The sequence below is a fragment of the Taudactylus pleione genome, unplaced genomic scaffold, assembly GCF_031769625.1.
Source record: "Taudactylus pleione unplaced genomic scaffold, aTauple2 ptg001845l, whole genome shotgun sequence".
NCBI classification, from domain to species: Eukaryota; Metazoa; Chordata; class Amphibia; order Anura; family Myobatrachidae; genus Taudactylus; species Taudactylus pleione.
The window spans coordinates 618,655-907,012 of NW_028286242.1; the positions used below are offsets into that span (position 1 = coordinate 618,655).

Genomic DNA, 288,358 nt, shown 5'->3' on the forward strand with positions numbered 1-288,358 from the left:
TGCCCGCTGGTCATAAAATCTCAGCGGGCGCCCAACAAATAGAGCCTACCTATGGCACCGGGATTAGATAGGCCGGAGGAGGCGGAACTGGTTCCGTGTCCTCCAGCCCACTTTAACCCTATGCCTGAGGGGGCCCTTTATGTGTTGGGGCCCAGGCATGACCGACCCTGTCGCCCCCCAGTTAACCCGGCCCTGAGAATGAACATTTGGAGTACTATTATATGAGGTAGCCTGTATATCGGGAAATGAACAACAATGAGAAAACAACAGTTATGAATATAAAATATCGCTGTAAACTGATTACAACTAAAAAGAAGACAATAAAATAAAGAGGCCGGGTGTCCTTCTTTATCATTGTGTTTTGTTATTAATAATGAAAGGGGGGAGAAAGACATAGGGGGATGAGGGCAATAAAGGATCAGGCTGTAATGAAACATCCGTGGTGATATACAATTCCAGTATTAGATGGGTATGGGGGGGGGGGAACTGTTTTAGTAGTAGTGCCGAAGAGTATATAGAAACATAAAGGCTGGTATTCAAGATAATTCCCTAAGTAGAGACCAGGTAGATTTTTTTTTTTTTTTTTATGCCTGATTTTTAACCTGTGATACTGTATTTTTTTTTTAATTATTTTTAAATTATTTGTATTTTTAACTATTCTTCTAACAATTGTCTAGTAGTGAAAAACAATTTTGTTATTTTAAAATTTTGTTCACCCATGACAATGGCGAGTTGTATTAAATGCCATTAAAGGGACAACATTTTGATCTGTAAAGTGCTCTTCTCAACGCCGGAGATACTTCTCCTGTTTTCAATCCTATTTCCGTTCGTTTAAGTTTTGAAACACATTAGGGGCTAAATCACGATATATAACATTTTTCAGTGTTAGTAAATGTGTGATTTGGCTCCTGAAACACGACATCGATGTTGACTGATTTTTAAACGATTAAAAACGACCTTTAGTAAATTTACCCCCAGCTCTCCTTAGGTTTTAGAGATTGCGCACCCGTTGGCACCACCCAGGGCCGGCCCTAGCCCAAATTTTTTGGTAAGCGAGTAGGTTTTTTGGCGCCCCCCCTATGCAGTGCCCGCGGTAGTTGTCCCCCCTGTGCAGTGCCCCTTGTGCCCCCATTTGCCCCCAGTGGAGGTTTCCCCCCCATGTAGTGCCCCCAGTAGTAGTCCCCCCCCAGTAGTAATCCTCCCTTCAAGTGCCCCCAGTAGTAGCCCCCCTTCAAGTGCCCCCAGTAGTAGTGCCCCAATAGTAATCCCCCCTTCAAGTGCCCCCAGTAGTAATCCCCCCTTCAAGTGCCCCAGTAGTAATCCTCCCTTCTAGTGCCCCCTGTAATCCCCCTTCAAGTTCCCCCAGTAGTAATCCCCCCTTCAAGTATCCCCGTAGTAATCCCCCCTTCAAGTACCCCCAGTAGTAATCCCCCCTTCAAGTGCCCCAGTAGTAATCCCCCCTTCCTCTGCCCCCGGTAGTAATCCCCCCCTTCAAGTGCCCCAGTAGTAATCCCCCCTTCCTCTGCCCCCGGTAGTAATCCCCCCCTTCAAGTGCCCCAGTAGTAATCCCCCCTTCAAGTGCCCCCAGTAGTTATCCCTCCTTCAAGTGCCCCCAGTAGTAATCCCCCCTTCAAGTACCCCCAGTAGTTATCCCTCCTTCAAGTGCCCCCAGTAGTAATCCCCCCTTCAAGTACCCCCAGTAGTAATCCCCCCTTCAAGTGCCCCCAGTAGTAATCCCCCCCTTCAAGTGCCCCCAGTAGTAATCCCTTCAAGTGCCCCCAGTAGTAATCCCCCCTTGTAGCCCCCCCCAGTAGAGACACACGTTATAAAAAACAAAACAAAAAAAAAACACTTACCTGAACTCCTGCTCCCGCCGCCGATATCCGCTACTCCCGACCATTCTCCAGGGCCGCTTTGCATTATGGGAGAGACGTCGTCATGACGACGTCTCTCCCATTACCCACTGCGGGAGCCGGAAGATGGCTCCCGCAGTGGGAGCTACAGCAGCCGATGAGAGTCTGACAGACTCTCATCAGCTGCTGAAACAAACACACAGTTGCCGGCTCCGGCGGCTGTGTGTTTGGCACTGTGTAGCGCTGACCGAACTCCGTCCGGTCAGCGCTACACGCGCGGTGCAGACTGTGTCACAGAGACACAGTCTGCACCACTGAAATCTGCATGGTCGCGGCCGCGGCGCCCTTCACTACGTGGCGCCTTACGCGGCCGCGTACCATGCGTAACCATAGAACCGGCCCTGGCACCACCCTAACACATAGTTCCTGGGAAAACAAAGTACACAGCAAGGGCAGGAATATAAAATCATTGCAGCAGGTGATAAGCAGAGAAGGAGATTAACTGGGTAAACACTATACGATATATTGTAATATATCTTTCCGATGCAGCTTGTAACAAGTATCATACACATTATATTGTGTGCATGTCCGATCCGTTGTTAAAGACAGTCGTTCATTGCAACATCCCATCAGCTGTTCTGCTGCATGTAAGAACACATTCTGCCGTCGTACACTGGATTGCTCAGTGTGTATGGCGCGCACGATGTATCGTTACATCACATCGCACTGTTGCTGGGTCATACATCGTGTACTCAGCTTTACAGACAATGGCCCTGATTCAGACCCGCTGCCCGCACGCTGGGATTGTGGGCATTTGTTTTTTTTTGTTCTTCGGCCGCTCGCAAACCAGTGGGAGAGACCACCCACAGCTTGTGCGAGCGGCCAGGAGACCATCGTGATAATCGCAACCATCGACCTTGCGACGAGACCCTACGGTAGGGTCTAGGCTGCTGCAAGGCCGAGTGGACTTCCTGCTCTAATAGAGCAGGAAGTCCACTACTGACATCAGTAGTGATTACAGTTAGACCTCCCTAGAAATGCCAGGCGTTCCTAAGGGAACGTCTGCATTTGTCCAGCCACCCCCCTACCTGCCCACAAATCGGGGCGAGCTGTCACTCACCATCGACAGCCGCCCCGTAGCGAATGAACTTCAGTCGCTCAACGTGGCTCGCGCACGCCGGATGTGGCGCATGCGCAGTGCCTCAACATCGGAACGCTTGCAAGCGGCTCTGAATCAAGGCCAATGTGCAAATTGCTGAGATCCACAAGAGCAGCTCCTCTGGTGAAACAGAGGTACTGCAGTTAATTCAAATCTACAGACTACTCACGCTGTGCAGGTAATGAGTATTCTATATGCATATCTCCCAACTGTCCCAATTTCAGCTGGACATTCACGCATTTTGGGCAACTTCCACCAAGATATTATGCAGTGCTGCAAAAGCATAGCAGCCAGAAGAGGACCTGGTACTCGCTGGTTTTGGGGGAATTATCTTTTACCTTAGAAGATGCAAGGACTGCCAAAATAAGCTTCTGTATCCCCCTGGTTCACCTGAGTGACTGGCTAAGGCACTGGACCTACTTTTCTCCCAAATTTACTTCCGCCACCAACTATTTATTCTAGGGGTACATGTGATCACAAGCTTACTGTGCCCAGCCAGCACTGTACATTCAGCTCAAAGGGGAGATTAACATTGGAGAGAGATATACTGGCGAAGTTTCCCACAGCAACCAATGGGTTCATAGCTATCAGTTATATAGCACAATCTATAAAATGGCTGATTGGTTGCTATGGGCAACTTCTCCATTTTATCTCTCAAAGGTTTGATACATCTCCCCCTAGATGAGCCCCAATGTGTATACATGTAAATAGAGCCAGCAGGGGTGTATCTAGGGGTCAGAGCTGCCCTGGCAAAGTAATGGACAGGTGCCACCCTCCCCCCCATATTTTCTGAATCATTACACACTTTGTACTTATAACGTCCGCCCAGCCAGCCTCCTTCTGTCTCTCCAGCGAGACCCCATGTTTCATCAGCCAGCACCTCCTTTTTTCATCAGGCAGCACCCCTTCTGTCTCTCCAGCCATCTCTCATGAGATGGCTGGGGAGACAGTGTACCAGACTTGCCAGCGGCTGCCCGGCCCTGGACAACTACCCTATGTAGGAGCTAGGGGCGTACCTGGGACTCCAGTCCTGTCCTGATTCTACCCCCCTGGCTGCTGGAGGCACCGCCGCACAGCCCCCCCACTCTCTCAGAAAGTGCCCTTGGTGAGTGCCATCCTGGCCAGGGGGTAGATACGCCCCTGAGAGCCAGAGATTTTACTCTACATGTAAATAAGTTATAATTAGTATTTCCAAAAATTCATATAAACAGAACATATAGAAACACTCCATTCATAACCAGGTTGCGGTCATCCTCTAGAAACCCCCCGCTCAGTCTGATATCAATAATCTATAACAAAATGGAGAGAACAAGATGCCTAATAGTGTACAATCCAAAGTTAAATGAAGTTCAAATGTATTAAAGATTACTGAAATGCAGGCGTACCAGAATGCAACTTAGAGCAGCTTATCTGTTAACTCATAAAATATACTTTTTCTTATTCCGTGATCCATGCACTTAATAATATCAGTAGAAAATATGCGGAAAAAAACCCCACAGAGAATGAAAACACATATGCTGAAATACTGCTAACAAATGCCTGCATACCAAAAACTGAGAACAGTGCTCGTCTGTTCCATGGACTGAAATGACATCAAAAGGAAATATCTTTGGGAACAAATATAATAACTAGTATCATAACGTATAACAATAATTCCAATTATTGCAGCCAATTGTCTGCTTATCAAATGGCAAAAATATATAAAGCTTATCTAGGTATTTTTTAAATATTCGAATGAACAACTTCTGCATCAAAACACCAGTTTCTAGAAGCACCATTTTGGAGCACTGCAGTTGCCGCTATGGCTTTGGCTAGCAGACCGGATGCGGCCCGCAAGGCAAATGGGACCAGCCGATTTACCCTTCAGCACCTGAAAGGTCAGAATTCTGTGGGGGGTTGGGGCAATTAATGTGGGGACCAACATGTTTTTATTTTTTCCTGTGGGGACCAATGTGTTTTATTTTTTCCCTGTGGGGACCAATGTGTTTTATTTTTTCCCTGTGGGGACCAATGTGTTTTATTTTTTCCTGAGGGGACCAATGTGTTTGTTTTTTAATGCTGTCAGGGGCCAATGTGTTTGTCTTTTCTTATCGGGGCCAATGTGTTTGTTAGTTTTTCCACGGGGGAAAAAGATTTATTTTTTTTTCCTGTGCGGACCAATGTGTTTTATTTTGTTCCTTTGGGGACCAATGTGTTTTATTTTTTCCCTGTAGGGGCCAATGTGTTTGTTTTTTAATGCTGTCAGGGGCCTATATGTTTGTCTATTCTTATCGGGGCCAATGTGTTTGGTAGTTTTTCCACGGGGGACAAAGATTTAATTTTTTTCCTGTGGGGGCCAATGTGTTTTGATCTTTTCCTGTAGGGACTAATGTTTTTGTTTGTTTTTTAATTAGTTTCATTTCTTTAGAGGGTAGGAATATAGCTAGCCCTCCATGCCTCAGTTTGATACTGCCCCTTATTTTTAATACCCCGTAATTTTCCTCCATATGCTGGACACGCCACCTCCCTGCCAGACTTGAGGGAGACACACACACACACACACACACACAGAGCCGGCCCTAGGCAAAATTTTTACTGGTGCCCCCGAGCAGATAATCCCACCACCAATCAAAGGCCCCCATTTATCAACGAAGCATAACACCTTTGGCGCTCGCTAAAGGGGTATGCCATGTTTTCTGGTTTTAACAGTGGTAATCAAAGATTGCCGCTGTTTGTCAAGCATCACTCTCACTATCTTTTAGATGGCGAGAGCAATGCCGTCCCCATTGCCGGCAATGGAGACCCAGCGTTGTCTTTCCGGCTTCAGCAAAGCCTTCCAGGCACTGCCGGGTCCCCGTGTTACGCACATGCGCAGACGGACCGTCGCACATGCGAATAACACCAGAGCACTGACGCTGGCGGCCAGCAGCCCAGCGGAGGACCTCATACAGGAGGAGGAGGACTTCATGGGACCTCGTCGGAGGGTTAAGTATTGGTAAATACCAGTACATTTTTAGTTTGTATCACAGTGATACTAAACGAAAAATTGTGCTGGCGTTTACCATCGTTGATAAATGGGGGCCTAAGTGTTTATACAAGGAAGCCAAAAATATCACAGTGGCATATATAGATAGATAGATATATACACTACCGTTCAAAAGTTTGAGGTCACCCAGACAATTTCTTGTTTTACATGAAAACTGACTTATTTATTAAATGAGTTGCAAAATGAACAGAACATATAGTCAAGACATTGGCAAGGTTAGAAATAATGATTTTTATTTGAAATTATAATTTTGTCCTTCAAACTTTGCTTTCGTCACAGAATGCTCCTTTTGCAGCAATTACAGCATTGCAGACCTTTGGCATTCTAGCTGCTAATTTGTTGAGGTAATCTGAAGAAATGTCACCCCACGCTTCCTGAAGCACCTCCCACAAGTTGGATTGGCTTGATGGGTTACGTCTTGCGTACCATACGGTCAAGCTGCTCCCACAACAGCTCAATCGTGTTGAGTTCTGGTGACTGCGCTGGCCACTCCATTACAGACAGAATACCAGCTGCCTGCTTCTTCCCTGAATAGTACTTGTATAATTTGGAGGTGTGCTTTGGGTCATTGTCCTGTTGGAGGTGGAAATTGGCTCCAATCAAGCGCTGTCCACAGGGTATGGCATGGCGTTGCAAAATGGAGTGATAGCCTTCCTTATTCAAAATCCCTTTTACCTTGTACAAATCTCCCACTTTACTTGTCTTCTTGCACAGTTGTGTATCGGGCCCTCCCACTTCTCTTTATACTCAGCAACTGATCCCAAATGCAAATGTCACACCTAGAATCAGCTCCAGACCTTTTACCTGCTTAATTGATAATGAAATAACGAGGGAATAGCCCACACCTGTCCATGAAATAGCTTTTGAGTTGATAGTCCTATTAATTTTGGCCCCTTAAAAAGTGGGAGGCACATATAGAACCCGTTGTAATTCCTACACCGTTCACCCGATTTGGATGTAATTACCCTCAAATTAATCTGAAAGTCTGCAGTTAAATCACATCTTGTTTGTTTCATCTCAAAGCCATTGTGGTGGTGAATAGAGGCCAAAATATGAAAATTCGGTCAATGTCCCAATATTTATGTACCTGACTGTATATATATAAAGTTATACAAAAAGTCCCGCACTCACGTCCTTAGGAAACGTTAGGGTGCTCCTCAATGGAAAATTCCAGAATATATATATCACATGACTACATCAGTGATGCTATCATAGGAGGGCACTCACCAGACTTGACACAGTGTAACTTCACATATCTTTAAATAGATAACAAAAAACAGTCACGGACATCATATAGCCAGTATGTCGACGTTTCGGACCCTCACTAGGTCCTTTTTCAAGAGTTGCCATCCAAAAAAAAATCAGTGATAGAATAATAACAGCCTCAGGAGGGGAGGGGGGAGGCAGTGTCGCTAGGTGGGGCAGTGTTGTGGAGGGGGGGCAGCGTCAGAGCCCAGGAATGCCCCAAGGTATTCCAGTCACCCTAGGCATTTGCTTAGAATGACTATGCCTAGGGCCGGCTACACCCTACACCTCTGGCAGTAGGCAATGTCAGTAAGCCCTTTGCATTTCATCTGGCTCATAGGCTTACAGACAATATCAGGGGACAATAGCTATTATCCCTTCTGAAACTGTCACACACTGTGTGCTGGGCTGCAGTGGGAGATTGCTTGCGAATGCTAAGCAGCAGCCACAGCAATCTCCTATGCCTGAGGGGGGGAGCGATCACACTGATTGCGCCCCCCTGGCTTTGCGCCGGGCTGAGGGGCTCACAGCAAAAGTATGTTTTTGTTTTTTTTTCCCAAGGGGACGTGGCCACGCCTCCCATGATTAGGCCACGCCCCATCTTTACCGGGGCCCGACAGCGCTCTCTAAGCCCCTGCTGGTGGCTGGCATCCTCTCCAGTCAAGTGTCCTGCACCTCTGCCTGTCTTGGGTGTTTAGCCACACTTCAGTGTCTCCTGCCTCCTCATTCAGTGTTTTGCCGCTTGTGTCATCTCGGCGGCACAAGTCGCACTCCAGTTTCTCCTGCATACGCCACCCTGCGTCCTGCAGCTTGTGTCATCTCGGCGGCACAAGTCTCACTCCAGTTTCTCCTGCATACGCCATCTGGTGTCCTGACGCTTGTGTCATCTCGGCGGCACCAGCCGCACTCCAGCATCATCTGCCGATGCAATGCCACATTCTGTTGATTGTGTCATCTGGGCAGCATAAGCAGCACTACCAGCCCTCAGGGCTGCTACACGGCTCAAAGGCCGCACCTTGCCAAGCACTACCAGCCCTTAAGGCTGCTACTCAGCCAAGGTCGCATCTAGCCAAGCATTACCAGCCCTTAAAGCTGCTCCTCGGCCCAAAGGCTGCATCTAGCAAAGCATTACCAGCCCTTAAAGCTGCTACTCGGCCCAAAGGCTGCATCTAGCAAAGCATTACCAGCCCTCAAGGCTGCTACTCGGCCCAAAGGCCGGTCCTCATCAAGTTATTCCAGCCCACAAGGCTGTTGCTGGACTTTTTCTCTTGGTGATACCCTTCAACCATAACAGAAACCTTTCCATTGCAATGGTGGTTAAATCAAAATGTGTATGAGAAAATAACACAACAGGATACATGAGACTGCATTATCTGTATTATACTATGTATGACTAAATATGATATAGACTGGTGCACATGTATTATATATAGGAGGAAATAATGCTACATAGACAAGAGAAACCAGAGTCTGCTCCATATGTATTATATCATGTATGAGGGAATAACATTACACAGACAGGAGACACCAGAGTCTGCTCCAAATGTATTATACCACGTATGAGGGAATAACATTACCCAGACAGGAGACACCAGAGTCTGCTCCATATGTATTATACCGTGTATGAGGGAATAACATTACACAGACAGGAGACACCAGAGTCTGCTCCATATGTATTATACCGTGTATGAGGGAATGACGGATGTGGCACCAGTCTGCTCCACATGTATTATACCGTGTATGAGGGAATAACATTACACAGGCAGGAGACACCAGAGTCTGCTCCATATGTATTATACCGTGTATGAGGGAATAACATTACACAGACAGGAGACACCAGAGCCTGCTCCATGTGTATTATACCGTGTATGAGGGAATAACATTACACAGGCAGGAGACACCAGAGTCTGCTCCATATGTATTATACCGTGTATGAGGAAATAACATTACACAGACAGGAGACACCAGAGTCTGCTCCATATGTATTATACTGCATATGAGGGAATAACATTACACAGACAGGAGACACCAGACTCTACTTCATATGCATTATACCCTCTAGTCTAGGGAATAATACTATACACAGTGAGGAGACACTAGAGACTGTTACACCTGTACTGTACGTGGGCGCTTCCGGTCAGTGCGCTGCGTTCCACCTGTAATGAGTGCAGATGCCGGGAGGCGCCAACAAAATGGCCGCCGTTTTATTTATTTGTAGGGTTTTTTTACATCACCGAGGTATTTTAGTTTGTGTCCTTTGTCTATCGTTTCTTTGTAGGGTAAAAAGGACAATAAAAAACTACATGACCCATGATCCCTTGCAGTCTATGTCACTGACGTCATCAACCAGCGCGGCTCAGGCTGTGTGATACTATGATCCCGATCGGAGGAGAGAGGCTCTGGCTGACATGACTGTAGTGTGTATTGTATATAGTACATGGTCACTGGGGCGAGAGACACGTAACCTGACAGCATGGTAAGGAGGCGTGGTTATTGAAATTAGGGGGTGGAGCTGTATTTGTTTTTTTGTCATGTAGCTCTGTATGAATGGTTCATACATGTAGCATGCAGCCTGCATTTACCATAACATTCACAGCCTATTCTACAGGTCTACTGGTGAGTAAGGGTGTGGTGTGTTCAGAGGCATGCCTCCAACATAGACCTGGAACCAGGAGGAGCTTCTCTTGTGGATGCATTAACCCTTGGTACCATATCATTACTCATGGCGATGACGATCGGCGGCTTCTGATCGCGCCCGTACACACCAGTAGATGCATCGATATACATCTGCAGATATATATCGGCCATCGCGATATGCCTGTGAACGATGTCGTTCACAGACATGTCGGGGGTACATGACGCGCTCGCGATATATATCGGCCATTTAATTGAACGGCCGATATATCGCTCAGTGTGTACCCTGCTTTATCCTGCCCATCCACTACTAGATGCGGGGACGACGGCACGATTACGACATCATAACCGTGCAGTCATTAGAGGTGCAGTGCATACACTGAATGTTCAGATGTTCAGTGTATGCAGATCAATCATCCCCCAACATGGCAACCTGACGGCGGTCCTCAGGTTGACCGTCATGTTCGGGTGATGATAGATGGCAAAAACGACCAGCGGGCGCGTGCATCACTGGTCGTTTTTTACATTGAACTGCCCGATTTGCGGACGATTACCAAGAGATTGAGCGATAACGATGGTCGTTATCGCTCAATCGCTAGGTTTAATCGCCTAGTGGATGGGCAACATTAGGTTAGCAGCCGATACATTTTCTGTGTTTGCCTCAAATATCTGCTCTTGCTGTAGCTTCTGCCTAATGTGATGTTAGTAAATACCATCATTGTATTGCGAGCACTCCAGTCTTATGGCGGGCACATGAAATATACTGGGTGCATTATGAGTTGGTTATACACCATTATAGGTAGTGTGATGGATAAGGGAATTGGGTCTGGTAATCTTTGTGTGCAAGTGATAAAGGTGGACGTGTTACTGTGGATGTCCTGCAGTGGCAGCAGGTCTGGTCTCCTGTACCCGTGTCAGTTCCTGGGGCTGTGGACGACGTGTTTATAATGAAGTAAAGTTCCAGTGATACCAGATAGTATGTGTAACGTCTGAGAATAATCTCTTATTTTCTAGCTATATGGGCTCCACCTGAACCTCTACAGTCCACTGAGAGATAACTGGGTTCAGTACAGCTATGACAAAAAAGACAAGATTATAAGATAAGCTACAGTTCTTCTGCTCTGAAGTTATAAAAGAAATTACTTCATTATAGGATTGTGTTGAGCCCAACGTAGTCTCTCTCTCTCTCTTCTTCATTATTACTAATGGTCATTATGTATTTGAAATAATATTTGTAACTGTCAGGTGATAAGTGACAAACTGTCTGCAGTTCACTTTCATAAAAAGTTATGTATTTATTTTTATTTATAGATGTCACCTCTCCTACCAGGACCAGAGCTTATACTCACGGTTCATGGGATGGACAAGGACAAGAGACACATGGCTGAGAAGATATTACATCTTACCATGGAGATCATCTACCTGCTGACTGGGGAGGTGAGGGAGTCTGGGAGTGTCACAGTGACATCACTATTATCTCTATTACTAACACAGGGACCTGACTGGGGAGGTGAGGGAGTCTGGGAGTGTCACAGTGACATCACTATTATCTCTATTACTAACACAGGGACCTGACTGGGGAGGTGAGGGAGTCTGGGAGTGTCACAGTGACATCACTCTTATCTCTATTACTAACACAGGGACATGACTGGGGAGGTGAGGGAGTCTGGGAGTGTCACAGTGACATCAGTATTATCTCTATTACTAACACAGGGACCTGACTGGGGAGGTGAGGGAGTCTGGGAGTGTCAAAGTGACATCAGTATTATCTCTATTGCTAACACAGGGACATGACTGGGGAGGTGAGGGAGTCTGGGAGTGTCACAGTGACATCACTATTATCTCTATTACTAACAAAAGGACCTGACTGGGGAGGTGAGGGAGACTGGGAGCGTCACAGTGACATCACTCTTATCTCTATTACTAACACAGGGACCTGACTGAGGAGGTGAGGGAGTATGGGAGTGTCACAGTGACATCACTATTATCTCTATTACTAATACAAGGACCTGACTGGGGAGTGTCTCAGTGACATCAGTTATGTATAGAACATTTAGACGCAAGGTTGTTAATTTTATATGTACAGTTGTATTTATTAATGTATTTTAATACACAGGATTGCACAGTAGTGAAGAAGAAATCTGGGGAAACACCCAGCAGCCGTCCCCGTATGTCAGGAGGACTGAGCAGGACCCAGAGCCCCATCATGGTGCCTCCACCTCACTCACTGATACATGAGAGACACAATGACCAGAAGATCCTGGAACTCACCAACAAGATCATTCAGCTGCTGACTGGAGAGGTGATTGCTGGGAATAGGACATTATACAGTAACACCAGGGGATGTGTCTGGGTGATGGCTGGAGAGGTGACTGCTGGGAATGGGACATTATACAGTAACACCAGGGGATGTGTCTGGGTGATGACTGGAGAGGTGACTGCTGGGAATGGGACATTATACAGTAACACCAGGGGATGTGTCTGGGTGATGACTGGAGAGGTGACTGCTGGGAATGGGACATTATACAGTAACACCAGGGGATGTGTCTGGGTGATGACTGGAGAGGTGACTGCTGGGAATAGGACATTATACAGTAACACCAGGGGATGTGTCTGGGTGATGACTGGAGAGGTGACTGCTGGGAATGGGACATTATACAGTAACACCAGGGGATGTGTCTGGGTGATGACTGGAGTGGTGACTGCTGGGAATGGGACATTATACAGTAACACCAGGGGATGTGTCTGGGTGATGACTGGAGAGGTGACTGCTGGGAATGGGACATTATACAGTAACACCAGGGGATGTGTCTGGGTGATGACTGGAGAGGTGACTGCTGGGAATGGGACATTATACAGTAACACCAGGGGATGTGTCTGGGTGATGACTGTATCATTGTGTGTGTCAGGTTCCTATAAGGTGTGAGGACGTCACTGTCTATTTCTCTATGGAGGAGTGGGAGTATATAGAAGGACACAGGGGTCTGTACAAGGACGTGATGATGGAGAATCACCGGCCCCTCACATCACTGGGTAAGAGGAGACTGTCACTTATTGTAATGGGGGAGCAGCTATGGGGTCACCTATATACACATCATCTAATAATCACATATATACAATGTAATCAGTCACTGTGTGTCTCCTACAGATGGAGCCAGTAACAGGAATACCCCAGAGAGATGTCCCCGTCCTCTTTATTCCCAGGATGATCCAGAGGAGAATCACAGTGTCCCACAGGAGGATCAGGTAGGTGGGATTTATGGTCTTGCAAAATATCAGAGTGTGTCTACGCTGTACGAGCTGTACAAATTTTGTTAGTTTTTTATACACTGTTCTGTTTGTGTTTCCTTAATTCATTGGATATTATGGTGCTATTTAGGTTGAAGATCTCATTGATATTAAGGTAGAAGGTAAAGAAGAGACATGTGTGATGGATGATCAGCAGTGTAAGGAGCAGGAAATCCCTACAGCTATCAGCACAGGTGAGTAATAATCACTAAGTACAGAACAGTCACATATTCTCCTTGTTCTGTCACTACAGCACTCTCTTATCCTACACCCTCCTCTGTCACTACAGCAATCTCTTATCCTACACCCTCCTCTGTCACTACAACAATCTCTTATCCTACACCTTCCTCTGTCACTACAGCACTCTCTTATCCTACACCTTCCTCTGTCACTACACCAATCTCTTATCCTACACCTTCCTCTGTCACTACAGTAATCTCTTATCCTACACCTTCCTCTGTCACTACATCAATCTCTTATCCTACACCTTCCTCTGTCACTACAACAATCTCTTATCCTACACCTTCCTCTGTCACTACAGCACTCTCTTATCCTACACCTTCCTCTGTCACTACACCAATCTCTTATCCTACACCTTCCTCTGTCACTACAGTAATCTCTTATCCTACACCCTCCTCTGTCACTACAGCACTCTCTTATCCTACACCCTCCTCTGTCACTACAACAATCTCTTATCCTACACCTTCCTCTGTCACTACAGCACTCTCTTATCCTACACCTTCCTCTGTCACTACACCAATCTCTTATCCTACACCCTCCTCTGTCACTACAGCAATCTCTTATCCTACACCCTCCTCTGTCACTACAGCACTCTCTTATCCTACACCCTCCTCTGTCACTACAGCACTCTTATCCTACACCCTCCTCTGTCACTACAGCACTCTCTTATCCTACACCTTCCTCTGTCACTACAGCACTCTCTTATCCTACACCTTCCTCTGTCACTACAACAATCTCTTATCCTACACCTTCCTCTGTCACTACAGCACTCTCTTATCCTACACCTTCCTCTGTCACTACAGCAATCTCTTATCCTACACCCTCCTCTGTCACTACAGCAATCTCTTATCCTACACCCTCCTCTGTCACTACAGCCATCTCTTATCCTACACCCTCCTCTGTCACTACAGCCATCTCTTATCCTACACCTTCCTCTGTCACTACAGCACTCTCTTATCCTACACCCTCCTCTGTCACTACAGCACTCTCTTATCCTACACCCTCCTCTGTCACTACAGCTTTCTCTTATCCTACACCTTCCTCTGTCACTACAGCACTCTCTTATCCTACACCCTCCTCTGTCACTACAGCCATCTCTTATCCTACACCTTCCTCTGTCACTACAGCAATCTCTTATCCTACACCCTCCTCTGTCACTAAAGTCATCTCTTATCCTACACCCTCCTCTGTCACTACAGCAATCTCTTATCCTACACCCTCCTCTGTCACTAAAGCCATCTCTTATCCTACACCCTCCTCTGTCACTACAGCCATCTCTTATCCGACACCCTCCTCTGTCACTACAGCACTCTCTTATCCTACACCCTTCTCTGTCACTACAGCAATCTCTTATCCTACACCCTCCTCTGTCACTACAACAATCTCTTATCCTACACCTTCCTCTGTCACTACAGCCATCTCTTATCCTACACCCTCCTCTGTCACTACAGCACTCTCTTATCCTACACCCTTCTCTGTCACTACAGCAATCTCTTATCCTACACCCTTCTCTGTCACTACAGCAATCTCTTATCCTACACCCTCCTCTATCACTACAGCAATCTCTTATCCTACACCCTCCTCTGTCACTACAGCCATCTCTTATCCTACACCCTCCTCTGTCACTACAGCCATCTCTTATCCTACACCTTCCTCTGTCACTACAGCACTCTCTTATCCTACACCCTCCTCTGTCACTACAGCCATCTCTTATCCTACACCCTCCTCTGTCACTACAGCCATCTCTTATCCTACACCCTCCTCTGTCACTACAGCAATCTCTTATCCTACACCCTCCTCTGTCACTAAAGCAATCTGTTATCCTACACCCTCCTCTGTCACTACAGCAATCTGTTATCCTACACCCTCCTCTGTCACTAAAGCAATCTCTTATCCTACACCCTCCTCTGTCACTAAAGCAATCTCTTATCCTACACCCTCCTCTGTCACTAAAGCAATCTGTTATCCTACACCCTCCTCTGTCACTACAGCAATCTGTTATCCTACACCCTCCTCTGTCACTACAGCAATCTCTTATCCTACACCCTCCTCTGTCACTACAGCACTCTTATCCTACACCCTCCTCTGTCACTACAGCAATCTCTTATCCTACACCCTCCTCTGTCACTACAGCAATCTCTTATCCTACACCCTCCTCTGTCACTACAGCAATCTCTTATCCTACACCCTCCTCTGTCACTACAGCAATCTCTTATCCTACACCCTCCTCTGTCACTACAGCAATCTCTTATCCTACACCCTCCTCTGTCACTACAACAATCTTATCCTACACCCTCCTCTGTCACTACAGCAATCTCTTATCCTACACCCTCCTCTGTCACTACAACAATCTCTTATCCTACACCCTCCTCTGTCACTACAGTAATCTCTTATCCTACACCCTCCTCTGTCACTACAGCAATCTCTTATCCTACACCCTCCTCTGTCACTACAGCCATCTCTTATCCTACACCCTCCTCTGTCACTACAGCAATTTCTTATCCTACACCCTCCTCTGTCACTAAAGCAATCTCTTATCCTACACCCTCCTCTGTCACTAAAGCAATCTCTTATCCTACACCCTCCTCTGTCACTACAGCAATCTCTTATCCTACACCCTCCTCTGTCACTACAGCAATCTCTTATCCTACACCCTCCTCTGTCACTACAGCAGTCTCTTATCCTACACCCTCCTCTGTCACTACAGCAATCTGTTATCCTACACCCTCCTCTGTCACTACAGCACTCTTATCCTACACCCTCCTCTGTCACTACAGCACTCTCTTATCCTACACCTTCCTCTGTCACTACAGCACTCTCTTATCCTACACCTTCCTCTGTCACTACAACAATCTCTTATCCTACACCTTCCTCTGTCACTACAGCACTCTCTTATCCTACACCTTCCTCTGTCACTACAGCAATCTCTTATCCTACACCCTCCTCTATCACTACAGCAATCTCTTATCCTACACCCTCCTCTATCACTACAGCAATCTCTTATCCTACACCCTCCTCTGTCACTACAGCAATCTCTTATCCTACACCCTCCTCTGTCACTACAGCCATCTCTTATCCTACACCTTCCTCTGTCACTACAGCACTCTCTTATCCTACACCCTCCTCTGTCACTACAGCAATCTCTTATCCTACACCCTCCTCTGTCACTACAGCACTCTCTTATCCCACACCCTCCTCTGTCACTACAGCCATCTCTTATCCTACACCTTCCTCTGTCACTACAGCAATCTCTTATCCCACACCCTCCTCTGTCACTACAGCCATCTCTTATCCTACACCCTCCTCTGTCACTACAGCACTCTCTTATCCCACACCCTCCTCTGTCACTACAGCCATCTCTTATCCTACACCTTCCTCTGTCACTACAGCAATCTCTTATCCCACACCCTCCTCTGCCACTACAGCAATCTCTTATCCTACACCCTCCTCTGTCACTACAGCAATCTCTTATCCTACACCCTCCTCTGTCACTACAGCCATCTCTTATCCTACACCTTCCTCTGTCACTACAGCACTCTCTTATCCTACACCCTCCTCTGTCACTACAGCCATCTCTTATCCTACACCCTCCTCTGTCACTACAGCCATCTCTTATCCTACACCCTCCTCTGTCACTACAGCCATCTCTTATCCTACACCCTCCTCTGTCACTACAGCAATCTCTTATCCTACACCCTCCTCTGTCACTACAGCAATCTCTTATCCTACACCCTCCTCTGTCACTAAAGCAATCTCTTATCCTACACCTTCCTCTCTCACTACTACAGCCATCTCTTATCCTACACCCTCCTCTCTCACTACTACAGCACTCTCTTATCCTACACCCTCCTCTGTCACTATATACTAAGGGAAAGTATCTGCCCAGTGGGGGAATCAGGAGCCATCAGCCCCTATTATACTCCTGCTCTCCCCCTCACATCATGTCACTGTGTGTTACCAGTCCAGAGATCTGACCAGTCTCCTCCCCACACTCTCTGGTGTATCTCATATATCAGGAGCCATCAGCCCCTATTATACCCCTGCTCTCCCCCTCACATCATGTCACTGTGCGTTACCAGCCCAGAGATCTGACCAGTCTTCTACCCACACTCCCTCTGGTGTATCTCACACAACTCAGCACAATGAGCTTCAGTATGATCTGTTCTCATAGACCCTAGATTCCCCATAGTTACCCAGTCAGTGACCAGTGGGTTGAGGCTCCATGTGACATTACCCATGATCCTTTCAGTTCTCTACCACAGATGAGATTACTCATGATCCTCAAACTGAAAAAAAATCTGAAGCACTCCCAGATCACATACTCTGGTGCTTAGTGTCAAACAGAACTTGACAAGATATTAATTTATCTTTGCTATCACATGACCTTTAGTAGATATATCCTTAATGTTCCAACATATTATGTTTTAGTGGTCTGGAGGTCCTATCCAACCACTGGAGATGGCAGTACCACATGTGACCCATAGTCCTCCCTGTACAGTTCCACATATGACATTGCCCATAGTCCTCCTTGTGCAGGATCCCCTGTGATGCTACCTATGGTCCTTCCTGAGAACTACCCCATGACATTACCAGTCATCCTCCCTGTGCACGGATATAAGGACACCGTTGTTTCCGATGTCCAGTGCTGGTGTATCTCATACATCTTCACGTGGGGTCTTCAGTCTGATTTGTAATTTTAGACCCCTAACCCACCATAGAGATCCAGTCACGGATCATTGAGAAGGGGCCCCACGTTGCATCACACCATAGTCTTCCCTGTCCACTACCGCATGTGACAATACCCATTACCTCCCTCTCTACTAACACACAGTTACAAAGTTAGACAGGAAATGAAAGACACCCTGGAAAAGGTGCATCAAGCTCATCGTTTGCTTAGTCTGTGTTGGTCAACCAACCCACTGTGTTCCTGCTTCCGCTAATTTAATGGTGAATGGCTAACTCTCACCAGTGTTGGTAATGTCAGTAAAACGGGTGTCCCGGGCAGTCCGACCATCACTGCCGCACCTAGCCTAGTATAAAATCACGTGTTTCGTCCTAGTTGTAGATGGCATGTAGGCATTATGTCAACACCTCTGTTGACATCTATACCTCTGAAAAGTTCACTACTATAATATGGTGTCTATGTGCTAAGCCTTGGAGATCAATTGGATGGAAATCAAATACCAACCAATCAGCTCGTGACTGTAATTTTTTAAAAACAGCCTGTAAAGTGTCAGCTAGAAGCTGATTGGTTGGTACTTTATCTCTCTCCAAAGCTTAGTACATCTGCCCCTATGTGTCTTGGTTAAGAGCCTTATTGGATGCAAGTAGAAATGCGGATTTCCTCATACTTTGCATGCGCCTAAGAACGCGGCATTGGATCAGGCACACGCACACAAACGGAGATCGTCAGCGCATACGGCTTGATCCATCCGTCAAGGGCCTACACGTTCTGTGAAATGGGCATCTTGGAGCCGCGACAACGGTTCAGTCTCACAGGATTGTTGTGGGCGTGTAAGGCCGACCTCCACGCTTGATCATATAGCGCGGGCCAAAACGGGACCCCTGTTTCAGAGGGCTTTTGCTGGCTGCGGAGGTAAACACAGTGGGCAGGATAGGCTTTCAAATCCAGGCGAATGGATCTTCATTGTATATGGGTGGATTCTCCCAACAGCATCTTAATTGTCGTTTTCTGGCCGATGGATAGTCCTTTACTCGGAAATAAACTAATTTCTCGTTCAGCTCTCAGTTAATGTTCTGTTTTCAAAAACACTTAAGAAAAAAATGTAAAAACAAACAAATATGGCTGGACTGTGGTTCACATTTTGCGTTCATTCTCTGCCAGCTGGGACAGGCGGGTGGTGGTGACCCACCTATCGTTGTAAAATATGGCACCCTCTTTATTTTACCTCTCTTGTCTGCCTTTCTCCTCCATTCCTCTTTTCAACCCATTAATAATTGTATAAATTGTTCGCAAGAGGTACATTTTTGAAGCACTGAAAATAAAAAAGTTAAGACAATAAAAGAAACTAGTGGAAACATTAATATTTTCATCCATTTATATTATTCCCAGCAGATGGAAACAATGACGTGAATACCTCGGAGGGACTTCTCGTTGTAGCTCCAGAGTGTAAAATAGAAGATTACGGCATCGCGCAGGATTCTCCAGGGGAAAACAGCTTTACATCAAATATACATCCAATATATTATGAATCTGCTGATCTATCATATTATCTCCCTAATCCTCAAGAATGTTCACCTTATAACTCAGATATTGTTATACACAATACAGTGCAAAGCGGTGATAAGGTCTTTCCTTGTCCTGACTGTGGAAAATGTTTTAACCAGAATGCAAAACTTATGAGACATCAGTTAATACACACAAGAGTGAGGCCGTTTCCATGTTCTGATTGTGGGAAATGTTTTACTCAGAAATCGGATCTCGTTAACCATCACAGAAATCACACAGGGGAGAAGCCGTTCTCTTGCTCTTACTGTGGGAAATGTTTTGCACGGAAGTCGATACTGGTTGATCATCAGCGGATTCACTCAGGGGAGAAGCCGTTTTCCTGCTCGGTGTGCGGGAAATGTTTTACCCAGAGGACAGTTCTTGTTAAGCATCAGCGAACACACACCGGCGAGAAGCCGTTCCCGTGTTTTGCATGCGGGAGGTGTTTTACGCGGAAATCAATTCTTGTTGCTCATCAGCGAATTCACACGGGCGAGAAACCATTTCCATGTTCGGAGTGTGGGAAATGTTTTACACAGAAATCATTGCTGGTCAGGCATCAGAAAAAATCACACGTTTTAGCGGGAGTGGTTTACTAGGTCGACATTCGTATGGCATGTCAACATTCATCATGTGAAAACTGCTGAAATGTCAGTGCGATATAATGTCGATAACCAGTTCCTGGTGGCTTAGCTTTGTCTTACCTGGCCCATACGGCTGTAGCGGCAGCTTCCGGGTCCTAGCGGTCACGTGGAGCAGTTCTGGCCGAGACATGTGACAAGCGGCGGTTCTGGTAAATATTCCTCCCCAACCCTCCCCATGATGTCTAACCCTAACTTCCTCCCTGGTGTCTGGCGTTAAACACTTGAGCAACCGGCAATTGTGCCGATGTCCAAGGACACCCTGGACATCACGATTGCTGGTACACATTACAGCGATGTAATGAAGGACGGAATGATCGCTTGCACGGCGCCGCATGCGATATTGTTCGGTTGGCCGTGGAGCACGGGCGACTGGACGATATCGCATGCGACCACAGGAGAGCGCAAATCTGGCATACACACTGAGGGATATGCCTCATTTGCCGATCTGATTTTGCTAAATCGGAACGACATCGCTCCAGTGTGTACCAAGCTTAACTCTAACCCTCCCGTCCCGCAGCCTAACCCCTAATGACCATATTCTGAGAATGTCGGGATTTTAGATAGCAACATTTTGAACATGTCAACATTCTGAGGATGTCGATATGTTGCCTGCCGACATAAATGACAACATTGTGCTGTCGACATTATGACTGCAACCCCATGTAAACAGATAAAAAGCTGCTGACATATCTCGATGTAAAATGTTTTCACTTTACCAATTAAAGTTTTTTTTGGTTTTGTATATATGATACCGGATTACTGTATTCTGTTCCTATTTTCTGCATCTGTTATCGAATTTTGTGTGTGTTTTATTATTGCGTTATCACATATGCGATAAAAGGAGTAATATCTGTTATAATAAATCCATGCAATCAATGTTAAGACAACATGCCACAGGATTTGGACATGTGCTATCCATCCACCGAACACTGCGTTGTTCTCCACAAGTAACGGAACAGCTAATAACGTTCACATGTTGGTAGGATTCCGGCTTTACAAAGAGATTTAACTCCTATGCGGGCAGATGTTACCACTAGAAAATGAGTGGGGGCCAGGAGTTTCAGGAGTGCCCAATTTGTACCTTAAATTATGCAGAGCCATCGCAAAAAAGTCTACTGATGTATAATTTGATTTCTTCTTCAGGGTCCATAGGGATCCACAGAGATACTGCATCCCGAAAATGTTCCTATACATTACGGATCAATCTATTGAAGTTTAATCACGTGTGAAAGGTGCTGTGAATACTATGACCAGTTGCATTCCTTCTTTAACAATCCAATAAATAAAGAATTCAGAAAATAAAAAGTGTGCCATTTTGGCATTTTCGCCATAAGATGGAGCAGACGCACAGCTCAACTTGACGCCAGGTGTGCCCGTAAAAGATCTCAGTGCGGCTTTTCATAGGGTGGCTGGTGGTGCACATAGTGGAAAGAGATAAAACATTGCCTACAAGTCCATGATATTACCATTATATAATAAACAGAGGGCAGTGAGGCTATATGCATGAAGCCATGTGGATAGCACCATTAGCGTATGGTAGAATATATGCTGTTGTGACACTACAAGTCCCAGCTTACCCTCCCACCGGTCAGCTGGTAAAGCATCCTGGGACTTGTAGTGTCACAACAGCTGGAGAGCCACAGGTTGGCCAGGCCTGGCCCTTAGCCAATTAGCAGAGGATTGCAGGAAGCACCCCAACTTATACTCTCCCAGATACTAGTAGATCACTTTTGGCACCAAAGAAAAGGAGTGGATCACGGTCATATGGGCACCCACGAAAGTTTAGCCGAACCCGTAATAGAGGGAGTTCGCTGTAGTGATCATGTGCCACTAAGTTGGCTGCACAGGACGTCAAGAGCCAATGGATAGTTGTAGCGTTGGAACCTGGCCGGTTGGGGTCACAGGAATGAGTATGAACACTGAAAAGGAATAAAAAAAAGACAGGAACCAACTACGTCAGCTGCAGGAGATATCGCCACTTGCTTGGAGGTAGGACAACTGGACTCTGGAGCTAATTCAGAGGGCTATACTAAAATATGCCTCCTCTTATGTAAAAAGACGCCTAGTGCAGGCTTCTGTGAACCGTTCCTGAGTCCAAAGATGCAGCAACGGATTATGTACGTGACCATCGGACATCTGAGTAACCCTCAGGTTACTCAGGATGTCTGGTGAAATCATGCCACCGGGGCCAGTGAAGCTGCAGCCAAGGACGCAGCCACTGGCTTCGGCACAGAAAGAAATTGGGGCCAACACGCTCGTTTTCTGGAATGCTGCCCATGGACATCACCTAGTGCCAGCAGCATGTCAATCATGCTGCAGCTTTTGGGGCACTGTGAGCGTCATTGCAAAAACATAACTGCACATGAGCAGTGCGACTCCAAGCTCTGCAAACACCGGAGATGTATGTAAATATATAATTTCCGTATATCTCTTAATTCGGCACTGTGCTCAAATTTGAGAAGGGGGAAGAATGTGGCCTCTCCTTTACATGTTGGATTTCACAGATTTGCCGATCACGATCAAAAAATGATCGCGGTTGGCAGATCGGTGAAATTTAACATGTAGAATTTCACCGATCCTGCGACGGATCGCAGAACATCGATGTCCGCCATCGGGAGGTTAGGGTTAGGCACCACTAAGGGAGGGGAGTGGGTAGGTATATGGTACTTACCTGCCCTGTCGGGATCTTCTCCCTTCGGGCTGCCGGCATCGGGATATGAACAGGCGGCTATTCAGCCGCCGGGACTTCATACCCATTCCATTTCCACACCAGGTATTAAGGATTAGCGAACAATCATTTTAAAGGCAGATTTCGTCTCACAAAGTATAAAAACATGACTTTATAAATAACTTTAGACCAGTGTTTCCCAACCCCGGTCCTCAAGGCACACTAACAGTCCAGGTTTTTATGATACCCATGCTTGAGCATAGATGGTTAAATCAAAATAAATTAGGTACTAATTAAGACACCTGTGCTCAAGTATGACGTTCCTTAAATCCTGGACTGTTGGTGTGCCTTGAGGACCGTGATTGGGAAACCCTGATTTAGACAGTGCAGAACAGCATAAAACAAATACTGCTCTTATTAGCTAATTAATAGTGATTCACAATATAAGGAAACTCACACACACACACAATAACAAATTTTATAAAATGCATAAAAAGAGAAAATAAATACCTTTATTCAAAATAACGCTCGCAATTAGCTACTTTAGAATGACTTCATGTATTCAACCACTAAGATGTGCACCTTAAATTGTCAATTTTAGCAATAACCAAAGAGATTTCCTTGTATTGTATTGTGACCCACCCCAGGTACAACCAACCCTTAACAGCATTAAAGAGAGGTGGGGAACAGGTGTCTTGGTTACCTCAGGAGTCTCATCTGAATTTGTCTCAGGTTGGTGGATGGATGGACCAGGCTCTGCTGACCGTTGACCCATTTTGCTGCCGTTTTCCATGTATGCCTCCCTCTAGGAGCAGGATAGAGCCATGTTATCACTGCATCCACAATATATGTAAGCAAATATTCTTGGACCTTACATTTCCATATGTTGGACATGATGGAATTGTACACAGCCATATGTATAACAATTTCCAAGTGGTTTAATGGATTTGCACTGGCTGCAGCAGAGATGGGGAATCTGACAAGCCCCAGTCTTCACCAGTGGCCCTTAGGCAAGGGCAATTCGGGCATTGCTGCTGGAAGTCCCGTAGGTCAAAGCCCAATGCCATGCCTCCATATGTAGTGTGCTGGTGCAGGTATGAGGATCTGATACACAAACACTCATCATCATTAGTGTGCACACACTCAATAAATTTAGCCTTCTGGCAAATGCCCCATTGCCACCCAACTATGGCCCTCATTCAGAGCCGCTCGCTATTTGCGGTCGTTCGTTTTATAAAAAGGGGTGGCTATTCAAATGAACCGTTCGCACTTTGCGGTCTGTTCACGTCTCTAAGTCTGAACGAGCGAGCAAAACGCGCGGTTGTAATTTTGAAAAATACGCCCCCTGGCCGCTCGCACCATACGTCATGTCCGCTATTTATTAGATTAATCGAGTACATCGACCAGGGTATGAACTGCTCGCTATTCTTGTGGTTGGTTTTTTCAACCGCTATTTTGCGATCAGTTCTGAGTTTAAAAAAAAACAAGTGACGTGGTCAATGACGCTGCTGGATTAATTATGCACTCCCTTAAAACGCCCGTTTTGACCTTTAAGCACGCCTGCGTTCTGAATTCCACTCCCCGTTTTCAAGCACCTTCCCCTGTTACCACCCACATACGCCTCCTCCTGTCACTCAAAGTAGCAGGCATTCGCTATTTAGCGAACAAACGATTTTCAGCCGCACTGACTGGTTCGCGCATGCGTATTAAAATCCGTACGCATGCGCAGATGTGCAAACATCGCTCATAACGAACGAGCGGCCGCTTACGAGCGGCTCTGAATGAGGGCCTATGTCCCTTCATCCGGAAGTGGAGATTCAACTGAGTTGTACAACTCTAAAGTGCCTGTAGATGTAGTGAAGCGTCTCACAACCACTATAACAGAAGATCATGTGGGAGCACATAACTTGAATGCAGCTATTTTATTAGAAGAACATGGTTATAGATCCCTTGTGTAGCTATTACCTCACTGACACTACAGGGCTTCACGGTTGTCAAATGTACAATCTGCTATGTTACATCAGAGACCGGATATGCCGTAAGGTTTTGGCTGTAGTGTGACCTGCTCGAGAGAACCCTAAACAGAGATCTGAGAACCAGCCTTGTGAACCATCTTATAGATCTTCTACTGGAAGGAGGGAGTAGGATTGAATGAAGATATATCATAGCCAATCCAATTATTATTGAGGTGTCTGCATGTATATGAAGCATAATTTATGTAGTCCTACTTCGGCTATTGCTTTGACCAGAAGGAACACTCTTTTTAGATATTTTATTAATCATATAACCATCTAGATTGGTACTAATTTAGATCAGTAGTGTGGACATCAAATAGTCGTCAGGCAAAAGGTCAACAGGGACAAAAAGTTGACACACATATGGTCGACATAAAAAATGGTCAACACATTTTAACTTTTTGTATTTTCAGCCTAAACCTCCCTGTTGCCTAACCTTAATCCTCCCCTATGTGCTTAAACCTAACCGTCCCCTCACCAGAGTGCCTAAACCTAATCTTAAAAATGTTGAAAAAAAATATATCATGTGTCGACCATTTGAACCTATGGACTTTTGACCATCTGGGAGTAGACATATACATTGACAAACCTTTTATCTGTCGACTCCTCATCCGGATAGCAAATTGAACAGAACTAATTACACACACTGGCAACACAACAGTAACGTGGTGCTCTGTATATAGTAACCTACGTGAAGTGACACCCAACATTAATAATGGGGCCGATTCTTTGCTGCTGTAGCGTCTGGAACGTTACGCCGATGCCACCACAAAGCCCTTCCCTAGAGTACATCCGTGCGTCCGCATGTGCAAGGACTGAGACGCCCACTTTGAGAGTCTTCAGACACTCAAATGCCACCAACGGTCGCACCATGGAAACTTGCCCAATGCTAGGTACAGATCCTTCATCTCAGCATGGCCCCCAGTGTGAGTGATTTAGCATCTTTGTATGCAACCGTTTTTAGCGGCAAGCCCGCGACACTCCCATAAGACACCCCTTTGTCACTGAACCAGGAACCCCCAATACATTTCTAATACATTTCAGACACTGCGTCTGAATCAGTACCGCGACTCTGCGCCAACAATCGGGACCCATACGGAGTGCGACTTATGGTGGGTACACACTAGGACGACGGATCCACTCATTATGCTGTTGGGCTGACCAGCTGTACACACTGCATGATGAGCCGATGTATCTGCAGGTGTGCTGCACAGCCGACGAGATATGTCTCTGAACGACATCATTCAAAGACATACCGTCTGTATACACTGATGCACGCACAGTGTAATAACATCACTACACTGGGTACGATATCGGCAGTGCGTGTGACTCTAGGATATATAAATAATTACAATTATTAACTAGGCTCACAGGGTCCCCTATACTATGTTTTTAGTTTTAACCACTTTATTTAAATTTCTGTATCACTTCCGGTGAGCACTTCTAGATTTATATCACTTTTGTTTTGACTATTTTACAAAAACAAAAAAAAAATAAAAAAATCAGTCAGCAGACTCAAGAAGGCCGTATACCAGAGGTTCCCAAACGCGGTCCTCAAGACTCCTCAACAATTCCGGTTTTAGGGATATCCATGGTTTAGCACTGGTGGTTAAATCAAATTGACTGAGGTACTAATTAAGCCACCTGTGCTCAACCATGGATGTCTCTAAAACCTGAACCGTTGGTGAGCCTTGATGACCGCGTTAGGAAACCTCTACCGTATAGAGTTATTTTACATAAACGTCATCATTTTATACAGGTGATTGTTAAATGGAACGGTATGTTCTCAAAGGGCCCGATTCAGAGCCGCAGGACACGCCGATGTTCGCGTACCTGAGTGTTTTTGTTTGTTACACAGAGCTTACGGACAAGGGCGCTGCTGCAATCGAGACGCTTAGTATCAGAAAAGTGGCGTGAAAGTGACGGATGTTCCTGGCCCAGACTGGAAGGTGGCTAGTAGTGCATTAGTGGGCTTGTGATGGTAATGTCAAAAGGTGTGTCAGTGAAAGTGGCTGCGTACACAGACGTACACATAGGAGGTTGTGGTCATGAGATAGAAACTACATCCATCATAGGGCTGGTGCAAGCTCTGATGGTGGCACCTAAGGACCCATTAATTGGTATTACAGCGTGCACGCTGAATGTGGGTGTCTCAGTCCTTGTACATCCACATGGCCAAATGTGCACACGGAAGGAGTTTGTAGAAGCATTTGCACAAACTGGAAGACAGGCGTCCGCCAATAGACGCTGCTGTGGGCGCTTCTGCGTCCTCCTCTGAAAGTGTACCCCTTACTTATTTATTTTGTGTACACTCCCCATGTTTCAAAACTTCCCTCACATGATACTCTATTGGGCGGAGGTTATATCTGTTGCAATATAGGTTACAGGTTACCTTAGAACCAGCATGTAGGGGCCCATTTATCAACGAGTTTTATCATACGCAACGAGTTTTCAAATTCTTTGCGTCTGAAAATGGTGCTCCGGCCAATCAGCTCCCAACTGTCATCTGTTTGAAAAGTGACAGTTGGGAGCTGATTGGCTGGAGCACCATTTATCATACGCAACAAGTTTCAAAACTCATTGCGTATGATAAAACTTGTTCATAAATGAGGCCCTTAATCTGTTATACTATACGTAAAACAGTTTGCAAAAGATCACTCTTCAAACATTTATTGAAGAAAGGAAAAACAAATCACTTAATCATACGTCTATGGAAAACCCAAATCAACAACGAAGATTAGAAACTGGATTATTAAAATCAGCAAGACTGGACATAGATGTAGGAGGGTAGGCAGCCCACATACATGACTATAGAAGTGAGATATTTCCAATCAACATCATGCAAACAGGATTCTTCTACAGATTTACGTTACACTCCAATAACCAGAGATAACGTTAAAGAATACTACATATTTATATAACGTTTTGTTTATATTGCCGATCCAAGTCCTGTTTTTCTATCAGCTTGTGGAAATCACTTTTCTCCTGTGTGAAGCCTCTGATGCTTATGAAGACCTGATTTCTGTATAAAAGCTCTCCCACACACGGAACATGAAAATGGCTTCTCCCCGGTGTGAATTCTCTGGTGTCTAGAAAGTTCTGATTTCACTGGAAAACTTTTCCCGCACTCCAAACATGGAAATGGCCTCTCACTGCTGTGACATCTCTGATGGGAAATAAGTGACGATTTCACTGGAAAACATTTCCCACATTCAGAACAGGAAAATGGCTTCTCACTGGCGTGAAGTAACTGATGTCTAATAAGATGCGCTTTCAATGCAAACCATTTGCCACACTCAGAGCACGGAAATGGCCTCTCGCCTGTGTGACTTCTCTCATGTGTATTAAGTGACGACTTCTGTGTGAAGCTTTTCCCGCACACGGAGCATGAAAACGGCTTCTCGCCGGTGTGAATTTTCAGGTGATGAACAAGATTTGGTTTTTGGCTGAAACATTTCCCACACACAGGACACGGAAAGGGCTTCTCTCCCGTGTGAGTTCTCTGATGTTTAGCTAGATGCGATCTGCCCGTAAAACATTTTCCGCACACCGAACACTGGTACTCCTTCTCACCCGTGTGATTTTTCTGATGGGTGACAAGGTTCTGTTTATCGTTAAAGCATTTCCCACAGTCAGAACAGACGAAAGGCTTCTCCCCCGTGTGGATTCTCTGGTGATGAATAAGGCGCGACTTACAGGGGAAGCATTTCCCGCACTCAGAACACGAAAAGGACTTCTCAACAGAGTGAATTTTCTGATGTTGAACGATGGAAGACTTGTGCGTGAAACGTTTCCCACAATCGGAACAGGAAAATGGCTTTACACCAGTGTGAACTCTCTGGTGTTGAATGAGGTTTGATTTGCGCTTAAATGTTTTGCCGCACTCAGAACATGGAAAGGACCTTTGAACCTTGTGAATTAACCGATGTCTGATAAGATCTGCATTCTCTGTAAAGCATTTCCCACACACGGAACAGGAATATTTTTTCTCAATCTCACGATTAGAGGGACCAGGTGATGTATCTGCACTGTGAAGTGCTGGATTTATATTTGGGGTAATGGAGGTATCTCCTGGAGGGTCTAGTGTGACGTCATTATCTTCTATGTTACAACCTGGAGATAAAATTAGATGTTCCTCTGAGATAATCTTGCTGATATGTTCATCTGTTGGGGAAAAAATAAAAATATATGGAAAAACATTTTATGCATAGACTATATATTCTCTTACATCCATTGAGGACATTGCCACTTTAAGAAAAAAAATAGAGTCTGAGCTCCTCCCCCTCTATATTACCAAGTGCCCCAGGAGCAGGGCGCTTCCCGTTGGTGCTAACTTAACAGCATCATTTATTTTAATGTTCTATTTGCTTGTAGCGCTGTACTAACACTACACTAAGTAGGGCGTTTTTACCAAGGGTTTAGATTCTGGCCTTGCAAAATCTTGGCAAGCCTCCACTGATTCTCAGATAGATCTCTACCCATTTAGTATGAAGAGCCTTAGAAAGATGATGTCAACTTTCGAGGCAGTTCAGTTCGCTCAGTTCGACTCAGGACAACTTCAGCAGAAACTAAACCGTTAAGGACATGGGGACAAGTTTCACCAAAATCTGTCCAGTCAGTTCTTCAGGTTGTCCCCAGCGACAGGTCGTCTTTGGTGGCTAAAAGGGACAATCCCACCAGAAGTTGTCCGTTCTCCATTTGGAACTGGACAGCTACAACAAGAGATGCCAGCAACCGGGGACTTTGGTCATGGCAAGAATCAAAATCACCTAATGTTCTGGAACTAAGAGCAGATTTAAATGCTTAAAATCTTTCCTAGAGGAAGGCAAATAAAATCTGGCAATGCAACAGCAGTGACACATATTAGTCACTAGGGAAGAAGACATAGGCCCTCATTCAGAGGCGCTCGCTTCGTTCTGAATGAGGTCGGCCGCTTCATGTTTGAAGTGCGGCCTCCTGGTCGTTAGGTAAGCTGTGGGTTGAACACCATCGCGACCATTGGGGCTTGCGACGAGACCCTAAAGGTTGGGTATCGGCAGCCGCAAGCCCCAGGGAGCTTCCTGCTCTGATAGAGCAGGAAGCTCCCCACTGACATCACTGATGATGTCAGTGCGGCCGCCCACAAAACGGTAGGCGTTTGTTAAGGAATGCCTCAGTTTTGGAAACCACCCCCCCGGCCCACTTACAAAACGGGGCGAGCTGTCGATCAACATCGACAGCCGCCCCTTTTGTAGAGAGCTCCGGAGCGAGAGAGTTTCTCTCTCGCTCCGGGGCTTGAGCACGCGCAGTGCTTCTTCAAAGTCCATAGGGTCCACAGGGAGACCTTGGGGTGTAGGTGATGGATCAGGAATCCGGGCACCACGCAGTTAAAGCCTTAGCTCCCAGGATGCATTGGTCCATCCCCCTATACCCCGCTCCGAGGCATCTCAGTTTGTGACAAGACAAAGGCCAGAGGAGGAGAATAGAGAAGGAAGACTGGTACACACAAGAATCACACTCTCACGGAAAAGGAGATGGGAAACCGGTGACCAGAAACATCGCCCATATAAAGCCAGGTACGTCAGGGCGGGTGCCCTGTGGATTTCGAAGAAAGACCGTTAACAAAAAGGTAAGTTCTTACCATAACTCATTTTCTTCATCAGGGTCCATAGGCTCCATAGTGAACCTTGGGGATGTCCCAAAGCAGTCCTTTTAAGGGTGGGAACGCTCCTGCGCTGAGAGGAGAATCCGGCGCCCAAAAGGAAGCATCCTAAGAGGAGAAGGTATCAAAGGCATAGAACCTTAGAAAGGTCTGGACAGAAGACCACGTGGCGCCTAATAAAGTTGAACAGCCTAAGCCCCACATAGAGCTGTCCACGAGGGACCCACAGACTGAGTAAAATGAGCAGTAACAGAGCCGGAACAGGAAGGCCTGTCTGTGTGTAAGTCTGTGAGATAGTCATACGAAGCCACCTAGCCGTTTGCTTGTTGGCTGGCCATCCTTTTTTGTGAAATCCACAGAGCACACATAAGGAGTCTGATTTCCAGAAGGAACTGGTACGGTCCACTTAAGTCCTGGGGGCACGAACCACATCAAAGGAGGCCTCACCTGCCGAGAGGTCTGATGATTGAACGTCCGGGACTACAATTTCCTCATTAATGTGGAAGCTAGTAACTACTTTTGGAAGAAACCCAGGGCGAGCCCTAAGTACTGCCCTGTCCTGGTGGAAAAGTAGAAATGGGGAGTGACAGGAGAGCGCCCCTACATCTGACACTTCTAGCTGATGTATAGCCAGAAGAAAAAAAAAAAAAAAAAGAGTCTTCGCTGTTAACTACTTGAATTCCACAGAATCCAGGGGTTCAAATGGAGGGCGCGAAGAACTACTGACAAATCCCAAGGAGCCACTGGAGGGACAAAGGGAGGTTGAATCCGGAGAATGTCCTGGAGAAAGGTGTGGATATACGTTAGTGGAGCAAGTCTATGCTGGAACCAAATGGACAGAGCAGAGACATGCACTTACAGTGAGGCCAGGCGGAGCCCTAGGTTCAAATCCAACTTGAAGGAAGGCCAGGACTCTGGAAATCCTAAACACCTGGTGGTCGTAGCTTCTGGTACTACACCATTGAAAAAATGTATGCTACATTCTGTGGTAGATTCAAGCAGAGGCTGGCTTACGTGCTCTGAGCATAGTTTGGACTACAGTGCTAGAGAAACCTTTGGACCTCAGGAGAGATGTCTCAAGAGCCACGCCGTCAAAGACAGATGCCCCAGATCTGGGTAAAGGCAAGGACCCTGAGACAACAGGTCCAGTCATTGAGGCAGCAGGAACAGAGTGTCGATGGAGAGACTCCGAAGATCTGAGTACCAATGACGTCTGGGCCAAGCTGGAGCCACCAGCAGGACAGTGCCTCCGTCTCATTTGAACTTCAGAAGAACTCAAGGAAGAAGGGAGACTGGAGGGAAGAGGTTCGCAAACTGGAAGGTCCACTTCACTGACAATGCGTCTACAAAGGTTGCCACGTATACAGGCAGTTTGTGATTGTGTCGGTAGGCCATGAGGTCCACCTCTGGGAGACCCCATCTGTTCAATAGGAGTTGAAACACCTCTTGGTGAAGCGGCAATTCCCTGGGATGCACGTCGTGACGGCTGAGGAAGTCTGATTCTCAAATGAGAACTCCCGGGAAGGAATACTGCCGAAATGGCAGGGATGTGACCTCGGCCCATGTCAGAATGCGGAACACCTCTGTCATTGCTGCCTGACTTTGAGTACCTCCTTGCTGGTTGATGTAAGCCACTGTTTTGGCATTGTCGGACTGAACCTGTACAGGTTTTCCGTGAAGTATGTGCTGGGCCAGGTTGAGGGCCCTGTAGACAACTTAAAGTTACAATATTTTGATTGGCAGGGTTGATTCGACCAATATCCAACGGTCCTAAAAGGAGTGCGGACCGGTCACTGCACCCCAGCCCCGAAGACTGGTGTCCGTTGTTAGGATTACCCAGTCTGGGATCCAAAATGGGCGACCCTTGGTTAGATGAGATGTCTGTAGCCACCAAGATATAGAGACAGACGCACCTCTGAAGAGAGCACCATCATCTAATCTTTGATCAGATAGGGTAACCAGTTCCACCTGGAGAGCATCAGCCTTTGCAAATGCCTAGAATGGAACTGAGCATATTCCACCATGTCGAAGGTGGACACCATGGATTCCAGAACCTGCATTGCTGAGTGGATCGACACTCGGCGACTGTGGAGACATCTGCGCACTCGCAGTTGAAGTGTGGAGATCTTGCCTGATGTCAGAAAGATTCTCTGATCCTGAGAATCCAGCAGGGCTCCCAGATGAATCATTCTCTGTGAGGGATTAAGGGAGTTTCCAGTTGATTAACCATCCGTGCTTGTGCAGGAAAGCAATGGTTAACTGCAGATGGCGGTGAAGCACTTCTGGGGATCCTGCTAAGAGCGGGAGGTCGTCCAGATATGGTAACAGTTGGACACCCTGACCACGTAGGTGGGCCGCCATGATAGCCATAATTTTAGTAAACACCTGTGGATAGTCCAAAGGGCAGAGCCTGAAATTGGAAGTGTTGCTGTATAGCAAACCGGAGATATCGCTGATGTGAGGGCGCTATAGGTACCTGTAGGTACTCGTCCTGAATAACCAGAGATACCATGAAGTTCCCAGGCTCCATAGCTAGGATGATGGAGCGTAGAGGTTCCATCCTGAATCTGAGTACCCTGAGGAATTTGTTCAAGGATTTGAGGTTGAGGATAGGCCGATGATACCCATTCGGCTTCTGAACTAGAAAGATAGTAGAATAACCTCCAGTCCCTCGCTGAGATAGTGGGACTGGCACAATTCCCCCTGCTTGCAGCAAGGACTGTATTGTAAGGCTTTGTTCAGTTATGAAGGAGGGTCTGTGTAGAAAAACTACTGGGGAGGCCATCTGAGAAATGAGAGGGCGTACCCGTGAAAGACAACTTCTCTTACTCAAGCATCTGTGGTGGTTTGACACCAGCACTGGTTGAACTGAAGAAGTTGGCCTCCCACTCTGGGATATCCCAAGGGAGGCCCGTCCCATCAGGGATTTAGGGGCTGGCTCTTCATCTTCTATTAATAAGATGGATCTGACAGCTCGCACCAGGAATATTAAATTTTGACCGACTCTCATCCTCCTCCAAAGGGGAGTCGGGGTTAGAGAGATCAGCAACTTCTGCCTCCTCAGGTGATACCTCAGAATCTGAGAGTTGTGTGGACTGTGACGATAACACAGTATGCTTAGAGGGCTTACTGGGTAAGGGCTTCTCACTGGCAACATGGTTTGAAAGACATTAGATGTAGCCATTAGATTCTGCACAGAGTTAGAGTACGTCTACCCATGGTGGGGGTACGGGAGGCCTGTATTGCCTGAACCTGTTGTGGCCACCCCACAGAGGGAATTACGGCCTGCTGTGATAACCCCATAGGGGGAATGACAGCCGGACTGCCAGGTGGTCCGCAATAGTTGCCAGAACCTGAGATAATGAAGCCCAGTGGGGCTCTTTTGTACAGGCGCTGGGTTGTCTGATGGGCCTGTGGAGTATAACACTTACTACATAACCCATCTCAAATCCTCCTCACTTAAGCCTGCAGCACATAATTAGCCTGATAGCAGTAGCTGCAGAGTAATATGGCATATAATATGGCACTGGGTATAATGCAACCACCGTGTATGTAGGAGTGCAATATACTGGTCCTGCCTTATGCTAGGGTAAGCTGCAGAAGCACGCAGGCCAAATATGGCACAGTGCAAAACCCAACTGTATGTGACAAACCTCACAAATATTTATCTCTATATATGTGAGGTACAGTAAAACCCCTGAATACACCTGTATGTTAGGGCAAAGTCAGAAAAAAGGGAAAGATATATACTGACAGTAGGATATAAAACAGACAGGCAGCGCTAGCATTAGTCACATACAATGCAGAAATAACATATAACTGCAAACTGGCACTACACAGACTCAGTGTCTGGTAGGCTATAGCGCTACATACGCTGACTCCAGGGAGAGGTACTGTATGTAGGGGGACCGGACCCTGCATATCCCTGAGAGAGCTGTGGTTGTGCCTTAAGAAAATGGCCATCGGAGACCTCAGAGGGGGCGTGGTCAGAGGAGGAGAGCAGCTCAGGGAAGTGAGACCTCTGTGGAATGGCGCCCTGAGCTGAGGGGAGGGGCCACTACAACGGGGAAGCTGACCTCCCCTTGCCGATTTTTTACCCACCACATGGTTCCCGCACCATGTGTACTCTGGTGATCTAGTGGATCGCGGTGGCTGGAGCCTGCGTCTACACTCGTCACCTCCAGTCTGTCCCCTGAGACTGGAGGTATGCCTGCCCGCGCAGGTCACCGCTAGCAGTGACCTGCCTTACCTGTACCCTTAGCGTCCGGCTGCAGTCTGGGTCGTCCTACAGGGCCTTGGCTGACCCCAGGATGCCCGCCGAGATCCCCAGATCTGTACTGTTTTGTTGCGGCGCCGGAGGGGTGAGGGTAGTAAGGTAGTACAAATAAAAGAATAAAATAAAAAGCATTAGGGCTGCCTAAGCAGCCCCCTGCGTTAATAGTGACCGACTCCAGCCAGGCACCAACGAAACTGAGGTGCCTCTGGCTTGGGGGCGGTGTATGGGGGGATGGACTGATGCATCCTGGGAGCTAAAGCTTAAACTGCTTGGTGCCAGGATTTCTGATCCAACACCTACACCCCAAGGTCCCCTCCCTGTGGAGCCTATGGACCCTGAAGAAATTGATTATTCTACTTACGTTAAATCCTTTTCTCATAGTCTGTTGGGGACTATGTATTGTTGTTTATTATCCCAAGAATATTAAATGTTATAGTCCTTCTATCAATCCTTATCTTCAAATGCTTCCTGTTCTGTGGTTGTGTTACTTTCCGGCTAGGGCATACAGAGGGGGAGGAGCTCAGACTTCATTCACATTTTCCTTAAAGAGCCAGAGCTCCTACCCGCACCTCTATACCTCATTTGTTCGGTGTCCCCCAAATGTCTACGAGAAAAGGATTTACCTCAAGTGCAAAAATCTTGCTTTTGTATGAAAAAAAAAGAGGGGAACGTTTTATACAATCAGTGAATGCAACATTTTACCATTGCAAATTGTGAATACATTTTTTTTAAGATATTAGATTGATTAGCTTAAATGTTATGCAATATGCTATGGTGTAATATAGCTGCTCTTTCTTAATACATTTTGAGTATGGGAGTAGACACAAAAAAGGAGACATCTCCTATCAGATAGAACTTTATTATAAGAGATAATTAGATGTCAAAGACACAGAGAGTGTGGGGAGGAGACTGGTCAGATCTCTGGGCTGGTAACACACAGTGACATGATGTGAGGGGGAGAGCAGGAGTATAATAGGGGCTGATGGCTCCTGATGTATGAGATACACCAGAGAGTGTGGGGAGGAGACTGGTCAGATCTCTGGGCTGGTAAACACAGTGACATGATGTGAGGGGGAGAGCAGGAGTATAATAGGGGCTGATGGCTCCTGATGTATGAGATACACCAGAGTGTGGGGAGGAGACTGGTCAGATCTCTGGGCTGGTAACACACAGTGACATGATGTGAGGAGGAGAGCAGGAGTATAATAGGGGCTGATGGCTCCTGACATTATTCTGTAGTAACAAAGGGTGTAGGATAAGAGATTGCTGTAGTGACTGCACAAGGAGAATGCATCTGTTTTCTGTATTTGTTATTTATTACTGACCTGTGCTGATATCTGTAGGGATTTCCTTCTTCTTACACAGCTGATCATCCATCACATACGTCTCTTCTTCTCCCTCTATATCTTCTACTTTAACATCAATCAGATCTTCATACTGAAAAACCCAGAAATCGATAACAATAACATTACAGTAAACTGAAGAATAGCAGTTTATAAAGATCTACACCACTTTCTAAAAATCACATAAAATAGACACTTTAATATTGTTATGTGGTGAGACCCCCAACTCCATGTACCTGATCCTCCTGTAGGATACTGTGATTCTCCTCTGTATGATCCTGGGAAGAAGGAGAACAAGGACATCTCTCTGGGGTATTCCTGTTACTGGCCCCATCTGTTGGAGACACACAGTGACTGATTACATTGTATATATGTGATTATCAGATTATGTGTATCTAGGTGGCCCCATAGCTGCTCTCTCCATTACAATAAATAACAACAGTCTCCTCTTACCCAGTGATGTGAGGGGTCGGTGATTCTCCATCATCACGTCCTTGTACAGACCCCTGTGTCCTTCTATATGCTCCCACTCCTCCATGGAGAAATAGACAGTGACATCCTCACACCTTATAGGAACCTGACACACACAATGATACAGTCATCACCCAGACACGTCCCCTGGTGTTACTGTATAATGTCCCATTCCCAGCAGTCACCTCTCCAGTCATCACCCAGACACATCCCCTGGTGTTACTGTATAATGTCCCATTCCCAGCAGTCACCTCTCCAGTCATCACCCAGACACGTCCCCTGGTGTTACTGTATAATGTCCCATTCCCAGCAGTCACCTCTCCAGTCATCACCCAGACACATCCCCTGGTGTTACTGTATAATGTCCCATTCCCAGCAGTCACCTCTCCAGTCATCACCCAGACACATCCCCTGGTGTTACTGTATAATGTCCCATTCCCAGCAGTCACCTCTCCAGTCATCACCCAGACACATCCCCTGGTGTTACTGTATAATGTCCCATTCCCAGCAGTCACCTTTCCAGTCATCACCCAGACACATCCCCTGGTGTTACTGTATAATGTCCCATTCCCAGCAGTCACCTCTCCAGTCATCACCCAGACACATCCCCTGGTGTTACTGTATAATGTCCCATTCCCAGCAGTCACCTCTCCAGTCATCACCCAGACACATCCCCTGGTGTTACTGTATAATGTCCCATTCCCAGCAGTCACCTCTCCAGTCAGCAGCTGAATGATCTTGTTGGTGAGTTCCAGGACTTTCTGGTCATTGTGTCTCTCATGAGTCAGTGAGCGAGGTGAAGGCTCCGTTATGTGGCTCTGGGTCCTGCTTAGTCCTACTGACACATGGGGGAGTCTGCTGGGTGTTGCAGACTTACCAGATGTCTTCACTAGTATATAATCCTGTGAAAGAGAAAGAATCAGCACACAAAAAAAAAATATTTTCAAAAAAATGTAATAATATTCCATAAGGATCATTATAACCCTTTTATTGCGCTTAGATAGTATTGCGTCTACTCCAACTGATGAAGTGTCCACCTCGTATTAGAAGTTTACTCAGACTGACTGCCTCCTGCCCGCTTGTGAGGCCATGAAATCTGCATCCTCTTACGCAGATCCTGGCCTCTGCACTCCCAGGAATTGGGGGCAAGACGCCCATTTCTGGAAACGCAGGCCAGCGCCACCTCCTCCCCACCCCCAAAGCAGCCGCAGCATGTCAATCATGCTGCAGCTTAGGGGCACGGTGTGCAATCACGCCGGAATCAATCTGCACATGCACAGAACGGGTCCTGTGCATGCGTAGGCCGTCTATATCAGAAATGTATATAAACCACCTCATCAGTCTGGTTCCTGTGTTAGTAATAGAGATAATAGTGATGTCACTGTGACACTCCCAGACTCCCTCACCTCCCCAGTCAGGTCCCTGTGTTAGTGATAGAGATAATAGTGATGTCACTGTGACACTCCCAGACTCCCTCACCTCCCCAGTCAGGTCCCTGTGTTAGTGATAGAGATAATAATGATGTCACTGTGACACTCCCAGACTCCCTCACCTCCCCAGTCAGGTTCCTGTGTTAGTAATAGAGATAATAATGATGTCACTGTGACACTCCCAGACTCCCTCACCTCCCCAGTCATGTCCCTGTGTTAGTAATAGAGATAATAGTGATGTCACTGTGACACTCCCAGACTCCCTCACCTCCCCAGTCAGGTCCCTGTGTTAGTAATAGAGATAAGAATGATGTCAATGTGACACTCCCAGACTTCCTCACCTCCCCAGTCAGGTCCCTGTGTTAGTAATAGAGATAAGAATGATGTCAATGTGACACTCCCAGACTCCCTCACCTCCCCAGTCAGGTCCCTGTGTTAGTAATATAGATAATAGTGATGTCACTGTGACACTCCCAGACTCCCTCACCTCCCCAGTCAGGTCCCTGTGTTAGTAATAGAGATAAGAATGATGTCAATGTGACACTCCCAGACTCCCCTCACCTCCCCAGTCAGGTCCCTGTGTTAGTAATAGAGATAATAGTGATGTCACTGTGACACTCCCAGACTCCCCTCACCTCCCCAGTCAGGTCCCTGTGTTAGTAATAGAGATAATAGTGATGTCACTGTGACACTCCCAGACTCCCTCACCTCCCCAGTCAGGTCCCTGTGTTAGTAATAGAGATAATAGTGATGTCACTGTGACACTCCCAGACTCCCTCACCTCCCCAGTCAGCAGGTATATGATCTCCAGGGTGAAGCCTATTATAGTCTCAGTCACGTGATTTTTGTTCTTATCCATCCTCGAGACAGTCATAGGATATATATTAGATGCGCTGGGTTAGAAAGAGAAAAAAACATCATATAAGTTAATTATTACATAAATAGAAGCAAAAGGCACACTTATATATATTGCTATATTGGGGCATTATGGGGGTATATCAGTCATTAGGAAGTTACATGATTGTGCATGAAACTGTGCTGCCTGTGCTAGGCAAGTTATATTATAGACATTTGGGATTAATGTACACAGAATACAAAATGACATTTTCTCCATAATGTATGTGTGGGACGCTTTACCATAGTGTACAGGCTATATCTTCATTTATATGCTGCAAAAATAATATGCTTTATTCTTTATCATGCCCGTCAGGTACATATTATTCCAATTTACTCAGTACAACAGCTTATCTACACCATGTTGTTGCACTAATTTATCTGATTACTTTTGTGTGATATTACATATTACATATGACACCATAGGCATACATTCAATGAGGCAGAGAATGCACAATGCTTACAACTGAAGTTATATACTAAGGGAAAATCCAAAAGATTATTTCCTAGTATGTTCTGTAAAAATTTTAAAAAAGTTGATTCTTGATCAGATTTCCCCTATTCTGACCCTTTGGTTGCATTTGGAGCCTATAAATGAGACTTGGGCATGTTCTTGGCAAATTTGTCCTTCCTGCCCAATTGTTTCTTGTTGATCATGAATGATTTTGAGGCACCACTGTCTTTTACCTGGACAGAAGTCACCTTTATCAACCTATCCATTAACGGTAACATTAGTTGACTCAATGAAACCTCCCACTGGCAGGGGAACCCCTCTGCACTCTTTGGAAGTGGACGCAGTCTTCATGATCAGCTCAGTTACCCTTGGTGGTGACTCTTTGCTGCTCTTCTTGGCACCTGCCATTGTGGGCAGCTTGGGCTGTCTCTTATCAGCAGTGACAGTTTTGGTACTTGGCACACAGAAGCGGAGCTGTAGAGTTATGCTGGGTAAACATTAGCCTATGTGTACCCAGCACGTTCTCGTTTGGCGGGGTCCGGGCATCGGCAAGTGCATAAACACTTTGCGACAGTGGGAGCAATGGCAGGGGCCATGCTGCATTTGACATCGGCATAGCCAGAACACACTAGCCGATGTGGACGATATGTCGTCCAATACCCCCGATCGGACGGCATATCGTCTAGTGTGTACCCGGCTTTACAGTAGGCAAAACAGCTGTTTCCAAATCACCTGCTGCCTGGCTGATCCTAATGTGATCACCCGAGTTGGATCCCTGGGTCACTCAACCCGGGTTATCTTTTCAGGGACCCTTTTCAACTGAGCCACGACCCAGGTAGACCTGGCAATAACCCAGGTTATTGCGGCAATGGAAAAGGGGTATTATTCACAGACTTGATTCGAGCATCAGGACAGTGGTTCAAGAGAGTAGCAACTAATGAGTTACAGCAGCTACAGTCTAATTAACAAACACAGTCTGCTGCACCTGCATCACGACAAGACACCACAGTGCACCATCTGTATTTCAGTCATGGTAAATGAAGATCCTGCTCCAAATGTATTACAACAGGGCATCATAGTCTGCAGCAAATGTGTTATAACCGGGCACCAGAGTCTGCTCCACATGTATTATAATAACAGGACAAAGAGTCTGCTCCACCTATTATAAGTGGCCACCAAAGCCTGCTCCACATGTCATAATCACAAGACACTATGATCTGGTCTGGACACCAGAGTCTGCTCCACATGTATCAGAACAGCTCACCATAGTCTGCTCTACATGTACTTTAACATGACATTAGCCTCAGAGTCTGCTTATCCTTGGAGTTTAGGCGTATCATTACCTGCTGCCGAACACATTAATATTCTCTCTTCTAACTTCTGCTGTACTTTCCCAGCCAGGTCACCAGGAAGAGGTTACACAAGACCACAGCGCCCTCCTCCTCCCCCTCTCTGTGCTGTGTCCGCTGGCGCTGCATCATTCAATCTACAGTGACTTCCGGGCTGTGCGTTCCAAAGCAGAAAGGCTACAACAATATGGCCGCCACCGCTGCCTGTATAGGGTACAGAGCTCTCACCTATTACGAATAATAGTGATGATAGGGGCGTTTCTATGCAAATGAGCGTGTGTGTGGATTCACGAGAAGGGATTATTCTATCAGTGTTGCTTCTTGCTGTGGCTTCTCAGACACAGATGTAGTAGTGTGGGCCTATTTGTTTGTAACTCCACAGCCAATATCATTTCCTGACACACTACCTGCTACATGCTTCCAAAGACCAACATCATGGCCAGCATCTTTTACAGCCCAAATCACCATTACAAGCTCCTAGCATACATTTCCAGTATAGTTATAGAGACCAGCATATGTATCAAAGCTTGATGTGATATATATCACCAATCAGCTCCAAACTATAATTTCTTAAACACAGCCTGCAAAATGTAAGTTAGAAGCTGATTGGTTGGTGATATATATCTAATCTCACATCAAGCTTTGATACATATGCCCCCAAATGCTGTTTGTGCAGCCCAAATAACCTATACCAATACCAATATATATTACCTACACCATACCTCCCAACTGTCCCGCTTCCAGCGGGACAGTCCCGTTTTTCTGGGACTGTCCAGCTGTCCCACCCGCGGGCCGCAGTGTCCTGCGGTGGCTGGGCAGTTGGGGAGAGCACAAACCGCTGCTCTACATAGCAGAGCAGCGGGTGTGCAGCATCTCGGAGAGTGCTGGGCATGCCCCCAAAGTGCCGAAAACGGGAGAAGCCGTGAGGCTCCGCCCCATTTTCCATAGATGCCTCCCCTTTTTACTCAAGCCATGCCCCCTTTTCGGTCGCACGCGCCGTGTCCCTCCTTAATAAGTTTAAATGTTGTGAGGTATGCTACACTGTTATATCCCCAATTGCCTCCTTGCTTATACAAACCATATTACTTATTCTATTACTACTGCTAATAATCTCTTCTCCTTTCTAGATAACGTACAGTCTCCGGTTTAGGGGTTTGTCTGGTCGTTCGGGCAAATCTCTTGAATCACTGGACGGATTTTGATGGAGTTTTTTGATGGCGTAGCCGGCAGGTATCTCAATAGGATGCTCATCAGCCCCGACATTACCATACAGACGCAGTAGGGTCCCCCTCTATATCTCCCCCAGTGTGACAAGGTCCAGCTCACTGCCTCACACATTGCAGTAAATGTTTTTACTTCTATTGCTGTATTTAGAATATGTTTACAATCAGAAACGGCTTTACCTCGTGGACCAGTAGTGATCGAGGAGCCATGGTGGTCGGAGGCTACTGTTATCCGTTCCTGAGTGCTGGGAATGGAGAAGACAGCACTGGAACCCTCACTTCAGCTCTGGCCAGAGTTCACGTAATCCCAGCAGGAGTGTATATGGGATTTACCTCCTGTACACCTAAACTCCAAGTAGGGTTTGGCGAGAAGCAGCACTGGGCTCCTTTCCAGTAAGAGCTGATGGGTTTGTTGAATCCAGAAGCACCACATCAGAGTCCAAATGGCCACTGGAGCCGCAGTAGGCTTGGAGGTGACACCAGACCCAGGATAAGTCAGCCCTGGTGGTTTATTCACAGATATAACCTCCCATTATAATAACAGTACATGGAGAGGTCATGGATATGCCACAGAGGTGTAACAGAGAATAGTTAAATAACGAGTCATAACTTCATAACTCTTTTTGAAACAATCAGAACCTGGGTCTGTTTTGCCAGTCGGGGGCCTGTGCTGAGTATTAGTAGCCCCATACATCTCAGACACCCTGGGCCCTTCAGCACATAAGTACGGCCGACTTTGCCAGAACTGAGACGCCCACTTTTAGTGACCATACACGCTGTAATACTGATTGGAACATTCTTCTATGCCACCACTGGTCGCAGCATCAAAGCTTGTACCAGCCCTATTGGAGGTGCAGTGTCTCCATCTGACCATGTCCTCCTGTGCCTGTGGGTCTGTAATTGCATTTGCTTGCATTGACACGCCCACTGAACGTCCCAATGCCTTCATTTCTAACCACCACCCAGGTATTGCTCAGGGTCGCCTATCACTTGTCCACCACACTTCCGATACTATCTCACCATACATTGCATGCGGATTGCGTGTAACTCAGAATCGGGCCCGCTGTGAGTGATAGAGGCGCAGACCATGGCCATTTACCAGATATTCTATTGTCCCTAGGCCTCCATGGACTTATTTTAGGACAAAATAAACCTAGGGACCTATGTTTATTATACTGGTACCATAAAGGGGGCCAAAGTTGTTTCCCAGCGGTATTTTATATGGTAATTGCATTCAACGGGCTATATTTACTAAAGTGCGGGTTTTTAGAAGTGGAGATGTTGTCCATAGCAACCAATCAGAATCTACCTAAAATTTGACTCGCACCTTCTAGGAGATAATAGCTAGAATCTGATTGGTTGCTTGCTATGGGCAACATCTCCACTTCTAAAAACTCTCACTTTAGTAAATTTATCCATAATGTCGTCCCAGGGACGCTCTGGGGAGTGGCTCAACTTACCTGAGCCGGTGATGTCACATGTTTTGGGGCGGGGCCAGCACAGCATAGAGTTCTGTTACGGCACTGATGTCATAATTTTAGAAATCATCTTATCTAGAAATAGTTTGACACCTTGGATGAAGTGCCTTAAACATTTGCTTGTTTGTTTTCTACTTTAATTCATCAAAGTATTTGCAAGTTAGGTTAGAGACGGACTGGGAAAGAATCAGCCCCAACATTGTATGTGCATGCGCTCCCTAAGCGCGTGCGCACACGGTAAAAGGGGCGTGGTCATGTATTATGAGGGCAAGGTCAAACATCACTGGGGTGTGCCATGAGTCACAGGGGGTGTTGCTCTGCCGAGCAGAGCGCCAAGACGGGGGAACTGCTCGGCCAGGCCTTCAGATGTCCGGACTGGCCCATTAGGCCATCGACCCTTCTGGCATTTGCCAGAACTGCCAGTCAGACCCTGAGGTAGGGTAATAAATGCGGTTAGGAAGAGGATCAATAACACTTTTAGTGCTGAGGGTTTTCTCACTCCTGTGCGGAGACCATTTTTCCACATTTGCACTTGTCACATTCCAACGTTGACATCAACAGTGTTATTATACAGCACCAACACCAGTTATACCTTTTTTGACATTGATGTGTTAAAAGGAACAAAAAGACTAGAGGTATTATCTTAAAAATAAAATAAAATGCAACCAAAATGGCCAAAAAAAAAAATGTTTGTTTTTTTTTTCTTGTAATTGCAAGAAAATTATCCAAAAACAAATGTGTCTATTTTTTATACACATCATGGAGGTACACAGTGTGGTCCTTTCTTCGGCATTAGCCCACATTTCCAAAACCGCAGGATTCTACGGGGAGGTTTTCATAATAGAGTCTGCACTTGAAATCCACAATACACTTTTTTATTATATTTTTTGCCATCTAGATTTACAAGTTTACAATCTCTAGGAACTATATGGTAACCCGACAGGGCATACTATTTTTTGGAAAACCTACCGACTTAAATGAGTGGACCACTAGGGGTAAATTTACTTAAGTGAGAGTTTTTAGAAGTGGAGATGTTGCCCATACCAACCAGAGTCTAGCTATTATCTTGTAGAATGTGCTAGTTAAGTAGAATCTGATTGGTTGCTATGGGCAACATCTCCACTTCTAAAAACTCTCACCTTAGTAAATATAGCCCCTAGTCTTAACGCAAGATGGGGGAGATCTGGACATTTCTCCCCATCAGTGGAAATGTTATGTTTTGTTTACTGCTTTATTAGCTGTCTGGTAATCACATGGCAAATACTACTAAGCGGCCACATCATGACAAAGAGGGGACCATAGCTATGAGGGGGCCAGATGCCCCGCTTTCAATTGCGGCTACCCCAGGAAGAATGGAAGTCAGGAGTCTCCAAGCAGTTACCACTACTCTATCCCCCCCAAAGCTTCCCCATCACCCGTATTTCTGAAACTTCTCAACTATATCTCTCCCTCACCCACTCTCTCTTTTTCCTGTGACTTTGAGATTCTTTTTTATATAAACTTGCTTCCATCCATGGACTATTCATTTTAAATTTCCCCATACTCCTCACCATTACAGAAAAATGGCTTAAGCCCTCTGCCAATTCATACCCTGCAAATCTATCCTACAATAAGGAACTCTTCCTTAGCCACACTACTAGAAGCAGAGGAAAAGTAGGTACTTTCTCCACACTGTGTCCTCGGAGTCATACTCCCCCCTCAGTAGAAGTAGTGAAGAGGTGCTTTTTTTTTTTTTTTTAAAGGCTTGAAAGTTTAAAGATTTCGTGAGAGCCTGGACAGGTGGGGTAAGGAGCTCCATAACAGGAGAGCAGCAAGGGAGAAGTATTGGTAGCAAGAGTAAGAGGTGGAAGGCAAGGTGTAGATAACAGGCAGCTCGAAGGGGAATGGTGGGAGAGTATCTCACGATGAGGGTGGTGGTAGTTCCTATAACCTGTGATTATGACATAGGCGACATCCAACACTTGTTCTGGGTCTCCGACAGCCGCTACACAGTCATGGTTGTCCAGTTGCTTGTGGTGTGATCATGCTTTGTAGTGTTATGATGCCATTTACCAACTGTTCTCCACAAATCTTAGATGCATTATATTGTTAAGAGTAAACATTCCTAGCATTATAATTTGATGTATCGAAAATCTGTTGCATTTCACTGCCTTAAATTTTAGCAACCTTATCATTCCTCCTAAATCTCTCAACACATTTCACATCTGTCCCACTTGTGGTGCAACACTATGTTGCCAAGGTTCAAAGTTACTCAGTTTGGGGTTTGGGGGTTTTTTTTTTTTTTGCTCCAAATCCTGCATCAGTTTCATTATGATTAACGGTCTTTATCCTTTCTGTGGTGAAAGTTGGGTACAGGACACTGTTAAAGGTTCATTCCTTTCTCCCAGAACTGTAGGATTATCCTTTATAACGTTGTGGATATATGGCTGTTATCTTATACTTTGCTAAAGGCCCTTCCCTGTTTTGGAATGACAATGTCCCCCAATCTTTACTCACAGGAAAGTCTTCTACAAATACATCCGTAAAAGATGGAGGCTTTTGAATGCAGAGGGGGACAGCTTCTCTCCCGCACTGTGGCCAGGGGTGGGTCAGGCTGTTATTCTATCCTAAACTCACTTTGAGTCAACTGCTTTGAGATGTACCCCTAATTCAGTCATTGTGTTATCCTTAATGATGATTAGTGGAGGTCTAGAGGATGTAATAGGGTCACCTGATGTAGTTAATGAAGTACAAGGACGCAGCCAATGGTTTGAGAACACCCAGGAAACAAGGCCAACACGCCCCATTTTCTGTAACCCTCTCCATTGACGCCCCAAAACGTCAGCAACATGTCAATCATGGTGCGGTTTTGGGTCACTGCGAACCGACGCAGAGGCAACTGCTGCACAAAGACGCAGACAATTGGACACGGCTGCATGCAAGTTAGAATCAGGCCCTTACCCTTTACTGTGACAGTCTGGTACCCAGGTCACATGGCACCTTGCTTGAAGCACTATTTATACTATCAAAAACCCACAAGACCCATTGAGCTTGAAAATTCCTTATATTTGTATACCAATTCATTTTTCCACATTTACCATCCTAACAACAAACATTGGGCTTGTGCCTTAAATTCAATGTTGTACACAGGGGTGTAACTAGACCTAGTGGGGCCCCATAGCAACATTGGGACATCTCTGGATCTATGCCCCGCCTCCTCCCAGTACCAGTCAGTGAGGACAGAGGCGGAGCAAACCGGAGGCGGTCCCATAGCAGCCACACCCCCTGCACATACTGTAGTTATGTCAGTGGTTGTAATACTAATTGGTGACTAGTCAGGGCTAGATATTTTCCTAAACAGCCCATTGCTGAAGACCAGTGACATAGGTTGGGCACCAGCTTCCACCGTTGCCACTACAAAATTCATACAAAGCTTAAGTTGGATCTAGCTCTGTCAGGATGGCATATGTGCCAGTTTACGGTAGCTAAGAACTGTGGTATATGCACCACATTGGGGCCAGGGGAAGCCATTCGTTTACACCAGGAGATGTGGTTTGTCTGTGCTAATAGTAAATACTATAGTTACAGTCCATAATATGTACACAATACAATAATTCCAACAATATATCATAAAAATAACACTGTCCATGTCTGGATAGTGCTAGTAATAAATTAGTATCATTTACCATAATAAAACACATTTAAAATGCAAATACACCATTCAAGTACAAGTTCATTAAAAAAACCAAACAGGAATTGTAGAAGGGTAACGGAATACGCTAGCGCTATATAAATATTAATAATAATTGCTTTCAGGCTGTGGACTGTTATACATTATTTATGAAATATTTGCACAGTCCACAGCGGCCTCACTAACAATTCACCACAGCGTTAGTGGGTGGGGTCAAGAGCCACTCAGCCAATCAGAAGCGGCTGCCGATCATCGCCATCATCTGGGTACGAGTTTGTGAAGTTTCCTATGGTGAATGAGATTCGATTGGTGTTTAAAACACTTGTCGCACTCGCCGCAAATATACGGCTTCTCGTCGGTGTGAACGATCATATGAACCAGCAGGAGTGACTGATGCGAGAAACATTTCCCGCACTCGTGGCATAAAAACGGCTTCTCCCCCGTGTGCGTTTTCCTATGTCGAATAAGAGTCGAGTTATATCTAAAACATTTATTGCACTCGGAGCATGTAAACGGTTTCACCCCTGTGTGAATTCGCTCATGTTTCATGAGATCGGACTTCAATGCGAAACATTTCCAGCAATCGGCGCAGGCATAAGGCCTTTCCCCGGTGTGCACTCGAATATGCCGGATCAGGTCGGTCTTCAGCCTGAAGCACTTCCCGCATTCCGCACACGGGAAAGGTTTCTCGCCGGTGTGACTCTGCTGGTGACTGAGGAGAAAGGGTTTAAATGTGAAACGTTTCCCGCACTCGGCGCATGAAAACGGCTTCTCGCCAGTGTGATTCCTGAGGTGTCTGACGAGGTCGGCTTTGTACGCATAACATTTGTCACACTCGGAACAAGAATAGGGCTTCTCGCCTGTGTGACTCCTATGGTGAGTGAGAAGGAACACTTTACGGGTAAAACATTTCCCACACTCAGAGCACGCAAATGGTTTTAAGTCGGCGTCGCTTTCCTGATGCTTAGAACGATTTGTGCTCATGGCACCACACTTGTCATCGGAAGACGCAAATACTTTATCATCCGTTTCAGACGTGCTGTGCGTAGCAGTGTCGCATTTATCAGGGGAACGTTCCTCTTGATGACAGGGATCAGGTGATACAGCTGCACTGTCATGTACTGGAGGTATATTTTGGGTTACATTGTTTTCTCCTGGAGCATCCTGTGTGATGTTGTTATCTTCGATCGTACACGCTGGAGATAGAATGAGGGGTCCCTCAGATATATTCCGGCTGTTCTGTCCTTCTGCGTGATCTAAACATGAAAAGATGAGATGTCAGTGTAGAAGACTGGCATCTCTTTCCTCATCACTGTGGACAGCAAAATGTGTAGAACTTATATACATTCCATTCACTGGGACAATGCCATATGAACGTTTATACATGCTTACTTTAAAATGTGTAATAAAATATAGTGCATATATTACAATGGTAAAGATAATGGTATAAACTATCAGCAGTTGAGCTATAAAAATAAACAAAAACTAAATCAGTGGACCATTCTGTTCTTGCGTGGTTTTCTAACTGCCATACATCACCAGCGATTCTGCCCTCCAAGCCGCCGGGGTTTACTATCCAGCTGTATTACATGACGGCACGGTTTCTAACATCACCAATGGGGCACTAGGATTTATTTAGTCATTAAATGGGGGCATAATTAGAGATTGTTTAGTAATGGGGTGTACTACACTGCTTTATTATTATGCATGAGAAATTCTACCCATATCTGCAATTTCCCTGTTCCCCTGGTGGCTAGAGTTACCACTACTCAGCATTGGGCTGAACCTCTCTTGGTGCGGGGGTCAAATAGTTTGCTCAGAGCTGCCCTTAGAGGGGACGCGGTCAGCATGTCGACGGCCACGATGCTGAAATTCACAATGTCGACAGTTTGCAGCTAACATGTCGACAGCCACAAAATGCCAATGTGTTCGCAATGTAGACAATGGTAAATATCGAAGAGTGAAATGCTAACGTTTTATGAAGTGAGAAATTAGAGTTAGGATTAGGGACGGCCAAGTTTCTTTGGCAAGGTAAAACTTGCTCTGTTCAGTTCAATAGTGTACATATCTGGCGGCGATGGAACAGTAAACTGTAGGTTTACCCAGCAGGTTTAAGACGAGCTCACGTCTCCAATATGTATGGTCTACCAAGACTCGAGCCACTTCTACTAGGCTCATGTATGCAGAATGGGCCTATCCAGAAGCCTTCTCAAATAAGGTTACCCTGGAGGAAAACAAGGGCACAGCTTCTGCGTAAGCCAGAATCTTTCCACTTGTGGACATTCCCATAATAAGTGCCAGAATGTACTGTAATAGGAGTGAGCAACACTAATCCCCATCCTAAATAAATCCAAGCACAACATCAGGGATTAAACAAAGCAATATCAGAGATTAGCAGTGTGTCAGAAATTTACCCTAAAATATAACTAAATTTCCTGTAGGCGTCACACACTCTAGCTCCAGAAAAATATGTAAAAAAAACAACATAAAATAAATTTTTACCTTGGACTTTTATTACAATAAAAGTTATAAGGATTATAATGCTGAAAATATAAAAATTAATATTACATTAGAGAGAAAACTGGTCAGATCTCTGGTCTGGTAACACACAGTGACATGATGTGAGGAGGAGAGTAGGAGTATAATAGGGGCTAATGGCACCTGATGTATGAGATACACCAGAGCGTGTGGGGAGGAGACTGGTCATATCTCTGGGCTGGTAACACACAGTAACATGATGTGCGGGGGAGAGCAGTGACTCCCCCACTGGACAGATACTTTGTCCTCATTCGACTGTACTGACAGAGGAGGGTGTAGGATAAGAGATGGCTGTAGTGACAGAGGAGGGTGTAGGATAAGAGACTGCTGTAGTGACAGAGGAGGGTGTAGGATAAGAGATGGCTGTAGTGACAGAGGAGGGTGTAGGATAAGAGATCGCTGTAGTGACAGAGGAGAGTGTAGGATAAGAGATGGCTGTAGTGACAGAGGAGGGTGTAGGATAAGAGATGGCTGTAGTAGTGACAGAGGAGGGTGTAGGATAAGAGATGGCTGTAGTAGTGACAGAGGAGAGTGTAGGATAAGAGATTGCTGTAGTAGTGACAGAGGAGAGTGTAGGATAAGAGATTGCTGTAGTAGTGACAGAGGAGGGTAAGAGATTGCTGTAGTAGTGACAGAGGAGGGTGTAGGATAAGAGATGGCTGTAGTGACAGAGGAGGGTGTAGGATAAGAGATGGCTGTAGTAGTGACAGAGGAGGGTGTAGGATAAGAGATGGCTGTAGTAGTGACAGAGGAGGGTGTAGGATAAGAGATGGCTGTAGTAGTGACAGAGGAGAGTGTAGGATAAGAGATTGCTGTAGTAGTGACAGAGGAGGGTAAGAGATGGCTGTAGTGACAGAGGAGGGTGTAGGATAAGAGATTGCTGTAGTAGTGACAGAGGAGGGTGTAGGATAAGAGATGGCTGTAGTAGTGACAGAGGAGGGTAAGAGATGGCTGTAGTGACAGAGGAGGGTGTAGGATAAGAGAGTGCTGTAGTGACAGAACAAGGAGAATATGTGACTGTTCTGTACTTAGTGATTATTACTCACCTGTGCTGATAGCTGTAGGGATTTCCTCTTCTTTACACTGCTGATCCCCCATCACACATGTCTCTTCTTCTAACCTTATGTCTTCTACTTTATTATCAGTGAGGTCTTCACCCTAAATAGCCCACCAGAGACCAAGTAATTACAAGTAAACAGAAGATTATCAGGTTATAGGATCAACACAGCTCATCTACAGAAATTGTAAAAAAATCTATTTTTGTTTTGAAATCAGGACAATTAATCCCACCTACCTGATCCTCCTGTGGGACACTGTGATTCTCCTCTGTATCATCCTGGAAATAAAGAGGACGGGGACATCTCTCTGGGGTATTCCTGTTACTGGCTCCATCTGTAGGAGACACACAGTGACTGATTACACTGTATATATGTGATTATCAGATAATGTGTATATAGGTGGCCCCATAGCTGCTCTCTCCATTACAATAAATAACAACAGTCTCCTCTTACCCAGTGATGTGAGGGGTCGGTGATTCTCCATCATCACGTCCTTGTACAGACCCCTGTGTCCTTCTATATGCTCCCACTCCTCCATGGAGAAATAGACAGTGACATCCTCACACCTTATAGGAACCTGACACACACAATGATACAGTCATCACCCAGACACATCCCCTGGTGTTACTATATAATGTCCCATTCCCAGCAGTCACCTCTCCTTTCATCACCCAGACACATCCCCTGGTGTTACTGTATAATGTCCCATTCCCAGCAGTCACCTCTCCAGTCATCACCCAGACACATCCCCTGGTGTTACTGTATAATGTCCCATTCCCAGCAGTCATCACCCAGACACATCCCCTGGTGTTACTATATAATGTCCCATTTCCAGGAGTCACCTCTCCAGTCATCACCCAGACACATCCCCCGGTGTTACTGTATAATGTCCCATTCCCAGCAGTCACCTCTCCAGTCATCACCCAGACACATCCCCTGGTGTTACTGTATAATGTCCCATTCCCAGCAGTCACCTCTCCAGTCATCACCCAGACACATCCCCTGGTGTTACTGTATAATGTCCCATTCCCAGCAGTCACCTCTCCAGTCATCACCCAGACACATCCCCTGGTGTTACTGTATAATGTCCCATTCCCAGCAGTCACCTCTCCAGTCAGCAGCTGAATGATCTTGTTGGTGAGTCCCAGGATCTTCTGGTCATTGTGTCTCTCATGTATCAGTGAGTGAGGTGGAGGCACCGTGATGGGGCTCTGGGTCCTGCTTAGTCCTCCTGACACACGGGGACAGCTGCCGGGTGTCACAGGCTCTCTAGATGTCTTCTCTACTACCATGTAATCCTTTCACAGAAAGCAAGTAAGAAAATAAAGTAAAAGGAACAGGAAGGCTTAGTCATTTGTGCACTGATCTCTATTATACATATAATAACAGCAGTTATTACACATTAACATAGTTGCTGCGTGACCCCAGCCTGATCTAGAAGACGTTTGGAAACCTCATCAATGCCATTCTGGTCTGAATTAAATGATGCCTCATCAATATAAATGACATCTGCAACTCTGTTAGTCAGTGACTAGTGGGATTTGGTACTCAAGTGTCCCTAAAGTTCAGCTGTGTCATCACAGAGTGTATATGTTGACAATGAACTCTATAGTATAGAGTATATATAACATATACTATAGTATATGTTGTACACAATGACGGGCAGGCTAAGGATTAGCAGGGTTCCTCACTGCTGATGCAGGTCAATAAAGGAATGTAAACTACTTACTGGTCATGCACATGTAACATACGTTGGGAAGTTCCACCACTGACACCTGAATGGAAGCATTTTACAGTTTGATGGTTAAGCAGGCCGCCTTCCTGGTAGTTACAGTACCAATGCTGGGAGACGGCATGTCTCGGGTCACTGTTCCTAAACAGCCCTAGGTGCAAAACTGGTTATCCCGAACCACTGGGGGCAGGCATTTTAGGGCAGTGTTGGCCAACTCTAGTCCTTATGGAACCCTAACCATGTACTTTTCCCAGGTCTCCTCACAGAATCACGATGGGAACAATAAGTACCCCATGTCGATCAGTAATATTAGATTACTGTGATTACTGTGCTCCAACACACAGATACGGAAAAGATGCACTGTTAGGATTCCTGAGTACCGGCGTTAGGAAACACTGTTCTAGGTAATTTAAGGAGGAAGACAGGAATTTCTTTTTATAATCTGATGAGAAAAATTACTACTTTGTTTTAAATTATTAAATATTATTATTTCATAATTCAGTGGAAATTCCAATTAACTGTCCTGTTTATATATCACAGTTATTGTCTGTATAACCTCATAGGACCACCATTATCAAGCCAAAAACATTTGCTCTGTTTAGTAATGACAAAAAAAAAAAAAAAAATCCCCCAAATCAACATTTTGCTACAACAGTGATGTCACAGAGAATTCCAGTCAGGTCCCTGTGTTAGTCATAGAGATAAGAGTGATGTCACTGTGACACTCCCAGACTCCCTCACCTCCCTAGTCAGGTCCCTGTGTTAGTCATAGAGATAAGAGTGATATCACTGTGACACTCCCAGACTCCCTCACCTCCCCAGTCAGGTCCCTGTATTAGTAATAGAGATAATAGTGATGTCACTGTGACAATCCCAGACTCCCTCACCTCCCCAGTCAGGTCCCTGTGTTAGTAATAGAGATAAGAGTGATGTCACTGTGACACTCCCAGACTCCCTCACCTCCCCAGTCAGGTCCCTGTGTTAGTCATAGAGATAAGAGTGATGTCACTGTGACAATCCCAGACTCCCTCACCTCCCCAGTCAGGTCCCTGTGTTAGTAATAGAGATAATAGTGATATCACTGTGACACTCCCAGACTCCCTCACCTCCCCAGTCAGCAGGCAGATGATCTCCAGGGTGAGACTCAATATCTCCTCAGTCATGTGACTCCTGACCTTGTCCATCCTCGTTGAATCAGTCCTATGCTGTTTTCAAGATTTTGACCTGTATGTGATCTCACAACTAGATCTAGGAGAAAAAAATATTGACATGTTGACCGACTGTTAAGGCACTTCTTGGCCTTTTGGCCAAGATCAGGTGTAGAGGACTATGTATGGTGTGGGGCCTAAAGGCACACCCAGTAGGCGATGGGCCATCACTTGATCCTCTGGCCAAGAGACTGGCTGCTTGAAGGTGCTATGTGCCCCTGGTGCTGTCGGAGGTGCCTGAAAATGCATTGGTGAAGGACTGGGCACTTTTGCATTGAGCACCTCTTTTTTCAAGTAGCACTAATTATCTTTGCCGTAGTCTTCTGGCCGGGGCAAGAGTAATTTTTTTATACTCCCGGGCAAAAGACTGGGGCCTATTTATTAATTTATTACACTTTTTGCACCTTTTCACCACATATTTTTTTGTGTGTCACACGTTTGTGGGGGTTTGGGCGAGACCCTTATGGGCAGCCCTCTCCCTAATGGGCGGTGCAAGTGACTAGACGATATGTGGATCAGACGACATATCGTCTAGTCACTTGCACCGCCTATTAGGGAGAGGGCTACATCGCCCTACTCGGCCAGATCAAATGACATATTGGGTACATCGTCTAGTGTGTTAGCGGGGGCCATGTTGGCGAATGCAGCATGGTCCCCGCCGTCGCGATATCGCTCCCGACGTCGGCAAGTGTGTATGAACTTGCCGATGCCGGGACCCCTGCTGGTCCAGTCGCTCACAAGATTGGGCTGGGTACACATCGCCCAATGTGTACCCAGCTTAAATTGCCTGAAGCGCTCTCCTTTTTGGCAAGAGCTGAGGAGTCTGTTCTCCAGGGGAAAGTTTCGATTAACCCTGGAGAGAAAGAGGGATCCCGAGCCTTGCGGCGAAAGGAAGCCCAAAGACCCTTGACCCCTAAGAGGCCTAGTGGCTCCAGGGGTCGGCAATGTCAAGGGGTCCCCCACCCCTAGCTTCAGTGAAAGAGAACGTGAAAATACCTTTTTCCCCTCAATGTGGCCTTTTGGCTCCGAGGGGATAGGGAGAAATGGGGGCCCTTCTCCTTTTGGAGAGGGTCCAATGTCCCAAGCCCACAGCACAGTTTTGCACTGCACTGGGTGATTAGAGCATGCACCACGGGCTTGAAAAGATAGTTTATGAACTTGCAAAGTCGCAACTTGCATTTTCCCAGTGATTATACATTATATTCATATAATATAAATGGTTATATTGCACAGCAGGAAAGGCGGGAAATGATGAGGGCATGAAGGAGAGTTTTAGTAGCTTCCGGGATGAGGAAGGACCCGATTCTGGGAATATTGTCGAGATGGAAATGGCTGGATTTTGAAAGGTACTGGATGGGAGGGGGGGTCTGAGACAACGGTGGCACCTAGACATCAGACCAGGATAGTGTTGGAAACCGACATTGACAGCATAGCGGGAAACGGTGGGAGCAGTTTGGACCTTGGTGTGTGGGGGGGAGGAGATGAGGATTTTCATTTTTGACATTTTGAGCTTCTACCACGGGAGCGCGCACAGTGCGTACACTCTTGACGATTTGTCGTTCCTATGCGTGTTGGAATCGACCAAATCGTTCAATATATCGTCTAGTGTGTCTGGGCCTTAAGAGAGATTAGCGAGTGAGAGAGCGCGGAGCTATAGGATGAAAGACTGAACTTGAAGGCTAGTCATTCAGCATGAGAGTGTAACATCCTCCAGCGGCACAAGGCCACTTCTGGACAACGCGGATCTGCTACAGGTAAATCCAGCTGGGATATTGCAGCAATGTGTTTCCAGAGGTTGGATACCAATAACTGGCAGCTACAGGGTTAAACAAGGCAAAAGTCAGAACCCAAAGCCAGATGTTCGGTACACAGATGAGCAGACAGAAGTACAAAGCAGGGTACCGAAGGGATGTCCAAAAACCAGAGCCTAAAAACGAAGCTATGGACTCAGAGCCGGAGTGGGGGGTGAAATACTGAGGTTCATATAATTAAGATACAACTTTAATCTTGTTGCATATTTTGGATACAAAACACAAACATATCCTGACTAAAAAGTACTTGTAACAATGTTGCTGCTCCTGGATTAAAATCATGCACGCCTTCTATAGTAAGTCTGGAAGTGACATATCTCTAGAGATATCCAAGTGTTCAAATTGGCAAATAATTAAACAGATGGTGTAGAAGCTTATACTGCAGTCCATAGTGCATGAGGTTACAGGTTCATGTACCAGAGGAAGCTTCTGCATCCTTCCTTGTGTGATCGTGGCAGGGTCAGGGTAGAGTGCCAGGGTTGGGCAGGGGACTGTCGTAGATTGATGGCAACAGCTGGGGCAGCAGAGTCACAGGCAATAGTGAAGGCATGGGCACAGAATAGAAGGGGGCAGCTTGGTCAGGGCAGGTGAGGGCAGCTATGGGAAGAGAGAAAACTGAATCTGGGGATGAGGAGAACCTGGTGGGGTCAGGTGCCACAATAATCTTCCTAGTAACAGTGGTCTTATGGGACGGGGGTGTAATACCACAGGATTGGGCTATCACTATGCTAATGGACAGGTGTGATCCCTTTATATATTATATTTATATACACATATATTAATATGAAATGAGAATACAAGGCGTTTATGGGATATTAGGACTCCAGATTCTGCTCATATGTATTAATGCTTAAACCCCGAATGAGGAAATAACATTACACAGACAGGAGACACCAGAGTCTGCTCCATATGTATTATACCGCATGAGGGAATAGCATTACACAGACAGGAGACACCAGAGTCTGCTCCATATGTATTATACCGTGTATGAGGGAATAACATTACCCAGACAGGAGACACCAGGGTCTGCTCCATATGTATAATACAGTGCATGAGGGAATGACGGATGTGGCACCGCAGTCTGCTCCATCTGTATTATACAGTGTATGAGGGAATAGCATTACACAGACAGGAGACAACAGAGTCTGCTCCATATGTATTATACCGTGTATGAGAGAATAACATTACCCAGACAGGAGACACCAGGGTCTGCTCCATATGTATTATACCGTGTATGAGGGAATAACATTACCCAGACAGGAGACACCAGGGTCTGCTCCATATGTATAATACAGTGCATGAGGGAATGACAGATGTGGCACTGCAGTCTGCTCCATCTGTATTATACAGTGTATGAGGGAATAGCATTACACAGACAGGAGACACCAGAGTCTGCTCCATATGTATTATACCATGTATGAGGGGATAACATTACACAGACAGGAGACACCAGAGTCTGCTCCATATGTATTATACCATGTATGACGAGATAACATTACACAGACAGGAGACACCAGAGTCTGCTCCATATGTATTATACCATATATGAGGGAATAACATTACCCAGACAGGAGACACCAGGGTCTACTCCATATGTATTATACCGTATATGAGGGAATAACATTACACAGACAGGAGACAACAGAGTCTGCTCCATATGTATTATACCGTGTATGAGAGAATAACATTACCCAGACAGGAGACACCAGGGTCTGCTCCATATGTATTATACCGTGTATGAGGGAATAACATTACACAGACAGGAGACACCAGAGTCTGCTCCATATGTATTATACCGTGTATGAGGGAATAATATTACACAGACAGGAGACACCAGGGTCTGCTCCATATGTATAATGCAGTGCATGAGGGAATGACGGATGTGGCACCGCAGTCTGCTCCATCTGTATTATACAGTGTATGAGGGGATAACATTACACAGACAGAAGACACCAGGGTCTGCTCCATATGTATTATGCCGTGTATGAGGGGATAACATTACCCAGACAGGAGACACCAGTCTGCTCCACATGTATAATACCGTGTATGAGGGAATGACGGATGTGGCACTGCAGTCTGCTCCTCCTGCACAACGCTGTGCCCGGATATCTAATGAGATGCAATGAGACGCATATTACCTGCTGCCGCCGCCGCCGCCTCCTCCCTCTGGTACCCGGATGAATGTCGGGCGCTGTGGCATCGGGATCGGCTTCCACGTCACTTCCAGTTCCAGGTACATCTACTGAAGGGGATCTGTACACAACCATCGGGAATCAGACACAATGGTCACTAGTCCAATGTCATTCTGCAGAGACTCGAGAGGTGCATCATGGGAAATGTATTTCCGCCCGCCTTCCCCGTGTCCTGCAAAAGACTCATTTATTTCAGAGCTGCCCTCTAGCGGTCACTGTCAGAGTTGCACTACAGTATAGGTATACCAGGATCAGTGCGTGCTACCGACACTGCCCTCTAGTGGACCGCCTGAGAAATGCCTAGTGCTACAAATACATTCACAAAGACAACAAATGTAAAAATAAAGGTTGTATAGCACAAACTAATTAAAAAAATGGATGAATACATTCAATAAAACACATGTATGTTTATTAATATATATCTCATATATGAGATTAAATCAATGCCAAATTCCACAAAACAATAAAAAAAAATAGTAAATGAAAATAGCAAATGGACACGTAAACTAGAAGAATAACATGTCTCCTGGAAAATTATATTGAGAAAAAAATAGGAATAATTACATATGTATGTGAATCTATCTATCTTTCTATCTATCATTGGCCCCCACAGGGTCAAAACACACCACATTGGCATACCCTCCAACATTTTAGAGTAAGAACCCGTTACATGGGGCATGGCCACATATAAAGGGGCGTGGTCACGGGGCTGGAGGCATCGGGCGCTGGCTGGTTTAAAACCTGCAGTATAAGGGGCCCATTTAGCAAAGTTAATTTGAGGTAAATTCCCAGAAAACACCTGTTTTCGGGGGTTTACCTCAAATATTAAGTATCCCCAGCATGTATGAAAGAGGGACCGCAGCAGGTATCTCCGATACCTGCTGCGATCCCTCCATTGCCGCCAGCAGCCGCCTCCCCCATAGGTTTCTATGGGGGATGTGATGCCGCCAAATGTATCAATATCGGGAATGCAAAGCATTCCCGATATTGGCCCCAGCAGCTAACGCTATCTGAAGATAGCTTTAGCCGCTGTGGTCTATGGGCACACCGCATTTCTGTCGGCGGAGGGATCTCCCAGATCCCTCCGCCGGCAACGGGCGCCGCTCATGTGCAGTCCGCGGGACTGCGCATGAGCAGAAGCCCCGACTGCCCTCTGGAGACATCGCAGGGACGGGCTCTTTTCGGAGCCCGTCTCCCTGCATTTCCCGGATAATACAACCAACAGATAGGATCGCATTTTGCAATGCGATCAGGGGCGGTACTGCATGCCCTGATCGCATTGCAAAATGCGATCATTAATAAATGGGCCCCTATGTGTTATACTGCAAGTTCTATATACAGACGCTAGTGACAGTCAGGGCAAGCTTTAGAGGAGGACGGAGGACTGAGAAGAGCCGGCTGTCACTCAGCAACGCTGCGGGAGTCCTGTGTCCCAGCAGCGCTACTTAAGAAATCGAGTGATTGTACCCACCTGGTACAAAACAGTACAGCCCCTGTTGCCGGTACAGACCATTAAAAAATGGTACTGTACCATCTAAAACGGTATAGTTGGAGGGTATGCATTGGCCCCCGCAGGAACAAAACACACTACATTGGCCCCCACAGGAACAAAACACACTACATGGACGACACAAGTTTTGGGGGTTTTTTAGGGTTAGTGCATACAAGCCTACTCTCCCGGGAATCGCGGGAGGCTCCCGATTTTTCGGGTAACCCCCCGCGATCCCGGAAGATTAGGCATATCTCCCGCATCCCGCCCACTTCCTAGTGAAGTGGGCAGGATGGGGAGATTTTACCTGAAATTATCGGGTCCGTCGGGAAGGGGCGGGGCTAAATTAGGCAAATCGCGTCATTTAGCCCTGCCCCCTCCTCACGGACCCGCGAATCACGGGGGTTTACTGTAAAGGGACGGGGCCTAATGCCGTCTATCATCTGGCCCCGCCCCCCGAAGAGGAGAGCAGCAGGTCCCCTCCTGCTGCTCCCGGAAAGCTGCCCAGCAATGTAGGTAAGTATGGGTTAGTGTTAGGTTTAGGCACTTACTGGAGGGTTAGGGTTAGACACTTACCCCAACGGTTAGGGTTAGGCACCAGGAGGGAGGGTTAGGGTTAGGGTGAGGATTAGGGTTAGAAAAAAAAAAATATGTCGACCCCTTTTTGTGCCGACCATTTTTATGTCGACCATTTGACCCTGTCCACCATTTGTATCTCCTCACATGACGACCTCCTCACATGTCGACCTTTAGTGTGCCGTTCTTTTGTCCCTGTCGACCTACTGCAGTCTAACATTTGGTGTCTATCTAAATATTGTTTACCTTTTTACTGTAGATCTTTCAATCCACATCTACTCCGGGAATGGTCGAGAGACTCCCGAAAATCGGATGGCGCGCCCTACCACCCGAAAAAGTAGGCAAGTCTCCCGCACCTCCATCCATCTCCAGCACCCCCCCAAGCCTACCCACCAACCGCTCACAATCCCCCGCTGCCACCCACATATAGACAAGTGGGTGGTCTGTGATCTCATAGGAAATGCAGTACCCATAAGCCACGCCCCATTTAATCACCCAGAGGGCGTACTCAGCATTCCGGGAGCTACGGGGCATACCCCCTGTCTCTCTCTTGCCAAATGTTGGGAGGTATGCGAGTGGTATGGTGGGACAGAGCCAGAAAGGCGGGATTTCTGCCAAAAGCGGGATGGGTGGGAGGTATGATCTCTCTCTCTCTCTTGGGTAGATGTACTAAGCCTTTAAACTGACAGTTAGGAGCTGATTGGTTGGTACTTTATCACTCTATAAGGCTTAGTTCATCTCCCGCTCTCTATCTCTGTTTACCTTACAGGCAAAGGAGTTGTCACTCTGAGTGTCATATTTTTCAATTTCTGGATCTTAGACCCGATAAGTGTAATTTCTTATTGCTGCTATTAAATACTTACCTACTCTCCCAAAAATCATGTGGCATTCCTGACCACTCTGAAGGCTAGGCAAGACTCCCTGTTGTCGCTTGCACTCCCCCCATGACCACCCACTTACTGTGCAAAAGTGGGCAATCAGGGGGGGCTGATGATGCGATTCACGCTGAATCGCGTCATTTTAGCCCCGTTCTCCACTTTAGAGTGCCTGTATAATCGGCTATGTACAGCACGGGGTGGGGCCACAATGACGCGATTGAGACACCACGCCCCCACCCCCCCACACACCCCCGCACCCACCAACCTGCTGCTAAGAGAGAGACGACCTGGCTGCCCCCTCCCGGAGTGAGCAGCCTAAAGGGTCTATTTACTAAGCTGTGTTAAGCTGAGATAAAGTGAAAAGTTATAAGGTACCAGCCAATCAGCTCCTAACTGCCATGTCACAGGCTGTGTTTGAAAAATGGCAGTTAGGAGCTGATTGGCTGGTACCTTATCACCGTTCACTTTATCTCCTAAAAAAGCTTAGTAAATAGACCCCTAGAAGTCAGTAAGTATGTGCTATTGGTGGCAATAAGAAATTGTATACTGCCATGTGTTCGTTGTGAGTGAAGTGCATACTTGCCTACTCTTTGAGTCTCTCCTCAGCTGAGAGCAAAGATGCAGCTGACTCGAGGTTGGGGAGCTAGGATTGCACACAGGTGTCTATGCAGGCTGCATGGGATACAGGAAGGGATCACTAAGCCCTGCCCCTCAGGGAAATGCCGCAAATTGTGGGTTAATCGAGAGGAGACGAGGCCAATATGACATAATTGGCCCTGCCCCCTAATGGGAAATGCCATGAATCTCGGCTTAATCGAGAGGGCGCATGGCAAATTCGGGAGACTCCCGCAACTTCCGGTAGAGTATGCGAGTATGGTGAAGTAACTGCATTGGCGGGCACATATCTCCTCTTTCGGGGCCCCCATAGTGCCATTGCCGGGGAGGATTCGGAGAAACCCTCTCCTGGTAAGTTTTAGGCTACAGCGGCTAATGTAATCTTCAGATGGTAAATCAAACAGCTTCGCAACCACCATAGAAATGGATAGACCGCTCCAGATACAGAGATATCTGATGTTTCCTTCTCTCCATGGTACATTCAAGGAATCCTTAATGTTTTTGGGTATCCCCCGTTTTCTGGGGATTTGCTGCAAATAATGAATGATAATAGGTCCATGTCTGTTCTGAGGACTGCAGCAGTTCCATCCCTTCCTGTATCCCATGCAGCCTGCATAGACACCTGTGTGCAATCCTAGTGCTTTTGGTAAGATTGGACATCCTCCATTGATTGTTAATAACCACCCATGGTTTGCCACTGATGGGATCCCTGTCAAAGGATGAGATCCGATTGTTCTCCACCATTGATGGCAGAGATGTGCCAATTTTGTTTCCTGGAAGAGTATTCACAGCTCCCCAGACCCAGTTACACCACTTAGCCCCGTCCCATCCCTGATTGGCCCGCTGTGGTCACTTGTCCCACAACAGGGATGCCATCGACGATGGTTCTCCTTTGACCATTGCATGCTACTGATGGAGACCATCAATGGTGAACCCTTCGATGGCCATCCCTAGCGTTTGGTACCGTTATATATCGGTGGCTGTGTCGACCTCAAATTATACGAAGGTAATGCTAATGCTCCTTTACTGTGATTGGTCTATGCTTGCCTGCCCCTTTCATGCCACCCCCCACCTTTATAAGCTGAAGGAGAGATAAGTAGATAAGTATAAAATGTGTGTGAATCTGCATACTAGGCAGCAGGGGTTGTACACCAAGAGCCACCACAGCCAGGTTGTAGTCCCCAGCTGCAGGGCTGTGTACCGAATGCTGGGGAGTGGGAGTCTAGCCCCAGCGCTGTAAGAGTTAAAGCCAGGCATACTTCAGTTCCCTTACCAAGATGGCCACCGATACTATAACTGCACATGCGCGGCACCATCTTGTTCGCTGTGCATGAGTGATACAGCGGAGGACGGCTGTCCTCCCCTTTAGCTCCCGAGACTTTGTGCCCCCGGGGCCCATTTATCAAAGGGAATTTGAGGTAAATTCCCCGAAAACACCTGTTTTCGGGGGTTTACCTCAAATACTATGTATCCCCCGGATGTATGAAGGAGGGACCGCAGCAGGTATCGGAGATACCTGCTGCGATCCCTCCATAGCCGCCGGCAGCCGCCTTCCCCATAGATTTCTATGGGGGATGCGATGCTGCAAAATGTACCAATATCGGGAATGCGAAGCATTCCCGATATTGGCCCCAGCAGCTAACGCTATCTAAAGATAGCGTTAGCCGCTGTAGCCTATGGGGACTTACCGCATATCAGCCGGCGGAGAGATCTGCCAGATCCCTCCGCCGGCAATGGGCGCCGCACATGTGCAGTCCACGGGACTGCGCATGCGCAGAAGCCCCGACTGCCCTCCGGAGACATCGCAGGGACGGGCTCTTTTCTAAGCCCGTCTCCCTGCATGTCCCGGATAATACATCCGGCAGATAAGATCGCATTTTGCAATGCGATCAGGGGCGTTACTGCATGCCCTGATCGCATTGCAAAATGCGATCATTAATAAATGGGCCCCATATACCCGCATAAGACCACTGTTCCAGCTCCTGCACCATTACCTTTATACCTGAGACAGTCACTGGCTGGTGAGCTGCCTAATCCCGCCGCAAGCCGATTGAGGCGAACGGGAGGCACACGGTTTCAGAATTCTGTGGAAGATGTTCCTGGGCAGTGGCAGGGAATTGGCTTAGCACATGCACGGAGATAACCCATCAAATAGGTATGTTATGGCAGTGGTGCAGGCGCATCGATGAAAGCGGTTTTGTACACAGACGCCATACTCAGACACACCAATGGCTATGACTGCGTGTATAGACGCTGATAGTGGACATCTCCCATTGTAGACGCAGCTGTGTCCAGCATAGAAACAGAACCATAGTTTCACAAGTCCTGCAAAAAAGGGGAAATTCTATATTGTTTATTATATGTGAAACTTATTTGTAACGTTGTCTTAGGTTGGGTAAGGAAATGTCTCCTCACCTCGTCACTCGCTGCTGGGATAAGACTCATTGTGCTGATTTGTAAAGAACCAGGAAGTTTGGGGAAAATACTTTCTCCTTATGGGTGTGGAGATTACAGCTGGGTGTCTCACTCTTGTAAACACTTCGCCTGGGACAGTTCCCTCCGTGCTGTTGTCTTTAAAGCATTTTCTTTCTAAAAAAAGTGCTTTTTGGAAATTGATCGATAGAATTATACTTTATTCCACATCATGTGTAATAAAACGTTTGCTGAGAGGAGGTGATAATAACTAGAGGATACCAACCAGAGGTGAGTGAGTTGGGGTTTGGGACCTCATAGAGGGGTCTATTTACTAAGCCTTGGATCGAGATCAAGTAGACGGAGATAAAGTACCTATCAATCACCTCCTGTCACTTTTCAAACAGCCTGCGACATGGCAGTTAGGAGCTGATTGGCAGGTACTTTATCTCCGTTCACTTTATCTCGACCCAAGGCTTAGTAAATAGACCCCACAGTCTCTTGTGGGGCTGATTCAGGAAAATTATATATTTTGTACTTTATCATGGCTTATTACTCGTACATGTCACTTGTAATGCTTTCATTCCCCAGTTTTTTTGTGCAGAAGCAGTGAGATCCTGGAATGGCATCTGATCAGAATGTCAACACCAGAATGTCGACAGGTTCTGAATGTTGATAGAATGTTGACACTGACATATGGTGGACAGGAAAAATGTTGACCGTACGATATTTTTAGGGTTAGGTTTAGGAATGCCGACATTCTGGTGTCAACATTATGAACATGTTGACATGTGAACCATGTCGACATTTTGCTTGTCAACCCAATGTCCATGTCGACTTTCTGACCATCGACATTCAGGACCTGTCAAAATTCTGGTGTTGACAGTCTGAATATCGATTTTTCCTGCCATACCCTGTGGGTATAATTTGAGTTTACAGTTCATATACAGTATGTGTAACCATTGTGTGCTTTGTGTACTTATACAAGCCAGTGAACTACACAACCGCTCAACAGGAGACTGCGGGCTAGAGTGACTAAAATTTCTAAACAGGAAAAGTGAAGCTGTCGCCCATAGTAACCAATCAGTTTCTAACTCATTTATCTAGAACTTTCAACAAAATACTGGCTACACTCTGAATGGTTGCTATGGGAAACAGCTCCACATTTTAATATTTATTAGTGTTTTCACGGGACAAATGTACTTCTGATTATTTGAATAGCACTGCACATATACGCAGTACTGTAATGAGAATATATGTCATTTCAATCTGTCCTTGACCGATAGAAGCTTACAGTTTAAGGGGGAGATGTATCAATCCTACTAAAGAGGACAGGTGAAGTTGCCCATAGCGGCCAGTCATCTGCTAGCTATCATTTTATAGAATGTACTTAATGATAAATTAGCAAAAAGCTGATTGCTTGCTATGGACAACTTTAGAATCCACTTGACATACTAGGATGTTTTTTAGAGTGTTGGAGGAAACCCACTCAAACTTGGGGAAACCATACAAACTCCATACAGATGGGTCTTGACCTTGAATTGAACTCATGACCTTAGGGCCTGATTCAGAGCTGAACGCTCTGACCAGAGCGCTCGCTCTGAATCAGGGCCCTCCTACCTGTAAATGGAGCGTCCTCCTGGCCGCTCGCATAGCTGTGGGTGACCACCCACAGCATATGTGAGCGGCCATGATGATGGTCGTGATGGTCTTGACCATCGCGACCATCGGACTTGCGACGGAGACCCTGCGGTAGGGTCTCGCTGCCGCAAGCCCTGGAGAAATTTTGGCTCTATCACAGCCAAAATCACTCCCACTGACATCACTAGTGATGTCAGTGGGGCCGGCTTCAGACGTTCAGTGGGAACGTCTCCGTCTGGCAGGCACGCCCCCGGCACGCCCACCAAAGGGGGCGTGCTGTCAATCAACATTGACAGCACGCCCCCTTTGGTGCGAGACCCCGAGCGATGGAAAGCCCGTCGCTCGGCGGGTCTCGAGCTCCCTCCGTCGTGCGCATGCGCAGTGGGGAACATCGACCCGCTTGCGAGCATACTGACGCTCGCGAGAGGGTCTGAATGACCCCCTTAGTTCTGTGAGGAAGTAATGCTAACCACTACACCACCGTACTGACCAAGAAAGATACAGCCTTCCAGCTGTTGTGGAACTACACATCCCAGCATGCCCTGTGACTGTTTTGCTTGTAGAGCATGCTAAATATGTGGCAAGGCATGTGTAGTTCCACAGCAGATGGAGGGCCACTTGTGGAATACCCCTGATGTACGGCCTCCCAATATTTGAAGTTTGTGACTAAGGGCCTGATTCAGACCCGTTCGCTAAGCTGCGAACGCACGCTATGGGCGATTATTGCACATTAGCACATTCGTATGCATCAAAGTACGCATGCGCGTACCAGTCACTGCATCTGGGTATCGTCCGCTCGTAGTACACAGACTGGACGCTATTTTGAGTGACAGATAGCGCCGTTTGCGGGTGGTAACAGGGGAAGGCGCTTGTGAACGGGGGAGTGGTGCTGCGAACGCAGGCGTGTCTGGGCGTCAAAACTGAGTTTTATGGGCGTCCATAATTAGCATGGAAGTGTCATTGTACTCATCACCTGGTGGTATTTCAGTCTGCAGTGATCGCAGTGCTTGCGGTGGTGTAAGGACTACCTCAGGCGCTGTGTGCAGCTCCGATGGCTCTGGATGTCACCGATTAATCACACACTTCCTGGAGATGATGTGTGCTATGAAAGAAAGGTGGGCATCTTTATACTGGCGTGCGTTCACTGCCGTCACTCTCTAAGGCATAGAGGGCGTCCAGTCACCAGACAGTGCGATCGCGGCATTTGCATACCCGGCCCCTTTTAGCTGCGAGAGAGCACAGCTTAGCTTCCGGGTCTGAATGAGCTCCTAGGAACAGTGAAATCACGTCGGCCTGCCAACATGCAGGTGGCACAGTCACACAATGCTGAGTGCCTGTGGATGGCGGTCACACAATGCTGACGGCCTGTGGCTGCATCGTCTTGGGACATGCCCCATCCCTGGTTCTATAAATCAGGACATGACCCCTGGGCAGCTTTGCACCAGGTGGAGGCCCTGCCTGTCTTCCTTAGGGGTCTATTTACTAAGCAGTGTTAGGAGACAGAGTGAAAAGTGATAAGGTGCCAGCCAATCAGCTCCCAACTGTAATTTTTCAAACACAGCCTGTGAGATGGCAGTTGGGAGCTGATTGGCTGGCACCTTATCACTTTTCACTCTGGGCCTGATTCAGACCCATTCGCGAGCGATGAGCGCTCGCAAGCGGGTCAATGTTGGCCCAGTGTGCATGCACACGAGGGAGCCGGCTCCGTCGTGCGCATGCACGAGACCTGGATAGCGACGGCCAAGCCGTCGCTCCGGGTCTCGCTACAAAGGGTGCGTGCTGTCGATGGTGAGTGACAGCATGCCCCCTTTGGTGGGCGTGCCGGGGGCGTGGCTGCCCAGACGGAGGCGTTCCCATGGGAACGCCTACCGTCTGGGGCCGGCCCCACTGACATCACAAGTGATGTCAGTGGGAGTGCTTTTTGCTCTGATAGAGCCGAAAGCACTCCAGGGCTTGCGGCAACGAGACCGTACCACAAGGATCTCGTCGCAAGCCCAATGGTCGCGATGGTCTTGACCATCGCGACCATCTTTTTGGCTGCTCGCTATAGCTGTGGGTGGTCACCCACAGCTATGCGAGCGGCCAGGAGGCCGTTAAAAAAAAACAGAGGGACGGCCCTGATTCAGAGCGAGCGCTCTGTCAGAGCGTCCGGCTCTGAATCAGGGCCTCTGTCTCCTAACACTGCTTAGTAAATATAGCCATAAATTTCATACTTGTTTATGAAGAGCAACCACACCCCTAGCAAGGCAAATCCACCAATGCAATGAAAACAGCAGTGATGAATAGTTCTATTCCTGTTAGCAACCGCAGTGTGTACAGTAGTATCCCAAGGACACTGACTCTGCCAATAAAAATATATTTTTAACTGAAACATTGTTTTGATAATTTGATATGTGTGACACAGTAAATATGTCTTGCAAGCAGTAGAACTGCGGACACTTGTCTGGGTTTGGAAATACAGGGTCATAACGGGGTCACCATCGTATTTGTATAAGAGCATAGTTTGTAGTGAATAGTTGGCAATACTACAATTCTGCTGCTTATCCCAAGTGCTGAAAGACAGGATAAAGAGCCTGATTCGCTACGGAACGCAACTGCGAATGCAATAGCGATTACGCACGCACGCAGTCTCACTGCTATAGTATGCTAATCCATTGCAATCAGTATGCAATCTCAGCACAACATAAGGACGTCCACCTTACACACATCCGTAATACTTAGCAGGACTGCGAAACCATCGGTACAATCGAGTACCATCGCAGCCTCACTCACACTTGCACAAGCTCTGACCTTACTCAGAAATTGCTACCATCCAGGCACGCTATGAGGCCTCAGGTTGTGTATGACATCGCAGTGGATCATTTATGCACGCCCCTGCGACGGTTGAAACGCACTGGCACGCCTGCCTTTGCCCGTATTGGTTACCACTTTCAAACGGCAATTCCTGTCAATCGCAGTGGCTGGTTTGTGCACGCGCTCTGCGATGTATATGTATGCGCAGACCGCAACAATTGGCCGATTGCGTGCGTATTAGCAACTGCGCTCTTTGCTGAATCAGGCCCAAAGTCCATTATGAAGGGCAGGCAACACTGCAAGATGAACCTAGGCAGCTGTCTAGTGTGCCAGGATGTAAGAGGCACCAAGGCATTCAGTTGTGTGGCAGTCCTGGGGCAGCTGATCAACTTTCTAGTAGTGATTGTTAATATATGGTATCCAGAGACAGCTGCATGGTTATCCCGTGATTTATTGGCAGAGTGTAATGCTTCTGCTCACTATAATGTTCTGTTTGCTGGTGTGGGCTTCTCAGTATTGTAAATAAGATTCAGGCTGAATGGACCAATAGCTGTCCTAGCCAATGTGAAAGCCAAAAGCCCGGTTTGTTCGGAGGCAAGCTTAAACTGTAAGCGACTGTGCTGCATCCCTGTGCTTAGAGGTCTTCCCATTTTTTACTGCCCGGAACTGTCCGGTACTGTCCGGTGAGTAGAATAGGCACTTGGGAATTGCCGGTACAGCCCTGGGGCGTCGAGGGGGAGGGGGGTCTTGTGAGTACTACTTTTCCGGGCCTGGACTTGCTGGAGGGGTCCAGTGGGGGCCCACGTCCGACACCCCCACCTCTTACCTTTCAGCAGCCCAGCACACGCTGCTTTTTGCTGGGCTGCAGCGGGAGACTGTTTGGGGGGGAGTGATCACACTGATCGCGCCTCCTCTGGATTTGCACCATGCTGAGGGGCTCACAGCGAACCTTTTCCCCTAAGGAGGCGTGGCCATGTCTCCCACAATTAGGTCACATCCCCTTCCCCTGAGCCCTCTCTTTACACCCATCAGTGCCACGTGCGCGGCAGGTAACCAGAAGCTGCACCCCTCCTGATGAGTGCTGGTGCCTTGGTGTCACACTTAGGTCGTACTTTTGGGGGGAGGAGGATTGGGTACACAGGATGTGTATACTCAGGCCACCCCTGGCTTTGCAGCCATTTAATGTAAAGCGGATAGTGACAAAATCGAGAAGCTGGTTTCTGGGGAGGAGGTAGGCCATGGTCTGATCCGGGGGCCTGGAGGTCTTATTACTCTCAATACCTGCTTCAAAATATAGCTTGTAACTACCTGTGGGGCCGATTCCATATTTTACCCTAATGCAATCGCAGCTGCATTCTCTTACGGATCACATTTACTAAAATATGCTAAAACCTTCCAAAGCTTACCCAAGCATAGGGACACCCACTGCTGCCTTCTCATATCGGTCCAGCAATGTGCATCAGCGTAAACATCGGTAACATCGATGCACATCGGGCAGCCACGCGTAGCAGCAGCAGTCTCCTCTCCCCTACCTGTGCAGGGGTGGGGGGGAGCAATCACGCTGATAACGATCCCCCTGGATTTGACCCTGGCTGAGGGGCTCACAGCACCACCCACTTGAGTGCTTCTTGGCGCTGCAAATTGTTTTTTTCTTCTGAGGGGGGCATAGCCACGCCTCCTACAATTAGGACACACCCACAAGAGTAACGGGGCCTGGGCCGGATCTATACAACCCTCAATGTACTGAACTTGCACGATGATGGAATAGCGATGGTGGATGCAATGAGGATTTATTTGCAAACTGATTGACAGATAGTCAGCAATTGGTGGATGTGGCAGATGGGCAGGGACTGTTGTCTGGGCGTACTCTAGTGCAAATTCGTACGCAACTGGAGAGGCCCCAGCGTCTTAGGTGAGACGGACATTCTGAGACAGCATAGACTTTCTGAGATGTTCGATGTGCATCTGATGTTTCCGATGTTTAGTCCAAAAGCAGAGGAACTGCGTGTACCTCTGAATCAGGCCCAATATTATTACTAATAATCAGGAAAAATAAAGAGCTGTATCAATTTTTACAGTAATCTCTGAGAAAAACACTATATTTAGACCTCCTAAGGAAAAAGATACATAAATAACATACAAAAATAGGGTGGGTGACAATTTTGGACAAAAAAAAAAAAATTGCTATGATATAGTTAATGCTGTCTAATGTTATATTAACATTAATAATATACCATATAACATGCAAAAAAGGTGTTATTTTAAATATATCAATAAACTAATTGTAACGACCAAGTACAATTAAATACACTTACAAAAACTATTTAAAAAAATAAATAAATAAAAGAAAATAAAAAAAATATATTGAAATAAAAATACTTCTTCAATGTCAAGCAACACGTTTCTCTGACTTTCTGTTTTTTCAGACTTACATTAGTATGCAGATACACTAATTATTGTTGAAAACAATCGGTGGCCACTTCTAATTGACTGAGCCCATCATTATTCCTCCTATCGTTACTATTGTATATAAATTAGTGTGACTGTTATGATATATATGCGCATTATTTAACTCAAATTTGCATTCAGTCTGCAGCAAAAAAGCAGTTTCCCATTTGATCTTTAAAGGGGAAGACAATGGATGATTGTATTTTAACTTATATTATATAAATTTATATTATTTAGTATTTTTATTTTGTATTTGAGTCTGTATTTTATTTGGTATATGTGATTATTTATTATTAACACTCTACAATGTAAATTTTACTTTATTATAGTACTATATTGTGCACAAACTGGCTACTGTAACTTAAAATTTGACTATAAGCACTCTCCAGCCAAAACGCTTGGTTTATGCTACCCTTACACAGATGGGCACATCTTGAAATGTGTTCTGCTCAGCATGCTGCACAAAACGCGTTATAGTCTTGGGTGCATTTAACGCCTGTATTTTTATGCATAATGCGCCCAAGTTTCCATCAGCCCCTCATTAATCAGCTACATGACATTAAATTTGCCCACAAAAATGTAATTTTTAAATACAACTTTTTACTTGTTTTTTATATGATCAATTGCTTTCAATATACCTCTACATCTGTAACTTTTATTCTATGTTTATGAGAAGCAATTTAGATTCTAATTTTGATATTTTTCAGATGGATAGCAACAATATCCTGATTTCTGAGAAGTCTTCTTTATTGACTTAATTACACACGTGTGCTGCTATTACAAATATTGCACTTTTGAGCCCTTCATTGAAACACTATAGTAGCTCTATGGTTGCAACCAAATGTCTCTTGTCCCAGCTCTATGGTTGCAACTATATGCCTCTTGTCCCAGCTCTATGGTTGAAACCATATGCCTCTTGTCCCAGCTCTATGGTTGCAACCATATGTCTCTTGTCCCAGCTCTATGGTTGCAACCATATGTCTCTTGTCCCAGCTCTATAGTTGCAACCATATGCCTCTTGTCCCAGCTCTATGGTTGCAACCATATGCCTCTTGTCCCAGCTCTATGGTTGCAATAATATGCCTCTTGTCCCAGCTCTATGGTTGCAACCATATGCCTCTTGTCCCAGCTCTATGGTTGCAACCATATGTCTCTTGTCCCTTGCTCGTATCCATCTCCATAGCCCTCTCTTGGCATTGTCTGTCTTAAGGATGTAAACTCAAAGGACTGACCTTTTTTTTTCTGTCAGGGTTCTCTACTGGGATTCAGGTTGAGATGGAGAGGACACCTGGAGATATGATTTGTGCTTCTCTAGAAGATCTGGAGCAATACGACTTAAAACGTTTTAAGGACAAGTTGTCAGAATTCTCCTATAAAGGCAGAGCTTCCATGCCGCGTGGACGTTTGGAAAAAGCAGACTGTGTTGATACAAAAAAACTCCTTATAGACTATTATGGAGAAGAGTCAGCTCTGGATGTGACCAATCAAGTCTTAAAACTGATCAATTTGGAGAGACTTACAAACAAACACGAGAAGTGCAGTAAGTGGTCAATGCGTTGCAGTCTAGTCATCATGGCTGTCTTGACCATCGCGACCATCGGACTTGCGACAGAGACTCTGCAGTAGGGTCTCCCTGCCGCAAGCCCTGGAGTTATTTTGGCTCTATCAGAGCCAAAGTCACTCCCACTGACATCACTAGTGATGTCAGTGGGGCCAGCTTCAGACAGTAGGCGTTCCCATGGGAACGCCTCCGTCTGGCAGGCACGCCCCCGGCACGCCCACCAAAGGGGGCATGCTGTCAATCAACATTGACAGCACGCCCCCTTTGGTGCGAGACCCGGAGCTATGGTGAGCCCGTCGCTCGCCGGGTAACGCGCATGCGCACGACGGAGCTCCCTCCGTCGTGTGCATGCGCAGTGGGGAACATCGACCCACTTGCGAGCGTCCTGCCGCTCGCGAGCGGGTCTGAATGATCCCCTAAGTCCCTTTCAAACATAGTTAAATACTGTTCCAGTTGTAGCCACCCTCATTCTAGGTGTTATCCCTGCCCTGTCCCAGCTCTCATCTTTATTGTTTTCTTATCTACTTTTTAGTTGGTATAGGGCAGTGATCCCAGTTTAAGGCCCAGTCCTTTTGGATGTTGTCTGAGGTTGTCTAATGTAAGCTGTGCTCTCACTGTGCTTGGGGCCTGATTCAGCAAGGATTGTAAGTGCGAATACGCACGCAGATGGACGATTGTTGTGTTCTGCGCATGCATATGCACGTGTACAAACACTTAACTGTGATTGGGACTGTGATCCCAGTGAGTGCGCAGACCCATCGCAGAGTAATTGACAGGAAGTACCGTTTGTGGGAGGTGTCAGGGGGGTGGTTGGTGAAACGCAGGTGTGCTAGTGCGCTTGAATGCCGTTGCAGGGGCATGCATATATTATATGTTGCGATGGCATACGCAGCCTAAGCTTTCACTGCGTACAGGAAGTTTAGCTATTTCTGAGTAAGGTCTGACCTTGTGCAAGTGTGCGTGAGGCTCCGATGTTACTCGATCTTACCAATGGTTTTGCAGACTTGCAAAGTATTACGGATGTGTGTAAGGAAAAGTGGGCGTCCTTATGTCAGACTGCGACGGCATAGCAATCGCATAGGATTAGCATATCTTTGCAGTGAGATTGTGTGCGTAATCGTGGCTGCCATCGCAATTCGTACTCAATCAGGCCCTTAGTGTCTAACTGCTGGTCCCCTGTTTGGACAGGTTTTAAGAGTAGTGCGCTTGTCCATTCAACGTAACTTCTTCCCAACCCCCCCCTTCCCAACCTTGACTCAACAGCTCTTGATGCCAGTCCTAAGGGGAACAATTTATTTTTATTACTTAATTAATAAAAGTACAGGCTGGGATGTAAACTACTGTAGAGCATGACCCTACCTTCTTACAGGAGGACATCTCCTTCTACACCATGGGCTGCCTATTGCTATATAGAGGGCAGCACATAGCCTCTTCATTTGTAGTGAGTGAAGATAGCCTCACACCTCTAGACAGGTGAGGGACTCATAAGAGCTTCCTCTCCTTCCAATAGTGGTAGGTCTGTTTTGTATGTATACATCTCTCTGCCTACCACCCTATACATCCCAAACCTAACCCCGTGTATGTATACCGCTCTCTTCTTTCTCTCTACTCCATTGGGTGTATGTCTGTCTCTGTCTCCCTCTTTATGTTTTTCTCTCACCCCTTTTATGCATTTCGTGCTCTCCCTTTGTATGTGCATATCTGCCTCCTTTTGTCCTCTCATCCATCAGTGCCCCAGGTGCACACTTGGGGGGCCTCTACAGTTGCCCAGAACTCCTTCCATGCAAATAACCCTCTCTTCAGGAACAGATAACATTAGCCATATATTAAAACTTCTATTAATTAAAATATGGCAATAACAGAACAGTTATTATAGCGGCACATACACTAGTACAAGAAAGCAAGTCCCCTCTAGAATACCTGTGTTTGCCTATCTGTTTAATGTAGCTAATTAGGACAAGAGTTGGTCACCTCTTTGCTACTTTTATACATACACTGTAGCTATTTACTAGATATCAATATGTTTAAAACAACAGAGTCCACAAGTGTATAGTTATTCCTGCCTGCACCTGACACGCTGGTTTGTCACACTCCACCCTTTACTGTGGCACATTGTCGCCCTGCTAAAAGGAGTTAGTACAAATGCGCTTACTTCCCAATCATACCTGCCTGTTCCCAATCATACTTGCCTATGGCATACTCTTGAATTGCTGAGTGTCCTCTCGGGCTCCTTGAAGAGCAGGTCATCTCCCGGATCTTACCGATCTTTCCTGATTGGTGGGAACTTGCCACTCTGTTGCGTGTTGATGCAAATCACGGCATTCCGCAGGGGTGATGGGACCATTATCATGCAAATCAGAGGACTATGCCAAATGAGGGCTCTGTCCTGACCGTGAATATATGTTTTGCGGTGGGAAAGTTGGGAGGCATGTTGCGTTGATGACCCAATGAATGGGTGCCACCCTCAATCGCACCTGCTACTGGTAATTATTGGTTGCTTTTATGGGAATGTAGTTATGTGAGGGGCGGTCTAGGGCTAGGCATGCTCCTGCGACATGGCCACGCCCCCACTCCCCTGCCCCATCCATTGTTCTAAAATGATGGGATCTATGGCATGGTGCTATAATGACTGTCCAATGGATTTGCTTGACAATTAAACCACCTGCACCCAATCACCCACCAATCTCATGCCAATGGGGAGACTCCAGGGTGACATATCCTGGCTTTAACACAAAAACTTCTTGGCCATCGGGATGCAACAATTCAATAAGAAATATGTCTGTATCTAATTAACTTTTTAAATTTTTGTTGTTTTAGAAGACAAAACGCAGAAGTTAGCAAAAATAAAGCTGCAAGGTACGTAATGAAAGACTTACAGAAAGTATCCACCGAGCCCATGTTTGTCGCAATCATTGGTTCGTTACCGGTCATTGGCAACTTTCCAGCAAGGAACGGTTTTTATTATTTTTTTCATTTTTAAAAATGATAAAATGTTCTTGAAGATTTCAAATATTTGTAATATTACGTAATATAACTGAACAAGTTCTTGACAATCCTAAGGGGTAGATTTACTAAAGCTTCTAAAACAGACAAGTGGTGTTGTTACCCGTAGTAGATTCTTGGGCCGATGTAGCACCATTTGCATTTCTGACCCGCTGAAAATCGCATTGTAATCGTTGCAGAATAGTTTCTCCACCATATGTATCACTTAAACACCAGCTGTGTAAAGAGACTTGAATGCAGTTATCCCCTGTGAGGTTATCGCAAATATATACCAGAAAGTATCCGCAGAGGTGCAAGTTTTATATATATATATATATATATATATATATATATATATAAAGCTTTATATGATTAAACTTAACATTTGAAAACACCGGAACAAAAAAAAATTCTAAAATATTATTTTATTGATCTTGGATTTTTAATAAATGTACAATAGTTGTATTAAAAAAAACCATGGCAATCACAGAAGGTACATGGGAGAGTACTTGCTGTTTAATAGAGAGTAAAACATTTAACTATCAGAAAAAATGTTTTCTAACATTAAATATATATATATACTGTATATATATATTTACAACAATGAATTCATAAAAATATATTTTTCAAAAAGTGTACACATTGTGAACAAGGCAAAAATTATACTACTCATTTGCCAGAAAAAAATTCTTTATGCAAATGTTGTTACATATGACATTTAATTCATTCCAATAGTTTCCAATGGTACCGGCAGTGTTTTGCGATATCACATTTAGATTATTAACGCAAACTAGAAATGCGATAAAACTCGCTATGAAGCGTTGTTACATCTCACCGATACTTATTTTCTGCGAGAAACCTGCAGAAATCACTATTTATCGCAAAATTTGTTTTGATACATCTGCCCCTCTGTCTCTCATTTTCTAGGTAAAATCTGATTTATTGGTTGCTATAGGCAACATCTCAACTTTTTTTATTTTTAGAAGCTTTAGTACATTTAGCCCTAAATGTTTTTACTCTGCTTCACGAAGAAAAACATATTTTCGATCGGGAGGCATGGGGAGTGGTGGTCAAAGAAACACATGAGGATTGGTGGTTAGAGGAACACATGGGGATCGTTGGTCAGAGGAACACATGGGGATTGGTGGTCAGAGGAACACATGGGGATCGTTGGTCAGAGAAACACATGGGGAGTGGTGGTCAGAGGAACACATGGGGATCGTTGGTCAGAGAAACACATGTGGAGTGGTGGTCAAAAGAACAAATGGGTAGTGGTGGTCAGGGGAACACATGGGGATTGGTGGTCAGAGGAACACATGGGGATTGGTGGTCAGAGGAACACATCAGTAGTGGTGGTCAGAGGAACACATAAGGAGTGGTGGTAAGAGGAACACATGCGGATTGGTGGTCAGGGGAACACATAGGGAATGGTGGTCAGAGGAACACATAAGGAGTGGTGGTCGGAGGAACACATTGGGATTGTTGGTCAGAGGAACACATGGGGAGTGCTGGTCAGAGAACACATAAGGAGTGGTGGTCAGAGGAACACATGGGGATTGGTGGTCAGAGGAACATATAGGGAGTGGTGACCAGAGGAATACATGGGAAGTGGTGGTCAGGAGAGCACTTGGGTAGGTAGGTTCAGAGGCACACTTTTAGAGGGATGGAAGCAGAGGTACACTTGAAGAAGTATGGGAGCAAAGGCACACTAGGGGAGAGAGGGGCAGAGGCACACTTGTGAAAGAAGGGGTCAGATGCACACTTGGGGGGGAATGGGACAGATGAAAACTTGGTTAATGAGAGTAACAGAGACACACATGGGGAGGGAGACAGTGGAACACTTGTGGATTGGGGGGACAGAGGCACACTTGGTTAGTGAGGGTGCCAGAGGCACACATGGGGAGGGAGGGTGGAAGATTGGCAGATGCACACATGGGGAAGGGTGTAGGGCAGAGGAACACTTGGGTAGTAAGGGTGGCAGAGGGGGTGGAAGATTGGCAGATGCACACTTGGGGAAGGGGGTAGGGCAGAGGAACACTTGGGTAGTAAGGGTGGCAGAGGCACACATGGGAAGGGAGGGTGGAAGATTGGCAGATGCACACCTGGGGAAGGGGGTAGGGCAGAGGACACTTGGGTAGTAAGGGTGGCAGAGGCACACTTGGGGAGGGAGGGTGACAGATGCACACTTCGGGAGGCAGAGTGGCAGAAGCACAAGTAGGAAACTTCTGCCACTCTATTACTGTAAAGTTTGGTACAACAGAAGAATAAAGGAGGAGAGTTGAGGGGTGAGGAAGCAATGGTTAGACTGAAGTCTATGAGAGAAGGACTCGGGACTTGCAACTATCCCCCCATCTAAATCCCTTTCTGCAGCTGCAGCAGAACCACAAACCAGAATGTAAATAACAAATGGTTCCAAATGAAACCAAAGAAACAATCAGTCAATGTTAAACAATCCAATGCCAAGTCTATGGACAGACAGAGTAATCCAATACTGCCCATGGGTCAGGGTAGACAGAACATAATCATCATTAAAATGGAATAGTTGAGCTAAAAACAAAATAAGCAATATACTGAACTGAAATCCAGGAGCACAGGAAATCACCAATGTAGCAGCAACTGCAGTATCTACACTTACAGTCAGAGAGGCAGAACAAGGGTTTGAAGGAGGACTAGAACAGGGCAGGGGGAACTACCCACAGATGATGATGACCAGCAATAAACCATATGCTGCCCATACTGTGAATGTGTGATAATACGCTATATTTCAGTGCCCTTTACTTTTGAGTATTGTACGCCCATTTTACTTCCAGCTCTGCATCTGTGTGTTCTATTTAAGGGCTTGTAGGAAGCTTAGATACAAAGCAGTATAGGTGGTAAACACACTCTCACCTACAGGCTAAATATGCTGGTATGATGCACATTTTGGCAAAGGGAATCTTCTCTTGATGAAGACGCTTAATTCTATTATCATGTTTATTGTGGTATGGGTTATAGTGGTGAAATTGATATCTTATTTCAGATTTCAGAACAGAATATATGGAGCATATGATGAACAAATATTGTGTTTTTGAAGACAGGAATGCCCGTCTAGGGGAGATTGTTCATCTAAAGATGAGGTACATCAGCCTTCTGTTGATAAACAAACATCGTAATGAAGAAGAGAGAGCACATGAAATAACAGCTGCAGGCTGGAGGCAGCTACAGGTTATGGAGCAAAGATTTTCAGAAGAGTATTCCCCAACTAACATCTGTAGCCTGTTCGACCCTGATAAAGGTGGGATTGTCTCAAAGTTTGTGCTATTACAAGGACCTGCTGGAGTTGGAAAGACCATGACTACTCAGAAAATCATGCTAGATTGGGCATCTGAAAAACTCTATCAAGACAAGTTTGATTTTGTGTTTTACGTGAGCTGTCGAGAACTCAACACCATCACTGGTAATGTCAGCCTGGCTGGGCTTGTGTATAAAATATGCGACTTCAAATGTGAACAAGATCTGCTTAAATCCATCTTCGGATATTCTGAAAAGATACTCTTTATCGTTGACGGCTTTGACGAATTGAAGTTGTCTTCCATAAGTGAAGCTGAGCTCTGTGAAGACCCTTTCCAGGAGACCACCAAAGATGTCCTTTTGAAAAGTTTACTACAGCAAGCATTTCTCAAAGATGCCTCAATGATCATCACCACAAGACCATATTCATTGATGGAGCTGAAAAACCTTGTCAAATATCCACGATTCGTGGAAATTATGGGGTTTACAGGCGAGGACCGGGAAGAATATTTTTATAACTTCTTTGAAGAAAACGAACAGGCAGACCTGGCTCTCAGTATGATAAAGGACAATGATACTCTGTTCACGTTGTGTGCAGTGCCTATAACTTGCTGGATTGTATGTACCGTAATGAAACAGCAAATGACAGAGGGAATGGCAATGGGAGATTGTAAGACATCTACGTCTATTTACCTGCTCTACCTTAAGAGTTTGATAAGGTATCACGGCAGGAGCAGCAACCAATCGATAAACACCTGTATAAAGAAGCTGTGTGCTTTAGCCAATGAAGGGATTTGGAACCAGAAGTTTCTATTTAAGGATGAAGATCTGCAGACACATGGACTCTCAATGACAAAACCCGTGTCTATATTTCTGAATGAGAACATCTTTCAAAGGGACATTGAGACCCAAATATGCTACAGCTTCATCCATCTTAGTGTGCAGGAGTTCTTTGCCGCTCTCTATTATCTGCTGGTAGACACATCAGTAACACGGAGAATCTTTCCAAGGACCAGTGGATTGAATCGTTTCCTGCAGAAATCACGATTCAACCCACAATTAGAATTAACAGCCCAATTCCTATTTGGCCTCTCAAATGGCAAAAACATTCAGGAAATTGAAAGTAGACTGGGTTGTAAAGTTTTGCTAAGGGATAAATCGGCTTTAGAAGATTGGTTGAAAATGCCTCGACATTTTTGCGACAACTTAAGCCTCATGTGTTTGCATGAGGCTCAAGATGAGGACTTGGTGGAGAGAATAATGCCTCACTATTTGTGCGTGGAAATACATCACGGCTCTTTTTTTTTCTCTACACCATACATTAGTTGCAGAATATTATCTTACTGCTTGATGAACAGTAAAAGTGTGCACGCAATTAAACTTCAAGGAACTGTATTCGGACCCAAGGGGTGGGAAGTTTTTGCTCCAGCTCTCGGCAAGTGTTCGAAGATTCGGTAAGCACTAATCATACCATTCAAAAATATTGTTTGGCACTGGTGAGTAAGACCCAACTTCTTCAGCCATAACGTGAACATTACATTCAGTTTGTTTGGTATCTACAATAGTTGGTGTATTTAAAATATTTGTAGGTCATGCCATGAAAATGACAATGAAGTAGACAATTGTCAATGTTTTTCGGAATAAGAATTAGGGATCTATTTATTATCCCTTAATTTCTACAAAAGTAGGAGAAAATTAATATTTTCACCTACTTTTGTAGAAAATAATTATTGGGGCCATTTATGACAAAAGTAATACTGGAGATATCACAGATATCTCCTGCTTACCTTTCAATCCTTATCTGGCTCGGCATTCCCATACAATAGTATGGGAACCTAAATTCATTAAGCTCTGGAAATACAACATTTTTGGAACTTGACAGCGGGAACATATGCCATCTTCAGATGTCATTGGTTCCCGAACGTCCATTTCTTCCTATGTAAAAAAGGATAGTTTCGGATCCCTCTGCTCCTGTTCGGATCCCTTCAAACTCCAACAGACATCGGTATCTTCGTAAAAAATTTTATTCTAACCCCCCAACCCTAGTCAATAATCATACATTATTCAATAATCATACAACTTTATTCAATAGTCATACAATTTTATTCACTTACTTTACATTTCATAAGGAACCTATAATACAAATTTTGGATGGTTCCACTTAAGAATACAAAATTTACACATCAGTTGGAGTCACATAACATGCTATGGACAATCTTACTGGAATGATAGACATTCTTGTTTTAAGTCCATTGTTACCTGATTGGGCAGTAGTGAGACTGCAGTTATGTATCGGAAACAGGGGCTTCAATTTGCCCAGCTGTCCCTCAAACCCCTTAGAGAACTTGTGTCTCACTTAAGGGGTGTGTTCTTTATCCCTTAATGTCTGAAAATTTTAATTTTGGCCTACGGCGTCCCCATACAACATTATAGGGACCTAAATTCATTAAGCTACGAAAAATATGAGATATGGTAAGAACTTACCTTTGTTATCTCAATTTCCATAGGGTACCACAGGATACCTTGGGGTATAGGTGATGATGTCAGGCATCGGGCACCATAGAGTTAAAGTTTTTAGCCTCCCAGGATGCACTAGGGTCCCCCTCCTATACCCCGCCCCCGAGCCAAGGCATCTCAGTTACGTACCAAGCCATAGGCCGGAGGAGGAGAAGGAAGAGAGAGAAAAAAGATCTGGACACACACAAGAATCACATTCTCACCAGAGGGAGACGGAAAAACTGGTGACCAGAGCAAAGCCCATCTGCAGTACAGGTGCGACAGGGCGGGAGTCCTGTGGAACCCTATGGACTTCGTAGAAATAGAGATAACAAAGGTAAGTTCTTACCATATCTCATATTTTCTACATCATGGTCCATAGGGTATCCACAGGATACCTTGGGGATGTCCCAAAGCAGTATCCTTTAAGGGTGGGGACGCTCCTGTACTGAAAGGAGAATCCGCCGCCCGAAGGAAGCATCCTGAGAGGCAAAGGTGTCAAACGCGTAATACTTCACAAAGGTATGGACCGAGGACCAAGTGGCAGCCTTGCAGATCTGGACTGCAGAGGCACCATGTCGAGCAGCCCACGAAGGACCCACAGACCTAGTGGAATGAGCCCTCACAGATACGCTTCTGAAATGGCCATACAAATCCAGCCTGCCAAAGTCTGCTTTGAAGCAGGCCCACCCTTTTTACGGAAGCCATAGAGGACAAACAAGGCATCCGACTTCCTAAACGAAGAAGTGCAGTCAACATAAATCCTTAAGGCCCGCACAACATCCAAAGTGGCCTCACCCACTGAAAGATCGGGTGAGTTAAAAGCCGGCACAACGATTTCCTCGTTTATGTGAAAGCTGGAAACAACTTTAGGAAGGAAACCAGGACGAGTGCGCAGCACCGCCCTGTTCCTATGAAAAATCAGAAAAGGGGGTCTACAGGAGAGACCACTGGAAGAACGTATGCCACACTCGATGGTATATCCTTGCAGAGGATGGTTTCAGAGCCCTTAGCATTGTTTGCACTACAGAGCTGGAAAACCCCCTGGACCTTAACATGGCCGTCTCAACAGCCACGCCGTCAAAGACAGCCGAGTCAGGTCCGGGTGAAGACAAGGACCCTGTGACAGGAGGTCCGGTCGTAACTGCAACTGCAGAGGAATGCCCACGGACAGTCCCTGGAGGTCTGAGAACCAGTGCCTCCGGGGCCACGCGGGAGCTGTCAACAGGAGCGTCCCTCCTTCCTGTTTGAATTTCCGGATTACCCGTGGAAGGGACAATGGAGGAAACAGATAAGCAAACCGGAACGTCCACTGGATGGACAGAGCATCCACCAGAGACGCCTTTTCGTCTCTTGTGCGAGACCCGTACACCGGCAACTTGCTGTTGTGCCGTGACGCCATGAGGTCGATCTCTGGAAGACCCCACCTGTCCACCAGAAGTTGAAAGACGTCCTGGTGCAGAGACCATTCCCCCGGATGAACGTCCTGGCGACTGAGAAAGTCCGCCTCCCAGTTTAGGACTCCCGGGATGAAGACTGCTGATATGGCCGGGAGATTGCGCTCCGCCCAAACCAGGATTCGGGACACCTCTACGAGAGCCGCCCGACTTCGGGTTCCTCCTTGCCAATTTATGTAGGCCACGGTGGTAGCGTTGTCCGACTGGACCTGCACTGGGTGACCTTGGAGAACCCGATGTGCCTGCTGGAGAGCATTGAAAACCGCGCGGAGCTCCAAGATGTTTATTGGAAGATCCGCTTCCGCCTGAGTCCACCTGCCCTGGAACAAGTGTGGACCCGTGACTGCTCCCCAGCCCCGAAGACTGGCATCCGTTGTCAACAGGACCCAATTCACCACCCAGAACGGACGACCCTTGTTGAGATGGGTCGTCTGCAACCACCAGGCTAGAGACAGGCGAACCTCCGGAGTGAGCACCATCGTCTGGGATTTTAGACTCTGAGGCAGTCCATTCCATTTGGACAGGATCAATTGCTGCAGAGATCTGGAGTGAAACTGGGCATATTCCACCATGTCGAATACTGACACCATGGAGCCCAGTAACCTCATCGCCAAGTGCAGAGACACACGGCGATTCTGCAGACAACTGCGCACCCTCAACCGCAAGGCAGAGATCTTTTCCCCCGTCACAAAGATCCTTTGCTGTCCGGAGTCCAATAAGGCTCCGAGGTGCAGAATCCTCTGAGACGGGATCAGGGTGGACTTCTGCCAGTTTATCAACCAGCCGTGCCGTTGCAGTACCGCAATGGTCAGGTCCAAGTGGCGGAGAAGGAGCTCTGGAGATCCTGCCACCAACAGAAGGTCGTCCAAGTACGGTAACATGCGGACTCCCTGCAGCCGCAGAGAGGCCGCCATGACCGCCATCACCTTGGTGAATACCCGTGGTGCTGTCGCCAGCCCAAAAGGTAACGCCCGGAACTGAAAGTGGTCGCTGCGGATTGCAAACCTGAGGAACTGTTGATGGCGTAAAAGAATAGGGATATGCAGGTAAGCGTCCTGTATGTCCAACGACACCATGTAATCCCCAGGTTCCAGCGCCAGAATGATGGACCGCAGGGTCTCCATCTGAAACCTCGGCACCTGCAAAGACTTGTTGAGTGCTTTGAGGTTGAGGATCGGACGAAACGACCCATTGGGTTTCTGCACCAAAAACAGATTGGAATAGAAACCCTGGCCCTTCTGGGAGAATGGAACAGGCACTATAACTCCAGCCTGGAGCATAGTGTGCAAAACCTTCCGCAGTTCCAAGGCTTTGTTCCGGTCTGATGGAAGACCCGTGGTGAAGAATCGAGTCGGGGGGCCTGTGCCGAAAGGAGAGGGCGTACCCGTGAGAAACCACCTCGAGAACCCAAGTGTCTGTCGTGGTAACCGACCAACACTGGGCGAACTGCAGCAGGTTGCCTCCCACTCTGGTATCCCCAAAGGGAGGCCCGGACCGTCAGGCCGCAGGCTTGTCATCTGGCTTAGGGGCCAGACGTCTGGTACTCCAGGCCTGCTTCCGGGGCTTGGTCAATTTTTTGGGGCCAGCCTGTCAGGGAAAGGACTGTGCTTTAGGCCTACCCTGGGCCCTATAAGGCCGAAAGGACGATGTACCGGAACTGGATGGAACTGCAGCAGACGGGAGACATGCAGATTTGGCTGCAGCCAGCGTGGCTACAATTTTGTCCAGGTCCGGACCAAACAGGACTTCTCCATTAAAAGGCAAAGCTTCCAAGCCCTTTTTGGAATCAGCGTCCGCCTTCCAAGATTGCAACCATAAGGTGCGACGAGCAGCTACAGCTGCCGAAGAAATCCGAGATGCCAGGGTACTGATATCCAAGGCCGCCTCATTGATATAAGTGGCCGAGTCCCGGAGATTGCCTATCAACTCGGTCTGCTCAGCCGAACAGTCGGAATCGAAAGACGCCTCCAAAGTATCAGCCCAGCGCTCCATGGCTCTGGCTACCCAACAAATGGCCATAGCCAGCCTAGCTGCCCCCCCGGCAAGGGAATAAACGGACTTTAGTCAGATCTCCACCTTACGGTCCGTAGCATCCTTCAGGGAAGACATGGAGGGCATGGGCAATGTGGCACTACGGACTAGGCGTGTCACATGAGAATCCACCTGTGGAGGGGATTCCCACTTAGAAAAATAATTATCCGCAAACGGATAAGCCACCGCCAAGCGTCTCTGCAGCTGATATCATTTGCCAGGTTGTTTCCACGCCTCCTCTAAATGGTCCACTAACTGACCCGAAAGAGGCGTCACCCTTAATATCCTTAAAAAAGGCATATTTAGATTTGGACACCGGAGGATCTTCGTCCTCAATCACTAAAGCTGTGCGGACTGCCCGAATGAGTCCAGGAATATATACCTTGGACCTAGCATCCGACTCTTTAGTACGGAGAGGTTCCTGGTCCGAAAGATCCAGAATCTCCCCATCATCAGACGTCACGTCGTCATCCTCATAAGGAGTGGACAGAGACGCCACCGGCCGCTTATGTGGCCGCAACACAGACTCCCCTTGTAAAACATCCGACAAGTGCTGCACAGAACTTGTCAGCGAATTAACCCACGCAGGCTCCTGAGAGACCTGGGGAGGAGAAATAGGGAGACTGTGGGGTACCATCAATTGTCTCGGGAAACCCTGCATGGGTGACGACACCACTGACTGCTGGGACAATCCCATCTGTGAGAACGCAGGCTGCGGAGCTAACTGGCCCACCAGGGTTGTAAGCGCTTTGGCGAAACAAGCCCAGGGCGGCTCCTGTACCGGTGCCGTGACAGTAATTGGCCGCGCCAATAAATAACACTGCCGACATAGCCCCTCCGCGCTACCCTCCCCCTCCGCTATCGGTACCTTGCACGTAGTACACAGAAGCTGGAGAGGAAAGTCACTCTCAGACATGATGGCAAGTATGTGACCCCTCTCACTGATACTTGTTAGTATAGTGTGAGACCACCCTGCAATCACCGCACCGCACCGCAAGGGCTTTAGCAGAAAAGATCAGGGACAGTTGAAATGGCTGACAGAAGAAAATGAAAGTACAGGCAGCAGCGCTAGCAGAAGTCACATACAATGCAAAGAAAATCAATTTCTGCACTATCAGCGCTGATAATCAACTACGCAGACACAGAGCCTGGTAGGACACAGCGCTTTATACACAGACCTGACCAAGCGGAGGAGAGGTATGCCGGGGGACCCAGACCGCAATGCCAACGCTCCAGACTTCCAGCAGCGTTCACCATGCGTTGTGAAAGATGGCCACCGAGGAGCATAGAGGAGGCCGGCCTGGGGGAGGAGCGCTGCCACAGGGCCAGTTGGCATGTGCAGAGAGGGCTGTGTGTAGCGGGGGAGGCGCCGGCTGTGAGACAGGGAAGGAGCGCTCCCCTGGCATGCATCCAACCGCGGGACCCCGCTGCTTACCTTCCTGCCCCCCTTAGATCCAGCCATGGTCCCAAACATCTGGGGTCACCGCTAGCTGTGACCCCAGATGCTTACCAGCATCCCCGGATCGGTACCGGCGTTCTGGTACCGGCGGGGGTGTAGGGAAGACAGCATGGATGTCAGTACTGACTGTCCATGCTGTACTTCCAGATGTGCAGCCACAGCTGCATTGTAGAAAACTTCAGGGGCTCTTCTTAGCCCCCCTCTAACAGGTGCCTCCGACTCCGGCCGGGCACCAAACGAAACTGAGATGCCTTGGCTCGGGGGCGGGGTATAGGAGGGGGACCCTAGTGCATCCTGGAAGGCTGAAAACTTTAACTCTATGGTGCCCGATGCCTGATGTCATCACCTATACCCCAAGGTATCCTGTGGATACCCTATGGACCCTGATGTAGAAATACTACATTTTAGGAGCCTGATAGCAGAAACCTTCGTCATCAATAAGATGGTGCTGATACCCTGATCGCCGGGTTGCGAAGAGGAAGCCCTTTGGCTCCCTCCACCGGAAGTCGGGCACTAGGTGCGCATGCATGAATCCAAGATCTTCAGATCAGCTGTCTCTGCACCGGAGCAATGTTTAATTTCTCCGGTGATTTTGCATCCACCTTTGCTACTTGCAGCAAGCCAGAAATGCTAATGAATAGTCCCCTTACCTGGTTTATTATTTCAAAATTATTTTTAACTTTGTTTTTCCAGTTTCGAGGGGTGCTCATTTCCTCCCAGAACGGAAACGGAGGAACTGTCCAATATCTCCGGCTTGTTTAAATTGTATTGTGGAATTGAGGAATTGGAGTGAGTAAATCAAAGTGTAACAATATTGTCTATAACATTATAAAGTGTGTGTATATATATATATATATATATATATATATATATACACAGATATATATATACACAGATATATACAATACTCAATAGTAAATGTCAGGTACCAAAAAAACCCAAACCAACAACATCATATTCTGTTTACAAATACCTTCTCTCTTTTTGAAGGTTGCGTCTATGTGGTTTAACGTCATTTTGTTGCACTGAGCTCTGCTCTGTAATTCGTAATAACCGATCTCTGACCAAACTGGATTTGACATGGAATAAACTGCAGGACTGTGGAGTAATACTCCTGTGTGAGGAACTCAGACATCCGGGATGTACCCTGCAGGAGCTGAGGTGAGAGTCATACTACAAATGATATAGTAACTAGTAAAGGGACATATGCTGGGGTCACCTCAGTTTACCCACCGGAGCGCCTAGCCCCTGCCCCTCTGTCTTATGCTCTGTTCTGCTCTCTCTCTGCGCACTGCCCTGCCCCCTCACTGTCTCGCTCTGCCCTGCTCCCCCTTCTCCACTTGCTTGGGGCTTTCATCACCAGTTCCTATGAGTCCCTTTACCGGGAGAACTATCCAAGCCTCCCTGACAAAATTCTATTTGGGTGCTCACTTTTGAAACGGTGGCTGGGCAGGATCACTATTGTGAAAATGGATATCCTCCCATAACACCTTTATTATTTTCAGACTCTTGTTGTAAAAGTCACGATCTCTGAGCTACTCACCATCCATAAATGCCTGGCAAAGTTTACATGGAACACCAAGCCTCCCAGAATGAAACTATCGCTAAGAAACTCACTGTCTGAAGAGGTCGAGGCTTCCAAATAGGATGGCCCACCTTAGCCACATTGGATTTGCTCCCTTAAATTCTCTATCGTGGGCAAACATTGAGCCTTCTCTCCTCAACCTGCTCTTCAGTTCCTGTGTTTGGAGCCTATCCCTATAGGATAGATCTGCTTTGATTTAAACCTCTTCAAACTCTGATATTCTACTCAGAGATCTGGGAGATGTGCTAATCTTATCTGCCAATTTGCTTCACTCCTCTCTTGATCACCCCCTTGTGGCAGAACCTAAATGGCCTCTCTATTGCCGCTTCTGGACCTTGGAATACCAATGGAATAACATATGTTGGAAACCTAAGGCATAGTTTTTTCTTATGAAGACCTCTATGCTGCCTATCCAGATTTCCCCCTGATTTTCCCGCCAAGTTCAGATTTTTCCCGCCAAAAAAAAAGTAATCTTTCATGGACAAACATCATTTTTCATGGACAAAGTCCATGAAAGATGATGTTTGTCCATGAAAGATGATGTTTTGCCTCTTTATGAGGCAATAAAGATCCGAGTCTTCACATCTCTAGTCCGAATACTGTATATTTGCCCCAACAGAGTGGAGTCACTTTTAAGTCTGCTGTGGTGGAGTACGGACTCTGGGCCTTATTCTAAGTCAAAGGCAGAATCGAACGCAGTAGTTGCCCATCTGCGAATTTATGTAAAAGCAAATACAACCTCCTTTCCATTGTGCAGGTCCATGCGGCTAATGTGCAAGGACTGAGATGCCCAATTTTAGCGTCCATGCACGCTGTAATACCGACTGGTGATACCTTATATGCCACCATCGGTCACACCTGCCCTATGGAGTGTGCAGTTTCTCTGTCCAACGGAAGTGAATGCAGCCACTTTCATGGACATGTACTATTAGCCACCTCCCAGTCACTGCACAGGAACGCCCATCACTTTTCCACCACATTTCTGATACTGTCCTTCTCAAAATTTTTGCACATACGCAGTCTCAGATAATCGCTCAGCAACATCAATATCGGCACTGCCTGCGGATCTGAATCAGGCCCTCTGTGACATCACTGCACTAGAAATAGATACAGTATGTGGTAATATACAATAAGATGGGATACGTTCAGTATCCTGGCAGATGGGATTCTGGCGGTCAGAATGCCGGCGCCGGAATCCCAACACCTGTCAGAATCCCGGCGTTGGCATCCCGACAGCCGGAATTCTGAAGGTAAGTTGTGGGGCTGGAGGGAGGGTTAGGTTTAGAGGTTAGCCATTAGGGGGAGGGATAGGTTTAGGGTGCAGAGAGGAGGAGGTTAGGTTTAGGATGCGGCGAGGGGGAGGTTAGGTTTAGACACTAGGGTGAGGTTAGGTTCAGGCACCGAGAAGGGAGGGCCAGGGTAGGGAGAGGGGCAGGGTTAGGATACCAACCGACAGGTGTCGGTATCCTAACCCTGTTGGGATGCTGGCGTCTGGATTTTGAACGCTAGAATCCAGAACACCGGCATCTAGTACCCATCCCGATAAGACAATGTCCCAGCACAGCCTTCTTTCTTGATGTAAGCTATGGAGAATTTTCTTGTAGGCCCTAATTGCAGGATTTGGTAAGATCAATGGACCAAAGATACTCACTTGCGTTCCTTGTCTTGTCCTTTGAAACGCTCCTAGTCCATCGTAGAAAGTGCTCAGGTGTTGCAGACGTCTCTCTAACCATGCAGGGCTGCAGTAAATCATTCTCACAGTGCTTTCCAGATGGTGGAGTACTGTGCAATAGAACAATTATAGTATCCATCAATGTGGCCTTTGTATGAAAGGCTTTGCTTTACAAATCTGGGAGAGCTGGATTAGATTCCAAGGGCAGGTTCTGCAGGTGACCTCATGCCCCCATCACTCTGCAGGAGCAGGCTGACGGGAAACCTGGTTGTAGCTGGGAAGCAGCAGATTGAAGACTGATGGGAATATCTTCTCTGACTCACTCACTGTAGCAAGCACACTGGCGTTTCAGGACATCATCGGAAGGATGCTGACTGTACAGTTTCCTCTGTAACACTATTAGCCATAGAGCCTGGTGGGAGCTGTCTGTTGGGTATGAACGAGGGCTGTAGACAGTTCTTCCTCTACCAATGAGCATACAGCAAATTATGACCCAGTGTTATAAACATGGGGGGGGGGGCTTATTCTGATTCTCATACTGCTGCGACCATATTAGCCATTGTCACAGTTGCATCTGCAACATTTTATGCAAATAAAATGCTAATTTATGTTAGCATCCGTATTGTTCCTGGGAGAGCCATGTACCCCCACCCTCTCGTATATAACTTCCCATTTACTCCCCTGATCACGGCGCTACTGATATCACAAAAGTGAAATTAGTGAATTCTTTTCCATTTCTCCCTCCTTAGTTTGCGTGGCTGCGATCTGACCTCCTCCTGCTGTGATGATCTCCGCTCTGTGGTTATCACAACCCGGTCTTTGACCAAACTGGACCTGTCATGTAATCCATTGGAAGACCATGGCATTAAACTTCTCTGTGAAGGGCTCAGACATGCGGGTTGTACACTCCAGGAGCTGTGGTGAGAACTGTACTTTGAGTTATGAGATAAGCTGCATGCCACTAGTAAACATTCAGACATTCGGCCTAGTCTTTGTAAGAGTTAATGTGATAAAATGTACAAGGGCGGTTCAATAAATAAGGTAACGAGACATACATATACGTATTATCAATGGGTTGGATACATGATTCCGGCACTCAGGATCCCGGTAAGTACCGGACATCCCAGTAAGTACCCTACCCTTACCCTTAAACCTAACCCTCCCTCCTTGCAGCATAAACCTAACCCTCCCACCCAAAGTCTAACCTCAACCCTCCCCCCCCACAGCCTAACCAAAACCTGCCCCCTAGTGCCTAACCCTAACCCTTCCCCTAACACTTACCGCCGGGATGTCAGCGGTTGGGATACTGGTCTCGGGATTCCTGTGTCGGCATCCCAACCACCAGGATGTCAACTACATCCCTAATCAATAGTATGGCCTTGATACAGATGAATTTTCCACCTAGTCCCCATACTTGTCTAAGCATGTGTTCCAATGGTACGCCAAGGCATCAATCACGTCATAGAAGAATAAGTGTTGAGTGCCTGAAGCCAGGACATGAAGACTTGCTGAACTTCACCGTCGGTTGCTAATCGCCTTCCACCTAGGTGTTTCTTCAGTGGTTCAAGGAGAAGAAAATCACTCAGTGCCAGGTCAGAGCTGTAGGGAGGATGGTCCAGTACCTCAAAATTGTCGTCAAACTTGAAAAGTCAGGAACTATTGGCTTCTCTCTCTGTTCTGCTATCCACGAATGGTAATATGTATTAGTGCTCTTACCCATCCATAAGCGTTAAATTTCCCAAAAAGGAGATTCCTTTAGCAGTGGCTAGAATGGCTGTTTAGCCTGCAGTCAGCACACCACATAGAAGTCCCGGACTAGCTGGTAAGTAGATGCAGTGCACTGCTGAAAACTGAGTTGCCTCTGGCACATGGCTATATCACGTCTGGTAGTAGGGGAAGACCACAGCTTGCTTCTATGGTGTTGAGTCGCAAATAAACCTTTAGTACATTCCTGCCTATAAACCTCTAAGATTCACCTGCCTAGAACCTCTAAGACAAAACCTGCCTATACCTTCTAAAAACCTTCCTATAAACCTCTAAACATAACGCTAATTGCGTACGCAGTATGACCGCAAATAAAGACAGGAGTGGAATCTGTGGTTCCAACGCACAAGTATTATTCAGGTAAAAGTAAAGTCAATTACACGCAATCTATACATACACAATTTAGGCGTAAAAGGAAATAATACAGACCCAAGTACAGTATACGTACGCTGCGCCTCCGGACCCAGAGATAGACCTCAGACTAGAGACCCTTAGTACACACCAAATGCAGCATGAACGAACTAACCAGTATACGGGCACATGTATTTATTCCCCCCAGACTAAAGCAGGACAAAGGGGAAACTTCCTGCTGATATCATTGGTTCCCAGAGGAGAAGCATATGTTACGGCACATTTAACAGGTTGTTTCAAATAGACTCCCCCTGCCTCTAACAACAGGGGTCTTTCTAGCAACGTCTCCTGTAACATTTCATCAGCTAAACATTTTGGTGCTTGTAAGTTCTGCGATCCGTAACTTGAGTTTGCATGATGTGATCTCTCCACCGATAACATCGGGATGCTGTAAAAAGTGTACGCATCAGAACAAAACCAAACACACCTTGCTTATCATGTATAATACCTTAGTTATCAAAAACCTTTATTTCTTAGCATTTAAACTAACTTAACCAACTTGAATCATACATTTTGATGCTTATGGAACCTTATGTGTGAATATGGAATGTGTGTGTATTCGGGGTTTGATATAAGGACGCTAGTTAACTTGGGGCAGATGCGTGCGCATAAAGCTACTTTTTCAGCGGTTTCATACAAAGTCTTATGAATTCGCTAATATGCGATTATTTAATAGCGCTCTTGTGAGTATTATTGTGTGTAAGAAAAATGATGAAAGAAGCGATCGCATAGTGCCAAAATATCGCCACATGTACTATATTGTGAGTTCACCTAAAATGGCGCTTAGGCAGCCACTCGCAAAATGGCGTCTTGCGATCGCATTTCTAAAATGGAGTCTTGCGGCCATTCGCAAGATGGCGTCGCTGCGATTAAATTTTAAACTGAACTTGTCTCAGCCAATTATTCAGCTTCGACAATGGGGTGGCTGCTCCTCTCGCTGGCTGCTTCTCTCCGTGTTTGTTTGCAATAAGAGGGGTTTTCATATTAAGGAAGATACTCTGTTGAATAGGAATATAAGTGCATCAACTGTGTCTCCAATGAGGTGTAGTTTAGCGAAGTGGAAATAAACTATGAGCCAGAATGCTATAATGTGTGTTGTGCGTTATTAAAGGCAACCTTGTTACCAAATTGCAACAAATTTTACAATGTGAATAAAGACTCCCTTTATATAAATCTACATTTACCTCTAAATAACCTTGTCATAATAACGCAGTAAATATCATACTGCCAAATATAGACAGCGCAAGGGGTATTGCATTGTTAATCAAAGACAGCTCTTGTTAATTACATACAAAGGGTTTAATGAGAAACTATTATTTCTAGGAGCTGATCATATGACCAATATCCTTAAAGGCTTATACAGATTTTGTCTATTTTAGACACATTGGGGAGAAGATATGTAGGGCTCAAGGTTTCAACAGATGACTTAATTGTCTAATTATATTTCTATATTCAGAGTCTATCCCTCGTTTATACTTACACTGTATATAAATATACGTAGAAATAGATACTATTATTACGGAAGATTCGTTATGAGGCATAAAGTGTGATTTTATAATTGCACAATTCTTAACTTTTTCACAATTTCTTAAACTCTTTTTAACATATTTGCTATGCATAATTTTAATTAATAGAATAAAGGATATATTTTATTGTATTTGTTTTGTGCCCCATATATAGACTTATTTTCCTCTGTGTTTCATTGGGTGGCAACCCTACCCTTTGACCAAGACCACAAAACACCAGGGGGCCTATTTCTGTAGAAATGCAGTGTAGCCCTGAAAATTAACGTACTTCATAACCACATTCTATAAAGAAACATTTCTTTGGGACTATTTAATATGAAGCCATCTCTGGGACATGGGCATCGAGTTCAGCTACAGCTCATTGGGGTGCTGTTGTTTTAGAAGACGTTGAGTCCCCAGTAGGATTTATTTTGTCCCTGTTAAAGCTGTTGTGTTATCTGGAGGGATGATTCATATTTTCTGATTTAGCTCACAGATGAGTGATACTGTAGCTAGCACGTGCATAATCCCCACTCCAGTGATATTACAAAAGGTTTGTTGTACTTCTGTCATCAGGTTGAGGAAGTGTGGTCTGACCTTTTCTTCCTGTGAAGATCTCAGCTCTCTTCTTGGTGCAAAGATATCTTTACTCATACTAGATCTAACTAACAACAATCTGCAGGACTGTGGAGTAAATCTTCTGTCTGCGGGATTCAGACTTTGTTCCTGTACCCTGCAGGAGCTGAGGTGAGGTTTACACTATACATTATATAATAATATGCAGGACTGTGATATAATAGCTCTGTGTGAGGGACTCAGACATCCGGGCTGTACCCTGCAGGAGCTGAGGTGAGGTTTACACTATACATTATATAATAATATGCAGGACTGTGATATAATAGCTCTGTGTGAGGGACTCAGATATCCGGGCTGTACCCTGCAGGAGCTGAGGTGAGGTTTACACTATACATTATATAATAATATGCAGGACTGTGATATAATAGCTCTGTGTGAGGGACTCAGATATCCGGGCTGTACCCTGCAGGAGCTGAGGTGAGGTTTACACTATACATTATATAATAATCTGCAGGACTGTGGTGTAATACCTCTGTGTGAGGGACTCAGACATCCGGGCTGTACCCTGCAGGAGCTGAGGTGAGGATTATACTATACATTATATAATAATATGCAGGACTGTGGTGTAATACCTCTGTGTGAGGGACTCAGACATCCGGGCTGTACCCTGCAGGGGCTGAGGTGAGGATTATACTATACATTATATAATAATCTGCAGGACTGTGGTGTAATACCTCTGTGTGAGGGACTCAGACATCCGGGCTGTACCCTGCAGGAGCTGAGGTGAGGATTACACTATACATTATATAATAATCTGCAGGACTGTGGTGTAATACCTCTGTGTGAGGGACTCAGACATCCGGACTGTACCCTGCAGGAGCTGAGGTGAGGATTATACTATACATTATATAATAATCTGCAGGACTGTGGTGTAATACCTCTGTGTGAGGGTCTCAGATATCCGGGTTGTACCCTGCAGGATCTGAGGTGAGGATTATACTATACATTATATAATAATCTGCAGGACTGTGATATAATACCTCTGTGTGAGGGACTCAGACATCCGGGCTGTACCCTGCAGGAGCTGAGGTGAGGATTATACTATACATTATATAATAATATGCAGGACTGTGATGTAATACCTCTGTGTGAGGGACTCAGACATCCGGGCTGTACCCTGCAGGGGCTGAGGTGAGGATTATACTATACATTATATAATAATCTGCAGGACTGTGATATAATACCTCTGTGTGAGGGACTCAGACATCCGGGCTGTACCCTGCAGGAGCTGAGGTGAGGATTATACTATACATTATATAATAATATGCAGGACTGTGGTGTAATACCTCTGTGTGAGGGACTCAGATATCCGGGCTGTACCCTGCAGGAGCTGAGGTGAGGATTACACTATACATTATATAATAATCTGCAGGACTGTGGTGTAATACCTCTGTGTGAGGGACTCAGACATCCGGGCTGTACCCTGCAGGAGCTGAGGTGAGGATTATACTATACATTATATAATAATCTGCAGGACTGTGGTGTAATACCTCTGTGTGAGGGACTCAGATATCCGGGCTGTACACTGCAGGAGCTGAGGTGAGGCTTATACTATACATTATATAATAATCTGCAGGACTGTGGTGTAATACCTCTGTGTGAGGGACTCAGACATCCGGGCTGTACCCTGCAGGAGCTGAGGTGAGGATTATACTATACATTATATAATAATATGCAGGACTGTGATATAATAGCTCTGTGTGAGGGACTCAGATATCCGGACTGTACCCTGCAGGAGCTGAGGTGAGGGTTATACTATACATTATATAATAATATGCAGGACTGTGGTGTAATACCTCTGTGTGAGGGACTCAGACATCCAGGCTGTACCCTGCAGGAGCTGAGGTGAGGATTATACTATACATTATATAATAATCTGCAGGACTGTGGTGTAATACCTCTGTGTGAGGGACAGACATCCGGGCTGTACCCTGCAGGAGCTGAGGTGAGGATTATACTATACATTATATAATAATCTGCAGGACTGTGGTGTAATACCTCTGTGTGAGGGACTCAGATATCCGGACTGTACCCTGCAGGAGCTGAGGTGAGGGTTATACTATACATTATATAATAATATGCAGGACTGTGGTGTAATACCTCTGTGTGAGGGACTCAGACATCCAGGCTGTACCCTGCAGGAGCTGAGGTGAGGATTACACTATACATTATATAATAATCTGCAGGACTGTGGTGTAATACCTCTGTGTGAGGGACTCAGACATCCGGGCTGTACCCTGCAGGAGCTGAGGTGAGGATTATACTATACATTATATAATAATCTGCAGGACTGTGGTGTAATACCTCTGTGTGAGGGACTCAGATATCCGGGCTGTACCCTGCAGGAGCTGAGGTGAGGATTATACTATACATTATATAATAATCTGCAGGACTGTGGTGTAATACCTCTGTGTGAGGGACAGACATCCGGGCTGTACCCTGCAGGAGCTGAGGTGAGGATTACACTATACATTATATAATAATCTGTATGACTGTGGTGTAATACCTCTGTGTGAGGGACTCAGACATCCGGGCTGTACCCTGCAGGAGCTGAGGTGAGGATTATACTATACATTATATAATAATCTGTATGACTGTGGTGTAATACCTCTGTGTGAGGGACTCGGATATCCGGGCTGTACCCTGCAGGAGCTGAGGTGAGGGTTATACTATACATTATATAATAATCTGCAGGACTGTGGTGTAATACCTCTGTGTGAGGGACTCAGACATCCGGGCTGTACCCTGCAAGAGCTGAGGTGAGGTTTACACTATACATTATATAATAATCTGCAGGACTGTGATATAATACCTCTGTGTGAGGGACTTAGACAACCGGGCTGTACCCTGCAGGAGCTGAGGTGAGGATTATACTATACATTATATAATAATCTGCAGGACTGTGGTGTAATACCTCTGTGTGAGGGACTCAGACATCCGGGCTGTACCCTGCAGGAGCTGAGGTGAGGATTATACTATACATTATATAATAATCTGCAGGACTGTGGTGTAATACCTCTGTGTGAGGGACTCAGACATCCGGGCTGTACCCTGCAGGAGCTGAGGTGAGGATTACACTATACATTATATAATAATCTGCAGGACTGTGGTGTAATACCTCTGTGTGAGGGACTCAGACATCCGGGCTGTACCCTGCAGGGGCTGAGGTGAGGGTTATACTATACATTATATAATAATCTGCAGGACTGTGGTGTAATACCTCTGTGTGAGGGACTCAGACATCCAGGCTGTACCCTGCAGGAGCTGAGGTGAGGATTATACTATACATTATATAATAATCTGTAGGACTGTGGTGTAATACCTCTGTGTGAGGGTCTCAGACATCGGGGCTGTACCCTGCAGGGGCTGAGGTGAGGATTATACTATACATTATATAATAATCTGCAGGACTGTGGTGTAATACCTCTGTGTGAGGGACTCAGACATCCGGGCTGTACCCTGCAGGGGCTGAGGTGAGGATTATACTATACATTATATAATAATCTGCAGGACTGTGGTGTAATACCTCTGTGTGAGGGACTCAGACATCCGGGCTGTACCCTGCAGGAGCTGAGGTGAGGATTACACTATACATTATATAATAATCTGCAGGACTGTGGTGTAATACCTCTGTGTGAGGGACTCAGATATCCGGGCTGTACCCTGCAGGAGCTGAGGTGAGGATTACACTATACATTATATAATAATCTGCAGGACTGTGGTGTAATACCTCTGTGTGAGGGACTCGGATATCCGGGCTGTACCCTGCAGGAGCTGAGGTGAGGATTATACTATACATTATATAATAATCTGCAGGACTGTGGTGTAATACCTCTGTGTGAGGGACTCAGACATCCGGGCTGTACCCTGCAGGAGCTGAGGTGAGGATTATACTATACATTATATAATAATCTGCAGGACTGTGGTGTAATACCTCTGTGTGAGGGACTCAGACATCCGGGCTGTACCCTGCAGGATCTGAGGTGAGGATTATACTATACATTATATAATAATCTGCAGGACTGTGATATAATACCTCTGTGTGAGGGACTCGGATATCCGGGCTGTACCCTGCAGGAGCTGAGGTGAGGATTATACTATACATTATATAATAATATGCAGGACTGTGGTGTAATACCTCTGTGTGAGGGACTCAGATATCCGGGCTGTACCCTGCAGGGGCTGAGGTGAGGATTATACCATACATTATATAATAATATGCAGGACTGTGGTGTAATACCTCTGTGTGAGGGACTCAGACATCCGGGCTGTACCCTGCAGGAGCTGAGGTGAGGATTATACTATACATTATATAATAATCTGCAGGACTGTGGTGTAATACCTCTGTGTGAGGGACTCAGACATCGGGGCTGTACCCTGCAGGAGCTGAGGTGAGGATTATACTATACATTATATAATAATCTGCAGGACTGTGGTGTAATACCTCTGTGTGAGGGACTCAGACATCCGGGCTGTACCCTGCAGGAGCTGAGGTGAGGATTACACTATACATTATATAATAATCTGCAGGACTGTGGTGTAATACCTCTGTGTGAGGGACTCAGACATCCGGGCTGTACCCTGCAGGAGCTGAGGTGAGGATTACACTATACATTATATAATAATCTGCAGGACTGTGGTGTAATACTTCTGTGTGAGGGACTCAGACATCGGGGCTGTACCCTGCAGGAGCTGAGGTGAGGATTATACTATACATTATATAATAATCTGCAGGACTGTGGTGTAATACCTCTGTGTGAGGGACTCAGACATCCGGGCTGTACCCTGCAGGAGCTGAGGTGAGGATTATACTATACATTATATAATAATATGCAGGACTGTGGTGTAATACCTCTGTGTGAGGGACTCAGACATCCGGGCTGTACCCTGCAGGAGCTGAGGTGAGGATTACACTACTATACATTATATAATAATCTGCAGGACTGTGGTGTAATACCTCTGTGTGAGGGACTCAGACATCCGGGCTGTACCCTGCAGGAGCTGAGGTGAGGATTATACTATACATTATATAATAATCTGCAGGACTGTGATGTAATACCTCTGTGTGAGGGACTCAGATATCCGGGCTGTACCCTGCAGGAGCTGAGGTGAGGATTATACTATACATTATATAATAATATGCAGGACTGTGGTGTAATACCTCTGTGTGAGGGACTCAGACATCCGGGCTGTACCCTGCAGGAGCTGAGGTGAGGATTACACTATACATTATATAATAATCTGCAGGACTGTGGTGTAATACCTCTGTGTGAGGGACTCAGACATCCGGGCTGTACCCTGCAGGAGCTGAGGTGAGGATTATACTATACATTATATAATAATCTGCAGGACTGTGGTGTAATACCTCTGTGTGAGGGACTCAGATATCCGGGCTGTACCCTGCAGGAGCTGAGGTGAGGATTATACTATACATTATATAATAATCTGCAGGACTGTGGTGTAATACCTCTGTGTGAGGGACAGACATCCGGGCTGTACCCTGCAGGAGCTGAGGTGAGGATTACACTATACATTATATAATAATCTGTATGACTGTGGTGTAATACCTCTGTGTGAGGGACTCAGACATCCGGGCTGTACCCTGCAGGAGCTGAGGTGAGGATTATACTATACATTATATAATAATCTGTATGACTGTGGTGTAATACCTCTGTGTGAGGGACTCGGATATCCGGGCTGTACCCTGCAGGAGCTGAGGTGAGGGTTATACTATACATTATATAATAATCTGCAGGACTGTGGTGTAATACCTCTGTGTGAGGGACTCAGACATCCGGGCTGTACCCTGCAAGAGCTGAGGTGAGGTTTACACTATACATTATATAATAATCTGCAGGACTGTGATATAATACCTCTGTGTGAGGGACTTAGACAACCGGGCTGTACCCTGCAGGAGCTGAGGTGAGGATTATACTATACATTATATAATAATCTGCAGGACTGTGGTGTAATACCTCTGTGTGAGGGACTCAGACATCCGGGCTGTACCCTGCAGGAGCTGAGGTGAGGATTATACTATACATTATATAATAATCTGCAGGACTGTGGTGTAATACCTCTGTGTGAGGGACTCAGACATCCGGGCTGTACCCTGCAGGAGCTGAGGTGAGGATTATACTATACATTATATAATAATCTGCAGGACTGTGGTGTAATACCTCTGTGTGAGGGACTCAGATATCCGGGCTGTACCCTGCAGGAGCTGAGGTGAGGATTACACTATACATTATATAATAATCTGCAGGACTGTGGTGTAATACCTCTGTGTGAGGGACTCGGATATCCGGGCTGTACCCTGCAGGAGCTGAGGTGAGGATTATACTATACATTATATAATAATCTGCAGGACTGTGGTGTAATACCTCTGTGTGAGGGACTCAGACATCCGGGCTGTACCCTGCAGGAGCTGAGGTGAGGATTATACTATACATTATATAATAATCTGCAGGACTGTGGTGTAATACCTCTGTGTGAGGGACTCGGATATCCGGGCTGTACCCTGCAGGAGCTGAGGTGAGGATTATACTATACATTATATAATAATATGCAGGACTGTGGTGTAATACCTCTGTGTGAGGGACTCAGATATCCGGGCTGTACCCTGCAGGGGCTGAGGTGAGGATTATACTATACATTATATAATAATATGCAGGACTGTGGTGTAATACCTCTGTGTGAGGGACTCAGACATCCGGGCTGTACCCTGCAGGAGCTGAGGTGAGGATTATACTATACATTATATAATAATCTGCAGGACTGTGGTGTAATACCTCTGTGTGAGGGACTCAGACATCGGGGCTGTACCCTGCAGGAGCTGAGGTGAGGATTATACTATACATTATATAATAATCTGCAGGACTGTGGTGTAATACCTCTGTGTGAGGGACTCAGACATCCGGGCTGTACCCTGCAGGAGCTGAGGTGAGGATTACACTATACATTATATAATAATCTGCAGGACTGTGGTGTAATACCTCTGTGTGAGGGACTCAGACATCCGGGCTGTACCCTGCAGGAGCTGAGGTGAGGATTACACTATACATTATATAATAATCTGCAGGACTGTGGTGTAATACCTCTGTGTGAGGGACTCAGACATCCGGGCTGTACCCTGCAGGAGCTGAGGTGAGGATTATACTATACATTATATAATAATATGCAGGACTGTGGTGTAATACCTCTGTGTGAGGGACTCAGACATCCGGGCTGTACCCTGCAGGAGCTGAGGTGAGGATTACACTACTATACATTATATAATAATCTGCAGGACTGTGGTGTAATACCTCTGTGTGAGGGACTCAGACATCCGGGCTGTACCCTGCAGGAGCTGAGGTGAGGATTATACTATACATTATATAATAATCTGCAGGACTGTGGTGTAATACCTCTGTGTGAGGGACTCAGACATCGGGGCTGTACCCTGCAGGAGCTGAGGTGAGGATTATACTATACATTATATAATAATCTGCAGGACTGTGGTGTAATACCTCTGTGTGAGGGACTCAGACATCCGGGCTGTACCCTGCAGGAGCTGAGGTGAGGATTACACTATACATTATATAATAATCTGCAGGACTGTGGTGTAATACCTCTGTGTGAGGGACTCAGACATCCGGGCTGTACCCTGCAGGAGCTGAGGTGAGGATTATACTATACATTATATAATAATATGCAGGACTGTGGTGTAATACCTCTGTGTGAGGGACTCAGACATCCGGGCTGTACCCTGCAGGAGCTGAGGTGAGGATTACACTACTATACATTATATAATAATCTGCAGGACTGTGGTGTAATACCTCTGTGTGAGGGACTCAGACATCCGGGCTGTACCCTGCAGGAGCTGAGGTGAGGATTACACTATACATTATATAATAATCTGCAGGACTGTGATGTAATACCTCTGTGTGAGGGACTCAGACATCCGGGCTGTACCCTGCAGGAGCTGAGGTGAGGATTATACTATACATTATATAATAATCTGCAGGACTGTGGTGTAATACCTCTGTGTGAGGGACTCAGACATCCGGCCTGTACCCTGCAGGAGCTGAGCTGAGGATGATACTATACATTCTATAATAATCTGCAGGACTGTGGTGTAATACCTCTGTGTGAGGGACTCAGACATCCGGGCTGTACCCTGCAGGAGCTGAGGTGAGGATTATACTATACATTATATAATAATCTGCAGGACTGTGGTGTAATACCTCTGTGTGAGGGACTCAGACATCCGGGCTGTACCCTGCAGGAGCTGAGGTGAGGATTATACTATACATTATATAATAATCTGCAGGACTGTGGTGTAATACCTCTGTGTGAGGGATTCAGACATCCGGGCTGTACCCTGCAGGAGCTGAGGTGAGGATTACACTACTATACATTATATAATAATATGCAGGACTGTGGTGTAATACCTCTGCGTGAGGGACTCAGACATCGGGGCTGTACCCTGCAGGAGCTGAGGTGAGGATAATACTATACATTATATAATAATCTGCAGGACTGTGGTGTAACAGCTCTGTGTGAGGGACTCAGATATCCGGGCTGTACCCTGCAGGAGCTGAGGTGAGGATTACACTACTATACATTATATAATAATATGCAGGACTGTGGTGTAATACCTCTGTGTGAGGGACTCAGACATCGGGGCTGTACCCTGCAGGAGCTGAGGTGAGGATTATACTATACATTATATAATAATATGCAGGACTGTGGTGTAATACCTCTGTGTGAGGGACTCAGACATCCAGGCTGTACCCTGCAGGAGCTGAGGTGAGGATTATACTATACATTATATAATAATATGCAGGACTGTGGTGTGATACTTCTGTGTTAGGGACTCAGACATCCGGGCTGTACCCTGCAGGAGCTGAGCTGAGGATGATACTATACATTCTATAATAATCTGCAGGACTGTGGTGTAATACTTCTGTGTGAGGGACTCTTCGGGTAGTCCCCAGGACCCCTGGAAGAGTGTGTGTATCTCCCACTAGTGAAATGGGAAGGATGGGGAGATAAAACAGGGAATCGCAGGTCCATAGGGTGGGGAAGAGGCTCAATGACATGAAACGCATCATTTTAGCTCCGCCTCCCTCCCACAGAACTGCGATTTGCAGCATTTTGCCGCAACGGGGGCAAAGCCTAATGACGTAAAGAGCCCGTCCCCGAAATGGCCACCTGCCTCTCCTCTCCAAACTTCTCCCGGAGAAGAGAAACATAACGTTTGTAAGAATACCCTATTATTGCAGTCGTAAAGATGTTTGTTTTAATAGGTCCAAGATCTATTAGCTTATCAGTAAATCTGTCATTTATACTTTAAGTTTAGCTGTCGTTTATGATGACCCACTGGCAGAATGTATAATATAATCTGTTACTGAATCTGTATAGTAATTGCGTATGGAGAGCTCCTCTCATAGCTCTCACTGGCTGCCTGACACCCAGACATAGGGGGTAAATTTACTAAAGTGAGATTTTTTTAGAAGTGAGTTTTAGAAGTGATGTTGCCCATAGCAACCAATCAATCAGATTCTATTTAACATTTAACTAGCACCTTCTAGAAGATAATAGCTAGAATCTGATTGGTTGCTATGAGCAACATCACCTCTAAAACTCATTTCTAAAAACTCTTACTTTAGTAAATTTACCCCATAACCTCTCCAACATTGTTGTATGGCTGCACAGGTCTACACCCTCCTGCCAGTATTTTGAACTGATTAAACACCCCCCATCCCCTGTGGAAGGAGGAGAAGGGGGGGTGAAATTAGAGAGAGATGAGAGGGCATAGTAATGAGAAAGAAATAAGGAGGGCGTAGGACAATGATAAGAAAGAGAAATGGGTGGGGGGAGGGAGGAAAGCGATGGAAGAGAGGTAGACTGGTGGAGGGGCAGAGATGAGTAGAGAGTGACAGACGGTGGACAGATGAGAGAGAGATAGATAGATATGGGGATGGGGGCAGAGATGAGAGATAGACAGGGTGAGGGAGAAAGAGACGAGATAGGGGAGGGGGAAAAAGGTGATGAGAGAGAAATTAGGAACCGTGATAAAAATGAGTGAAAGAGAAATGGGGGAGGGAAGAAAAAGATGAGAGAGAGACAGATAGACCGGAGGATATATAGAGATGAGAGAAAGACAAAGGGAGGCAGAGATTATATATATATATATATATATATATATATATATATATATATGAGGGAGAGAGAGGAGACAGAGATGATAGAGAGACAAACAAGAGAGAGATGAGAGAAAGATGGAGAGGTTGGTAACGGGATCCCGGCAATCAGAATACAGACAACGGCATCCTGACAGTCAGAATCCTGACGCCTGAAGGTAATAGCCTAACCCTAACCCTCCCCCTAATAGTTACTGTCGGTTTACCGGCGCTCGGGACTCTGGCACCGGGAGTCCGACTGCTGACGGGTTACTGGCGCCGGTATTCTGAGCGCCTGCATCCCGACCACTGGGATGGTAACTAAATTCCGACAAGGGGGACAGAAATTAGAGAGACAGATGGGGAAAGGAGAAACATAGATAAGAGAAAGAGAGAGGCAGACGGGGCGACAGGAGGGTCAGAGATGAGATAGAGAGACAGACCAGGAGACAGGGGACATAGATGAGATAAAGGAGTACATTTACTAAAGTGAGAGTTTTTAGAAGTGGAGATGTTGCCCATAGCAACCAATCCGATTCTAGCTATTATCTTCTAGAAGGTGCTAGGTAAATGTTAAGTAGAATCTGATTGGTTGCTATGGGCAACATCTCCACTTCTAAAAACTCTCACTTTAGTAAATATACACCAAAGAGAGAGACAGACAGGAGGGACGGAGATGAGAGAGACAGACAGGAGGGACAGAGATGAGAGAGACAAAGATGAGAGAGACAGACAGGAGGGACAGAGATGAGAGAGACAGACAGACAGGAGGGACAGAGATAAGAGAGACAGACAGGAGGATCAGAGATGAGAGAGACAGACAGGAGGTGGGGAACAGAGATGAGAGAGACAGACAGGAGGGACAGAGATAAGAGAGACAGACAGGAGGGACAGAGATGAGAGAGACAGACAGGAGGGACAGAGAAGAGAGAGACAGACAGGAGGGACAGAAATGAGAGAGACAGGAGGGACAGAGATGAGAGAGACAGACAGGAGGTGGGGAACAGAGAGAAGGTAGGGGAAGACAGAGGTAAAATAAAACCCTGCAACACTGGGCACGACTGCTAGCGACACGGTGAATGAAGAGGCCCAAAATACTAGTAATGTAACAATGTGATGAATTCTTTGTTGTTTGCAGGGTCTCTAAAGGAGACAAAACAAAGATACTGAGAAGTATAAGGACACAGATGCGTTCTCTTTTACGACGGTAAGATACTGAAGTTCTGTATCAGACATTAATGTCAGTATGTTGCATAATATCACTTTGCTCTCACTATAATCTGTGTACATACAGAATGGCAACGCAATCATGGACCTTATGGAAACACAATATTATGTGACAATATTTTCTCTGAATGAAATCAGCAGTCACCACAATTCGTTGGAATTTTGAACTTCCAATTTCCAAAGGTTGCGCTAAAAAAAAAAAAAAAATCTGAATAAAACGTTTAAAATCTTGGCGTAGATGTATTATCCGGCCGGACTGCGATGAAGCGGGTCCTCTTAACGACCGTACGTATGAAAATAATACTTGCCAAAGAGGGAGAGTGTTAATTCACCTGTTCTGCAAATTGCGCTCTCCCTCTTTCAGCGGGGCCGCTTTTACTGACCGGCACTTGCGTGCATACTGCGCATGCAGCGTTCAATTGATTTTTGTTCCAGAGCGGAACACTTTATGGGTCTTATTTAGAGTAAGGCATAAAGATGTAACGCTTGCAGGTGCTCAAACCCTGGTGCTAAATATTTGACCATTCACATCAGTCCCTGCCCCATTGGAGCTTGCAATCTATATTCCCTATCACATATGCACACATACACACTAGAGTTCATTTTTGTCAGGAGCCAATTAACCTACCAGTATGGTAACCCACACAAGCGCACGGAGAACATACAAACTCCACACAATTAGAGCCGTGATGGGAATTGAATCCAAGACCTCAGTATTGTGAGGAAGTGATGTTCAATCTCCAGCACTGCAAAATGCATATAACTCTATAGAAACCGCTATATGAAGATACTTGATACAAATATATATATATATATATATATATATATATACATACACAGGGCTATGTTTTTCGGGAAAAACAGGTTCAGGAACTATGGGTGGAGCTATAGAAAATCAATTTGATATATATATATATATATATATATATATATATATATAGTATTTAGAAAAGAAGGCACTCAAAAGAGACTTTTTTATATATTTATTATGCCTTATTTCCTTCAGCTTTCACATTTTTTTCATATAAAATTAAATAATATATTAATTGGCCTGTTATGTTTTTCAGGTTTTCGAGTGGTGATTAAACCGAATTCAGAGACAATGACACAGGCTGCACTACCTCTTACCACAAAGGAATGATTTATTTATTGTATATGAAAAATAATGTTGGGATATGTAACATCTAGGTCACAGGGAAGGAGGGTCTGTTATATATGTGTTTGCCCTTGCCTTTTACCTTTAATTAGTCATATAAAATAAAAAATATGAGATATGGTAAGAACTGACCCTTGTTATCTCTATTTCTAAGTCCATAGGGTTCCACAGGATACCTTGGGGTATAGGCGATGGCGGCAGACATCCAGGCACCACAGAGTTACATTTTTCAGCCTCCCAGGATGCACTGGGGTCCCTCTCCGATACCCCACCCCCGAGCCTCAGGCCACTCAGTTTTCGTAACAAGCCATAGGCCGGAGCAGGAGCAAAAAAGAGAGAGAAGACAGTCTGGAACACACAAGAATCACATTCTCACCAGAAGGAGACGGAGAAACCGGTGACCAGATCAAAGCCCATCTACAGTACAGGTGCGACAGGGCGGGATTCCTGTGGAACCCTATGGACTTCGTAGAAATAGAGATAACAAGGGTAAGTTCTTACCATATCTCATATTTTCTACTGCAGGGTCCATAGGGTATCCACAGGATACCTTGGGGATGTCCCAAAGCAGTATCCTTTAAGGGTGGGGACGCTCCTGGGCTGTAAGGAGAATCCGCCGCCCGAAGGAAGCATCCTGAGAGGTCGAAGGTATCAAAAACATAATACCTTACAAAAATATGGACAGATGACCACGTGGCTGCCAATCACCGCTGAAGCGCCACGTCGAGCTGCCCACGAAGGACCCACAGACCTAGTGGAAGAGCTTTAATAGAGGATGGAACAGGAAGACCTGTGAATCCATCCTGCCAAAGTTAGCGCAGTGGCAGGCCAACCCTTTTTATGGAAACCAGAAAGGACAAAAACGAGAGTCTGATTTCCTAAACGGACTGGTACGGTCAACTTAAATTCTTAGAGCCTGTACCACATCCAAAGAGGCCTCATCAGCAGAAAGGACTGGGGAAGTAAAGGCAGGTACTATAATTTCCTCATTGATGTGGAAACTAGACACCACCGTAGGTAAAAAACCAGGGCAAGTGTGAAGCACTGCCCAGTTCCTAGGAAAGATGAGAAAAAGGAAGGTCTACATGACACAGCCCCCCATTCTGAGATCCTACCGGCCAAATCAATGGCCAGAAGGAATACATTCCTAGCCGTAAGCCATTTGAAATGCACTGAGCCCAGTGGATCAAATGGCAGTCCTCAGAGAACCCTAAAGACCACAGCCAAATCCCAAGGAGCCACAGGTGGAACAAAGGGATGCTGAATATAATGTATACCCTGCACAAAGGTGCGGACATCAGGAAGAGTAGCAATCCTATGATGAAACCAACAGGGCAGAAACCTGCACCTTCAGGTAAGCAAGGCGAATACCGGTATCTAAGCCCACCTGTAGGAAAGCCAACACTCTGGATATCCGGAATACCCGAGGAGCATAGTCTGTAGGGCGACACAACTGAAAGAAAGTATGCCATACCTGATGGTAAATTCTTGCAGATAAAATCTTCCGAGCTCTTAGCATGGACACACCGTCAAGGACAGACAACCCAGGTCTGGGTATCAGCCAGGATCCTGAGACAACAGGTCCGGTCGTAGAGGTAACAGCTTCGGACTGTTAACTGAAACACTCCAAAGATCTGAGTAATAGTGCCGTCTGGTCCACGCACGAGCTATCAGCAGGAGCGTGCCTCCTTCTTGCTATTATTGGAGGAAGAAGGGATAACAGAGGGACGAGGTACACAACTTGGAAGGTCCACTGGACCAACATACGTCTACCATAAGAGTCTCATCTCTGAAAGGCTCCACTTGTTCACCAGAAGATTGAACACCTCCTGATGAAGAGGACATTTCCCTGAATGCACGTCTTGACGGCTGGGAAAGCCTGCTTTCCATCTGAGGATTCCTGAATGAACACTGCCGATGACGGCAGGGATATAGCCTTCCACCCAAGCCAGAATTCGGGACACCACTGTTAGTGTCGCCCGACTTCGGGAACCTCCTAGGTGGTTTACATAAGCCATCATGATGGCATTGTCAGACAGTACCTGCACGGTATTTCCGTGGAGGACCTGTCCTGTATGCTGGAGAACCTTGAATCCTGCTCTGAGTACTCAGATGTTTATGGGAAGCGCAAAAACTACTGGTGTCCACCTGCCCTGGAACAAGTGTGGACCCGTCACTGCTTCCCAGCCACGGATACTGGCGTCCGTCATCAGAAGGACCCTGTCTGCAATCCCAAAGGGGGTGCCCCTTGTTTAGGTGAGCTTTCCGCAGCCACCAGGCCAGAGAGAGACAAACCTCCGGGGAAAGCACTATTGACTTTATCCTATGGGGCAACCCATCCCATCCGGAGAGGATCAATTTTTCTAGAGGTTCAGAGTGACACTGGGTACTCTCCACCATGTCGAACAGCGACACCCTGGAACCCAGGAACCACATTGCCGCGTGAATAGACACTCGGCGACTCTGCAGGCAACTGCGTACCCTTGCCTGTAATGAAGAGATCTTTTCCTCAATCACAAAGGTCCTCAGATGTTGGGATATGGAGCATCCTCTGTGAAGAATCAGAGAGGACCATTTCCAGTGTATCAGTCAGCCCTAACGTAGCAACACAAATATTGTCCGTTGCAGATGGCACTGAAGTATCTCTGGAGACTCTGTTAACACCAGGAGGTCGCCCGGATTGGGTAACAAGCGGACCCCCTGCATCCGCAGGTGGGCTGCCATAACTGCCATGACCCTGGTAAAACTGGAAATGCTTATCGACCACTGCAAACCTGAGGAAAAACACTTGTGTTCTAAGAAAATAGGGATATTCAGGTAGTCACCCTGAATATATCCAACGACACCACAAAATTCCCAGGCTCCATTGAATGATGGAATGCAGGGTCCCCCTCCTGAACCGAGGAACCCTTAAGAAATTGTTGAAGGATTCGAGGTTGAGGATGTCCAGGTAAGACCCATTGGGTTTCTGTAGCAGAAAGAGGATGGAGTAATACCTCATTCCCCTTTGGGGCAACGGAATAGGTACTATAACTCCTGCCTGGAGTATAGAGTGTAACACCCTCAAAAATTACAGGGCCTTGTCTTGAATTGACAGAAGACCTGTAACGAAAAACCGTCTGGGAGGCGTTTACCGGGAGGAGAGGACATACCTTCAAGAAAATACTTCTCTTACCCCAGTGGCCGTGGAGGTCAGACACCAGCACTAGGGGAACTGGAGAAGCCGGCCTCCAACTCTGGGGTCCCACGAGAGGAGGCCCGTCCCGTGAGGCTGAAGGCTTATAGTCCAACTTGGGAGTAGGACGTCTTGTACTCCAAGCCTGTTCTTATGGTTGAGCAGATTTCCTGGCTACTGACTGTCTTGGAAAGCTATATTTTTGACTTACCCTGGCCTCACAGGGCCGAAAAGACGAAGCCACAGACCCCGATGGGACTGTAGCCGATGGCAGAAACGCAGACGTAGCTGCTGCCTGCAGGGCCACAATTGTGTCCAGATGAGGGCCAAACAGGACCTATCCCGTAAAAGGCAAAGCATTCCAAATGGAATCTGCGTCCGCTTTCCAAGAGTGCAACCACAGGGAGCGGCGAGCCGCTACTGCTGCCGAGCCGCTCCTGCTGCCGAGGAGATTCTGGAAAGGAGTAGGCTGTATGTAAGACTGTCTCATTATGAACGTGGCTAAGTCTTTGAGAATTTGCCACTATCCACCTGCTCTGCTGGAGAGTCAGTGTGCAGAGATCCAGTTACCTACCCAGCACTCCATGGCTCTGGCCCTCCAGCACACGGCCATAGCCGGCCTGAAAGCCCCTCCAGCAAAGGAATAATTTGGATTTTAGATATATTTGCACCTTGCAATGTGTAACCTCCTTCAAGGAGGACCTGGAGGGCATGGGCAACGTAGCAGTCCTCACTAGGCGTATAACATGAGAATCTACCCGTAAAGGTAACTCCCATTCGGAAAAATAATTATCCGCAAAGGGGTATGCAAAAGGTCAACCGTTTTGAGGCTGGAACCGCTTACCTGGATTTCCACGCCTCCTCTAAATGATCCACCTGACCAGATAGAGGAATTATAGTGGCAACACCCTTATCCTTAAAGAAGGCATATTTGGATTTAGCCACAGGGGATATGTAATAACCAAAGCAGCACGGACTGCCCGTATAAGGCCAGGTATATAGACTTTAGACCTAGACTACGCCTCCTTTGCACTAAGGGGCTCGTGTCTGAAAAAGTCAATAATGTCACCGTCATCAGACGTCATGTCCTTACCCGTCTGAGACCCGAAAAGCCGTTTAGAAGGCCGAAATGGTGACTCCCCCTGTAAAACGTCCATCAGGTGCTATACCATTTGGACAATAAATTCACCCACATGATGAGTGTGAACGGAGCGTATGTGACCTCCCACACAGAAAAACCACATTTACTGTGAGGTAATAAACACCCTGCAACACCGCACCGCAAGGGCTGTAGCAGAAGAACAGGGATAGGAAAAAGGCTGACAGTCAGAAATTAAAGTACAGGCAAACAGCGCTAGCATTTAAGTCACATACAATGCACAGATAACATCCTGCATTACAAGCACTGCGATCAACTACACAGACCAGAGCCTTGTAGGAAACAGTGCTGCATACTGACCTTAATTGAAGGAGAGGTATGCGGGGGACCCGGACCGCAATGGCACCTGTAACAGCTTCCAGCAGCGTTTGTCATTCCCAGCACATGTAGTGAGAAAATGGCCACCGAGGAGCAGAGAGAAGGCGGGCCCGGGGGAGGAGCGCTGACACAGCCCGCTCAGACCGCTGTGGAATGGCACTGTGCAGCGGGGGAGACGCCGGCTGTACCGCACATGCTGCGGTCCGCTGTCCCTGGTGGTCTAGTGGAAGGCGCAGGATCAGTACCTGGTACCACGCACAGTCTGTCCCCAGGGAGCCCCCTGCCTGGGGACCAAAAAGGACTGTGTTACCGGCGGGTGCCCACAGCGGGACCCCGCCGCTTACCTTGTCCCTCGTGCATCCAGCCACAGTCCAGGTAGCCAGGGTCACCGCTAGCTGTGACCCCAGCTACCTACCAGCATCCCCGGATCGGTACCGGCGTTCTGGTACCGGCGGGGTGTAGGAGTAACAGCATGGACGTCAATACTGACTGTCCTATGCTGGAGCACTTTAGTTGTGCAGCCACAGCTGCGAAGAAATCTTCAGGGGCCTTGAAAAGACCCCCCTCTGTACAGTGCGACTGGTCCGGCCAGGCACCGACGAAAACTGAGTGGCCTGAGGCTCGGGGGCGGGGTATAGGAGAGGGACCCCAGTGCATCCTGGGAGGCTGAAAAATTTAACTCTGTGGTGCCTGGATGTCTGCCGCCATCGCCTGCCTCCCCCAGTCTGCCTGACTTGCTAACACAGATATGGTAAGAATTACTTTATTAACAGACACTCTGCTTTAGTGTGTGTGCAAGTAGTAAGGAATATAGATTGTAAGCTCCACTGGGGCAGGGACTGATGTGAATGGGCAAATATTCTCTGTAAAGCGCTGCGGAATATGTGTGCACTATATAAATAACTGGTAATAAATAAATAAATAAGAGCTTCATATGGCCTTGGTGGTGGCTTAGTAGAGTTCAGTTGGAGTTATCGCCTGTTCTAGGAAGGTCAACTTCACAGTTCAACATACTTGGCTACTGGACACTTTAAGAGGCGTTATATGCCTGGGAGGAGGGGGTCTTGGAAGCATATTTGTTTGCCAGTGTTGAGAACATTATTGCTGGGAGTAGTAGCTTGTAACATGTGAGAAAGTCACAATACTTACAGGACTTTCACCTATGCTGTTCTATTAGCAGAGGTTTTCTGATGCACCACAACTTTTTTTTTTTTTTCTTTTTTTTAAGTGTGGCACCGCTGAGATCGTGGCTGCCACAAAGTAGAAAGAGTGGCTAGAACCACTTGATCACACATTCTAAGTTCTTTAAATATATCCCAGTACTTTATATTCAGCAATCAGAGACAAAAACACAAATATGCATATTTACATCTGGTTTATTATCATTTTTATTTGAAGAATACAAGAAACCAAATCAAGTTGTATTAACAACAGTGCTACTTTTCTTCTAAGTTAATTTTTCCATGGAAAAACTGAAGGGCATCAACCTCTACAATATTCACGACATACAGCCAGTGGCGTCACAAGAAAGGGGGGGGCCGCAGCTGGCACTTTGAAACAGACTTGTCCCCAGGGGCAGCCCGCATCTCCCGGACCCTCGGAGTGACTTAAACGGGTGTTCGGTCTGGGAGGCCACGCCCTCTACCCGCGAAGCCATGCCCCTGTCACACAAGGCCACGCCCCCTTTTTGACACCGGGTGTCACCTCATGGAGAGACGCCACTGCATACAGCCATTAATATACATATAGCCAATAAATAAAACAGCAAGGTTTGTTACATAGGCTTTTGGTAACAGTAAGTGAACATAACTTTAATGGCTAGCATATATATCAACACCATTAGGTTGTATTTTTTTAATGAATGATTTGTGCAATAATGTGAGGAGTGTGTGGAAGAGAAAACCAAAAATATTACATTTCCATCTCTGCCATCCGCGAGTCTCCCACAATAGTTGCAGCATTTCTTAACTATCTTTTCTCAGTGCCAATTATCAGGCACTAAACCAGGGCCAGATTAACAGCGGGACAGATGGGACCTACAGCCCTAGGTCTCCACATGAAAATAGGCCTATTACCATGACAGCATAATAATGACCAGCAGCTCAGCTTACCACTCAGTTGGCCGTAAATCTAAAGTAATAAAACTACATTTCTAGTTTCCATACAAAATGATGCAATTTTTCTAATTTCACATATTTAGAGAGACATGGAAGCTGATCGTGTAGGGGGTGTACACGCCCACATGGCACTGGCCACACCCACAAAGCACTGGCCACACCATTGGTCAAACCTCCTCTTCTTCCTTCAATAGGCTGTTATTTTCAGCCCTCAGCCCATATGGCCCTTTAGCCGACCTTACACTAACCTTTGTATTAGAAGAAACTCCTCTATGTAGCAACAAAAATTAAGTCTGTACATAAGTTCACTGATCTCTGTTAACTTCTTCCACACTGTACAGAGCAATTAGCCATATTTTGACTGCAGTGAGAACAGACAGCTGTCAAGGATTCACAACAGTACTGGAAAAACTGTTCTGAATAGAACTGGTAGCATTCAATAACCAATATAATATGGAAGTGCGGAAATTTGGTGTAGTATAGGAGATTCAGGGGAGTGGATTTGGTGAAATGCTTCACTACAGTAATAATACAATGGTGGAAGTAGGGGCACAGCCGCAACAAGCATATATGGCAAGACGGGTGTCATAGACGAGGCCCAAAGGCCGCATGCGGCCTGCACAGCTGAGCAATTGGGCACATAATGTTGATTATTTTAGTAAATAGGCACCCTGCACATGAAGGATGCATCGGACTCCCCTCATTTTTCTCAGCAGCGCACATGATCTCATGATGACATGGCGCTGAGTAACAAAGAGAGGTACTGAAGCAGATCAGTTGGCTGGAGACTGTGGGGGTCATTCAGACCCGGTCGCAAGCACCGATGTGCTCACAACCGGGTCAATGGGTGGCCTTGCGCACACGCTGTCTGTCGCTCCGGAGCTCGCCCCTTTTTGTAGGCGGGCCGGGGGGGTGGTTTACAAAACGGAGGCGTTCCTTTAGGAACGCCTACCGTTTTGTGGGCGGCCGCACTGACATCATCAGTGATGTCAGTGGGGAGCTTTCTGCTCGATCAGAGCAGAAAGCTCCCTGGGGCTTGCGAGTGCCCAGACCCAACCTTAGGGTCTGGTCGCAAGCCCCGATGGTGACCACCATCGCGACCATCTCCCTGGTCGCTAGCTAAGCTGTGGGTGGTAACCCACAGCTTAGCTTGCGAGCAGAAGGCCACACCAAAAAACTAGAAGCGGCCGCCCTCATTCAGAGAGAGTGATCGCTTCTTGCGATCGCCTCTGAATGAGGTCCAGTGAGCAGTAGATGAAGACAATAGCAGGTAAAACAGAATTTAAAGAAGGAAGCGTGGGCTGGAGACACACAGAACCTAGCATGAATATACAATTTAGGAGTAGGGACGTGTTAAAAAAATAAATAAAAAATGATTAACTATACAATGCCAGCGGGTGTCCGAATATGGGTCTAATCATAACAAAAAAATATGACATTAGTGGTTGAGTAATATAGTAAAAACACCTGAATGAAATAAAATATAATACGGATGGCATATTCAGTGGTCAGTCCTTGCCATTATGCAGGGGAATAAGGTGTCAACTGGAAGCACAGAACAGGTTATATTAGGGTGATGGCGACTTTTAGGGAACGGACAAGAACATTGAAATTTGTATGTACTGGGGAATCAAAGGTTCTAGACAGGCTTAACCTTAGTCACACTGTGCTGGGTGCTCGTCTGTTCGTCGTACCGGGCTTTGTGAAGAAGCTTAATCGCTTCTATGACAATATTCTCCATTTTGGCTACACACACCCCCCCCCGCCCCCAGCTCCAGCCATTTATTGCTTTCGTTAGTGCTAAAATCTTATTTAGTACATCAGCACTTGACGAAATTAAACTTGTCACCTTCAAAAGGACATCTAAACCAAAAACATTGCAAATAGATTTTCAAACATTCCATAAGCATCAATGGAGAGAAGGCTTGGGTCAGCCTCTTTTAGCAAGAAAATGGCGGACAACAGAGAACAACAGCTTGTACTGGGATACGCGGCACATGTTAATGCAACGTTAACCTTCACCAGTTTCGTCAGGGTATAGGAACTTGTACGTATTCATTTGCAAGTGTTATAACAGCTCTTTGTAAGGGAACCAGACATTGACATCGCAATTCTTAATTAATATGTATAGATAAAATAATCATCATGCAGAAGAAAAATCCCACTGAAACCAAAAATAGGGATTCCGTTTGGTGTGGATTCTCTGATGTCTAAGAGGGCATGTCCTAGTCCCGTGCTCACGTCAAGAATACGGTTTGTCTGCTGTGACTTCGCTGATGGACGTAAAGACTTGTCCTATGTCTAAAGCCTTCCCCGCAATCAGAGCAACAATATGGGTTCACCGTGTGAATTCTCTGATGCTTAACACAATTTGATTTCCTAACAAAACATTTCCCGCATTCAGAGCAAGAGTAGGGTTTCTCTCCCGTGTGAATTCTCTGATGGACGAGAAGACTCGAGTTAGCCGTAAAACATTTCCCGCATTCGGAGCACGAATACGGTTTTTCCCCAGTGTGAACTCTCTGGTGCGTGAGAATAGCAGATTTGTGATTGAAACATTTCCCGCATTCCGAACAAGAATATGGCTTCTCTCCCGTGTGACTTCTTTGATGCTTAACAAAGTTAGAATTACTATTGAAGCATTTGCCGCAATCGGAACAGAAATAAGGTTTTTCTCCCGTGTGACTTCTCCGGTGCGTGGTGAGATGTGTCTTCTGGTTAAAACATTTGCCGCACTCGGAGCACGAATACGGTTTCTCTCCTGTGTGACTTCTCTGATGTAAATGAAGACCTGATTTACGAATAAAACATTTCCCACATTCAGGACAAGAATAGGGTCTCTCCCCTGTGTGACTTTTCTGATGCCGAACAAGATTCGGGTTACTCACAAAACATTTCCCACAAACAGAGCAGGAATATGGCCTTTCCACTGTGTGGCTTCTCTCGTGTATAAGAAGAAGCGATTTAGAGCTAAAACTGTTCGCACATTCAGAGCAGGACCACGATTTATCTTCAATAGGATTGTTAATTACCGCTGTCTGGTGCTGGCTGTTAAAACTTCTCTCACCGTTCGAAGAAAGTCTGGATTGTACCTCAGTACATTTAGATGCATCATGTGTAAAATCTGTTGGTGCACAAATATCACTGTGTGAGAAATTACCTTCTTCAAATGACACGGATTCCTCCTTAATATGAACAGATATATATTGTGTATGATCTGTAGGTGTATAAATGTCAGCGTCTGTGAGCTCTCCTCCATCACATGAGACAGATTCCTCCTTAGTATGAGTAGATATATACTGTGTATGATCTGTGGGTGTATACATGTCAGTGTGTGTGAGGTCTTCTCCATCACACGAGACATGTGTAGATGTATAGTGTGTATGATATGTGGGTGTATATGTGTCAGTGTGTGTGAGGGTTCCTTCGTCACATGAGACTGATTCCTCCTTAATATGAGATGTATACTGTTTATGATATGTGGGTGTATACATGTCAGTGTGTGTGAGGTCTCCTCCATCACATGAGGCTAATTCCTCCTTAGTATGAGTAGATGTATACGGTGTATGATCTGTGGGTGTATATAGGTCATTGTGTGTGAGGTTTTCTCCATCACATGAGACCGATTCCTCCTTAATATGAGCAGATGGATCTTGATGTAGTCCTGTTGAGAAAAATGGATGATGGTCACTACTTATCATCTGTCTTAGAATTATGGATTGAGGATTTAACTTAAAAAAAAATCCACACAATTCAGGTTCTATCCTTGCCATTTGATGACCTTCCAAATTCTCCACTGGAACTTTAGTAAGTCCCCCTTCCACCACCGCTGCTCCACTCCTATGCAGAAACTAAATGCGTTTCTACATTATAGTATCACAGATAATGGTTTCCAAACAAGTCCCTCAGGGACTCAAGGGCTTCCGCGAACAGGCTGAAGAGATTCCTATGCGTTGATACCACTACAATTAACCGTAATAATTTATTGCTTAAGGCTACAATAAATAAAACCCAGACGTTTTGCAAGATGAACCTTCCGGGCTAGGATTAGTCCAAGTTCACCACTGAGGTCCTAGAGCAAGTGGAAGATAGTGGGTTCTAGACCCATTGACTGACACTCTAATGGGGGTGTCTAGAGTTTCATTGCATGAGAACGAAATCCCATGACCACCAGTTCGCAGACACTAAGAGAATAAACCATACCTCCGCGAGAGATTATACCTCCTACTCTGACTCTTACTCTAGTTACCCTTGCATATTACTCTAGTTACCCTTGCATAGACTGTTTCTTTAGTCATCGGCAGTTGGTGCACGTAAAGATTGGTGAAATTACAGTGCACCTATTTATTTGCAACTAACCTTGGTTGATAATCTCCCCCAGGCATTGGTCCTGGAATCTAAATCAATACTTCTTGCAAGATATTTGGAAGATCCAATTAGATAAGGCGAAAGATGCACGCATTTCCTTCAGTGACAAATGGTAGCCACATCCAGGAAAAGTCCATACAGCTGGGATCTTTTTTAAAAAACAAACAAAAATGAATAAAAAAAAAAAACAAGGAGGGAGAAATGTAAGGACGGCCACAACAGCTAAAGATCTAATCCTCTTGCCGTCGCAGTTAAATATCCTCATTGTGCACCTATTTACAGGTGCCAAAAAGGCTTTTGAGGGGAGGTTCCTTTCTGCCTACATCAAATCCTGTCGCTATACAAGTTCCCTTCAGCTTCAGTAAATGGTGATTACTAATGATACCCATTTGTATGGCCAAGAAATAAAAGTTTAAACGTGAAATTCTCCATAGGTGAGTTGCAATTGCCTATGTTCATATGCTACCATCAGGCTGTATGTGGAAAAAGCAGCTGTGGAGGCCCCTCTACATATATCCTACCTTGGCTTCAAAAGATAGCAAAGGTCTCTCGCTCATCCAGCAACAACTGGTCCCACTCTTCACTTTTGGAACCTTTGGAGTTAAGGACATTGTGTCCTGTCCTCTGCAACATCTCCCCTCACCTCATTTGTTTTTAATTTAGGCATCACTGGGAGACAATGGAGTCTTGGACGGGGCAGGTTATGGGAGGGTTGGCCAGCTGGTGATTAACAGAATTCTATAAGAAATTTGGGCATACGGAGCTTCACACAACTAAGATGTTTCATGTCCTCCTTGGGAGGATTGAGTTGAAGGCAGGGGCCATTCTCGGTTTGAGAAAACGTGCACTCAGTCCCCACATATCTGCTATTTATACAGTCCACAATTTTAACAGAGTGAATTCATACAAGCCTGTCTCATACAAGTAAAATGTCTCTTACCCAATGATGTGAGGAGCTGGTGATTCTCCATCATTACTTGTACAGACCCCTGTGGTCCTTACTCCAACTCCTGCACAGCAAAACACAATGATACAGTCATAACCGAGACACATCCCCTGGTGTTACTGTATAATGTCCCATTCCCAGCAGTCACCTCTCCAGTCATCACCCAGACACATCCCCTGGTGTTACTGTATAATGTCCCATTCCCAGCAGTCACCTCTCCAGTCATCACCCAGACACATCCCCTGGTGTTACTGTATAATGTCCCATTCCCAGCAGTCACATCTTCAGTCATCACCCAGACACGTCCCCTGGTGTTACTGTATAATGCCCCATTCCCAGCAGTCACCTCTCCAGTCATCACCCAGACACATCCCCTGGTGTTACTGTATAATGTCCCATTCCCAGCAGTCACCTCTCCAGTCAGCAGCTGAATGATCTTGTTGGCGAGTTCCAGGATCTTCTGGTCATTGTGTCTCTCATGTATTAGTGAGTGAGGTGGAGGCACCGTGATGGGGCTCTGGGTCCTGATCAGTCCTCCTGACACACAGGGATGGCTGCTGGGTGTCACACAGATGTCTTCTTCCCCAATATATAAAAATTCATAATTATTGATCTGTAAAAACTGGACTGGACTCCCTCTACTAATGTCCAAAGCCATGTGGTAATGAACAAAATAAAATGACACTCCCAGACTCCCTCACCTCACCGGTCAGGTCCCTGTTAGTAATAGAGATAATAGTGATGTCACTGTGACACTCCCAGACTCCCTCACCTCCCCAGTCAGGTCCCTGTGTTAGTAATAGAGATAATAGTGATGTCACTGTGACACTCCCAGACTCCCTCACCTCCCCAGTCAGGTCCCTGTGTTAGTAATAGAGATAATAGTGATGTCACTGTGACACTCACAGACCCCCTCACCTCCCCAGTCAGGTCCCTGTGTTATAGTAATAGAGATAAGAGTGATGTCACATTGACAACCCCAAAATCCCTCACCACCCCAGTAAGGTCACTGTGTTAATAATAGAAATAAGAGGTTTTTCCCCTCGAGGAGTTGTTCAATGTTTTAACACACATATACATTTTTAATTTGCTGTCTTTAGCTAAGCTTATTATAGCACGGAAGTGGTAGGGGGCTGATTCACCTGATTTTCATTATTGGGTCTCATTAGTCAATGACACTGTCAACTATGAAAAATACCTGTGTACGGCTAAGGGGGCTTTGCCCAAATTCCATAAATTGTGGTCTCCATGGTACACATCTCACTATGGTCGGAGAAATAGAGTCCATCCATCATTCGGAGCCGTGTAATTTTAGGGGGGACTGCCAGTGCACTAGCACACTAGCAATTTATTTTTGATTTAATGTTTGTCTGCATGTGTTGCACCTTCGTGACTATTGTTTACTTACAACATTTTTACTGTTTTTTGCATATTTATCTTACAGAGATTTATCTGTATTGTCCATTTTGTCTATTATTGAATTTCCACTGTGCTTTTTGGTCTGTAATAACGGTTTTCTTTTTTTTTTTTGTAAAAAAAATCAATAAAATATACATGATTAAAAAAAAAATGAAATAATAGAAATAAGAGTGATGTCACTGTGACACTCCCAGACTTCTTCACCTCCCCAGTCAGGTCCCCTGGTGTTAGTAATAGAGATAATAGTAATGTCACTGTGACAATCCCAGAATCTCTCACCTCCCCAGTCAGGTCCCTGTGTTAGTAATAGAGATAATAGTAATGTCACTGTGACAATCCCAGAATCCCTCACCTCCCCAGTCAGGTCCCTGTGTTAGTAATAGAGATAATAGTGATGTCACTGTGACACTCCCAGACTCCCCTCACCTCCCCAGTCAGGTCCCTATGTTAGTAATAGAGATAATAGTGATGTCATTGTGACACTCCCAGAATCTCTCACCTCCCCAGTCAGGTCCCTGTGTTAGTAATAGAGATAATAGTAATGTCACTGTGACAATCCCAGAATCCCTCACCTCCCCAGTCAGGTCCCTGTGTTAGTAATAGAGATAATAGTGATGTCACTGTGACACTCCCAGACTCCCCTCACCTCCCCAGTCAGGTCCCTGTGTTAGTAATAGAGATAATAGTGATGTCATTGTGACACTCCCAGACTCCCTCACCTCCCCAGTCAGGTCCCTGTGTTAGTAATAGAGATAATAGTGATGTCATTGTGACACTCCCAGACTCCCTCACCTCCCCAGTCAGGTCCATGTGTTAGTAATAGAGATAATAGTAATGTCACTGTGACAATCCCAGAATCCCTCACCTCCAGAGTCAGGTCCCTGTGTTAGTAATAGAGATAACAGTGATGTCACTGTGACACTCCCAGACCCCCTCACCTCCCCAGTCAGGTCCCTGTTAGTAATAGAGATAAGAGTGATGTCACTGACACTCCTAGACTCCCTTACTTCCTCGGTCAAGACCCTGTTAGTAATATTATTAAGCTCCAGTCACAAACCATGTACTGTGCAGTGTGCTCCTCAAAGAAACTTGGAGGAGGGGAGGTTTGGTGTACCTTGTATGTCTCAGCAGACAATACACCTTTATTTCTGCTGTACCTGCCTTTCTATGTGTATTGTCCCTAACATGCCCACTCTCAAAAGATCCCAGGATATACAACTTTAACCAAAGCCAATTCCAACATCACTCCTCATCGTATACAGTAAACCCCCCACTCAACAACCCTACTTCCTCTCCTGCGCTATTCCTTTGCACTTCCATCTCTCCTGTCGAACTCTGCTCTGTATTGTGCAGCTGTCTGCTGCCTCTTCTACATCTCCTTTGCCCTATATATGAAGCTGCTGTCCAGGGCTGAATTTCTGCCATCTGCAATGGAAATGTAACGAAATGTCCACGTAACTGTATATATAACCTTGTGCAAACTTGCATTAGAGACACTGTGGAGCCCCAGCCTTTCTTCTCCTACATGGTAAGGTTGGTGGAGGGAAGGTACTGTCTGAGGGCAACTTCTACGACACGTGTGCTAGATTGTCAGCGTGGATACCAGAACACGCTATGTTTGTCATAGAACATGTAAACCGGTCCCCACGGCCAGAAAATATTTCAAGGAGGATTAGGCAAGAATACAGTCCTTGTGTCTGTACGGATTACTGGTTTGCCACTAATTATATCCAGCACAATAGAGTATAGATTATGGGTGTGACATAAATCATTGTCTATCCAAAATGTGGATGTTTCCGGACCGAGGGTTCTCCTTCCATAGGTGACAAGGTAACGATGGCACCATTTACGTTGATCCTTCAATGGTGCAAACCTACGTTACATTGTCATCGTAGAGCAGGTGGTAAGCACATCCCAATTGCATGTGCATGTGGCAGTAAAAGTGTGATTGGACGGTACGAGAGGGGAATAGGAAGCGGCCTAGGACACGCCCCACCGGCTCTGTGATACAGGCGTGACCCTTGTCCCAATCCTCTCACGTGAAATGCTGGGAGGTATGAAATTATATTAACTAGTAATATGCTAGGTTGCCCACCCTAGCCCCACTGTAATACTTACCTGCAGGGTTCTCCTCTCTGGTCTGTCCCGTTTCCGTTGTGGCAGTGAGAGACGACCACAGCTATGCATGTTGATCTCAGGACATGCCATAGATCAATGGTTCTCAAACTCGGTCCTCAGGACCCCACACATGTCACGTTTTCCAGGTCACCCAGCAGGAGCACAGGTGTAGCATGTGTAGTCATTACTTATGAACACAAGATCCACAGGTGAAGCTCATTATTTCACTTGTGATTCTGTGAGGAGACCTGGAAAACATGCACTGTTTGGGGTCCTGAGGATCGGGTTTGAAAACCTGTGCCATAGATTATTATATAGGTAATGCCAATCATAAACACTTGTTAGAAGCTATCTTATTATTCCTTCTATCTCACTGTACAGACCCCTCCCCACTATATATTATAATAATAATAATAATTAATAATAGTAAGAATAACATCCTACATCAACAGTGCTGAAAACTGGATTATGCTACCTGTTATCTCACTGCACAGACCCTGGTACTTTAAATAACCATCTCCTATATAACAGCCAGCAGTATGTGCTGGTTCCTTTTCCTGTCTCATTTATTTTCAGAATTAATAACATATTATTATAGAGAGCTATTACCTTCGCCTTCCTCACATCTCACAGCATAACCCGGATGTAGTTGATACTAGGTATATCTTTATATATTACTTTAGATGGCTTCTCCAGGCTCTAAAACGTCGTCTGGGAGAGACTTGACCACACCCCTCCCCGTAGCGTCATTTACCGTATAAGCCAATGTTGTGTCTCCGGGAGGCTACAAGAAAATGGCTGCCGCATTGAGGACAAATCCACCAAGACCTTTTTTCAACAGACGGGATTAACGCTTCTCACCCCCCCGTGTTACTATAGCAACCAGTGTGATGTGTCGGCGGCCATGTTGGATTGGGGCACTTCAGATAAGAGAGTCTGGAGCAGAACGGGAAGTAAACTAATGATATCCCTGGCTTATTAATAATTGCCACACAGAATTACTATATGCATATGCATATTTTTGTGTATGTGTTGTAACCTACATGTATAGTGTATGCACTATAGTTATTATTACATGTGCTATAGTTATTATTACTGAGTTTATATGTATTATTTTAATTCTTTATTATTTTTAGCTGTAAAAAAAAAGCGTAAGGTTAAAAATGTTATTAAAAATGTTATTTAAAGGGAACATTCCTGCCCCCAACCACCGGTATTTAATAACCTTGTTTCTGCTAAGAATCAGAGGGACCTGCTGCCCCAGTGACTTGCCCAGCAGGCCCGTCATCTCTGCCCATGCAGGTAAGGTCGAGCTCTTTCTGAATGTAGTCACAACGACGCGGGAGATGGAACGATGCGATGAACGACCGTCGCGAACAACAGATCGAACACGATGTGTTCGAAATATCAAGACGATCTGCATTGTAACAACACATTGTACAATACATTGTATAGTGTATACCCAGCTTAACGTCACGGCCAGGGTTTCTCGACATGGTGGTCAACGGGTAATACCTGTGAGGTCACTGTGGCGGGGGGTGTCTGGCGGCGGCGCTGGTGTTTGGCGAGGGGCATTGGCTGCGCGTGGTTCTGTGCGGGCACATTGTCACTAAGGGCTGGTGAGGCCTTGCGGTGTTTCCGTTCCGCTCGGCATGGGCGCCGCCATCTTGCCTCCGTCCATGTGATTCAGTTGTCCAATCCTGGTGGGTCATGTGCTCTCTCCAGCCAGTCGTAGCGTGGCACTTGGTATTTAGGAAGGTCCAGAGCCTTCCTTCCTTGCCAGTGCAACGTGTTTCTCAGCTACAGCTGAGGGAGAGTACCTGTGCTCCTTGGAAACGCTACTAGCCTGTTACCTTGCTTGCTCCAACCCGCAGGTGACAGCAAATAAAACGTACACGGCTACAAATGTATTCTCCCAGGAAAATAATTAGGAACTTACTCAAAAAAAACAACACATTATTTTATTATTAAGCCAGGGTTAGGTACCTGAGTCCAATATATCCGGATGTGGGGTCTCATGTATAATTGAAGAATATAAATATACAATAAAATAACAATGGTTTCTCACCCATGACACCCTCCGGGGTGGGGGGTGGAGTCGGGGGAGCGAGGCTGAAGCTTTACCTAAGGTGCTGAGAAACCTTGCACAGGCCCTGGTTGGGGTGTGATATGTGTTACCGCCGGGCGAATGGCCGGCGGTTCAATTCCCGACAGCGGCTGCCCGAAATCCCGATCGTCCTAAAGGTAAGTATCAACTAACCCAGTGTTGGCTAACCTTGACACTCCAGCTGTTGTGGAACTATATATCCCTGCATGCCCTGCCACAGTTTTAGCATGCCCTAATAGCAAAACTGTAGCAGTGCATGCAGGGTTATGTAGTTCCATAACAGCTGGAGTGTCAAGGTTAGCCAACACTGAACTAACCTAACCCTCCTTAGGGGTGCCTAACCTCCCCCCCTGTGCCTAACCCCCCCTCTAAGTGCCTAAACCTAACCCCCTCTTCCCCGCTGCCTAAACCTAAGTCCCCCGGGGGAGTGCCTAACCGTAACCTCCCCCTGGGGGTGCCTAACCCTCCCTCTAGCCTAACCCTAACCTCCCGGGGGGGTGCCTAACCCAAAGTCCCTCCCGGGAGCCCTAAACCTAACCCTCCCCCCCGCGGCTGTCCGCTGCGGCGCTCGGCATCCGCTCGCTCGGGATGCCGGGCGCCGGTCTCTCAACGTCGGGCAATATACAGGCGTCTACATTTAGACGCCTGTCATTCGTCCCTAGTCGGGATAAAGCAGTCTGGAAGCCGGCGGTCGGCATTTATACCGTCGGGTTCCAGACTACATCCCCCTGGTTGTTATATGTAAGTGAGAGAGTCTGAGAAGTACATGCTTGGGGTAGATTGGAGGCTGTTAAGACGCATATCCACTACAAGATAAAAATGAACGATTACGACATCATAATCGTTCATTAATCGTGCAGTGAATATGCCGGCAAAGACCAGCTATATGCACTTCTGCTGGTCGATGTGGGCATCTGTCATCGCTTGAACATGCAACCTGCCGATATCGAAGGGTTGTGCATGTTCGGGGATGAGGGAGGGTGCCTTCACTGAATGATTTACCGTTCAGTGTGGGCACAATATCTACTGCACAGTCTGATGAATGATTACGATGTTGTAATCGTACAGTCGTTCTACATTTGTGTAGTGGATATGCACCTTTACAGTCTCAAATAATTATATCAAAAGTTTAAGGTACTTTATTAGGTTTTCAGTATGTTAGAGTCAGTGACGGATGCAAACATGCAATTTTACAGCTGATATATGATCAGAAATAAACATTTCAAGAATACGAGTCCATTTCAACCCTGCTTAACTGTTCAATAAATGGGACAAGCCACATACTTTAGCTTCTGTTCCAGGTGAGACCTAGGGCCTGATTCAGACCCACTCGCGAGCGGCTGTCCGCTCGCAAGTGGGTCGATGTTCTTCACTGAGCATGCGCACGACGGAGGGAGCTCCGTCGTGCGCATGCGCCAGACGCGACGAGCGAAGGAAAGTCCTTCGCTCGTTGTGTCTGATCAAAGGGGGCGTGCTGTCGATGTTGATTGACAGCACGCCCCCTTTGGTGGGCGTGCCGGGGGCGTGCCTCCCTGATGGGGGCGTTCCTACGGGAACGCCTCCCGTCAGAAGCCGGCCCACTGACATCACTAGTGATGTCAGTGGGAGTGATTTTGGCTCTGATAGAGCCAAAATCAGGGCCCACCTCCATAAATATGGAGCGTCCTCCCGGACGCTCGTATAGCTGTGGGTCACCACCCACAGCATATACGAGCGTGCAGGATGATGGTCGCGATGGTCTTGACCATCGCGACCATCGAAACTGCGTGCAGAAGCCTGCGGTTGAGTTTCTCAACCGTAAGGCCAGGAGTGATTTTGGCTCTATCAGAGCCAAAATCACTCCCACTGACATCACTAGTGATGTCAGTGGGGCCGGCTTCAGACGGTAGGCGTTCCCTTGGGGGCGTGCTGTCAGTCAACATCGACAGCACGCCCCCTTTGATGAGACACTACGAGCGAAGGAAAGTCCTTCGCTCGTCGTGTCTCGCGCTCCCTCCGTCGTGCGCATGCGCAGTGCAGACCATCGACCCACTTGGACAATGACCCGAAGCATACTGCAAAAGCAACCAAAGAGTTTTTTAAGGCTAAAAAGTGGAATGTTATGCAATGGCTGAGTCAATCCCCTGACCTGAATCCGATTGAGCATGCATTTCACTTGATGAAGACAAAACTGAAGGGAAAATGCCCCAAGAACAAGCAGGAGCTGAAGACATTTGCAGTAGAGGCCTGGCAGAGCATCACCAGGGATGAAACCCAGCGTCTGGTGATGTCTATGCGTTCCAGACTTCAGGCTGTAATTGCCTGCAAAGGTTTTGCAACAAAGTATTAAAAAGTGAAAGTTAGATTTAGGATTGTTTAGTTTGTCCCATTACTTTTGGCCCCTTAAAAAGTGGGAGGCACATATAGAAACCGTTGTAATTCCTACACCGTTCACCTGATTTGGATGTAATTACCTTCAAATTAAATCTGAAAGTCTGCAGATAAAGCACATCTTATTTGTTTCATTTCAAAGCCATTGTGGTGGTGAATAGAGGCCAAAATATAAAAATTCTGTCAATGTCCCAATATTTATGGACCTGACTTTATATATAATGTGTGTACATATAGTATGTAATATAGATTGTAAGCTCCATTCAGGCTAGGACATCTGCGCCATATAAATAATCTTGTATATAAAATTAATTGGCCGGTTTGTTTGTCTGTCTGGTTATACATTTGGACACCCTGCACTGATTGGGATGAAACCAATGTGAGGTGGTCCAGTTGGGTCTTAGCCAGGTTTTTTGGGGGTTAGGGTCCAGGTCAAATCTCCTGTTAGTGCACGCTGGGCAGAACTTTGATCCAGGGAGCCTGTTCTGGGCCTTCCACTGGATGGATTTGGATGAAGACTTCACAGGGGGGTGGCAGTTGGTCTGGGATGCCTAATGGAGTGGTTGGGGTCTGGGTCGGACCTCACGACGGAGTGCGCCGGGCAGAAATTTGACCCAGGCAGCCTGTTCTGGGCCTTCCACTGGGGATTTAAACCTAGGAAACGCCGGGTACTTCAGCTAGTTATTAATAATATCTCCATTACATCTTTCAATTAATTTCTCCTTTGGCTGTGAGTGTACCACAAGTACTGTGCAGTGTCAGGTGATGGATACAGTGTGCAAGTGTACAGATGAATTGGGGGGGGGGGGTTCAGAAGGAGACCGGAAAGCCTGATGGAGAGGTTTACATTGACAATCTCTCACTACAGTGATGAAAAAAATTGCTCTAGAAGAGTAAACTAAAAAAATAAATAACATTGGGAGAGTGGTAGAGAAATAAATAAATACAGCCTAACCAGAGGTTCCCAAACTCGGTCCTCAAGGCACCCTAATGGTCTAGGATTTAAGGATATCCATGGTTGAGCACAGATGGTTAAATCAAAAGACTGAGGTATTAATTCAGTCACCTGTGAAGCAAGAGAAAAAAAGGGGGGTGATAGATTAAAATCATTCAATGGCTCCATCTCTTGGTGATACCTCTGATGTGAACTCAGAAGCTGAGGATTCAGCCTTCCCATCCACTAAAGCAGATATTGCCGCTATTGTAACTGACATGAGAAGTTTCCGTCAAGTTATCCAAAGTGCTTTCAGGTCTCAAGGCGGAGGTTACTGATCTGGGATCCCATGTGGATGCCCTGGAGAGGGAGCAGGAGGAGGTTATCAACCATCGACGCAGTCCCTGGTCTTGCCACTCCCGTAAAACGGGGCAGACAAGCCCCCGTTTCTGGGAACGCCGGCCGTCCCCGCTCCTTAAATACCGCTGCCTGTCAATCAGGCAGAGGCATCGAAGGGGCTGCATGCGACTACGCAGGACCCATCCTGCACACTCGCAGAATGGGTCCTGAACACGCAAAGATTCCCGATAACTGCGATCCATGATAAATCAGGGCCTTTGGACTCGATTCAGACCCGCTCGCAAGATGCATTCGCACGCACCCAGCATATGCAAAGGCAGATTGCAAAAGTCAGCTGGCTGCATGCGAACGCAGCCTAGCGAGTGGGTCTGAATTGGCTCCTTAGTTCGCTATTATCACAGCATAGAAGTAGAGTGGTTGTGGTGGGAGACTCTAATACCACCATAGACTCTCTCATTAGGTGCAATCTCCATATGAGCTAATTCGGACGTCTTACAATTATTTCTCAACCGACACCTCTTTGGTACCTGGCACGTGAAAGTATCCGCCACTAATGACTTCACCTTTTACTCACCCGTCCATGATATTCATACGAGATTGGATGATCTTTCTGGTTGTTCATCTCATGGAATTGATTTTGTATCCAGCCTAGCACATGGTCGGATCATTGTCCGTTCAATGTAAATATTGAGTCTCTCCATAATCTTATATATGGAGCCTTAATGCCAGGCTGCTCCTGTGCCCTCAACTGCGACTTCAGCTAGATACCGATATAAGAAACTACTTTTCTCTTAACACTGACCCATCTCTCCCATGCTACATGCTCTCAGCTTTCAACAGAAGTCTGAACAGGACAAAATCCAGCTTGATTACGATTTTATATTGCTTGCTGGCAAACAGGAGGACTTCGACAGTGGACAGAGGAATAACCTCAGGATCCGCAATATTCCTCAGTCTGTGGAGACCATCCATCTGGAAGATTACCTCCTTTGCCTCTTCCGTACCCTTGCTCCATCCATGCCTGATGACATGCTCCTCCTTAAAGTGATCACCATGCCCTCCAGCCTCACTTCCAGGCCCCTGATTCGCCGAGATATTTTATACTTTGGTTGAACTATTTCCAATCATATAATTTTATTGGGGAATCAATACCAAATAAACAACAACAAAAGACAGAAAATCAGTCCCCGAGAAAAATTGAGGGACAGAATAAACAGTGTATAATCTGCATACAAATCTAACTAATTAAATAACAAAAAAGAAACCAGTTTAATAGCAATTAAATTTTGTGCCAGAATAAAATAAGATAAAAATATAGCAGATGAGAGGGGAGAGTGGTCACAAAAGGGAGAGAAAAAAAAGTAATAAAGAGAAAAAAAATAAAATAATAGTAATAAATAAATATATAAAAATAATAAGTAAATATATATGTATATATATATATATATATATATATATAAAAATAAAAACATTTTTTTAGAGTATATTAATTAAAAATAATAAGTAAAAAAAAAAATCTAGGGAATGGAGAGAGGGAGAGAGCTGGGGGGGCAGACAGAAAACAAAAGTGGAAAAAACTTTAGTAATAAGGGAAAGAGACTGAGGAACAGAGGGAGGAAGAAATGAGAGTAAAAAGCAGATAATTAGGAAAGGCCAGGACGGGTCACACCTTGGGTTCTGTACCAAGGAGACCAGATTGCAATAAACTTGTCCACCGTGTTGTTTTGAAGGCTCGTTATATATTCCAGTTTGGCCACAAACCAGACGCGATTGAGAAACTGTTGGTGAGTAGGAGGGAGTGGTTGCTTCCAAGATCTAGCAATCTGATATTTAGTGGCACAAGAGATGTGTAGGCCCAATTTATTCTCAAGTTTGGATAGTCGACAGGCTGGGGCACACAGGAGTAACAATGCAGCAGTGAGAGGAGCTACAGAAGAGATCATTGACGATATAATAGACTGGACTATAGACCAGAAAGGGGCAATATGTGAGCATGTCCACCAAACATGGAAAAAAGAACATTATATATTAAGGAGAATAGCCTCCCATGTATCTTCCCCTAGAGAAATACCTATGTCCGTCTCCCAACAACGCTCATGATTCTCTAGGGGTGGGGTATCCTGAACTAAAATAGAATGGTAGATTTGAGAAATGATACCCTTGTCCATGGGTCTATAGATACAAAGGTGTTTCATAGCCGTGGGGTTTCGTAATGCATCTGGGAAGAAAGGGATGACAAAATAAAGTGGCGGATCTGGAGATACTAATAGAAACTTGACTGTGGTAGGGAGTGTTTCTCCTGTAATTCCGTGAAGGAGTGGGGGGCAAAGCCACCCAGAATGTGATTAAAGCGGGTGATGCCAGCTGCTGACCATGTAGATACCATGTGGGGCGAGTGACCAGGAAGAAAAGAGGGATGAAACAATAAAGGTGTTTGAGGTGATGGGTGTGAAGACAAAGTGAACTTGCTATCGAGAGAGTCCCATTCAGAAAGAGTGAGAGTAACTGATGGGACCGACGAGATAGAGGGAGGTCTGAGTTTTCTGGGGAGCCACAGTAGGATTGAGACCGAGGAGACTTCAATGAGTACAAATTCAAGATCAACCCATCATTTGGTTCCCTTGGGAGAGTGCCAGGCAACTAGTTGACTGAGTCTAGAGGCTTGGTAGAATTTGGATAATGAGGGGAGACCCAGGACGCTGACTGAAGTGTTCTTGAAGAGGACAGCTCTACGTATGCCTTGTAAAGGCCGTAGTAAGATTTTGTAAGGTGGACACCTAAATATTTAATGGATTCCGAACGCCAGTTAAAATTGAAATTAAGACGGAGTAGATCTAGGGACGACTTTGGAATATGAAGGGGCAAAGCTTCTGATTTGTCATTGTTGACTTTATAACCGGAAAATTGTCCATAGAGACAGATTTTGTGAAACAAGTTTGGGAGGGAAATTAGAGGGTTTGTAAGAGTAAGTAGGACATCGTCAGCAAATAGAGAGAGTTTGTAAGAGGAGCCACCAACAGGGATGCCAGAAATGTCTGGATTCACTCGGATCTCAGGCCAGGGGTTCAATGATCAAAGCAAAGATCAGTGGGGAGAGAAGGCACCCCTGCCTAGTGCCGTTAGAGATGGGGAAGGAGTCCAATAGAAGACCTGCAAGAACTGAGGTAGAGGGATTATGATAAAAGGCCCTAATGGCTTGGAGAAATCTATCATTAAAACCAAAGCTAAGAAGAGTAGTAATTATGAAGTGCTAGGAGACCCTATCAAAGGCCTTCTTGGCATCAAGGGCAAGAAAGAGGGAGGGAAGTTTAATAGTGTTTACATGGTGAATAAGGTCTACTGTATGTCTAGTATTGTCAAGGGCTTGACGGGAGGGCACAAAGCCTACCTAGACTGGGTGGATAAGAGAAGGGAGGACAGGGTTTAATCTATTTGCTAAAATTTTGGCAAAAAGCTTGAGGTCTGTATTTAAGAGGGAAATTGGCCGATAGTTAGTTACCAATTGGGGGTCCTTACCCGGTTTCAGAATAACCATTATTTTAGCTCTGGTGGTGTCTATGGGAAAAAAATTACCCTCAAAGATAATGATTAAAAGAGTTTGTAAAATGGGGGATTAGAAAGCTCTGGGACGTTTTACAGTAAGAAAAGGGGAGACCGTCCAGACCAGGTGCCTTTGAGGGTTTCTGAAGTTTAAGCACATGGGAAACCTCATCCTCAGTTATGGGGAGGTTGTGATTCAGAGGTGGAGGCATCAATATGAGGTAGAGCACAAGAAGTCAGGTGTTCAGTAATGGAGACGGGGGGAGGGGGTGGAGACGAAGCGTGATCCGCGAGGTTATATAGATAAGAATAATAATCTTTAAAGATAGAGTTGATTTTGGAGGGCTTGTATTGATGAGAACCAGAGAGGTCCTTAAGTGCAGGAATCGCCATAGTAGCCTTCTGAGCCTTTAATCGGTTTGTTAGAAGAGCGTTCGCCTTGTTGCTCTTTTCGGAGAATCGCTGGATTCAGCCATCTAAGAGATTTTTCTATTTTTTCAGAAAGAATGGAGTTAAGGGCAGATTTTGCAGAAGTGAGTTGCTTATAGAGAACGTCAGTAGGCGAGCGTTTATGGAGAGATTCCAAATGCTGAACCTGGTCCGTAAGAGATCGGAGAAGACGTTTGTGTTCTTTGTTTCTGAGCGAAGCAAAGCTGATGATGTGCCCACGAAGGACGGATTTATGAGCCTCCCAGACCATAAATCTGGATGCTCTCCGGCTCTGGAGAGCATCCAGAGCCAGAGACTTTAAGACATCTTTGATTTAAGTTTGAAACTGAGGGAGTTTTAGAAGGGTCTCATTTAGCCGCCAAGTGGGTCTGACAACCGGGGTGTCTAAGAGGTCGAAGGAAGAAGTAACGATAGAGTGGTCAGACCAGGAATTTGGAATGATACTTGCATGTAAAAGGTGTTTGGAGATGGGGAGACTACATAAAATGAAATCAATTCTGGAGTAAGTATGATGGGGATTAGAATAGAATGTGTAATCCTTAAAAGAGGGATTAAGAGAACGCCATGTATTGAAAAGACCGGCTGTTTTCATATGTTTGTTGAGAATTTTAGATATAGGACTATTAGAAGGGCGGATCCTGCGGAGAGACTTATCTAGATTCACCAGAACAGAGTTAAAGTCGCCACCAAGGAGCAAGTGGCCAATACGACGTTTGTGTAACATGTTAAAAAAGGAGTTAAAGAAGCGATGTTGGCCTACATTAGGGGCATATACCCCGGCGATAGTAACCTCTATGTGTCCGAGCCTGCCAGTGAGAATAATGTATCGACCATCCGCATCAGTATATACAGAGTCTGGGAAAAAGGGTAAATTAATAAGAATGGCCACACCATTATGTTTAGTCATACTGGAGGAGTAAAACACGGTGGAGAAGTGTCTAGAGAGAAGAGTAGGATGGTTCGCTGAGCGGAAATGGTTTTCCTGTAAAAGGACAATGTCGGCCTTTATTGACCCAATAGTGCGATACAGGTGGGAACCCTGGGGAGTGTTAAGGCCTCAGACATTCATTGAGGCTATAGTGAAAGGCATGTCAGGTGAGTTTTGGGTAAGATAAGCGAAAGCAGTGAAATGGAGAAAAGGGTCCCAGCTCGCGAGGGAGAGAAGAAAAGAGAGGAAAAAGAAAGAGAGAGAAAAAAAAAAAAAAAGGACTGGGTACAAAAACTACCTACAAAAAAGGTAAGGAATGTGCACAGGAAATGGGAATTAGAAGTCCGGAGAGGAGTAGGCTGATAAAGCCAAATTAACACCTCTAGGGAAGAGAATTTTATTTTTTGAATAAAAAATTAAGAATAATATCGACAGCGTCACACTTAAAGAAAATAAGTCCCCTAAAAGGGAGAAGGAAAAGAGATGAACAGAAGAGGCATTGTGAGGGAGCTAGAGCATCCCCTGGGTGTAGGAGGAGGTGGGGAGGGATGAAAAAATAACAGATTAGAAGTTATGATTACAGAAAAAACAATCGGACTAATAGATAATATTATATGTATTATAATAAGTGCGGCCTAAGGTGGGATTACAAGGGAAGAGGGAAAGAAAATGGGAGGAAACGTATGTAAGGTGAAGTTATAAATTGTAATTATAGTGAGGAGGAAAGAGAAAAAATAAATATATCCTCCATCAATCAATACTCTAAACCTCATAAAAAAAAAAAAATTAAGCAGTTAGTAACATAACAAATCAATATTAGCTATTAGATGGAGAAAACAGCTAAGGACATTACATATATATCAAATAAGTATATAACATAATACAGAATTATCCATATGCTAGCAACATGTGATAACCAAATCTAAGAGGTAATTGAACAATCTACATATCAACTATATGCGTGGAAGAAAGACAAATGGGGGAGGGGAAAGGTAGGGAATGGGGTAAATACAGAGAGGGAACCAGTAATCAGTCCATGGTTGTAAATTAACAAGTAATCAGGAGACTAAAGTGGGGAGAACATTAGGGTAGATTCGAGGCACAATCGCCAGATGTCAAGGCACTCATGAATTGTTGAGGTTCCCTTCCGGGGAGGGGCTAGATTCCTCTAGGTAGTGAAGCAAATCCTTATATTCACGATTTATTGGATGATAACACTTTTTTGCCATTCAGATTTACAATCAGCTTGAAGGGAAATCACCAGCGATATTGGAATCTTCTATCACGGTGAGTAAAGTCCCGAAAGTCCCTCCTTTTAGCAATTGTCAGGGTTGACAGATCCTGATAGAATTGAAGCTGGGCAGATTAGAAGAAAATATGTGGTTTACCCTTAGTAGGGGTGAGAACGAGTTCTTTGTCCTTGTAACCGAGGAACCTCATGATAACGTCTCTGGGAGGATCGTTATCCCTGGGTTTCGGCCGCAGAGCGCAATGTGCCCTTTCAAGTGGTAGTGAACGAGAGTCAAGATCAGGGAGCAGGAAAGAGAAGAGTCTGTGCAAATAGGATTCCAGAACATCAGGGGAGACTGCTTCCGGAATATTATGAATTTGGATGTTGTTCCTGTGTTCTCGGTTTTCCAAATCTTCGTTTTCAGAGTGAAGGTCAGAAAGTTCAGTGACAATGTGATCCAGGTTTCTGCTGGTCTCATTTAAGGTTTTCTGAAGACCGTCATGACGAGACTCCAGTTTAGTGGTTCTTGCAGCAAGGGTTGAAACCAGCTTTGATGGAAGCGGCTGCTTTGTTTAGTTTGGTTTCAAGAGAGTCCTTGAACTCCGTGATGAGAGAGCGAAGAGCTAGAATGTCTTCTTTAGTAGACTGAGCGGGTGAGTGGGAACCGTCCTTTTCCATGGTAATGAGAGGGGGAGAAGGGGGACCCCTTCATTGAGAAAATTTCGTGCCTCTTGTGAAGTGTTGCGAAATATCACTTCCCCCTTGTTTAGGAGTTTTGGCAGTAGATTTCTGGATGTGTGAGCCACCAGTATCGGAGTCGCAAGAGAAAACAGTGCCAATAAATTTGTCAGGGGACGAGTAAGGTGGAAAAGGGGATAGGGTGGTACAAATGTGGCAAATTATGCACACACAAAAAAAAAATTATTGGGGATCAAAGCACCCAGGGGATGGGGGGCATGCCCACTAGTGTGTCATTGTATTCAAATAAACAGGATTTAGAGAACAGGAGATAAGTTGTATAGCTCTGATCAAGCGCAACTTGTTAGTGAATAATATGAGCTAATTTAGCAGAGAAATATAGGCTATCATTGGATGAAGTTATTACAGTGAGTAACCACAAGATGGAGCCTCAAGAATTGGGACTTGAATGCTTCTAAAACTGTCACTCCTATAGGTTAAAAGGAAGTAATATGTACAACAATAAATATTGCCCTGCTGACTCCTACCTCCAAGGTAAACAAAATACAGAACAACACAATTTGATTGAGTGGGACAAGTGGAGCCGAGTGGACTGCAATGTGGAGGAAGCACCCAGAGGCTGGGGATGCAGACTAGGACTCACCAGTTGCACATAGGTTAGGAGGACAGAGACCTCTGGTAGTGCTTGGGAGCTGAGCTCTGCTGAAAGCAGTGGACACGAGCCAGCCAGCGACCACCAAGCTCTTGAAGCAGGCCCCGTCAGACAGAGTGCAGCTGAGTACAGCAGAGGAGACCAAGGTGGCAGAAAACCCCCGGCTGCGGAGGCTGGCGCAGTCAATGAGAGGGTCTTATTTCATGGTGAAGGACCAGGTTTACTCCCAAGCCATGAGATCCCCTGAAATTGCCTTAGAAGGTGCCCAGCTTCTTGTTTTCAAAGACATTTCTCCTCTCACCGCTCCGAAATGACGGGAGTTAAGAGACATCACCAATCGCTAAGGGATCATAACATCCGTTACCACTGGGACTTTCCCTTCAGCTTACAAGTGTGGTTGTAAGGGAAGATTCTCGTCCCCAAGACCCCGGATAAGGCCCTCCATCTACTCACACAGCTGCATCTCCCCGCCTCATACTTCGAGCGACCCTCCTGCTGGTAACACGAAGCTCCTGCCTTAAAGAGCCCAGAGGAAAGAGTTGCTACCATCGGTTCAAGTCCTATATCTTCAGCTGTGACCTGATTTGCCTACTGTCACCCCTTGCCCTTTCTCCTTTATCTTGATGAGGACCTAGACATCTTGGCTTTTGACTTCCCATGACCCGTCTCTAAATTGATACAGTTGTTATCAATTCACTTCTTCACTGTTTCTCCCTTTCTTTCTGTCTTTCTTTCTCTCTGTACTGCAGTTTTGTTTACACCCGGAACTTATTTGTTTCCCCATTTTACTAGTCACTCTTCTGTGGCTCCCTTAGCCATTCAAACTCCTCCCCCCACATGGATCTGAAAGCATGCATGGGTCCTCTTCGTGCCACAACCCTTCCTACCCTCTTTTCCCGTCCCTTTTTTCCCTTCCTTATGGCCGACTTCCAGGTTTCCTGGCACTTGTCTACTCTATCTCTTTTGACCATACTTCTTTTCCCACAATGCCTGTTCCCCCATGTCTACTAAACTCTTAACATTTAACTTTCCACGAAGACGTTCCATGCTCTTCCATATGCTCTGTCGTCTTAGAGGTGATGTTATATTTCTGCAAGAGTCCCACTTTGCTGGCCTCAACCTTCCTGAACTTACATATAAATACTTTACCTCCACTTATCATGCTTGTGACCCTGCATGTAAAAAGAAAGGTGCTGCTATATTGTCTCCTAGGTGCCTCACCTTTGTTTTACCTTTGTTAATGTTTATGCCCCAACTTGGCACAACACGCTTCTTTTTTCCATCTGATCCTGTGATTCAGGATCAGATGGAATTGCAAAGCTGCACGCTTGTGAGGCCAGGAAACTGCGTCCATCGACAAAGTACCTGGCTTTTCCCCTTCCGTAAAACGGGACAGACAAGCCCTCGTTTCTGGGAATATCAGCCGTCCCCGCCCATTAAATGCTGCTGCTTGTCAATCAGGCAGAGGTATCAAAGGCGCTGCATGCGATTACGCAGGACCCAACCTGCACACTCGCAGAATGGGTCCTGCGCACGCGCAGATTCCCGATAACTGCGATCCATGATGAATCAGGCCCTTAGCTCGCTATTATCACAGCATAGAAGTAGAGTGCTTGTGGTGGGAGACTCTAATACCACCATAGACTCTCACCTCAATAGGTCCAAACCTCCTCATTTGCAATCTCCGTACAAGCTAATTGGGAAGTCTTACAATTATTCCTCAACCAACACCTCTTTGATACCTGGCATGTGAAAGTATCCCCCGCTAAAGACTTCACCGTTTACACGCCCGTCCATGATGTTCATACGAGATTGGATCTACTGTATCTGGTTGTTCATCCCATTGAATTGATTTTGTAACCACCCTAGCACGTGTTGGATCATTGTCCGTTCAATGTAAATATTGTCTCCCCAACCCCATATCTTATATATGGAGCCTTAATGCCAGGCTGCTCCTGAGCCCTCAACTGCGACTTCAGCTACTGATATAAGAAACGACTTTTCTCTTAACACTGACCCATCTCTCCCATGCTACTTTGGGATGCTCATAAGGCAGTGATCTGAGGTGCGATTAGGATTGCAACCTACACTATAGAAAAGCCAAAGACAAGAGACTCCTAGAACTTATGGTTCTCGTTGCCCAGTTGGATAGGTTACAAAAAACCTTAGGCTCTGAGGACTGTTATCGTAAGCTTGTGGCTGTTAGGGGTGAGCTTGGCCTCTTACAGCAAAAACTGAGCCCTCTCTTAAATGGCTTAACCAAACCTTTTATGAAAAAGGAGACAAAGATGACAGGTTGCTGGTGTCCATAGTACAATCTCACAGAACAATGTTCTAAGGATTAAATCTCACTCGGTAAAATCTTTCTGCGATCCTACTCAAATCACTGAGGAGTTCAAGATGTTTTATGCTAAGTTGTATGACTTCTCATCCTCAGCAGTTAGGGACCGATTCAGCACAGGACGGAATTGCAAGCCGCACACAAGCAGCTTTGAAATTCTGTCCTTGCTATTATGTTAATGCAGCAGGAGGGATCAGTTCCTGTTCTCAGCTCCAGCTTCTCCTAGCCTGTGTATATCTGCAAAGCTGTGCAGTTTCCACACTGCTTCTCAACTCCAGCTTGCATAGCCTGTGCACTTAACGAGTGTCCACAGTCACTTCACTAGCAGATATTTCTCCAGCAAGTGCCTGCTTCTATTGCAGGTCAGGATATCATTTACTCCTATCTTAGGACCTCATTCAGAGTCGGTCGTAGCGGCCGCACGGTCGCAGGCCACCGATGTTCGCTAAACTGCGCATGCGTAAAGTTCGCAATGCGCGTGCGCAAACTAGCTGCTACGATCAGAAATTTCTCTCTCCTTGAACACAGCCAGGTCGGTAATTTGAGTGACAGATTGAGGCGTTTGTGGGTGGTAACAGGGAAGGTGCTTGAAAACGGGGGAGTGGAGATCTGAACACAGGCGTGCCTAATTATGCGAACGGCGTTTTATGGGAGTGCATACGGTTTATGGGAGTGCATAATTAACAAAGAAGTGTCATGGCACACGTGACATGGGTGCTTTGTACACTGACCTGATCGTAGTGCTTAAGAGAGGGTATGGTCAACCTTAAGCTCTACGACCAGTTCCGATGGTCTCGATTAATCCTTATATGCCCGGACATGACGTGTAATGCGTACGAGAAGGGGGTGTATTTTTTGTCTTACGGCCACATCCTCCCCTTGGTCGGCCAGCTAACGATCCGATCTTAAGGACGCAACTTGCAAGTGCATCATTTGCATATCCGGCCCCTTTTCCCTTACGACCGTGAGGCCGCTACGACCGACTCTGAATGAGGTCCTTAGTGCTTAATCCTGACTTCCATTCCTGTTCAGTTCTGATACACTAAGACTAGCTCCTTCGTTCACTCCAGCCACAAACAGTCTTGCCCAGTGGTCCGCAACTGCGAAATAAATAGCGCTTACGCACGCAGTTCAACTGCGATAGTATGCTAATACACCGCGATCACTATGCCGTCGCAGCGCAACATAAGGACACTCACTTTACCTTACACACAGCCATAATACTTAGCAAGACTGCAAAACCATCGGTAACGTAGAGTACAATTGCAGCCTTACGTATACTTGCACAAGCTCTGACCTTACTCAGGAAGTAGTACACAAGCTGGTTTCGAAATTGCAGTGGATTTATGCATGTCCCTGTAACGGCATTCTAACGCACTGGCACGCCTGCCTTTCATCGACCATCCCCCATCACCGCCCCCCCCCCCCCCCCCAAACAGTACATCCTGTTAATCAATCTGCTATGGGTCTGCATAGTCGCTGCGATTGTAGTCCCGATCGCAGTGACTGGTTCTCGTAACACTCGGCCAATATGCGTGCGTAATCGCAGTTGCGATCGGTAATGAATCGGGCCCTCTGTATTGATCGCAACACCACAAGTTATACTCATGAGCATGGGTCAATGATTAGAGGCCCCTGTAGCCATTCATACTATATACAGCTTATCTTAACTGCAGAACACAACTTTGCTAAAGAGTTTGCAGTAGTTGAAGAACATGTAGGGGTTGTGGCAGAGGAGCTGGAGTGATGGGGTATAGTTGGGTTTGCTTTAAACCCTTGGCCATGCTTATGTGGACATCTCATTCTTATGTGGTAATGGCTAGCTTCTATTGAAAGGTCACGGTCAGTTAACTACAGTATACTGAAACCCTCTATTGAGTGGAGAAGAACACCCTGACTTCTGAATATAGACAGGGATATTATTATGTTGAAGTCCTAACTCAACCTGTAGTATAGTGGCGGCTGTAAAATGTGATAAATACACCAACAGCAAAGCTATTTTGTATGCCAGGATGCTCCAGTCCTTCCCCCTATACCCCGCCCACAACCTGAAGGCAAATCGGTTTTGTTAACAAGCCCAAGGCAGGAGCAGGATAGGAGAGCAGGAAGACTGGTACACTGAAGAATCACACTCTCACACAGACAAGGAAACAAGTGACCAAGAGAAGAAACCCATAGAAGCCAGGTGCGTCACAGTGGGTGCCCTGTGGACCCTATGGACTTCGAAGAGAGAGTTAACAAGGGTAAATTATTTTCTTCTTCAGGGTCCATAGGGCTCCACAGGGCGACAATGGGGATGTCCCAAAGCAGTTGTTCAAGGGCGGGGACGCTCCTGAGCTGAGAGGAGAGCTGGCACCCGAAGGAAGCATCCTGAGAGGCAAAAGTATCAAAGGCACAGAACCTAAGAAAGGTGTGGACAGAAGATCATAGTTGTTCAGCAGAGGCGCCACGTCGGGCTGCCCACGAGGGACCAACCGAGCGAGTAGAATAAGCAGAAACTGTAGTTGGCACAGGAAGGCCAGTCTGCATGTATGCTTATGAGATAGCCATGTGAAGCCATCTGGCCAGAGTCTGTTGGCTGGCCATCCCTTCTTGTGGACTCCATATAGGACAAAGAGGGAGTCCGATTTCCTGATGGAACTAGTACGGTCCACGTAGATCTTCAGAACACGGACCACATCCAAAGAGGCCTCACCGAGAGGTCTGGTGATTGAAAAGCCGGAACCACAATTTCCTCATTAAGGTGGACACGGGAGACCACCTTGGGAAGGAAGCCAGGGCGTGTTCGGAGAACAGCCCTGCCGGATGAAAGATTAGGAATGGGGAGCGACAGGAGAGTACCCATAAATTCGATACCCTACTGGCAGATGCTATAGCCAGAAGAAACAGAGGGCCTGATTCAGACCCGCTCGCAAGTGGGTCAATGGCCGGGCAGTGCGCACACGGTGCGTGCTCGAGCCCCGGAGCGAGCGAGAAATCACTCGCTCCGGGGCTTGCAGAAAAAACGGGGCGGCTGTTGATGTTGATCGATAGCTCGTCCCGTTGGGGAGGTGGCTGGACAAACAGAGGCGTTCCTGAAGGAACGCCTGCCATTTGTGGGCGATCCTAATAGAGCCAAAAGCTCACTGGGGCTTTTGCGGCAGACGAGACCCTAATACAAGGGTTTCATCGTAAGCCCGATGGTCACGACCATTGCGACCATTACCTGGCCGCTCACAAAAGCTGTGGATGGTTACCCACAGCTTAGCGACCGGCCAGGAGGCCGGTTTTAAAAAAAAAGCGGCCGCCCTGATTCAGAGCGCGCGCTCGCTTTTTGCGAGCGGCTCTGAATCAGGGCCAGAGTCTTACAAGTGAGTCATTTGACATCTACTGACTCCATGGGTTCGAATGGAAATTCCTGAAGTGCGTGGAGAACCACTGACAAAGGAGGGACAAAGGGAGGTTGTATACGGAGAACATTTTGCAGAAAGGTGTAAACATCCGCTCGAGGAGAAATTCTGCGTTGGAACCAGATGGACAGAGCAAAGAATTATACTTTCAGAGAGGCTAGGAGGAGTACAAGATCCAATCCACCTTGAAGAAAGGCAAGTACTGTAGAAACCCTGAAAACTCGAGGGTCATAATTTCTAATAGCACACCACTGGAAATATGTATGCCATGCTCTGTGATAAATCCTGGTTTATGTTCTCCGAGCATGGTCTGGACCACAGAATTAGCGAACCCTTTAGACCTTATGAGGGATGTCTCAAGAGTCAAGCCATTAAAGACAGATGGGCCAGGTCCAGATGTAGACAGGGACCCTGAGACAACAGGTCTGGGAAGTTGGAGAGGAACGTCTATGACTTTGAAGGTCGGAGTACCAATAGCGTCTGGGCCAAGCCGGAGCCACCAAGAGGTCCGTTCCCCCCTCTTGCTTGAACTTCCTGAAGAACCTGGGGCAGAAGGGAGACTGAAGGAGAGAGATATGCCAAATGGAAGGTCCACCTCACAGATAATGCATCCATGAAGGCTGCATTGGGGTCCCTCATCCTGGCCCCGTACACTGGAAGCTTGTGGTTGTGTCGTGAGGCCATGAGGTCCACGTCGGTAGACCCAGTTTGTCCACCAGGAGCTGAAAGACTTCTGGATGTAGAGACCACTCCCCTGCATGCACGTCGTGACGGCTGAAGAAATACGCTTCCCAATTGAGAATCCCCAGGATGAACACTATGGAGATGGCTGGGAGAAGGCGTTTGGTCCTTGTGAGAATATGGGACACTTCTGCCATTGCTGACCAACTTAGAGTGCATCCTTGGTGATTGAGGTAGGTGTTGTCGGACTGTACTTGTACTGGTCTGCCCTGAAGACGATTTTTAGCCAGAGTAAGGACTTTGTAAATGGCTCTGCGTTATAGGACATTGATTGGTAAGACCACCGTGGCTGGAGTCCAGCGTCCCTGGAAGGAGTGCTGGCCGGTCAATGCGCCCCACCTACATAGGCTTGCATCCGTGGTGAGGAGTGCCCAGTCTGGGATCCAATAGGGGCGACCCTTGTTTAAGTGGAACATCTGTAGCCACCAGGAGAGGGATAGGCGAACCTCCGGAGAGAGGCCCATTGTGTGGGATCTGAGCAGATGGGGTAGCCCATCCACTTTGATAGGATCAGGTGTTGTAGTGATCTGAAGTGAAACTGAGCGAAGTCCACCATGTCGAGGTGGACACCATGGATCCCAAGGTCTGAATTGCAGAGTGAATTGACACTCGGTGCTGTAGTGCAGAGATTTTTCCTGCTGTCAAGAAGATTCTCGGAGCCTGAGCATTCAGGAGGGCTCCCAGATGCACCATTCTTTGAGAAGGAGTCAGGGAAGCCTTTTTCCAATTGATCAGCCAACCATGCATTTGTAGAAAGGTAATGGTTATTTGTAGATGGCGGTGAAGAGTTTCTGGGGAATTTGCCAAGAGCAAGAGATCGTCCAAGTATGGGAGCAGTCTGAGCCCTTGACGATGAAGATAGGCTGCCATAACTGCCATGATCTTTGTAAAGACCTGAGGAGCTATAGAAAGCCCAAAAGGCATAGCTTAAAATTGGTAATGTTGCTGTAGTATAGCAAACCGAAGATACTGCTGATGAGAAGGTACTATAGGTACATTAAGGTAAGCGTCTTGAATGTCAAGAGACACCATAAAGTCCCCAGGCTCCATAGCCAGGACAATAGAGCGCAAGGTTTCCATATGAAACCTGGGCACCCTGATAAACTTGTTTAGAGACTTGAGGTCTAGGATAGGCCGATGAGACCCATTGGGCTTCTGAACCAGGAAAAGGGTAGAATAGCTCTTTCCTTGCTGTGAGGAGGGGACCAAAATGTTTACCCCTGAGAGCAGTAAGGACTGAATGGCCTCTGGAGCAGCAGGGCTTTGCTTGGGACCGATGGAGGACCTGTGCAAAAGAATTGCTGGGGGCCACCTCAGGAATGAGGGTGAGGGAGACCACTTCTTTTACCCAGACATCGGAGGTAGTCTGATGCCAGAACTTGGCAAACTGAAGAAGTCGGCCTCCCACTCTGGGCTCCCTAGGCTTTAGTGCAGGGGTGGGGAACCTTTTTTCTGCCAAGGGACAGTTTGATATATATATATAACATTATTTGCGGGCCCATTGCAGGCCACGCTCCTACCGTGTGATGTCATATGGGGATGGGGTCACAATCGCCAGTAATTACAGCAATGCCAGGAGCATCCTAAAGATGCTCTGGGGATCTGTAAGGGCAGTGATGTGACCGTCTGAGGCATCCTAAGGATGCTCCAGGTGGCACTGCTATCCAGATGAGGCTAGCAGAAAAAAGCTCAGAGGGCCAGACCAAATGATTCCAGGGGCCTTATACGACCCCCGGGCCTGAGGTTCCCCATCCTTGCTTTAGTGGATGCCGACTGCCTTTGAAAAGACTAACCTTTAGCTTTTCCCTGAGGACGAAAGGACTGAAAGGATGACATCCGAGGCTTCGCAGTAGATACAGAAGGCAAGAACGCCATCTTGGAAGCTGCCAAGGTAGTCACAATCTTGTCCAATTCTGGGCCAAACAAGATCTCCCCAGAATAAGGCAGAGACTCTAATGCCTTTTTAGAGTCTGAATCTGCCTTCCATGAGTGAAGCTAAACAATACGGTGGGCTACCACGGAAATAGTAGCAGATGTCTTCGAAGCTAGGAGACCAGTATCCAAAACTGCTTCACCTAAATAGAAGGATGCATCTCTAATGTGAGATATGTAGGACAGCTGTTCCCTTGAAGCATCAGAGGAAAATGTATCTTCTGGGCCTCTGCTCAACTATCAATGGCTTTTGCCACCCAGGCCGTAACCCTGGCAGGACGAGTAATAGCTCCTCCTGTAAGAGAGAATACTGATTTCAGGCAAGCTCCAATTCTTCTATCCGTGGTCTCCTTTAAGGAGGTTGCAGCATGGATAGGTAAGGTAGCGTTTTCAACTAGGCGTGTCACATGGGAATCCACTGCAGGTGGAACTTCCCATTTAGTGCAATCAGTAGCTGGAAAGGGGTAAAAGGAAATTAAGCATTTAGGCAGCTGAAACTTTTTACTTGGCATATTCCATGCTTCACACATGATAGATAGCTGATCAGAGTGAGGAAACTCTGGTAAAACTACTTTCTGTTGTTTAAATAGTGGCTCTTTTGCCTTAGGAGTGGGTTCTGCCTCTTCTATTTGAAGAGTAGATTTTACAGTTCTTACAAGTGCAGGTATATTCAATTTAGATGGGGGTTACTCGTCTCCCGAGGGGTAGTCAGAGTGAGAAAGGTCTATATCTTCTGGCTACCCAGATGATAATTCAGAATCTGATAGCTGGGCGGACTGGGTAAATAACACAGCAAGCTTAGTAGGTTTACTAGGCAAGGGTCTCTTTTGCAGCATTTGTTGAAAAGCTGTAGACTGTAGGAGGAATCAAATACTCTGCAATGAGGTAGAAAGTACATCTGCCCATGGGGGAAGCAAATGATTTGCAGGGAGTACCTGCTGTGGCCATCCCATAGGGGGAGCCACCACAGGAACTACTAGGTTTGTGAAAAAAAAGCCCAGGGGAGGTCCTGATGAGAGGACGCAGGTGCTGATGGGCCAGGGGCCGCATAACAAGATGCACAAAGACCATCTTGAATGAGATTCTCTGAAGCAAAGCCTGCTAAGCAGGACTTACAAGACACCGGAGTGGGAGCATTGTTATTCTTGCCATTGCCAGACATAGCTGCAAGATAATGTAGCACACGATCTGTCACAGTGCAGTGAGCAACCCAGATATTGTAAGAACTTACCTTTGTTATCTCTCTTTCTACGAAGTCCATAGGGTCCACAGGGTGGGGTATAGGTGAGGCAGAGTCATCCGGGTACCTTACACAGTAAATGTTTCCCCAAGGATGCACTTGGGTCTCCCTCCATACACCGCCCCCATCCAGAGGCACCTCAGTTTCGTAGCAAGCCAAAGGCAGGAGGAGGATAAAAGAGAGAGAAGAAAGTCTGGAACACACAAGAATCACATTCTCATACAGGAGGAGATGAAAAACCGGCAAGAGCAAAGCCCATCTGAAATAGGTGCGTCATGGTGGGTGCCCTGTGGACCCTATGGACTTCGTAGAAAGTGACATAACAAAGGTAAATTCTTACCATATCTCTCATTTTCTACTTTGGGGTCCATAGAGTGACCTTGGGGATGTCCCAAAGCAGTACCTTCAACGGTGGGGACACTCCTATGTAAAGAGGAGAATCCACCGCTCGAAGGAAGCATCCTGAGAGGCAATGGTATCATATGCATAATACCTCAGAAAATTCTGGACAGAAGACCACTCGGCCGCCTTACAAAGCTGAACAACCGAGGCACCATGGCGAGCTGCCCACGAAGGACCCACAGACCGAGTAGAATGAGCAGTAACAGAGGACGGTACTGGAAGGCCCTCATGTAAGCCTCAGAGAGCGCCATACAAAACCACCTAGTCAAAGTTTGTTTATTGGCTGGCCATCACTTCTTGTGGAATCCATAGAGTACAAACAAGGAGTCTGACTTCTGAAGGGAACTGGTCCGGTCCACATAAATCCTGAGGGCACGCACCACATCCAAGGAGGCCTCACCTGCCAAGAGGTCTGGAGAATTAAAGGCCAATACAATAATTTCCTCATTAATATGGAAACTAGAGACCACCTTAGGAAGGTCACCAGGGCGAGTCCAAAGCACCGCCCTGTCCTGGTGAAAAACCAGAATGGGAGCGAAAAGAGAGCCCCCAAATCTGACACTCTTCTGGCAGAAGCAATAGCCAGAAGCAAAACTGTCTTAGCAGTGAGCCATTTGAGATCCACTGAGTCCAGGGGTTCAAATGGAGGGCCCAAAGAACAACAGCCAAATCCCAAGGCGCCACAGGAGGGACAAAGGGAGGCTGAATGCAAAGGAACCCCTGTAGGAAAGTGCAGATATCAGGAAGAGGAGCGATCCTTCGCTGGAACCACACTGATAGGGCAGATACATGCACCTTCAGTGAGGCAAGGCGGAGTCCAAGATCCAAACTCGCCCTGGCAGAGGCAGGTTTTCGTGTGTTAACCACAGAGCCGGAAAAACCCTCGGACCTTAAAAGGGATGTCTCAAGAGCCACGCCGTCAAAGTCAGACGACCCAGTTCCGGGTAAAGGCAAGGACCTTGAGAAAACAGGTCCGGACGTTGAGGCAACAGCAACGGAGTGTCGATGGAGAGACTCTGAAGATCTGAGTACCAGTGACGTCTGGGCCACACTGGAGCTACCAGGAGGACAGTGCCACCTTCTTGTTTGAGCTTCCGAATTACTCGAGGAAGAAGGGAGAATGGAGAGAACAAATATCCCTTTATAGGATTTGTTATTATTGCTGCTACGTCTCTCATTTATGTAGTCACATTATATAAATTCAGAAATCCACACTATAACACATTTATTATGTTTCCTATATAGCTCTGCTAAATACTGGGACGCTGTGCCACTAATGAGCTAGATCACATTAATACACAGTGTCTATTTATAATCATTGCAATAGCAGCTGGACAGCGTGGTGAGTGCAGGCACCTATATATGCTATTTTCACTTTACAGCCACGTGTGTTTTGCCAGATGTTCATTTGGGGTTAAGCTTCATAGTAATCACCCTTAGGATATCATATACAGTACACAGGTGGTATTACACATTCTTTAGCGGTTCACATCAAATCTCATAACATGAGGTACAGTCTATTAAAACAGAGGAGATGCCAAACGTCATCAGTCAAAAACAATAGCTATCAACTATCTGTGACACATAGAACATATGCTCATTAATAGCGTATCTGGTGTCAATGATAAAATATAGCCGTGCATTAATCTGTGCTCCTAGATGGATACATTGTATCTATGTGAAAGAGATCAGCGGCAGAATACTGTTATTGGGAAGTGACACTTAGTAACAGGCAGGGCAGAATTACGCTAATGCCTTTAGTGATAATTAGAATCACACAGTTTGGAGCACCTGAGTCTTTATCTACAGAAATCTATGTGGTCTCATTTAGAAATTTTTATAAGCTGATTAAGGGCCATTTGTGACACACAGAATACTTGTTTATAAACATCATAATTGGTTTAAATAACACAGTGATGTTACAATATTATGCTTCTACATTGATGCATGCTATGAAGAAGAATTCTAAGCAATAAATATAGATTTTTCAGACTGAGCATCATCACAGTGTTAAATATATATATATATATATATATATATATATATATGTGTGTCATTGATATAAACCTGGGATAGTGATGTCTGGCTAGGCCCATTTATATGTTATCAGGTTTCATATACACAATAGGTCACAAATCAGATCTTATATAGTAGTTAACAAGAAAACAAAACAACAATATATCTATTTAAGAGTTTATTGTAAAGAATATACAACAGAGGTAATTAGTCACAATTTTAATAACGTTCTGTTTGCACTTGTGTTATATTTCGCCAATTATAATTTATTTAATAAAAAATATGTTTTAATATTATTATCCAATTTCCCTTTAGAGATATGTTAATATACAAAATATATAATCTGTGTGTGCCCTACATGAGAATACCTGCTTTTTCTGTTTTGTGTAAGATCAACCACCAGGTCCTTGCCCTTAATCTGTGCCCTGCACCAGTGCTTGTAATGCCCTGGTGGTCTAGTGGAGTCCCGGACAAACCGGTGTCCACATCAGTGTCTCCGGTCTGCCTCCTGAGACCGGAGGCAAGACTGCACATAGACGCGGGGATCCGCCTTACTTGTCCCCTTGAGTCCCGGCTGCAGTCTGTGGTCTGAGGAGCCCTGCTAGCTAAGTCCCCCCAGAGCCACGCTGAGAGTACCTAGCCGAGGGCTGGTGTAGCGGCGCACCGGAGGGGTGATGGAGCAGCAGTGCAGATGTCCAGAGGACTGTCTAGTGCTGCTATTCTGTAGTAAAAATAAAAGTAAATCATAAAAATAAAGCTTGTGCTGCTTAATAGCAGCCCCACTGTTCTAACGGTGATCCAGCTCCTGCCGGACACCAACGAAACTGATTTGCCTTCAATCTGTGATGGTGTATAGAAGGAAGGACCGAAGCATCCTGGGATAGAAAAAAGCTTTGCTGTTGGTGTCCAGTCCTCCAAGAACCACATACACCCCCATTGTCTCCCTGTGGAGCCCTATGGAGCCTAAAGAAGAAATATAATGTTACCAACAAGTCGATACTAGAGAGGACTGCCCCCCTGATCTGCTCTGTCCTTCTCTGCTAGCTCCTCCACTTCCTTCTCATTCCCCCTCTTCTTCCGAAACTGCACCATCTGCTCCTCTGCTCTACCCCGCTGTCCTCACCGGCTAGGGTCTGTCCTATCTCTCTAGCAATGGGAGCCGTTGACGGGTTTGCATGCATGTCAGTGATGGGACAGACCTTATACAATTATTATTACGTATATGTTTATATTTTAAATTCATTCTCTCTCCTTTTAAGAATGAAAATATAGTTTTGTTTCTGAATAAAACAAAAAGTCTCGCACCCTAAATCTTTCACTGTCACCAAGTCAGCTTGTTTTACATGGTGGTGGTTGATGGTACACAGTGGTGCTAAACGTCTACATAGTAACAGTTTTGTATTTTAATATTTAATGACGTATGACAGAAATTATCGTGTTTAAAATGTTCATCGTGAGATTGTTGGAACAAATAATTCCCGTGAAGATGGGCAATTCTTTGTTCTCCCCCTTTGGTTAAATAACATTTTTTTTGTATCCAGCTTCAATTGTCCTTGTAATCATATAATCCTTCATTACTAGGAGGATTATTGCCGAACGCCATGTTTATGGATGGAATTACATTTCACTATTACTATATAGCACTGAATAAGTAACATTCCAATAACCAGTGAGTTAAATAAAGAATTAGGAGCACAGTAAGTAGAAATATATTTAGGAGTATATTTACTAAAGTGAGAGTTTTTTTTAGAAGTGGAGATGTTGCCCATAGCAACCAGATTCTAGCTATTATCTTCTAGAAGGTGCTAGTTAAATAGCATCTGATTGGTTGCTATGGGCAACATCTCCACTTCTAAAAACTTTCACTTTAGTAAATATTCCCCCGACTTTTGATAATATTCAGTATTAAAATTTTGATATGAAAAGTGAGATGCAATGATTTATATTATAACGTAACACTTTATTAATATTTCTTTATTATTCTAGATCAATTGGAGATCGAACAGAATTAAAGAACCAAAATATTTGACAAATATAGAATAGTGAAAAGAAATAGTATGGAAAATGTGTAATAAATACATGGCTGTGCACTATGCCTAGAAGTTATGCTGGTTATCAGACAACAAAAAGTGGGCTTATAATGTTATTCTTATGATCTCACAAAAATAACGATATTCTAATACTACTGCAATTCCATTTAGTATCCTTCAATCAGCTCAATGAAACAAAGTTTTCTCCTGTGTGAGTTCTCTGATGTTTACCAAGATCTCCTTTAAAATTAAAACATTTCCCACACTCAGAACATAAATATGGCTTCTCACCTGTGTGAGTTCTCTGATGTCCATCAAGTGTTCCCTGACGTGCAAAACATTTCCCACACTCAGAACATGAGAATGGCTTCTCACCTGTGTGCACTCTCTGATGAGCGACAAGATTTGAGTGGAGGTTAAACGATTTCCCACACTCAGAACAGGAGAATGGCTTCTCACCCGTGTGAGTTCTCTGATGTTTAACGAGATATCCTTTAAAAATAAAACCTTTCCCACACTCAGAACATGAAAATGGCTTCTCTCCTGTGTGAGTTCTCTGATGAACATGAAGTGTTAACTGGTGCGCAAAACATTTCCCACATTCAGAACATGAAAATGGCTTCTCACCTGTGTGAGTTCTTTTATGTGTCAAGAGCGTTGAATTATGTGTAAAACATTTCCCACACTCAGAACATGGGAACGGTCTCTCGCCTGTGTGTACTCTTTGGTGTCTGGAAACTTTTGATTTCTTTGTAAAACATTTGCCACACTCAGGACATGGAAATGGCTTCTCACCTGTGTGAGTTCTATAATGTACAACAAATCCAGAGTTATTTGTAAAACATTTCCCACACTCAGGACATGGAAACAGTTTACCACCAGTATGAGCTGCATTCTGTGTGACACCATCCGGTTTATCAATAGAACTTTCCTCATGAGTAGATGGAATAAGTGGTACATCTGCACTGCAGTGTACTGGGTGTATAGTTGGGGTAAAGGAGTTTTCTCTGGAATCTTGTGTGATGTTGGTATCTTCTATTTTACAATCTGGAGATAAAATGAGATTTCGCTCCACACTATTTATGATGTCGCAGCCGTCTGTTGGGAGTAAAATAAATGCATGGAAATTAAAATAATGAGCGAATACAAAATGATAGAATGGTAAAATACACAAAAAGGACAATACGTGACACACCATAGTGTCCCCAGTTCACACTGCATGCTACACCACAGTGTCCCCAGTTTACACTGCATGTCACATCGTAGTGCTCCCCAGTTCACACTGCATGCCACACAGTAGTGTCGCCAATTCACAATGCATTCCACACTGTAGTACCCCCAGTTCACACTACATACCACACTGTACTGCCCCCAATTTATAAAACATTACATATCACACTGTCCTCCAGTAGTATAACAGTCTTCTATTCTCCCACAAACCGTACTACCCTCACCACAAAAACAATGTTCCTCTGCCCTTACACTATCATCGGGGTCTCCTCTCCTGTCCCTGCAGTCTTGCACTAGAAGGCTCCTCTCGTTATAGTAGCGAGCGAGATATACTATCTTTGGTGGTCGGTGTGGCCATACCCAAAAGAAATACCATCCTAGTGATTGCCATAAAATACAGAGAGCATCCAAATTTATGCTATACAATAAAGAGAGCATCCAAATGACTGCATTATAATGTGCAGTACTCTTATGAATGTCATACAATACAAAGTGATCTAGTGTCCACCATGCAAAGCAAAAAGCATACTTATGACTGCCATACAATACAGAGAGCAAACTTGTGAACACCATACAATACAGAGAGCAACCTAATGACTGTCATACAATACAAAGTATTCTTGTAATAGTTATATAATTCATAGAGCATTGTAATGACCAACATACAATACAGAGCGTAACCTAGTAACTTATCCAATAGAAAGCAACCTAGTACCACCACACAATACAGAGAGCATCCTAGTGTCTAACATGCAGTACAGAGAGCATCTTGATTGATGCGGTAGACAGCATCTTAGTCACCAATATACAAAACAGAGAGAATTATTTTGACCACAATATAAAATACATAGAGCATCTTAGTAACATACTTATATGGCTTCCTAATAGCTACCATATAATACAGAGTATTCCTGTGACCAAAACACTATAGAGAATTATTTTGACCACAATACAATACAGAGAGCCCATTATTGACCACCATACAATACAAAAAGCATTAATGTGGCCACTACACAATGTCATCCTCATTATTAATTAACCCCTCCTCAAAATCATGAACTCATTCAGATTCATCATAATAACCCCTTCAACATCATTGACCTCTTTATAATAATTTAACACTCATAACATCCCATAATTAGTTGAATAACCCCCTTATTACCTCCATTATTCTCATCAAAATACTGTAAATGCATGCCCAGTGTCAGTTACTTTAAATGTGTGCCCAGTGTTCCTGTCCCTGTAACTGTGTGCCCAGTGTTCCCGTACCTTATTAGTCTGTACTGAAAGAGGAGGGTTTAGAATAAGAGATTGCTGTAGTGACAGAGGAGGGTGTAGGATAAGAGATTGCCGTAGTGACAGAGGAGGGTGTAGGATAAGAGATTGCCGTAGTGACAGAGGAGGGTGTAGGATAAGAGATTGCCGTAGTGACAGAGGAGGGTGTAGGATAAGAGATTCCTGTAGTGACAGAGGAGGGTGTAGGATAAGAGATGGCTGTAGTGACAGAGGAGGGTGTAGGATAAGAGATGGCTGTAGTGACAGAGGAGGGTGTAGGATAAGAGATAGCTGTAGTGACAGAGGAGGGGTGTAGGATAAGAGATTCCTGTAGTGACAGAGGAGGGTGTAGGATAAGAGATTCCTGTAGTGACAGAGGAGGGTGTAGGATAAGAGATTCCTGTAGTGACAGAGGAGGGTGTAGGATAAGAGATGGCTGTAGTGACAGAGGAGGGTGTAGGATAAGAGATGGCTGTAGTGACAGAGGAGGGTGTAGGATAAGAGATGGCTGTAGTGACAGAGGAGGGTGTAGGATAAGAGATGGCTGTAGTGACAGAGGAGGGTGTAGGATAAGAGAGTGCTGTAGTGACAGAGGAGGGTGTAGGATAAGAGATTGCTGTAGTGACAGAGGAGGGTGTAGGATAAGAGATTGCTGTAGTGACAGAGGAGGGTGTAGGATAAGAGATTGCTGTAGTGACAGAGGAGGGTGTAGGATAAGAGAGTGCTGTAGTGACAGAACAAGGAGAACATGTGACTGTTCTGTACTTAGTGATTATTACTCACCTGTGCTGATAGCTGTAGGGATTTCCTCCTCCTTACACTGCTGATCACCCATCACATACGTCTCTTCTTCTACCTTTACAACTTCTACGATTATATCAGTCAGGTCTCCAACCTAAAAAAAACAAAACAGAAAATAAAAATAACAGCTAAAACAACATAACGCCAGAATGTAAATAACTGAGATTAACAACATCATAAATGTTTTATATTGAACCTTTGTGACCGGACTACAATTTAGTTTTGCTGTGTCAGTAATATGCAAATACATTATTTTACTACTTCGATTGTCCTCGTGCATTTCACATTTCTAGTAATTAATATTGGAGGTGACCCTGTTCACTGAGCTTTGTACTAATCACATGGCTAGCTGCTGACAACTAAAGTAAGTACCCCTACCTACATATATACTCAAATGGATGTGGTGCAGCGCTCAGCCTGATTAGTATGTGACACTAGTACTAATCTATTAGTTGTGTTGCAAAGTATGGGTCCACTGTAGTGTCAAGGTAAGTGGACAGTGTAGCTGTAATATAGGGATATAACAGCTGTATAAAACTGTCCTACTGAAACACAATAATAATGGTCCACCACAGATATGTATAAAAAGAATTGTAGGTTTACTGTTAAATGTCAAACAAATAGGTCCATCCTAACACATAGGATGACGTAAAACATAAAGAATCATGCATAAATATATAACACAAATATAGAAATAAGAGGAAAAAAAAATCACAATTAGGAATTGAGAAAATGGTCCGTGTAATGTAGGGACCAAAGCGTTCAAATGTCCAGGCTGTAATTGAACATCTGTGGCAAGAGGCAGATATAGAATGCCACCTTAATAAGTGCGTTGATGTAAGAATGGTAAACGATACTTATTGCCAGGTGGAAGGCACTGGTAATGTGTATATACAGACTGCGGCGTCCCGCTAGTTGTTTATGAATGGTAGTCGTTGAAGTCTGGAAAGATGGAGCACTCAGCTGTTCCTGCTGTGTATGAAGGGATAGTGAAGTGGCGGAGGTCTTTGAGAGCTCTATGCTGTGATGCCCGGGAAGTTCTTCCTCGGAAAAGGGGGCTGGGGAACTGACCAGTATTGAGGGTCTCCTGGCAGATCGTGTACCCCTCGGGATGGGGGCCCGGCAGTGTGTCTAGTTATAGACGCGTACCGGGACCCGTACAGGAGGGGTCTGATCGGTGCCTGAGGAGGGGATATTCCAGCCAAAGGCTCGGGTGAACCTATGACCGGGTACCCCCTCTCTGATGGAAACTCGCCTCCCTCTTACCTGTGGACCCGAGCCTTTGGCTGGAATATCCCTCCCCAGGCACCGATCAGACCCCCCTCCTCGGGGTCTCGCACCAAAGGGGGCGTGCTGTCGATGGTGAGTGACAGCACGCCCCCTTTGGTGGGAATGGCTGCCAGATGGAGGCGTTCCCATGGGAACGCCTACCGTCTGGGTCCGGCCCCACTGACATCACTAGTGATGTCAGTGGGAGTGATTTTGGCTCTGATAGAGCCAAAATCACTCCAGGGCTTGCGGTCTCGTCGCAAGCCCGATGGTCGCGATGGTCTTGACCATCGCGACCATAATCATGGACGCTCGCATAAGCTGTGGGTGGTAACCCAGAGCTATGCGAGCGTCCAAGAGGCCGCTCCAATAATAGGTAGGAGGGCCCGGATTCAGAGCGAGCGCTCTGGTCAGAGCGTCCGGCTCTGAATCAGGCCCTCTGTCCCTTCCTCTCTCCATCTCTGTCTCTCTCCCCCTCTCTTTTCCTCTATCTTGATCTCTATCTTCCTCCCCATCCCTCTATCCCACTCCCTCCCCCTCTTTCTCCCCTTACTCCCTGTCCCTCCCTCCCTCTGCCTCCTCTCTCTTTTCTCCCATCATTATCACTCTCCCTGTATCACGACTAAGTGAGTGTACACTACTGTCATTCTCTGTTGTAAGATGCATGCCATGACAGTACAATAGTACATAGTATGGCATATACAGTACTTGTATGTATGTTAGTAAGGGAATATAATTGTACTGTGCCAACACTCATTCCTATATTAACAATATGTGGTTTAAATAAAGTTGGGATTTTTCTCCATCTCTTCTGCGGAGATGATTGAGATACTTCTTTCTGTGTGATGGGCTGGCAGATCAGGTTGGATATTGTAGTTCAGTAGTAGCAGCTGTAGTGCTAAATCTTGCCTACACCGGATTGAGAAGAACGTGCACACGTCTGTCAGCCAATACCATGGTATGCTGGGGCTTGTATTATCTCAAAAATAAAATGATAGCAACACCCTTGCGGAGCCTAGCCCATCACTTGTAGATATAGTTATCCTAGTCCCTCTCTCCTTCTCTCTCCCCAACTCCCTTCCCACTCTCTCCCTCCCTCTGTCTCCCTCTCCTCCTCTACTGTGTGTGTATGTATATATATATATATATATATATATATATCTTTATCTACATATACAGGAGACGGTTCCCAGCAGTGTCGCAGACATGATGTAGTATGCTCCCACCTTGCCCGTCAGTGGAGGGTGCAGAGACAAGGTAAGGGGCATAGTAGTTGCTGCGTGAGGCCGTGGCAATTTTATTGATGGGCCCCCACAACTTAGTTGCCCTGTGGCCCCAACAAGCCTTAATCCGGCCCTGGAAGTCAGTAACTGTAAAAACCTCTATAACCCAAACCTGATAAGCTCAGATGTGAACCATGGAGGGAAGTACAGTGCTCAGTACAGGTCCTGCCTTATCTATATCACAGTGTTCAGATGGGGTTAGTATTGGTTACTAGAGCACAAACTAGTCCCTTGTACATATACTAACACTCTTTATACGTACATGGGGACGTGTTAGCGCTGTATTAACCAACATTATTTTCATCTTTATCCAAGTGAACTATAAAGAGTCACTAATTCCACTATCAGCACAGACCTTATTACCATAGTAACATGAAAGGATGTGCAGCCCCCATCCCCACATATCCAGATGGGCTCCGATAATGGTCAGGAAAGAGGAGACTGTGTTGCTGTAACATCACTGGCCCTGCCCCCATGAATCAACCAATCCAAACACTATTTCTTCACAGCAAGCCCGCCAACCTGTCACTCAAACACGGTCGGCTCAGATAAAGAAGCTTCTCCCTCCTACTATATTATCCTGCTGAAGAGGAGTCAGGGAGACCATTGTGCACATATGTAGTTCAAACACCCCAATTCATGTAATCAATGTATATTAAGGTGGGTACACACTGCACCAATATATCTGCAGATCCAGTGATTATTATCATTTATTTATAAGGCGCCACAAGTGTTCCGCAGCGCCTTACACAGTACATAAACAAGTAACCAGCGACTTACAGTACTATACAATACAATACACGGACATATATAATAAACATTGCTCTATTAGCGATCTCTACACCCACATATGCAGCCAAGTGTTAGTTGCCCTAGTGGGGAGTAAGAGATAAATGACATTACAGAAGGGAGAAGCACAAGAGGGTAGAGGGCCCTGCTCGAAAGAGCTTACATTCTATAAGGGAGGGGCAGACAAACAGGAGTGACACAGATGGGGTAGGCGGGGAGGAAGGAAGATGTAGCAGCAAGTTAGGATGGGAGCTGGAAGGCTTTAATGAAGTAGTGGGTCTTAAGAGCTCGTTTGAATGATTGTAGAGAGGTGGAGAGTCTGATGGGGAGAGGGAGGGAGTTCCAAAGGTGGGGAGCAGCACGGGCAAAATCTTGGGAGGCGGGAGTGGGAGGAAGTAATCAGTTGGCATGAAAGGTGGTGTGTATTATGTGAAAGAAGATGGCGGACAGAAGAGTGAAGGTAGATGAGATCAGCGATGTAAATGGGAGAGGAATGGGTGAGGGCTTTGTAAGTTAGGGTGAGAACCTTGAATTGGATTCTGGAAGGGAAGGGGAGCCAGTGGAGGGCTTGTAAGAGAGGGGAGGCAGATGATGGTCGTTCATACACAGTGAATGACCACCATCTGCTTGTGGTCGCGGGTCCCGCCCCCATTGCATGTGTACGGGCAGTCGTACACACTGGCCAATGGCCAGATATATCGGCTCTGCAGCACAGCCGACGCGATATGTCTGAACGACGTCGGTCACAGACATATCGCTGGTACATAGACAAACAAGGGAAGACTCTGCACAGGATAAGAGATGTGATACAAAGATATTAAGACCAACATATAAATTAGTATTGAGGGGAACCCCCTTATATTGACCCAGTTGTTGGTGCTCCCCCGAAGTAATGACTACAAATGTATACTACCAAATATTACCCTGTATAGCTGGATAACAGAAAAAAATCCTTTGTGGGGGCACTCTTATCAATTTTAATGTAATGAAATAAATATAAAATATAACTTTTATTAAATCTGCACTTAAAAGAAAAACGAAAAAATACTTTTACACACATAAGACTCAGACAAAATATAAACTGCGATATTTATCAATGTTACCACAGGAAAATGTACAAATAAGAACTCATAAGATATTGCGTTAATTCCCCTTTTCCATATTTAATGGGAAAGAGGTGAAATATTGGATATACTTGTTCAGATAGTATATCACTAATAATTCTTATAGCAAAATTGCTCTGTATGTGTATTGCAAACCATATCTCACACCAGCGTCTGGAGAATTAACCCTTTAATCATATTGCTTATCCCCACAAATGGGTAAACCCTTAATGATGTAATTGTGCACACTAATACCATTTATTAGTGTTCATTAGGGGTATATAACATCCAGAAGAATGTATTTAGATGCTAAAATGCAACACACAAAAATTAAAGTGCTACAACTTTATTTTGTACATCTCTCATGTAAACAACACATAAACAATCTATTTTCTGTCATAGAGATAGATGAATGAGGGACTTAGGGCCTGATTCAGACCCACTCGCGAGCGGCTGTCCGCTCGCAAGTGGGTCGATGGTCTGCACTGAGCATGCGCACGACGGAGGGAGCTCCGTCGTGCGCATGCGCCAGACGCGACGAGCGAAGGACTTTCCTTCACTCGTTGTGTCTGATCAAAGGGGGCGTGCTGTCGATGGGAGTGGGAGTGATTTTGGCTCTGATAGAGACAAAATCACTCCGGGCCTTGCGGTTGAAAACCTCAACCGCAGGCTCCGGCTCGCAGTGGCGATGGTCGCGATGGTCACGCGGTGACCCACAGCTATACGAGCGTCCAGGAGGACGCTCCATAATTATGGAGGGCGGCCCTCATTCAAAGCGTGCGCTCTGCTCAGAGCGTACGGCTCTGAATGAGGGCCTTAATTTTGGTCATCAGGTCATCTTATACACACACATACTGCAGCACATATCCTAACCCACTGCTCCATGCTCCTTCCTCACTATCTACCCCATCTCTCTCGCCCCTGTCTGTCTGCCCCTCCCCTTTAGAATGTAAGCTCTCACAAGCAGGGCCCTCGTCCCTCACGTGCTTCTCCTATACCTACTTATAGTATCATTTACTCCTAACTCCCCAATTGGCACCTAACATTTGGTTGCGGAGGCCCTGCTGCTTGTGTTATGCAGCTATGTGTATAAACCATGTCCTTGTCCTGCATTGTTTGTATTACTATTAACTCATTTTCTTGTGTGCTCATTTATGTACTGTGTAAGGCGCTGCGGAACCTTTGTGGCGCCATATAAAGGATAATAATAATAATAATAATAAATAATAATAATAATAGGGTACATCAAATTACGTTTTCCATTTGTATGTAGAAGTTTTCTATTATAATGATGTGTGCTCTTGTGTACATTATTTATTTATTTATTAACAGTTTCTTATATAGTGCAGCATATTCTGTTGCGCTTTACAATTGTAAAATGTGTTCTATAATGTCTACAAGCATACACGTATGGGTCATCAAAAAAACCTACAACCCCTGTATAAATCACAGTTGCTATAGTGTGAAGAGATAGCAAAGGACACTATAGCAACTGTGATTTATACAGATAAAAATCACCAATAACAAGTAGTAGCGCTATGAATGGGTTATAATAAGAGATATGGTAAGAACTAACCCTTGTTATCTCTATTTCTACGAAGTCCATAGGGTTCCACAGGATACCTTGGGGTATAGGCGATGGCGGCAGACATCCGGGCACCACAGAGTTAAACTTTCAGCGTCCCAGGATGTACTGGGGTCCCTCTCCTATACCCTGCCCCCGAGCCTCAGGCCCTTAGTTTCGTCACAAGCCATAGGCCGGAGGAGGAGAAAAAAAGAGAGAGAAGAAAGTCTGGAACACACAAGAAATCACATTCTCACCAGAAGAAGACAGAAAAAACGGTGACCAGAGCAAAGCCCATCTGCAGTACAGGTGTGACAGGGCGGGAATCATGTAGAACCCTATGGACTTCGTAGAAATAGAGATATCAAGGGTAAGTTCTTACCATATCTCTTATTTTCTACTTCAGGGTCTATATCCTACTTCAGGATACCTTGGGGATGTCCCAAAAGCAGTATCCTTCAAGGGTGGGGACGCTCCTGTGCTGTAAGGATAATCCGCCACCCGAAGGAAGCATCCTGAGAGGCGAATGTATCAAATGCATAATACCTCACAAAAGGTATGGACAGAAGACTACGTGGCTGCCTTGCACAGCTGAAGTGTAGAGGCACCACGGCGAGCTGCCCATGAAGGACTCACAGACCGAGTAGACTGAGCTTTAAGAGGATGGTACAGGAAAGCCCTCATGAATGTAAGCCTCAGAAATCGCCATGCAAATCCATCCTGCCAAAGTCTGCTTAGTGGCAGGCCAACCCTTCTTATGGAAATCATAGAGGACAAACAGAGTCCGATTTCCTAAATGAACTGGTATAGTCAACATAAATCCTTAAGGCCCGTACCACATCCAAGGAGGCCTCACCAGCAGATAAGTCTGGGGAATTGAAGGCCGGAACTATGATTTCCTCAGTGATGTGGAAACTAGATACCACCTTACGTAGGAACCCAGGACGAGTGCGCAGCACTGCCCTGTCCCTATGAAAAATTAGAAATGGAGGGCGACATGAGAGAGCCCCCAAATCTGACACTCTTCTGGCCGAAGCAATGGCCAGAAGGAACACAGTCTTAACTGTGAGCCAATTTAGATCCACTGAGCCCAGTGGTTCAAATGGCGGTCCTTGGAGAGCCCTAAGGACCACAGCCAGGTCCCAAGTAGCCACAGGTGGAACAAAGGGAGGCTGTATGCGAAGTACACATAGTGTGAAGGTGTGGACATCAGCAAGTGTAGCAATCCTACGCTGAAACCACACTGAGAGGGCGGAAATCTGCACCTTCAGTGAAGCAAGGCGAAGACCATGATCTAAGCCTGCCTGTAGGAAAGCCAAGATCCTGGATATCCTAAAAACCTGAGGATCATATCCTTTAGGTCGACACCATTCAAAGAAAGTATGCCACACTCGGTGGTAAATTCTTGCAGAAAATTACTTCCGAGCTCTGAGCATAGTGTTAACCACAGAGCTGGAAAAACCCCTGGACCTCAAGAGGGCAGTCTCAACAGCCACACCGTCAAAGACAGACGACCCAGGTCCGGGTGACAACAAGGACCTTGAGACAACAGGTCCAGACGTAGCGGCAACAGCATCGGAGCGTCTACGGATAGGCTCCTGAGATCTGAGTACCAGTGCCTTCTGGGCCGTTCTGGAGCTATCAGCATGAGCGTGCCGCCTTCTTGCTTGAATTTGCGAATCACTCGAGGAAGAAGGGAGAATGGAGGGAAGAGATATGCAAACTGGAAGGTCGACCTGACCAACAGAGCATCCACTAGAAATGCCTTTACGTCCCTTGTTCTTGACCCGTACACAGGCAGTTTGTTGTTGTGTCGGGAGGCCATGAGATCTATCTCTGGTAGGCCCCACTTGTTCATCAGCAGCTGAAACACCTCCTGGTGAAGAGACCACTCTTCTGGATGCACGTCTTGACAGCTGAGAAAGTCTGCTTCCCAGTTTAGGACTCCTGGTATGAACACTGCCGATATTGCAGTGAGATGCCTTTCCGCCCAGGCTAGAATGCGGGACACCTCTGTCAGAGCCGCCTGACTGCGGGTCCCTCCATGGCGATTTATATAAGCCACCGTGGTGGCATTGTCTCACTGTACCTGCACGGGTCTTCCGTGCAGGACCTGTCTTGCCTGCTGGAGAGCTTTGAACACTGCTCGAAACTCCAAAATGTTTATTGGAAGAGCAGCTTCTGCTGGTGTCCACCTTCCCTGGAAGAAGTGAGGACCAGAGACTGCTCCCCAACCTCGCAGACTGGCATCCGTCTCAGAAGGATCCAGTCCGCAATCCAAAAGGGGCGCCCCTTGTTCAGGTGAGTAGTCTGCAGCCACCAAGCTAATGACAGACGTACCTCCGGGGACAGCACCATCCTCTGTGTCTTTATCCAGTGGGGCAACCCATTCCATCTGGAGAGGATCAACTTCTGCAGAGGTCTGGAGTGGAACTGAGCAAACTCCACCATGTCGTACATCGACACCACTGAACCCAGTAACCTCATCGCCGAGTGAACAGACACCCGGCGACTCCGCAGGCAAGTACGAACCTTTGCCTGTAATGCAGAGATCTTTTCCTCCGTCACAAAGATCCTCTGATGTTGGGAATCCAACAAAGCTCCTAGGTGGAGCATCCTCTGTGATGGTATCAGGGAGGATTTTTTCCAATTTATCAGCCAGCCGTGAGTCTGCAATACAGAGACTGTCAATTGCAGATGGCGCTGAAGTCTCTCTGGAGACTCTGCCAACAACAGGAGGTCGTCCAGATAGGGCAACAAGCGCACTCCCTGCATCCGCATGTGAGCTGCCATAACTGCCATAACTTTGGTGAACACTCCAGACCAAAGGGCAGTGCTTGAAATTGAAAGTGGTCCTGGGCCACTGCAAACCTTAGGAAACTATGGTGTGCTGAGACAATAGGGATATGCAGGTAAGCATCCTGAATATCCAGCGGCACCATGAAATCCTCAGGTTCCATTGCTAAAATGATGGTACGCAGGGTCTCCATCCTGAACCGCGGAACCCGCAAAAATTTGTTGAGGGATTTGAGGTTGAGTATTGGCCGGTAGGTCCCATTGGGTTTCTGTACCAGAAAAAGATTGGAGTAATACCCCAATCCCCTCTGAGACAAAGGGACCGGCACTATGACCCCATCTTGGTGCATAGAGCGCAATACCTTGTTGAACTCTAGGGCCTTGTTCTGATTGGACTGAAGGCCCGTGGTGAAAAACCTGCTGGGAGGCCTCCTGCGGAAGTAGAGGGCGTACCACTGAGAAACCACTTCTCTTACCCATGTGTCTGAGGTGGTCAGACACCAATTCTGGGCGAATAGCAGAAGTCGGCCTCCCACTTTGGGGTCCCCCAAAGAAAGGCCTGTACCGTCAGGCCAAAGGTTTGTCGTCGGACTTGGGAGTCGGACGTCTGGTGCTCCAGGCCTGCTTCTTTGGCTTTGTAGGTTTCTTGGCGGCTGGCCGCCTTGGAAAGGACTGCACCCTGGGCTTACTCTGGGTTCTATAGGGCCGAAAGGATGAAGAACCCAACACTGATGGGACTGTAGCCGATGGCAGGACCGCAGATTTAGCAGCCGCCAGAGTAGCCACAATTTTGTCCAGATCAGGGCCAAAAAGGACCCTCCAAACCCTTCTTGGAATCAGCATCCACCTTCCAAGATCGCAACCACAGAGTGCACCGAGCTGCCACAGCTGCCGAGGATAGTCTACAAGCCAGAAGGCCTATATCTAAGGCCACCTCATTAATGTAAGAGACTGAGTCCCTGAGATTACCTACCAGCTCCACCTGTTTAGGTGAAGCATCCGGGTCCAGAGACGCCTCCAAAGTATCAGCCCAATGTTCCATGGCTCTGGCTACCCAGCACACGGCCATAGCCGGTCTGGACACCCCTCCTGCAAGGGAATACATGGATTTGAGACATATTTCAACCTTGAGATCCGTAGGATCTTTTAAGGAGGACATGGATGGCAAAGGCAATGTAGCACTCTTCACTAGACGTGTGACATGAGAAACTACCTGTGGCGGGGTTTCCCATTTGCCACTGCCAAACGCCTCTGAGGCTGAAAACGTTTACCTGGAGTCTTCCACGCTTCCTCTAAATGATCCACTAGCTGACCAGATAGGGGAAATACTGTAGCGTCACCTTTAATATCCTTGATAAAGTCATATTTGGATTTGGCAGCAGGAGGTTCGTCATCCTCAATAACCAAAGCCGTGCGGACCGCACGTATAAGGCCTGGTATATAGACAGAGAGGTCAAGCATCTCTCCGTCATCAGATGACACATCATCCTGATCATTTAGATCAGCCTGAGAGTGCAACTGCTGCGGCTGCAGTGATGACCCCCCGTTTTAAAATGTCCGACAGGTGTTGCACCGAAGCGGACAATGTATTAACCCACGCAGGCTCTTGTGTGACCTGAGGGGGCGAGAGTGGGAGACTCTGGGGTACCACTAACTGTCTGGGGAACCCCTGTAGGGGAGACGACACCATAGACTGCTGTGACAACCCCATTTGGGGAAACGCAGGGGGCGTCGCTAGCTGGCCCACTAGGGTTGTAAGTGCCTTAGCAAAACAAGCCCAGGGCAGCTCCTGCACAGGAGCAGAGACAGAAATCGGGCGTGCCAATCGAAAGCATGCCTTACATAACTCCTCAGAGTTTCCATCCCCCTCTACTAGTGTAACACCACATATAGTACACTTTGGTGGGAGAGGGTAATCGCGTTCACTGTGACGAGTGAACCGGAGCTGTATGTGACGCACCACACTGACAAATATTTGTATAGTGAGGCAATAACACCCTGCAGCACCGCACCGCAAGGGCTTGAGCAGAGAAAACAGGGACAGCTAAAATGGCTGACAGTAGAAAGTGAAAGTAGCAGTTACTCGCATTCAGTCACATACAATGCAGAATAATCCCTGCACTATCAGCGCTGTGATCAACTACCCAGAAATCAGCCTGGTAGGAAACAGCGCTGCATACTCTGACCTTGCACCGGAGGAGAGTTCTGCAGGGGGGACCCAGACCACGATGCCTCCGTTATCAGCGTCCAGCAACGCTTGCCAGATCCTAGAAAATGGCCGCCGAGGAGCAGAAAGGAGGCTGGGCCTGGGGGAGGAGCGCTTGCAGATGCCAGACCGTAGTGGAAAGGCCGTTTGCAGCGGGGGAGGCGCTGCATGCTGTGCAGGGAAAGCGCGCTCCCCTGGCATGCATTTATTCCCAGGACGCCGGACGTGGTCCATATCGCCTCGGCCCGCTGTCCCAGGGGGTAGTGGAAGCGCAGGTTTTATGACCTGGCTCCACGCTGCAGCCAGTCCCCAGGGAGCCCCCTGCCTGGGGACTAAGGACTGTGTCAATCAGCGGGGACCCGCCGCCGGACTCCGCCGCTTACCTTTATTCTCCGTAAATCCGGCCACAGTCTGGATAGCCGGGGTCACTGCTAGTGATGACCCTCCGTTATCCACCAAAATCCCCGGATCAGTACCAGCGTTCTGGTACCAGCGGGGTGTAGGAGTGACGGCATGGACGTCAATACTGACTGTCCATGCTGTACACTCATCTTTGTGCAGCCACAGCTGCTTCAGAAGAACTTCAGGGCCTTCCTGGCCCCCCTCTGTGTAGGTGCATCCGACTTCGGCCGGGCACCGACGAAAACTGAGGGCCTGAGGCTCGGGGCGGGGTATAGGAGAGGGACCCCAGTGCATCCTGGGAGGCTGAAAGTTTAACACTGTGGTGCCCAGATGTCTGCAGCCATCGCCTATACCCCAAGGTATCCTGTGGATACCCTATGGACCCTGAAGTAGAAATATACATTATTTAGATGTCAATTAATGTACATGTATGGCATATACTGAAATAAAATATATTTATTTTTGTGTTAAAGAATAACTTTACTTCATAAAACATGTAGAAATAAAATCACAGTGTTGATATAGCATGTAAAAACATGTAAAAACAAATTATCTCACCCTCAACCCTAATAGTCCATGGTTTTGCCTGTTCCTACACAATACCTTTGTATGGACACTGGGAGTACCAGAACAAGTGATGTGACTGTCCACTCGATGTACACCTGGTCACCGATAGAGGTATGTCCCTTTGAAATGGTCATAAAGAGAGGGTGAGGGTAAAGATCTCTGGTAATCCAGGATTACCAGAGATCTTCACCCTCACCCTCTCTTTGTGGATCCATTCATTTTGGACTACACCACCTTAGCCTGAACCAGCCTTTTGGAACAAAAAGGACAAAGTCCCACTGGGAAAGTACCAACAGCATCAACTTGGATTATATCACATACAAACACTGTGCAATTTGAGGACCCGTCACTGTTGACCAATATGACCATTTAAAAGGGACATCCCTCTATCGGTGACCAGGTGTACATCAGGTGGACAGTCGCATCACTTATTCTGGTACTCCCCGTGACAAAGGTATTGCGTAGGAACAAGCAAACCATGGACTATAAGGGGTAAATTTACTAAAGTGAGAGTTTTTAGAAGTGAGTTTTAGAAGAGATGTTGCCCATAGGCAACCAATCAGATTCTAGCTATTATCTTCTAGAAGGTGCTAGTTAATTGTTAAGTAGAATCTGATTGGTTGCTATAGGCAACATCACTTTTAAAACTCACTTCTGAAAACGCTCACCTTAGTAAATTTACCCCGTAGGGTTGAGGGTGAGATCATTTGTTTTTTGCATGTTTTTACATGCTATATCAACACTGTGATTTTATTTCTACATGTTTTATGAAGTAAAGTTATTCTGTAACACAATAATAAATATATTTAATTTCAGTATATGCCACACATGTACATTAATTGACATCTAAATAATGTATATATAACTACTTGTTATTGGTGATTTTTATCTGTAGAAATCACAGTTGCTATAGTGTCCTTTGCTATCCCTTCACACTATAGCAACTGTGATTTATACAGAGGTTCTAGGTTTTATTGATGACAATAATTATTATTTGTCAGCCAGTTGGAATCATTTGGAAAGGAGGATAAGAGCACAGATCATTAGAATAGAAAACTTCTACATACAAATGGAAAACGTGATTTGATGTACGTCATGGATGTTATATATCCCTAATTAACACTAATAAATGGTATTAGGGCCTGCTTCAGACCCGGTCGCAAGCGCTGAGCGATCGCAACCCGGTCGATGATGGCCCACTGGAGCCGGCTCCGTCGTGCGCATGCGCGAGACCCGGATAGCGAAGGGCACTCCGTCGCTCCGGGTCTCGCAACAAAGAGGGCGAGCTGTCGATGGTGAGTGACAGCTCGCCCCCTTTCGTAGGCGGGCCGGGGGTGTGGCCGAGCAAACGGAGGCGTTCCCGAAGGAACGCCTACCATTTGGGGGCGGCCCCACTGACATCACAAGTGATGTCAGTGGGAGAGCTTCCGGCTCAATTTGAGCCGAAAGCTCTCTGGGGCTTGCGGCCACGAGACCCTACCAAAAGGGTCTCGTCGCAAGCCCGATGGTCGCGATGGTCTTGACCATCGCGGCCATCATCATGGCCGCTCGCAAACAAAAGCCCGGCCCTGATTCAGAGCAAGCGCTCTGTCAGAACGTCCGGCTCTGAATCAGGGCCTTAGTGTGCACAATTACATAATTAAGGGTTTACGCATTTGTGTGGATAAGCATATGATTAAAGGGTTAATTCTCCGGACGCTGGTGTGAGATATGGCTTGCAATACATATACAGAGCAATTTTGCTATAAGAAATATTACGTGAGATACTATCTGAACAAGCATATCTAATATTTTGCCTCTATTTCCCATTAAGGGGCATATTCAATTAGCGGCGAAAAGCCGTTTTCGTCGAAAAAGTTTCGCCGGTGACATGTCGCCAGCGGAAACTTTGCCCCGTATTCAATTGCGCCGACTTTTCACCGGTGCAGAAACGCAATGTAATGTCCCCGGCAGAAAAGTTTCGCCTCTGAATAGCCGTCGAAAAAAAGTGCAGAATTGCGGTTTTGGGGTGCAAAGGTGGGGAAACCACCCTGCACCCTTAGGACAGGTCCCCAAAAGTAAACTGCGTCAAAAAAAAATCCCCAAAAAATTCAAACACCACCCCAAAAATTGACTTTTGAAAAAGGGGGCGAAAAAGTTCAAAGTTGGGGTACAAACATAAAAAGTAGCGAAATAGACTTTGGGGGGTCTCAAAGTATTGGGGGGGGTTTATTGCAGGTGCTTGCTGAAGGTGCGTTTTTCACGTTTTTTAAGACCTCGCTTTTGCGATTTTTAACCATGTTTGCACCCATTTTCATGTACCCCAAAGTTGCTGGGACTGGTTATTTTCACCAAAAAAACTGCTAAACACTATTCTTCACCACTTGTGCAAAGACGCTAATTAGCAGCAAATGAGAGCATTTAAGTACCCCAAATATCTTCAGCAGGGCTATTCGGGGGCATCTATAATGATCCTCAATGTTAGTGCATCTTTTGGGGGTGTTGGGCTGATTTCCCCAAATCTGACAGCACTTTTCGCCTGTTTGCGTTTTGCCAGGAGCCATTTTCTAATAGAACACGGGGATAAGCGGGGACGCGGGCGATACTTTTTCGCATGGAAAACCAGCGATGTCGGCGAAAAGTCCGGCATGCGAAAAGTACAAAACTTTTCGCATCTAATTGAATATGCCCCTAAATAAGGGGAATTAACGCAATATCTTTTATATATATTGAATTCTTATTTGTACATTTTCCTGTGGTAACATTGATAAATATCGCAGTTTATGTCTTGTCTGAGTCTTATGTGTGTAAAAGTAGTTTTTCATTTTTTTCTTTTAAGTGCAGATTTAATAAAAGTTATATTTTAGATTTATTTCATTACATTCAATTTATAAGAGTAACCCCACAAAGGAGTTTTTTATCTCTGTTATCCTGCTATACAGGGTAATATTTGGTAGTATACATATCGCTGGTACACACTGGCCGACGGCCACCAGATATATTGGCCGACCAATTGATCGGCTAATATATCCGTCAGTGTGTACCAAGCATTAGTGTCTGATAATTGTTTTGCTAACTAAAACTGTAATACTGTCCTTTAATGAAGTGAGATTAAATAAAACAATATCAGGTTATAAGATCCGCTCAGCTTCTCTACAGATCATATTATGTACAGAAACGTCCTCTCGCATCTTTGCTGCGTCCACACCCACGACCCCATAGGATTGCATGGTGCGATCTCAGTGCGTGCCATGGCGTACCGTACCGAACGCAGCGGTGGATAATCACATGGCGCAATGCGTGCGCACCTTTGTAGAGCAGTCGGCAAGAATGTAAGAGGACACATCTGTACAATCACTATTTTGGAGAGACCCTAAATTTCATATACCTGATAGTCCTGTGGGTTATTGTGATTCTCCTCTGTATCATCCTGGGAATAAAGAGGACGGGGACATCTCTCTGGGGTATTACTGTTACTGGCTCCATCTGTAGGAGACACACAGTGACTGATTGCACTGTATACAGTCAGGTGCATAAATATTGGGACATTGACAGAATTTTCATATTTTGGCCTCTATTCACCACCACAATGGCTTTGAAATGAAACAAACAAGATGTGCTTTAGCTGCAGACTTTCAGATTTAATTTGAGGGTAATTACATCCACATCAGGTGAACGGTGTAGGAATTACAACGGTTTCTATATGTGCCTCCCACTTTTTAAGGGGCCAAAAGTAATGGGACTATCAACTCAAAAGCTATTTTATGGACAGGTGTGGGCTATTCCCTCGTTATTTCATTATCAATTAAGCAGGTAAAAGGTCTGGAGTTGATTCTAGGTGTGACATTTGCATTTGGAATCAGTTGCTGTCGACTCTCAATATGAGATCCAAAGAGCTGTCACTATCAGTGAAGCAAGCCATCATTAGGCTGAAAAATCAAAACAAACCCATCAGCGAGATAGCAAAAACATTAGGTGTGGCCAAATCAACTGGTGAAGAACAGTTGGCCAAATCAAGAACACTCTCCAGGAGGTAGGTGTATATGTGTCAAAGTCAACAATCAAGAGAAGACTTCACAAGAGTGAATATAGAGGGTTTACCACAAGATGTAAACCATTGGTGAGCCACAAAAACAGGAAGACCAGATTAGAGTTTGCCAAACAACATCTAAAAAAGCCATTACAGTTCTGGAACAACATCCTATGGACAGATGAGACAGATCAACTTGTACCAGAGTGATGGGAAGAGAAGAGTATGGAGAAGGAAAGGAACTGCTCATGATCCAAAACATACCACCTCATCAGTGAAGCATGGTGGTGGTAGTGTCATGGCGTGTGCATGTATGGCTGCCAATGGAACTGGTTCCCTTGTATTTATTGATGATGTGACTGCTGACAAAAGCAGCAGAATTAATTCTGAAGTGTTTCAGGCAATATTATATGCTCATATTCAGTCAAATGCTTCAGAACTCATTGGACGGCGCTTCACAGTGCAGATGGACAATGACCCGAAGCATACTGCAAAAGCAACCAAAGAGTTTTTTAAGGCTAAAAAGTGGAATGTTATGCAATGGCCAAGTCAATCCCCTGACCTGAATGCATTTCACTTGATGAAGACAAAACTGAAGGGAAAATGCCCCAAGAACAAGCAGGAACTGAAGACATTTGCAGTAGAGGCCTGGCAGAGCATCACCAGGGATGAAACCCAGCGTCTGGTGATGTCTATGCATTCCAGACTTCAGGCTGTAATTGCCTGCAAAGGATTTGCAACAAAGTATTAAAAAGTGAAAGTTAGATTCAGGATTGTTTAGTTTGTCCCATTACTTTTGGCCCCTTAAAAAGTGGGAGGCACATATAGAAACCGTTGTAATTCCTACACCGTTCACCTGATTTGAATGTAATTACCCTCAAATTAAATCTGAAAGTCTGCAGTTAAAGCACATTTTGTTTGTTTCATTTCAAAGCCATTGTGGTGGTGAATAGAGGCCAAAATATGAAAATTCTGTCAATGTCCCAATATTTATGCACCTGACTGTATATGTGATTATCAGATGATGTATATATAGGTGGCCCCATAGCTGCTCTCCCCATTACAGTAAGTGACAGTCTCCTCTTACCCAGTGATGTGAGAGACCGGTGATTCTCCATCATCACGTCCTTGTACAGACCCCTGTGTTCCTCTATATACTCCCACTCCTCCATGGAGAAATAGACAGTGACGTCCTCACACCTTATAGGAACCTGACACACACAGTGATACAGTCATCACCCAGACACATCCCCTGGTGTTACTGTATAATGTCCCATTCCCAGCAGTCACCTCTCCAGTCAGCAGCTGAATGATCTTGTTGGTGAGTTCCAGGATCTTCTGGTCATTGTGTCTCTCATGTATCAGTGAGTGAGGTGGAGGCACCGTGATGGGGCTCTGGGTCCTGCTCAGTCCTCCTAAGGGACAGCTGCTCTGTGCCACAGGCTCTCCAGAGGTCTTCCTTAGTACTGTGTAATCCTGTGTATTGAAGAGGAACAGCTCAAACACTTTTGGAACAAAGTTAAAATCTGACAAAGTTAAACAAGGAAATATTCTGAGCAATTTGGCTGAGTGATATTACCACCGATTCCTCTATATAAACATAGGGGTCACCGGTGAAGACGTGCCTGGCCACTTTTGGCTGCCACTGATATAGACTCCGCCAAGGACATGTCCCTCCTGAAAAGATGGTAAGTGGACCGGCTCAGGCTCCTCGGTGGAAGTAGCCAGGGTGATTAGAAATTGGGATCCAAATAAGCTGCTGCATATTTCCCGACACCACACATCTCTCTGGGTTCAGTTCACTAAAACACAGATCTACCTTCTTGCACAAAGTCATCAAATTAATAGCAAGAGCAGCTATGAGATCCCTGGGAGCCAACATGTCCTAAATGCATTTCTGGAGACCTTGGCAGTGTGTTACAGCCAATTTCTGAGGCCAAGGTCCGGAACTGTATGAGATATTTACCAGCGATCACGTTACCTTCCGTTAGATTTACAGGGCTGGCAGAGGAGGAGGAAACACAAAAAAAAACTCTACAAAAAGAGTTTGGCCTATTATGACGACATTCATCATGTCAGCCTGTTTAGAATGTCACCAAAACGTCCCTGGTGGTCTAGTGGGGGATTACCTGGTACAGCAGAGCCAGCGGCTCTAGCAGTAATGTCCTGATAACTTTCTCTAATCCTGCAGGTCTTCCATTGGTGAGTATAACTAACCCTAACCCACCCCCTAGTGCCTAAAGTTAACCTCCCCTCTCGCAGCCTAACCTTCCGCCTAGTGCCTAACCCTCTCCCATGTGGCCTAACCCTAACCTCCCCTCCTGCAGAAGACCCCCCCATAGCCTAAGCCTCCCCCAGTGCCTGACCCGCCCCTCCCTTAGCCTAAACCTAACCTTCCCTCCCATAGCCTAACCCTACCCCTGGTGCCTAACTCTATCCTCCTCTCCTGCAGACTAACCTTAACTCTCCCCCTAGTGTTTAACTCTCCCCTCCCATAGCCTAACACTTCCATAGCGTAACCCTAACCCTCCCGTAGCCTAACCCTCCCCCTAGTGCTTAACCCTATCCCTAACCTCCCATAGCATAACCCTAACTCTCCCCCTAGTGCCTAACCCTAACTCTCCCTTCCTGCAGCCTAAACCTCCCACAGCCTAACCCTAGCCTTCCACGCCCGTAGCCCAACCCTCCCCCTAGTGTCTAACCCTCTCCTCCCGTAGCCTACCCCTGACCCTACGCTACTGCAGCCTGACCCTATCCCTCAGCTCCAGACTAATGTTTATATCACATGTTGACAATCTGTAGATGCCAACATGCTCTTTGTAAATGTCGACATTATGACTACAGCACCCTCAAAAACCTTACAATAGGCCAAGATAAAGACCAATAATAGAGGGCGATTTTTGTCTCGCAAAAGTGAAGTGCAGGCTAGGGCTTGATGAGGTAACAGGGATATAATGAAGACAAGGTCACAGAAATGCATAAAACCTAATGAGAAACACAGTTTTCACTATTGACCTGCATAAGTAAATCACAATCTCCATAAGTACCAGAGCAGAGAGCGACACCTCAGGCAGGAAAGAGGAACTGCACAGGTTGTGACCGATGCAGGGTGCTAGAATGAACACAACAGAGTAATGCCTCATCTCAACACAGGCTAGCACAACCTGTTCCTCAAACATCAGATAATAGTATGTTTGGGTATAGGGAGAGAGTTTCTGAGATACCTTCGCTCGTCACAGGGCGCTAATTGGGCACACACACCTACATGGGAGTACATACAATGGCAAAAGAGGGCAAACAAAGACACAGTGCCTGAGGTGGGAGGTTCAGTGTAGTAAGTGACCACAGATGCTCACTGCAGGCTTAAACATCAAATATGGAAGCTAAAACTAGCGGGACTGGTAAATAGAATTCTCCAGAGACGCAGCCAACTGAAAAGCTCAGGTTATTAAAACACAATAGAGAACAATCGCCAATACCTATGTGTGACTCTTCAATAAGGAAAGAAATGGCTTTTGGTAATAAATATATCCATTAAAAAAATTATACATTTAATTTGGATATATAAAAAAAACCACCAAATCCTTGACAAACTGTCCAGGACGGACTTGAAACGCATTAACATTTATATTTGAGCAGAGACTGATGATTTCAGCTATGTAAAGTGTGCCGTGACCAGGATATTTATTGGAGGAACTTCCTATCTGTTTTATGTGGGGACAATATCCTACAGCGCTAATGACATTAGTACACCCAGTGTGGATGCACCGCAAACATCTCTGGCTGCAGTCTGCCTAATACAGGAGCCTGCCTGGTTATTCAAGTGGAGAGGTGAGAAATGTACAGACGGCTGCTGGCGGGCAGCCACTTCCTCCGGCCAGCTTATATTGGTGAGGCCGATTAGCGGTTCTGGTGTATAGATATAGGGCCTCATTCAGAGGCGGTCGTTAGATGCAAGCGGTCGCTCTGAATCAGAGCGGCCGCTTGCATCCTGAACGGCCGCCTCCATGACGATCGTTAGGCTGTGGGTTAACACCCACAGCTCTAACGACAGACAAGGGTGATGGTCGCGATGGTCAAGACCATCACGACCATCGGGGCTTACGACGAGACCCTAAGGTAGGGTCTCGTCAACCTTAAGCCCCAGGGAGCTTCCTGCTCTGATCGAGCAGGAAGCTCCCCACTGACATCACTGATGATGTCAGTGGGGCCGCCCCCAAACGGCAAGCGTTCCTACTGGAACGCCTCCGTTTGGCCAGGCACGCCCCCGGCCCGCCCAGCAAACGGGGCGAGCTGTCACTCAACATCGACAGCTCGCCCCGTCTGCGACGAGTTTTTTTTTTTTTTGTGCGGCCTACTGGCTGCTCGCATAGATGTGGGTGACCACCCACAGCTATTGCGAGCGGCCAGGTGATGGTCGCGATGGTCAAGACCATCGCGACCATCGGGCTTCCGACGAGATCCTTACGGTAATAAAGCAGGAAGTCCACCTACTGACATCACGAGTGATGTCAGTAGGGCCGTCCACAAACGGCAGGCGTTCCTGCAGGAACACCTCCGTTTGCCCAGCCACCCCCCCCTCCCCGCCTTCCAAACGGGGTGAGCTGTCTATCACCATCGACAGCCGCCCCTTTTGTATGCGAGCGCTGGAGCAAGTGCTTTTTGCGCTCGCTCCGGGGCTCGCGCGTGCGTACTGGCCCACCATCGACCCGCTTGCGAGTGGGTCTGAATCAGGCCCTATGAACGATTCTTGACTGCATTAAAATGACTGAAATCATCCAAAACTGACTGCAAACACATCAGATGTCAGATATCGTTATCTGACCATCGGGAACGCGCATCGCTCATCGTTCAGACATGTCAGATTTTCCTTCAGATATGAACGATTTTTGAAACTGTTATCGTTCAGATCTGAATAAAAATCTGACCGTGTGTATGCACCATTATACAGGAACTTTTTACCAGGTCACAGACTCTTTTTGTGTCTTAGGATAGAACCTAAAATACGATTCTGTCCACTGACAGTTGGAGATTATTACACTAGCAATCTGTTTGCACTCATGTATTTTATCCCTGGATTTCTTGACTTGTGGAATATATGTTATATACATCAATCTGCTCTATTTAGTTTGATGTTATTTATACATCATAATTAAATGTATAATATTTTGTATTAATAAATATATCTTTATTACCAAAAGCCATTTCTTACCTTATTCAAGAGTCACATACTATGTATTAGCGCTGGTGTTCTACTGGCTTTTCTTTAAGGGTGGTAGTCTGTTGTTATAAGGGAATCGGTATGTATTACCGCCCGGACCTAATCCCGGCGGATGAAATCCCAACGCCGGAAGGCCGGCAGATGAAGATCCCGACTAAGATAAGTACCCTACCCTCCCCTCTCCCCCCCTCACCTAACCCTCCCTTAGGGGTGCCTAACCCTAACCTTCCCCCCCTAGTGCCTAACCCTAACCTCCTCCCAGGAGTGCCTAAACCTAACTCCACCCCTCCCCACACCCTCAACCTAACCCTCCCGGGGGGCTGCCTGACCCTAACCCCCCCCTTCCCCTAGCTCAGGGGTGGGGAATCTTTTTTCTGCCGGGGGCCATTTTGATATATATAACATTATGGTCCCGATGCAGGCCACGCCCCCTCCGTGTGATGTCAAACGGGGACGGGGCCACAATCCCCAGTGATTACAACAACGCCTGGAGCATCCTGAGGATGCTCCGGGGAGCTGTAAGGGCAGCAATGCGACCGTCTGAAGCATCCTAAGGACGCTCCAGGCGGCACTGCTGCATAGATTCTGGCTGCAGGGTGCCATTCTAGACACCCTTCTATCCAGATGAGGCTAGCAGAAAAAAGATCATAGGACCAGATCAAATGATTCCGGGGGCCTTATACGGCCCCCGGGCTTGAGGTCCCCCATCCCTGCCCTAGCCTAACCCTCCCGGTGGGGGGTGCCTAACCCTAAGTCCCCTCGAAAGTCCCTAAACCTAACCCTCCCCCCTGCGGCTATGAGCTCCCGATGCCCGGTTTACCTACGTTCAGTATGCCGGGCGTCGGGATTTCGGCGTGGAGCTAATGACTGGTGTCGGTATTTAGACGCCTACCATTAATCCCATGCCGGTAAGCCGGTGGTCGGCATTTCGACCACCGGCTTCCTGACTACATCCCAATATATGCTCACAAAATTACCCACCCACCACACAAACAGCGAGCTTATTTTATTTACTTCAAAGGCCCTGAATATTTCTCCACAAGCAGCACAACTCCTCATTTTATTCCATGTTTACTGGAATCTGGTCTAGTTACTCATTTTACTGGTGAAAGTTCAGTGGATGAGAGAATAGTGATGTCACTGTGATACTCCCAGACTTCTTCACCTCCCCAGTCAGGTCCCTGTGTTAGTAATAGAGATAATAGTGATGTCACTGTGACACTCCCAGACTCCCTCACCTCCCCAGTCAGGTCCCTGTGTTAGTAATAGAGATAATAGTGATGTCACTGTGACTCTCCCAGCCTCCCTCACCTCCCCAGTCAGGTCCCTGTGTTAGTAATAGAGATAATAGTGATGTCACTGTGACACTCCCAGACCCCCTCACCTCCCCACTCAGGTCCCTGTGTTAGTAATAGAGATAATAGTGATGTCACTGTGACACTCCCAGACTCCCTCACCTCCTCAGTCAGGTCCTGTGTTAGTACTAGAGATAATAGTGATGTCACTGTGACACTCCCAGACTCCCTCACCTCCCCAGTCAGCAGGTAGATGATCTCCAGGGTGAGGTTTAAGATCTTCTGAGTCATATGATGTTTGTCCCCATCCATCCTCCCTGAGACAATCAGATGACACAGGAAAGTTTGCCCTGTAGATTACAAATGTAGAATAACTTAAACATAAACAGAAGAAACAAACACACTAACTGTAAGCTAAAACTGATGCGGGCATATACGAATCATTCTATAGATTACGGTTTCTCAAACGTGGTCCTCATGGAACCCTAACAGTCCGTGTTTTCCAGGTATACTCAGAAATAATTACCACCACTGTAGATTTATTGTGTTAGTGAATTAACACACTTGTGCTCCATCTAGATGATCTGGAAAACATGGACAGTTAAGGTTCCATGAGGACTGAGGTCGAAAAACACTGCTCTAGAGGCGATATAGTAAGCATAGAGATATACAGAATGGACTGGATACCATATGTATTATTATTATCGTTTATTTGTATGGCACCTTACAATGTACATAAACAAATAGGTGACCAGTGACTTACAGCACAGTACAATACAGGACAAGGAACATGAATAATATACATTGCTACATTAGTGACCATAACACCCAGATAAGCAACACAGCAAAGTAACCAAGTGTTAGGTGCCCTAGTGGGGAGTAAGAAGTAGATGAAAGTAGAGTACGGAGAAGCACAAGAGGGTAGAGGGCCCTGCTCGCAAGAGCTTACATTCTAAAGGGGAGGGGCAGACAAACAGGTGTGACACAGATGGGGTAGACCGGGTTTGTACATTTGTTTGTATTAGGGAGGAAGGAGCATGTTTTCTGGTCATATCCTGTACATACCCTTTCCCTGTCCCATTCCTCCATGTAAAAAGGGGTTGATTCAGAGGTTGACGCTATAGCACAGCCGCTATGTGAAAGTACGCAGCCGGGGGCTTCAGCGCGCCCAGAAGATGGGGCTGAAGCCCCCGTTTACTGCAACACTGCACGCCACTACCCCCAAACGCCAGCAGCCCGTCATGCTGCGGCTTTTGGGGCACTGCGAGAGAAGTCACATGTCCAGATCTGCACATGTGCAGTGCGGCTCCTGCGCAAATCAATAAACATCGGCCAACTGCGAAAAACATCAAAATAGTCTCCACCTCTCAATCAGCCTCAAAATGACATATTTGCCATAACATAAGTATAATATTTTTACCATAGTGTGCGTGATATGGAGGGATAGGACAGTAATATGGAAGAAATATATTATTATTACACCATATTACAAGCAGTGCAGCTGAAGCGTAATCCTGATAATTATATGTGTATATGGAGTAAGATAGTGACAGGGAAATAATATATATGCACATGTGATTGCGTATATAATGGAATAGGACAATTGCATGGAAGGAATATAGAATATATTATTATTATATACTATAAGCAGCCCAGCAACAGCAGAATCCTCCTGGAAATATGAGATTGTGGTTGTGCACATGGAGGAACAGGACAATGACAGGGAGGGAGTGTATAAAGGATGTCAGCTGCCCAGAGACCCCCCCCTAAAAAGGAAATTTAAAATCTACCAATCATCACATATTTACAACAGGAGCTCCATAAAGAACTTAGAATACCAGCACACCATAGTCTGCTCCTCCTGTAGCAGGCTTTAGTGTCCTGATGCTATATTACAGGAGGAGCAGGATTTAGAGTCCTGATACTATACTAAAGGGGAGTCTAGCTCACCATTGATACAATACATACCTCCAAACATTATTCTGTGCTATCCCAGGAATTAGACCACTCGCCCTGGAATGTAACATTTTGGATGGGTTACCATGTCATGCCCCTGTTTCCCATCATACTGTGGGTGAGTCCAGTACTCCAGCAGCTGCTTGGCTGTTCTCAGCACCTTCCGGCACTGTGTGCAGCGTCCATTCACCACTATTCTGCTATGCAGAGCAACGGAGACAGTGTCCCCCAAATCTACCCCCGCAAGCGGATGCTGCGGCCTGCGGGTGGGACAGATGGACAGTGATGGAAAAGCTGGATTGTCCTGATTGGGACGGTTGGGAGGTATGACAATAAGGGGTCTATTTACTAAGCAGTGTTAGGAGACAGAGTGAAAAGTGATAAGGTATCAGCCAATCAGCTCCCAACTGTCATCTCACATTCTGTGTTTGAAAAATGACAGTTAGGAGCTGATTGGCTGGCACCTTATCACTTTTCACTCTGTCTCCTAACACTGCTTAGTACATAGACCCCTAAGACTACAAGTGCCTCAGCCTTTAAGCCCGTCCTCTGTTTTATTTCCACATACAGGCTCTCTCCCACTGCTGTCGCCTCCCTTCCATCTGCCCAAAGGCTTCTGTCTCCAGTGCATCTTGGGCACATAGGTTTAAACGAAACATAAATGAAAAATAAAATCCCACATTAAAACTTTCCAGCAATTGTTTGTGTAAATTCCTACACTGTTAGGAGGAATACAATAAGAAGTGATATAAGTGCTATTACGTATCACTTTGGGGTCTATTTACTAAGCAGTGTTAGGAGACAGAGTGAAAAGTGATAAGAAAGTGATAAAGCGCCAGCCAATCAGCTCCCAACTGTCATTTTTCAAACACAGCCTGTGAGATGACAGTTGGGAGCTGATTGGCTGGCACCTTATCACTTTTCACTCTGTCTCCTAACACTGCTCAGTAACTAGACCCCTAAATCTGAAGCGTAGATCTTATTACGTGAAATATGTGATAGAGGTACTGCCAAGAAACAGAATTAGCTATTCAAATCTGCCTGCTGGTCTACCCCAAACTGCATAGTGGGTATCAGGGCCGTAGCTAGGGTAGTGCGGCCGGTGCCATCGCACGGGGCACCACAGGTCAGTGGGCGCCTTTTGGGCCTGTCAAATTTCTGTTTATTATCATTCTTGCTTGTAGCTTATTTCATCCCCAGCATCTCCTGGCCTCTCCTATCTCTTACCTGGGCCTTCCCCATGAAGCCATGTCCCTTTTTTGGGTGCATTATGTCCCTTTGAATAATGAGGGGGGCGCCAATGCTCTTTCTGGCACAGGGCACCAAAAAGTCTAGTTACGGCTCTGGTGGGTATTGTTGCACTTATACAATGTTATTGTAATAAAGTGGTTTTATTAAACATCGTTTAGGTCGTTAAATTGATACTTTTCAATCTCCGTTGTTTTTAATGGGGCCCCTTCCCTCCAGTGACATTACTGGATAGTTGTTTAATTGCATAACCAAGTTTTGCATTGTTAAAGGGATTATTACATTTATGTGGCTGTTTTAATACCAAAGAGCTATAGCTTTACACTATATTATATTATGTGTTTATCTCCACATTATCATACCAAAGACTTTCTATAAAGAAAATATTTTCCTTACGGTATTTCCAAATAGTCACGTAAGTATCAATTTAAGTACAGACAAATTGTGGGTTGCGGCCGCAATGTGTTGTTGCAACGGTCTTAGCACGACAGCGACTAGGAATAGCCGTTGACTTCGATGTTTTGCCACCAATGATCAATGATTTTGCGATCAATGGAGGAGACCCGATGGAGAGTACAGCAATGATTTTTTTTTTCCCCTGGCTGGCGTCAATTAGCCTTACCTGCCTCCTTCCCTCTATTGGCCAAATACGATCTTCCAGTAGGGATAGCCTTCGGTTGATATCAATGGATACCATTAATGGGCCTATCTGTGATTACTATTGACAGCACAAATAACATCTATGGTGAACCATCGATGGTTTGCACCCCCTCGATGGCAGGGAGCACGCCGGACCGCAGGCCAATCAAAGATAGGGTGGGGCTTAACGGCCACCGCCCTATCTCCGGACAGGGAAAGAAAAAAAAAATTGGATCCCACTCATCCAGCGATGGCGGAGAACCATTGGTTCTCTGCCATCAATGGCAAATCAAGTTAATATCGGTTGGCCACCATCGATGTTTTTAAAACATCAATTGTCGATGGCCATCCCTATCTTCCAGTCAGATGGAGCTGCTGTACTGATGACCATCGATGGTGCAAACCATCATTAATGTAGACCATCCTTACTAGCAGCAGTATACCAAATCACCCAATAGGGGTGCATATTAAATTATGCAATTTTGGGGATACCAGAAGAGTGGTAAAGGCGCACACTAGATCACTGGCACCGCCCACAATTGAATCAACCCCTTTATTGGAAAAACATACATCAATGCTATGCTTTCTTGAGGAGATACATTCAATCTCTTTATCAATAATGTTATTTTGCTAATATCAGAGTCATTCCTCCATGCATACTATTACCCTCTCTCTGTAATGTCATATATTGTCTTATTTATCCCCAAATCTTTCCTCTGCACTATAATATACTTTTGCAGACAGACATTACCTCCGCCTTGCTCACATCATCACGCCAGACCAGAACACAGTAGCTGTACAGTACAGTAGCTGGTAAATATAATAAGGTTGCAAAAGCTGCTCTCCAGGTTCTAAAATGGCGCCTGAAGGGCGGGTAGGGCCACGCCCCCTCCGCAACGTCACCAGATCTAAGCAAAGGAAGCAGCGTGATCTGTAGAAACAATGTCGTGGACTCGTGTCTACAAGAAAATGGCCGCCATTGGTATTCATTGAGAATTAAGCTTTTTTTTATGCTTTAGCCCACCCTGCTTATTGCAATTGTGTCAGTGATGACTAGACTGGAGTCTCCGAGCCAGTAAGCTCAGTATGTGCCGTGCTGCAACAGGGGCTGAAGTTGAGCTAGAGAATAGGTGAGTTACCAGCCGGTGAGGACATCTTCAAGTTCTTCCTTTATATGATGCACCATTTGGAGGGCTGATTCAGTTTAGGATCTGTTATTTGGTCTATTTAACCAACAAGTATTATATAGACTTTGCAATAGTTTGTAATATAGAAACATCCATCACTAAGATTCATCTCTGAATGCATTTATTTTGCTGGACTCTGGACATTTTGATTTTTTTTTGTGGTGGAGGGGGAGGCTTTCATGTTTATTGTTATTAGCCTGTTTTAGTTTAATTTTTTGGCTAATAATTACATGTGTGCACCCTCCCACCACCTCCCTGTGTGTATGTGTCGCCCCTTTGTGTGTCTAGGGGGTAAATTTACTAAAATGGGAGTTCTATTTAAGAAGTGATGTTGCCCATAGCAACCAATCAGATTCTACTTCTCGTTTATCTAGCACCTTCTAGAAGATAATACCTGGAATCTGACTGGTTGCTATGGGCAACATCACTTCGTAATAGAACTCCCATCTTAGTAAATTTACCCCCAGGTCTAGCTAGTATCTATGTGCATCCCGCAGCCCCCTTATGACGCCACCGGGTAAGCGCAATCAGTGAATACTTTGGATCTCTCTCCAGGCCACTTTGAGGTAAGAAGCCTATAGCTTCTATAGGAAATGCCATCTATACACAAAGCCATTATTTGGGGTTTGCTGTGATGCAGGCCTTTTTAATGCATATATTTATTGTGTTAAACCTGTGAAAATGGTAGCTTTTGGAGGTTTGAACGCATTTTTACATTGCAGGGTGAAGTATGGGAAATTAGGGGGCACCATTGTATGCAAATGCTCTGGGTGCCATGGCGCCACGCTACGCCTCTGGATGTCCAGGGAGGCTGGATGGGGCACTTTTGGATTTTAAAATTTTGGACGAAATTGAGGGTCCAGGGCTTAGAGAAATTTCAGGCACTGTGAAGAACGTTTCCATCTTCTATTTTAAAACCAGGCAACAGAATCAACTTCTGTCACAGCGGTGATACATTTGGGAGAGGTCCCTAAAGTTTAAAGCAGAAATTGGGGCACTTTTGGAATTCTCATTTTTGGTCATAGGGCTGTGTAAAAATATCTGAGACATGGGCTTGAGTTGAGGTGGCAGTGTGACAATACTGTGCCCCACTCGCACATATTTGAATTCAGGGGCTACTTTCAGCCTAGGGGGCAAACGCAAGCAAGTGGCCAGCTTTCCTACCAGCACATTGTGAAGTATATCAGAGCTTGGCCCCCATAGGCATTATACCTTTTAGTAGCCTGTGGGCTACTATTTAGCAAATTCCTCCGGAGATGGGTGTTCGTGGATCCGACAGTTGTGCGTGCGCCGAGGACCCGAGCAAGGAAGCAGTTTGATAGCATAATACTATCATACTGCTTCCAGCTTTTCACCCAGACAGGCTCTTATCAGAGCTGTCTCCTGGCAAGAGAATTTTAGTAAATTTGTGTGAAAATATTAAGAGGGGTTTCCTAGGGCTGATTCCGCCATCATATCCTAGCCCTACTGCAGGCATGAATGGCCCCATACAGTTGTGCCACCTGTACCCGTGCAGTTCCTTGGCTCCTCACTTTTAAGCATATATAATTAACCCTTCCCTAGTTGCAATTAGTTATCCATAACACATATAACTAGCAATATACAGTAATAGAAACCCACATAAGTAACATGAGGGAAAACAAAGATGTAACAAACGGTTAGCACGGAGACATATTGTGATGCACTACTTCAAACGCCTCCGTTTTCCAAGTTTCCAAACCACTAACGGGGTAGACGTGAGCCATCACTTTAGTGCAGCCCACGTGTGGAATATGACCTGGATTTAACTATAATATGACAAAGGGGAAATATATGGGTATAACAATCACCGATCAACACATAAAGTAAGAGTAAAGTAATCTGGGCAGAGTCCATTATTGCTATGCTTTACCCATCAAAAGTAACTGTAATTGTACATACAGAATAACTAATGTGAGAATAGGACCGATAGTCCACAAGGACAAACAATACAGAGTTGTGAAAAACATAGGAAACAGGGGGTAGGGGACAAAGATGGAACAAGCTAATACCAGTAAGAATATTAGTTATCAATTGTCATAGTCAGACTAGCTAGTATAGGTGAGCGGTCTAATATTATGAGGATGAGTAAGTAACACGTCATTTATGTAACATCACCTAGGACAGGGGTGGCAAAGAGCCCAGAAATATCTGTAGGTATGTCGTAGAGCCGAGATCATGCACATGCTAATAGGGATGTGGGCAGCTAGGCTAAACCCATGGTATGATGTTTGTAGGAGCATGTAAAAGCGCATGCACACAATCACTGTGGAGGTAACTATTAAACTATTAAAGGGAAAGAAAGCCAGAACAATATAAAAAAACAGATCCACATAAAATAGACTGTAACAAGCCAGATCCACATAAAATACACTGTAACAAGCCAGATCCACATAAAATACACTGTAGCAAGCCAGATCCACATAAAATACACTGTAACAAGCCAGATCCACATACAATACACTGTAACAAGCCAGATCCACATACAATACACTGTAACAAGCCAGATCCACATACAATACACTGTAACAAGCCAGATCCACATACAATACACTGTAACAAGTCAGATCCACATACAATACACTGTAACAAGCCAGATCCACAAAAAACACATTACAAAAAAAAAGATTCACATAATATAATCCAACACCCCTAGTATCACTCATTCCCCCCATGTGTCACTCCAGCCCCCCATATGTCACAGCAGCAGACCCTCATGTGCCACTCCAGCAGCCCCTCTCCCCGGGCAACTCCAGCCGCCTTCCCCCCCACGCTCCCTCCCACTCCATGGGCCACTCCATCCCCCCCACATGTCACAAGTAAAATGAAAAAAAACAAATAAAAAATCCCTACAGCACTTACCCTGTTGTGACTGCCTGTGTCACGTAGGTAGGCTCCAGTGTCTGCGACCGCGTCCTCCTCGTGGCTGCAGGCTCAGTCACAACTTGAGCTCCGCCGCCTGTTTGCAGCGTGACCTCACCACATCGCCCATACATGCCTCCGGAGCGGAGCAGACTGCTGCAACAAAGGACGAGCCTCCTCTCAGTCAGGGAAGTCACAGGTTGGCCACCACTGACCTAGGTGGGCTTGAAACAGAGGTGGTATATAGACAGCAGAGGGCAATCTTACACAGCTTTTACACCTAAATTCCGTGTCTGACCCGGAGGTTGGAACAGGGTTCCAATCCAGATCAGACCCGGAATTTAGCCGGCGCCGACCCAGGAATTTCCCGAGCTGGCGCCGTTCACACCGGAGCCGGGTCTGCATAGACCTGGCTTTTCCGGCGTTGAAGTGGAAGCTTGGAGATTACGTCATCTTCAAGTGCCACTGAGGCCGGCCAATTGGCAGGCATGCGGCACGATCCTGGACACCGTGACCTGGATTGCGCCGTTTACACTGCAGGGTTTCACGGGTTATTCCCGTGTTGAACCAGGCAAGTTACCTGGGTTGGATTGCCGGGTCACACGACCCGGCAATCCAACCCTTTCCCATTTTACACCAAGGAGCTACCCGGGTTAACCCTGCAATAACCCGGGTTTTAGCTCTGGTGTAAAAGGGGTATTAGACTCCAAGTGTATAATTGTGGCTTTTGAACAATTTGCTTCCTAATAAGTAAACACAGCAGCTTGTCGGGTAATGAAACATTAGAGAGCAGAGACCAGTAAAGTTCAGATCATATTCTCTGTCTTCGTTCCCTTGGGAAGAAGAGTGTGCAGAATTCATTGGTGATGTTCCCAAGGCACGATCTAAGTCAGAGAATACAAAAGGATGGGAAGCAGGGCTCCTCTCACAAGTAAAAAGTGCAAAATATTGGGAAAGTGTTGGGATAGAAATAGCGACAGAATCTCCAGGAGAGATGTGCGGGTAAGGAGGTGACAGACTCAAATTCAGACTAATTTGGGCTGGTACATTAATCCCAGAGTCGCTCTGCAACTGAGCTGGTATAATTGGGCATTCAAAGGCACTGAGGACCTGATTCAGCAAGAATTGCAACTGCGCGGACGCACGCACAAAACTGCGATTATCTGCAGGACTGCAACGTAGGTTTGAGCACACCCACCACACGCAGTTATTAGGATCGCTCAGCGGTTACGTGTGCATTCGCAATTACAATAGAGTAACTATCGCAAATTGCAACCAGGAGCGATCGCAACTGATGGCAGATCCTGTATAGCTAAGCATCTGAACTTGTCTCCTCACAGCAATCGATGTATTTGTTGTAATGATTGTTTGTTGCGCACACATAGTTACAGCTAATTGTACATTCAATCAGGCAAATTAACTAATATAGTCTAATGGTGCGTACACACGGTACGATAAAAATGCACAATATGAATGATAAGGATATCGTTCATATCATTATCGTTCAGATCGCTCATTTTTTTTGTGCCTTCCAATCCTCAAACGACCAGCGATGCGCGGGCTCGTATGGATGATAGCGATATCAACCAACGGCAGGTCAACCTGGTCGATTATAGTCCAGGTTACATAGGGACCCCCGATCGTTGATTGTGGGTCGCTGGCCCGTCGTTGGTGGTGTGCTGAATGATCAACATCGATGATCCAGCACACCGGGAAGGTGCCGGGGGATCAGTCAGCGATATCGTTATTACTGACTGATCGTACCGTGTGTATGCACCATAACTCTAATGATTAAAAGGTTAGTTGTACAAAAGCCCTTTTTATTCCCCTCAACAATGTGTTGTTTGCAAATGTGTGTTATATATAGCACAGACGGTGTAATGGTTAGCATTACTGCCTCACAGCACTGAGGTCATGGGTTCGAGTCCCACCACGGCCCTAACTGTGTGGAGTTTGTATATTCTCCCTGTGCTTGTGTGGGTTTCTTCCAGGTGCTCTGTTTTCCTCCCACACTCCAAAGGTAAGGTTAATGGCTCCCAACACAAATTATCCCTAGTGTGTATGTGTGTGAGCATGTGGTAGGGAATATAGAATGTAAGCTCCACTGGGGCAGGGACGGATGTGAGTGGCCAAATACTCTCTGTAAAGCGCTGCGGAATATGTGTGCGCTATATATATATATATATATATATATATATATATATATATTTATGACCCCAGTCCATAAGATAGCCCCCCCTAAATACAAATGTGTGTGTATATGTATGTGTCTTTGTTTTGAAAATCGCACCCCCTCAAATTTTAAGGGTGTCTGATGAAACAAGAGTAGCAGAGAGATACTGCTGTAGTGATCAATGGATGGATGGAACTGTTTCAAGCAACTAGCATGTTTTCTTTAAATCTTGTGTACAGTATCACTTGTGGGGTATTTGGTAAAGTGCAACAATGTATAAAGGCCATTAGAATTCTATCAAGCAAACCACAGCTATAGCAGTGCAAATATGTGCAGAAGTGCTTAAACAATGTCAATAAATAATTTGCTAAATATATGAAAATAAAAATAAAGATAGGTGTACTGTTTGAATAAATAAGTAGCAACAATTTATTATATAAGAAACAAATTCAGATCTAGCCCTAAAAACAACATAAAAATGTCTGATTCTGATGCTTCACTAGTTATGCTTTTAAAAAATGACAGCACCCTCCATGGCTATCACCAGTCCACACATGGTCTTACCAGCTGCCTGTGCAGTCATTCGCGTACGGTTTGCATGTGGATGCAATCGCTCCACCTGCGTACGCAAGTGCATATTTTTCTTAATTTTTTTTTTCACCCCCCACCTTCTGGTCCAGGGCCGGACTGGCCATCGGGCACTTCTGGCATATGCCAGAAAGGCCGATGGCTTAAGGACCGGCTCGAGGAGGGGTGATGCAAAAGACCCCCGCCCTCCACCCAACGGCTCCGAAATCATTAAGATTTCACGGAGCCGGAAGGGGTGGAGGCGTGTATGGGCTGAAAAAAGACAGGGGCGTGCTGCGAGGCCAGCCCCCGTGACTCGCGGCACGCCCCCCTCTACACGGAAGTGCAGGGCGGACTGCCAGGGCTGATATACAGCCCCAGTCTGTCCCTGTTCTGGTCACATCTTCAGTTGTTCGTCCTTTCTAAATATTTGGGTTTGGGCGCAGTAAGAAGGAAAACGTGTACATATTTAGGACGCATTTCTAAATATTCTTTAGACACAAAAAATAAAAATACCTGAAGTAATTATTGACTACTTCTCTTACATTATCCGCCATGTTTCCCTCAGTGTTGCAGGCCTTCACCTCCTCAGCCTCTGGCAACCGGTCCTCTCCATCCCATGGCACATGTCTCCTAATTGCAATGTTGTGAAACACACCAAACAGGACAACAATCTGACTAACCATTTCCGGCACATACATGAGTGTGCCGCCAGACCGATCCAAGCACCTAAATCTTGCTTTGGAGGAGGCCAAAGCACCGCTCTGGTGACGGTATGTGCGGCGTTCTAATCAGATTTTGCGCCTGGTGTGGATGATGCAAAAGGAGAAAGGAGCCAAGGGCACAACAGCGGGTCTATTATCTCCTGTGGGAAAGAAAAAAAAAAAAGTGATTATATGTTCAAATGTAATCTACAAACAAATCAAAATGTTAGAGAAATGTACTTACCCAGCTTCCACTCATCACCGCCTTGCATCATGGATAGTTTCTGCCATAGCTCCTGATTTCCGTAGGACATGTACCTTCCCCACATCTTAGGGACTCCTCTTCTAGAGGCATGGAAATGAGCTGCTTGATGCAGGCCAGAAATGCAGCAGATATATACGCTTCAGGAACCGGCTAAAAGACGGCCGGAATATCACTGCCGCCGTGGTTTGAAAGGACCCTGAAGCGCTAAAATGTAACACAGCCAATAACTGTGTGAGTGGTAGAATTGCTGTAGGAATGTTTCTTTGACTATCTAGATCACGCTCAATTATTTGGAGAGTATCCAGGATGACATGAGGGGGCAGGCGAAATCGATGCCGCACCTCCTCATCAGACATTCCAAAAAGGGTGACACGGGTGAGGTAGATTTCTGTTGGACGCCTACATTGCTTGAGAGTATGAGGAGGAAGGTGGGGCCCTTGCAACATATGCTGATACATTAGTCTAAACTAAAACTAAATATAAAAAAAAAAATTATATATAGAAAGACATATCATTAAATTAATATACTAACCTATCATTAAACTAGAAAAAATATGTATTACCAGGGTAAAATGTGCCATTATTTGAAGTCCTAAAGTAAAAAAGAATAAATAATGTGTAAATAGAATATATATATATATATATATATATATATATATATATATATCACCTGCTGAAAATCAAAGCCCAAGAATAACTTAAAGTGGCCAACAGGCTAAGGCAAAATAAAGTTTACATTAGCTTATTTCTCCTTTACCTCCTAGATTTTTGCTTCATTTCGTTGCCTTTGTCCGTCGGCCATTTTAGGTTGTTCTTGGGCCTTGATTTTCAGCAGGTGAGTGTGTTTGTCTCGAGGTAGGCAGGTCTAAAGTACAAAATGGAGTTTACATTTGTTTGTTTTTTTCTCCTTTTCCCTCCTAGCACCGCTGCTCAGCCAGCAATGGCAACCAAATCTGAGCCATCTGAAAATCAAGAATTACCTTGGCCCAGCAACGAGAGAAATATGGCTGCAAGGGGCAGAAGGCGGCAGCCTCAATTCGGTTGGAAGGAGCTAGACATCCTTGTGACGAATGCCATTGAGAAAATACACTACGGTCCCAGGAATATGGGTGCAGGTATAACTTAAACAGAAACGGTGGTGTCCTGAAATGTCCCCCAGCAAATATTAGTTTATTTTTTTTATGTTTATTCTGGTCCATCCCTTTCATGCACTTGAAGAGTATTGTTATGACCTTTGTTCTGTGTGCAGGTCAGAAAGCCCAGATATGGCAAGACATTGCTGATGCAGTCAACACAGAGGCGCCCATTGTCCGTTCAGCTTATGAAGTTAAAAGACGGTAAGATATATAAAAAATCATTATTACTGTTCAACAGTATTATTAAGTAAAAGCTATGTGTAAATGACATGATGTAGTGAGCATTTCTACGTGCGGGATGCAGACGGCCGAAATCCCGACAGTGTCGGGATCCTGGGACCAGAATCCCGACCGCCGGCATCCTGAAGGTAATTATTGGTCTTAAGGGGGAGGTTAGGGTTGGGCATTAGGGGGGAGAGTTAGGGTGCAGGGAGATTAGGTTTGGGCACTAGGGGGGAGGTTAGGTTTAGGCATCAGGGAGGGAGTGTTAGGTTTAGGGTGCGGGTAGGGGATGTTAGATTTAGGCACTAGGGAGGAGGTTAGGTTTAGGCACCGGGGAGGGAGTGTTAGGTTTGGGTACTAGGGGGGAGGTTAGGATTAGGCCCCGGGGAGGGAGTGTTAGGTTTAGGGTGCCGGGAGGGGGAGGTTAGGTTAGGTTTAGTTTAGGCACTAGGGGGAGGGTTAGGCACCGAGAAGGGAGTGTTAGGATTAGGGTGCGGGGAGGTTAGGTTTAGGCACCGCGGGGGGAGTTTTAGGTTTAGAGTGTGGGGAGGAGCGAGGTTAGGTTTAGGCATTAAGGGGAGGGTTAGGCACCGGGGAGGGAGTGTTAGGATTAGGGTGCAGGGAGGGGGAGGTTAGGTTTGGGCACTAGGGGGGAGGTTAGGGTTAGGCACCGCGGAGGGAGTGTTAGGTTTAGAGTGTGGGGAGGGCGAGGTTAGGTTAAGGCATTAGGGGGAGAGTTAGACACCGGGGAGGGAGTGTTAGGATTAGGGTGCGGGGAGGGGGAGGTTAGGTTTGGGCACTAGGGGGGAGGTTTGGTTTAGGCATCAGGGAGTTAGTGTTATAATTAGGGTGCGGGGAGGGGGAGGTTAGGTTTAGGCCCTAGGGGGGAGGTTAGGGTTAGGCACCGCAGAGGGAGTGTAAGGTTTAGAGTGTGGGGAGGGCGAGGTTAGGTTTAGGCATTAGGGGGAGGGAGTGTTAGGATTAGGGTGCGGGGAGGTTAGGTTTGGGCACTGGGGGGGGGGGGGGTTGGTTTAGGCATCAGGGAGGGAGTGTTAGGATTAGGGTGTGGGGAGGGGGAGGTTAGGTTTAGGCACTAGGGGGGAGGTTAGGGTTAGGCACCGCGGAGGGAGTATTAGGTTTAGGGTGCGGGGAGGGGGAGGTTAGGTTTAGGCACTAGGGGGAGGGTTAGGCACTGGGAAGGGAGTGTTAGGATTAGAGTGCGGGGAGCTTGGAATTAGGCACTAGGGGGGAGGTTAGGGTTAGGCACCGTGGAGGGAGTGTTAGGGTGAGCGGGTTCGGTTCTACTCTGTACCGTTCGGATTTAAAATCCGAATCTTATTGGCTATCAGCTGTCACGAGTTTTGGATAGCCAATAAGATTCGGTTTTTAAATCCGAACGGAACCGAGTAGAACCGAACCCGCTCACCCCTTTAGAGTGTGGGGAGGGCGAGGTTAGGTTTAGGTATTAGGGGGAGGGTTAGGCACCAGGGAGGGAGTGCTGGATTAGGGTGCGGGGAGAGGCAGGTTAGGTTTGGGCACTAGGGGGGAGGTTTGGTTTAGGCATCAGGGAGTTAGTGTTAGGATTAGAGTGCGGGGAGGTTGGGTTTAGGCACTAGGGGGGAGGTTAGGGTTAGGCACCGCGGGGGGAATGTTAGGTTTAGAGTGTGGGGAGGGTGAGGTTAGGTTTAGGCATTAAAGGGAGGGTTAGGCACTGGGGAGGGAGTGTTAGGATTAGGGTGTTGGGAGGGGGAGGTTAGGTTTGGGCACTAGGGGGGAGGTTCGGTTTAGGCATCAGGGAGGGAGTGTTAGGTTTAGGGTGCAGGGAGGGGGAGGTTAGGGTTAGGCACTAGGCGGGAGGTTAGGGTTAGGCACCGCGGAGGGAGTGTTAGGTTTAGAGTGTGGGGAGGGCGAAGTTGGGTTTAGGCATTAGGGGGAGGGTTAGGCACCTGGGAGGAAGTGTTAGGATTAGGGTGCCGGGAGGGGGAGGTTAGGTTTGGGCACTAGGGGGGGGAGTGTTAGGATTAGGGTGCGGGGAAGGGGAGGTTAGGTTTGGGCACTAAAGGGGAAGGTTAGGTTTAGTTACCGGGGAGGGAGTGTTAGGTTTAGGTTGCGGGGGGGGGGGTTAGGTTTAGGGTGCGGGGAGGTTAGGTTTAGGAGTAGGGCTAAGGGTTAGACTTACCTGCTTTTCTTATGGGTGTCGGGATGCTGACTGTCGGTATCCTGACCAGCGGCATCTCGACCACTGGGATCTCCTACCCAACCCTCTGTAGTGTCTATCACATAGAAATTTAAAAGAAAAAAAAACAAAACATGGGATGCAGTTGTATGATGTGGTGTACATGACCAGAACATATATGTGCACTAATCAACAGTGGCCATCATGGCAGTTTATGTTAAACCAAGGGGTAACTGTACTAGGTCAGAGAATGTTAGGGTTGCTATGTGTTGCTCTATATAATATCTGTACAGAGCTGTTAGATTATTCTTATTGCATTAATGAATATTAAAACAAAATAATTATACAATGTAGGAATTGCTCTGACATCAATGTTTGTGTAGTTATATTATTTTCTGTTAACATGGTTTAATAATTTTATCCCTTAAAAAAAAAAATTGATCTTCTAGATTGAATTTGTATAAGATAGTGTCTAAGTGTTTAGTATTGTAGTACTAATTTTTTATGCTACAATGTTTTAATTCATGACAGATGGGCAGACTTCCGTTGCAGGCTGAAGGCCAAGATGTCAGCCCGTTGGAGGCACGCGAGGTGGACCGGTGGTGGCGGAACCCCTCAATCCTTGGAATACACCGCATTGGAGGAAAGGGTTATGGAGTGTATTGAAGAAGAGGAGGAGGTGGTAGGCGGGTCTTATATTGACACCGACATGCCTATCAATGTAGCTCCGCTTGCTCAATTGGGTATGTTTCCAAAATGTAAGGGCTAATATAAATAATATTGCTTTGATGTTTATATTTTTTTCCATTTACATTTCAGCTGTGGATCATGGCCTGGATGATACTGCTGAAGAGTCTCATTCCGGGGAGGTGGCGGCAACGGGAACATCACCACCTCCAGATGCAACATCTGAGCCGCCCCTCCGCCCTAGCACGGACAAAATGCTCCGAGAGATGCATGCGGAAAGCATCCGCATGACACGCATCTCCTCGGAGCAATTGTCAGTAGATAGGGAACGGAATGAGCTCTTACGGGAGCTAATCCAAGTTATGCGGGAGCATAACAGCCTCATCCGGGAGAGCAGGCAGGAGCGCTCCTCTCTTCAGACCGAAGGATTGAGCTCCACCACTGTAGGAGTTCGATTCCCCAGCCCTGGCCGAGAGCAGGCCACCTCCAGCCAGGACGCTCGCAGATCCAGCCAACGGGTGGCTTCAGCACCATCTAGACCTGCAACAAAGCGGCGACGTAAACGTTGACTGCATCAGGAATCTCTTGCCAGCCCCCATATTCCTGATTGACACTTCTCCATGGCAGCGTTCCATGGCAGCGTTCCTTCCAACTGATTTTATGTTTCATTTTTTTATTTTTTTTTACTACTATTGAAGTTGTGTTTATTTTTCTTGAATTATTTTCTATTGTTTGAAAAAAAAAAAAAATAATAATATTTTTTTTTTCTCTAAACAAAAATAAAAAAAAATAAACATTTTATGTTGTGCTCTGAGTATTACATACAGAACAGTTCAAGACATGCAGTGCATTGGTTACATTTTTTTTTATTTTAATTTATTGAAGCATAATAGCTATAACAATACATATCGTGCACAGGTATACATAGTTTATACAAAGACAATGACATAACTTTGACATATTTAATCCACTCATTTTTTCATCAACATATCACTGCAAAATTATATACAAAATAATATAAATACATTGTGTGAGCCCAGGTCCTCGGTATCGTCTCATAACTCCTTACTAATTGACCTGATATTTAAAATAAAATCAGGGGGGGGTCTCCCGCACATATACGTGTTTCATACCAAAGTGTGTTTTTTAAACATTTCCCTATTTGTTCTTTTAATGGTTGGGACAATGTTTCAATATAGCTTTCCCAGGTAGCAAAAAAGTTTTCCGTAAACCTTTCTTTTTGCAACGAGACTTCCAACCACTCCACATTTGAAATCTTATGTGTTTTATATGATTTTAATGTTACATTAATGCAGTGCTCAGATACAGTGATGTGAAGGATTTCCTCTTTTATAGTATGCAGTACTGTAATGGTTTTCCACTTTTACTATTTGTATAAACTGGTTCGGTATGATATTCCGGTGGCTGAATACAGAATAGCAGAGAGAAACAAGAGTGTATAGAGCTGCACCCCAGCAGAATCAGCATAGCTTGTTCACTATATTTTTGCGCCAACAATATGTCGGCCATATCGGCCGTCCACGCCTATGGCCTGACTTCGGTGGATAACAGTCACCGTGGTCCGAACTGGCAGCTATACACTCCCCACAGCTAGCTTGGGGCAAAGATTAGCTTTCTTGGCAAAGAAGGAGAGTAGGATTGATATAGATTTTCCTCGGGAGTTCAGGTAAAATGCGACCATACTAGATGCCCCGCCCACAGGAAGTACACAAGTCACCACATATAATATCAGTCCGCCTCTTGCTTTTGTATCTTTCTCTATTATCTTACCTGATTTATTCTCTAACCATCCAGATATTTCTATATATATCATCTGACAGTCGCACGGACTATGGACAAGGACAGGAGTCACATGTCTGAGAATATATTAAACTTTACCCTGAAGATTATCTACCTGCTGACTGGGGAGGTGAGGGAGTCTGGGAGTGTCACAGTGACATCACTCTTATCCCTATTACTAACACAGGGACATGACTGGGGAAATGAGGGAGTCTGGGAGTGTCACAGTGACATCACTATTATCTCTATTACTAACACAGGGACCTGACTGGGGAGGTGAGGGAGTCTGGGAGTGTCACAGTGACATCACTCTTATCCCTATTACTAACACAGGGACATGACTGGGGAAATGAGGGAGTCTGGGAGTGTCACAGTGACATCACTCTTATCTCTATTACTAATACAGGGACCTGACTGGGGAGGTGAGGGAGTCTGGGAGTGTCACAGTGACATTTATATTATCTCTATTACTGACTCAGGGACCTGACTGTGGAGGTGAGGGGAGTCTGGGAGTGTCACAGTGACATCACTCTTATCTCTATTACTAACACAGGGACCTGACTGGGGAGGTGAGGGAGTCTGGGAGTGTCACAGTGACATCACTATTACTAACACAGGGACCTGACTGGGCAGGTGAGGGAGTCTGGGAGTGTCACAGTGACATCACTCTTATCTCTATTACTAACACAGGGACCTGACTGGGGAGGTGAGGGAGCCTGGGAGTGTCACAGTGACATCACTCTTATCTCTATTACTAATACAGGGACCTGACTGGGGAGGTGAGGGATCTGGGAGTGTCACAGTGACATCAATTATCTCTATTACTAACACAGGGACCTGACTGGGGAGGTGAGGGAGTCTGGGAGTGTCACAGTGACATCACTCTTATCTCTATTACTAACACAGGGACCTGACTGGGGAGGTGAGGGAGCCTGGGAGTGTCACAGTGACATCACTATTATCTCTGTTACTAACACAGGGACCTGACTGGGCAGGTGAGGGAGTCTGGGAGTGTCACAGTGACATCACTATTACTAACACAGGGACCTGACTGGGCAGGTGAGGGAGTCTGGGAGTGTCACAGTGACATCACTCTTATCTCTATTACTAACACAGGGACCTGACTGGGGAGGTGAGGGAGCCTGGGAGTGTCACAGTGACATCACTATTATCTCTGTTACTAACACAGGGACCTGACTGGGCAGGTGAGGGAGTCTGGGAGTGTCACAGTGACATCACTATAACTAACACAGGGACCTGACTGGGCAGGTGAGGGAGTCTGGGAGTGTCACAGTGACATCACTCTTATCTCTATTACTAACACAGGGACCTGACTGCGGAGGTGAGGGAGTCTGGGGTGTCACAGTGACATCATTCTTATCTATTACTAACACAGGGACCTGACTGGGGAGGTGAGGGAGTCTGAGAGTGTCACAGTGACATCACTATTATCTCTGTTACTAACACAGGGACCTGACTGGGAAGATGAGGGAGTCTGGGAGTGTCACAGTGGCATCACTTATCTCTATTACTAACACGGACCTGATTGGGAAGGTGAGGGACAGGACCGGCGCTAGGCTTCCCTGCTCTCAGCGCCTTCCCTACCCCTGAGCGCGTACCCAATAACGCTACATGGATGGTGGAGGGTGGGATTTTCCACTGCAGCCAGAGGGCGAGCACAGGCAGAGAGCAGGGCTGCGCTCCGGGGTGACGGCCCTGCTAGTCCGTACCTAGAGCTGCTAGTGGTAAGGGAATATGGGAGTGTCACAGTGACATCACTATTATCTCTATTACTAACACGGACCTGACTGGGGAGGTGAGGGATCTGGGAGTGTCACAGTGACATCAATTATCTATATTACTAACACAGGGACCTGACTGGGGAGGTGAGGGAGTCTGGGAGTGTCACAGTGACATCACTATTATCTCTATTACGAACACAGGGACCTGACTGGGGAGGTGAGGGAGTCTGGGAGTGTCACAGTGACATTTATATTATCTCTAATACTGACACAGGGACCTGACTGGGGAGGTGAGGGGAGTCTGGGAGTGTCACAGTGACATCACTATTATCTCTATCACTAACACATGGACCTGACTGGGGAGGTGAGGGGAGTCTGGGAGTGTCACAGTGACATCACTATTATCTCTATTACTAACACGGACCTGACTGGGGAGGTGAGGGAGTCTGGGAATGTCACAGTGACATCACTCTTATCTCTATTACTAACACAGGGTATGGGTAATGTGCGGCCCCGGCTCTTATCCTCAGGTTATGGGTAATGTGCAGCCCCGGCTCTTATCCTCAGGCTATGAGTAATGTGCTGCCCTGGCTCTTATCCTCAGGTTATGGGTAATGTGCGGCCCTGGCTCTTATCCTCAGGTTATGGGTAATGCGCGGCCCTGGCTCTTATCCTCAGGCTATGAGTAATGTGCGGCCCTGGCTCTTATCCTCAGGCTATGAGTAATGTGCGGCCCTGGCTCTTATCCTCAGGTTATGGATAATGTATGGCCCTGGCTCTTATCCTCAGGTTATGGGTAATGCGCGGCACCGCATCTTATCCTCAGGTTATGGGTAATGCGCGGCACTGCCTCTTATCCTCAGGTTATGGGTAATGCGCGGCACCGCCTCTTATCCTCAGGTTATGGGTAATGCGCAGCCCTGGCTCTTATCCTCAGGTTATCCCAGTAAGGGATTGATGTATCAAGAAGTGAAAGTGGAGAAGTTGGCCATAGCAACCAATCAGCTTTGAAGTAGCTTTTATCAAGTACAGTCTATAAAATAATAGCTAGGAGATGATCGGTTGCTATGGGCAACTTCTCCATGCTTTTCACAGCTTGATACATAAAGTACGTCATGATTACAAATAAACGTTTAATTCACAGTAATATATTAGCTGAGACATATACTGTGTTAGAAAGGAAGATACACATCGCAAAAGGGGGGAGAGAAGGAGACCACACTCCCTCTGGGACTAGTACTCCAAACGGAGGAGAGGCTCCATGCAATTAACGATCCACATTTCTTTTCTTAGTATCCTCAATAATGTGTTTTTTCTGCTGACACTTTCCCTGCATACACAGGATTACACAGTAGTTAGGAAGACATCAGGTGAGTGTGAGACACCCAGCAGCCGTCTCTGGGTGTCAGGACCCAGAGCCCCATCAGGTGCCTCAACCTCAGTCACTGATACATGAGAGACACAATGACCAGAAGATCCTGGAACTCACCAACAAGATCATTCAGCTGCTGACTGGAGAGGTGACTGCTGGGAATGGGACAGTATACAGTAACACCAGGGGATGTGTCTGGGTGATGACTGGAGAGGTGACTGCTGGGAATGGGATATTATACAGTAACACCAGGGGATGTGTCTGGGTGATGACTGGAGAGGTGACTGCTGGGAATGGGACATTATACAGTAACACCAGGGGATGTGTCTGGGTGATGACTGGAGAGGTGACTGCTGGGAATGGGACATTATACAGTAACACCAGGGGATGTGTCTGGGTGATGACTGGAGAGGTGACTGCTGGGAATGGGACATTATACAGTAACACCAGGGGATGTGTCTGGGTGATGACTGGAGAGGTGACTGCTGGGAATGGGACATTATACAGTAACACCGGGGATGTGTCTGGGTGATGACTGGAGAGGTGACTGCTGGGAATGGGACATTATACAGTAACACCAGGGGATGTGTCTGGGTGATGACTGGAGAGGTGACTGCTGGGAATAGGACATTATACAGTAACACCAGGGGATGTGTCTGGGTGATGACTGTATCATTGTGTGTGTCAGGTTCCTATAAGGTGTGAGGACATCACTGTCTTTTTCTCCATGGAGGAGTGGGAGTATATATAAGGACACGGGGGTCTGCACAAGGACGTGATGATGAAGAATCACCAGCCCCTCACATCACTGGGTAAGAGGAGACTGTCATGTATTGTAATAGAGAGAGCAGCTATGGCACCACTTAGATATATATATATATATATTTATATACTAGCTGGAGTACCCGGCGTTGCCCGGGATTTTAAGTTGGTTTGTTTACACATCATCCTCCAACCAACCTTGGGCAGGCCTCACGAAAAGTGTGACAAACTTTCCCATCAAGGTCTTTGAAGGAAGTAGGACCTGTAATGGTGTAAAGCACACTTCGGAGATAGAAGCATTCAAAATTTGTAGGATGTACAGTGTAAACACTGTAAACACGGCCAAGAGCTTCTGTTGCTCTGATACCAGGATGACCATCTACAGTGACTCCATGTTTTCTGCACCGAAAAACTTTGGGAGAAGCGTTCCATGTGTAATATTTTGGCAGCTCACATTACAGCAGGGTCCTTGCAAAGTCATCATTTTGACACAGTTGGAAGAAAGAAGTAAATGTTGTTGCGTAATTTGGTCTAGTCAGAGAGCTGAGAATGCTGGCAAAGCCTGCTAAAGCTCTCTTCGATAATAAACATTTAGATCATCACAAAACATGACAACACAAAACGCTTGCTCCGATGCCCTACCCATATTCCGTGAGGCCCCACAATGAGCGTCCAGCAAAAATTGTGGTTTTAAATTAATTAAAAATTAACAGTAATTAATTTCGATTTAACATTTTTTGCATCCACCGTGTTTTAATACGCTCATATGTAAAATGTCACGATCTGCACTTGTAAACTGTGGATTTGTATAGAAAGACAGAAGGACAAATTTTCGCTTTGATATAGTAGAGAAGATAGAAAAGCAAAAATAGTAGATAAGCTAAATCCTTTTGTAATTCCGTACCGGACCTGTGCAATAATTGTGTTTTTTAATTAATTAAAAAGTAACAGTAATTAATTTCGATTTAGTAGAAAAGATAGAAAAGAAAAAATAGTAGATAAGCTAAATCCTTTTGTAATTCCGCACCTGACCTGTAGAGTGCGAATGCTATGCAAAAAATTGTGTTTTTTCATTAATGAAAAATTACCAGTAATTAATTTCGATTTCAAATTTTTTTTGTTGACTCCGCCGTGTTTTAATACGCTCGAACTAAAAATTTCACGATCGTGGCTTGTAAACTGGAGATTTGTATAGAAAGACAGAAGGACAAATTTTCGCTTTTATATAGTATAGTACATATTATATATAATAATTTTATATATATATATATATATATATATATATATAACCAAAAAGATCGGGGGGCACTCGTGGAGACTTCACACTTTCACAATAAATCGCAGCAAACCTTTCCTTAATGTCAACGTTTCAGTGATACACACTTTTATCAAGACATGATATTTTTATATATATCTATAAAAAAATATATATATACAGTAAATATCTAATATAGGGATGGGGAACCTCCTGCCAGGGGGCCGTATAAGGCCCCCGGGAATCATTTGGACTGGCCCTCTGAGCTTTTTTCTGCTAGCCTCATCTGGCTAGCAGGGTGCCTAGAATGGGACCGTGCAGCCAGAATCTATGCAGCAGTGCCGCCTGGAGCATCCTTAAGACACTTCAGACAGTCACACCGCCGCCCTTGCAACTCGCCGGAGCATCCTTAGGATGCTCCGGGCATTGCTATAAATACCGGCAATTGTGGCCCCGCCCCACATGTGATGTCATGTGTAGGGGGCGTGGCATGCATCGGGCTCACGAATAATGTTATATATATCAAACTGGCCCTCGGCAGAAAAAAGGTTCCCCACCCTTGCTCTAATATATACACTGTAAAGTTTAACTGTATAAAACTATTTTTTTCTAAAAATGTCCCAGAATTGCTGATTTTTTTATTATCAAATTTTGTAATAGTTGCTATTTAACTCTTATTCAGTATCAAATTTATTAACAATTCTGCATATTTGTTAATAAAATACTGAATCTGGTTTAAATAGCAACTATTTACATAATCTGATAAAAAAAAAAAATGTTGATGACATTTTTGGAAAAAAATATTAGCAGTTAATGACTAATTAGGTAAGATTTTTTTTAGTAGCTTAATTTAACCAATAATTACATCATTTTTGGGACGAAAAAGTGCAAGGTGCAGGAAAATGGGTTAATTTATGTGGGACAGGTATATGGAGGTGCTGTATGGATAGGACTGGTATTTGGGGGTGCTGTATGAGTGTGTCATGTATATGGTGGTTTAATATGAGTGGGACAGGTATATTGGGGTTCTGTATGAGTGGGACATGTATATGGGGGTGTATTGGGGTTCCTTATGAGTGGGACAGGTATATGGGGGTTCCTTAAGAGTGGGACAGGTACATGGGGTGCTGTATGAGTGTGACAGGTATATGGAGGTGCAGTATGAGTGGGACAGGTATATGGGGTTGCTGTATGAGTGTGACAGGTATATGGAGGTGCAGTATGAGTGGGACAGGTATATGGGAGTGCTATATGAGTATGACGGGTATATGGGGGTGCTGTATGAGTGGGACAGGTATATGGGAGTGCTATATGAGTATGACGGGTATATGGGGGTGCTGTATGAATGGGAAAGGTATATGGGGGTTCTGTATGAATGGGAAAGGTGTATGGGGGTGCTGTATGAGTGTGACAGGTATATGGGGGTGCTGTATGAGTGGGACAGGTATATGGGGGTGCTGTATGAGTGTATCAGTTATATGGGGGTACTGTATGAGTGGGACAGGTATATGAGGGTGCTGTATGAGTGGGACAGGTATATGGGGGTGCAGTATGAGTGTGACATGTATATGGTGGTTCAATATGAGTGGGACAGGTATATTGGGGTTCTGTATGAGTGGGACAGCTATATGGGGGTGTATTGGGGTTCCTTATGAGTGGAACAGGTATATGGGGGTTCCTTAAGAGTGGGACAGGTACATGGGGTGCTGTATGAGTGTGACAGGTATATGGAGGTGCAGTATGAGTGGGACAGGTATATGGGGTTGCTGTATGAGTGTGACAGGTATATGGAGGTGCAGTATGAGTGGGACAGGTATATGGGAGTGCTATATGAGTATGACGGGTATATGGGGGTGCTGTATGAGTGGGACAGGTATATGGGAGTGCTATATGAGTATGACGGGTATATGGGGGTGCTGTATGAATGGGAAGGGTATATGGGGGTTCTGTATGAATGGGAAAGGTGTATGGGGGTGCTGTATGAGTGGGACAGGTATATGGGGGTGCTGTATGAGTGGGACAGGTATATGGGGGTGCTGTATGAGTGTGACAGTTATATGGGGGTACTGTATGAGTGGGACAGGTATATGAGGGTGCTGTATGAGTGGGACAGGTATATGGGGGTGCTGTATGAGTGTGACAGGTATATGGGGGTGCTGTATGAGTGAAAGGTATTTGAGGGTGCTCTATGAGCGTGACAGTTATATGGGGGTGCTGTATGAGTGTGACAGGTTTATGGGGGTGCTGTATGAGTGTGACAGGTATATGGGGGTGCTGTATGAGTGGGACAGGTATATGGGGGTGCTGTATGAGTGGGACAGGTATATGGGGTGCTGTATGAGTGGGACAGGTATATGGGGGTGCTTTATGAGTGGGACAAGTATATGGGGGTGCTGTATGAGTGTGACAGGTATATGGGGGTGCTGTATGAGTGTGACAAGTATATGGGGGTGCTGTATGAGTGGGACATGTATATGGGGGTGCTGTATGAGTGGGACAGGTATATGGGGTGCTGTATGAGTGGGACAGGTATAGGGGGGTGCTGTATGAGTGGGACAGGTATATAAGGGTGCTGTATGAGTGTGACAGGTATATGGGGGTGCTGTATGAGGACAGGTATATGGGGGTGCTGTATGAGTGGGACAGGTATATGGGGGAGCTGTATGAGTGGGACAGGTATATGGGGGTGCTGTATGAGTGGGACAGGTATATGGGGGTGCTGTATGAGTGGGACATGTGTTTTTAAGATTGCAGGTCCGTGTTAGAGCTTTTAAATGACACAAATATATAAACTTTGTAGACATTTTATGTACCCCCAATTTAAAAAGAAAATTTACTTTGCCAAAAAACCCTTTCTATCATTAGGTCAGTGTGTTAGAGACATGCGTATAACAGCCATTCGACACATTTTAAGAACCCCAAACACTTTTATTAGGGCCGCTAATCATATTGTTATCCTATATCCATTTGCCTTTTATTGGGGTACAGGCACATTTCCCCATATTACCTATACTTATCGCTTCAAAATGTATGAAAAATAATATCGCGAATACCGCATTCTGGCTTTTGTAATAGGATTGCAGGACAATAGTGAATGCGCATAGCTATGATGAGCAGTAATAACCCGCAAAGGATGTGATAACGTAACATATTTTAAATTATTGCGGCTAATTGAATTCCCCCCTATGTTCAATTTCTTTTCATTCCATATATGTTATATAAATGTTATATTATATTATATAAAATAAAGTAGGTGGACTATTGGCTCGGAATCTGCCTGGTCATTGGGTCCGTATAAGAATTAAATTCATTCTAGACAGTCAGGGTCTTATTAATCCTAACTGTATCATTTGGGTTCTGCACAAATGTCCATCACTCTGACTCACCTGTATCGTCTTTCCTGTCTGGTCCCAACATACCCTCTACATATAAGAGTATTCCCTGAGTGCCCCATGGACCATGGGTGAGGTGAAATATGTCATTGCACAACTCCCTAAGGCACGGCTCCAGGCCCTGATGTTGTATAAACCATTTCTATATCACATTTTGTGTGGAATCAGCTCCCACCCTTCTCGACCTTTAAGATGAGACTGTCTCATTATATTATACGGCATGTATGATAGATTATAGCCAGTATTTTTTTCTAGGTATATACAATTCATTTTTATTGGTTTATTACTGTATTTTATGTCATATATTTAATACCCGATATGAATCTATCCATGTGACAGACGAGCAGTCTTCCCACCCCTACTGATATTTTCTCTTTTGACCAACTTCGGTTTAAATCAGGCCGTACCTTCAGATTACGAATTGGGTACGAGAGGCACATAAAACCACCAATATCTTACGCCTGCCTCCCGCACGACCTCTGAGTTAGTTGTCTTGCCATAAATCCAGGGAGAGGCAGTTGTATATTGGAATCTTTTTTTCACAGCCTGTTTTGATTAGGATTACTGTGGTACAACTACAATGGGACGCAGACCTTTGTTGCAGCTTCACTACCAAGCAGTGGGATTGTATATCACGTCTTATCACGTCTTGACATGTACTAAGCATGCTGAAATGTACAGTAAGTTCCTTTTAAAGGGCTTCATCCTGCTCCTGTTAGGTTCCATGAAATGTGGCCAATGTCCTTGAAGTTTTGCTGGAGGCTGTGCAACCTAGTGGTGGGCATATTCCATGGTTTTTGTGGTTGCCCATTATATATATCTATTTTGGGTGGAGGTTTTTAAGTAAATTTCTTCTTGAAAATCCCTGTCCATCCTGACCTGACACTGGCCTGGTGATACTGGTATCCCCTGCCTGTTCCCAAGTTTGATCGTTATTTATTCGGTCATATTTTACTAGCCAATCAGGCTACTATAGCCCACAAATGGAAATCCTCTGCCTCCTCCCCCTTCTATTGATACGGTAATCTCCAAAGTTAAGTATAATTTTAAATTGAAACCCTACAGGTACCATATTCTATCTTGGCCTCATCACCGATGGCACTTACGTTGTCACTCATGTGGAGCACTGGCCTCTCGCTTGCAGTGTAGCCCTCCCTTTCTCCTCCTTACTACCTCCTCTCGCTTGCAGTGTAGCCCTCCCTCTCCTCCTTACTACCTCCATAAAGATGTCATTATTGTACTTGTTTTTGTTGTGGGGTAAAGAGTTAAGTAGAATTTCTGGAATGTCAGGGACTGGCCAATTTTACTTATTGTGTGTTAAAGCCATCACATAATGTCTGAGCTGGATGTATAAATACAATTGTTATGTTCCATCTTATTTTGGTGACTATTGTAATACATACGGCCCAAGCATAATTCCTTTATATGTATTTTGCAATAGTAGAAATTGCATTCTCTTTGTTATTTTATTTCCATACATTTATTCCCAACAGACGGCTGCAATGTCAGAAATAGTGTGGGGAGAAATCTAATTTTATCTCCAGATTGTAAATTAGAAGATAATGACATCGCACAAGATTCCCGAGAAAACCCCATTACCCCAATTCTACACAAACCGGATACAGCTCACACTGGTGGTAAACAGTTTCCATGTCCTGAGTGTGGGAAATGTTTTGCACAGAAATCAAAAGTTGCCATACAACAAAGAGTACACACAGGCGAGAGACCATTTCCATGTTCTGAGTGTGGGAAGTGTTTTTCACAGAACTCAGGTCTTGTTGCACATTATAGAACTCACATGGGTGAGAAGCCGTTTTCATGTTCTGAATGTGAGAAATGTTTTACAAACAAATCAAGTCTTATTACTCATCAGAGAACTCACATGTGTGCAAAGCCATTTACATGTTCTGAAAGCTTTTCTTTTTCTACATCAGAAACTGCACACAGGTGAGAAGCCGTTCACATGTTCTGAGTGTGGGAAATGTTTTAATTACAAAGGAAGTCTTTCTAGACATCAGAATCTGCACACAGGTGAGAAGCCAGTTCTTTGTTCCTTGAGAAACGTTTTGGAATCAAATCAGATCTTCTCAACCATCAGAGAAGTCACATGGGTGAGAAGCCATTTTCATGTTCTGACTGTGGGAAATGTTATGCAACTAAATCAGGTCTTGGGAAGCATTGGACACTTCAAGAAGGTGGGAAGACAATTCTGTGATCTTATCTAAAGTTATAAAATGGAATTCACACAAGTGGATGATTACAGAGAAAGATGATGTATCTATTCGGATTGTGAAATTGGTAAACAAGGGATGTGTAGGGGAGGTTGAATTAAAGACTTTGAATGGTATGTCCTGTCATTTATTTATTTTTTTTTACAGGTGAAATACCCAGGGCTAGTTGTCCTTAGGGGGGGAAGGGGCATTCTTTTTTGGAATCCCCACTTCTCTAGGGGTTCCAGCAGTCTAGGGCTGGTTGACATTATGGCAGAGAGGCCCCACGCTATCTGTCTCAGTGGTATATTGACAACTGCTCTGGCTGTTACAGCCTAGTGCTGGTTAGAAAAAAATTAGGGGGACTCCACACAATTTGTGTCCCCTATTTTTCACTACAAGTCTAGGCTAAAGGCTGTGAATACTTATGTACATGTGATTTCTTAGTTGTTGATTCTTTATTAAATTTGCAAAAATCTCAAAAAACTTTTTACACGTTGTCATTATGGGGTATTGTGTGTACAATTTTGAGGAAAAAAATGAATTTATTACATTTTGGAATAAAGCTATAACATAACAAAATGCGGAAAAAGTGAAGCGCTGTGAATACTTTCCGGATGCACTGTAGATTGTGGGATGCAATTTATTTCATAATTCTGGAGAGCAGTTTTCAAAAGTTTCAGTATTAAACTCAATCTTTCTTCAGCCTATCACAGTCAGTCAAAAGGCCAAACCGGACATGAGAACCAGGATATAAAGCGTTGGTTCTCACACTCGGTCCTCAGGACCCCACACATTTCACGTTTTCCAAGTCACATAGCAGGTGCACAGGTGTATTCATTACTCACTGACACATTTTAGAACACTTGCGATTATGTGAGGAGACCTGAAAAACATGCACTGTTTGGGGTCCTGAGGACCAAGTTTGAGAACCTGTGATCTAGAGAATTATTTTGGAATGCACATTTCTACTTCTCATGCAAATCTATATATCAGAAGATCTACTCAGACCTCTTCTCTGACATTAGATCTGCTTTTATGGCACCTAACATCAGACTACCTAACAGCATCATGATAAGGATACATTTCCTCCAGGGTTGGACTCCTTGTGTATACCTGTAATTACATTCTCACTCCTGTGACTATAGTACCCATATGCTATCCCATCTTACTGCAACTACCATTCTTTAAGCATCAATCTCTACTTCTATCACTTCAAATACCTGTTTTTGATAACTATTACCTTAAACCCACCCCCCTCTCTTGTAATTTGTTTATTTTGTTTATTTTTTAATTTTTATGTTTGACGCCACAGTTTATTTTAGCACAATATAAATAACGTATAATAGAAGTAACACATGGGGAACGTCTAAAGTGACTTAGAAAAAAAAAAGGGTAATTTGTGGCTTCAGGGCCGGTGCAAGGTGTCAGGGCGCCCTAGGCAAAGGTTCACAATGCCACCCCTGTTTTCCCCCAAACCCTCCGCCCAGCTCACAGACACAGCTCCCTAATAATATTCATATGACCCGAAGGGATTATATAGTAAAGCTTATTATATATATATATATATATATATATATATTATATGAACGCTGTAAACAGCACCACAGTGCACCAGTCTTTATCACACAATTTAGCAGAACTCAGTCGTATTTGACACTCCCAATGGATATACTGGGCGTCAGCTCAACCCTAAGTAAAATAGGCAATAGTAAGTGGCCTATATAAACAAATTGTAAGACAAAAAATAGGGTGACAGCGACCTCTGGTGTCCCAAGCCCGTAACATTATGACTGAGCAGTGTGCACACCCTTGATAGTCTATTTGACGAAACGCGTTGGGCCTTCTCAGACTACACCTCTCCTGAAAGATAAGCATCTTACCATCTTTTACTTATATTTTTTATCTTTTTAAAATATATATATATATTTTTTTTTTTAAGTGCCGTTTTTATTTGACTACCAGTGCAAAAGTGTCTGATTTTATATATTTTTTTTTAGTGCTGATTAATATTCTACCTATATCTAGCCTACGTTTAAAGTAGGGGTGAGCGGGTTCGGATTTCTGAAATCCGAACCCCCCCGAACCCCCCCGATCCGAGTCTGATCCGAGTCAGGCTCGACTTTTCCCGCCTGACTCGGATCTGAAATCGAGGCAAAACGTCATCATCCCGCCTTCCGAGTCTCGCGGGTTTTGGATCCTATATAAGGTACCCGCGTCGGCGCCATTTTCTCACTCGGCTGTGGACAGTGAAGAGGGAGGGTGGGAGTTAGGGCTGTGTAGTGTAGTGTAGTGTAGTGCTGCTGTTGTCCACTACTTCAAAGTCCATAGGGGCTGGCTGTGTTGTGCTGTGCTGCTGTTGTTAATAGGGGCTGTGTCCACTACTTCAAAGTCCATAGGGGCTGGCTGGACTGTGTTGTGCAGTCAGTTCTCCATAGGGGCTGTGTCCACTCCAAAGTCCTGTGCAGTGTCCCAGTCCTAAAGGGGTGCTGTAGTGTTGTCCAGGGGGTGCTCTGTCCATCAGGGGTGCTCCCCCCAAGTGCTAAAAAAATAATATATTTTCTGTGTTTGTGAATTGTGTGCGCAGTAGCCGCACGTGCATCAACAAAGTAGTGCCAAGCGTGCGCCTGTGTCATAAGTAAAGGGCCGGCTGGCTTGACCGTTAAAGGGTGCTGTAACCCCCGAAAGTACACTCCAGTCCAAACCAAAAAAAAATTATTTTCTGTGTTTGTGAATTGTGTGCGCAGTAGCCGCACGTGCATCAACAAAGTAGTGCCAAGCGTGCGCCTGTGTCATAAGTAAAGGGCCGGCTGGCTTGACCGTTAAGGGTGCTGTAACCCCCGAAAGTACACTCCAGTCCAAACCAAAAAAAAAAATATTTTCTGTGTTTGTGAATTGTGTGCGCAGTAGCCGCACGTGCATCAACAAAGTAGTGCCAAGCGTGCGCCTGTGTCATAAGTAAAGGGCCGGCTGGCTTGACCGTTAAGGGTGCTGTAACCCCCGAAAGTACACTCCAGTCCAAACCAAAAAAAAAATTATTTTCTGTGTTTGTGAATTGTGTGCGCAGTAGCCGCACGTGCATCAACAAAGTAGTGCCAAGCGTGCGCCTGTGTCATAAGTAAAGGGCCGGCTGGCTTGACCGTTAAGGGTGCTGTAACCCCCGAAAGTACACTCCAGTCCAAACCAAAAAAAAAATTATTTTCTGTGTTTGTGAATTGTGTGCGCAGTAGCCGCACGTGCATCAACAAAGTAGTGCCAAGCGTGCGCCTGTGTCATAAGTAAAGGGCCGGCTGGCTTGACCGTTAAAGGGTGCTGTAACCCCCAAAGTACACTCCAGTCCAAACCAAAAAAAAAATTATTTTCTGTGTTTGTGAATTGTGTGCGCAGTAGCCGCATGTGCATCAACAAAGTAGTGCCAAGCGTGCGCCTGTGTCATAAGTAAAGGGCCAGCTGGCTTGACCGTTAAAGGGTGCTGTAACCCCCAAAGTACACTCCAGTCCAAACCAAAAAAAAATTTATTTTCTGTGTTTGTGAATTGTGTGCGCAGTAGCCGCACGTGCATCAACAAAGTAGTGCCAAGCGTGCGCCTGTGTCATAAGTAAAGGGCCGGCTGGCTTGACCGTTAAAGGGTTCTGTAACCCCCAAAGTACACTCCAAACCAAAAAAATATATATTTTCTGTGTTTGTGACTTGTGTGCACTGTGGCTGCACGTGCATCAACAAAGGAGCAGCGCCAAGCGTGCGCCTGTGTCCCATAAGTAAAGAGCCGGCTGGCTCATTTCTTAAAGGGTGGTGTAACCCACAAAGTGCACTACTCTCCAGCAAATATAAAAAAATATTTTCTGTGTTTGTGTGCGCTTTAGCCGCACGTATATATATCAATATAACATAAATGGAGGACCAAACTTTCTCTGATAAAAATAAAATAGGGAAAGATCAAGAACCACTTCCTACTAGTGCTGTTGCTGCTGCTGGGAGTTGTTCATCATCCCAGAGAGGAAGTAGGAACATCACTACTTTTACTAAACAATTGACCCTCCAACAGTCCCTAGCGATGAGGATGAAGTACGACAGCAGTCATCCTGAAGCAAAACGTATAACTGAGGCCTTGACTGCTATGTTGGTGTTAGACGTGCGTCCGGTATCCGACATTAGTGCAGTGGGATTTAGACAATTGATGGAGGTAGTGTGTCCTCGGTTCCAAATCCCGTCTAGATTCCACCTGCATCCTCAAAGCAGCAGCGACAAGCGTGCGTCTGTCTGTTAAAGGGTGGTGTAACTCTCAAAGTGCTCCAAAAAATAAAAAACTATTTTTTTTATGTGTTTGTGACTTGTGTGCGATGTAGCCGCACTTGCATCCTCAAAGCAGCAGCGACAAGCGTGCGTCTGTCTGTTAAAGGGTGGTGACACCCTCAAAGTGTGCTACACAAACAATAAAAATATTCTTCTTTTTTCTGTCTTTGTGAATTGTGTGGGCTGTAGCCGCACCTGCATCCTTAAAGCAGCAGCGACAAGCGTGCGTCTGTCTGTTAAAGGGTGGTGACACCCTCAAAGTGTGCTACACAAACAATTAAAATATTGTTCTTTTTTTTTCGGTCTTTGTGAAATGTGTGGGCTGTAGCCGCACCTGCATCCTTAAAGCAGCAGCGACAAGCGTGCGTCTGTCTGTTAAAGGGTGGTGACACCCTCAAAGTGTGCTACACAAAGAATAAAAATATTCTTCTTCTTTTTTCTGTCTTTGTGAATTGTGTGGGCTGTAGCCGCACTTGCATCCTCAAAGCAGCAGCGACAAGCGTGCGTCTGTCTGTTAGAGGGTGGTGTAACCCTCAAAGTGTGCTCCACAAACAATAAAAATATTCTTTTTTTTTTTCTGTCTTTGTGAATTGTGTGGGCTGTAGCCGCACTTGAATCCTCAAAGCAGCAGCGACAAGCGTGCGTCTGTCTGTTAAAGGATTACATCGGTGACAGCATCCAAGTAGGCATGTCAGACAGTCCGTACCTGTACTGGCAGGAAAAAGAAGCAATTTGGAGGTCCCTGTACAAACTGGCTCTATTTTACCTGAGTTGCCCCCCCTCCAGTGTGTACTCCGAAAGAGTGTTTAGTGCAGCCGGGAACCTTGTTAGCGAAAGGCGTAGGAGGTTGCTTCCACAAAATGTGGAGAAGATGATGTTCATAAAATGAATGATCAACTCTTCCAGGGAGACCAGCCTCCAGAACGTACAGAGGGACCTGTGGTTCCAGCAGGGACGAATTAATACTCTGTGAGGATGAGGATGTACATAACACTGAAGAGGGTGAGGAATCTGTGGATGAGGAGGATGAGGACGACTTCTTGCCTCCGTAGAGCCAGTTTGTGCAGGGACAGATTAATTGCCAGCTTGTTTTGTGGGGGCCCAAACGAACCAATCATTTCAGCCACAGTTGTGTGGCAGACCCTGGCGCTGAAATGATTGGTTTGTTAAAGTGTGCATGTCCTGTTTATACAACATAAGGGTGGGTGGGAGGGCCCAAGGACAATTCCATCTTGCACCTCTTTTTTTTCTTTGCATTATGTACAGTTTGGGGCCTAGTTTTTCAATGCCATCCTGTCTGCCACTGCAGTTTCACGCCTAGATGGGTCACGTGTTTGTGCCGCCCACTCGTGTCGCTTAGCATAGTCATCCAGCTACCTCGGTGCAACCTTTTGGACATAAAAACACTATTGTGAGGTGTGAGGTATTCAGAATAGACTGGAAATGAGTGGAAATTAAGGTTATTGAGGTTAATAATAGCATAGGAGCAGAAAAACCTACAAATTCTGTGATTTTAGCTGTTTTTATGCTTTTTTTAAAAAAAATACAGATCCAAAACACAAAACCCAGAACCCAAAACACGGAAGGGTGGTTTTGGCAAAACCAATCCAGATCCAAAACACGAAGAAAGATCCAGATCCAAAACCAAAACACAAAACACGAAAAGTGGCCGGTGCACACCCCTAGTTTAAAGTAACATTTTATGGAATATATTTTTTGCCTGATTTGTTTTTACTAAATAAAACTGATGTTATATATTTAACTCACTGCTCAGTCATAATATTACGGGCCTGGGACACCAGAGGTCGCTGTCACCCTATTTTTTTGTGCAATTTGCAATCGATTTTAAAAGGGAAAGATTTTTATACACAATCGATTGAAATTGCACGATTGCTGCAATCATTTCCTGATATATGGGGCCTTAACTCATCTCTATCAGCCTCCAGCAGCAGGGGGAAGGGGGGCACAGAAGTGTTTTCATAACTAAATAATTCCATGTGCTGCACTTGTTGGTGTCAGGTTACCTCTGACACAGGATATACACAGTCAGCAGCTCCCATCACTTACCAGCCTGACTGCCACTCTCTCAGCATGGCTGCTGCTGCTCCCAGCCATCACAGCTCCTCGTCTCAGGCACTGTGCCATCTAGGGGGCGAAGCTACACTGTGACTGTCTGGGAGTCTGGGACTGGAGTGAGGAGGGAGCAGTAGGGTCGGAGCTGTCCTGTCGGCTGGCTGTGTGAGGGATGACAGCCTGGACAGCACAGCACATTACACAAGCTCAGAGCAGGGGAACCTCCCGCCTGCAGCATGTAGATCAGGGATGGGGAACCTCAGGCCCGGGGGCCGTGTAAGGCCCCCGGAATCATTTAGTCTGGCCCTCAAAGCTTTTTTCTGATAGCCTCATCTGGCTAGCAGGGTGCCTAGAATCAGGGCCGGCTCCAGGCATGTTCCACCTGAGCGGCCGCACAAGGACGCCACCTACAGAGGGCGCACCGATTTTCTATTGGCATTTTCCCTGGCTGGACCGGCCCTGGCTGTCACTGTCATGCCGGGCTCTGCCCAGCCCACCCACCCCACTGCTGTGCTTTCGCCCTACCCCCTATAACGTCACCACCAGCGCTGCCTGACAGTACCTCCTCCTACATTGAGCTGGGTGGGCCGGGTGTGACGTTACATGCCATCCCTTCCCTGCCTGCGCAGTCTTTGATGTCGGTGGGCGGCGGCGGCTGTGTGGAAGACATGGTGCCGGTGCGGATACCACAGTGGGCACTGGCTGCTAGCCTAGCCTGCTTCAGCCTTTACAGCTAGCGTGGGCAGACGGATGGATGGACTGCTGGTCACCGGACCGGACGACGAGTTTGTGGGGCTCACTCAGCGCCATCAGCAACCCTGGGGCTGAGCAGCACTGGGCGGGCGCGGAGGCCTGGACGAGGCGACGAGGGCGTCCGTACGGAGGAGACGGTAAGTGAATCAATGCGGTAGCACACAATGCGCTCTTCTCCTCATCACATCATGGGCACAGGCTGGCTGCTGGTACTGGCAGGAACATAGTCACACACACATCCTGCCTGCCAGTACCAGCAGCCAGCCTGAGTCTCATTCCACTATCTCCATTTATCCAACCATCTCCAGAGCTTGGTCACCACCACCTCCAACTTATGATGATCGCTGCTAATATCATTATAATTATAAATCCACCACAATTCTCATTCCACTATCTCTAATCCGTGAACCATCTCCAGAGCTTGGTCACCACCATCTGAGATGTCCCTTGATTACTCCTGTACTTTGAAATTCGCTCAGCACCCACATGGGGATTTCTGCAATCAGCCATCTTTCTCTAGAGTACCACATACAGCCTGTCAGTGCCAGCAGCCAGCCCATGAGTAACAAAACGGTGAAGTGTGTGGTCCACTCCAGTCCACTCTCCACACAACACACTTCAGTCGGTCACACTGCTGCCCTTACAGCTCCCCGGAGTATCCTGAGGAGGATGCTTCGGGCATTGCTATAATCACTGGCAATTGTGGCCCTGCCCCTTGTGTGACGTCACATGGAGGGGCGTGGCCATCCTTCAGGCTTCTGATATGTGGACTGAGAAGCGCCCTCTAGTGGCCGGCGCCCTAGGTAGCTGCCTAAGTTTGACTAGTGGTCGCGCCGGTCCTGTGTGGCTTTCTTAAACTTAAGTGTCACATACTGAGCCAATAACTTTTGGGATAGTGACCACACCCACATATTTAGCAGTTTGTAAATTTATTTTAATATGAACTCCTAAAAGGACAGTGTAACCTCACCAAAACATATAGTACATGTCACAATGCGTTCAAAGGTTATTAAAAAAAACACACACACCATACGTAGCTACAGTATATGTTATGTAACAGTCATTCCTTTTGGTGTGTTATAATGTAATTGGTCCTAGAGCGTCTAGCTCTGCTGCTTTCCTTTACCTGTACACTTCCACGCTGTATCCATCGCTGACACTGCACAGTGCTTGTGCTACGCTCAGTGCCAAAAGTGACATTCATTGATAGATGTAATGGAGATTTCTACTTCAGGGTCCATAGGGGGTCTACAGGGTTGACCTTGGGGTATAGGTTGGGAACCAAATCCGGGCACCACGCAGTTAAAGCTTTCAGCTCCCAGGATGCACTGGGTCCATTCTCCATATAAACCCGCCCCCAAGCCAGAGGCACCTCAGTTTTAATTGGTGCCCGGCTGGAGTCGGGTCACCCTGTGCGCAGGGGGGCTGCATAGCAGTTACAGATCTGGGGGTGGCGGGACCCCAGAGTCTGTACTAGCCGGGCTCTGGAGAATCCCAAGACTGCTGCCGGAGCGCCGGGGATCAGGTAAGCCGCAGGTCACCGCTTGCGGTGACTCGCATGTAAATGCAGTCTTCAGCCTCCGATCTCTGGGGACAGACCAGAGGCGCTAGCGGTGGTGGCGGGCTCACCCTCTCTGGAGGCATACCCCGCGGGACCACTAGACCACCAGGGAGTAATTGCCGGTACCAGGAACCGGCGTCCCAGGGGTTAAATGCTAGCCAGGGGAGAGAGCCTTCCCTGTCTAGCGGCTCCTCAGCTCAGCGCGCCTTTCCAGTGCATGGTCTGGCATCCCAGCGCTGCTTCCTCCGTGGGCCACGCTCCTCTGACATCTCCAGGCGCCCATTTTCTCTATGGTGTAGCAGCAGATCTCCTGGGATGACAGTGAGTCCAGTCCCCCTGTGTACCTCACCATTTAGGTCAGTGTACACTGCACTATAGCCTCCCAGACACTGAATCTGGGCAGTTGACTGTAGCGACATTTGCAGTATATTACATGTAATGTTTATGTATATATATTTCTGCATTGTATGTGACTTATGCTAGTGCTGACTGTCTGTGCTTTATTCTCTCACCTGTCAGTGTATATCTATCCCTTTTCTTTACAATCTGCCCTAATACAGGTGTACCTAGGGTGGTTCTGAGACCTCACATATATATATACCTGTCATTATTTGTGAGGTTTGTCACATACTGTTGCGTGATGCACGTTGCCATATTTTAGGTGGAATTATGTGTTGCATACGCTGATAATGGGTCCCTGCAGCTAATCTTAGTGCCAGTCAGGACCAGTATAGCGCTGCTTGATATTTCCATGGTCAGATATACTTGACCAGGAAATGGAGCACGATACTGCACCCAATTTTGCTATCCTGCAAGTCATGTGCTGCAGGTGTGAGTACAGAGGATTTGACTCAGGAAGGGTTATGTAGAACTGCCGGGCCCTTTAATGGACCCCTTGGGCGGTTTGTTCCTTGGCCTCCATTGCGGAACGCCGGGCGGCCCCCATAGTTATAACTAGAGATGTGCACTGACACCCGTGTTTTGGTTTTGGATCTGGATCTCCCCTGGTTTTGGATTTGAATCTGGTTTTGGATTTTTTTTTGGTGTTTTGTTTTTCGGTTTTGGTTTTGGATCTGGATTTTTTTTTCAAAATATGATAAAAACAGCTATTTGGGCCTTTTTTTGTCCCTACAGTATTATTAACCTCAATAACAATTATTTCTAGTCATTTCCAGTCAATTTTGACCACTTCACACAATATTGTTCACCAACATAGGCATAGGCCAAACCAACTAACAAGTACGTTCAATAGAAATTAACAATGCAACTCAGAAATTTACTAAAAATCGACATCATGCCTGGAATATCCTTGCTCAAAACAATTAGTCGCCCCCAGCACATACCTCATCTCACTGCCCAGTCTGTATTTTCCTCATGGAGGTGCCGGGCCACCAATGACTGACCCTTGTAAAGCCCCGATCAATCAGACTTTTTCTTGAACAGTTCCCCAAAATCTCCCTGACCATTAAAAACAGTGCTCGTACCTTCCGCACCTGTGAGTCAGAAACAGTACAGGTCAGATACAGTGTGGGTTACAGTGCAGGTCTAATATATTGCGGGATACGGTGTGGGTTGGATACAGTGTGGGATACATAGTGGGTTGGATGCAGTGCAGGTTGGATACACCAAAAGTACACTTACTGTGACAGCAGTGTCGACAGCACATGGGATGGCAGTGCTGCAGGGATGGCAGTGTCCTCAGTGAAGGGTACCGGCGATGTCGGCAGTGCTGGGGTGCCAGCGGTTTCTTCAGTGCAGGTTTGCTGGCTGTATCGGCAGCACGGGGGTTGCCGACGGTGTCCTCAGAACATGGAATGGCAGTGTGGGAGTGCTGGCAGTGTCCTCAGTGCAGGGTACCGGCGATGTCGGCAGAGCGGGGGTGCCAGCGGTGTCCTCAGTGCAGGTTTGCTGACTGTGTTGTCAGTGCAGGGTTGTTCTCAATGCAGGGTGTCAGCACGGGGCTGCCGGCGGTGTCAGCAGTGGGGTTGCCGACAGCTGGTGTGTCGTCAGAGGGGGGTGCCGGCAGCAGGTTTGTTGGCAGTGGGGGGTGCCAGCAGCGGGAGATGCCGGCAACGGGAACCAGCGCCATCTTTTTTTTCCCCTGCATTCAATGAGCTTAACGCTGATTGGCTGAGAGCCGTGACAGACGGCTCTGTCTGCCAATCAGCGCTTTGCCCATTGAAGGCAAAGGGATTTTTAAAAATGGCCGCTGGAGCAAAACCTCGATATCTGACAGCAGATCGCGAGGTTTTGCCTCGATTAGGGATCCGGGGCAGGAGGAGAGATACGAGGGGCGCCTAGGATCGCCCCGGATCCCCGAAATTCGGGTGGGTTTGGTTCTCTGAGAACCGAACGCTCTCATCTCTAATGGAATCCATCACAAAGTAGAGAAATAACACACTGTGTAAAAGGCAAGTCTTAACAAAGCAAAACACACTAGCAAAGTACAGCGTTCAGCAGGATATAAAACCAAGCCTCACTAGTCACTGAGCAGTGTGCACAGATCTAACATGGATGCTGCCTTTTATACCCCCTAGATAAGCCCTCCCCTTGTGTCATTCCAACAGATGCATCGTGTGTGTATTTGCTGCATACGATTGATCGTAAATGATTTACAATCGTTTAAGATACATCGGATCGTATGGTCGTTTGTAGAATCGCACCATCTGTAAATACAAATCGTACAGAATGTTAAGGGAAGAATTTTCATGTTAATCGTATGCGAGATCGGATCGGATACAAATCGCCCCGTGTATGGCGGCCTTAAGACAGATATACACTTTCTGAAGATGCTGCAAGTGGATATCTCAGTTTTGTGAAAATCGCCCATGACATTAGCAAACGACGCAGACACAACTGCAGCAAACGATGCAGACACAACTGAAGCAAACGACGCAGACACAACTGCAGCAAACGACGCAGACACAACTGCAGCAAAGACACAGACACAACTGCAGCAAACGACGCAGACACAACTGTAGCAAACGACGCAGATACAACTGCAGCAAACGACGCAGACACAACTGCAGCAAACGAAGCAGACACAACTGCAGCAAACGACGCAGACATGGCCACACCTGCATCTGACTCAAAATTAGCCCTTAAGGGTTATATATACTGAATCTTCTAAAATAGACAATTGGTGATGTTGTACGATGCAACCAATCAGATTAAGAGGGGTATTCAATATGGGAGCGAAAAATCCGTGCTGGACTTTTCGCTCCACATCAGAGATTTTCCTGAGATAAAGTATCGGGCGCGCGCCCGTTTTATCCCTGTATTCAATATAAATCCTACGAAAACGGGAACGTGCGAAGTGGGATTTGAGATAAAATACGAAATTTATCTGGAAAAAATTGTAGGACCCCCCTAAAACTGTAAAAACATGGGGGATCACTATGGGTACCCCTGTTTTAGCCTGAAAATGAAAGTCGGGGATTTAAATAGCTGCGGCAGGTGCTTTTTTCCCGACATTGAAGAAGTGATGCAGAAGAGCACTTAGGTTATTTTTTTCATTTTTTAAGTGGTCCCATCAAATTTGGGGTACATGAAAATGGGTACTAACATATTTTGATGTCCCTAAAGTAATTTTTAAAAAATTCTGCAATTGTGCACCTGCCGCTATAAATCTATTCTAGAATACACCTGCCGCATACTTGCAGAATAGCCCTGAACCTATTTCCCTAGTGTTAAACACTTTTTTCCCTTTTTTTTTTTTCACCCCAACTTTTAAATTAATTTTTTGGGGTGTCCCTATTTTGTTTTTACATTTTTTTTGACACAGTTATTTTTAAAATGTCATTCCCAGGGGTGCAGGCTATTTTTTTTTAAGCCTGCACCCCTAAACCCGAATTCTGCACTTTTTTTCGACACCTATTCAGTGGTGAAAAGTTATCCCCGTTTTTTTTCAAAGACTTTTCGAACCTGCGAAAAGTCTTTGAAATTGAATATGGTGTAAAACCAAAACCTGCGATAATGATGTCATAGGTGCGAAAACATCGCAAAAACAGAGTTTTCGCTCCATATTGAATACCCCTATATGTGTATTATTTTCTAGAATGCAATAGAGAAATGATAGGTAGAATCTGGTTGGTTGCTATAGGCAACATCAACACTTCTGTTTTGTGTAGTACTCCGATGTTAGAGGATTGGCACATGTGCAGGGTCTGTATTGCACATGCTCCGGCATTCTACTGCAAGATCTCTCACAGTTTCCCGGGTTACTCAAATAGCCGATGGTCTTGCAAAATATCCGATGCTGCGTCTTTATACGCAGCACTCAGATCTACGATGCTGTCAGGAGGCGTCTCTTTAAACCAGACGCCTCCTGCTGTATAGTTGAAGGGTGTCGCACAGCTGTTTTACCTGTAGCTGTACAATACTGTACGACTCTGTATCAGGCCCATAGTATAGTATGTTATTAGCACAATGGGTTACGTAGGATAACTCACACGCACATCAGAAAAGTTAAAAACTGGCATATCAGGGGCAAACAAGCTGGTAACTACTAATAGATCAATGCCAGGCATAATGCTTATTAATCATTTTTTTATTATTGGTTATTGCTATTTTCTATTTATTGCACCTTGTGTACACACCTATACAATCTACAACTTGCCATCCCCGAAGCTCATCTGTCTATAATATTGGAAGAAAAGATTGTACCACCATACACTGGGGGGTCATTCAGACGCGGTTGCAAGCACCGATGTGCTCGCAACCGGGTCGATGGGTGGCCTTGCGCACGCGCAGCGGCCGCACTGCGCATGCGCAAGCCCCGTAGCGAGAGAGAAACTCTCTCGCTCCGGAGCTCACTACAAAAGGGGCGGCTGTCGATGTTGATCGACAGCTCACCCCTTTTTGTAGGCGGACAGGGGGGTGATTTCCAAAAACGCCTACCGTTTTGTGGGCGGCCGCACTGACATCATCCTGGGGGCTTGCGAGTGCCCAGACCCAACCTTAGGATCTGGTCGCAAGCCCCGATGGTCGCGATGGTGATCACCATCGCGACCATCATCCCTGGTCGCTAGCTAAGCTGTGGGTGGTAACCCACAGCTTAGCTTGCGACCAGGAGGCCGCACCAAAATAACAGAAGCGCCCGCCCTCATTCAGAGAGAGTGATCGCTTCTTGCGACCGCCTCTGAATGAGGTCCACAATCTACAGATGTCAGGCTATGCTGATGCCAGATGTAAACACAATTAGCATAACGGGCTGGAAAAGGGCGTGATTAACAGCAAATAAACAAACTTACAGGGAGCGGGATGTACTAACCGTGCGGAGTACATCCCGCCAGTCACCGCTTCCTTACTGATCGCATATGCAATCAGTACAGCAAAGGACAGCTCTTCCAATAAGAACTGTCCTTTGCGATCAACGCTGCGCCCTGGACATCCGGGTTTATGAACCAGGAGTCCATCTGCGCATGCATGCGCAGAGTGACGCGGTGGCTGCAGGGCATGCTGGGATCCCTCAAAAGTTGGTGTTACCCTGTGGTACCCCCATATTTGTGTCCCAAATAGGGGTCCCCCAATTTTTTTTTTGTATGTACACATAGGTATACTGCAGCCCCATTCCTTATAATAAGCAGATATAGTGACCCTGCCTCTGGTAGTCCCTTCTGGGCTTGTGCAACCCAAGGGAAGATTAGTGCTCTGTCCAGCGACCCAGAAACCCGGGAAATCGCCCCCCCCCATTGATTGGCCCCCCAGGTTGCAGGGCAGAGGGATCTGTGGGTGGTCTGCTACTGGATCCCCTGGTCCAATCATTATTCCCGGACTGTGCCAGGGAGGAGGGCCAGAGAAGGCACCAAAGTTATAAATAATGGTTCCCAAGAGCCCGGAGAGACCTGCCGGGCTGATGCCCTGTGAGATGGGCTGAATGTGGACAGCACTGCTATCACGAACTAAAGAGCTGGCCGGGCTGCTGGGAGGATCCCCGCTGTGGGGGAGAAGGATTGCGGGATGGAGTGGGGAGTGCTGCTGAACCTGCCACCCCCTAGGAGAGTGCCGCCGGGACTGTCTGGAGTGGCACCTGCCTGACTCACCTGTCACTGTTGACTGTTGCTAGGACCCAGGAAAGGGTCCCACTGCTGCTGACTGGGGAGCGCTGCTGCCGGGGAAGTGAAGTGGCATCCGGACCCACCGACATCGCTTCTGTCTACCCCGCTAGAAAGAGCTGCCGCAGTGGACTGCTGGGAGTGCTGAAGGACTCGGGGAGAACACCCCTTCAGCCGCAGGCTACCTGGAGCAGTGCCCGCGGACCAGAGGACCCCCGCTGAGAAGCTGGTGACTGTTGCCGGAGCCAGAAGATCTCTGCTGTCTGGAGCTAGATGCAGCCACCACTCAAGGGGATCCCCGTTTAGAGGAAGACCCCACGCAGAGGATGAATTGGACTGCTGGCTAGCGTGGGCAACGAAGAGGACAGCCCCAGAAGAGGAGTGAGACTGTCGCCGGGGAGAGGACGCGCTGCTGGGTGAGAGTGAACGCCGCTGAGGAGGATCGTTGCCGGATAAAGGAGCTGTGCCATATGGTGAAGAGGACGACGCGGAGAACCGGAGCGTGGGGAGGAGGATCTGCGATACCGCTGACAGCTGGCCCCCTGCACGGAGCCCTGAAGGAAGAAGCACTGTCGGATGCTGTAATGGATATCCCTGATTGAGGAGCTGCGTCTGCTGTTGTGTTAAGGGGTCACTGGGAGATCTTGCTATCTTAACCTGTGCAGTGTTGCCTGCTGCCGGACCCTGTGGAGCAGATTATCCAGCTCATGTGCCTCCGGACATAGCAACTAAGCGCAGCCTGGTGCGGTGCTCTGCATCCCGGGCTGTGCCTGTTCCAGTATCGAGGAATCCGTTTGGGCGGAAGAGCCCCTGCCTGTGGTGAGACTGTGTCTACCCCTTTACTCCTCCCCATAATGCCTTCTAGTGTGTCCCCAGCCCTTTTAGTGGGTCCCTTCTCCCCTCCTAGGAGCTGCCGCCGTGCAGTTGTGCCCAGTACCTACTCTTAGGGCTCTATTTACTACAATCCGCATATTGAATGCGGATTGTAGTGTGATATTACTGAGTGAATTCGCATTGCGAATTCAGGCAATATCACAGGGATTTACTATAAATCCCTTGCAGGGACAGAGCTTGCGATAAAGCTCTGTCCCTGCGGATCCCATCCGCACTCTAGTCGCGGTATTTTCGGAAAAAATACCGCGACTAAGAGCCCGCGCATGCGCCGACCCACCGTCGCTGCTACCCCCCACCGACGCTAAGCCCCGCCCCCGCCATCGCGACCCCCGCGGCCTCCCCCTCTCTTCATTACACTTACTTGCATCCTCCTGGCCTCCGGTGATCTTCTCCGGGCTTCACGATCAGGTGATCTCCCATACTGCACTGGGACCCGATTGCCTGATGACCGGGCCGCAGTGCACTGTGGGAGACCAGCTGACCGGAGAGGAGCCATCACCGGAGGCCCGATCACCGGTCCCTGGATTCAGGTAAGGAAAAAAAAAATGTTTACATTTTTTTTTTCTTTTTTTTACAGCAATCAGCTTGCGGTCTGTTTAGACCACACAGCTGATTACTGGTACCAGCTCCCGCCTTTGCTCTCCCCGTTAGATCAGAGTGGGAGCCCGGTAACCGGGGGAGACCCTGGATAACGCCACCTCCAGGTGGCGTTATTATCACAGGGCTTCCCCCGGTATTTTTTTACAATTTATTTTTAGTAACTATGGTCGGATCACATTTCCCATTACAATTATGGGAAATGCGATCTGCTTTACTAAAAATAAGTGATAATTAGGGGTTGGAGTACAATTTTACTAATTCTACTCCAATTGCCCTGTAATAACTACAGGTGATACTAAAATAATGTGAAAAGGGTGTGAAAACACCCTTTTTCACTTTATTTTAGTAAAAATAATGTTAATAAATAGAGCCCTTAGGCCCACACAGGGGGTTTATCAGTTTATACTAGCCTGCCATTTAAACTCTCATTGACAATGTCTTTAAATTAGGTAAAGTGTTGAAGTAGAGGGAGGGAAGTAAGGGATAGGTTACCCATTCTGTCCCCCAAGAGTAATATTGGTGGTTATTTCTCTCCTGTGAACCTCCAGCTCATGTCTGGGAGGGGACGTGATTTATTTGTGTGGGCTCATGTCTGATGCAACTGTGTACAATACTTCCTATGTTTATCTTTAAACTAAATGTCATGCCATTGATATGTATTTTTCTCTGTTTACGGTTAGCCATTGGTGTTAATGAATTGGTTGATAGTGGCCCGCCGTGGCCCTTCGTCTGCTATATTATTCTGTAATGCTGTTTACTGCACACTATTATTCAAGTGTATTTGCTGATTTAGGCCCTCATTCAGAGCCGCTCGTTAGCGGCAGTACGCTCGTTCCGAGCGATGTTCGCACATCTGCGCATGCGTACGGTTTTTAGTACGCATGCGCGAACCAGTCAGTGCGGCCGAAAATCGTTTGTTCACTGTATAGCGAGTGCCTGCTATTTTGAGTGACAGAATAAGGCGTATGTGGGTGGTAACAGGAGAAGGTGCTTGAAAACAGGGAGTGGAGATCAGAACGCAGACGTGCTTAAAGGTCAAAGCGGGCGTTTTATGGGTGTGCATAATTAAAACAGCAGCGTCATTGACCACGTCACTTGGTTGTTTTATAGCCAGAACTGCTCACAATATAGTGATAGGAAAAAACAACCACAAGAATAGCGAGCAGTTCATACGCTGTTCGATGTACTCGATTAATCTAATAAATATCGGATATGACGTATGATGCGAGCGGCCCGGGGGGCGTTTTTATCAAATAAACGAGCGCATGGTTTGTTCGCTCGTTCAGACATGGAGGCGGCAACAGACCGCAAGGAGCGTACGGTTCATTTGAATAGCCACCCCCTTTTTCTGAACGAGCGAGCGCTAATTGCGAGCGGCTCTGAATGAGGGCCTTAGTGCTAAATCTGTACCTGCTTACCTATTGCATTACCTGTTTAGTATTGCTTTCTGGTAGCTGGTAATCTCTTAGCCCTGTGTGACCTCATTGCCAACACTCTCTTAATAAGTGAATTGTGTTTGTATTTAGACTGTTTACTGTTACAGCCGGTGCACATTAAGAACCTATCCAACCTGCATGTGCATAACCCTGCTTGGAGATCATTATTTTGCATAGACTATTTATTGTTCTAGCCGATGCACTACAAGAACCTATCCAACCTGCATGTGCATAACCCTGTTTGGAGCTCATTATTTTGCATAGACTATTTGTGGTTATAGCCGGTGCACTATAAGAACCTATCCAACCTGCATGTGCATAACCCTGCTTGGAGATCATTATTTAGCATAGACTATTTGCTGTCATAGCCGGTGCACTACAAGAACCTATCCAACCTGCATGTGCATAACCCTGTTTGGAGCTCATTATTTTGCATAGACTATTTGTGGTTATAGCCGGTGCACTATAAGAACCTATCCAACCTGCATGTGCATAACCCTGCTTGGAGATCATTATTTTGCATAGACTATTTGCTGTCATAGCCGGTGCACTACAAGAACCTATCCAACCTGCATGTGCATAACCCTGCTTGGAGCTCATTATTTTGCATAGACTATTTGCTGTCATAGCTGGTGCACTACAAAGGCTTCATAGATTGGGCATAGTGCATTTTCCATCCCAGAGTAACATACACCGCATAAATACATGTAATCCAAGTATAAGCTGCAGGTAAATTATTCTCTGTTTTCCTGAAATGATGCTGTGCCGCGTACGTCTATCTCCAAAGTGTTACACGGACAGAGAGCAGTCAGTCATATTTTCTTGGCTGAGGTAATTCCTACGTCTTTGCCAGCTGGGGTCACCGGTAGAGGACAGGGAGGTGTTGAGTAATCAGCTTGGTATTGAATTCTGCAAGATTTTATTCTGTCTATTATATACATTTCCTATTAATTGTAATTCATTTATTTGCAATAATAAATTGCGTTGTACCCTCCTTCCTGACTGGTCACTGTGTCCGCAAAAGGGGATATCATTAGGCTTGTCTGTCTGTCACAGTGTGTCCTACCTTAGCTACGGGGAAATCGCCCACCGAAGCATTCCGAACACACCTGAACCTGGTGCTAGTGGTGCAGCACTGTACAAACTATCAGAGCATCACAACCCTCCGCGTCCGAAGCCCCAGTGACCACCCAATAGTACATATGGAAAATGCAGTAAACCCAGAGAACAGGGGTTTTTTGCATTTCCATTTAGTACATCCCACCCAGGAAGTGTACTGGAGAACTGGAGGCATCACATCATCATTTTCTACAGTACAGCAAGTGTAGAATACATTCTGTAACTTCCCAATCAAAAATTTGACCCGGAAAAGAAAAAGCTTGTGCTTGTTGTATGGTTGCTATGGTGACAGCGCTGTAAGAAATGACCAATAGAAAAAGAGAAGCAGGAAGCGTACTTTCTGGGCCAAAGATCGGCTGCTGTGATGAGACTCCTATTCCCATATACCATGCCAGCAATACACCATGTAACCAGGCTGGGATGTTTACATGTGATATATTGTTGGTATGGTTCTAAATGGCTGACATATACCACTATGGGGCCGTATTCAATTAGCGTCGAAAACGGTTGTTTTTTTCGCTATTGGCTAAAACAGATGTTTTTCGCCAAAAAACGGCGATATTTTCGACAAAAACTGGAGATATGCTTTCTCCATCCCAGACCAGACGAAAAAAAACAATGAACAATCCCTATTTTTGGCTAAAAATGTGGGGATTTCTTTCAGAACCCTTTGGACACCCCCCCTAATAATAAATTATCCCAAAAAAAATCGTAAGTTGCGCACTTTGTGAAAAACGACCGCGCAATTTTGGGGGAAAAAAACTAAAACCGTAGAAAATGATACAAAGCAATTTTATTCCAGGAAATTCCTGTTCCACGTAAATTGAGGGCACATTAAAATGGGTGCAAGTGTATTTTCATGTCGTAAAAACGCATTTTTTAAAACTGTAAAAAACCGCCTGCTGCGACCGTGTGCGATGTTTAAAACACTGCACACATCCATTCCGCCCCGCGAAAAATCAGACCCAGTACATTAAAACCATTTTCAACAATTTTTTTTTTTTTACCAAAAATTGCGCGGTCGTTTTTTGCCAAAGTGCGCAACTTACAACATTTTTTTTGGATTATTTATTATTAGGGGGGTGTCCAAAGAGTTCTGAAAGAAATCCCCACATTTTTAGACAAAAATAGGGATTTTGCATTTTTTTCACCTGGTCTGGGATGGAGAAAACTTATCTCCAGTTTTTGGCAAAAATATTGCTGTTTTTTTGCGAAAAATGTCCGTTTTCGACGCTAATTGAATACGGCCCTATGAGGGGAATACTATTAGCACAGGCCGATTAGCGGGTTTACCATAGAGGTGCACTTTTCTTTGCAGCCTCAGGAGCTGTGAGTAAGGCCCCCATACATCAGAGATTGATTGCAGCAATCGTCCAATTTGCAATCGATTGTGTATAAAAATCTTTCCCTTTTTCAATCGATTGCAGATTGCAAAGATGCTACAATCGATTGAAAAAGGGAAAGATTTTTATACACAATCGAATGCAAATTGCACGATTGCTGCAATCAATCTCTGATGTATGGGAGCCTTAAAAGTCAGTGATAAAAGACATCGGCGGGAAGGGGGTGGGGGGTGTTAGCGCATGGGGAAACTCATTCATTCCACATTGTACACAGTATGTAAAGAGGAAAAGTTGAAATGAATTAAGGATTGGGGCCATTTGTAGTTGTTCCTGTTCCACATTTTGAAAATCTGAGCTGGGGCCTTCTCCATGTCTATAGCAGGGGTAGACAACCTGTGACCAACCAGTTGCTGTGGTACTACACATCCCAGCATGCCATGTCACAGTTTTAGCATGCAATAACAGCAAAACTGTAGCAGCGCATGCTGGGATGTGTAGTCCCACAGCATCTGGAGTTCCACAGGTTGCCTACACCTGGTCCACAGTATAATGCAGCTTCATCCTTATGATCTAATGAGGGCTGATAGACTATCACATATTGTAGCAGTAATACAGATAACTACTGTAGCACAGAACCAACGTATAGGGAGGGAAATAGTCAATAACCAAAACTGGATTTATTCATTATTTCTTTGTGTTGAAAAAAAAATCTAATTATTACATCTTATGTTTTCATATTAGAGTTTGAAGACGTACTATTGTCATTTACATACATAATTGTAGGCTAGTCACTAAAGGTCATAGTTCAATCCTTCTCTTTTGGTTCATAGATTATATAATTAGTCATTTGTAGACTTCAGCCTAAAGTACTTTCTGCGCTGTTGAATTCTTGATGGTAGCACTTTAAACCATGTAATGACTTTGTAGTTCAACATAGAGAGCTGTACAGATGTTTGATAATTACTTTTCTAACATTATTGGATGTATATGGAAGGAAAATGACTAAGGGGCCTATTCATCATAACTAAACTTTCGCTGGTGGTAATTAGGTTTAGAACTGGCATGGAGTTCTACCTAATTACCGGAGGAATTCATCATTCCTCCTCCCTATAACTATCTATTCCGAAAAGCTGTCATTTTTGCGATGACAGCTTTTCGGGAAATAGATAGTTTTCCCTCTCTACACTAACTTACCGCATCTGTAGGCATGTGCTGTTACATCTGTAAAACCAGCGCAGGCACAGCACTGCCTACAGATGTGGTAAGTTTGTGTCCCCCCCCTCCGCTCACCTGCTTGCTATGGTCAATAAATTGTGAAAAAAATATCTGGGGAGGCCCTGAGATAATAACACCACCTGGAGGTGGCGTTATCCAGGGTATTCCCCGGTTACCGGACTCCTGCTCCGCTATAACGGGCAGAGCAGAGCCCGGAGCTGGCCCCAGTAATCAGCTGTGTGGTGTAAACAGATCACACGCTGATACACTGTAAAAAAAAAAAAAATTAACTTACCTGAGTCCAGGGACCGGAGTTCGGGGCTCCGGTGATGTCCTCCCTCTGGTCAGCTGGTCTCCCGTACTGCACTGCGGGTCCCAGTGCAGTATGGGATGTCAGCTGACCGGAGCCATGGAGGACATCACTGGAGCCCGGATCATGCAGGTAAGTGCAATTAATGTAGGGGGGGTCGTGGGGGGAGGGGCTTAGCATCCTGGGGTAGCAGCGGCGGCCAGTCGGCACATGTGCGGGCATTTGTCACTGTATTTTTTGCGAAAATACCGTGATAAGTGTGCGGAAGGGATTCGCAGGGACAGAACTTTCTCGCAAGCTTTTTTTTTCCACTACACAATAAAAATAAATGATTGAACGATTACGACATAGTTATCATTCATTAATCGTGCAGTGAGTATGTCGGCAACGACCAGCGATGCGCGCTCCCGCTGGTCGTTACCGGCATCTATCATCGTCTAAACATGCAGGCCAGTCTGCCGATATCAACAGGTTGTGCATGTTCGGGGATGAGGGAGGGGCCTGCACTGAACTACATATAGCACATTATCCACTTCACAGGATGATGAACGATTGCACGATTATGATGTTGTAATAGAACAGTCTTTCCACTCTCGTGTAGTGAATATGCACCTTTACTTTCATTAATACTTTCTGGTATGTCCACAAGACTTTTGAATTCTGCAATTGTTCTCTGCAATTGTTCTCTGCAATTGTTCTCTGCAATTGGGCTTTCCACACCTATAATATAAATAAGTGCCTTAGAATGTATCTCATCAATTTCAGAATTTGAATTTCTTATTGTACTCTCCTGTTGTGTCTGTGTCATGCTGTGGCTTGTTTGTCCTACATCAGGGGGATTCAACATGCGTTCCTCTAGCTGCTGCGGAACTACACATATCAGCATGCCTTGCCACAGTTTTAGCATGCCCTAACAGCAAAACTGAGGCAGAGCATGCTGGGATATGTAGTTCTACAGCCACTGGAGGGCCGCAAGTTGAATATCCCTGGCCTACACAATCAGCTCTATGTGGATATTTATAAAAAATAAATGACTGTAATACAATCTCTTGTATAGAAGTCACTGTAGGGCAATCTTATACCCTTACACAGATCACTAATACCTCACCTTACTGCTGCTAATTGTGGCAATCCACATCAGGAGCTGTGACCTCTCCCCTATACAGTTCCCAATCTCACAGAGAGATGTACTGTATTACTAATGCTAGAACTGTGTCAGTAATATTAGATTTAGGTGCAAGCTTTGGTGATGTACTGTATCAAGCAGTGACATGGACCAGTAGAGCACTTGCCCATAGCAACCAATCAGGTTTTAGGTAGCATTGATCAAGTGCACATGGGCGTAACTACCATGGGTATAAGGGGTACAGCTGCTATGGGGCCCAGAGCTGAGGGGGGGCATCATCCTTGTCAGAGTTACGTGTGTTATATACATTTGTCACTATTGGGTTGTACATAGAGGCCCTTACACAATGTTGTTATGGGAATTAGAATGTAATTGTTGGCTTCATCTGCATGCTGGGGAACAATGGCCATTTTCTTGTAGCCCACCTATCCCTGGTAGACACACGTTATAGTAAAGCACATGGATCATTACATGCAGTGGTGGATAGCAGGCAGGTTGGGGCTGATGATGTCATAGGCTGCCTTTGTAATGTCACTTAGGTGTGAGAAAAAGGCCCTGCTTGGTACAGGACAATCAGTTATTGGATGAGAGTGAGTTGTATGTTGGTTATATTTTGGTATAGCTATATATGCATTTTTTCATTACTTTAACGCGTTTTGCTGATACGAGAGTCTAAGGTAAGAATATTTGAAAGTAAATATTATTTGAAAATATAGTTTAATAACGTGGCACAATTATAGTGGGACCATCTAAGCCTGGCATAGACTGGTGCTGGTTGCAGCTTTTAGAGGGACCTCACAGCCATGTTCCTACCCGTGTATTAGCTGTAAGTAGACCATGCTATGACCATTCATGCTTAGAGCTATGTTATATTAACAGTAGGGTGGAATATTTTTTTCCCTGTCATCTTTTCTTTATTTATTTCTAATTGTTTTTGTTGCCAGTCATCATTAATCATATTTTCTTCTGCAATTGGGTTTCCACACTTATAATATAAATAAGTGCCTTAGGGGTCTATTTACTAAGCAGTGTTAGGAGACAGAGTGAAAAGTGATAAGGTGCCAGCCAATCAGCTCCCAACTGTCATTTTTCATACACAGCCTGTGAGATGGCAGTTAGGAGCTGATTGGCTGGCACCTTATCACTATTCACTCTGTCTCCTAACACTGCTTAGTAAATAGACCCCTTAGAATGTATCTAATCAATTTCGGAATTAGAATTTCTTATTGTACTCTCCTGTTGTGTCTGTGTCATGCTGTGGCTTGTTTGTCCTACATCAGGGGGATTCAACATGCGTCTCTCCAGCTGCTGCAGAACTACACATACCAGCATGCCCTGCCACAGTTTTAGCATGCCCTAACAGCAAAACTGAGGCAGAGCATGCTGGGATGTGTAGTTCTACAGCCACTGGAGGGCCGCAAGTTGAATATCCCTGGCTTACACAATCAGCTCTATGTGGATATTTTAAAACATAAATGACTGTAATTTCCCACTGAAGTCCAGGGCTGGACAGCTGTTCCAGGAAGTGGGGCGATCTTGGGGCTTGATGACGCGATTTGCTGTGAGTCCCGTCATTATGCCCGTGACCCCCCACCCACTGCTGCTAATTGTGGCAATCCACATCAGGAGCTGTGACCTCTCCCCTATACAGATCCAAATCTTACAGAGAGATGTACTGTATTACTAATGCTAGAACTGTTTCAGTAATATTAGATTTAGGTGCAAACTTTGGTGATGTACTGTATCAAGCAGTGACATGGACCAGTAGAGCACTTGCCCATAGCAACCAATCAGGTTTTAGGTAGCATTGATCAAGTACACATGGGCGTAACTACTATGGGTACAAGGGGTACAGCTGCTATGGGGCCCAGAGCTGAGGGGGGCATCATCCTTGTCATAGTTACGTGTGTTATATACATTTGTCACTATTGGGCTGTACATAGAGGCCCTTACACAATGTTGTTATGGGAATTAGAATGTAATTGTTGGCTTCATCTGCATGCTGGGGAACAATGGCCATTTTCTTGTAGCCCAGCTATCCCTGGTAAACACACGTTATTGTAAAGCACATGGAGCCATTAGATGCAGTGGTGGATAGCAGGCAGGGTGAGGCTGATGATGTCATAGGCTACCTTTGTAATGTCACTTAGGTGTGAGAAAAAGGCCCTGCTTGGTACAGGACAATTAGTTATTGGATGAGAGTGAGTTGTATGTTGGTTATATTTTGGTCTAGCTATTTATACGCATTTTTTCATTACTTTAACGCGTTTTGCTGATACGAGAGTCTAAGGTAAGAATATTTGAAAGTAAATATTATTTGAAAATATAGTTTAATAACATGGCACAATTATAGTGGGACCATCTAAGCCTGGCATAGACTGGTGCTGGTTGTAGCTTTTAGAGGGACCTCACAACCAGGGCCACCGTCAGGTGGGGACTGCCGGGACTGAAGTCCCGGGCCAGGACCCTGGCTGAAGGAGGGGGGACCCGCCGGGACCTGCTTGCTATCACCACTGTACAGCCTGCAAACAGAAGGAAAAGGGAACAGCCCCCAGCGCCGCTGCTACCGGCCGCCGACCTGGTCCCCATGAATGGAGGAGGCAGCGGGCCAGCTCGGGCCGCTCCTCCACCAACCTACATGATAGACACTGCCTGCTTGCTATGGTCAATAAAGTTTTCCTCTTTTGAAGTTGACGCGTGTGACGTCATTACGTCACCCTGCGCTGCTGGAGGGAGAGCCTGAGAGAGGAGGAGCCGCGGAGCGAGAGGAGCAGGAGCAGCGTCTGCAGTGCTAGGGAAGAAGCAGAGTAGGAGCAGAAGCTTCTTCAAGGTAATAAGGTAAGTGACAAAAAATACTGTGCACAGTAGTCAGAGACTGGATCTAATAATCGGGGAAGAGGAGGGGGGGGAGTGGGGGAAAAAAGCTGGTCAGTGACTGATTCTAATAACCTGGGGGGGCCCTGCCTATTTTATCAGTCCTGGGCCCCACTATTTCTGATGGCAGCCCTGCTCACAACCATGTTCCTACCCGTGTATTAGCTGTAAGTAGACCATGCTATGACCATTCATGCTTAGAGCTATGTTATATTAATAGTAGGGTGGAATATTTTTTTCCCTGTCACCTTTTCTTTATTTATTTCTAATTGTTTTTGTTACCAATCATCATTAATAATATTTTCTTCTGCAATTGGGCTTTCCACACTTATAATATTATAAATAAGTGCCTTAGGGGTCTATTTACTAAGCAGTGTTAGGAGACAGAGTGAAAAGTGATAAGGTGCCAGCCAATCAGCTCCCAACTGTCATTTTTCAAACACAGCCTGTGAGATGGTAGTTAGGAGCTGATTGGCTGGTACCTTATCACTTTTCACTCTGTCTCCTAACACTGCTTAGTAACTAGACCCCTTAGAATGTATCTCATCAATTTCAGAATTAGAATTTCTTATTGTACTCTCCTGTTGTGTCTGTGTCATGCTGTGGCTTGTTTGTCCTACATCAGGGGGATTCAACATGCGTCCCTCCAGCTGCTGCGGAACTACACATACCAGCATGCCCTGCCACAGTTTTAGCATGCCCTAACAGCAAAACTGAGGCAGAGCATGCTGGGATGTGTAGTTCTACAGTCACTGGAGGGCCGCAAGTTGAATATCCCTGGCTTACACAATCAGCTCTATGTGGATATTTTAAAACATAAATGACTGTAATACAATCTCTTGTATAGAAGTCACTGTAGGGCAATCTTATACCCTTACACAGATCACTAATACCTCACCTTACTGCTGCTAATTGTGACAATCCACATCAGGAGCTGTGACCTCTCCCCAATACAGATCCCAATCTCACAGAGAGATGTACTGTATTACTAATGCTAGAACTGTGTCAGTAATATTAGATTTAGGTGCAAGCTTTGGTGATGTACTGTATCAAGCAGTGACATGGACCAGTAGAGCACTTGCCCATAGCAACCAATCAGGTTTTAGGTAGCATTGATCAAGTGCACATGGGCGTAACTACCATGGGTACAAGGGGTACAGCTGCTATGGGGCCCAGAGCTGAGGGGGGGCATCATCCTTGTCATAGTTACGTGTGTTATATACATTTGTCACTATTGGGTTGTACATAGAGGCCCTTACACAATGTTGTTATGGGAATTAGAATGTAATTGTTGGCTTCATCTGCATGCTGGTGAACAATGGCCATTTTCTTTTAGCCCAGCTATCCCTGGTAAACACACTTTATAGTAAAGCACATGGAGTCATTACATGCAGTGGTGGATAATAACATGGCACAATTATAGTGGGACCATCTATGCCTGGCATAGACTGGTGCTGGTTGCAGCTTTTAGAGGGTCCTCACAACCAGGGCCGCCGTCAGGGGGGACTGCCGGGACTGAAGTCCCGGGCCAGGACCCTGGCTGAAGGAGGTGGGGGCCCGCCGGGGCCTGCTTGCTATCACCACTGTACAGCCTGGAAACAGAAGAAAAAGGGAACAGCCCCCAGCGCCACTGCTACCGGCTGCCAACCTGATCCCCATGAATGGAGGAGGCAGCGGGCCCGCTCGGGCCGCTCCTCCACCAACCTACATGATAGACACTGCCTGCTTGCTATGGTCAATAATGTTTTCCTCTTTTGAAGTTGACGCGTGTGACGTCATTACGTTACCCCGCGCTGCTGGAGGGAGAGCCTGAGAGAGGACGAGCCGCAGGCCGAGAGGAGCTGGAGCAGCGTCTGCAGTGCTAGGGAAGAAGCAGAGTAGGAGCAGAAGCTTCTTCAAGGTAATAAGGTAAGTGACAAAAAATACTGTGCACAGTAGGCAGAGACTGGATCTAATAATCGGGGAAGAGGAGGGGGGCGAGTGGGGGAAAAAAGCTGGACACTCACTGATTCTAATAACCTGGGGGGGGGGCCCTGCCTATTTAATCAGCCCGGGCCCCACCATTTCTGATGGCAGCCCTGCTCACAACCATGTTCCTACCCGTGTATTAGCTGTCAGTAGACCATGCTATGACCATTCATGCTTAGAGCTATGTTATATTAATAGTAGGGTGGAATATTTTTTCCCTGTCATCTTTTCTTTATTTATTTCTAATTGTTTTTGTTATCAATCATCATTAATAATATTTTCTTCTGCAATTGGGCTTTCCTCACCTATAATATAAATAAGTGCCTTAGGGGGTCTATTTACTAAGCAGTGTTAGGAGACAGAGTGAAAAGTGATAAGGTGCCAGCCAATCAGCTCCTGTCACTTTTCAAACACAGAATGTGAGATGGTAGTTAGGAGCTGATTGGCTGGTACCTTATCACTTTTCACTCTGTCTCCTAACACTGCTTAGTAAATAGACCCCTTAGAATGTATCTCATCAATTTCAGAATTAGAATTTCTTATTGTACTCTCCTGTTCTGTCTGTGTCATGCTGTGGCTTGTTTGTCCTACATCAGGGTGATTCAACATGCGTCCCTCCAGCTGCTGCGGAACTACACATACCAGCATGCCCTAACAGCAAAACTGAGGCAGAGCATGCTGGGATATGTAGTTCTACAGCCACTGGAGGGCCGCAAGTTGAATATCCCTGACCTACACAATCAGTTCTGTGTGGATATTTTAAAACATAAATGACTGTAATTTCCCACTGAAGTCCAGGGCTGGACAGCTGTTCCAGGAAGTGGGGCGATCTTGGGGCTTGATGACTGACTGTCAGGACCTCTTTCCTGGTTGCTGATATCTAGTGAAGCCCCTGCAAACAGAAATACTGTAGGCCAAAGTTAGCTTCCATGACATTCCTACTCTTTCCTTAATAGGCCAACACAGCCAGGCCACACTGACTTTATCATAACTGCAACCGAATAATAACCCACAATTACATTGTCATCAGCCAGAACATAAACGCATACTTGCCTACTTTTGAAAATGCATTTCAGGGAGATTGTGAAAGCAGCACCTATGAGCATGGCGGTAAAGTGGGCGTGTACTGCTACATCTGAGAGGCGTGTCATAAAATTGACTTGCATCCAAATGCAAATGAGCCCCAAAGCAGTCAGTAAGAGCTATTTGTTGATGAAAACACACTATCACTTTTCAGAAAATACATGTAACCATAGGGATCATTCTGCCTTATAACCAATGCAGGAAAATGATACTAATGATCCAATTTGAATGTAAATATCTGTTTATTTTTATATATAACATATTCATAATGGCAGTAAGTTAGAATCAGGGAGATTGCTAGGCTCTTCAGGGAGACAGGGAGATTGCTACTGTTTCAGGGAGTCTCCCTGACAATGAGGGAAAGTTGGCAAGTATGCATAAACGTGCTAGACGGCCATCTTACAGTGACATTTGTGCACAGCGGCATGAAGGCGCAGAATGGGGAAAAGCAGTCATGTGACCTTACGGCTTTGGCGATCATTCTTTACCACTCTTATATTTTATTGTTTAACTCTCCCCAAGTGCAACAGAATCTGTGACACTACTTACACATTGTCACAGGCATCAGGATCGCTCAGCTTATGTGAAGAAAAGTTCCCGGTTTGCTGCACAACATCCGTAGGACCGGATTTCATATATCAGCATGTTTCCTTCATGCTATTTGTTTGTTACATACCAATGATTCATTTTACTCTCATTGGCTTCCGGCAAATATTTTGACTATACTGTTACATTGATTACATATGTAGTACGACACTACACCTGTATACCATTACCTAGTGTCCTAAGCAATGGGCCAATGCTGTGCTTGTGTCTTTACAGCACATGTAAGTAACATTGGTTTAGTAGGTAGAAACATATTGCCATTTTTCCCTAATTCAAGTTTCTTCTTGCACATTTACAGGTCATGTGGCTGCCTCATTTACGGCTAAGAGATACCCATAGACTCACCCTGCTGGGCCGCGGGTCTGTGGAAGCCAGCACCATTGATGCCGCCCAGACCATACTGCGGAAACAATTTAATATACAAGGCTTGCAGAGCACATGGAGAGGAATGTATAGCTCCTACACGCCTGTCACTGGGCCAGCTGTACAGATCCACCCAGATAAAGGTCGCAGACACTGCTTCATGTCCTGCTTTCGTAATAGGCAGATACAAGTTGCAGACAGTGCTCAAAAGTCAGAGTTAACCCCATGTGCTCTCAGACAACTGTATGACCTTTACCGGATTGTTGTTCGAAAAAACACGCTGAAAAACATCAAGATCCTGGACGTGGAGCAACAGCCAAAAAACTCATGTCACTGTGCTATATATGCTATAGCAACTGCTGTGGAGATCCTCTTCCACAACGACGTTCCCGCCTGCAGCTACAACTATGAACTAATGAGGGAACATCTCATAAAGTGCCTAGAAGCTGGAAGCTTTACACCATTTCCAAAGACTAGGAAGAGGAAACGTCGTGAAGAGCATGGTAGTAGCAAAAGGAGGAGACTTAGTCCAGCATGCCTAGAGACTGGGTGCCTAGAGACTGGTATAGTTACACCATTACCAAAACCTATGAAGAGAAAACGGTGTGAGGAATATGGCAGTAACAAAAGGAGGAGACTTAGTCCAGATTGTTAGATACAGGGTCACATAAAATCCCAGTTGAAGCTGTGATTGGCCAACGCCCTACAGACATGCCTAGAGACTGGATGCCTAGAAACTGGTATAGTTACACCATTACCAAAACCTATGAAGAGAAAACGGTGTGAGGAATATGGCAGTAACAAAAGGAGGAGACTTAGTCCAGCATGCCTAGAGACTGGATGCCTAGAAACTGGAATAGTTACACCATTACCAAAACCTATGAAGAGAAAACAGTGTGAGGAATATGGCAGTAACAAAAGGAGGAGACTTAGTCCAGATTGTTAGATACAGGGTCACATAAAATCCCAGTTGAAGCTGTGATTGGCCGACCCCCTACAGACATGCCTAGAGACTGGATGCCTAGAAACTGGTATAGTTACACCATTACCAAAACCTATGAAGAGAAAACGGTGTGAAGAATATGGCAGTAACAAAAGGAGGAGACTTAGTCCTGCAGGCCTAGAGACTGGGTGCCTAGAAACTGGTATAGTTACACCATTACCAAAACCTATGAAGAGAAAACGGTGTGAGGAATATGGCAGTAACAAAAGGAGGAGATTTAATCCAGATTGTTAGATACAGGGTCACATAAAATCCCAGTTGAAGCTGTGATTGTCTGACCCCCTACAGACATGCCTAGAGACTGGATGCCTAGAAACTGGAATAGTTACATCATTACCAAAACCTATGAAGAGAAAACGGTGTGAGGAATATGGCAGTAACAAAAGGAGGAGACTTAGTCCAGATTGTTAGATACTGGGTCACATAAAATCCCAGTTGAAGCTGTGATTGGCCAACGCCCTACAGACATGCCTAGAGACTGGATGCCTAGAAACTGGTATAGTTACACCATTACCAAAACCTATGAAGAGAAAACGGTGTGAGCAATATGGCAGTAACAAAAGGAGGAGACTTAGTCCAGCATGCCTAGAGACTGGATGCCTAGAAACTGGAATAGTTACACCATTACCAAAACCTATGAAGAGAAAACGGTGTGAGGAATATGGCAGTAACAAAAGGAGGAGACTTAATCCAGATTGTTAGATACAGGGTCACATAAAATCCCAGTTGAAGCTGTAATTGGCCGACCCCCTACAGACATGCCCACCTGCCCGCACGCTGCCATGCTGCTAAGTTACCAAGCCCGGCAGATGACTACACGCTGCACCAGTGCCGAACTTCCGGCTAAACCAGGCATGACACAAGCCTGGAGGGCACCCCTTCGTACTATAGACCCTATTGCCACTACAATGGACACCGCTGCTGTCCAGAATAAAGAAGCAGGATCAGATGGAGACACACATCCTGCAGCTTAGCCGCCTGTCTCAGCACAGTGAATGAGACACAGACAGTGCTCACTTAGGGCTCTATTACTACAATCCGCATTTTGAATGCAGATTGTAGTGTGATATTACAGGGATCTACTAAAAATCCCTTGCAGTGAAAGAGCTTGCAACAAAGCTCTGTCCCTGCGAATCCCCTCCGCACACTTATCACTGTATTTTCGCAAAAAATAGCATGACAAGTGCCCGTGCATGCGCCGACCGGCTGTCACTAAGCCCCGCCTCCCATCGCTAAGCCCGCCCCCTTGATCGCAACCCCCCCGCCCGTTTTTTTTTACTCATTTTTTTTTTACAGTGTATCAGCATGTGTTCTGTTTAGACCACACAGCTGCTCACTGGGGCTGGCTCCGGGCTCTGCTCTCCCTGTTAGAGCGGAGCAGGAGTCCGGTAACCGGGGGAGACCCTGGATAACGCCACCTCCAGGTGGCGTTATTATCACAGGGCTTCCCCCGGTATTTTTTTCACAATTTATTTTTAGTAACTTGCTTACAGATCGCATTTCCCATTACAATTATGGGAAATGCGATCTGATTACTAAAAATAAGTGATAATTAGGGCATGGAGTAGAATTTTACGAATTCTACTTCAATTGCCCTGTAGTACATTTACGTGATACTAAAATAATGTGAAATGGGTGTGAACACCCTTTTTCACTTTATTTTAGTAAAAATAATGTTAATAAATAGAGCCCTTACACTGCTGTGTCCATCCAGGGGCTGCTGTGTCCATCCAGGACAAGGGCTCCTGTGTCCGTCCAGGACAAGGGCTGCTGTGTCCGTCCAGAACAGGGGCTGCTGTGTCCGTCCATGGCAGGGGCTACTGTGTCCGTTCAGGGGTGCTCTGTCCATCCAAGGGTGCCCAGTGTATAAAAAAATAAACGCTATTAATTATATAATTAATAAAAAAATAACATATATTTTTTGTGCTGTACCCTATATTATTATTTTTTTTTACTGTGACACTGCCTGTCAGACCGCAGTGTAATATTCATACATGTATTGTTTGTGACACTGTAAGTGGAAAACGCAGTGTATTCATAAAAAATATTGTGACACTGTAAGTGGAAAAACGCAGTGTATTCGTAAAAAATATTGTCACAGTGTTAGTGGAAATGCAGTGTATTCATAAAAAATATTGTCACGCTGTTAGTGGAAACACAGTGTATTTGTAAAAATATTGTGACACTAAGTGGAAAACGCAGTGTATTTATAAAAAATATTTTCACTGTTAGTGGAAACGCAGTGTATTCGTAAAAAATATTGTGACACTGTACGTGGAAAAGGCAGTGTATTCGTGAAAAATATTGACACTATTAGTGGAAACGCAGTGTATTCGTAAAAAATATTGTGACACTGTAAGTAGTAGCACAGTGTGTTATGTTTTTCTTATTCATAAAAAATCTTGTGACACTTTAGGTCATTAATACCGCAGTGTAATATTTAAAATTGGTACAAATTGACGTGTGTGCTGTACCCCACTTCATTCGTGTTTCTTAATATGGAGAACGATCAGTTGAGAGGAGAGCAGGAACCACATACTAGAGGTGGAGCTGCTGCCAGTGCCACCAGTCATGACGATACTAGTCCATCTAGATCATCTACTAAAGACGATGCCCAAGGGCATACAGGGCTTAAGTCAGGGCATCTAACTAAAATCAAGCAATGTTACAGTGTTAAAAAAAATGAAAAGCTAAGTTAGCTGCAGAGAAACAAGCAATTAGCAATATGCCATTTACTAGACGAAGTGGCAAGGAAAGGATAAGGCCTTGGCCTTTATTTATGACTGGTAGTTCTGCATCTTATGATGATGTAAGCCCTTCTCCCTGTAGAAGTGTAAAAAAAAAAAAAATTGCTAAGGCACATGAACCAACTGTGTGCTCAGAAAAGTCACAGATTCCTGAGGAGAGTCAAAATGTGTCCGCGGTTGCCATGTGTGAGCCTGACCTTTCTAATACTGTACTTGAAGAGGATCCTCCTTCCACCATTTGTGTGCCCCTCTGCAAATGTGGGGATGAGCAGCACAAGTCAACATGCTGACTAAGAAATTGAGGTTGCTTCTGTGGAATTGCACCAGGAGGATGAGGAGGATATTTCTGTAGTTGGTGCTAACAAGGATGAGGATGTTGATGCCGAGGATGTTGTTTGTGTAAATCAGGCAACAGTTATTGCCCACGGTAGGAAAAGCCCATTGTTGTCATGCTGGGGCAAAAGGCAAAAAAATACACTTCTCTTGTGTGGAATTATTTCCACCCAAATCCGGTCAAGCCATCTGTAAAGTTTGCCAAGCAAGAGTGAGTAGAGGTAAGAGGTAAGGACCTTAACCATCTAGGAACCTCCTCCCTGTTACGTCACTTGCAGCGCATTCATCAAATTGAAAAGCGTTTTTCAAATTTAGAAACTTTGGCTAAAATAAATGTAACAATCAGTCCAGTGTCACCTAGCTGCTCCCTTCTCTCTGTTAGATCCAAGCGCCTGCAATATCCACCACCAACACCTGCATCATCATCAACATCCTCAATCGTGATCGGAAGTAGTCCTGCATCCAATTTCATAAGAATAACTGACTCCTCTCCTATGCGTGATTTCTCAGAAGGATCCTTGAGTGCTACGCCTGTTGCCTGGAGGAGCATCAAAAGGCCATCCAAGGCTACACAATGGCCTATGACATAGGGAAAGGAGCAGGAATGCATCTTAGTCAAGCACAGTGGAGAATAATATCCGTGTTATGCAAGGTTCTCAAACCCTTTGAACTTGCCACATGTGAAGTTAGTTCAGACACTGCCAGCTTCAGTCAGGTCATTCCCCTAATTAGACGTTTGCAAAAGTAACTGGAAAAACTGAAGGAGGAGCTGAAATAGACTGATTCCACTAGATCAAGCCCTTCATTCGCTTTGCCAGGATCCAAGGGTCATCAATCTCTTGAATTCAGATCACTATATTTTGACGACCATACTTGATCCTAGGTTTAAGTCATACCTTGTGTCTTTCTTTCCGATGGACATAAATCTGAAAAGATGCAAAGAGCTGTTGGTGAAAAAATTGTCAGCTCAAGAGTCATATGACACGGCAGCATCTTCTTCAGTTTCTGCGGCTGCCAGGAGAAAGCTACATTTTCCTAAGAGACCCACTGCTGGTGGTGATGCAGATCAGTCAGCAATCCTAATAACATCTCGTTGGGTCTGAAAGAACTGCCTACAATTAGTGACATGTCTACCATGACTTTGTCTGATACGGTTACCATTCAGAGAATGGTGGATGATTATTTTAGGGATAGCATCCAAAATAGGCAAGTCAGACAGTTCGTTTCACTACTGGCAGGAAAAAGAGGCAATTTGGAGTCACTTACACAAACTGGCTTTGCTGTACTTAAGTTGCCCACCCTCCAGTATGTACTCTGAAAGAGTTTTCAGCGCATCCAGGAACCTTGACAGTGATTGGCGTATAAGGTTACTTCCCCAAAATGTGGAAAAGATGATGTTCATCAAAATGAATTACAAATTCCATGAAGAAGACCTTTCCCATTAATTAAGTAAAAAAATTACAGAAACGCTTGTAATGGTGGATTTCAGCGGGGACAAATTAATATTGTGTGAAGAATAGGATGTACACACTGATGGGGATGATGATGATGACAACATCTGATCTTACCTATGTTGTAAAGCCAGTTTGTGTGTGGGATCATTGCCACCAATGTCCACTGCGCATTGGCAGCTTGTTTTGTGGGGATCCAAACAAACCAATCATTTCAGCCACAAGTGGCAGTCCCTGTTGCTGAAGTGATTGGTTTGTTAAACTGTGAATGTCCTGTTTCATATATACAACATAAGGGTGAGTTTGGAAGGCAGAAGGACAATTCCATCTTGCACCTCTTTTCTTTGAATTATGTGCTGACAAATAACTTCCAGTAGGCCAGTGGCGGGCTGGGCCGGGGGGCAGGGTGCCATGTGCCCCCCGGGCCGCAGCGTCATGCGGGCCGGTGCAGTCTGTGTCACTGTGACACAGGCTGCACCACGTGTGTAGCGCTGACCGGACGGAGTTCGGTCAGCGCTACACTAACAAACACACAGCCGCCGGCTCCGGCAGCTGTGTGTTTGTTGTAAGCAGCAGCCAATGAGAGTCTGTCAGACTCTCATTAGCTGCTGCTGCTCCCACTGCAGGAGCCGCTCCATCTTCCGGCTCCCGCAGTGGGCAATGGGAGAGACTTCATGATGTCATATGACGTCTCTCCCATAATGCAGAGCGTCCCTGCCCGGGAGGACAGACGGTGGAGCAGATGGCGGCGGCGGGAGCGGGGATTCAGGTAAGTGTTTTTTATTTATTTTTTTATATTATGTGTGTCTACTGGGGGGGGGGGTCTGGCACTGCTGGGGGCACTACAAAGGGGGGGACTACTACTACTGGGGCATTACAAGGGTGGTGGTGGTCTACAACTACTGGGGGCACTACAAGGGGGGACTACTACTACTGGGGGCACTACAAGTGGGGACTATTACTGGGGGCACTACAAGGGGGAGGGGACTACTACTGTCTACTGGGGACTACTACTACTGGGGGCACTATAAGGGGACTACTACTACTGGGGGCACTACAAGGGGGGTGGGGGACTACTACTGGGGACACTACAAGGGGGGGACTACTACTACTGGGGGCACTACAAGGGGAGGGGACTACTACTGGGGACTACTACTACTGGGGGCACTATAAGGGGACTACTACTACTACTGGGGGCACTACAAGGGGGGTGGGGGACTACTACTGGGGACTACTACTACTGGGGACACTACAAGGGGGGACTACTACTGGGGACACTGCAAGGGGGGGACTACTACTGGGGGCACTACAGGGGGGGACTACTACTAATGGGGGCACTACAAGGGGGGGGACTACTACTAATGGGGGCACTACAAAGGGGGGGACTACTACTACTGGGGGCACTACAAAGGGGGGGGACTACTACTACTGGGGCACTACAAGGGGGGGACTACTACTGGGGGCACTACTGGAGGCCTGCATAAGGGTGTTCTCTCCTGTGGCACACGGGGGCACTGCATATGGGCACTACGACAGGGGGCTGCCCTAATCTTTATTTTTACCTTACATTAATCCCATATGGACCCGCCTCCTCCCTGGAACACTTGAGGGAGGGGGGAGGCGCCGTAGCACGCATATTCTTCGGACACCCTTTCTACACGCTACTCCTCTGCCAGGGCCGCCTGCATGCATTTGCACCCCAGGCTAAAAGTTGCCAGCCAGCCCCTGCAGTAGGCCCAGCAAACATCACAGATTCTTGGAAATCTAATTCAGCCGGAGAACTACAGGCTGCTTTCCTCTGATGTAAACAGCAAGTCTTGGTCCCATTATCCCTAACAACCTCCCTGAGTACAAACTTGTAAATGTCTGTTTACAGTAGGTTCTAGCAGCACCACCACAAGCAAGGTCACCTATTTTTTTATTAGATGTATAAAAAATTAAAAAAAGATCAAAGATGTATTTTATTAACTGAAGAACTTGAACCTAGATTGATCTACCCTGATAATTTTTTTTAAGAATCAAAACATTCATATAAATAAATTAAAAACTAATCAATCCTTCCGTCCTTTCCCTGTCTTCAGTCCATAAACATATTCCAACTCCGTTGGGCTTCTGACCTATTTAAGGTAAACATTCTTGATTTTTTAAATTCCCAGGGGTCATATAGTTTATTAAACTGCCATCCTGTCTACCACTACAATGCCACTCTGTGCCATGTTCGAAGCTGAACTGCCACATATTAGTGCCGCCCACTGCTGTCGCTTACTTAATTACTGGAAATAAATGTTGTTGAGGTTAATAATACTGTAGGAACAAAAACAGGCCCAAAATTATGTGATTTTAGCTGATTTTATGATTTTTTTTTTAGAAAATATACAGATCCAAAACCCAGGGCCATCTTAACAGAATTGTAGGCCCTGGGCAAAGCATTGCACTGGGGCCCCTACCCAGCTGATCACGGGAATAAAAATGTAAGCAGTCAATAAAATAAACCTTTAGATTTATTGGTACTTTCAACAAAATCAATGTTTAAACATAAAAAAAAACATGATTTAAAGCGAGGATTACAGACTCCACCTCCATCATCTCTTCTCTAGCTCGCAGTGCAGTTCCTGCTGTGATTAAAGCATGGGTGGCCCAGGGGGGCATGCCTTCAGTACAATACAGATGTGTCCTCATACACTGTGGCTTCAGTCCTCCCAAACAGCTCCTTTTGGTGCACCAGGTCCCGGGCACCTTGTCTTTCTCGCTCAAAAGGATATATTTACGAAAGTGAGAGTTTTTAGAAGTGGAGATGTTGCCCATAGCAACCAATCCGATTCTACGTAACATTTAACTAGCACCTTCTATGAGATAATAGCTAGAGTCTGATTGGTTGCTATGGGCAACATCTCCACTTCTAAAAACTCTCACTTTAGTAAATTTACCCCAAAATGTGCATATTATTAGCATTAATAAAAAAACTGGAAGCAAAAATAACTACTGTACTTAGGAAGTGCTGTGATGCAGCGACCGCAGCTTTTTCTCACACCTAGTTTGATTCTGCTTCATCTGCAACTTTGTAGATTGAACACGAATTCCCTTGTGGTTCTAATCGCAGCCCAGCATCTCTAGTGCACTGCGAGTTGTGTTACGCTGCATCTGCGATGCAAATAGACACAACATTTAAAGAGAAAGATAATATGACAGACCACTGGGAGCGGCTTAGTCGTGCCTGGCATCTTGTGCCGTATGGCGTATAGCTACTAGGTGTATGAGGAGACATCTATAAAGAAGTTTTCATGTCCACAATTCCCAATTCTTTTTTGAGACCTTGGTAATGTAGTCAATTAATTTTCTACATCTATGTAGAATTGTAGAGAATCAACTCTCATCAATGTGCTGCCAGATAAGGCCGTGATGTCCCCCTGCGGATATTACCATCTACTACAGTAGCTGATCTTTGCTGAGGTTACTGTGCACCTCTATCAAGTGCAAAGGAAAATCAGTGATAATAAATGGTCACGTAGTGCACTCGGCTGCTGTTCTGTAGTCACTACATGCACATAGGGCCTGATTCAGCAGTGGATGATAATGCGATCGCAGATGCGATATCGCACGAAATGCAGCTTCGAAAAAATGATAATTCCTGCCAAAGCACAGCCGGCACATAGACGCCCACTGCTGCCTTCTCATACCTGTCCAATGTCGCACTTCTGCGTAACCATTGGTACCATCAGGGGCGTATCTATAATGGGTGCAGGAAGGGCCCCTGGGTCCAGAGGGCCCCGCACCGCACACACCCATAGTATACTTACCTCTCCGGAATCCCACATTGGCGTGGGGGGCCGGCGCTGTAAAAATGGTTGGAAAATGGCCGCCATGGCCATTTTCCCGTTATTTGCGCATGCGCGGTACAAGGAAAATTGGTCTTATAGGTTCTTGCCATTTACACATAAAGACTGTTTTTGTGTACTTCATTAGCTAATTATGTAATAGCAATAATAACGAATTAATTCATTTGGACTATGGTAAATGATGCTGTCCTCAAACACATATCAGAGACTACAACATAACAGATGTTACTATTATACCATGAGGTGCTCAGACAGATACATTGTTGGCATTAGGTATTCTGAGAACAAGACTAGAACACAAGAGAGCTAATGACAGTAATGCAGAGATTGTATTTTGTTTTGTCCTCCATGTCTTGTAGTCTTCAGCCATTCCCAGAAGTTACCTTTATGGGTCCAGCTTCCTGGCCGCTTGCTAAGCTGTGGTGACCACCCACAGCTACTGCGAGCAGCCAGGTGAAGGTAGCGATGGTCGCGACCATCGGGTTTGCAACGAGACTCTTGTGGTAGGGTCTCATCTGCCGCAAACCCCAGTGAGCTTCTGTCTCTAATAGAGCCGGAAGCTCACCACTGACATCACTCGTGATGTCAGTAGGGCCGCCCACAAATGGCAGGCAACCTTCAGGAACGTCTCCATTTGTCTAGCCACCCTCCCACCCCGCCTACAAAGCGGGGCGAGCTGTGAATCAACATCGACAGCCGCCCCGTTTGTAGCGAGCCCCGGAGCGAGTGAATTTATCACAAATCATGTGATTGTCACCGTCCTGAGTGAGTCTATGGTCCTGCAGAACGGCTGTGGGAACTGAGACACCACTCAGAGCCATTTTCCTTGCGTTCGGGGTCCCAGTTGCAGGGTGTGACTTGCCCCTGAAACAGTCACATGCCTGTGTTCTTTGTTGCCACTCTCAGTTACCTCCCCCAAATGCTCCTTGACTGTCAATCACACTGAGAGCAAATAGTCGCTGCGAGCGACTAAGGTAATGGTTCTTGACGCCTGCACTGTGCGACTTAGACACCTGCACGGTTTACTGATTATCGCTTAACTCCGTTTATACCGGTATAGCATAAACTCTTCTGAATCAGGCCCAAGGAACCAGTAACTGTTTATTACACAATAGTAATATCATGGCTTTGGAAATCTAGGTCTGCAGGAGCAGGAATACAGTATACTGTAGCTGGGAAATTGGGGTGTGAGGTATTGTCAGTTGTGATTGGTTGTATGCTGACCTATCAGGAAGCTGGAGTATTGCTGGTCTGAATGATGGGGCTATCTGTAGTAATGTCCTGAAAAAAGCAGAACAGAACATAGGGCTACAATAATTGGATCCTGATGTGTTCCTACAAGATCCCAATTTGGGGTAGATGGCTGAAATACAAAGTTCAGTGGCAAATGTGAATAAAGGTATTAAATTGTCACTATGTTGTAGCTCTTTCATTATTGTTCATATTCATTCCAGAGTAAAGGCTGTATGTGGTAACTAATAGTATTTGTATACTCACTGTTTTTCTTATAGAAAGGTTTAATGATGCCGTCTCCATGCTCTAATAGTGTGGTGTCAAACTCGGGCCCTACAGCTTTTGTGGGACTACATATCCCAGCATGCCCTGCCACAATTTTAGCATTTCCTAATAGCAAAACTGTGGCACTGCATACTGGGATATGTAGTTCCACTGCAGCTGGAGGGCCCGAGTTTGACACCACTGTTCTAATGAGATATTTATTGATTGTATGCTGCTGGCATCTGGAGTTCACAGAAACATGATGGCGATTTCTAGATCCTAATAATATCAGTGTCAGAGGATTTAGCATTATTGTAAGAACGTTGTGCTGAAAAAAATAGGAATTAATAAAACAATATTTTTGTCCAAAATTTAAAATCCCCTGAAAATAACAAAATGAACATAATAAACAAATGTATTTACCTTCTTACATCATCTTTTGAAACATCTGACTTATTTTGGGGGAATCTATAGTGGAAATACTTGTATTATCTATGGGCAGACTAGGAGTGTCACCACCAGTATTTCGCGGCTTGGACGTTTGCGGTCCTTACCAGTGAGGGTGCTGTGGCACGGTCCTTCTGTCGGGGGAACTGGCGTGTGGAGACTGGCATTGGCTGTACGCAGAGGTCTGCCAGCATTGGGCCATCCTGGCAAGGGTAAGTCTAGCGGCTTCTCTGCGTCACAGGTGCCTGGGCGTCACCATGTTGTCTTTGGCCATGTGACATAGCAGGCCAATCGTCTGTAGGTCACCTGCTCTCTCTGGCCTATCATGTTCCGCTGCTGGGTACTTAAGTGTGTTTGGAGCTCCCTGTAGTTGCCAGTGCATCATGTTCATAGCGTCAGCTGTGAGAGAGAGTTCTTTGCGCTCCTGTACCCTAGACTTGTGTTTCGGTGCTTGCCCTAGCTCCTTGTCAGCCTCTGGCTCCCTGCATAGCCTGCACCGCTCTGCCTAGCCCTGCACCTTCCACCAGACCCACTCCTGCCTGACCCTGTCTCCTCAGTTATCCCATTCCTGCGCAGCCATCATCACAGCATTTCCGGATTTCCCTTTCAGCCATCGTACACATGCTTACCGGATATCTCCTTTCAGCCATCATCACAGCATTTCCGTATTTCCCTTTCAGCCATCATCACAGCATTTCCGGATTTTCCTTTCAGCCATCATCACAGCATTTCCGGATTTCCCTTTCAGCCATCATCACAGCATTACCGGATATCCCCTTCAGCCGCTATTCAGCAAACCAGGATATCCACATCACTCTCACAGTCTATCTGGATTCATCTCTGTCACTGATCTGGATATTCGTTTACTCCCAGTCACTACAGTTCCCTCTGGCCACATATATTAGTTTGTTATTACTGGACTTTAGTTTATCTGATTATTCATGTCTACCAACATTCACATTAAACAACCACCTTTCAGTTTAATCCTGTTCCGGTGTCTGCTCCTGTTACCACCCCGGGTCCACAACAAACACAGGGCCTGATTCATACCCGGACGCTAAGAAGCGTTCGCTGGCAGCTGCCGATGGTTCTCATTGTGTGAGCGTGTATGCAGCGCAGTGCGCGTACCACTGCGAAAGATCGACAAGCGTTCGTTCGCTCAGCATAGCCAGCCCATCTGAATGAGTGACAGGAGAGGCCGTTTGTGGGTGGTAACAGGGGCTGGCCACTACAAACAGGGGAGTGGAGGTGCGAACGCAGGCGTGTCTGACCGCCTTAACGCCGTTTCAGAGGCGTGCATAAATAACAGGCAGCGTCATAGTACACGTCACCTGGCTGGTTTATACACTGAAGTGATCGCAGGGCTTGTGGTAGGGTATAGTCAACCTCAAGCGCTGCGATCGCATCCGATGGTGCTCGATGTACCGATGTTTTCATACACTTCCAGGAGATGATGTGCGCAAGTGGGCGTCTTAATAAAAGGCTGGTGGGCGTCTGCATACACAAAGTGATCACAGGCCAAGACATAGTGGGCATGCTAATGCCTTGCCGTGCGATCGCCTGCCTTGCTGGGTGTGTGCCGGATTTGCATACGCTGGGTGCGAGCATACGCATTTAGTGAGCGGCTCTGAATCAGGCCCACAGTCTCTAACAAGGAGCAGTACTGTATTTTGTTGTAGTTGTAGTATGTGTACAGGTAAAACATATTAAATGGAAGCTTAATAATTAACTGTTGTGTTTATATCAGTTTTGCATGTGATCCCTATGTTCTGTTATATATTGTGGGACATGTAACCCCCTGTCACTGTGTTTGCAGCTTGATGGGCATGAGTAGGCAGCGCCCTCTCTGACATGTTTCTGTGCCCTGGCTATCTTGTGGTGATAAGGAAAAAGTACCAAGGATTCACAGCAAAGTCTCTACTGGTGTGGGTCTGTGTAGTAGCAGGGAGCACACTTGGGCCAGCCCCCCCCTGTGCATGTGATGTCATGGAGCTACACAACAAGCACCAGAGGAGCACTGGGAGCAGGAATATGGGTGCCAAGGATATACAGCAGGGTCCCTCTCCAGGGAAGGCTTGCAATCGGAAAACTGACTGTCTTAATCCCGACAGCCGGCTTCCCAATTGCTTTATCCTGGCGTGGGATAAATGACCGGCATCTATATCTAGACGCCTGTCATTTATCCGATGCAGGGAGACCGGCGCCCGGCATCCCGATCGAAGGGATGCCGGGCGCCGCCAGCGGACAGTCGCAGGGGGGGAGGGTTAGGTTTAGGGCTCCCGGGTGGGACTTAGGGTTAGGCACCCCCCCGGGAGGGTTAGGCTAGGGAGAGGGAGGGTTAGGGTTAGGCACCCCCAGGGGGGACTTAGGGTTAGGCATCCCCCCGGGGGACTTAGGTTTAGGCAGCGGGGAAGGGGGGGTTAGGGTTAGGCACTTAGAGGGGGGATTAGGGTTAGGCACTTGGGGGGGAGGTTAGGGGGTTAGGTTAGGTTAGTAGATACTAACGAAACTGGATCAGAACCTCTATATATCCCTGCCTATACCTTCTAAAATCCTTCCTATAAACCTCTAAGAATAACGCTAATTTGCGTACGCAGTCAGACCGTAAATAAAGACTTAGACGTGGAATCTGTGGTTCCAAAGCACAAGTGTTATTCAGGTAAAAGTTCAGACAGTTACACGCAATTGATCCATACACAATTTAGGCGTAAAAGGAAATAATACAGACCCAAGTACAGTATACATACGCAGCGCTTCCGGACACGGAGATAGGCATCAGCAAGAGACCCCTAGTCATACAGCATTCAACATGAAGACTAAAAACTAGCGTTCTGGCACACATATTTATACCCCCCCAGAATAAACAGGACAATAGAGAAGTTTGTTGCTGATGTCATTGGTTCCCAGGGGAGAAGCATCTGTTACAGCACATTTACCAGGCTGGTTCAAATAGACTCTTCCTGCCTCTAACAGCTGGTACCTGAAATATACATTTTGTTGCTTGTAGACTCTGCGATCCATAACTTGAGTTTGCATGATGTGACCTCCCCACCGATAACACCAGAATACTGTAAAAAGAATACGCATCATTACGAAACCGAACACGACTTGTTTAGCATGTATAATACCTTAGTTATCAAATATCTTTATTTCTCAGCATTTAAACTAACTGAACCTACTTAAATCATACACTTTAAAGCTTATTGAACCTTATGTGTGAATATGTAATGTGTGGGTATTCAGGGTTTGATATAAGGACGCTAGTTAACTTGGGGCAGATGCGTGCGCATAAAGCTAATAATACAGCGGTTTCATACGAAGTCCTATGCATTCACTAATATGCGACTAGTTAGCAGAGCAATTGTGAGTATTAATGTGTGTATGAGAAATGATGAAAGATGAAATTGCATGTTGCTAATAGTAATATCGCCACATGTACTAAAGGGTGAGTTTATCTAAAATGGCACTTAGGCGGCCATTTGCAAAATGGCGTCTTGCGATCTCATTTCCAAAATGGAGTCTTGCGGGCCATTCGCAAGATGGCGTCGCTGCGATTAAATTTTAAACTGAACTTGCTAATGATTCAGCTTCGACAGTACTTACCTAGGGACGATCGGGATTTCCAGCGCTGTCGGGCTTCCGCTGCCGGGAACTCTGCATTTGTCGGCCAGGCGCAACTGGGATTCGAACTGTCGGCCACAGGGCCGGCGGTATTTCATACTGATTCCCCAGGGAAGCGGTATGAAATACCGCCGGCCGCATGGCCGTGAGTTCGAATCCCGGCAGCATGAGGCAGACAGCTGGAGAGATCCCGGCAGCGGCAGCCCGACAGCGCTCGAAATCCTGATCGTCCCTAGGTAAGTACTTACTAACCTAACCCCCCTAACCCTAACCCTCCTTAGGGGTGCCTAACCCTAACCTCCCCCCCTGTGCCTAACCCTAAAACCCCCTCTAAGTGCCTAAACCTAAACCCCCTTCCCCGCTGCCTAAACCTATGTCCCCCGGGGGGGTGCCTAACCCTAACCCCCACCCGGGGGTGCCTAACCCTAACCCAGCCTCCCCCTAGCCTAACCCTCCCGGGGGGGTGCCTACCCCTAAGTCCCCCCCGGGAGCCCTAAACCTAATCCTCCACCCCCCTGCGGCTGTCCGCCTCCGGCGCCCGGCATCCCTTCGATCAGGATGTCGGGCGTCGGCCTCCTGGCGTCGGAAAAATGACAGGCGTCTAGATTTAGACACCTGTCATTTAACCCTTGCCGGGATAAAACAGTTGGGAAGCCGGCTGTCGGGCTTACGTCAGCCGGCTTCCCGATTGCATCCCCTCTCCAGGCAACTCGCAAGGTGAAAAAGAATGGTAGGTTCTCTCCAGTCTGTCATCGCTGACGTGACCGTGCTGTCCACTTGGCCTTGCATCCTGGGCAGTGACACTAGTTGCATATCCCTTGTTTTAATATGGTGAAAATAAGATAAATAATGAAGGAAAAATATTTCTATCTCTTTCTCTACTTCTGCAGTCTTCCTCTTCTTTTACCAGTTACAGGCGCTGAGCATACACTTAAGTCATGTGAGCTCTTACACGTCACCACATTACTTACAACTGTCACTCATTGTCACTCTCCTGCTTTCCACATAAGCCTTTATATATCGCTGCCGCTCTTTGCTCCCATTCACCTTGAAAGGCTAGAAACATACGCCTGGTCCGAAAAAATGGGTCAGGAGCAAAGAATTATATGATATTATGAGAACACTGCTGAGTACTACTGCTACAAATTGTTATAAATTGCTATAATAACAAGCTGCAAACAACATTGAAACCAGCAAGTATTGTCAGTCTGCAAAGCAAGCGGAAATATTATGATGCTATCAAGGAGGAAATAGTCATCAGGATAATACGGGGCCCATGTCTGCCGAGCAGCGGTGTGTGCTATCACCAGAGTTCATCTCCGTCAGCCCCTCTCGTGCTGGGACTTGCAACAACTCCTCTCTCACAGTGGTGAGTCTGCTCAGCAGCGGTGTGGGGGCACCAGAGCACCTTCAAACACTGGAATAACTGCTCCGCCGACAACTATCTATAATTCCTCCCCTTCCAGTGAGTGTTTGGTGTTATAGGAACACACAAGAAGCAATTTCGGAGGTCTGTGTCTATTTAAAATGAATACAAGAGAACATTGTAGTTACTAAGTGGATGACATGAACTGACCCACTTATTATTACTCAGTTTAAGGTATGAACTCTCATTTCAGTTATTTTTAAATAGTTGTTGGTGCAGGTGTGACACAATAATAAGTGCATTTATTTTTCTAACTTGTTAGTTGCACAATTATAGAATGTAGATAGCATATAGCAGTGGCCAATATATTTCTGTGGCAATATGTTAAATGGGTTGGGTACGAGATGCCGGTGCTCAGGATTTCGGCAGTCAAAATGTCGACCCTGGCATCCTGACAGGATTAGGAAATGACACCTGTTGGTAGGTATCCTAACCCTTGCCCTAACCCTCCCTCCATGCACCCTGAATCTAACCTCCCCCCTAATGCCTAACCCTAACCCTCCTTGACTAGTGCCTAACCCTAACCCTGCCACCCTAGTGCCTAACTCTAACCCTCCCCCTAGTGCCTAACCCTAACCCTGCCACCCTAGTGCCTAACCCTAACCCTCCCACCTTAGTGCCTAACCCTCCCCCTTGTGCCTAACTCTAACCCTCCCCCTACTGCCTAACCATAACCCTCCCCCTAGTGCCTAACCCTAACCCTCCCTGACTAGTGCCTAACCCTAACCCTGCCACCCTAGTGCCTAACTCTAACCCTCCCCCTAGTGCCTAACCCTAACCCTGCCACCCTAGTGCCTAACCCTCCCCCTAGTGCCTAACCCTCCCTGGCTAGTGCCTAACCCTAACCCTCCCACCTTACTGCTTAACCCTCCCCCTAATGCCTAACCCTAACCCTCCCTGACTAGTGCCTAACCCTAACCCTCCCACCTTACTGCCTAACCCTAACCCTCCCACACTAGTGCCTAACCCTAACCCTCCCACCTTAGTGCCTAACCCTAACCCTCCCACCTTAGTGCCTAACGCCAACCCTCCCACCTTAGTGCCTAACCCTCCCCCTAGTGCCTAACTCTAACCCTCCCCCTAGTGCCTAACCCTAACCCTGCCACCCTAGTGCCTAACTCTAACCCTCCCCCTAGTGCCTAACCCTCCCACCTTAGTGCCTAACTCTAACCCTCTCCCAACTGCCTAACCATAACCCTCCCCCTAGTGCCTAACTCTAACCCTCCCCCTACTGCCTAACCATAACCCTCCCCCTAGTGCCTAACCCTAACCCTCCCTGACTAGTGCCTAACCCGAACCCTCCCACCTTATTGCCTAACTCTAATCCTCCCCCTAATGCCTAACCCTCCCACCTTAGTACCTAACCCTCCCCCTAGTGCCTAACCCTAACCCTCCCTGACTAGTGCCTAACCATAACCGTCCCCCTAGTGCCTAACCCTAACCCTCCCTGACTAGTGCCTAACCCTCCCACCTTAGTGCCTAACTCTCCCCTAGTGCCTAACCCTAACCCTCCCACCTTAGTACCTAACCCTCCCCCTAGTGCCTAACCCTAACCCTCCCTGACTAGTGCCTAACCATAACCCTCCCCCTAGTGCCTAACCCTAACCCTCCCTGACTAGTGCCTTACAATAACCCTCCCCCTAGTGCCTAACCCTCCCTGACTAGTGCCTAACCCTCCCACCTTAGTACCTAACCCTCCCCCTAGTGCCTAACCCTAACCCTCCCTGACTAGTGCCTAACCATAACCCTCCCCCTAGTGCCTAACTCTAACCCTCCCTGACTAGTGCCTAACCCTCCCACCTTAGTGCCTAACCCTCCCCCTAGTGCCTAAACCTAACCCTCCCTGTCCCTCCGCTACTTACCTTTGGGATATGCTGGTGGTTGGGACGCCAGAGCCGGGATTCTGACAGGTGTCAGGACTCCAGCGCCAGTATTGGAAGCACCGGTATGCTATGTGCCGGGATGCTGACTACATACCATGTGAAATATGTTTGATGCTTTTAATAAATGTATTGTGCAATAAATGAGTAATTTTTATTTCATTGGTTCCGAAAGCAATTTTTTCACCATGCTTTTGCTGTTATAGCATACTCTTCTAATTAGGTTGGCTACCTCTCATAGCTTCTTTTATAGGTGTCTGCAATTATCTCCATCCCAGCACCAGGTATATACAGATTCTATATAGGTCTGGCTCACTTTACTCACTTCAAAGAGGCAGCAATGCACAGGCTCTCTAATTCACAGGTCTTTGTCCAATGGGTTTACATTTCCCCCGCTTATTCCTCTGCACTGCTTCTCACAGAGGCTCAACTTCACAGATTTGCAGACTCGCACTCACCAATGACCATTTTGCAGTGCTTCCCCATATGCTGTGTATATTATATTTTGCTGCCTTAGCAGAATATGTTTCACCCTCAGTTAGGGCTCCGACAATACTTTTTTTTTGTTTACTATTATGGGGCTTCCAAATAATGGAATAGTATTATCTATGCTGCCTGTGAGCATCTGAGTGGTGATGACTCTCCTCTCACAAAACTTTATGGGGTCACTAACTTGTAGGGTGTGCCACCTTTCTTTAGTAATATGGATTTTTGCTCTCTTCTTTGTGGGTCTACTCCCCCGCCTTCTCCTCTCTTTACTTCATTGTGGGCATATAGTTAATATGGGGCACTGCCACCTCTCTTCTCCAGGGGGGACCCCATGCTTGCTGGCAGACTCCCCACTCTTCTTAATTCTTGTGCCCTTGTGGAATATGCCATGTACCTGCCCCCACCCACCCCCTAGCAGTTCCAGGAGAGTGAAACCTTCCTCTTTGTGTCCCATTTTATCAGCTAACATGTCTAACATCCTTCAGTTGTGAATCCAGATCATATTTGTACTTAGATCCCCACATGACACTAAAGTGGCAGACCAGGGCGCAATAGCACCCTGATGTTCTCCCTATCAGTGACACTGATGCCTGCATCAGTGTCACCTCGTCCTCTGTGAGGCCTGTGCATCAGCTCTACAGTGGCCTCCTTGCTGACTTCGGGTGTGGTATAAGAGTTATGGACTGTTTCCTGGCACCCACACTTATGGGGCAATCCAGGAGGCCTGGCGCCTTATGAACTGTGTTAAGGACGCTTTGTGGCTTGCCAGGAATCGCCTCATTCTGCGTAGGGAGAGGATGTCTATCCAGGACTGTCGCAGGCTGATTCACAGCCTGCTAAGAGACTATTCCATCATGGACAGCCCTGAGGAAGAAGAGGACTAAACCCCCCTTCTTCTGCCCCCTTCCCCCATGCTTGACTGTCCAACAAGGACTGGGACAGTGGCCCCCTTCCCCCATTTTTCACAGAGACTGATGTTTTATTGATATGTCTTTCTATTTATTCACCCCTCCCATATATGTGTCTGTCTTTCAATAAAAACTTCAGATCTGTGATTCCCCCTCCCCTCTACCCTCCACACCCATAGACCTTGTTGATGGTTGTTTTTGTTTAAGTACTGAATGAATAGTGCAAAGCATTATGTAGAGTATAGGATGTCTTGTGCTATATGTTTTGCAATGCATTATATTGTATGTTTGATTATGTTTGATAGTGTATTGGGTTTAAGCTGTGCTGTGACACAGTACACTTGTATGTATGGTTTATGTATGTTTTTTGCTATCTTTATGTTAATAAAGAATCCTTTTTTCAATAAAAAATAAGAGATAGACAGTAATTAGTTAGACAATGTCTAGATAGACACCAGATGTTAGACAGTCAATAGTTAGACAGGGGAAAAAGTTAGACACAAACAAAAGTCAGACACTAAAGTTAGACATGTAAAAGTTCGACATGAAAATGGTCAACATAAAAATGGTCGACAATTCTTTTTTTTTTTTTTTAGCCCTAATCTTCACCCTAACATTAACCCTCCCCTTGGTGCCTAACCCTAACCCTCCCTCCTGGTGCCTAACCCTAACCGTCTGGGTAAGTGCCTAACCCTAACCGTGGGGGTAAGTGCCTAACCCTAACCCTCCAGTAAGTGCCTAACCCTAATCCTAAAAAACAAACAAAAAAATGCGTCGACCATTTTTGTGTCGATCTTTATCGTGTCGAACTTTTGACCCTATCGATCTTTTGTACCTGTCGAACTTTTTACATGTCTAACTTTAGTGTGTCTGACTTTTGTCTGTGTCGAACTTTTATCCTTGTCTAACGATTAACTGTCTAACATCTGGTGTCTATCTAGACATTGTCTAACTAATTACTGTCTGTCAATAGTCCGGAACCCGCTGACTTCCACCTAGGCAGACATAACACAGCATGGGGAATGACGTTTATTGTGCACAAGTTAAATAAAGGTCACTCAAGCACTTGATAATGTCTGGTAAAGATGTACCATACAAGACTTGTGTAAGCTAAAGGAAAAAACAGCACCGACATATATGTAACATATAGTTAATATAAGATTATTCGTACTTTTGATAAGTAAAATACATTTCTGTCTAGTAAGAACTCGCACCTGTCTCGGTTTCAAATTTCAGGACTGAATTTCCCAAAATGATAGTTTCCATGGCAATATCCAGAATAGTAACAGTTGTAATACTTTATATTAAATAAGAGAGATCCAAAATAGCTACACAGTACAGGCATTAACATCAAAGATAATAATATAATCCAAGCACCTAATTAAATTTGTTGAGAGGAACTAGTCCTTTAAAGCAGTCCAGTTATAGGTTATTTGATAAATACTTCCAGATTAAAAAGATGAATGTTCAGCACACTGTAATGGCTCCCAATTACCACATATAGGCCCTCATTCAGAGTCGATCGCAAGAAGCAATCGCTCACTCTGAATGAGGGCGGGTACTTCTTGTTTAGAAGTGCTGCCTCCAGGTCGCAAGATAAGATGTGGGTTACCACCCACAGCTTAGCTTGCGATCAGGGTGATGGTCGTGATGGTCGTGATGGTCATCACCATTGCGACCATCGGGGCTTACAACCAGACCCTAAGGTTGGGTCTGGGCTCTCGTAAGCCCCAGGGAACTTCCTGCTCTGTTTGAGTAGGAAGTTCCCCACTGACATCATCAATGATGTCAGTGTGGCCGCCCCCAAACGGCAAGCGTTCCGATTGGAACGCCTCCGTTTGTCCGGGCACGCCCTGGGCCCGCCCAACAAATGGGGCGAGCTGCCACTCAACATCGACAGCTCGCCCCGTCTGCTACGAGACCCCTAGCGACGGAGCACCCGTCGCTAGCCAGGTTTCGCTCATGCGCACGACGGAGCCGGCTCCGTCGTGCGCATGCTCTGTGGGGACCATCGACCCGGTTGCGAGCGCATCGGCGCTTGCGACCGGGTCTGAATGAGACCCATAGTCATTAGCACCTTCTTCTACTTTGTACAGAAACATCACCTTAATGCAAAATACATGAAATAGTTTCATTTACTGTAAGAACTCTTTTTATATATTCACAAGCAATAAAATTCTAACCATTTATATAGCTTTTCTATCCCAGCAAACTGGTGAAGAACAAACACTGAATACAGAAACAGACCTGGACTTGAATGTATCCTAAATCAGATTTGCTACAATAAAAGTGCTTTCTGCTAAAATGACCAAATCAATTAATACAACTGCCTATGAAAAGGAAAAGTCAGAGAGTACAGACCGCAGCACACTATTACCTTTACTAGGTGTCTTTATAAGCAGCCCCGGGAAATAACGCTATAGCCAGCTGATATATTTACTGTTCACTTGGATCAAACTGTGGATGTCCATCTACCATGACAAGGTGACCTCTTAGGTGGGAACCTACACCAACAATTTATCATTTTACAATGTCGGACTCACTTATGGTGAATACACACGGTCAGATTTTTCTTCAGATCTGAACGATAACGATTTTAAAAATCGTTCACTCGTTCATATCTGAAGGAAAATCTGACATATCTGACATGTTTGAACGATGAACGATTCGTGTTCCCGATGGTCAGATAACGATATCTGACATCTGATGTGTTTGCAGTCAGTTTTGGACGATTTCAGTCATTTTAATGCAGTCAAAAATCGTTCATAGTTCAAATCGTTCAAATCGTTTGCAAAATCGTTCAAATTGTTGGACAAATCATTCAATCGTTCATTCTTTCAATCGTTCATCTGACACATCTGACCGTGTGTATGCTCCATTACTGTAACATAGTGTCACTGATTTATGCGTTATATTTGTAGTAACCATGATAGCCTGAGCAAATTGTAATCAAAGTGTGAATGTTAAAAATTTTTATTCTGTAAGTGAATTATTAAAATTCATATTATTGCAGAGATTAATATATATTTAAACATGGCCTTAGCAGGTGTGGGCTGTGCAGGGTGTAAGGGGTCATGTGACCTGGTACGGATCCATTTCGATCACCTTGGGCCAGTGTCTGATGCGACAGTCAGTACTTATCATGACTATTGCAACATTGCCTTTCCTGTTATAGCATTGGACCAACAGTCTTCCATAGGATCAATGTTGTTATGGTGAAAGACGCTGTCCTATAGGCTATGATCAATACTATATCTAGTCAGTAAGATGCCAGTTCAAGGTGATCAATAAAGGTCTGTGCAACCCCTGGATGAGCCATTAGTTAGAAGGGAGGAACTGACAATTCAACCTGGACATATGATTGGCTGATGTGTCATGAAAGGTAATATCGGAGTCAGCCTGGTGTGCACTTATCGGGAAGACCTCCCCCAGTTATCCAATCTGCACATAGCAGCCCAGACTGACAGTGCTCCTTTCTGGTTACAGGGGAGCATGTCTCTGAGATATGAGATTACATTACAGGAATGCCTTCCACCTTCAAGGCTGCATTTCAGCTAATGCATGTGGAGTCATAACAGGATTATGAATGGCATCTCTCCTTTCTCCACAAGTAGATCCTCATTTTATATCTTATGTGTCATTTCTGCCGGGTTCCACATTTCATACCTCAAGAAAGTCTGTTTGAATGTTTGTTTGCAAATGTGACTCTGGGCCTGATTCACTATGGATCACTATTGCGACCATAGCTGCGATTACGCACACAGAGCCGCTGCGAAGATATGCTAACGCCTGCAATCGCAATGCCGTCGCAGGCCAACATAAAGATGGCCACTTCCCCTTACACACATCCATAATACCTTGCAAGTCTGCGAAAACATCGGTACCATCAAGTAACATCGGAGCCTAACGCACAATTACACAAGGTCAGACCTTACTGCTAACCTGAGAACTCAAGCTCCGTATGCCATCGCAGTGACTCATTTATGCACGCCCCTGTAACGGCGTTCAAACGCATTGGCACACCTGGGTTTTCCCGACCACCCCCCAGTCAACACCCCCAAATGCTCCCTTCCTGCAAATCACTCTGAGATGGGTCTGCGTGTACTCTGCGATCACACTACGATCGCAGTGATGACTGCAATGCATACGTATGCGCAGTACAAAACAATCGTCCGTCTGCGTCAGGACCTCTTTCTGTAACATCCTCTCAACTGTTAATTAGTTTGCTGAACAAATTGTTCAAACACCCCCCCTGTACCAGCTGCCTCAGTGTCTCCTACTTAAGTTAAACATTTGAAAGGCCTGCACACAGGCATGTCTGCCATCTTTGAGCCTGCATCTTAAGCATGTCAGCTAAAGCATATGGAGCTGTAACTGGAGTTTGAACTGGATTTGGACTGGACTTTGGCCTGCTCTCTAGCCTCAAATTAAACAGTTTAACAAGCACTGCACGGCATGTATGCTACTACTCCCAGGGGCGCTGGGAGGGGGGGGGCGGGTACAAATTGCCTAGGCCCGGGCTTCCTGAGGCGCCTGGCGGGGGCCCGGGTCCAACGACGCCCCCCCCCTCCCTCACAGCAGCCCAGCAGTGGGAGACTGCTCGTGGCTGCTGAGCAGCCACCACATGCCTGTGGGGGGGAGCGATCACACTGATCGCACCCCCCTGGCTTTGCGCCGTGCTGAGAGGGGCACAGAGCGCCCCCCTCGCAACTGCGCAGTGCAACTGAAAATCTTTTTTTTTTTCGAAGTCGGCGTGGCCACGCCTCCTGCGATTAGGCCACGCCCCCATTTACCCGGGCCCGTCGCGGCTCTTTTGGCGTGCCTGACTACTCCATCCTACTGCAACTTCACTTGGTAATTTTACCTATTATTGCATAACACTGTATTATAATTACTATCTTTACAATCCGTTCTTACTCATTTTGCAGTATGTCAAACCTTGTTATTAATTATGAACGTTGGGCCTGATTCAGAGCCGTTCGCTATTTGTGGTCGTTCGTTCAAAAACAAGGGGTGGCTATTCAAATGATCCGTTCGCAAATTGCAGTCTGTTCACACCTCTAAGTCTGAACAAGCGAGCAAAACATACGCTCGTTTATTTGATAAAAACGCCCCCTGGCCGCACGCACCATACGTCATGTCCGCTATTTATTAGATTAATCGAGTACATCGTACAGTGTATGAACTGCTCGCTATTCTGTGGTTGGTGTTTTCAACCGCTATTTTGCGAGCAGTTCTGAGTTAAAGAAAACCAAGTGACGTGGTCAATGACGCTGCTGTATTAATTATGCACTCCCTTAAAATGCCCGTTTTGACCTTTAAGCACGCCTGCGTTCGGATCTCCACTCCCCGTTTTCAAGCACCTTCCCCTGTTACCACCCACATACGCCTCATTCTGTCACTCAAAATAGCAGGCCCTCGCTATATTGCGTACCAACGATTTTCGGCCGCACTGACTGGTTCGCGCATGCGTACTAAAAACCGTACGCATGCGCAGATGTGCGAACATCGCTCGGAACGAGCGTACTGCCGCTAGCGAGTGGCTCTGAATGAGGGCCATTATACAGAGGTCTAGCTTTACAGAGAATAAGGAAACCATGAACATAAAACAGATGATTACATTTGCAGAATATACAGAAACCATAAACATAATACAGAGGTAAGGCAGCCATTTTGAGTCTTAAATTCCAAGGCTTATTCATCCTACCCGCAAAGCTACCAGGCAAGGCAGCCATCTTGAGCGACCTACATAGGTTACACTGGGTGCAATAAGCTATGACTGGACAAGAAAACATGTAATGTAGGAGCTACAGATTACTAAAGTGAGATATATGATCATTACAAAATCATTAAATCCATGCATTGTTCTTCATACCTACGAGTACCAGGTGAGGTACTCATCTATACATAAATTGCAATGTGTTGGATAACTAATACATAGGAATAATACATATAAGGTTTACATGGTAAACAACTACAAAAACAGACAAATCTCAGGTGCACAACTCCAAATTATTAATAATATATAAATGCAATAAAATGTTGCAATCAATAGAGGTTTTTAGCATAATCTTGGCCAAGGTTATGGGCCTACCCACCATATCCAGGTAACTTCTGTAGGGTAGGTCCCTAACATACTATGATTCAAATCCAGAGCGCAGGACACCCCCAAATTAGCCCAGCTAAGCTGCCCCAGGGCACCGCCATAGTAAGAAAAGTGCAGTGTGAAAGAGATAGTTAGGAGCAGCTACTGCTGCATATAAAGAATTAAAATAAAAAGTGAGGTACATATATAATAAACAAACAGTGAAGGGTTAAAATGTGTTATAATGTGGTGCCCTGAAACAGATCAACAAAGGCAATCCAGGGGGACCCACGCCCCAAAAATGGAACCAAAGTTGCACTACAGTATATAAAACTTGTAGGACTTACCTAGAATTGTGCCTATTACTAGTGTGCATATTCATCACAAGACTCCATGCTTTTAAACCAATAAGGTAGGGGTGCTAATCCAGACTGAGGGCGTCTCCTTTCCCTCAGGTGTGCAATAAAGCACATTAAATGGAGTATATGGGAAACATTTCTGGACTGCACACCCTAAATATATATATAATGGGAGGTGCTACCTGATGAGACAAATTGCAGGCACAAAAACAGACAAATCTCAGGTGCACAACTCCAAATTATTAATAATATATATATGCAATAAAATGTTGCAATCAATAGAGTATACTGTAGTGCAACTTTGGTTCATTTTTGGGGCGTGGGTCCCCCTAGATTGCCTTTGTTGATCTGTTTCAGGCCACCGCATTACAACACATTTTTCTTTTATAACACATTTTAACCCTTCACTGTTTGTTTATTAGATATGTACCTCACTTTTTATTTTCATTCTATATATGCAGCAGTAGCTGCTCCTAACTATCTCTTTCACACTGCACTTTTCTTACTATGGCGGTGCCCTGGGGCGGCTTAGCTGGGCTAGTTTGGTGGTGTCCTGCGCTCTGGATTTGAATCATAGTATGTTAGGGACCTACCCTACAGAAGTTACCTGGATATGGTGGGTAGGCCCATAACCTTGGCCAAGATTATGCTAAAAACCTCTATTGATTGCAACATTTTATTGCATTTATATATTATTAATAATTTGGAGTTGTGCACCTGAGATTTGTCTGTTTTGGTGCATGAAATTTGTCTCATCAGGTAGCACCGCCCATTATATATATATTTAGAGTGTGCAGACCAGAAATCTTTCCCATATACTCCATTTAATGTGCTTTATTGCACACCTGAGGGAAAGGAGATGCACTCAGTCTGGATTAGCACCCCTACCTTATTGGTTTAAAAGCATGGAGTCTTGTGATGAATATGCACACTAGTAATAGGCACAATTCTAGGTAAGTCCTACAAGTTTTATATACTGTAGTGCAACTTTGGTTCATTTTTGGGACGTGGGTCCCCCTGGATTGCCTTTGTTGATCTGTTTCAGGGCACCGCATTATAACACATTTTTCTTTTAAAACACATTTTAACCCTTCACTGTTTGTTTATTATATATGTACCTCACTTTTTATTTTCATTCTTTATATGCAGCAGTAGCTGCTCCTAACTATCTCTTTCACACTGCACTTTTCTTACTATGGCGGTGCCCTGGGGCGGCTTAGCTGGGCTAGTTTGGGGGTGTCCTGCACTCTGGATTTGAATCATAGTATGTTAGGGACCTACCCTACAGAGGTTACCTGGATATGGTGGGTAGGCCCATAACCTTGGCCAAGATTATGCTAAAAACCTCTATTGATTGCAACATTTTATTGCATTTATATATTATTAATAATTTGGAGTTGTGCACCTGAGATTTGTCTATTTTTGTGCCTGCAATTTGTCTCATCAGGTAGCACCTCCCATTATATATATATTTAGGGTGTGCAGACCAGAAATCTTTCCCATGGTAAACAACTAGCATGATACCCACTGAATAAATTGTCTCACAGTGTCATGCCTTCAGCATCATTTTATGTTTGTTGTATGCACTTAGGGCCATATTCAATTAGGGAGCGAAAAGTCCGTGCTGGACTTTTCGCTCCACATCTGAGCTTTTCTGGGGATAAAGTACCGGGAGCGTGCCCGCTTTATCCCCGTATTAAATTTGAAAGCTGCAATAATAGGACCTGGCGGAAAGGTGAGTATCGGGAAAAATTCGGGAATTTTCGGGAAAGCATCCAGGGACCCCCCTAATGATGTCCTGACATGGGGGATCATTATGGGTACCCCCGTTTTGGCCTGCGGAAGGTATGTATGGTTTTTAAATAGCTGTGGCAGGTGTTTGTTTCCAACAGGGAAGAAGGGGTGAAGAAGAGCACTAGGTGCATCAAATTTGGGGTACATGAAAATGTGTGTAAGTATATTTTTAAGTCCCTAAGGTGCATTTTTACAATTCTTCAAAAATGCACCTGCCGCTGCCACCCGCATTCTTTAAAACACCTGCCGCATACTTGGGAACCCCTCCAGAATTTATTGAGTTACTTTAAAACTTGTTCCCCACATATTTTTTTTTTAACCCCAAAATTGAACTTTTTTTTTTTTAGGGTGTCCCTATTTTTTTTTTTTTTACTTTTTTTGACACAGTTCATTTATAAGGACCATTCCCAGGGGCGCAGACTATTTTTTTTAAGCCTGCACCCCTAAACCCCAATTCTGCACTTTTTTTCGCCACCTACTTCAGTGGTGAAAAGTTATCCCCGTTATTTTTCAAAGACTTTTCGAACCTACCAAAAATCTTTGAAATTGAATACGGGGATAATTGAAATAGGCGAAAATGACATCATCAGCGATAAATTATTGCCGATTCCGACATTTCGCCTCAAATTGAATACGGCCCTTAGTCTGTGTATGCTCCACCTAGTGGTCAGCCACATATCAGCTTAGTTTGAACCTTATAGGCTTCCTCCAAAGTTCCCCAATGCAGCCTAGGTAGATGATACCCAACATTTTAGTTGCCTCATGTTCAATATCACACAGGTTGCAGCTAAATTCTTCCCTTTGTAGCAGCAACAATGGTACGAATTCTGATTTACATGTGCTACCATTAGATCTGCTGACAGTTCAGAACTTAGGGGTCTATTTACTGAGCAGTGTTAGGAGACAGAGTGAAAAGTGATAATAAAGTGATAAGGTGCCAACCAATCAGCTCCCAACTGTCATCTCACAGGCTGTGTTTGAAAATTGACAGTTGGGAGCTGATTGGCTGGCACCTTATCACTTTATTATCACTTTTCACTCTGTCTCCTAACACTGCTTAGTAAATAGACCCGATAATTAGATCTGTTCTTTAAAATAATATTTTCAAAGATTAAAATGAAAATGACTTTCAGATCTGAATAAGTAATAAACCCAAATAGAAATATGTCATTTCCAAAACTGTTCTGCAGCATACTGTATCTGCCTCATTATGTATTACACAACAGAATTTAGCAAGGTTCTTAGGGGTCTGTTTATAAAGAAGTGAAAAAGCCCTTTATCATTCGTCAAGAGAGACAAATGGGCTTTTCATATCTTCATCCAATTCAAGAAGAGGTTTTCTGATGAGAAATCTGATTCCTCATGCGGTCACCACTCTTTTTGTCTAATTCCGCTTCCCCACAGAGAATTATGGGGTAAGTATCGGACAGTCAATTTATTAAGCTGCACAATGCAACATTTTCTGCATATTTTACTGAAATTAGTTCACCATAACAGCATGAGTTCACCATAACAGCATGAGTTCACCATAACAGCATGGGTTCACTATAACAGCATGGGTTCACCATAACAGCATGGGTTCACTATAACAGCATGGGTTCACCATAACAGCATGAGCTCACTATAACAGCATGGGTTCACCATAACAGCATGGGTTCACCATAACAGCATGAGTTTACCATAACAGCAGTCCACCATAACAGCATGAGTTCACCATAACACCAGGGGTTCACCATAACAGCATGAGTTCACCATAACAGCATGGGTTCACCATAACAGCATGGGTTCACCCAGGGCCGGTTCTAGACATTGTGGAGCTCAGGGCGAAAGTTCCCAGTTGACCCCCCCCCCATTCCTCTGCGCGTGCTGAAAGCGCGAGAGCTTCCGGAAAGGGGGTGTGTACTTGCGGAACACCCCCAATTCATCACACTGTGGGGCGCACCCAGCACTTACAAAGGTGCTGGGCTTCCCCCAAGCTCTCCCCTCGTGGCGAATAATTGCCATGTGCAGCAATGCACCTTACACAGTAAGTACTATGTCTTACATAGTAATGCCCTTTATAACACACTATGCCACATTTAGTAATGCCCTGTATAACACATTATGCCACACGCAGTAATGCCCTTTATAACACATTATGCCACACGCACTAATGCCCTTTATAACACATTATGCCACACACAGTAATGGCCTTTATAACACATTATGCCACATGCAGTAATGCCCTGTATAACACATTATGCCACACGCAGTAATAACCTGTATAACACATTATGCCACACGCAGTAATGCCCTGTATAATACATTATACTACACGCAGTAATGTCCTGTATAATACATTGTGCCACACACAGTAATTCCCTTTATAATACATTATCCCCAATTCGAATTATACCACACAGAAGTCCCTTATTCATGTTATGACACACAGTGGTGCCCCTTTTCCACAATGCCCAAATTAGTACCCCTTATACACAAGGCCCACAGTAGTATTGCCCCTAATACAATGCCCACAGTAGTAGTGCCCCTTACACAATGGGGTCATTGGTGGTGCCCCCCATGCAGTGCACTCATTAGTAGTTCCCGCAGTTGTAATGCCCACAGTGTTAATGCCCCCATTGGTAATGTCCCATATAGTAGTGCCCCCCCTATAGATGTGCCTCCAGTAGTAATGCCCCCTGTTGTAATGCCCATAGTAGTAATGTCCCGCTATAGCCATGCCCCCAGTAGTAATGCCCCCATAGCCATTTCCCTCAGTAGTAATGCCCCCTATAGCCATGCCCCCAGTAGTAATGCCCCCATAGCCATTTTCCTTAGTAGTAATGCCCCCTATAGCCATGCCTACAGTAGTAATGCCCCCTATAACCATGCCCCCAGTAGGCATGCCCCCTATAGCCATGCCCCCAGTAGTAATGCCCCCCTATAGCCATGCCCCCAGTAGTAATGCCCCCTATAGCCATCTCCCTCAGTAGTAATGCCCCCTATAGCCATGCCCCCCAGTAGTAATGCCCCCTATAGCCATGCCCCCAGTAGCCATGCCCCCAGTAGTAATGCCGCTTATAGCCATGCCCCAGTAGTAATGCCCTCTATAGCCATGCCCCAGTAGTAATGCCCCTTATAGCCATGCCCCCCTATAGCCATGCCCCCAGTAGTAATGCCCCTTATAGCCATGCCCCAGTAGTAATGCCCCCCTATAGCCATGCCCCAGTAGTAATGCCCCTATAGCCATGCCCCCAGTAGCCATGCCCCCAGTAGTAATACCCCTTATAGCCATACCCCCAGTAGTAATACCCCTTATAGCCATGCCCCCAGTAGAAATGCCCCCCTATAGCCATGCCCCAGTAGTAATGCCCCCCTATAGCCATGCCCCTTATAGCCATGCCCCCAGTAGTAATGCCCCTTATAGCCATGCCCCCAGTAGTAATGCCCCCCTATAGCCATGCCCCCAGTAGTAATGCCCATAGTAATGCCCCCCTATAGCCATGCCCCCTGTAGCCATGCCCTCAGTGTTGGTACTGAAAAAAAAAAACACAATTAAAATACAAACACAATACTTACCTTAAGCCCCGCTCCTGCGTCCGCTGCTGTCCGGTCCGACCGTGGCTCCACCACGTATCTATGGGAGAGACATCATGACGTCCCTCCCATACTGCTCTCTGCCGGAAGCCGGAGCTCAGGAGTGAGCTCTGGCTTTTGGCTGCTGCTGCAGGGAGGGAGCCGGGTGCCTGCTGATAACAAATATCAGCGGGCGCCCAGCAAATGCAGCCTCCTTGTGGCGGCGGCTAGCGGGGGGGAAGCGGCACTGTTTTGTTTTTTTTAAGAGATTTTTTTTTTTTGCCTCCCGGGGACTCAGTGGCGCCCTCTAGGGGCCGGCGCTCCGGTCGACGGCCCTGTTATCCCGCCCCAAGAACTGCCACTGGGTTCACCGTAACAGCATGGGTTCACCATAACAGCATGAGTTCACCATAACAGCATGAGTTCACCATAACACAGCATGGGTTCACCATAACACAGCATGGGTTTACCATAACACAGCATGGGTTTACCATAACAGCATGAGTTCACCATAACAGCATGGGTTCACCATAACAGCATGGGTTCACCATAACACAGCATGGGTTTACCATAACACAGCATGGGTTTACAATAACAGCATGAGTTCACTATAACAGCATGGGTTCACCATAACACAGCATGGGTTTACCATAACAGCATGAGTTCACCATAACAGCATGAGTTCACCATAACAGCATGGGTTCACCATAACACAGCATGGGTTTACCATAACACAGCATGGGTTTACCATAACAGCATGAGTTCACCATAACAGCATGGGTTCACCATAGCAGCATGAGTTCACCATAACAGCATGAGTTCACCATAACAGCATGGGTTCACCATAACACAGCATGGGTTTACCATAACAGCATGAGTTCACCATAACCGCATGAGTTCACCATAACACTGCATGGGTTCACCATAACAGGATGAGTTCACCATAACAGTATGGGTTCACCATAACAGCATGAGTTTACCATAACAGTATGGGTTCACCATAACAGCATGAGTTCACCATAACAGCATGAGTTCATCATAACAGCATGGGTTCACCATAACAACATGGGTTCACCATAACAGCATGCGTTCACCATTACAGCATGGGTTTACCATAACAGCATGAGTTCGCTATAACAGCATGAGTTCACCATAACAGCATGGGTTCACCATAACACAGCATGGGTTTACCATAACAGCATGAGTTCACCATAACCGCATGAGTTCACCATAACACTGCATGGGTTCACCATAACAGGATGAGTTCACCATAACAGTATGGGTTCACCATAACAGCATGAGTTTACCATAACAGTATGGGTTCACCATAACAGCATGAGTTCATCATAACAGCATGGGTTCACCATAACAACATGGGTTCACCATAACAGCATGCGTTCACCATTACAGCATGGGTTTACCATAACAGCATGAGTTCGCCGTAATAGCATGGGTTCACCATAACAACATGAGTAGAAATAGCGATATACAGAAACATAGCCCATCTTCCTGCATCCTCCTGCATGTGTGTAGCTCCGCCCAAGTACTGTGTGATCTACTGCAGTGGGAGATGAACACAGTAAAGTTGTGAAAAGAGGGGGAGAGAGGAAAAACAGAGGGAAAAGGGGGAATAAAATAGCAACATATGAGTTGGATTAAAAAAAAAGAACTACAGGTACCCATACAGACTAGATTATTTATGCATTTTGCATGCAGAGTGCAGACAATCCAGCAAATGACAGGTAAAAGATTTGCTTTTATTGTTGATAAAATAAAACACATTTATGAAGTTGGAGTCACTATTATATGTACACGGGTCCTTTATTGGTTATCTCCACCACCTGTGATGTCAGTCTGCTGACAAAAAGTGCTGGCCCAGCAAGTGTGCATGCCCATTAGATGCCTGTGCAAAGTCAATCACGATACTTGATGCACAGCATATCTAGAATTTGAGCTTCAAGAAGCTGCACGGAATTATGGCCCCCATTCAGACCCACTCGCGAGCGGCTGTCCGCTCGCAAGTGGGTCGATGGTCCCGACTGCGCATGCGCACGACGGAGGGAGCTCCGTCGTGCGCATGCGCGAGACCCGACGAGCGAAGGACTTTCCTTCGCTCGGAGTGTCTCATCAAAGGGGGCGTGCTGTCGATGGTGACTGACAGCACGCCCCCTTTGGTGGGCGTGCCGGGGGCGTGCCTGCCAGACGGAGGCGTTCCCAATGGAACGCCTACCATCTGAAGCCGGCCCCACTGACATCACTAGTGATGTCAGTGGGAGTGATTTTGGCTCTGATAGAGCCAAAATCACTCCTGGCCTTGCGGTTGAAAAACCCAACCGCAGGCTTTTACTCGCAGTTCCGATGGTCCATCCTGCACGCTCGTATATGCTGTGGGTGGTGACCCACAGCTATACGAGCATCCAGGAGGACGCTCCATATTAATGGAGGTGGGCCCTGATTCAGAGCGAGCGCTCTGGTCAGAGCGTCCGGCTCTGAATCAGGGCCTATGTCCAGAAATACATCTTATACTTCACCCACAAAACACATGGAACATGCCTCGAGCCGGCCCTGAACACAGATGTTGTCTATCAATAGACGTCTGCGAAGTGCAGAGAGTGGAAAATGCAAACCATGCAAACCACCTGCAAAATGTTGTAGAGTTAGAGATACGGAATGCATTTTATATGCAAGTAGGAAAGTTAAACCACCGAGTCTGTAGTCTTTCCTCTGGACAATCATGGGTTAAGGTTTTTAGTGAGATAATGGGGGGAGGAGTTAAGAAGGGGTCAGCCTATTGAATGATGTTGTGGGAAGGGTTTCAGGGCCAATTTGTGGAGTGATTCAGAATTCATTTTAGTGTGTTCTGGCTTGGAAATCGGTTCCCGCCCTCCCCTTGGATTTTTGTTTGTTTAGGTGTCGGCTTTATTAAGGCGGGAAAGAACGGTGGCAGTCGGTATCTGTCTTTTGCAGCTTGAGGTGCTCTCCCTTCCAATACATGGCTTAGGCTGATTATACACTCCTGGGGTCAGCGGCAACCACCTAAGGTGGACCTTATGTTGTGTCATTGGGGTGGGAGGTGGATACCTTGAGGATGGTAATGGGCTCGCTGCTTGCCTCCCATTTGGAAGATCTGAATGAGTGTGCAGATAGTGATATTGCTTATTGGGGCCGTTCTTTCTGCGCCACCATACTATGTCTATTCTGTCCTTCTTCTACCTTTACTTAGTTAGTTGAAAACTTAAATAGTAGGTTAAATAGTTAAATAATTTATTATTCAATAAAGCTGACCTTAAGTAAGTCTCCGTGTCTTTATTTCGTTATGGTTAAGGTGTTTTACTCATGTTGGTAAGAGGGAGCACATATCAGACGATGGGGAGTTTAAGATTTAGGGGAAAACCTGCTGCAACTGTGCTCATTTTAGCAAACAGCGTATGCGCTGGAGTGATCACACCTATACACATTCTCTGGTGATTCTGAGTTGGCAGCATCTTGGACTCTTCTTTCTGTGGGGGAGATGCATCAAGGCTTGGAGAGAGATACAGTGGAGAGATAAAGTATAAACCAATCAGCTTCTAACTGTCATGTTTGAAAGATGAGTTAGGAGCTGATTGGATGGTACTTTATCTCTCTCTTCTGTATATCTCTTTAAGCTTTAATAAATCTCCCCCTTTACATGAAATGGGCGTTTCTGGGTTGTTGTTAAGTGGGCGGCAACTGTGGGCGTGCAGCCGGAGTTGTGTCCTATTCTAAGTTGGTTGAATGCCAAGGGGGCGCTTATTTCAGATGGATCTCTTACACCTGAATTGGGCAGGTGTAAGTGTTGAATAACCCGCTTGGGGTTACCTTAACATGCCATCCTTCCCTCTCAGGGGGAATCGGTATGATTTACCGCCGGACCCCTGCCCAGCGGTTGGAATCCCAACACCAGGAGGCCGGCAGAGGAGGAAATCCTGATCATCGAAGGATATATTAGCTAACCTATTTCTAACCCCCTAACCCTCCTTTAGGGTGCCTAACCCTAACCTTCCCCCCCAGTGCCTAACCCTAATCCGCCCTCTAAGTGCCTAAACCTAAACCCCCCTTCCCCGCCGCCTAAACCTAAGTCCCCCGGGGGGAGCCTAACCCTAAATCCCCCCCGGGGGTGCCTAACCCTAACCCTCCCTCCCCCTAACCTCCTGGGAGGGTGCTTAACCCTAAGTTCCCCCCTGAGCCCTAAACCTAACCCCCCCGCGGCTGTCCGCAGCGGCGCCCGGCATCACTTCGATCGGGATGCCGGGCGCCGGTCTCCCAGCATCGGTAAAATGACAGGCATCTAGATTTAGACGCCTATCATTTAACCCTCGCCAGGATAAAGCAGTCGGGAAGCTGGTGGTCAGGATTACGCCCGCCGGCTTCCCGACTGCATACCCTCTCAGGGTTTCTCGCAGTTCTTGCAATTTACCCCTGTGACACAGACTGTCGCTCCATACCAGGGTTTTTCACAGTACATGCAATTCCCTCAGGTACCATAACAGTCTGTCATTTCCCTTGCAGTGATTACCACCCTGGGTGGATGTCGTTTTCTAAGAAACACAAGAAGGCTTAATATACGCCCTGTGGTGTCTCCTCTGTACGGCTGTCTAACATAGTTCGTCAGATCCGGATAATGTTTCAGACTCCTATTCCTTTCACACTATATCAAGTATTATTATCCCTGCTTGGGTGCTGGTGGTCAGGTCCATCCTAGTTATAGAGGATGTCAAACCTGCGCCTAAATTAAATCACCCTCAGTTAAAGTGCCTTCGGCTGTTTTTCCCCCTCTCTAACCAGTGGGTGGATCACATGGTGGGGGTCTGGCAATTGCCAGAAAAGAGGTATCACAAAAGCGATGGGCCTTATGTTACCCATTCCCTGAGGGTCATTATAAGTTATGGAATCACCTCCTGGGGAGGTTTCTCATGTTACTTGTCTGATTAAGAGCGCTACTACCCCTCCCATTCTTGCCCGGACGGATTCTATGGATCCGTAGGTGGTAACTTTGCCTGAAATCAATATACTCGCTTTCCGGGGCTGTTGCCCGTCCAACCATGGCTATCGCATGGGTGGCTAAAGCTATTGAGTGCTGGGCTGATGCATTTGTAGAGCTTTTTCCCTCAAAAACTTCTGGGGATCAGATGCCTTTTGTTGCTCACATTTAAAATGCAGTTTTATATGTTGGAGTGACAACATTGGATGCCAGTCTCCTAACCTTCAGGGTTTTCGGCTGCGACTGTATCCGTAGCCATACCCTATGGCTGCGTTCATGGAAGGCAGAGGTGGGCAAATGTCCGCCTTCAGCTACTCCCACAAGGCCTCAGACTACATCTGTTGAGTCTTTTTGTCCTCAGGGACAGCCTAAAGGCCAGTCTTTTCGTAGGCTGTTGGCCTCCACGAGGGCTGCCATACCCGGTACCGAGCAGACCTGGACATCCAGACGCCCTGCTTCTAAACCTAAGGATAAACCTTCAGCCCTACAGGACAGGTCTTCATCTGGGGGATCCCAGAGTGAGATACCGACTTTTTCAGTTCGCCCAGTGCTGGTGTCAAGTCACCATGGATGCTTGGGTAAGAGATGAAGTCTCTCACGGGTACGCCGCCTCATTGCTTAGACGGCCTCCCCACATCTTTGCTACACAGGCCCTTCTTCAGACCCAAACAAGGCCTTACAAATACAGAAAGTTATACAGTCCTTGTGGTAAGCAGGGGTAATTATGCCAGCCCCGCTATCTCAGCGAGTGACTGGTTATTCTACTTTTTTTCTGGGGCAGAGGCCGAATGGTCCTCATTGGCCTTTCCCAAATCCCTGAACCAATTCCTAAAGGTGCCTAGGTTCAGGAGGGAACCCCTATGCTCCACCATCTGAGCTATGGAACCTGGGGACTTTATGGATATTCAGGACGCGTACCTACAGGGGTATGCAATCGGAAGCCGACTGCCTAAATACCGGCAGCCGGCTTCCCGACTCTAATATCCCGGCAAGGGTGAAATGCCGGGCGTCTAGATGTAGACGCCCGGCATTTCCCCGACGCCGGGAGACCGGGGCCGGCATCCCAATCGTAGTGATGCCGGGCGCCGCGAGTGGACAGCCGCGGGGGGGGGGAGGGTTAGGTTTAGGGCTCCCGGAGGGGACTTAGGGTTAGACACCCCCCCGGGAGGGTTAGGCTAGGGGGAGGGAGGGTTAGGCACCCCCCGGGGGACTTAGGTTTAGGCAGCGAGGAAGGGGGTGGTTAGGGTTAGGCACTTAGAGGGGGGATTAGGGTTAGGCACTTGGGGGGGAGGTTAGGGTTAGGCACCCCTAAGGAGGGTTAGGTTAGTAGATACTCACCTATCCACGATCGGGATTTCCAGCGCTGTCAGGCTTCCGCTGCCGGGATCTCTGCTGATGTCGACCTGCCGCTGCCGGGAATCGAACCGTATTTCATGCCAATTCCCCTACAGATACCTATAGAGCCCTCTCATCAGCGTTAACTTAGGTTTGCTGTGCCACAGCAACGCTTCCAATTTTCAGGCTCTGCCCTTTGGACTATCCTCAGCCCCACTGGGGTTTACCAGATTTATGGCTTTTATGACAGCCCACCTGTTCAGGGTATCTGACTGCTCCTGTATCCGGACGACCTCCTGCTCTTAGCAGGATCACCAGGGTACTTTAAAGCCATTTCCAGTTAACCATTGCTTTCCTTCACAAGCACGAATGGTTAATCAACTGGGAAAAAGTCCTCCCTGAGTCCCTCACAGGGTATGATTCATCTGGGAGCCCTGCTGGATTCTCAGAATTGGAGAATCCTTCTGACGTCAGTCAAGATCTCCACTCTTCAACTACGAGTGCGCGGATGTCTCCACAGTTGACAAGTGTCATTACATTCTGTAATGCGGGTTCTGGAATCCAGGGTGTCTACCTTCGGAAGGGTGGAATGTGCTCAGTTCCATTCCAGGCCTTTGCAAAAACTGATCCTCTCCAGATGTAACGGGTTTCTCCATCGGATCACTGTTACGACGATGATGCTCTCTCCGGAGGTGCGTCTGTCTCTATCTGAGTGGCTATGGCCATCTCATCTAGGGTAATCCTTACTACAGACGCCAGTCTCTGGGGCGCAGTGACCGGTCTGAACTGCTTTCAGGGAAGTTGGACGTCTGACGATTCCGCCCTGCCAATTAATTTATTGGAACTTCAAGCTGTCTTGGGCCCTCGCTCTGGCCTAACACATACTTCACGGTAAACCTGTAAAGGTTCAGTCCGACAATGTCACAACAGTGGATTACATCTAGGAGACTCTCGTAGTTGGGCAGCAATTACGGAAGTGTCACACATTCTGACACAGACCAAGGGTCTCCTCCCGGCCATATCTGCAGTGTTCATTCCGGGAGTTCTCCATTGGGAAACGGACATGCATTCCGGGGACTAGTCTTTTCTCCAAGAGAGGTGTAAACTCCTAGTGAGCAGAGGGGGCCTCCCAGAGGTGGTCCTCATGGCCTCCTGACTCTATCACACACTGCCTCTGTTAGGGTTCAGAACTAGAGGTATTGAAGCAACCTTCAGGTGACACGATGTCAGTGAAGTGGCCCTTCAAATTTGTGTACCTGTTTCCTCCGGTCTCCCTTCTTCCTCAAATTCTTGGGAAGTTCAATCAAGACGGAGGTACTGTCCTGCTGGTGGCTCTAGATTGACCCAGACGTCACTGGTACTTAGATTTTCGAAGTCTCTCCATCGATACTCTGTTCCTGTTGCCTCAATATCCAGACCTGTTGTCTCAAGGTCCTTGCCTTTCCCTGGATCGTTTGTCTTTGACTGCGTCCCAACAGTGGTCTTAAGGCTTCTCTGGCTCTGTCATCATCAGGATGTTTAGAGCGTGTAGGACAGCTTTTGCTGGGATCTACCTCGGAATGTGGCATGCATAATTCTTATGGTATCGTACCTGTAGCTATGATCCTTAGGTGTGTAGGATTTCCAGAAGTTCTGGCATTCCTTCCAGCAGGCTTGGGTCTAGCCCGTCTTGCCTCCCTGAAAGTGCGGGTCTCTGCACTGTCAGGATAGTTTGGATGTGGAATTGCTTCACTCTCGGGTGTCCAGATCCTCCTTTAAGGGTGTTTTCTGGATTCTACCTCCCTTTATCCCCCCTAGGGGCTTCTTGGAATTTGGCAGTGGTTCTTTGTGCCCTCTTGGGGCCTTCATGTGAACCACTAGTTTTGATAGCCCTTACGTGGTTTATGGCTTAGACTCTCTTTCTTATGGCATTTGCATCTGCCAGGAGAGTATCGGAATTAGGAGCGTTCTCATGGGGCTCCCTCTTCTGGATATTTCACCAAGACAGGGTTGTGAGTCGAACTTACCCTGTGTTTTTTCCTAAAGTGGTTTTTGAGATTCCATATTATTCAGGTACTTATTGTACGGACATTTCAGACTCCAGTCCTATCGGCTGGGGTGGCCTCATTGACTGTGGTGCGGCCTCTCAGGATTTACGTGGTCCTTTCAAGTTCCTTCAGGAAAACAAGACTTCTTATTTGTGATCTATGGATTTCTAAATTTCACAGGAAAGGATGGCCGGCCAATAAACAGATATTGTCTGGATGGTTTCGTATGTCTATCTCAGGGGCCTACACATAGGAAGGTCTTTCTGTTTCTGTTGATGCTTATTTTACTCGGGCTGTGGGCCTCTCGTGGGCGGCTCGCTGTGGCGCCTCGGCTATACTGCCTTCCAAGGTGGCCACGTGGTCTTCTGTCCACACCTTTCTAAGGTTCTATGCAATGGTTTCCTTTGCCTCTCAGGATGCTTCCTTTCGGCGTTGGATTCTCCTCTCAGCACAGGAGCGTCCCCACCCTTATAAGGACTGCTTTGGGACATCCCCAAGGTCAACCCTGTGGACCCCTATGGGCCCTGAAGTAGAAAACAAGAGATATGGTAAGAACTTACCTTTGTTATCTGTTTCTATGAAGTCCATAGGGTCCACAGGGCACCCGCCCTGACGCACCTGGCTTCATATGGGCTGTGTTACTGGTCACCGGTTTCCCGTCTCCTTCTCTGTATGGTTCTTGAGTGTTCTAGTCTGCTCTCTCTTTCCTCCTCCGGCCTTTGGCTACTTACAAACTGAAGTGCCTCTGGCTTGGGGTCGGGGTTATAGGGAGAGTGGACCCAGTGCATCCTGGGAGCTGAAAGCTTTAACTGCCTGGTGCCCAGATGTGGTTCCCAACCTATATCCCAAGGTCAACCCTGTGGATCCTATGGACTTTGTAGACACAGAGATAACAAAGGTAAGTTCTTACCATATCTCTTGTTATTTATTCATAATTATTATATGGTGCAAAGATATTCCACAGCGCTTTGTAGAGAATATTTAATCATTTATATTTGTCCCTGCCTCAATGGAGCGTACAATCTATATTACCTACCACATGTACACACACATATATAGGCACTATGGGGAGGGTTAGAGACATGCTGTGGGAAGAGAGTTTTAAGCTACGGGAGGGAAGAGTTAGGCACTAGGGGGAGGTTTAGACAGGAGGGGTGGGTTAGGCACATACTGTGGGAGGGGAGAGTTAAGCACTAGGGGGAGGGTTAGGCTACGGGAGGGGTGAGTTAGGCACTAGGGGGAGATTTCAGCTATGGAAGGGGAGGGTTAGACTACATGAGGGGAGAATTAGGGTTAGACAATAGAAGGGGTGGGTAAGGGACATGCCGGAGAAGATGGTTAGGCACTAGGGGGGGTTAGGGACATACTGTTGGAGGGGTGAGTTAGGCACTAGGGGGAGATTACAACTTTTGAAGGGGAGAGTTAGATTACATGAGGGGAGATTTAATGTTAGGCACTAGGGGTAGGGTTAGACAATAGGAGGGGTTGGTTAGGGACATGCCGGAGGGGAGGGTAAGGGACATGCTGCTGGAGGGGAGTTTGGCACTAGGGGGTTAGGCTTACGCTACAGGAGAGTTGGGAGCATTCAGCTATGGGAGGGGAGGGTTAAGCACTAGGGGGAGGGTTAGGCTATGGGAGGGATGAGTTAGGCACTAGAGGGAGATTTCAGCTATGGAAGTGGAGGGTTAGACTACATGAGGGGAGAGTTAGGCACTAGGGGAAGGGTAAGGGACATGCTGCTGGAGGGGAGAGTTAGTCACTAGGGGGTTAGGCTTAGGCTACGGGACAGTTGGGAGCATTCAGCTATGGGAGGGGAGTGTTCGGCTACAGGAGATTAGGGTTAGACACTAGGGAGTGGGTTAGGCTATGGAAATCAGTGTTGAAATGTTGTTTGTTGACAAAGTTGTTGTCGACAAAATATACCAAACTCTCCTGGCACATGTCTAACTTCATTCTCAGACATCCTGGCCCTACTGGGACATGTAGTGCACCAGGAAAAAAAAATACTTAAATAAAAGGCTGCTATGGGCAACATCTCCACTTCTAAAAACCCACACTTTAGTAAATATCCCCCTTCATATTTGAACCAAAGAACATTTAATTTGTACCACATAAAATGATGTCACAATGAAATGAAAGAGGTGGGGGCCACATGTGACTTTGGGTAAAAGAAAAAAAAGCTACAGTACATCTATGCCGCAATTCCTCTATCCAGAGATGCTGATCAACACCGGGCTTTGATGATTGGCAATCCGTAGGGGAATCGGGGAAAATTTACATGTTACACATCCCCGATCCAGATAATTTTGTGATTGGGATCAGCAAATCAGGGAAATCCAACATGCTAGATTTCCCCGATCCAGGGGCTCTGACGTCCTGGTAGCGGGGAATTGCGACAATCTGTTACCAGTGTATGGGGTCTATAACTTGAGAGCAATCACTAGTACCCTAATAATAAAACAGAAGTCAGAGAGCCTGGAAAATGTTGAATATAAACTATTTCTTTCAGAATGTTACCAAAAGTCCCATAATTGCCCCTACAGATGTCAGATGGATCATATCTATTCATGGAAGATATTTCTAACTGTAGATAGTACAATTCCACACCTCAAAAGGTATTTTTACATATTATATTTCTTTTAGTGCGTTAGATTACAAAATTACACACAGACCTGCACTGTTTGGTTTATTAGTATTATCAAACATTTGAAGAACGCAAGAAATAAATCAGATTGATTTACCAAATATTGCAAATGAACCCTTTCTGTAAAACGTACAGCATATATCCATCCGCTCAGATCATAAAACATTGAATAGAACATTGTCTTAGATAAGAGAGTTGAACAATACGAGCTCTTATGTCAGGGAAACATAAAATAGGTTTGTTCATAAAATAACCTACTGAAATACAGAGAAGTAATAAACAAAGGGTTCCCCTTATACTCTATGGAGACAGATTAATATAACAAGGATAGGATCAATCTATATAATAATTTCCTAAGGTCTGTCCTGTCTCCTCAATGTGCACACAGTGGAAGCCTGGGTTGCCTCTTCAATGGCTCGCACCCAGAAGAGGAATAGGGTAACTATGGAAGCGGAGGTCAGGATGGAGCGAGGAGGGGGGCAGTCGGATGGGAAAGAGCAGAGCCAGCATGGGAAGGGGGCGGGATAGAGATGAGCAGGAGGGGAAGCTGGGATGGAGTGTACAGGATCAGCAGCAGTCAGAGCCCGACAGCAACATATTAGGTCACTAACAAACCCTTAAAGCGGAAAGAGATATTTCCCTCTGTCCAATTAACCTTGCAAACTGTTTGGGGACTCTGAGAACGTACAAGGGGTAAAGGGACCCAGAGGTCTAAAAAAATCACTGCCTCAGAACTACGACTCATATATGATGGTTTGAAATATTCACCATGTTGAGAGGCTGTGTAGGTTACACAAGGCTGCTGATGAGGGCACCACAAATGACACTGATGTGATGGAAGGTTAAAGGGCAGGTAGATGATATGCCAGTGCTCAGCCTGGAATTGGAAGGAAATTAGGCTGCCAGAGGAGGAAGGCGGCTAGGAGTCTTAAATCCATGATCAGCAAACCAGTTAATGACTGCAGGAGGCACTTCACAAAAACTCTAAATCAAAACATTTACCACACTCAGGACATGGAAAATGGCCTCTGGCCTATATTAACTTTCTGATGGTTAATAACTTTGTATTCCTGTGAAAAAAAACATTTGCCGTACTCAGAACAGGAAAATGGCCGCTCACCAGGATGAACTATCCGATGACTAACAAGTTTATAAACATGTACAAGCCATTGCCCTCATACGGAGCAGCAACACAGTTTCATAGAGATGAATGCTCAGATGTTCATTAAGATTTCTTTCCAGAGCAAAAGATTTCCCACATTCAGAACATGAAAATGGCTTCTCGCCAGCATGAACCCTCTTATGACTAACAGGGTCTGATACTTGTGTATACCTTTTCCCAGATTCAGAACGTGGAAATGGCTTCTCACCAGCAAGAACTCTCTGATGACTAACAAGATCTGATACTTGTGTCAAACTTTTCCCAGATTCAGAACATGAAAATGGCTTCTCGAAGCATGAACCCTCTTATGACTAACAGAGTCTGATACTTGTGTATAACTTTTCCCAGATTCAGAACGTGGAAATGGCTTCTCGCCAGCATGAACCCTCTGATGATTAACATGGTCTGATACTTGTGTATAACTTTTCCCAGATTCAGAACATGGAAATGGCTTCTCACTTGTGTGAGTCCTCTGATGTTCGGTAAGATTCCCTTTCAGAGCAAAACTTTTCCCAGATTCAGATCGTGGAAATGGCTTCTCGCCAGCATGAAGCCTCTGATGACCAACAGGGTCTGATACTTGTGTCAAACATTTCCCAGATTCAGAACGTGGAAATAGCTTCTCACTTGTGTGAGTTTTCTGATGTAGGGTAAGATTCCCTTTCAGAGCAAAACTTTTCCCAGATTTAGAACGTGGAAATGGTTTCGCTCCGGTATGAACTCTCTGATGACTATCAAGTGCTGAAACTTGTGTAAAACTTTTCCCAGATTCAGAGCATGGAAATGGCTTCTCACCGATATGAACCCTCTGATGACTAACAGGGTCTGATACTTGTGTCAAACTTTTCCCAGATTCAGAACGTGGAAATGGCTTCTCGCCTTTGTGAGTTCTCTGATGTTGAGTAAGATTCCCTTTTAGAGCAAAACATTTCCCACATACAGAACTTGAAAATGGCTTCTCGCCAGCATGACCCCTCTGATGACTAACAAGGTCTGATACTTGTGAAGAACTTTTGCCACATTCAGAACATGCAAATGGCTTCTTACCTGTGTGAACTTTCTGATGAGTAGCAAGGTCTGATAAATGGCTAAAACATTTCCCACACTCAAAGCATGAAAACGGCTTCTCACGCGTGTGACACCTCTCATGTTGAGTAAGACTAGATTTGCATGTAAAACATTTCCCACATTCAGAACATGGAAACAGCCTTCCACATGTGTGAGTTCTCTGATGTCTACAAAGTATTGATTTTTGTCTAAAGCATTCCCCACACTCAGAACATGGAAATTGTTTCTCTCCTGTGTGAAGTCTCTGATGTTCAGTAAGTTTTGATTTGCGGGTAAAACATTTCTTGCATTCAGAGCATGCAAATCGCTTCTCACCAGTGTGAACTCTCTGAGGTTCAACAAGCATTGATTCCCCACTTTCAGAACATGGGAATAATTTACCAGCAGGATAACCTGCGTTCTGAGTAACAATATCCGATTTATCATGAGAACATTCCTCCTTAACAGATAATATATTTGCACTGTAAAGTTCTGGGGTAATGGGGCTGTCTATTGGAGAATCTTGTGCGCTGTCCTTATCTTCTATTTTCCAATCTGGAGATAAAATTAGATTTTGTCCAGTGCTGCTCCTGCCGTGTCTATCTGCTGAGAATAAAATAAATGTGTCAAAATAAAAATAAGCAGGGAAGCAACACCAGAGCTATGGTGACATACACATAAAAGGAATTAGTTTCAACCTCCAGTAAGTTTGAAAAAAATAATAACGGAATATATAATATATAATAATGATACAGAATAAACATTCATCCTATTTACACAAGCCTTTCATATCTCTGCCTAATCCGGTCTTCCCTCATTCATCTTTATCGGCTCTCACTAGCAGGACCCTCACTCCTCTCGCTTCATCCCTCCTGTTAAGCAGGGTACACACTGAGATGATGTCGGCACGAGATGTAGTTTCCGGCCAGATCAGAACGACATATCGGTCGCATCGTTCAAAGAGTATGGCTAATATGCGTTCTCCCATGGTCACATGCGTGATCATCTGGTCAGCAGTGCTGCACGTCCAACCGGAAGATATCGCATGCGGCCCCGTTGCAGGTAATGAAGGACGGAACGGGGGATCATTCATTACATCATTGTAATGTGTACATGAGGTACAATATGTCGGCCCATCGGGCTGACAAATCATACTAGTGCACATCAGTGTGTATCCGGCTTTAGGCTCACTATATCAAAGATGCTATACATATGCCTACCATCAACATATTTATAATGGGTGCAGGGTGTGCGTCGAACATGGGCCACTGGATTTAGGGAGGTCCGTATCACAGTCAGAACCCTGACACCCATAAAGAAACAAGGTAAGACTAACCTTTAGCCCTAACCCTCCCTCCCTGGTGAATAACCCTAACCTCCCCCCTAGTGCCTAAACTTATCCACCACCTGCCCGCACCCCAAACCTAACATTCCCTCCCCGATGCCTAAACTTTACCTCCCCCCTACTGCCTAAACCTAACCTCCCCCTCCCGCACCCTAAACCTAACCCTTCCCCCAAGTGCCTAACCTTCCCCCTAATCCCTATCCCTCCCCTAACGCCCAATACTTACCTTCGGGATGCCTACGGTCGGGATTCTGGTGCCAGGATCCTGGTGCTGTCGGGATTTTGGTGCCGGTATTTCGCCCGTCGACATCCTGCACGGCGGGATGCTGACTACATCCCATCTAAACAAGGAATGACCGTCATCACTCTGGACCTTACAAGAGCAGCCATTACCATTGCCTTGGTAAAGACCCTTGGTGAAGTGGCTATGCCAAAAGGAAAAGCACTGAAATGGTATTGTTGGGATCGTCTTGCAAATCTGAGAAGGGGACTAGTGTCTCTCCCAGATAGGAACATGCAGTAACATCCTTGATGTCTAAGGTCACCATGAACTTCCCGGCATTCCATGCTGATGTCTATTGACCCATTGAGATTTCAATCAATCTACATTGAGGGACTTTAAATTTAGAATAGGTCTGAAAGACTATTCCGGCTTCTGGACAAGTAGTTTTAGTAACACAGAAACTGCCTTAGTCCAATTTGGTTCCGCTTGATCAAGAAAAGGAACAGCAGGCAACTGAGGACACTGTGCATGAATGTCACAAGCAGTACAGGCGGTCCCAGGTATTCTTGCCACCTTCTTCAGCGCGCCGTGTGGCTGCCACTGGCCGACCAATGATGGTGGAGGACACGGTCTCGATCCCCCATAAAAGAGCCCTCAGCAGCCAATGATTGCTGCGCAAAAGGTAAAAACAAGTATAGCGCAACAAAATAGCTGCACAGTGGCTTGTGTGCAGCTCGGCAATTCTGTCCATCTCTGAATCAGGCCCTCTGTTCTGTACTTAATGATTATTACTCACCTGTGCTGATAGCTGTAGGGATTTCCTCCTCCTTACACTGCTGATCACCCCTCACATACGTCTCCTCTTCCTCCTTTATATCTTCTACAATAATATCAGTCAGGTCTCCGACCTAAAATAAAAAAATAACACATAAAATAACATAACACTATAATGTAAATAACCGAGATTAACAACATTATAAACATATTATATCAATCCTGGTTGTGTGACCGGACTACAGTTTAGTTTTGCTGTGTCAGTAATATGCAAATTCATTATTTAACAACTTTATCCTTGTGCATTTTATGTTTGAGTTTTATTATAAGTGCAATAAACAGATAGGACAAAGGAGTAAATGGTGAAAACAAACAAAAACAACGTTTTCTATGGTTTTATCTACACTTTTATTTATGAGGTATGACGGAACGTGGGGCCTATGTACAGGCAGGAGCTAGTAACAACCACTATACCCCAAACCTGATAAGCTCAGATGTGAGCCATGGAGGTAAGTACAGTGCTCAGTACAGGTCCTGCCATATCTATACCACAGTGTCCAGGTGGACTTTAATAGTATTGGTTACTAGAGCACAAACTAGTCCCTTGTACATATACTAACACTCTTATATGTACACGGGACGTGTTAGCGCTCTGGAAATCAACATTATTATTAGTGAACTTAAAAGAGTCACTAATATCAGTATCGGCACAGACCTTATTACCATAGTAACATGAAAGGATGTGCAGCCCCCATTTCCACATATCCAGATGGGATCTGATAATGGCCAGGAAAGAGGAGACTGTGTTGCTGTGACATCACTGGTCCTGCCCCCATGGATCAACCAATCCACAAACTGTATTTCTTCACAGCAAGACTGCCAGGCTGTCACTCAAACACTGTCTGCTCAGACTGAGAAGCACCCCCATCCTAACATATTATAACAGAGTGTAGGGTGGACATATTTCATTTAAGTGCCAACACCTGAATTATGTCATGTATATTAATCAGTTCAGTAGTGAACTGACTTTATATACATATATATATGTATATATATATATATATATATATATATATATATATATATATATATATAAAATAGAGGGCCTGATTCAGCATGGAACGAGGTACTAATAAGCAGGCAATCGGCTGATTGTTGAGTACTGCGCATGCGTATGCATTGCATGTGCGTGCACTAGCAATTGTGATCGGAGCTGCGATTGCAGAGGCTACGCAGACCCAGAGCAGAGTGATTGACAGGAAGTGTCTTTTGCGGGTTGTGGTCGGGTGAACGCAGGCGTGCCAGTGCGTTTTAACGCCGTTGCAGGGGCGTGCATAAATTATCCACTGCGTGGCTACAAGCAGTCATAGCACTGATAGCGTGAGTGGCTGGTAGCAATTCCTGAGTAAGGTCGGGGCTTGTGCAAGTGTGCGTATGGGTCCGATGTTACCGATGGTTTCGCTATGTAGCCCTAGTATATGGATGTGAGTAAGGGGAAGTGGGGCCCTTATGTCTGGCTGCGATAGCAATGTGAATGCAAACATTTACATAGCACCGCTGACATTAGCAACTGCGGTTCGTCCGTATAACCAAAATCTGTAATGAATCAGGCCCTGGGACTGGTAATGGTTTTACTTGCTGTATATTTAATGTTACCCTAAATCAGGGCTCGACAAATCCCGGGGGCCAGGTCGCCACGGCTACCAGATTTTTCTGTCTGGCTACTAGTTGTTGCAGTGAGGGAGAAAGCAGATCCTCATCAGCTCCCGCGGAGATTCGTGCCTATAGTATTGCGGTGTTCATATCATGCACAGGAGTGTCGCCTGCGGTGACTGCTGTGCCTCTGTCCGTTCCGGCCTGCGCTGATGTCTCCTGTCCATCCTGGCCTGCTCTGATCCCTGCTGCCTGTCCCAGTCTACGCTGATCCTCCTGTACGTCTCGGCTATCTACTGTCTCCTATCTCCGGCTGCATAGAGCTCTAGTAGTAGGGTCTATGCGTGGCCAGGGATTGCGGAGCGGCTTCAGAGGGATAGTGGTGTTACCACGAGGGGAGGGGGTTTTGTTGTGCTTTCTGGCACCATTATTTTATGTGACATGTGGTCCGATATTACTGGAGGGCGGGGGGTGGAGCAGGGGAGCTGTGCAGAGCAGTGAAGGGGCCTCCATTTTACTGTATCCATTCAACTGCGACCATTTTGTGGACTAGTATAGTGTGTATAACAGTTGCATAACACACAGAGCTGTGCTCCTCCTCACTCCTGTAATTTTGTTTGGGGGCGACGGTGGTCTGGCTCGTACACTTTCATCCTGGCTCCTAGATTTTAGAAAAATTTGTCAAGCCCTGCCCTAAATAAAACTGTAATACTGTCCTTTAATGAATTGAAATTAAATAAAACAATATCAGGCTATAAGATCCACTCCGATCCTCTACAGATCATATTATGAAACATCACTTAGGTATTTTGGTGAGACCCTAAATTCCATCTACCTGATAGTCCTGTGGGTCATTGTGCTCTTCTTCTGTATCATTCTGAGGACGGGGACATCTCTTTGGAGTATCTCTGTTACTGGCCCCATCTGTAGGAGACACACAGTGACTGATTACACTGTATATATGTGATTATCAGATGATGTGTATATAGGTGGCCCCATAGCTCCTCTCCCCATTACAGTACATGACAGTCTCCTCTTACCCAGTGATGTGAGGGGCCGGTGATTCTCCATTATCACGTCATTGTACAGACCCCTGTGTTCCTCTATATACTCCCACTCCTCCATGGAGAAATAGACAGTGACGTCCTCACACCTTATAGGAACCTGACACACACAATGATACAGTCATCACCCAGACACATCCCCTGGTGTTACTGTATAATGTCCCATTCCCAGCAGTCACCTCTCCAGTCAGCAGCTGAATGATTTTGTTGGTGAGTTCTAGGATCTTCTGGTCACTGTGTCGCTCATGTATCAGTGAGTGAGGTGGAGGCACCATGATGGGGCTCTGGGTCCTGCTCAGTCTTCTAGACACATGTGGTAGGCTGCTGGGTGTCTCATGTTCACCAGATGTCTTCTTCACCACTGTGTAATCCTGTATAGTGAAGAAGAAAATTCAGAACGAATCAAGCACCTATACACAGCAGAAAAGGATGCAGCTTGCTGAGAACGTAAAGATACTACAACACCATCCTTGAAACATTACCCAATTGGGTAGCACCAACCAGTACCCACCTGTAGACTTTTCTCCCCATACCCCTGAGACATTGCACAATAGGCACTAAGTTGCCAATAACAGTACCTCTGGTACAACACTGTGACTACTTGTTCAACATTCACTTTGTATGTATTGTACCCAATCTGCACTACTGGTACCATTGAACATCATTGTGATTGTTGTGCCCATATTGTGTACTTTGTACTCACCCTGTTCCATTGTACTAGACTGCTTGTTCAAATTATTGTACCATCATTACTGTATCCACTGTTCTGAATGTCAGTGCATATGTCTGTTGTATTCACAACTTAATAACTAAGAGACAGTCACTTTCACCATATCATTGGCGGCATTTTACACACACTAACCTAGGGGCTGAGCGATGTAGACTTGCTATTTATTCCACGGGATGGACAGTGTAGCGACTGAGTAAAGTCCACCTCTCAACTGTCCACTCCAAGAATGTTGATTGCCGAAATGGCAGGAACCCAACGTTCCGCCCAAAGCAGAATGTTAGACACCTCCGTCATTGCCTGACGACTCCCTGTTCCATCCTGTTTGTTTATGTAAGCCACAGAAGTGGCATTGTTCAACTGTATCCAAACAGGTCTTCCCTGTAATACCTGCTGAGCTTGAACCAGGGCGTTCTTGACCACCCACAACTCCAGGATGTTGATGGACAGGGTGGGTTCTGTTTGGAACCAAAAACCCTGAAGATGGAGACCCAGAGTGACAGTTCCCCAACCCGGCAGACTGGCACTTCGGTTATGGAGCCACCATAGAATTTACTAGCACATCTGATGGGACAGCTTGAAGAGTTGCCTGTCCAGACAGAATCCTGTCCTGTACCAACTGTGTAAGATCTGACTCTGCAGTGTCCGGGCATGAAATCTAGAAAATGGTTCCACTTTGAAGGAAGCTACTGTATTCCATAGGAGTTGCATACATTGAAGAACAGAAAACTGAGGCAGTTGTAGAGACAACCTCACCAAAAACTGGAGGTCCTGAATCTTCTGCGTAGGGAGGTAACCCCTTTGACAGTGAGTGTCAAACAAGAGACCCAAAGACACCATCCCCTGTGAAGGAGTGAGATATGACATGGGGTAATTCAGGATCCAAATGTGAGCATCCAAAGTGTCCCTTACCTCTTGCAGACCTCTGAAGGAGCCTTTATCCGAAGTTCGTCTAACGAAGAAATTATGGCAATTCCCCTGCGCCTCATCAAGGAAACCATGGTGGCCAAGACTATTGTGAAAACTCTATGAGTAGTGGACAGGCCGAATGGTAGGCTTCGAAACTGAAAGTCTCCCACTGCAAAGTGGAGGAGTTGATGGTGGCCTTTCCAGATGGGAAAATGAAGGTAAGTGTCCTTTATATCTATAGATGCTAAAAATTACCTGCAGTTTATTGCACTGATGACAGAGCGTAGAGACTCCATCTTGAATTTTGCAAGAAAGAGATGGGAATTCAGCTGCTTAAAGTTCAGGATTGGACAGAAGGACACATCTGGTTTGTTTACTAGGAAAAGGATTCCGTAAAACCCAAGGACTTCGGGTCGTAAAGGAACTAGAACAATAACTTTGGAATTCAAAAGAGAACTAAAAACTGAAGTCCGGTGGAGGTGGGATGCATTAGAGGGGAGCAGAGCTTTTCAATGAACTCTTCAGTGCCTATATTCCTGTTCCAGCCCTCTACCCAACGTAATTACCACAGTGTCCCGCAGATTGGATGCAAGATTAATTACCTCTAATTCTTCAATATAAACATAGACCAGCAATGGGCAACCTGATCAATGGTGTTATGTGCCCCCATTCAACCATCACAAGGGCGCATCTTACCCTTTAATTTCATGAATGAAAAAGCAGTCCGAAAAAAACCTTGGCATGACCATATCGCTCATTCCAAAATGCCCCGTATGTTCCAGTGTTCCCGTACATGCCACTCAGACCTTCTCAACTGCCTTTAATTCTTCCTACAAAATAAGTCAGAATTAGAGCAGCCGGTGGGGGTCACCGGTGAAGGCGTGCCTGGCCGCTTTTGCCTGCCTTTGAAATAGACTCCTCTAAGGACATGTCCCTCCTCAGAGAGAGGGTAAGTGGACACTTGCACAGGCTCCTCATTGGAAGTTGCCATGGTGATTAGGAATTGGAATCCAAATCATCCGCTCCAGATTTCCTGACACGACCCATCTTTCTGAGTTAAGTTCAATAAAATACAGATCGACCTTCTTGCACAAAGTCATCAAATTATCATGAGCAGCTATGAGATCCCTGGGAGACAACATGTCTTTAATGCATTCCTAGAGACCTTGCCACAATGTTACAGCCAATTCCTGAGGCCAAGGTCCAGAACTCTACGAGATATTCACCTTAGATCATGTTTATCTTCTGTGATATATACTAGGCAGAACAAATAGGATACAGGGCTAAAACAAAATTGTCAAAAAAACAGGGATCGTAGAAAAATCAGTTTTTCACCCCCGGAATTATATTGGGGTTGATTGGATACTGGCCATAGTGTCACCAGATAGAGTGGGAAGGCAAAGCGGTAGACTGGAGCTAAGACCCCTGTTACAAGCTCACAAATTTGGGCATTACATTACCCACCACACAAATACCATATTTCCTCTTTTAAAGTTTTTTTTTTAATTCTAAGTCCCCCAGAATTACTTTCTCCAGTAAGCATCACAAGTCCTCACTGTTATTACCTGAATAAATAATAAATTACCAGAACATGGTCTAGTTATTTATTTTATTAGTCAAAGTTGTGTCGGTGAGACAGTAGTTATGTCACTGCGACACTCCCAGACTCCCTCACCTCCCCAGTCAGGTCCCTGTGTTAGTAATAGAGATAAGAGTGATGTCACTGTGACACTCCCAGACTCCCTCACCTCACCAGTCCGGTCCATGTGTTAGTAATAGAGATAATAGTTATGTCACTGCGACACTCCCAGACTCCCTCACCTCCCCAGTCAGGTCACTATGTTAGTGATAGAGATAATAGTGATGTCACTGTGATACTCCCAGACTCCCTCACCTCCCCAGTCAGGTCCCTGTGTTAGGAATAGAGATAATAGTGATGTCACTGTGACACTCCCAGACTCCCTCACCTCCCCAGTCAGGTCCCTGTGTTAGTAATAGAGATAATAGTGATGTCACTGTGACACTCCCAGACTCCCTCACCTCCCCAGTCAGGTCCCTGTGTTAGTAATAGAGATAATAGTGAGGTCACTGTGACACTCCCAGACTCCCTCACCTCCCCAGTCAGGTCCCTGTGTTAGTAATAGAGATAATAGTGATGTCACTGTGACACTCTCAGACACCCTCACCTCCCCAGTCAGGTCCCTGTGTTAGTAATAGAGATAATAGTGATGTCACTGTGACACTCCCAGACTCCCTCACCTCCCCAGTCAGGTCCCTGTGTTAGTAATAGAGATAATAGTGAGGTCACTGTGACACTCCCAGACTCCCTCACCTCCCCAGTCAGGTCCCTGTGTTAGTAATAGAGATAATAGTGATGTCACTGTGACACTCCCAGACTCCCTCACCTCCCCAGTCAGGTCCCTGTGTTAGTAATAGAGATAATAGTGATGTCACTGTGACACTCCCAGACTCCCTCACCTCCCCAGTCAGCAGGTAGATGATCTCCAGGGTGAGGTGTAATATCTTCTGAGTCACGTGACTTTTGTCCTCGTCCATCCTCCCTGAGACTGTCAGATGACACAGGAACGTTTGCCTTGTAGATTAGTTTGAAATGGAGAATAAATAACGTAAACACATAATTACATAAACAGAAGAAAGATACACACTTATTGTAAGCTAAAACTGATGCGGGTATAGGAGTCATTCTCTAGATCAGTGTTTCTCAACCTAGGTCCTCATGGAACCTCAACAGTGCATGTTCTCAGCAATAATTGGTACCAGATGTAAATCTATCATGTTAATCAATTAACAAACCTGTGCTCAAGCTACAGATGTGTACTCAGACGCCCAGCCTCAGTACACCATGCAGCGAGAGACACCTGGCGATTGAGTAGCCTGGTCCTGTGCGACTTGGTTTGCATTGAACGTCTTTTTTTAATCGGAAATGCGACTTAGTCGCAAACGGATACGACAAGCCACTTTATGAGACTACACTAATTTGATAGGCGACACTTGTATATCTGTGTACATCTGCGTCTGTATACGAAGTACAACAGAACTTGTCATGGAAATAAAACCCCGCGGCCGCTGCATCTTAACACTTTGTTTACAGATTCAGACTCAGTCGCGCACAGATATACGAGTGTCGCATATCAACTTAATCAGTGCAGTCTTATGAAGCGGCTTGTTACATCCTTTTGTGACTAATGGTGCATACACACGATCAGATTTTTTCTTCAGATATGGACGATAACGATTTAAAAATCGTTCAGTCGTTCATATCTGAAGGAAAATCTGACATATCTGACATACCTGAACGATGGACGATCAACGATGCGCGTTCCCGATGGTCAGATAACGATTTCTGACATCTGATGTGTTTGCAGTCAGACTTGGACGATTCCATTCATTTTAATGCAGTCAAAAATCGTTCAATCGTTCAAATCGTTCAAAACTTTGGTAAAATCGTTCAAATCGTTCATCTGACAAATCTGACAAGTCCGACAAATCTGACCGTGTGTATGCTCCATAATGGAGCGTACACACGGTCAGATTTGTCAGACTTGTCAGATTTGTCAGATGAACGACTGAACGACTGAACGATTTGAACGATCGATTGAACGATTTTTGACTGCATTAAAATGAATGGAATCGTCCAAGTCTGACTGCAAACCCATCAGATGTCAGATATCGTTATCTGACAAACGGGAACGCGCATCGTTGATCGTCCATCGTTCAGGCATGTCAGATATGAACGATTTTCCTTCAGATATGAACGACTGAACGATTTTTAAATCGTTATCGTTCATATCTGAAGGAAAAATCTGATCGTGTGTATGCACCATTAAGCTTCATACACACACAACGATTTTTTCAATGATTATCGTTAAACGATATCGTTTAACGATAATCGTTTGAAAAAATCGTTCACTTTCTGAGTCAATGAACGATTATTGTTCATGCGCGTTCACGTTTGTAGTTTGTAGTTCAGTCAGACTTGTCAACTGAACGATTTTCATTAAGGGAATATGCAAAAATCGTTTGTAGTTCATAAAAATTGTTCATTACACTTTAAAAAATCTGACAGATAATCTGACAGAAAATCGTTCATAAAAATCGTTCATAAAATCGTTGGTAACAAAATCGTTGTGTGTGTATGCAGCTTAAGGGGTAAATTTA

The 288,358-nt window shown here is 45.9% G+C and overlaps 7 protein-coding genes and 1 pseudogene across 8 annotated transcripts; 4 read left to right on the forward strand and 4 right to left on the reverse strand.

Moving 5' to 3' along the window:
* The first annotated feature begins 9,816 nt into the window (after positions 1 to 9,816).
* On the forward strand, positions 9,817 to 203,168 carry LOC148436279 (uncharacterized). Its single transcript, XM_088465080.1, has 9 exons — positions 9,817 to 9,898; positions 11,228 to 11,353; positions 12,033 to 12,218; positions 12,826 to 12,949; positions 13,065 to 13,162; positions 13,296 to 13,398; positions 19,521 to 20,165; positions 202,447 to 202,900; positions 203,054 to 203,168. Exons 1-9 carry the CDS (start codon positions 9,830 to 9,832, stop codon positions 203,166 to 203,168), a joined length of 1,920 nt encoding a protein of 639 aa, XP_088321206.1. The 5' UTR covers positions 9,817 to 9,829.
* Positions 27,655 to 57,929, reverse strand: LOC148436280 (uncharacterized). The gene is made up of 14 exons (XM_088465084.1): positions 57,715 to 57,929; positions 53,664 to 53,805; positions 51,932 to 52,123; positions 51,279 to 51,402; positions 51,062 to 51,159; positions 50,814 to 50,925; positions 47,500 to 48,485; positions 39,835 to 39,983; positions 38,943 to 39,054; positions 37,445 to 37,633; positions 36,714 to 36,837; positions 36,497 to 36,594; positions 36,243 to 36,354; positions 27,655 to 29,164 (listed from the first exon to the last, which is right to left on the reverse strand). The coding sequence occupies exons 2-14, from the start codon at positions 53,739 to 53,741 to the stop codon at positions 27,975 to 27,977; spliced, it is 3,564 nt and encodes a 1,187-aa protein (XP_088321210.1). The 5' UTR covers positions 53,742 to 53,805; positions 57,715 to 57,929; the 3' UTR covers positions 27,655 to 27,974.
* LOC148436281 (NACHT, LRR and PYD domains-containing protein 3-like) lies at positions 71,896 to 106,174 on the forward strand. Its single transcript, XM_088465089.1, has 9 exons — positions 71,896 to 72,160; positions 74,999 to 75,037; positions 78,183 to 79,887; positions 86,570 to 86,665; positions 86,867 to 87,037; positions 89,883 to 90,053; positions 93,390 to 93,560; positions 104,754 to 104,822; positions 105,910 to 106,174. Exons 1-9 carry the CDS (start codon positions 71,896 to 71,898, stop codon positions 105,926 to 105,928), a joined length of 2,706 nt encoding a protein of 901 aa, XP_088321215.1. The 3' UTR covers positions 105,929 to 106,174.
* LOC148436282 (uncharacterized) lies at positions 112,017 to 179,557 on the reverse strand. Its single transcript, XM_088465079.1, has 11 exons — positions 179,385 to 179,557; positions 175,025 to 175,140; positions 169,565 to 169,750; positions 169,362 to 169,485; positions 167,633 to 167,730; positions 152,269 to 152,380; positions 149,167 to 150,078; positions 144,936 to 144,994; positions 133,696 to 134,026; positions 118,076 to 118,132; positions 112,017 to 116,431 (listed from the first exon to the last, which is right to left on the reverse strand). Exons 2-11 carry the CDS (start codon positions 175,100 to 175,102, stop codon positions 115,005 to 115,007), a joined length of 3,384 nt encoding a protein of 1,127 aa, XP_088321205.1. The 5' UTR covers positions 175,103 to 175,140; positions 179,385 to 179,557; the 3' UTR covers positions 112,017 to 115,004.
* LOC148436283 (uncharacterized) lies at positions 179,551 to 191,342 on the forward strand. 2 transcript variants are annotated; one of them, XM_088465104.1, is made up of 5 exons: positions 179,551 to 179,778; positions 187,331 to 187,524; positions 187,659 to 187,746; positions 190,475 to 190,686; positions 190,763 to 191,342. In XM_088465104.1, exons 2-5 carry the CDS (start codon positions 187,350 to 187,352, stop codon positions 191,197 to 191,199), a joined length of 912 nt encoding a protein of 303 aa, XP_088321230.1. In that variant the 5' UTR covers positions 179,551 to 179,778; positions 187,331 to 187,349; the 3' UTR covers positions 191,200 to 191,342. The 2 variants fall into 2 exon arrangements, with proteins under 2 accessions (XP_088321230.1, XP_088321229.1); XM_088465103.1 differs by having other exon boundaries at positions 179,551 to 179,763; positions 190,763 to 191,341.
* Positions 197,187 to 200,365, reverse strand: LOC148436284 (uncharacterized; annotated as a pseudogene).
* Positions 203,169 to 232,774: 29,606 nt separating the features above from the next.
* Positions 232,775 to 233,491, forward strand: LOC148436285 (uncharacterized). Its single transcript, XM_088465081.1, has one exon. The coding sequence runs from the start codon at positions 232,775 to 232,777 to the stop codon at positions 233,489 to 233,491; it is 717 nt and encodes a 238-aa protein (XP_088321207.1).
* Positions 233,492 to 276,282: 42,791 nt separating this feature from the next.
* LOC148436286 (uncharacterized) lies at positions 276,283 to 286,747 on the reverse strand. The gene is made up of 9 exons (XM_088465082.1): positions 286,658 to 286,747; positions 282,723 to 282,914; positions 282,520 to 282,643; positions 282,315 to 282,403; positions 279,849 to 279,960; positions 277,137 to 278,090; positions 276,766 to 277,046; positions 276,449 to 276,721; positions 276,283 to 276,345 (listed from the first exon to the last, which is right to left on the reverse strand). The coding sequence occupies exons 1-9, from the start codon at positions 286,733 to 286,735 to the stop codon at positions 276,283 to 276,285; spliced, it is 2,166 nt and encodes a 721-aa protein (XP_088321208.1). The 5' UTR covers positions 286,736 to 286,747.
* Positions 286,748 to 288,358: the final 1,611 nt, after the last annotated feature.

Bases quoted from the DNA above. Each gene is read 5' to 3' on its own strand.
- LOC148436283 (XM_088465103.1), top strand. From the start codon at position 179,720: ATGTGCCGTGCTGCAACAGGGGCTGAAGTTGAGCTAGAGAATAG. The intron at 179,764-187,330 runs GTGAGTTACCAG...TTTCCCTCCTAG, and splicing joins GAAGTTGAGCTAGAGAATAG to CACCGCTGCTCAGCCAGCAA. The intron at 187,747-190,474 runs GTAAGATATATA...AATTCATGACAG, and splicing joins GCTTATGAAGTTAAAAGACG to ATGGGCAGACTTCCGTTGCA.
- LOC148436279 (XM_088465080.1), top strand. From the start codon at position 9,830: ATGGTTCATACATGTAGCATGCAGCCTGCATTTACCATAACATTCACA. The intron at 9,899-11,227 runs GTGAGTAAGGGT...TTTTATTTATAG, and splicing joins CCTATTCTACAGGTCTACTG to ATGTCACCTCTCCTACCAGG. The intron at 12,950-13,064 runs GTAAGAGGAGAC...TGTCTCCTACAG, and splicing joins CCGGCCCCTCACATCACTGG to ATGGAGCCAGTAACAGGAAT.
- LOC148436282 (XM_088465079.1), bottom strand. From the start codon at position 175,102: ATGGATGGGGACAAACATCATATGACTCAGAAGATCTTAAACCTCACC. The intron at 152,381-167,632 runs GTATATGAAATT...TGTTTTTTTTAG, and splicing joins ATAACCCACAGGACTATCAG to GTTGGAGACCTGACTGATAT. The intron at 134,027-144,935 runs GTACTGCTTTGG...GACGGTCTTCAG, and splicing joins GAGTGTCCCCACCGTTGAAG to AAAACCTTAAATGAGACCAG.
- LOC148436285 (XM_088465081.1), top strand. From the start codon at position 232,775: ATGTGGCTGCCTCATTTACGGCTAAGAGATACCCATAGACTCACCCTG.
- LOC148436281 (XM_088465089.1), top strand. From the start codon at position 71,896: ATGGAGAGGACACCTGGAGATATGATTTGTGCTTCTCTAGAAGATCTG. The intron at 72,161-74,998 runs GTAAGTGGTCAA...TTGTTGTTTTAG, and splicing joins AAACAAACACGAGAAGTGCA to AAGACAAAACGCAGAAGTTA. The intron at 86,666-86,866 runs GTGAGTAAATCA...CTCTTTTTGAAG, and splicing joins TGTGGAATTGAGGAATTGGA to GTTGCGTCTATGTGGTTTAA.
- LOC148436280 (XM_088465084.1), bottom strand. From the start codon at position 53,741: ATGGACAAGGTCAGGAGTCACATGACTGAGGAGATATTGAGTCTCACC. The intron at 51,160-51,278 runs GTAAGAGGAGAC...TGTCTCCTACAG, and splicing joins CCGACCCCTCACATCACTGG to ATGGAGCCAGTAACAGGAAT. The intron at 48,486-50,813 runs GTGAGTAATAAT...TTTCATGTTTAG, and splicing joins CCCTACAGCTATCAGCACAG to ATCACGCAGAAGGACAGAAC.
- LOC148436286 (XM_088465082.1), bottom strand. From the start codon at position 286,735: ATGGACGAGGACAAAAGTCACGTGACTCAGAAGATATTACACCTCACC. The intron at 282,644-282,722 runs GTGACTGCTGGG...TGTGTGTGTCAG, and splicing joins TTCAGCTGCTGACTGGAGAG to GTTCCTATAAGGTGTGAGGA. The intron at 276,346-276,448 runs GCAATGGCTTGT...TTTTTTTCACAG, and splicing joins TGTTGCTGCTCCGTATGAGG to GAATACAAAGTTATTAACCA.